Here is a 288,358-nt window from a genome sequence, read left to right as displayed (position 1 = left end):
TGCACACACACAATATGATCACAATCAGATACAACTTTATACCCATTAAAATGACTAAAATTTTAAAGATTGACAACACCAGGGGCACCTAGCTGAGTCAGTATATCATGTGACTCTTGATCTCCAGGTTGTGAGTTCGAGCCCCACATTAGTATAAAGATTACTTAAAAATAAAGTCTGGGGATCCCTGGGTGGCGCAGCGGTTTGGCGCTTGCCTTTGGCCCAGGGCGCGATCCTGGAGACCCGGGATCGAATCCCACGTCAGGCTCCCGGTGCATGGAGCCTGCTTCTCCCTCTGCCTATGTCTCTGCCTCTCTCTCTCTCTCTCTCTCTGTGTGACTATCATAAAAAAAATAATAATAATAAAGTCTGTAGGGGTGCCTGGGTGGCTCAGTCAGTTAAGTTTCTGGGTCTTGATCTCAGGGTTGTGAATTTGAGGCCAACATGGAGCCTACTGAAAAAGAAAACTTTTAAAATAAAAAATAAAAAAAATAAAAAAATAATAATAAAAATATATTAGAAGTATAAAAATAATAAATAAAAATTAAAAATAAATAAAAGACTGACAACACCAAACATTTCTATAACTGTGGAGCAACTGCAATTCTCTTTAAAAAAAAAAAAGATTTATTTATTTATTTATTTATTTATTTATGATAGAGAGAGAGAGAGGCAGAGACACAGGAGGAGGGAGAAGCAGGCTCCATGCCGGGAGCCCGACTTGGGACTCAATCCGGGACTCCAGGATCGTGCCCTGGGCCAAAGGCAGGCGCCAAACCACTGAGCCACCCAGGGATCCCAGCAACTGGAATTCTCATACACCACCAGGGGTTGTATAATATGGCATAACCATTTTGGGGACCAGTTTGACAGGTTTTGTTTCATTTTGTGCAAATAGGCTCCACGCGGAGACAAACTCATGACTCTGAGATCAAGACCCTGAGAGCAAAACCTGAGCTGAGATCAGAAGTTGAACATTTAACTGGCTGAGCCACCCAGGCACCCCCTTTTTAATTTTTAACAAAGTTAAACTAAGTGAAGATCTAGAAAATCCATTCCAAGGTATTACATGAGAGAGAAAAAATATAGGTCCTCATATATTGCACACAAATGCTGATAGCAACTTTATTTGTAACAGCTCAAAACTAGAAACAACTCAAATGTCCATCAGCAGATAAGTGAAGAAGCAAATTGCGGTATAACTATTCTACTATTCCCATTGGGTTCTGCTTCCAAGAACTCACCACTATGAACTGAAACATTCCACATATATATTTTTTTTAAGATTTTATTTATTTATTCATGAGAGACACACAGAGAGAGGCAGAGACATAGGCAGAGGGAGAAGCAGGCTCCCTGCAGGGAGCCCAATGCAGGACTCGATCCCAGAACTCAGGGATCTCACCCTAAGAAGAAAGCAGACACTCAACAGCTGAGCCATCCAGGCATCCTGTGAAACATTCCAAATCTTGATTGGAGTGTGGGTTATAAGGGTGTAGGCATTATGAAAAATCAGAAAACCCTTAAGATTTTTGCATTTTATTGTATATAAAATACTATTCAATTTTTAAAAAGAAAGAAAGAAAGAAAAACCTGGTCACTTACAATAAGAGGCAGGAAAACTTTGAGATGGGAGGAGCAGCTCTGGGGACCCCAGGAACAGATGCATTCCATAGTGGTGAGCTCCTGGAGGCAGAACCACATTGGATTCTGCTTTCTTCTCTTCATCCTCAGTGCCCAGTAAGGGATAGAGCATGGCAAGTATTTATTGAACACCACAGGGAAAGAAGAGACAAGACTCCCAGTCCTCCGCAGCAGAAAAGACAGGATGTGATGGGGCCACCCCTCAGAGTGATACCAAGTCAGAGTCCAGAGTAGGTGAGCCTTATGGGGTGCAATACTGTTGGATGTGCAGAACCAAGGGCTCCCATCATTCGTTTCCCATTAGTGCTGTGGGCTGGGCTACAGCAGCACCTAGTTTTGGTAGATCTGAAACAAACACAAGATCTTGGACATGGCCTCATAAGACACACTGATCTGCTCATGGCCACCTGAGCCCAAGGACTTCCTGGCTTTGTCCCATCACATAAACCTTTTGATGCTTCTTATCTGGTTCCTATGTCCTGGCCCCCAGCCCATCTCAGTGCAGAAGATCATCTTAATCTCAATCACCTAGAACCTCGTCCCTCAATATCTCAAGTCCACAGAGTTTAAATGAAGAGAGGCTGACCTCTTGCTGCTGAGGCCTTCCGTTCCAGAGCAACCCATTGCTGAAATAACTTACAGACAACCTGACTTCACCTGCTATTCCTGCCCCAGCATAAGAAGAAATCACAACTGGGTCACCTGGGTGGCTCAGTTGGTTAAGTGTCAGCCTTCAGCTCAGGTCATGATCCTGGGGTCCTGGAATCAAGCCTGCATTGGGGCTCAGCAGGGAGCCTGCTTCTCTCCTCCCTGCTCATGCTCTATCTCACTATCTCTATCTCTCCCTGTCTCTCAAATAAATAAATAAAACCTAAAAAAAGAAAAGGGAACTAAGTTCCTGTATAATCTTGGAGGGGGGGAAAGGGCACTTCTTTCTTTTTCTTAAGTTTTTTTTGTGCTTTATTTTTTTAAGTAATTTCTATGCCCATCATGTGGCTTGAACTTATGACCCCAATATCAAGAGTTGCACACTCTATTGACTGAACCAGCCAGGCACCCCTATCCTATTCAGTTTTTAAATTTTAATTCCAGTATAGTTAACATACAGTGTTATATTAGTTTCAGGTGTATAAAATAGTGATTCAACAATTCCACACATTACTCAGTGCTCATCATGGTAAGTATACTCTTTAATCCCCATCACCGGGATCCCTGGGTGGCGCAGCGGTTTGGCGCCTGCCTTTGGCCCAGGGCACGATCCTGGAGACCCGGGATCGAATCCCACGTCGGGCTCCCAGTGCATGGAGCCTGCTTCTCCCTCTGCCTGTGTCTCTGCCTCTCTCTCTCTCTCATTCTATGTGACTATCATAAATAAATAAAAAAATTTAAAAAATCCCCATCACCCATTTCACCCAAACACCCCTCCCACTGAAAAGGGCATTTCTAATTATGCCTAATCCAGATATCATAAAAGCTAATAAATTCAACTCAGTACATTTTTAAAAATTCTTTATTGTATAAAGAAAGATAATTATATTATCTCACTCGTGTGAAATTTCAGAAACAAAAAAGAGGATCTTAGGGGAATGGAGGAAAATATAAAACAAGATGAAATTAGAGGGGATCCCTGGGTGGCGCAGCGGTTTGGCGCCTGCCTTTGGCCCAGGGCGCAATCCTGGAGACCCGGGATCGAATCCCACATCGGGCTTCCGGTGCATGGAGCCTGCTTCTCCCTCTGCCTGTGTCTCTGCCTCTCTCTCTCTCTGTGACTATCATAAATAAATAAAAATTAAAAAAAAAAAAAGATGAAATTAGAGAGAGAGACAAACCATAAGAGACTCTTAATCATAGGAAACAAACAGGGCTGCTGGAGGAAAGAGGGGTGTGGAGAGATGGGGTAATAACTGGGTGATGGACATTAAGGAGGGCATGTGACGTATTGAGCACTGGACATTATTTAAGACTGATAAATCACTGTACTCTTCATCTGAAACTAATAATACACTATATGTTTATAATTGAATTTAAAAAGTTTTAAATTCTGTTTTAAAAATTTTATTTATTTATTTATTTATTTATTTATTTATTTATTTATTTATTTATTTATTTGAGAGAGAGAGAGAAAGAGAGAAAATGAGCAGGGGGGAGGGGTAGAGGAGAGGGATAAGCAGATTTCCTACCAAGCAGGGACCCTGTGACCCCCTCCCCATGTTGCTCAATCCCAGGACCCTGGGATCATGACTTGAGCTGAAGGCAGATGCTTAACCAACTGAGCCACCCAGGTGCCCCTAAAAAAAATATTGACAATAAAATTCAATGTAAACAAATTCAGCAAACAAATAACAAACCGGAGAAACATTTTTCAAGTCATATAAAAAGAATGAACTTAATTTCTCTAATATAAAAGAGTTCCTATAAATCAATAAAGACCAACCTCCAAATTAAAAAAATGACAAAAGGGGACGCCTGGGTGGCCCAGCGGTTGAGGATCTGCCTTAGGCTCAAGGCATGATCCTGGAGTCCCGGGATCGTGTTCTGAATCAGGCTCCCTGCATGGAGCCTGCTTCTCCCTCTGCCTGTGTCTCTCTCTCTCTCTCTCTCTCTCTCTCTCTCTGTGTGTGTGTGTGTGTGTCTCTCACAAATAAATAAATAAAATATCTTTTTAAAAAAAGGACAAAAGCTTTGAAAAGAAAGTTACAGCTAAATGACTTTTTTAAAGTTTACTTATTATTTTATTTTTTTTTAGTAATCTCTACATCCCACATTATGCTCAACCTCACAACCTTGAGATCAAGATTCTCATGCTCATCCAAATGAGCCAGCCAGGCACTCCTTAGGTAAATGACTCTTAAGATTAAAAAATCCTTTTTTTTTTTAAAGATTTTATTTATTTATTCATGAGAAACACCCAGAGAGAGGCAGAGACACAGGCAGAGGGAGAAGCAGGTTCCATGCAGGGAGCCTGATGTGGGACTCAATCCCAGGACTCCCGGATCATGCCCTTGGCCAAAAGCAGGGGCTCAACCACTGAGCCACCCAGGTGTCCCTAAAAAAATTCTTAATTAGCAAAAGGCTAATTTGTACAATTTCTGGGGAAGGTGTCTCTCAAATGACAGGAAGTTATTATACTAGGGTGCCTGGATGGCTCAGTCGGTTAAGCATCCAACTCTTAATTTCAGCTCAGGTCATGATCTCAGGGTTGTGAGATAGAGCCCAAGTTGGGCTCTGTGCTGGGCATGTATCTACTTAAGATTCTCTCTCTCTCTCTCTCCCCCTCTGCCCATCCCCATACCCTGTGTTATGTGTGTGCCCTTGTCCACATGCTCTTTCTCTCTAAAACAAAAAGAAAAAAAAATTCTCCATCTCACAACGAAAGAAATAAACCACATAAAATTGCTGATATTCAACAATTATTTTTACCTAAAAAGCCCCAGCAATTTTATATGGCTAATATTAGCACAAATTAAAACAGCATTAAGGGGACGCCTGGGTGGCTCAGCAGTTTAGTGCCTCCCTTCAGCCCAGGGCATGATCCTGGAGTCCCAAGATCAAGTCCCTCGTCGGGCTCCTGGCATGGAGCTTGCTTCTCCCTTTGCCTGTGTCTCCACCTCTTTCTCTCTCTGTCTCTGTCTCTCTGTCTGTCTCTCTCTCTCTGTCTCTCATGAATAAATAAATAAAAATTAAAAAAAATAAAACAGCATTGAGATACTACTTTTATCTTTCATATTGGCAAAGATTAAAAAGGTTTGTTAACATCTTGTATTGGCATAACTGGAGAAACAGACATTGAGAGCAGAAGGCTAATTTGTACAGTCTCTATGAAAGGTGATTTGGCAGTTGTCTCTCAAATGACATGTGCTAGGGTACCTGGGTGACTCAGTCGGTTGGGTGTCTGCCTTCGGCTCAGGTCATGATCCAGGGATCCTGGGATCAAGTTCCACATTGTCCTCCCTGTTCCTCAGGGAGTCTCCTTCTCCCTCTCTCTCTCTGCCTGCCACTCCTCCTGCTTGTGCTCTGTCTCCCTCTCTGTCAAGTAAATAAATAAAATCTTAAAAAAAAAAAAAAGGAAGGTATTGTGCTAAGTAAAATAACTCACAGAGAAAAAGACAAATACTACATGATTTCACTGGTACGTGGAATCTAAAAAACAAAGCAAACAGATAAACCAGAAAACAAATTTTTATTTATTTTTATTTTTTAAAGATTTTATTTATTTATTCATGAGAGACACACAGAGAGAGAGAGAGAGGCAGAGACACAGGAAGAGGGACAAGAAGGCTCCATGCAGGGAGCCCAACATGGGGCTCCAGGATCACTCCCCGGGGTGAAGGCAGGTGCTAAATCACCAAGCCACCCAGGGATCCCCAGAAAACAGATTTTTAAATACAGAAAACAAACTAGTTTCCAAAAGGGAGGTGGGTAGGGGGAATGGATGAAAGAGATAAAGGGGATTAAGAGAGACAAACTTCTAGTTATAAAAGAAACAAGTCACGGAGATGAAAAGTACAGCATTGGGAATACAGTAAAAACAAAAAAAAAATCAAATGATATATGTAAATACTATTTGACCTAGTTATTATCCTACAGATACACTCCTACACCTAGAATGTACACAGTTGTTCATGCAACATTGTTTGTAATCTCAGATGATTAGAAAAAAAATGAATGCCCATCAATTGGTTGATTAGTTAAATAAATTATTACATTCCCAACACACACACACCCATACATACACATAGAGCTACAACAAAGCATGGATAAAAATAGAATGAGGAAATAAGCTGTAAGATACACTGTTAGATTACCAAAAGCCATACACACAAGGTTCTGAACAATTGTATGTCACCATGTGGCTAAACAAATATAAGTGTGTGTGTTATGGCATCTGGAAAAACTGAAAACATTTGTTGTACTTAGAAAGGGGAACTTGGGTGGCTGGAAAACAGAGGTAGGAGGGAAACGTTTCATTGAATACTGTTTTGTGCCTTTTGAACTTTGAACACTGTGAATAATTACCCATTCAAAACAAACAACAATGACAACAAAAAAGCCAACCAGCCTTGGCAGGGCTCTCAGTATATCCTATATAATACCCCATTCTAACCAAAGCATTGACACACAAGAATTAGATAGATAGATAAACTCAGCAGGAAGTGTTACTCCTCCAAAAGTCGGCCCTATTTTTCGTAAATGTACTACCTCAGGATATTTTATCTGGACAGAGATCTGCGGAACCTTTTAGTAGTGCTGGAACTAAGATCTTGGACAGGTGCTGGTCTGAGTTTCCCGGCGCCTGAAAAATCAGTGAAGCCTCCCAGAAGGGGAAGTCAGAGACCTAATGGCAGGAGCTTAAAGGCAATCTGAGGAGACAAAACTAATCCAAGTGGGACACAGATTTAGGAGACAGGGCAGGAGAGCCACAAAGTGAGACTGGAGTGTACACAGCTGAGAGACAATCCATCAGCTAAGCCAGAGAAGGTAAGCTATGGTGGAATGGAACGTCCTCCTGGGTCTGAGAACCAAAGAGTGGAAGCAGGAGAGGCCCATTTGCCATGTCTCCCATGACCCCATTTGTACTTCCTGTGCCTGCAACTCTGGACTCTGCAAGGTAGGAGGTTCTGGCCCCCAAGAGGCCGTGACAAGTTCACACTGAACTACAAGCTACAGCTCCTCACCAGGATCCTGCCAATGCAAGGAAGAGTCACCACACTGGAAAAGGCAATTGACCCTGATTGGCAGAAGGAGATAGAGATGCTTTTACACAGTACACAAAGGGGAATACATGTGGAACTACTGACATTTTGGATGAGAACATTCTCTGCAGTGGAAGACAGTAGTATCCGTTGTGGGATGTTCAGCAGCATCACCAGCCTCTCTCTACTAGATACCAGTAACACTCCCACAGTTATAACAATAAAAAAAGTCTCCAGGCATTGCCAGATGTCACCTATGGAGCAAAATCATTGTCAGTTGAGAACCACTATTGTAACTAATAACAGCAAAACTTTTCATCAAAAAGAGATCAAATTGGGGCACATGGGTTGTGCAATCAGTGAAGCCTCTGACTTGCGGTTTTGGCTCAGGTCGTGATTTCAGGGTCATGAGATCCAGCCTTATGTAAGACTCCCAGCTCAGTGTGGAGTCTGCTTAAGACTCTCCCTCTCAAAAGAAAAAAAAAAAAAAAAAAAAAGACTCTCCCTTTCCCTCTACCCCTCCCTACCACATACTCTCTCTCTCAATCTGTAAAATAAATAAATAAATCTTTTTTAAAAAGACAGAAATCAACCTTACAATGGAGTCATGTAAAAATCCTCACTGAAAACCAGAGAAGGCAGAAAGAAGGGGGAAGAAAAGAAACAAATAACAAGAACAACAGATAGTGGGCACCTGGGTGGCTCATTCAGTTGAGTGTCTACCTTTGGCTCAGGTCATGATATCAAGGTCCTGGGATCAAGCCCTGCATCTGGCTCCCTGCTCACTGGGGAATCTGCTTCTCCCTCTACCCTCTGCCTCTACCCTCTGCTGGTGCTTTCTGTCTCTCTTTCAAAAGAATAAACTCTTAAAAAAATAGAACAGGGACGCCTGGGTGGTTCAGCGGTTTCGCATCGCCTTAAGCCCAGGGCGTGATCCTGGAGATCCGGGATCGAGTCCCAGATCGGGCTCCAATGATATCAGTAATCACTTTATTTTTTTAAGATTTTATTTATTCATGAGAGACATAGAGAGAAAGATGGAGACATAAGCAGAGGGAGAAGCAGGCTTCTTGCAGGGAACCTGATGCTGGACTCAATTATCCCATGCTCATGGCTTGAAAGAACAAATATTGCTAAAAATCATCATACTACCCAAAGCATACTACATATCCAATGAAATCCCTATCAAAATAACAACAGCATTTTTCACAGTGCTAATATAAACAATCCTAACATGGGGCTTGAACTCATGACCTTAAGATCAAGAGCTGCATGCTCCTCTGACTGACCTAGCCAAGCGCCCCACAGTCCTAAAATTTATATAGAATGACAAAAGACCTTGAGGGCAACCCTCTTGGGTCCTTTCCCTCTTTGGGAGCTTTGTACTACCACTCAATAACTATTGCTCAATAAACTTTGTTTGCTGCCCACCAAAAAAAAAAAAAAAAAAAATCTCAAATAGCCAAAGCAATCTGGAAAAAGAAAAGCAAAGCTGAAGGCATCATATTGACAGACTTCAAGTTATCTTACAAAGCTGTACTAACCAGGATCCCAGAGTGGCTCAGCAGTTTAGCACCTGCCTTCTGCCCAGGGAATGACCCTGGAGACCGGGGATCAAGTCCCACGTCGGGCTCCCTGCATGGAGCCTGCTTCTCCCTCTGCCTGTGTTTCTGCCTCTCTCTCTCTCTCTCTCTGTCGCTCATAAATAAATAAATAAAATTTTCAAAAAAAAATAAAAATAAAAATAGGCAGAAAACATGAACAGGCATTTCTCCAAAGACCTAGATGGCCAACAGGCACATGAAAAGATGCTCAACAATGGGGCACCTGGGTGGCTCAGTGGTTGAGAATCTGCCTTTGGTTCAGGTGGTGATCCCAGGGTACTGAGATTGAGTCCCACATTGCTCCCCTGTGGGGAGCCTACTTCTCCCTCTGCCTATGTCTCTGTCCCCCTCTCTCTCTGTCTCCCATGAGTAAATACATAAAATCTTAAAAAAAAGAAAAAAAAAAAAGAAAAGATGCTCAACATCATTCATCATCAGGGAAATGCAAATCAAAACCACAATGAAATATCACTTCACATCTGTCAGAATGGCTAAAGTCAAAAACATAAGAGGCAATTATTGACAAGGATATAGAGAAAAGGAACGCTCCTACACTGTTCGTAGGAATGCAAACTGGTGCAGATACTGTGGAAGACAGTATGAAGGTTTCCTCAAAAAGTCAAAAATAGAACTACCCTATGATTCAGCAAAGCACTACTGGGTATTTACCCAAAGAATACGAAAGCACTAATTCAAAGGGATACATGCCCCCTATGTTTATTGCAGCATTATTTACAATAGCCAAGATATAGCAGCAGCCCAAGTGTCCATCAGTAGATGAATGGATAAAGAAGAGGTGATATATATATATATATATATATATATATATATATATATATAGTCCTATAGGAGACACGATTATCTATGTAGAAAAAACTCAGGGTACCTGAGTGGCTCAGGTGGTTAGGTGTCCAATGCTTGATTTCAGCTCAGGTTGTGATCTTGGGGTTGTGGAATAGAGCCCCGTGTAGGACTCTGCATTCAGTGAAGAGTCTGCTTGGGATTCTCTCCCCCTCTCTCTGTCCCCCTGCCATCTCTCTCTCTCTCTCTCTCTTTTATTTTTATTTATTTTTTAAAGATTTTATTTATTTACTCATGAGAGACACAGAGAGGGAGAGAGAGGCAGAGACACAGGCAGAGGGAGAAGCAGGCTCCATGCAGGGAGCCAGACGCGGGACTCCATCCCAGGACTCCAGGATCAGGGCCTGGGCTGAAGGCAGCGCTAAACCGCTGAACCACCCAGGCTGCCCTCCCTCTCTCTCCCTCTTTTAAATAAATAAATCTTTTTTTTTTAAGATTTTATTTATTTATTCATGAGAGACACAGAGAGAGAGGGGCACAGATACAGGCAGAGGGAGAAGCAGGCTCCATGAAGGGAGCCCGATGTGGGACTCGATCTTGGGTCTCCAGGATCAAGCCCTGGGTGCACTAAACCACTGAGCCACCCGGGCTGCCCAATAAATCTTTTCTTAAAATGGGTGGCACTTGGGTGGCTCAGTCAGTTAAGCATCTGCCTTCAGCTCAGTTCTTGATCTTGGGGTCTGGGGATAGGCCCCATTTCAGGTTCCCTGCTCAGGGAGGAGTTTGTTTCTCCCTCTGGTTGTGACCCTCCCCCTGGTTCATGTGCTCACTCACTCTCTCTCTCAAATAAATAAATGAATAAATTTTTTAAAGATTTTATTTATTTGACAGAGAGCATAAGAAGGGGGGGATGGTCAGAGGGAGAGGGAGAAGTAGCCTCCCAGCTGAGCAAGGAGCTGGAAGAGGGCTTGATCCCAAGGACTCCAGGATTATGACCTGAGCCAAAAGCAGATGCCCAGCCAAGTGAGCCATCCAGGCCCCCAACATCTTTTTTTAAAAGGAGAGAGAGAAAAAAAGATAAATCCTGAAACAATTTCCCGAATTAATAAGTAAATATAGCAAAGCGGCAGTTTATACTGATGTAAATAAATGATTCATAAATACATATACAAATGGGGAGAAGTGATAAATCTATGCAGAAGAATTGCAAATAATTTATGCTAAAGTCCTAAATTCTGATACTTGTGACTGTGACGTTATTTGGAAACAGTCTTTTTCACGGATGGAATCATGTTATCAATCCAATATAATTGGTGTTCTTATAAGAGAGGGACACAGGGGTGTCTGGGTGGCTCAGTCGGTTAAGTGTCTGCCTTCAGTTCAGGTCGTGATCCCAAGGTCCTAGGATCAAGCCTCATGTAGAGCTTCCTGCTCAGCAGGGAGTCTGCTTCTCCTTCTCCCTCTGGCCGTCCCCACTGCTTGTGCTCTCTCTGTCTCTCTCTCTCCCTCTTTCTCTCTCTCTCTCTTTTTTTTAAGATTTATTTATTTATGATAGACAGAGAGAGAGAGAGAGAGGCAGAGACACAGGAGGAGGGAGAAGCAGGCTCCATGCCGAGAGACTGATGTGGGACTCGATCCCGGGACTCCAGGATCGTGCCCTGGGCCAAAGGCAGGCGCTAAACCACTGAGCCACCCAGGGATCCCCCTCTTTCTCTCTCTCTTAAATGAATAAATAAAATCTTTAAAAGAGAGACAGACAGACAGACAAAGCCAGCAAGGGAGAACACTTGGTGCCAATGGAGGCAGGCGCATTGATGTGTTGTATAACAAACCAAGGAACACCAAGGACTGCCAGCAGCCCCAGAAGCTAGGAGGGGGCACAGATTGGTTTCTCCACTAGAAACTTCAGAGAGAACATGGCCTGCTGGCACCTTGATTTCAGACTTCTAGCTTCCAGAACTGTGAGGGAATAAATTTCTATCATTTTAAGCCACCTAGTTTGTGTTATTTTGTTCACAACCCTAGGAAACTAATATACTCCTGAAGGAGCTGAAGCATAACTCCTTACTTCTAGATGTATATGTTGGACATAGTGACTTCCTTCCAATGAGAATAGTACAGAAAGAGGGAGAAAGATTACCTTTACAGCAGAGAAACTTGACCACCTCAGCCTTGTGATCAAGGTCAGTATCAACAACAATAATTCATGTTGGATGGTATATATCTTGATTTGATGCAATAAATATGGGTCTTTACCTCTGTGATCTTCTTCCCCAAAACCTACAGCCCTAGACTAACCATGAGAGAAACATTGGACGAACTCCAACAGAAGAGCACGGTACAAAAGGAACTAGTGCCCCTCAAAATTGTCAAGGTCATCAAAACCAAGGAGAGTCTGAGAAGTTCTCATAGCCAAGAAGAGCCTAAAGAGACATGACAACTCAAGGTAATATGGGATCCTGAATCAGAAAAAGGACACTAGGTAAAAATTAATGTCTATTTAACTTTCTAAAAAGACGATAAAACACAAATGCTGCAAAGATGTCACTATTCTTCAAAAAAGTACTATAAAAGCTAACAGAAAAAAAAAGTTAACAGAATTTTTTTAAAGGGATCAAGTTTATTGTGGTATAAGAAAAAAAATTTTTTTTAAGATTTTGTTTATTTATTCAGGAGAGAGACACACAGAGCGAGGCAGAAGAGAAGCAGGCTTGCCATGAGGAGCCCAATGTGAGACTCAACCCCAGACCCCAGGATCACGCCCTGAGCCTAAGGTAGCCACTCAACTGCTGGGCTACCCAGGCATCCCAGTATAAGAAAATTTATCATTGGATCTTTATACCAGATCTAACGGTCACTATAATAGGCTGTTTTCTTTTCTTTTTAAGATTATTTATTTATTTGACGAATAGAGAAAGAACACAAGCAGGTGGAGTGGCAAGCTTCCCACTGAGCAGGGAGCCTCGTGTGTGGCTCGATCCCAGGATCCTAGAGCATGAACTGAGCTGAAGGCATACGCTTAACCCACTAAGCCACCCAGATGCCTCAGGCCAATTGTTTTCCATTAAAGTTTGGTGTTCTTTGTGGCAAGACTGTCCCAAGTGACCGCTTCATTGGTGACTACGAATAAAAGATGAGGGCCAGAAAGCCAGTCTAGCCAGGTAACTCCTTAGGAATACACAGAAAGAATAAAATTGTGGCTCATGCATAGCAGTTGCTATGTAAGCAACTAAAAAAACATCCTTATGGAGGAAATACTATTATTTAATTAACACACTACCTTATGGAAACTGAGACACAGAGAAATTGAACAATTGCCCAAATCATATAGCAAATAAGTGGTCTAGCTGAGATTTGAGTCCAAGCTCCAGACTCTGGATCTAGACACTATTTAGCATACTGCGGGAAGCCAGACTGTCATAGAGAATTTCATGATACCTTATGAAATCAGAGGAAGGGGGAAATGGAGGGATATTTTATGCCAGATATAATAAACTATCCCAACCTTACAATTTAGTACATTTTTTAAAAAGATTTTATTTATTTATTCATGAGAGACAGAGAGAGAGATAGAGAGAGAGGCAGAGACACAGGCAGAGGGAGAAGCAGGCCCCATGCAGGGAGCCCGATGTGGGACTCGATCCCAGGATTCCAGGACCATGCCCCGGGCCAAAGGCAGGCACTAAACCACTGAGCCACCCAGGGATCCCCAGTTTAGTACATTTTTTTTAGAGAAAGTATAGCATAGCAGGACACCTGGGTGGATCAGCCATTGGGCCTCTACCTTTGGCTCAGGGCATGATCCCCAGGTCCAGGATCGAGTCCCTCATCGGGCTCCCTGCAGGGAGCCTGCTTCTCCCTCTGCCTGTGTCTCTGCCTCTGTCTCTGTGTCTCTCTGTGTCTCTCATGAATAAATAAATAAAATATTTAAAAAGAAAACAAAGTATAGCATAGGGAATTTAAAATATGGGCTCTGGAACCAGACAGCCAGGCCCTAAATCCCAGCTCTGCTGCTGTCTTGCCTGTGTTATCAATGTGATCAAGCAACTTACTTACCTTCTATGGTAGGCAGAATCATGGTCTCTCTAAAGACTCCTGTGTCCTAATCGCCAGAACCTGGGCATATATTAAGTTACATAGCAAAGGAGAACTAAGGTTGCAGATGGAATTAGGGTGACGAATGAGCTGACTTTAAGATAGGGAGATTGTTCTGGGTTACCCGGTTAGGAATGGAGTCACAAGGGTCCTTAAAAGTGAGTAAAAAAGCAGAGTCAGAGAAGGAGATGTGACAGCAGAAGGAAGATCACAGTGATAATATATGAGAACTCAGCCCACCAGTGCTGGTTTTAAAGCTGGAAGGGGACCGTGAGCCAAGGGATGCAAGCAGCCTCGAAGAGCTGCAAGGAACAGATTTATCCCTAAAGCCTTCCAAAGGAAAGCAGCCTTGCATACACTTTAAATTCAGTCAAGTGAGTCCTGGGATCAAGCCCCGGGTCAGGCCCAGCCCTCCTGCCAGCTGAGGGGGGGGGAGTCTGCTTCTCCCTCTCCGTCTGCCCCTCCCCCTGCTCATGCTCATGCTCTCTCTCTCAGATAAATCAATAAAAATGTTTTTAAAAAAATTTCAGGGATCCCTGGGTGGCGCAGCGGTTTGGCGCCTGCCTTTGGCCCAGGGCACGATCCTGGAGACCCGGGATCAAATCCCACGTCAGGCTCCCGGTGCATGGAGCCTGCTTCTCCCTCTGCCTATGTCTCTGCCTCTCTTTCTCTCTCTCTCTGTGACTATCATAAAAAATAAAAATAAAAAAAATAAAAAAAAAGAATTTCAGTCCAGTGAGACCCATCTAAAACCTCTGACCTTGACGAACACTAAGGTAAATGTATGCTGCTTTAAGTCACTGCGTTTGTGGTGTTTTATTGTAGCAACACTGGAAAACTAATACACCTTCTCTATTTCACAGTCCCCACTTATAAAATAAAGTTATCTGGGGGGGGCCTCTGGGGTCAGTCAGTATAGCATTCGTCTTTGATCTCAGGGTCATAAGTTCAAACCCCACTTGGGGGTAGAGTTTACTTTTAAACAGTATTAAAAAATTATAATAAAGTTATCTCATATAGGATTATTTAGATGATTAAAAAAGAAAAATACAGGGGCTGCTTCAGTTGGTAGAGCATGCAATTCTCGATCTCAGTGTACTGAATTTAAGCATGGCACATTGGGTGTAGAGCTTACTTTAAAAGAGAGAAAAGAGAGCACCTGGGTGGCTCAGTAGGTTAAGTATATGATTCTTGATTTCGGCTCAGGTCACAATCTCAGGGTTGCAAGCCCTGCATCATGATGGCTCTGTGCTCAGCAGGGAGTCTACTTGAGATTCTCTCTCTCCCCCTCTCCCTGCCCCTCCAACTCCCAGCAAGTACTCTCTCTCTCTCTCAAATAAATAAATAAATAAATAAATAAATCTTTTTTTAAAATATTTTATTTATTTATTCATGATAGTTACACAGAGAGAGAGAGAGAGGCAGAGACACAGGCAGAGGGAGAAGCAGGCTCCATGCAGGGAGCCTGACATGGGCTTCAATCCCGGGTCTCCAGGATCGCGCCCTGGGCCAAAGGCAGGCACCAAACCGCTGCACCACCCAGGGATCCCTAAATAAATAAATCTTAAAAAAAGAAAGGAAGGAAGAAAATATAGGTAAAACCCTGAGAAGAGGGCAGCCCGGGTAGTTCAGCGGTTTAGGGCCGCCTTCAGCCCAGGGCCTGATCCTGGAGTCCCAGGATCGAGTCCCGCATCAGGCTCCCTGCATGGAGCCTGTTTCTGCCTCTGCCTGTGTCTCTGCCTCTCTCTCTTTCTCTCTCTCTCTCTCTCTCTCTCTCTCTCTCTCATGAATATATAAATAAAATCTTAAAAAAAAAAAAACCCTGAGAAGATGGTCAGCACATAATAAGTTGCTTAATAAATGATAGAAGGGACGCCTGGGTGGCTCAGCAGTTGGGCGCCTGCCTTCAGCCCAGGCTGTGATCCCGGGACGGGGATCAAGTCTCACATTGGGCTCCTGCAGGGAGCCTGATTCTCACCCTCCCCACCCCACCCCCGCCTGTGTCTCTGCCTCTCTCTCTATCTCTCATGAATGAATAAATAGAATCTTTAAAAAAAATAAAATTAAACAAATGCTAGAAAAATAAAAAAATGTAAACAATTGAGGGAAGACACCACAACGGATGCTAAAAAGATTAGATGAAATGTTGTTCAGGAACAGGATGTTAGAATGGTGACCAAGGGTTACCCCATAGTTTACAGACTATGTAATTGCAAAAGGGGAAAGTGCCGTTACAATGGAGAAATCTAACAATCACCAACTAAACTCAGTCTTCAAACATAACATTTTCAGGGGTGGGACAATCTAATATTGATGTCACTCCTGATATGATGCAATATAAAGTACATCATCTTCGAAATATTTTTACCCAAAAAGTTAACCTGAATCTAATCAGGCTGTAGAGCTGACTTTCAGTTGGCAGGAAATACAAAGAACAGAGGAAGAAGTTAAATAACATGAAGAAACATTGAGATAAATCCTGAATGTGAGAACACTGGACAACTATCCTTGTCTCTTCAAAACTTCAGTGTCATGAAATAAAAAAGGTTGGGGATCCCTGGGTGGCTCAGCGGTTTAGTGCCTGCCTTTGGCCCAGGGCACGATCCTGGAGACCCGGGATTGAGTCCCACATTGGGCTCCCGGCATGGAGCCTGCTTCTCCCTCTGCCTGTGTCTCTGCCCCAGCCCCCTCTCTCTATCATTAATAAGTAAATAAAATCTAAAAAAATAATAATAATAAAATTAAACTTAAAAAAAGAAATAAAAAAGGCTGTGAGGGAGTGGTTCTCCAGTGGGAACCCAGGCCTGCCCCATCTTGATGCTGTCATCCTTAACACACCCCCAAAGGGAAGGGAAAGATCATACAAAACGTTACAAGGTGGCTTTTAATAGGCCACCCCAGAAAGTGGTACATATCAGCTTCCACTTTCCTTTTAAGATTTTATTTATTTGAAAAAAAAAAAAGATTGTATTTATTTGAGAGAGAAAGCACAAGTGGGAAGGCGGGAGTGGTAGAGGGAGAGGGAGAAGCAGACTCTCCACTGAGCAGGAAGCCCGATGTGGGGCTGGATTCCAGGACCCTGAGATCACGACCTGAGCCGGAGGCAGATACTTAACCAATTGAGCCACTCAAGTAACCCTCCATTTGCATTTCTTGACCATAGATTCACCTGGCCCCCACCTAACTGCAGAAGGGCTGGGAAATGTGGCTGAAAGCACCGGGAAAAAGAGGAAAAGGATTTGGTGTGCATCTAGCCAGTCTCCCCACACATGCTCCCCTTAACCCTTCCAGTAGTGCAGGTCCCAGTATGGCCTCTGCCAGGGAATCCTGAGCCGTGCATACTTGGTGCCCTTTCTCCATCTGGGATGGACCAACAACCCAGTGTCCTCTTTTCTCTCCCCATCCCCCATAGTCAAATACCAGAATCTCCAACCTTAGGTATCTCTAAATAGCCATCACCTCTGTGACCGTAACCACCAGAGCTTCGTGCATCAGCCTCCCATCTGGCCTCCCTTCAGGCAAGGCTCTTGCTCAAGTAAAAAAACAGACAAGATGGGCAGCCCAGGTGGCTCAGCAGTTTAGCTCCGCCTTCAGCCCAGGTTGTGATCCTGGAGTCTCAGGATCTAGTCCCAAGTCAGGCTCCCTGCATGGAGCCTGCTTCTCCCTCTGCCTGTGTCTCTGCCTCTCATTCTCTGTGTCTCTCATGAATAAATAAATAAAATCTTAAAAAAAAAAGTTAAAAAAATAGACAAGATAACTTTTTTGGCCTATTTATTTTACAGAGAGAGAGTACATGTATGTGCTCGCTTTAGTGGGAGTGGGGGGAGAGAAAGAGGGGGAAAACCTTCAAGCAGACTCCATGCTGAGTGTGGAGCCCCATCCCATGATCCACGAGACCATGACCTGAGCCAAAACCAAGAGTTGGACGCTTAACCGACTAAGCCACCCAAGCACCACATACAAGATAATTTAAGATAATGGTAAGTATTGTGAAGGAACCAGAGGTTAAAAGGATAAAGAATAACTATTTGGGCTGGTGAGGAGGAGCTCATTTATATAGGGTGATCAGTGAAAGTCCCACTGAGGACATAGTGTGGCAGATAGCATTACCCAGAATTAATTTTTTTTAAGATTTTATTTATTTATTCATAGAGACAGAGAGAGGGAGAGGCAGAGACACAGGCAGAGGAAGAAGCAGGCATCATACAGAGAGCCTGACGTGGGACTCGATCCAGGGTCTCCAGGATCACGCCCTGGGCTGCAGGCGGCGCTAAACCGCTGCACCACCAGGGCTGCCCACATTACCCAGAATTATCCAGAAGAACAATCTTTCCATTTCTGCATGAACCCTGACACCCTCTCTTCAAGTGGTAGAGTCCATGTTCCCTCCACTTGAACTTAGGTCTTTTGACTTGCTGAACTAATAAAGTACAACAGAGTGATTCTATGTGACCTTAGAAAGGTCATGAAAGACAGTATTGCTTCTGCCTGAGTCTTTTGGGACACTTTCCTAGAAACCAAGCTACACCAACAACCAGGGCCCCATGCTTCCATCCTAGCTTTTCTCATGGACCACTGCTGGCACCAATATGCCAGCCATGTGAGTAAGCCACCTTAGAAACAGATCCCCACTCTTGGGTGATTTGCCCCAGCTGCCTGGAGCATAAATGCATCTTTCCCATCAAGCCCTGCCCAAATTACAGATATATAAGCAAAATAAATGACTGCTGTTTTGAAACCACTGTGTCTTGGAAGGTTTCATTATGGAGCAATAGTACTGAGCTAAGACCTAAATCCTAAGGAGCCAGCCCTAAGGAAATCATCATGGAGCATTTTAAGTATTGCCAACAACAAATCCTGTGGCTCTGAGGCAGGAACAAGCTTGGCATGCTGAAGGAACAGACAAGTCCACGTGGCTGAGGGAGAAAGCAGTAGATGTGTGAGTAGAGGGAAAGGCTGGAGCCAGGTGAATAACAGTAGTACTGGCTGGATGGAGAAGGCTGGAGGAAGAGTAAGGTAGGGATGGGGGAAGTTTCCCTTTCCCTCAGGATGTCTTTTTTTTTTTTTTTAAGATGTTATTTATTTATTCATGAGAGACACAGAAAGAGAGGCCGAGACACAGGCAGAGGGAGGAGCAGATTTCTCTCAGGGAGCCCCATGCAGGACTCTATCCCAGGATCCCAGGATCATGCCCCGAGCCAAAGGCAGTTGCTCAACCACTGAGACACGCATCCCATCCTCAGGATATCGAATTGCAATGTTGTTATTGAAAGCAGTCAAGCTGGTTAAATAATTTTCACTAAGCAGTTATGGGCAGGCGAGTACAGAGTTTCTGGGTATGATGGGAGCAGAAATTCTGATAACTGCTTGGCTTCTCCTAAGAATTCCTTTCTGACGGGGCGTGCCTGGGTGGCTCGGGTGGTTGAGAGTCCACCTTCAGCTCAAGTCATGATCCTAGGGGCCTGGGATTGAGTCCCACATTGGAAATGGGTAGCTCAGTGGTTGAGCATCTGCCTTTGATTCAGTTGTAATCTCGGGGTTCTGGGATCAAGTCCCTCATCAGGCTCCCTACGGGGAGCCTGCTTCTCCCTCTGCCTGTGTCTCTGTCTCTCTCTCTCTCTCATGAATAAATAAAATAAAATATTTAAAAAAAAAGAATTCCTTTCTGGTTTTTGCCTATATAGCTTTAAGAACCTCCATGCGGAGTGTGGTTGTTGTAATTGCTGTGGCAAAGATCCCGGTTGGAAGCTGAAACACACCCAAAAGAGGAAATTGAACTCAACATGTAGGGGACCCAGCCAGGCACTTTCCCCAAACCATACTCCTCTAGCCAGCATAGGAAAGAGCCCCTGAGTGACAAAGACGAGAGAAGGAGAGAACGAGGCTTTAGGCCTTCACTGAAACAATGACTACAAAGAGTCAGGGCAAAGAACAATGTACGAGCTTCCAGAAGGACTCTCCAAGTGCACAGAATACTGAAGCTGTTGGAAGCAGATGGTGGATTTCCTACAGGGAGAGGGAGAAGGAGGGGAATGGGTGGCCCAGGAGGAGGAGGGATCCTAGGCCAGGCCTCACCTCCATACCTTCCTTTCCCACTCCTCTCCAGCCTGGGTTTGAGGAGCATGCCCAATCCAGTCAATTCACTTCCTCCACAGGATGTACCACCCCCAAAACTCAGAAGGACAACTGCTCTCTTCACCTCTGTTCAGTGAAGGTCATTCACCTGTCGGGGCTTCTTGAAGATCACCTCAGGGGGTCCCAGGTTGGACTGGTCAGCAGAAGGCAACAGGGCATCCAGCCAGGCTGTAGTTGGGAAGAGAATGGGCAATCACAACAGCAGGGACAGGGCACTCCGTGAGCTGGAGGGCCTTTGCTGATTCTCACTCAGAGTTCCAATTTCACTAACTCCTCTCCTATATTTTTCATGTTTGTTTCAACTTTCCCCATCATCTCCATGAACCCACAGTACTTGCTGCGCAAATATTACTTCTTCCCACTCCCTCTCCAAAATATGCCAAGGGCTCTCAAGTTTAACCATGAACCACTGGAGAGCCAATGATAACCCATACCTGGGCATTGCTCCATTTATTCATTCAATAATTATTTTTAATTATTTTTTAGATTTTATTTATTTATTCATGAGACACACACACACACACATACACACACAGGCAGAGACACAACAGAGGGAGAAACAGTGGGAGGAGAAGCTCTCTCTTCCCTGCAGGGAGCCCGATGTGGGACTGATCCCAGGACCTAAGATCACTACCTGAGCCGAAGGCAGATGCCCAAACACTGAGCCACCCAGGCATCCCTCACTCAATCAATATTTATTGAGCTCCTACTACATGTGATTCTTAAGGAGGCTATTGCAGTGATCCAAGTGAAAGATAATGGAGACTTGGACCAGTATGGAGATAATGAGAAGTGGTTGGGTTGTAGATACATTTTGAAAGGTAGAGCCAACAGGATTCCCTGAGGGACTAGACATGAGGTATGAAGGAAAATGGGAAGGATTCATGGAGGGGGCTCAGTCCGTGGAACACGTGATTCTTGACCTCAGGGTCATAAGTTTGAGCCCCATGTTGCCCATAGAGTTTACTTAAATAAATTTTTTTTTTCAGAGAAAGAAAGAGAGAAGGACGCTTCCAAATTTTTGGCCTCTGTATCTGAAAGGGTGGTAGTGCCATTTTCTGTAATAAGAAAGACTGCAAGACAAATAAATTGAAAGAACTAAATCAAGAGCTCGATTTGGGGAACTAAGTTTTTTTTTTTTTTTTTTTAAGATTTTATTTATTTATTCATGAGAGACGCAGAGAGAGAGAGGCAGAGACACAGGCAGAGGGAGAAGCAGGCTCCATGCAGGGAGCCCGATGTGGGACTCGATCCCGGGACTCCAGGATCACGCCCTGAACCAAAGGCAGACGCTTTAACTGCTGAGCCACCCAGGTGTCCCGGGACATAAGTTTAAGATGTTTATTTAGACATTCTCAGTGATAATATTCAGATAGCAGTCCAGAGTTCTTGAGAAAGGTGCAGGATGTAGGTAAAAACTTTTGGAACTTTAGCCTGCCTTTCTCTGCTCATAAGCAAAAAGAAACATTGGAATGAGAAGGAGCCTACAGAATTTCAACCAATAAATATCAGGAAGTATAAGATTAATTAAGATTTCTAGGGATCCCTGGGTGGCGCAGCGGTTTGGCGCCTGCCTTTGGCCCAGGGCGCGATCCTGGAGACCCGGGATCGAATCCCACTTCAGGCTCCCGGTGCATGGAGCCTGCTTCTCCCTCTGCCTGTGTCTCTGCCTCTCTCTCTCTCTGTATGACTATCCTAAATTAAATAAATAAATAAATAAATAAATAAATAAATAAATAAATAAATAAATAAATAAAATTGAAAAAAAAGATTTCTAGAAATGTTGCAGTTGGCATTGCTTGACAGAGCAGGAGGGTGACTTCTCTCAGAGACTGAGATATTGTATCTAAGTATATTTTAGAGGGACATCTGGGCGGCTCAGTGGTTGAGCATCTGCCTTTGGCTCAGGGCGGGATCCTGGAGTCCCGGAATCAAATCCCATATCGGGCTCCCTGAGAGGATCCAGCTTCTCCCTCTGTCTACATCTCTACTTCTCTCTGTGAGTCTCTCATGAATAAACAAATAAAATCTTTTAAAAAAAATAAGTATATTTTAGAGCTTCCAAGTTCTTATGCAGATGGGCACCATCATTGAAAATGTGTACAGTCCTCTCCTATCCCATAGAGATTAATGTGAGAATAATCTTCCCAACTAAAATGGAAATAGACCAATGGCCTTTGGCACCATTGGATCCCTTCCCTCACAAGGTCAATATCACTATTAAAAAACAAATATCCTTTCCTCCCTCAATATATTTCCTTTTTCCTCTCTTTACCTGGGCCTCTCCCTTTTCCTATTCACAAAATTAAAGCTGCCGTGCATACTAACGAAAACAGCGGGCAGAGGGAAGGGAGTAAGGAATAAAGCAAGATCATATCTATTAATAACCTTAAGTTTCTTATTAAGTATATTTTTTAAGATTTACTTATTTATTTTAGAGAGAGAAAGAGAGAGAGCATGAGCAAGAGGGACAGGAGAGGGAGAGAGAATCTCAAGCAGACTCTGCTCAACACAGATCCTGATGCAGGGCTCCATCTCATGACCTAGATCACAACCTGAGCCAAAACCAAGAGTCAGATGCTTAACCAACTGCCCCTGCCAGGCGTCCCCATATGTTTGTTTGTTTGTTTTTCATTTAAAAAAAATTTCTGTGGGGCACCTGGATGGCTCAATCAGAAAAGTATTTGCCTCTTAATATTGGGATTGTGAGTTCAAACCCCATATTGAATGTAGAGATTACTAAAGAAAATAAATAAACTTAATTTTTTAAAAATTTGCTGTTTTGTTTTAAAATGTTTACTGTCAGTGTCATTATTGTTCTTTTGTTAGTTATTTGTTTTTTCTCTCTGGATGTTTAGGTAGGGTTTTTTCCCCCTTTGGGTTGATTTCTTTTTTTTTTTTTTTTTTAGTAGACTTCATTTGTTAGAGTAGTCTTAGATTCATAGCAGATTTGAATGGAAAGTACAGAAAGCTATTTACCTCCTGTAATATGATGATTTACAAGAAATATGCATTTGGTCATATATTTCTCAGATATATTTGGTCTTCCTTCACAGTTTCTGAAAATGCTTCAGAGTCATACAAGTGAAATGGGTGTCTCATTATTGAAGGTGACTTTCGGACCCCACCCAAGGGTAGGGTCTGATTGCTAGATGGACTAACAATGTGATTAAATGTTTGGAATTTTTGGACCCCTCCCTGAACTTCAGGGATGGGGGTGGGGGAGCTGGAGGTTGATTCAGCCAGTGGCCAGTGACTTAGTTAATCATGATTATGCAATGAAACCTTCATAGAAACCCAAGAGAACCGCTTCTTGGTCTTTTTCTTTCCAGAGAGCTTTCACACTTGGGGAACCATATGCTTCCACATGCCACTGGGCTAGGCCTGAGGTTCCACAAAGACAAAAACTTTTCTTTGGGGGGACTTTGCCCTATGTACCTCTTCATCTGACTATTGATCTATCTTATCATCTTTTATCATATCCTTTAATAAATTGGACAACATAAGTAAGGGTTTCCCTGAACCCTGTGACCCATGTTAGCAAATTAATCCAACCTAAGGAGGAGGTCATTGTAATCCCCAGTCTGTAGCTGGTAGATCAGAAGCACAGGTCATAGTCTGGGGCTTGTGACTGGTGTCTGAGGTGGGAGGTTAGGAGGAGTATTGTAGAACTGAACCTTTAACCTGTTGCATCTGAAGCTATCTCTGGGTAGATAGTGTCAGAATTGAGTTAAATTTTTGGCATCCTAAGTGTTGCCTGGTGTTTTGTGGGGGGGAACCACTCCACGTTAGGTCTGAGAACTCTAAAAGACCTCTAGACACCTAAACACACTATCAAACATCCCACATGAGAGTCGTACATTTGTTACAATCAATGAATCTAAATTAACATTATCACTCAGTTCATCGGAATTCACTCCTGGTATTGTGTATCCTATGGATTTAGAGAAACATATAATGCTATGTATCCACCATTATTTATTTTATTTTATTTTATTTTATTTTATTATTTTATTTTATTTTATTTTATTTTATTTTATTTATTTATTCATGAGAGACAGAGAGAGAGAGAGAGAGGCAGAGACACAGGCAGAGGGAGAAGCAGGCTCCATGCAGGGAGCCCGATGCGGGACTCAATCCCCGGTCCCCAGGATCAGGCCCTGGGCTGAAGGCGGCGCTAAACCGTTGAGCCACCAGGCTGCCCTACCATTATAAGATGATACAGAATAGTTTTGAGCTAGGGACAGATAGGGTGAGACAGGGAACGATAAGGGAAAAGCCCAGAGTCAGGCTCCCACAAATCTCTGAGCTCCCATAAATCCCGAGGACACCAAGAGGCCCCAAGGTCAGGCTCCCATAAACCCCAAGGACACTGAGATGCAACAAAAATAGATAAGGAAATAAATCTGGCCCCTGGCTCCAAAATGTTAGGGAGTATCTTCCTTTGAGGGCTGTCAAGTATTTATCGAGACTCAAAACATCGTATGTCATTCACTGGAGCCAGCACAAGAAATCTCAAGGCCATCCACTCCCTGGTTAGGTTTTTGATAAAAAGCCAGCCAAGAAAGCCCTCGGTGGCAACCCTGTTGGGACCCTTCTCACTTCTGAGAGCTTTCTCTGTATCCTCACTTAATAAACTTCTATTGCTTTACTCACTCTCCTTTGTCCACGAGCTTCATTCTTCAACTCTTCCGGGAGACAAGAACCCCCCACTCCAGTTTCACTCTCCTAAAAATGTGATGCTCCACCTATTATTGTTCTCTCTCTCCCCAGTAACCCCTGCAAATCACTGATCTTTCTACTAGGTCCATAGTTCTGCAGAATTTTTTTGCATTTTTCCAGAATGTCATATACTTGGAATTACACAGTATGTAGCCTTTTCAAGATTGGCTTCTTTCACTTAGTAACATGCATTTAAGTTTCCTACATATCTTTTCATGACTTGATAGCTCATTTCTTTTTAGCTCCGAATAGTCCATACTTTGATGTACAATGTTTGTTTACCCATTTCACCTACTGCCTTCAGTTATTGATTGTTCATCTGGGTTGTTCTCTGGATACCTAAATACCTTTTATTTTATTTATTTTATTTTATTTTATTTTATTTTATTTTATTTTATTTGTGAGAGAGCAAAAGAGAGTGGGAAGAGGGAGAGGCAGAGGAAGAAGGAGAAAGAGAATCCCAAGCAGACTCCGTGCTCAGCATGGAGCACAACGCAGGGCTCAATCTTACAACACTTAGACCATTACTTGAACCAAAATCAAGAGTTGGATGCTCAACCAACAGAGCCACCCAGGCACCCCTGGATACTTTTAATATTGTCTCTCTATCTTTGATCTGTAATTTCCCTAAAAAGAGTGTAGGTTGAATTTATATTTATTTTTTCATTTGTCTTTTTTCCTGGGATTCATTCTGATTTCTGTATCAAAGGATTGTTTTTTTTTTTTAAAGATTTTATTTATTTATTCATGAGAGACAGAGAGAGAGAGGCAAGGACTTAGGCAGAGAGAGAAGCAGTCTCCCCTCAGGGAGCCCGATGCAGAACTCAACCCCAGGACCCCGAGACCACAACCCAAGCTGAAGGCAGACGCTCAACCACTGACCCACCCAAGCATCCCAGGATTCATATTTTTTATCAGTTTTGGGAAATTGGTGCACCTGGATGGCTCGGTGGTTGAGCGTCTACCTTCGACTCAGGTCGTGGTCCCAGGGTCCTGGGATCGAGTTCCGCATCCGGCTCCCTAAGAGAAGCCTGCTTCTTCCTCAGCCTATGTTTCTGCCTCTGTGTCTCTTTCATGAATAAATAAATAAAGTCTAAAAAATAATAATAAGCGGGCAGCCTGGGTGGCTCAGCAGTTTAGCGCCGCCTTCAGCTCAGGGCTTGATCCTAGAGACCTGGAATCAAGCCCACGTCAGTCTTCCTGCATGGAGCCTGCTTCTCCCTCTGCCTGTGCTCTGTGTCTCTCATGAATAAAATAAATAAAATCTTAAAAAAAAAAGCAACTTCCTCTCATTTGTTTTTTGACCTATTTACTTAGTGTTTTCAATATTTTACTTATTTTGAAATGCAGTTGAGATACGTTATATTAGTTTCAGTGTCTCATTTTCTTTTTAATTTTTATTTATTTATCTATGAGAGACACAGGCAGAGGGAGAAGCAGGCTCCATGCAGGGAGCCCGTTGAGGACTCGATCGGGGGTCTCCAGGATCACGCCCCCGGCCGAAGGCAGGCGCCAAACCACTGAGCCACCCAGGGATCCCCTGTTTCATATTTTTTAAATTGTAAAAAACATATAAGATAAAATCTACCACCCTATTCATTTTTAAGTGTACATTTCAGAGTTGTAAAGTATATTTACATTGTTGTGCAATCAATCTAGAACTTTTTCATCTTACAAAACTGAAACTCTGTACCCATGAAACAGCAACTCCCCATTTTCCCGTCTCTCTGGTAACTAAACACCATTCAACTTTCTGTTTCTATGAATTTGATTCTTTTAGATACCTCATGTAAGTGGGAAGATACAGGGCACCCAATTGGCTCAGTCAGAGAAGCATGCAACTATTGATCTTGGAATTGTGAGTTTGAGCCCTATGTTGAGTGTAGAGATTATTTTTAAAAAATAAAATAAAAAAATAAAATAAACTTTTTTTTATGAGGGGGATCAATGTTTATAGCAGCAATGTCTACAATATAGAAATAGCCCAGGAATCCCTGGGCTCAGCGGTTTAGCACCTGCCTTCCGCGCAGGGCATGATCCTGGAGTCCCAGGATTGAATCCCACATTGGTCTCTCTTCATGGAGCCTGCTTCTCCCTCTGCCTGTACCTCTGCTTCTCTCTCTCTCTCTCTCTCTCTCTGTCTCTCATGAATAAATAAATAAAATCTTAAAAAAAAAAAGAAATAGCCCAGATGTCCATTGACAGATGAATGGATAAAGAAGATGTGATTTTCTATACAATGGAATACTACTCAGCCATCAAAAAAATGAAATATTGCCATTTGCAACAATGTGGAGTGAACTAGAGGGTATTATGTTAGGCAAAATAGGTCAATCAGAGAAAGACAATTATCATATGATTTCACTCGTGTAGAATTTAAGAAACAAAACAGAGGATCATAGGAGAAGAGTGGGAAAAGTAAAACAAGACAAAATCAGAGGGAGACAAACCATAAGAGACTCTTAATCATAGGAAACAAACAGGGTTGATGGAGGGTAGGGGGTGGGGGATGATAATTGAGTGATGGACATTAAGAAGGGCACATGGTGTAATGAGCACTTTGTGTTATATAAGACTGAGGAATCACTGACCTCTACCTCTGAAACTAATAATACATTATGTTAATTAATTGAATTTTAAAATTGATTAATTTAAAATGGAGGGGTCATACTGTATTTGTCTTTTTGTAACTGTCTTATTTCACATAGCATAGTGTTCTCAAAGTTCATTCATGCTGTAGCGTGTAACAGAATTTCTTACTTTTAAAGGTTAATAGTATTCCAGTGTATGTATATACCACATTTTGTTTATCCTCTCATCCATCACTGGACATTTGGATCGCTTCCAAATTTTAGCTATTGTAAATAATGCTGCTGTAAACACAAATGTGAAAATATCTCTTTGAAACCCTACTTTCAATTTTTGGGGGCATAACCCTGGAAGTAGGATTGCTGAGTCGCTCATATGGTAACTGCCATACTGTTTTCTACAGCACCTGTAACATTTTACATTCTTACCAACAACACACAAAGCTTCCAGTTTCTCCACTTCCTCATCAACACTGGTTATTTTCTTTATTTATGGTTGCATGAGGTTTGATTGGGGCAGAACAAAGCACAATTGTCCAGGATCAACAAACATAGACTCCTCAATTTTGAAGTTCCTGATTTTTTTTTTTAAGATTTTATTTATTTACTCACGAGACACACACAGAGGCAGAGACCTAGGCAGAGGGAGAAGCAGGCTCCATGCAGGGAGCCTGATGTGGGACTCGATCCCCGAGCCGGGGATCACACCCTGACCCAAAGGCAGAGGCTCAACCACTGAGCCACACAGGCATCCAGAAGTTCCTCATTTTTGAGGGAAGTATCCAACCACCCCACTTGTGGTTAATTTTTCATTGGCCAACCTAAGATACCAAATCCAGAATGGGGAGTTTCATGGATGTGTGAGAATAAGGTGGGATGGTTTTTCCCCATAGCTTCTGGAGATCAGACCCCTGAGACATTTGAAAATAGAACTCTGGAGAAAAGTGGGGCAGGAAGGGACTCCTGAGAAGCTGAAGACCACAGCTATTTCCTCAGGGTGACCACAGACTTAGCAGATCCTTTGAACAAATTTCCTTATTCCCTTATTTCCTTATTCCTCTGCCCTAGTTAGAGAATATAGATCTGCTGTGCCCATCTAGAAGAGGATCCTATGCAGAAAATATATTCAGCCTTTAGAAAATGATGATTTTTATTTTTTGGAAAGAATGCTGCACTAGATATCTGCAGCTCAGAGCCCTGGGTTTCACTTCTGGTACTTTGACTCAGAGGCTTTGGGATGTTAAACAAACTTCCTTCAGGAATTTCCTTTAGCGAGGAATACGACTAACTCATCTCTGGCACAATGGTTGTTAAGGTTCTCTGAACACCTGTTCTGGTTCAACTGTACTCTCTGTGTGTGTGTGTCTGTGTGTGTGTGTGTGTTTAATCATCTTTACAGAGCAGTGAAAAATCCACCTCTATGAGAAGGCTTTGCATTACATTGTGGTTCTTTGCACCACATTCCCACTCAGGGAAGTATGTAGAAATGAAATGACTCTTGCAATGGTCGTGAGAGTAGTGTATGGGAAGAAAAGTGTACAGGGCACCAGACTTTCTTTTTTAAAAGTTAACTCACATAAGGGGGCACCTGACTGGCTCAGTTGGTAGAATGTGCAACTCTTTTGGGCAGCCCGGGTGGCTCTTAGCGCTGCCTTCAGCCCTGGGCGTGATCCTGGAGACCCGGGGTCAAGTCCCATGTCTGGCTCCCTGCATGGAGCCTGCTTCTCCCTCTGCCTCTCTCTCTCTCTCTCTCTCTCTCTCTCTCTCTCTCTCTCTTTTCTCTGATGAATAAATAAATAAATCTTAAAAAAAAAAAAAAAGAATATGCAACTCTCAATCTTGGAGTTGTGAGTTCAAGTCCCATGTTAGGCATAGAGATTAAAAAAAATAGGACATTATAATATTTCCTATTCAATGGTAGTTTTTATTCCTTATTTTTTCTTAAGGTTTTTTTAATATATCACGGGCACCTGGGTGGCTCAGTTAAATGTCTGCCGTTGGCTCAGGTCATGATCCCAGGGTCCTGGGATGGAGCCCCACATCAGGCTTCCTGCTCAGCTGCAATCCTGCTTCTCCCTCTCCCTCAGCCTGCCACTCTGCCTACTTGTGCTCTCCCTCTTGCTCACTCTCTATCAAATAAACAAATAAATCTTTAAAAAAAAGACTTTTTGAATATATCATTTTTTAAAAGTTTTTTTGTTTGTTTAAATAATCTCTACACTCAATGCAGGACTAGAACTCACAAACTGGAGATCAAGAATTGCATGCTCTTCTGACTGAGCCAGCCAGGTGTCTCCTATTCAATAGTAGTGTTTAAACACAAATTCAAAATTATACAGTGGGTTCTTATAAATGATTTTCTCAAGGTGCACATGGCTGGCTCAGTCCATGGAGCATGCCACTCTTTACCTCAGCGTTGTGATTTCGAGCCCCATGTTGAGTAAAGAAATTGCTTTTTTTTTAAATCTTTAAAAAATAAAATCTAATAAATAAATAAATGAATCACTTAAGTTTTCCTAAGAGAGCAAAATGTGAAAGATCCTCCCATCTATTTTCACCTACAATAATTTATCGCCTGTTGTTGTAGGCCAGGTACCCCAGAACATAGATTCTGAGACAAATTCATGTGTTGGTGGTTTAATGAGAAGTATGCTTAGAAACAACATCTGGAAGGGATGAGAGAAGCAATAATAGGCAATGTCTTGGGGAGCTCTGAAGCTAGAAGGGTCCTTCTAGCTTCCCTTGGGGAAGGGACTGTCCCAAATTAGGGGAAAAGGGACATGTGTTTTTACTGCATAATAACCCCTCATCCAATGCAACTTGTCCCCAGGGAGGAGCTTAAATTTGGCAAAGCAGCTACACTTAGCTGAGGGTAATGCCTCTAAAGGCACTGTGCATAAGTTGTCAGCAGGCTACATCCCTAGCAACTGTCTAAAGTACCTTCTCCTTTAAAAAAAAAAAGCATGTGGATAACACCCCCACAGTATCCAGTACAACCCTATACTCCTATTCCCTTTTCCAGAAACAAAAACCATGTCATGTGTGTATATCGCTCTGGATCTATGTTTTTAAACTCTTATACATATTATACATATATATTTTCATGCTCAGGTATATATATTTTTTACTTCAAGTGATTCACAAGATATGCATTGTTCTATTGCTTTGCTCACTTATGTTGAAGATCTTTCTATTCAGGTACAAACAACTCTTTTTTGTTAATAACTGCATAATATTCCATATTGTGGATGTCGATTTCATCAACTGTTTTTTTGACATCTATTGGAATAATCATATAGTCATCTCCAAGCTTATCTAATTATTTTTTTAAGCTTATCTAATTTTTTTTTATGATAGTCACACAGAGAGAGAGAGAGGCAGAGACATAGGAAGAGGGAGAAGCAGGCTCCATGCACCGGGAGCCCGACGTGGGATTCGATCCCGGGTCTCCAGGATCGCGCCCTGGGCCAAAGGCAGGCGCCAAACCGCTGCGCCACCCAGGGATTGTTTGAAGTAAAAATACCTGAGCACAGCAAAGAACATTTTATTTTATTTTATTTTTTTTAAGTGAAGTCTATGCCCAATGGGACTCAAACTCACAACCTCAAGATCAGGAGTTGCATGCTCTACTGACTGAGCCAGTCAGGCATCCCACAGCAGAGGACATTTTAAAAAATGATCAGTAATGAGGAGAGTTGCCATATCAAATAGCAAATCATAGTAAAAGACAATAGTAATCAACACAATATGGTATCATTGCACAAATACAAGTAGAAGAATGAAATAAATAAAAGTCCAATAACAGACTTCATGTATATATAAACATATATTTGGTTAATGATAAAGGTGCAGTGCATGGTACTGGGATCCTGAATATTTAGAAATTAAGTTACACTCTACCTCACACCTTATTCAAATAAAAATTCCAGACAGACTTAAAATTGCAATATAAAAATATCATAAAACTATTAGAAGATATGAAAACACACCATAAACTCAGGTTATAAAGGAAAGTTTCCCCCTTTTTTTTTTTTAAGAGATTTTATTTATTTATTCATGAGAGACACAGAGTGAGAGAAGCAGAGACACAGGCAGAGGGAGAAGCAGGCTCCATGCAGGGAGCCTGACTTGGGACCGATCCTGGATCTCCAGGATCACGCCCTGGGCTAAAAGTGGCGCTAAACCGGTGGGCCACCTGGGCTGCCCAAGGAAAGTTTTCCTAAGCATGAAATGAAACCCAGAAACCATGAAGGAAAAATTTGAATTCTTGTTGCATAAAATTTAAAAGCTTCTATGCAACTAACACACACACAAAAAAACAATTATAAGACAAGTGAGAAATTAGGAAGATACCTTTGAAGTGCATATAACCAGAGTACCTGGGTGCCTCAGTTGGTTAAGAGTTGGACTTTAAAAAAAAAAAAATTAAAAAAAAAAGAGTTGGACCTTTTTTCCTAATATTTATTTATTTATTTATTTATTTATTTATTTATTTATTTATTTATGAGAGACAGAGAAAGAGAGAGAAGCAGAGACACAGGCAGAGGGAGAAGCAGGCTCCATGCAGGGAACCCAATGTGGGACTCCATCCCGGGACTCCAAGATCACGCCCTGAGCTGAAAGCGGACGCTCAACCACAGAGCCACCCACGTGTCCCAAGAGTTGCACTCTTGATTCCAGCTCAGGTCATGATCTCAGGATCCTGAGATCCAGTCCAGTCTGCTAGGAACTGGGTGTGGAGCCTAAGATTCTCTCTTTCCATTTCCCTCTGCCACTACCCCAGCCCTTGCCCTCACAGGCATGCACTCACTCTCTAAAAAGAAGGGGAAAGGGCAGCCTGGGTGGCTCAGCGATTTAGCACTGCCTTCAGCCCAGGGCGTGACCCTGGAGACCCAGGATGGAGTTCCAGGTCGGGCTCCCTGCGAGGAGCCTGCTGCTCCCTCTGCCTGTGTCTCGGCCTCTCTTTCTCTCTGTGTCTCTCATGAATAAATAAATAAAATCTTAAAACAATAAAAAATAAATAAAAATAGGGAAAAAGCGCATGTATTCATTCAAATCAGTGCTACACAGGATATATAATCAATAGAGATGAGACAGCGACAAATCATAAAATTATTAAAGATGTAATTTATAGAAGAGTTATGGGACGCCTGGGTGGCTCAGTCAGTTAAGCATCTGCAATATAAAACTATAAAATTATAAAATTCGGCTCATGTCATGATCTCCAAGTCCTGGGATTGAGCCCCACGTGGGGGGCTCCCGCTTGGTGGGAGTCTGCTTCTCCCTCTCCCTCTGCCCCTTCCCCTGCTTGTGCTCTCTCTCTCTCAAATAAATCAACAAAATCTTTTTTAAAAAAGTTATAAACACCCAATACAGAAATAAAAAGTTACCCATCCTTACTAGTAATCACAAAAATGTGAATTAAAACAACATAAAATAAAGATGGGAAAAGAGAATTTCAAGAATTAAACATCAGGGACACCTGGGTGGCTCAGTGGTTTAGCGCCGCCTTCAGCCCAGGGCATGATCTTGGAGTCCTGGGATCGAGTCCTACATCAGGCTTCCTGCATGGAGCCTGCTTCTCCCTCTGCCTGTGTCTCTGCCTCTCTCTCTGTGTCTTCCATGAATAAATAAAGAAAATCTTTAAAAAAAAAAAAGAACATCTTATGTGTGTATATTACTTTATTAAAAAAGCCAATTACGGTACATTCATGCTATAAAATACTAAACTGTAATTTATTTTTTTAAGATTTACTTATTGGTGGGGTAGAGGAAGAGGGAAAGAGAGCCTCTCAAGCAGACTCCCCACTGAATGCCAAACATGCCCCTCAATCTCACAACCCTGAGATCAGAACCTGAGCCAAAATCAAGAGTCAGCTGCTTAACCAGCTGAGCCTCTCCCCCACATCCCTAAACAGCAATTTGAAACAATGAGAACTGACACGGAAAAGTCTCCTCAATACATGTACAGTATTGGTGTAGTTTTGGAGTGTTGCTGGGATTTGGAGTCAACGGCCAAGAGAGAATTCTTAAGACATCTTTGGTGCAAAAAGGTGGTTTTATTAAAGCATGGGACAGGACCCAAGGGCAGAGAGAGATGCCCTGGGGTGATGAGGTGTGGCCTATTGTACACTTCCAAGCTGGAAGGGGGTTGGGGATAGCACAAGCCTGTATTTTGGAAACAAGATTTTCAGGACCTTGAGGGGGCTAGCTATTGTTGGGAAAGGTCATTTATTATTGTTTAGTAAAAACTCAGTCATGAGGCCCTTCAGATGTATATCGGTGGGTCATATGCTTGGAGGATGATTGCCAACATATATCTTGAGGGGTAGAGATAAAGGGAGTTTCCAAAGGAATTTTTATATGTTAAAGTAGACTTACAGGATCCTGGGGGTCAGACGGCTAAGATAGTCTCTTGCCCTCAGCTTCATTCCTAGAGGAATGTCACTCTGCCTGTTTAAGGACCCATTAGTGGGCTACAGGGAGTGAGGAAATTTAATTTTTCCTTTTGTCTTTTTTTTCCCCACATCAGTCTTAAGAAAAAAAAAAAACCCAAAACCCTGCTCATATGTTTAAATATACATATCCTCATTTAAACATATGTATGCATGGATGTATACACATACAATAAACTTATCAGTGACTGTAAATTTGGGAGGGCACGGGAATTGATCCTCGGGTAAAGTGGCACTTCCACTTCTTTTATCTATCATTCGGAGTGATTTGGAAATATTACAATGAGTCTACATTATTTTTGTGATTTTTTTTATTTTTATTATTATTATTTTTTTTATTTATGATAGTCACACAGAGAGAGAGAGAGAGGCAGAGACACAGGGAGAGGGAGAAGCAGGCTCCATGCACCGGGAGCCCGACGTGGGATTCGATCCCGGGTCTCCAGGATCGCGCCCTGGGCCAAAGGCAGGCGCCAAACCACTGCGCCACCCAGGGATCCCTTATTTTTGTGATTTAAAAAATAATTTCAAGGGACACCTGGGTGGCTCAGTGTTTGAGTGACTGCCTTCTGCTCAGGGCGTGATCGAGTGTGGGAATGGAGTCCCATGTCGGACTCCCTGCAGGGAGCCTCTTCTCTCTCTGCCTGTGCCTCTGCCTCTCTGTGTGTGTCTCTCATGAATAAATAAATAAAAACCTTAAAAAAAAAATTCAAAAAGGAAAAGGTAATACTGACTGTAGGATAGTACAAAAAGATATAAAAAACCAGCTGTAATGCCAACATTTTAAAAAAATTTCTTGGGCAGTCCCAGTGGCTCAGCGGTTTAGCACCTGCCTTCAGCCCAGAGCCTGATCTTGGAGACCCGGGATAGAGTCCCATGTCAGGCTCCCTGCATGGAGCCTGCTTCTCCCTCTGCCTGTGTCTCTGCCTCTTTCTCTCTCTCTCTCTCTCTGTATCTCTCATTAATAAATAAATTTTAAAAATCTTATAAAAAAAGAAAAATTTCTTGGGACTCCTGGGTGGCTCAGCAGTTGAGTGTCTGCCTTTGGCTCAGGGCATGATCTCAGGGTGTGGGGATCGAATCCCACTTTGGGATCCCTGAATGGAGCCTGCTTCTTCCTCTGCCTATGTCTCTGCCTCTCTCTCTCTCTCTCTCTCTCTCTATCTCTCTCTCTCTCTCTCTCTCTGAATAAATAAATAAAATCTTTTAAGAATAAATAAATAAAAATTTCTGTTTAAATTTTTAAAAGCAAACTCTACCCATACGTGGGGCTTAGACTCATCAATCCAAGATCAAGAGTCCCAGGCTCTACCTACTGGGCCAGCCAGGCACCCCTGTAACCTTTCATTAAGAGAAAATTTCTTTTTAAGATTTTATTTTCAAGTAATCTGTACATCCAATGTGGGACTGGAACTTGCAACCCCAAGATCTCCACCCACAGAGCCAGCCAGGTGCCCCCAACTGTCAACATTTTAATGTAAATCTTTTCAGCTCCTTTTCTCTGTGTAACTGATTTTTAAACCTAGTTGAGATACAGACTGAACAGTATTAAAATTCTATTTCTCTTTCTTTCTTCACTTTACCTTCCCCTAGAAGTTATCTAGTGTGGAATTCTCCCTCTTGCATTAAAGTTACTATTTTCATTCAGGTTCTGCTTCTGGGTAAAAGTCAAAGCCACTTGCTCAGGAAGGACCCTCCCCTGCTGATCACTAAGCCAGAAACTCGGGATCCTAGCCCCAAAGCACAGGAATGGCTTTAGATGACTTCAGGTCACGTGGTAAGCTAAAAGTACACCAAGGTGCTGGACTGAGGGCTGGGAGATCAGACTGGGAGGCTGAGAAGCCCCTGAGTATGACTGACTAGAAGGTTGGCAAGAACCAACCAAACACAATTAAAGGCAAGGAAGTATAGCCAAGGTGAGGTTCCACACTACTGGAACCAGGACCCCACGCAGACTGAACTTTGCTCCCTTCATCCAGGTTGCAGGAGTTTCTGCTAATGCGCTTTCTGCAGTGGGGAAACCTTCCACTTGAGCCTAGTTCAGTGGGAAGAGTGCTTACTCAGACATCAAGAGTGAATCCACACTTGTGGCTCACTAAGGACCCTGGAACAACGCTCCTTTAGACTTAAACAATGACCAGCAGGAGCAGGCCAAGCATGGACGTGGGTGTCAGTCAGAAAACTGTTCAGAGCATCCTTCTGGCCCCAGCTGCACCTGTGCAGAACTTGGTGAACAGAAGCAACGTGGTGCGTGACCAAGTCCTGGCCTTAGGGAGGGGATGGGAGGGGAGCCACCAGTTGCATTAGCACCTGAATATAATCGACTTGTACTCCTGCACAATATGGGATAAGAATCTATGGTTAAGTTTATAATCAGAGGAAATAAACATTTAGTATCAAAGAGTCAAGAAGGAGGCAGAAGGACTGATTAAAGAACAGAGAAGGAAGGTCATCAAGATTGTGAAGTATTTTAAAATCTCTTTCCAGTAACCATTTTGCGGTATATACATCTCAAATAATTATGTTGTACACTTTATTTTTCTTATGTTTATACTTTAAACAAATACCATATTATTTATCAATCATATCCCAATAAAACTGGGAAAAACTGGGCAGCCCTGGTGGCGCAGCGGTTTAGCGCCGCCTGCAGCCCAGGGTGTGATCCTGGAGACCTGAGATCGAGTCCCATATCGGGCTTCCTGCGTGGAGCCTGCTTCTCCCTCTGCCTGTGTCTCTGCCTCTCTCCTCGCTCTCTCTGAATGAATGAATAAATAAATCTTAAAAAAAAAATTAAAAAAAAACTGGGAAAAAATTTAAATGCAGTCCCTTTCTATAAAGTAAAATGGTTCTCTCCACTTCCAATCTAGATCCTAAAAGATTTTAGCAGTTTCTTTAGTATATATGCTTGCTGATTTGTAAACGAACACTATTGCAGTAAGGTTGTCTTTGGCATGGCCAAGGTCTTCAGGATTCAGTCTGTACATACCACCTTTTTATTTCTCTTCTACAACATGTGAGTAGCTTCATAAATGTTTGCAGTCAACAGCAAAGCTGTTGAGTTTCTGTTGGCAGTTCTGATCATTCTTCCCCAAGGAGTGGGTAAAAGGCACAAATAATCCAAAATAATCAACCCCATGAATATATACATATAATTTTTTTTTTTTTTTTTTAGTAAGCTTTATGCCCAACATGGAGCTCAAGAGTGGCTTGCTAGCCAGGTGCCTCTCCATAAATATATCTGATTTTGAAGTATATTGTGATAATTTTATGACAAATTAGCCTTTATTTTTAAAAAGATTTTATTCATTTATTTGAGAGGGAGAGAGCGCCTACACAAGTGCATGAGCAGGGGGAGTGGCAGAGGGCGAGGGAGAAGCAGACTCCCCACTAAGCAGGGAACCCAATATGGGGCTCAATCCCAGGACCCCAAGATTATGACTGGAGCTAAAGGCAGCCACTTAGCTGACTGAACCATCCAGGTGCCCCTAAATTAGCCTTTATTAGTAGTCCCCTAGCATGAATTAATTAGTTAATATGGTAATCTGCCTTTTCACTAAAAAAGTTTGTAAGTGGTCCTAGAAGATCCTTTCAGTAGAAACTTCCTCTCATGCCATGGTGCATGTGACATAAAGTCTACCAAACAAATGCCCTCTTTTAGGGCTTCGACATTTGATCAAACTGAAATGAGGGGTATGGCCTTTGATCTCAGTGGGCTAAGAAATGGGGTAGAACTTTAAAGACCAAAGAGAACTTATTATCCATATGGTAGATTCAAAAAGAGATACTGTGATTCATTTAACATACATTTACTGAGCATGCATGGTGTCCCAGGCACTATACGAGATGTCTGCATATATTCATTTCATTGAACAGATGAGAATAAATCCAAAAACTGTCAAGCAATTTGCTCAAGGTCACACAATCAGACGAAAAGAGCTAGGTTTTGGGGAGCCTGCTTGGCTCAGTTGGAAGAGCTTGCAACTCTTGATCTCAGGATTGTGAGTTCAAGCCCATGTGGAGTGTAGAAATTATTTAAAAAAATAAATAAATAAACAAACCTTTAAAAATAAATAAATAAAAGGGCTGGGTTTCAAGCACCTTTGTCCTGACTCCAGTTCTAGTGCTTTATTACTATTCCACAGTTGATCCCTAGGCTTGCCCACATCCAGTTTTAGGAGTGAATTGAAAGAAAAAAAAATTTTTTAAACAGATGAGGTTGACTTAAAAAGTAGAACAAACTCTGTTTCAAAAAAGTAAATACTAAAACTCATTTATAGTCCCTGAGAACACATCACCAGTAAGGGCAGAGCCTGGAAGGGAAGATTTCTTAGGAGAGCATGGGTGAGGACACACATAAACTAACACACACATAACAGAGTCCCCCTAATCAGAGGGGATGAAGTTCAAATAGCCAATAGAAAGCTGATGGTTGAGGTGTTTGGAATAAAGTAAACGTCCGACTCTTGGCTACAGGTGAAAGAAACCCAACTCAACTCACTTAGACAACCACAGAAAGAACCTCAAGGGCAAGTGCAACTAACACTGACTCTCTCTCTTCCTCTTCTTTCTCATGTCTGTACATCTCTCTGCATGTCAGCTCCACTCTCCTTCAGACAAGTTCCTACAAGTGAATTCAAGAATAGCTGCTGGCAGTTTCTAGACCACATCTCCCAACTACCCCACCCAAGAACTTCACTCCTTCTCCTAGTGCCAATTCAAACATCCTGGTGCAGAGCTGGGGGCTTAGAGATGGGGGTGGGAGACGCAACCATTGGCTTTAATTATCCAGAAGAAATGGGAAGATTTGAGCCTGCAATTAAACAATTCAGTGTCCTCCACGTGGGTGTAATTTTCAGTGGCCTCTGTTCTTTCTCGTGATAATTACATCGGTTCCACAAATTAGGAAAGATATGGATAAAACAGGAGGTTACTGCGCTCAACTGTATCTTTCATCTTAACGGCATGTTTCATATTAACAGCATCATTATTTTCATTTATGGGTGTGTTCTATTGATTAGCTTTTATGCCTATTAGTTCTTTTTTTTTAAGATTTTATTTATTTTTTCATAAGAGACAGAAAGAGGCAGAAGCAGAGGTAGAAGCAGGGACTCTATCCCAGGATCCTGGGATCACCATCTGAGCTGAAGGCAGACGCTTAACCAACTGAGCTACCCACCTATGCGTATTAGTTCTTGATGGATGATGACACATGGAAATTTGAGTATGTTGATAACTACCGTAGTTATTTTAGAAGATGTTTTTCTTTTTCGGAACTCATCTTCTATTTCTGTTGTGTGGTTCATTAACAAAAATAATTCCAAAGACTTAAATATAACATTTCAGAATTGATTAAGCATTATGTATCCCACTAGATAGATTCAACGTTTGCTTGCAAAAGAATTCACTAGAGCCCTAGATGTGCATTGTTTTTCTTACTTAGCACAGAAAAAAAAAAAAAAAAGAGGGGGAGCCCCAACTGGGGTGGAAGACCTGGATTGACTCCTTGTCTTATCACATACTCTGTGACCGTGGGTAGGTCCTTTGTCATTTAAGTTTCCGTATCATTTTCCCTGAAATGGACAATAGTTCCTACTTTACAGGAGTATTAGGAGGAGTAGAGATAACAGATGTCTAGCACAGGGTATGGGAGGTTTGATAAATAGTGCTTATTGATTTTGACCAAAGCCACATGCTGCAGATGCCCCAAAATCCTTATCCCAGGTTGGGAGGACTCAGCCATGCTCCACTACACATTTGCCTGCTCAAGTTACACAGAAAGCAATCTCTAGTTTATAGGGATCTTTCCTCTCTGAGCCCAAATTGCCCTACACAGCTCATGGTCCACTTGATCTTCCTATTACTCTGCCATGGAACATATCTTACATGATTAACTCAGACCATGAACTCCCACATTATTCACATGTTTCACCATCGGTTGCCAAACTGACCTCATTTCCTACCAAGCTAACTTCATTTCCGTTTTTGATAGGGTTACTAAACTGGATGGGTTCCGAGAATACTGCTGACACAGTATATCTGGATTCTGCAAAGGGGATGATAAGGTCCCGTGGTCTCTCTGTGGCCAGAAGGGCCAAAAAAAGTAATAGGGTAGATAGCAGAAGTCATAACTGCTATGAAGCCCATTCACTCATTTACAATGCAAATACTTATTGAGGGCCTTTGTGGGGCGCTGAATAAGGCTCTATGGGCAGAAGAGAACAAAACAGACAAGACTTTTGGAACTTACATTCTAATGATGGGGAAAGAGACAATGAACATACAAGTCATCTGGAAATTTCTAAAGCTAAGTGTCACCGAGAAAATAGCATGACTTGGGGCAGAAGAGGGCTGCTCCTTTAGGTATAGTATCTAGTGATCAAAAGACTGAGGAGCAGGGGTGCCTGGCTAGCTCAGTCCGTGGGACATGCAACTTCTGATGTCGGGATTGTGAGTTCAAGCCCCACCTTAAGCATAAACTTTACTTTAAAAAAAAAAAAGATGAAGAATAAGGAGCCAGCTGTGTGAACTTTTGAAGCTATATCACTAGGCAGAGGAAACAGCAAATGCAAAGCCCCTTGTAGAAAATGTGTTTGGTATATTTAAGGTTTTTTAAGGTTTAGGAAAGAAGAGCAGGTCCTAGAAGCTCAAATGAAATGAGAAAGGCACAGATGGACAAGGAGGGGACCCTCTTGTTACCAGCCTCCCAGATGATGTTCCCCAGAGGAGTTTTGCATGGCTGCACCTCTAGATCCCCTCAGCTCTCCAATCAGCAAAAGCAGGACCCTGGGCAACCTGATATCCTCCCTACCACCATCACTTTGGACTGCAAAAGTTCCATCTACTTGTCTGTGTTCTGTGCACAAATTATAATCTCCTTTGTGTTCCTTGAAGTAGAAAGTTGGGAAATGCTAATGTAGGTTTTTGTGAATCATGGTAAACACTTTACATTTTAACTCCTGTATAATTTCAAGGGACAGAATTAGAGCCATTGCCTAAAAACTACATAGAAAGACATGTGCTTCAAAAAAGAAAAAAAAGAAAGAAAGACGTGCTTCAAAACAAGGAGGAATTTTAAAAATTAGCAGAACCATCTAATGATAGAATGAGTTGCCTCAAAAAATAGTCAGGTCGGAGGAAGAAAATATACATATTAGGTAGGAATACTAAATATTATAAAGATGTCAATTCACAATAAATTAATCTATACATTTAACATAACCAGGATTGGGAACCCTGGGTGGCGCAGCGGTTTGGTGCCTGCCTTTGGCCCAGGGCGCAATCCTGAAGACCCGGGATCGAATCCCACGTCGGGCTCCCGGTGCATGGAGCCTGCTTCTCCCTCTGCCTGTGTCTCTGCCTCTCTCTCTCTCTCTCTCTGTGCTCGGTGTGACTATCATAAATAAAAAAATAAAAAAATAAAAAAAAAACACATAAGCAGGATTAAAACATCAAGTTTTTGGGAGGGTCTAGGTGGCTCAGTCAGTTGGGCATCCAACTTTTGATATTGGCTCAGATCCTGATCTCAGGGTCCTGGGATCTAGCCCTGCACTGAGATCCCCTCTTAGCATGGAATTGGCTTGTCCCTCTCCCTCCTTCTCTCCCTTTTGCTCTCTAGCTTGCTTCCAATCTTCCAATCTCTGTCTCAAATACATAAATACAATCTTTTTTAAAAATCAAATTTTTTAAACTAGAAAATTTTATTCATTTATTTACTTATTTATTTTTAATAGGAATGTTTATACCAGCATCTTTTAAAAGATTTTTATTTATTTATTCATGAGAGACACAGAGAAGGCGGCAGAAACACAGGAGAGGGAGAAGCAGGCTCTATGCAGGAAGCCCAATGTGGGACTTGATCCCAGGACTCTAGGATCACACCCTGGGCCGAAGGCAGATGCTCAACCGCTGAGCCACCCAGGCATCCCAATTTTTATTTATTTTTAAGTTTTTATTTATCTTTAGTAATTCCCACACCCAGCATGGGACTTGAACTCACAACCCTGAGATCAAGAGTCACATGCACTTCTGACTATTCCAGACTGGTATATCCTAATTAGACAACTTTTTTTTTTAAGATTTCATTTATTTATTCATGAGAGACAGAAAGAGACAGAGATATAGGCAAAGGGAGAAGTAGACTCCCTGCGGGGAGCCGGATGCAGGACTCAATCCCAGGACCCTAGGATTATGACCTGAGCCAAAGGCAGGCCACCCAGGCACCCCCCCCCTTTTTTTTAAAGATTTTATTTATTCTAACTAGATAATTTTTAAGACTTAGGAAATACCAAAAAATAATTCTAAAAAAAAAAAAAAGAGAGAGAGAGAGAGAGCGACACTACCTCTTCTAAATATCAAACATATTAAACATAAAACAATTAAAACAGTACAGGGTGGCTCACTCAGTTAAGCATCTGCCTTCAGCTCAGGTCATGATCTCAGGGTACTGGAATGGAGCCCGGCACCAGGTTCCCTGCTCAGTGGTGAGCCTACTTCTCCCTCTCCCTCTGCCCCTCCCCTGTGCTCCTGCAGGCTTTCTCTCTATTCCCCTCTCTCTCAAATAAATAAAATCTTAAAAAAAAGAATAATTAAAACAATACAGAATAGGGATGTGACTAGTCAGATAGAACATGAAACAAAATTAAACAATCAAAAAATATATATGCAAAATTATACCTACAATTTTTACAAATTTAGTTTATTATAAAGATAGTAGTCTGGGAGTGCCTGGGTGGCTCAGTTGGGTAAGTGTCCAACTCTTGATTTCAGCTCAGGTCCTGATCTCAGGGTTGTGAGATTGAGCCTCATATCTGGCTCCCCACTCAGTGCGGAGTCTGCTTAGGATTTTCTCTCTCCTCTCCCTCTGTCCCTCCTCCCACCCACTCTCTCTCTCTCTCTCTCTCTCTCTCTCTCTCTTTCTCTCTCTCTTTTTCAAACATATAAATCTATAAAAAAAATAAAAATATATATAGTATTCTGAGGGTGAGACTCTGGCTGGTTCATTCCATAGAGCGTAGGACTCTTGAATCTCAGAGTGGTGAGTTGGGTGTGGAGCCTATTTGAAAAACAAAATAGTATTCTAAATCAATTGGGGAAAGATGGATATTCAAGGGTTTGCGTGTGTGGCTCAGAGGTTGAGTGTCTGCCTTCGGCTCAGGGTGTGATCCTGGGGTCCTGGGATGGGGTCCCACATCAGGCTCCCTGCAGGAAGCCTGCTTCTCCCTCTGCCTATGTCTCTGTCTCTCTGTGTCTCTCATGAATAAGTAAATAAAATCTTTTTTAAAAGATGGATATTCAATAAAAGGTTTGGGAAAAATGCAGAGCAACCTGGAAAAAAATAAAATTGCATCACCATCTTGTACTTTTTTTTTTCATCTTGTACTTTATGGCAAAATAAATTCTAGATAGAGGAAAGGCTGAAATGTGAAAAGAGAAAGAACAAAGGTACCAGAAGAAAACACCACAGAATTTCGGTATATATAGGATCTTGCTGTGGAAAAGCCTTCCTCAAAATGGTAAAACAGCACTCAAAAAAATAAATAAGAAGCTTTAGAAGAAAATACTAATAAACCCCATCTTTTTTACCCCAGCTGTATTAAACTATGATTGAAAATCAATAGTCGGTTAAGCATCTGCCTTCAGCTCAGGTCATGATCCCAGGCTCCTCCTCACTGTTCTTTTTTTATTTTTATTTATTTATTTGTTTGTTTGTTTATTTATTTATTTATTTATAATAGTCACACAGAGAGAGGCAGAGACATAGGCAGAGGGAGAAGCAGGCTCCATGAAGGGAGCCTGATGTGGGATTTGATCCTGGGTCTTCAGGATCGCACTCTGGGCCAAAGGCAGGCGCTAAGCCGCTGCACCACCCAGGGATCCCCTCCTCACTGTTCTTATATCTGTTACTATGTGTTCCACTGTTACAGATTCCATATAGGGTGAGATCATATAGTATTTGTCTTTTTGTATTAAATTAAACTAATTAAAAATGTATACACTATAGAGGTGACTGGATGGCTCGTTTAGGTGTACAACTCTTGATCTCAACCAGATCTTGATCTTAGGGTCGTGAGTTCAAGCTTTGTGTTGGGCTCCATGCCCACCATATATATAATATGTATATTTTAATAATATAATGATAAAAATAATATAAGTGTATATTATATATACATATATAATATACACATATATACACATTTAAAATCTAGATTTGGAGAAGAAAATCAACAAAAAGTAAAAACATATATGTAAGGGATATAAATAGGCCACACATAGAAAATATGTGTAGAAAAATAAATACAAGTGGCTCTCATATATATGAAAGGATACTCAACTTCATTCATAATAAAAGAAGTGCAATGGGGATCCCTGGGTGGCTCAGCGGTTTAACACCTGCCTTCGGTCCAGGGCATGATCCTGGAGACCCAGCATCGAGTCCCAGTCAGGCTCCCTGAGTGGAGCCTACTTCTCCCTCTGCCTGTGTCTCTGCATCTGTGTGTGTGTGTGTGTGTGTGTCTCGCGAATAAATAAATAAAATCTTAAAAATGTTTAAAAAAAATCTTTAAAAAATAAAAATAAATAAATAAAAGTAATTATATCCAGGACACCAGGGTGGCTCAGTGGGTTAAGCATCCAACTCTTGATTTCACCTGACGTCATGACCTCGGGGTGCTGGGATGAAGCCCCACATCAGGCTCTGCATTCAGGGCAGTCCGCTTGTCCTTCTAGCTCTGCTCCTCCCCTCTTGAGGGTGCACTGCTTGAGGGCACATACTTGCGCATGTGCACTCTCTCTTTCTCCCTAAAATAAATAAATAAAATATTTTTAAAAGAAACAAATAGGTATGCCTGGGTGGCTCAGTGGTTGAGCATTTGCCTTTATCTCAGGGCATGATCCTGGAGTCCCTAGATCGAGTCCCACATCGGGCTCCCTGCATAAAGCCTGCTTCTCCCTCTCTCTGTGTCTCTTATGAATAAATAAATAAAATATTTAAAAATAAAAATAAATAAATAAGATAAAAAGTCGTTAATATCCTGGTAACTGCATGTGGGAAAAATAGTCTCATAATTGAAGAAAGGAATGCAAATTGATACCACGTTTACTGAGGGCAACTGGCAATGTCTAGCAAAATCACAAACACAGGACACCTGTGTGGCTCAGTGGTTGAGTGTTTGCTTTGGCTCAGATTGTGATCCCGGGGTCCCCAGATCCTGGGATAGAGTCCCACTTGGGGCTCCCTACAGGGAGCCTGCTTTTCCCTCTGCCCATGTCTCTGCCTCTCTCTCTCTCTCTCTGTCTCTCATGCATGAATAAATAAAATAAAATCTTAAAAAAAAAAAGTCACAAACACATCTGCCCTTTGATCCAGAAGTTCTGCCTTTAGATATTTATCTTACAAATTTGCCTACATACATGAAAAAAAGATATGTAATCAAAATGATTCATTGCAGCCTCATTTATTTTTTCTTTAAAAAATTTTTTGCAGCCTTGTTTATAATAACAAGGTTGGAAACACCAAAATATTCATAAATAGATTTAATAAATTAGGACATATCTGTACAATGAAATGCTATGCACCAATTCAAAGGAACAAAACACCTCTAAGTAATGATATGGTATAATGTCTAAGATATGTTATTACAGGGAAAATATTGTATATTGTATACTAACACTAATGTTAAAAAAAAAAGAATATTAAGGAACACTTGGCTGGCTTAGTTGGTAGAGTTTTGACTCTTGATCTTAGGGTTGTGAGTTCAAGCCCCACATTGGGTGTAAAGCTTACTTTAAAAAGGAAAAAAATTGGACACGTAGCGGAAGTCCCTCCAGCCGCGGTGTTGTGCTGTGGGGAAGAGAGACGGATTTGTAAACCCCGGAGCGAGGTTCTGCCTCCCCGAGGCCGCTGCGGTGCCGAGACCCTGGGTGAAGCCGCCCTCCCCAGGTCTGACCAGGAGGCAAAACCTTCAACTGAGGACTTGGGGGATAAGAAGGAAGGAGAATACATTAAACTCAAAGTCATTGGACAGGATTGCAGTGAGATTCACTTCAAAGTGAAAATGACAACACATCTCAAGAAACTCAAAGAATCATACTGTCAAAGACAGGGAGTTCCAATGAATTCACTCAGGTTTCTCTTTGAAGGTCAGAGAATCGCTGATGATCACACTCCAAAAGAACTGGGAATGGAGGAAGAAGATGTGATTGAAGTTTATCAGGAACAAACAGGGGGTCATTCAACGATTTAGATATTCTTTTTATTTTTTTTCTTTACCCTCAATCCTTTTTTATTTTTAAAAATAGTTCTTTTGTAATGTGGTGTTCAAAACGGAATTGAAAACTGGCACCCCATCTCTTTAAAACATCTGGTAATTTGAATTCTAGTGCCCATTACTCATTATCACTTGTTTTCATTGTGCTGATTTTTGGTGATCAAACCTCAGCCCCCTTCATATTGCCCTTTCCTTTTTAAAAATTACATGTGTGCACAGAGAGGCCACCTTTTCCAGGACTGTGCATTTTCAGGCTTGTGATAAATAAGATCGACCAATACAAGTGTTCATGATGACTTCCCAATTGGCCCTGAAGTTCTAGCATGTGATTGCTTCACTCCTGGACTATGACTTTCAGTGGGAGATGGAAGTTTTTCAGAGAACTGAACTGTGGAAAAATGACCTTTCCTTAACTTGAAGCTTCTTTTAAAATTTGAGGGTCTGGACCAAAAGAAGAGAAATATCAGGCTGGAGTCGAGAAGACAGAGATGATGAGAGTAAATGACTAACTCCAGGGATCCCTGGGTGGCGCAGCGGTTTGGCGCCTGCCTTTGGCCCAGGGCACGATCCTGGAGACCCGGGATCGAATCCCACGTCGGGCTCCCGGTGCATGGAGCCTGCTTCTCCCTCTGCCTGTGTCTCTGCCTCTCTCTCTCTCTCACTGTGTGCCTATCATGAATAAAAAAAAATAAAAAATAAAAAAATTAATGACTAACTCCAGAGATGGCTTCACTGAAGAGAAAGCATTTTAAGATAAAAGTCTTGTCAGAAGATCCCAGAAAAGTTCTAATTTTCATTAGCAGTTAATAAAGTTATTCATGCAGAAGTGTATTCAACAGAACACTGCTCTTTTTTATTTTATTTGTACTTTTTTGGCCTGGGATATGGGTTTTAAATGGACATTGTACCAGCTTCATTAAAATAAACAAAATATTTGTAAAAACCGTAAATAAAAATTAAAAAAAAAGAAAAAAATTTTTTAAAAAAAGAAAAAATTGACATATGTGCATCTCTGGAAGGCTACACTTAACAGTGGTTGCCTCTGGAGAGGAGAAATGAGGTGCTGGAATGTGGGGGATGGGGATAGAAGAAGAGAGACTTTCTCTTCTTCTTTTTTTTTTTTTTTCAAGGTTTTATTTATTGGAAGGCCGGGTGGCTCAGGGGTTTAGCACCGCCTTTGGCTCAGGTCATGATCCTGGGGTCCCAGGATCAAGTCCCACATCGGGCTCCCTGCATGGAGCCTGCTTCTCCCCTCTGCCTGTGTCTCTGCCTCTCTCTGTCTCTCATGAATAAATAAATAAAATCTTTAAAAAATAATAAATAAATAAATAAATAAATAAATAAATAATAGTAAGTTCTTCCCCAGAGAAGTGTTGGTACAGAGCTGAAAAGACTATTTTCATTGTACTTTGCAGGGACAGTTCCATGTTTGTAGGGAATTTCAAACCAGACACCAGCCTTTAGTAAAAAAAAACTTTCTTAGTTCTGTGATCTATAACTCTGGTGGACTTGCTTTATTGCTCCAATTGGATTATAAACTCCTTAAGGACAGGGAGTCTGAATTTTGCTCTTTAAAAAAATGCCCGTCGTCCTTTAAAAGCACAAAGGTACATATACTTGCCAAAAAAAAGAATGCAGGGACATCTGTTTCTTCACAGCTGACATAGTACAGAATCAGTGCCCAGAGCTGTAGGTCACATATTGTTGTTCTAACCTTCCATATCACAAAGAGAAATGTAATACCATTTTCCTGGTAAAGAAGGTTCAGTCAGCACATTTTGGTTTTGGAGTGGTAAAACACTAGTTTATTTGTTCAAAGTTAATGGACCAAGAAGAGTTGATCAGTACATTGCCAGGATGTCAATTTACACAACACCAACAACTGCCGATCTGGGGACTAGGACCTTTCCCTGGGTACCCACTTAGGTTCTCTAATTAGTTATCATTGATCCCTCGAGCATGAATCTTGACCTTGATAAATGTGTACTGAATGAATGAATGCAATAACATATCAATACATGCCCAAATGAGTAGACAAATTATTGAATAAACAGATGCATAAATACATGAATTAATTAATTAATGAAACATTTTCTTATGGGGCAGACAGACATACTATGGGTCAGGGACACTGATCTTGCCCTTACTGAACGACTTAGAAAGTAGAAACAGAGGTGCCTGGGTGGCCCAATCAGTTAAGCGTCCAACTCTTGATTTCGGCTCAGGTTGTGATCTCAGGGTTATGGGATAAAAGCCCCTTGTTGGGATCCGCACTCAGCACAGTCTGCTTGTCCCTCTCCCTCTGCTCCTCCACCTGCTTACTCATTCTCTCTCTCTTAAATAAGAAAATTCTTAAAAAAAAAAAGTAGAAATAGACACAAAGAGGGGTACCTGGGTGTTTTGAGTCCATTAAGTGTCTGCCTTCAGCTCAGGTCATAATCCCAGGGTCCTGGGGTCAAGCTCAGCAGGGAGTCTGCTTCTCCCTCCCCTTCCACCCCTCCCCCCTGCACACTTACACACACTCTCTCTCAAACAAATAAATATTTTTTTTTAAAAAGAAATAGGGGCAGCCCCGGTGGCTCAGCGGTTTAGCGCCGCCTTCAGCCTAGGGCCTGATCCTGGAGACCCAGGATGGAGTCCCACATTGGGCTCCCTGCATGGAGCCTGCTTCTCCCTCTGCCTCTCTCTCTCTCTCTCTCTCTCTCTCTCTCCGTCTCTCATGAATAAATAAATAAAATCTTTAAAAAATAAATAAATAAAAGTTAAAAAAGAAATAGACACAAAGAGCCCAAGACTCGGGTTCTTCTTGCCAAAAGTGGCCCCACCTCCTGGTCAGTGCCCAAGAGTGCACCCAACCAAGCAGAGCACAGAGCACAGGGTCAGAACCACACATACCCAGATGGACCCCTGCCAAGGAACCTTTTATTTGTCTTCAGGGCCAAGATACAGCTGCTATTCAAAGAAATAGCTACCTAAGTCCCCTGATTAAAAAATTGGTTTCCCCTGTTATTTGACCCTTTATGATTCTAGATATTTTATGCCTGATTTTTTTTCACACCAGGAAACATGTATATGTCAAAGTGTGATCCTGACCATGTTTGTGCGTGCGTATGCGTGTGCCACTTAATATGTCTCCCCCCATGTACATATACCCTAGAGCAACAGAAAATACCAATTACAGCTCAAAAGCTAGAAGGTGCAAAAGATTGAAGTGGTCAAGATAAAAGACTACAAGGACGCTTAGGTGGCTCAGAGCTAAAATACCAAACCTACCCTCCACCCACTTCTCTTCGGGTTCTAATCTCCCTTCCCTGCTTTTTCTCCACAGTACATGTTATATATTCATGTTTGTCTGAATTTCTCCTGAAAAAATTCTAAGTAAACAGGCATCCTTAGTCCTTGTGAATAATTCCTTACACATAGTAGGTACTCAATAAATATCTGTTTAATAATTTTTTTAAAGAATCTATTTATTTATTTATTTATTTATTTATTTATTTATTTATTTATGAGAGACACACGGAGAGAGGCAGAGACACAGGCAGAGGGAGAAGCAGGCTCCCTGTAGGGACCCCAATGGGGGACTGGATCCCAGGACCCTTTTTTTTTTAAAGGAACAACAAATACTTTTATTGCACATTTATGAAATCTGCATAGTTGTATCAAGTGTTCTTCCTGCCTACTATGCTCTCATTCATGTTAAAATTTGGTTGAAACACGTATCCAATCTGGAACCTTTTAAAAACGGTCAACAGGGGATATTTCTCTCTCTACATATACATATATATAGATTTTTCTTTTCTTTTTACAAACCCATATCCCTTATCTTTTAGAAGCAAAAAAAGGGGAGGAGTATTTAAATGTTTTTTTTTTTTTGTTTTTTTTGTTTTTTTTGGGCCAGCAGCAGCCTTTGACATCTATAGTTGACGATTTTTGGATGCTACAAGATTTTACTGAAACAGTAAAATCCTGCGATCATTACCTGAGCCAAAGGCAGATGCTCAACCACTGAGCCACCCAGATGTTCCAATAACTTTTTTTTAGAGAAAAAGAAGTTTATAGAACAAGACACTTGAAGGGAGAACTACCTACATTTCATTTCTTTTTTTTTTTAAGATTTTTTTTCTTATTTATTTGAGAGAGAGAAAGAGAGCAAGAGAGAGGAGAGGGAGAGGCAGAGGGAGAAGCAGGTTCCCCGCTGAGCAGGGAGCCCAATGGAGGATCCTGGGATCCTGACCTGAGCTGAAGGCAGACGCTTAACCGACTGAGCCACCTGACCCTAGTTTTCACTTCTTTTCAAGTAATTTATTCCTACTTAAAGATAGAGTGCCCTACATGTAACAGTTACATGCAAAAATGTTATAAAATCGTCCTTGGTTTTACATTGATAAATGAAAAACGTTAAAATTATCCATTTGAACAAGGTATGCAAGGCTTTTTATGCTGTCCTTTTTTGTTAAACAGTGAAAGGAAAATAACTTACTGGAATATAAATGAGTATGCCATTAATGGAGTAGGGGGGTATTTTCATAGAACCAGTATTCTTCTTTAAGATTTTATTTATTTATTTTTGAGAGACAGAGAGAGAAGCAGAGACACAGGCAGAGGGAGAAGTAGGCTCCACCCAGGGAGCCCGATGTGGGACTAGTTCCCAGGACTCCAGGATCACACCCTGGGCCAAAGGCAAGTGCTAAACCGCTGAGCCACCTGGGCTGTCCCATAGAACCAGTATTTTCCTGTATCCCATCTCCATTTGATGTCCATTGAAACACACTACTGGCCATTTAGTTAAAAAAAATGAAAAAAAATGTAATGTGCTTATGTACATACACAATTACTTTATGTACAACAAAGGAATAGGGAAGAGGAAAATGAGAGAATAGAGAAAACTATACCAAATTAATCCGGATGTGGTGGAACCAAGTTTTGCTTTTCTCATTGAGAATGTCTTCTTAGTCTGGAGGAACAAAGTTCTGGAGTAAAGTAGCAGGTTCCCTTTTACTTTTTTTTTAAGATTTTATTTTTAAGGGATCTCTACACCAACACAGGTTTGGGGCTTGAACTCACACTCCTGAGATCAACAGTTGAATGCTCTACCAAGTGAGCCAGATGCCCCTCACTTTCCCTTTGTAATACACAGCCTTCTGTCTGCAGCTGGAAAACATCTAGTGTGTCTTCATCTTCCATTTCCAAATGTGCAGGTGTGTCTGTTCCATTGATTGGCTGCCCATCAAAACAGAATCTGATCTGCCTCATTGACAAACCCAGCTTTTTACAGTGGGCTTTCAAGAGTTTACTAAGAGGTGTATACCTCTTAATCTTACACTGCCTGCTGGACCATCCTGCCCACCACCTTTAAATTAATAGATCCTTGTTCTCAGTCTTGATTCCTTCTTTGGGCCTTTCATCAGCCATGGAGAGTGCCTCGCTTCAAGAGAGGCACCGATCTATACAAAAGAAGCACAAGGTAGCACCAGGAGTGGCAGACAGAGGAAGTGGCCAAGGTGAAGGAGGGAGAGCTAAATGACATATTTAACAGTGAAAATTAGAACAAACCACAAAAAAAATAAAGTAATGATTAGGCACATTTTGGCATAGTCATTTGATTGACTATTGTGTATTCATTACAAATGTAATTATGATGATTATATCAACTTGGAGAATAGATATCCTGTTAAGAGGGAAAGCAAATGCAAAATGCAGGTGTGGTGCCTTGTTGCAATCATGGCCCCAAGGAACCACACTGGATGTATCTGGATTTCATGAAGTCCTCACTCACAAAGATTCTGGATTTGGCCATGTGACTAGCTTTGTACAATGGGACATTAACAAATGATGAGTCAGACTGCAGCTTGAAAACCAGTTGTACTGGGGTCTTAATCTTTCTCTTTTGCTGCTTTTGGAACCCTACCACCCATGTAACATGCTGGAAATATATACCCAAGCCCATAGCCAGCTCCCAACATATGAATGAGGTCATATTATATCATTCAGCCCCAGCTAAACCACCGGAAGACTACACTGACATAAATGACCCTAGTTAGCAATAATAGAAGAAGGATACCTGGATTGCTCAGTGGTTAAACTCTGCTTTCAGCTCAGGGCCTGATGCTAGAGTTCAAGGATCCAGTCCCAAATCGGGTTCCCTGAGAGGAGCCTGCTTCTCCCTCTGCATGTCTCTGCCTCTCTCTCTGTCTCTCATGAATAAATAAAATCTAAAAAAAAAAAAAAGAAAGAAAGAAAGAAAAAGAAATGCTCAGTTGATTCCCATCCAACTTGATGACTCACAGAATTGCAAGCAAGTAAAAGGGTTGTAGTGTTAAGCACTAAGTTTTGAGTAGTTTGATATAATTCCTACTTTGTTAAAAAAAAAAAAGTGTGAGTATGTAGAAGGAAAGTAGCAAAGCTGTTTACACAGAAAAGACCTCACAGCAATCCTGTGACAAAAGAAACTCAGGTGAAGAAATCTGTTGACTCTGTATAACTTGACCTGACTCCACCTACCAGCAGAGATCAACATATATCCTAGAGAAAAAGTTATTTATTTATTTTTTATGTATTACTATTTTTAAATATTTTATTTATTTATCCACGAGAGACAGAGAGAGAGGCAGACACAGACATAGGTTCCTCCCTTGCAGGGAGCCCCATGCAGGAGTCGATCCTCAGGACCAGGATCATGCCCTGAGCCAAAGGTAGACACTCAACCACTGAGCCACCCACGCAACCCGAGAAAAAGTTATTTAAACAGTAACAACAAAAATAAACGCACAGATGAGTAGAGAGGTTCTGTTTAGAGTGATGAAAAAAATTTGGAAATCATGGTGCTGGTTGTACAACATTGTGGTTTTAATTAACATCATTGAATTTGTATATCTTAAAATGGTTAAGGGGCGCCTGGCTGGCTCAGTCGGTGAAACATGCAACTCTTGATCTCAGGATTGTGAGTTCGAAACCCAACACTACAGTAGGTGTAGAGACTGCTTAAAAATAAAAATATTGGGGATCCCTGGGTGGCGCAGCGGTGTGGCGCCTGCCTTTGGCCCAGGGCGAGATCCTGGAGACCCGGGATCGAATCCCACGTCAGGCTCCCGGTGCATGGAGCCAGCTTCTCCCTCTGCCTGTGTCTCTGCCTGTGTGTGTGTGTGTGTGTGTGTGACTATCATAAATAAAAATTTATTTAAAAAAAATAATAAAAATAAAAATATTTAGGGGCAGCCCCGATGGCTCAACGGTTTAGCGCCGCCTAGGGCTCAGGGCGTGATCCTGGAGACCCGGGATCGAGTCCCACATCGGGCTCCCTGCATGGAGCCTGCTTCTCCCTCTGCCTGTGTCTCTGCCTCTCTCTCTCTCCTGTGTATTCCCATGAACAAATAAATAAAATCTTTAAAAAAAATCTTTAGAGAAGAAAATAGGATGGCTAATTTCACGATGTATATATGTTACCGCAAAACAGACACAAAACCATCTAATCAAAGTCACCTTTGAAGAACCTCCTCCCCTGCATGGGACTCTAACATGCTGCTTCAGGGGCTGCTCAGGCACCGTGAACTAACAGTCCATACAGCGGGTCAGTATGTGCCCAGGGCATTTTCTGTTTCCATACAGACTTAGGATGAGTGATGCAGTCGGGTCCTGCCATCCTTTCAACTACCATGAACGTCAGGATGGGGTGGTGGGCTTTACTTCCTCAAAGAAACCAGCCCACTGTTGCCGGGTCCCCGCACAGCAGCTAGCTCTCTCCCATGAGGCATCAAGGTGCAGGAAGCATTTACAGCCGCACCCATAACCAAGAATTCTCGTTTCAAAACGCCCTGCCCTTCCCTGCCTCCTATAGCAAGATGTGACATTCACCACCATAATCTGGCATTGTCCCTTCGCCTTCCACTCTAACCCAACCCTGGTTTTATTTTATTCTTTTTTAAGATTTATTTATTTACTTATGATAGAGAGAGAGAGGCAGAGACACAGGAGGAGGGAGAAGCAGGCTCCATGCAGGGAGCCCGACGTGGGACTCGATCCGGGGACTCCAGGATCGCGCCCTGGGCCAAAGGCAGGCGCCAAACTGCTGAGCCACCCAGGGATCCCCCAACCCTGGTTTTAAACAACTCTATGAAATCAAGCGAAGGGTGGCAAAGCTGGCAGGAACTTCTGGGGAGAGGAAGGGAAGGCAATTTAAAACAGCATTTCATGCTCAGTCTCCATGCAAATGAGCCCTTCTGGCAGGTTCAGGGCTTCCTTGGTGTCCCGTACCGGACTGGGATCCCTCTTTAGCATGGTCACTAGCCCTCTCACAGGAAGGTGTTTGCTGAGTGCCTTCCTACTGGCTCTCTCTTTAATCCTAAACTTGGACCTGCTGGGAGTGACTCATCCCTCCCTTGCGGCACCGATACTCAGTATCAGGGCACAGCAGCTGCTGCAAAATCCCCGCCTGGCTTGGAGCTCACTCTCCTCCTCCCTTGAATCTACTGTAGCCCAGTCCTCGCTGCCTACCTCAGGTTTTTCCAGTGCCTGGCCAATCCAGCACTGAGGTTTTATTTTTTTGCTCCCCTGCACCAGCAAGTATGTGTTACTCATTCCTCGTAGGCTGGTCTTCAGCTCTTCTTTCTGGGAGGTACTTTCCCTCTGCTCCGGGGTCCTGGTAATTACCCCTTCTAACTCAATTACACGACCTTATTTTTTTCCCACTTCCTCTTTCCTTCCATTGTTATGCAGAGGGAGGGGAGGCTGCTGAGCGTGCAAGGAGAACTGGATTAGGTAGCCGAGTGTCTCAGCAGCTCTCTTCCTGGTTCGGCCTGGGCGCTGGAGGTCTCACTTCTAAAGCCCCACACCTGCTCCCCGCTGGGTCCCCGCCTGCAAAACCCCCGAATGCAAGAGAAATCAATTAAGGGTGCCTTAGCGGGGGTGACAAAAGGGGAAGTTCTGGGAGAATGCGAAGGTGATAGTACCGTAGGAGAGGAAAAAGTTTCCCTCGACCCTCACAGGGTCCCTGGCTTGGTCAGAAACTGAAACTGACAAAGTCAGATGAACAGGAGAAAAGCATATACGGTTTTCAAAATTTTTTACATATACGTGAGAGCCTTCCGAGAGAATGAGGACCTCAAGAAGTGACCAGAGCATGAAGGTTTTTATACCTTTTAGGGAAATAAAAGTTTGTGAACAATTGACAAGACAAGGGGGTTTGGGTTAGGGGTAGTAAACGGTGAAGAAGTAACTAGGAAGATAATGGTTAGCTTAGCACGGCTTGTTTACACAGCCTTCTCCGGCCTAAATCCTCTGTCCCTGCTAACAAGAACGTCCTGCTTCCTCCTGGTACAGGGAGGGTGCCTTTCACAGGGGAGTTTTATGACCTGTTTCAGGGAAGAAAGTGCGGGAGGTCAGAGTGACCCTCCTGCTTCTTGGCTTTTACAAATTCCTTCAGCTAGGGGCATCTGGTTGGTCACTGCATAAGACCCAGTGGCTCTTGATCTCCTGGTTGTAGGTTTGAGCCCCACATTGGGAGTAGAGATTACTTAAAAATAAGATCTTTAAAAAAAAATTCCTTCAGCTTAAGATAAATATTGAATAAGTGAGGGTGCCCTGTTTCAGGGTAGCATGCCCTGGCCCCCATCAGCATCTTGTTACCATTTACTCAGGTGAACAGATGATTCTGACATTACAAAATAAACTCAAGAGATGATAGACAGGAAGAAAACAGCAGTGTTGGTATGAAAAGTGATTTTGGGGATCCCTGGGTGGCGCAGCGGTTTGGCGCCTGCCTTTGGCCCAGGGCGCGATCCTGGAGACCCGGGATCGAATCCCACGTCGGGCTCCCGGTGCATGGAGCCTGCTTCTCCCTCTGCCTGTGTCTCTGCCTCTCTCTCTCTCACTGTGTGCCTATCATAAATAAATAAAAAAATTAAAAAAAAATCTTTTAAAAAAAAAGAAAAGTGATTTTGTTCAGAGAAATAAATGCTGAGCAAACTTAATAAAATCGCCGTCCTGGAACTGTTTTCTCAATGATTACTCTCATTCTTTGGGGGGGGGGGGCAGGCACCTCTTTAAAAACCTGATAAATTATGTAGAATCTTATCCCCAGGAAAATGCACATAAACATAGAAACTAAATCTTAGGGGTTCACTGCCTCCTTGAATCCCGGAGGCACACGAATGCCTGGCTAAGTGATGTAAGGAATCCGGAGCAGCGATCAGGCCTTTCCTTCTTTGTAAATCCCTTCTAGAGTTCAGAGTAGTTGGGAGAAAGCATTCATTTGTTCATTCATTCAACAAGTAACTCTTTGAGAAACTTCCAAGTGTCAGGCCCCACGCTGGGCCACATTGTGAGGCAGAAAGAGGTGAATCGGACACAGTGCCTGCTCCCGGGACGCTCACGTCTGGCGGGGGAGACCCACAGAGAACAGACAATGAGTGTACAGTGATGGAGGAGGCACGGTGGGAGCCCCGAGGGGAGGGGCCCAACTCTTTCCCACAGTCTCCCCTGCCCACAGCAGTCAGTTCCTATACCTCTGACTACAAAGCAAAGTGGTTTTAAAAGCCCAAGTATACCCCGAGGGGCTAGCAGAGCAGCCCGGATCAGAGCTCTCAGTTCAACCCCCATCCCCCGCAACGCCGGCCCCATCCAGCTTTCACACCTCCACTAGGATGGAGCTGGCTTCCCTCAGCTCTTCCCGTAGGTTCCCTGGGCGCTGCTGTACCCTCCCCCACCCACCCCATCCCAACAGCATATAGCTTCCCCATTAGGGGCTGCTCCCAATCACCAGGCCAGCTTTTAAATAAGTAACCAATTCCCCCACCCCCCACCCCACTGCACCTCCTCCTGTCTTTGCCTTAAACCCTATTCATTTTACTAGTTGAACTGCCTGGAAACAAGGAGTAACAAAAATAGCTAACTTTAAGGAAGTTACAGATTTGCAAGAAACCTGGGGAGTCCTGGTATGAGCTGGTTTTTATTCACAGGCCCTAAGGCTGGGCTGCACTGGGCTAGGCTGGACTTCTGCTTGGCAGTGCTTCCTCTCACCTCTTCTGTGACTTCTCCCTTCCTTGGGGGCCTCAGGGAAAAGTCTCTGGCTCCAAGTTTGGGTGTCAGCAATCCTGTTGGATAATAGGCTGCATTTGCTTATCCTAGCTGCTTCCCTATCACATCTCTAGCCATGGGCCCCTGAGCACTCCATTGCAGGCTCTGGCTGGCCCCCTTCCCTTCCTGGGTTTTTAGCTCCTGACTCCCAAGAAAAAAGTCCCTCTCCTCTTAGGTCCTTGAAGGGTCCTCCCCAGGGATCTTACTTGGTATTCCTCTCCAGGTACTAGCTTATACCATTCCCAGAGTTTTCTCTGACTTGGATACACTGTCCTACTGTAACATGTGTTTGCTTTGTAGACCATTTAATTCCATTTTAGAAAATGAATAAGTTTATGATTTGTAAGATAATGGCAAAACCTTATATAAATTTGTTAAGGAAAGATAATATATACAAGATGTGTGTGTTAAATATAGAAAGGATGGAAGGTCCAAGAGATACCTACTATTTTTGAGGTAGTGAAAGTATATGAGACACTGGAACTCAAAGTATTGGTGTTATCCCAAATGTACCAAGACACTAAATATTCATACATGAAGTGATTTTTTTAAAGATTTATTTATTTATTTTGGACAGAGAGGGGTGGGAGGGGCTGAAGGAGTGGGAGGAAAGAAGTAGACTCCCCACTGAGCAAAAAGCCTGGAAGGAAGCAGGGCTATCTCTCAGGACCCTGAGATCATGACCTGAGCCCAAATCAAGAGTCAGACACTTACCCTACTGAGCCACCCAGGGGCCCCTCATTCATGAGGTCTTTTTTTTTTTTTTTAATTTAAGATTTTATTTATTTATTTATTTATTTATTTATTTATTTATTTGAGAGAAAGCATGAGGTGGGGGTGTGCGGAGAGGGACCAGCAGACTCCCCATTGAGCAGGGAGCCTGATTGGGGGGACTCATTCCCAGGAGCCCAGGATCATGACCTGAGGCTAAACACAGATACTTAACCAACTGAGCCACCCAGATGCCCCTCCTGCATGAAGTCTTAATGCAGACTATAACAACCAGTCTGGCCGCATCCTCTGACCAAAATATACAAGTAACACCCCATAGTTGCTCACTTGCCACTTGATGAGTACACCGGTGGCCAGGTGTACTGCTGTGTCACCTAGTGACAGCATGTGTCACTGATTTCTTTGGTGTCAGCATGTGTCACTGATTCAGGGAAACTTCTAGGGGGGCACGCCTTTGCTCAAACTTCAACTCTAGACTTTGTAAGTACACCAAAATGTAAGTACATATTGGTCCTGATACAGCCAAGAGACAGATCACATGAACGTTACGTCCCCTCCAGGATTCAGGTACTGTCACGCTTCCACTTCATTGCATCTTATCCTAAATGTGTCAATCTAACCCATCTTTCCCCTTGCTTCTCCCTCTTTGTGTTTTTCCTTGATTTAATAATGAGTGTGATTTGAGCATTTAACCTGTTGTGAGACCCTTTCTGTTCTGTGCCCTCTGAGATAGTTGGCCTGATAGAGCACTCGGAAGCTAGCATTCCATCACTATATAACACCTATTCTCATACCCCTTGTTTCTCCAAATCCTATTTTGCTGACTATGACAATGAAGTTCAGCATGGGCTCCCATCTTACATATATTTGCCTCCATCTTTTTTCCTTCCCCTCACCCACTGCCCTCTCACTAGCAGTCCTTCTCCTAATCCCCACAATGGCCTGGAGGGGGGGTGGCTAGAGGCTAGGTTATCAGAGTTAACACAAGTTCTGTCTTATAAAGGCAAGGCTCAGTCCTCCCACGTCTAGAAGGAATACAAAGCCCATTCTTTCAACTGCTGGTGAGACCTTTGCTATTCCTGTTGTTGTTGTTGTTGTTGTTGCTGTTGTTGGGTTTCTTTTTTGGATCTTAGGAGCAGGGCATCTGGGTGGCTCAATGGTTGATCTGCCTTTGACTCAGGTCATGGTTCCAGGGTCCTAGGATCTTTTCCCACATTGGGCTCCCTACAGGGAGCCTGCTTCACGCTCTGCCTCTCTCTCTGTGTCTCTCATGAATAAATAAATAAACTCTTAAAAAAAAAAGAAGAAGAAGAAGAATCTTAGAAATCCCTGTTATAAACTCCTTGAAGACAGAGACTATTTTTCATCTTCACTATTGCACTTCTTACCATAGGGTCTAAGACATACCACTTTTCTCTGTGCTGAACTCAGCATATATTAATTTATCCATTTTATTTATTCATTTTGACAATTCAACCCCTTACATCTATCTAGTCCATAACCAAGTCCTAGCAGTGCCACCAAAATTGTTCTTAAATCTGCTTCTCTTCCTTTGTTTTGCTACCATGACACTCGGGTCTAAACTACTTTAGCTAGTTATTTTTCTAGCTAGGAATATATATCATAGCTTCCCTGCTTTCTCTTCCCTTAATAAACCCCACTAATCTTTCTCCACACAACTGATAAGGTGATCTTAGAGAGAGAGAGAGAGATGAAAGGAAGGAAGAGGGAAAGAAGGAAGGAAGGAAAGAAAACAGCCAACTTTGTAACTCTGGAATCCTTGAAACCTGGCATATTCTGGGCAAGTTTCCCAATCATGGGAAAAGCATGTCTGTGACCCCACAATTTTTTTTTTTCTCTCCTCAAGTAAGCTGTATGCCAAATCTGGGTCTTGAACTAAAGCAACCCCTGGGATCATGGGTTGCATACTCTACCAACTGAGCCAGCCAGGGTCCCCCTTTTCTACTCTTTTTTAAAAAAAGGAATTAGGGACAGCTGGCTGGCTTGTGGGTGGAGTATGTGGCTTGATCTTAGGGGCTGTGAGTTTGAGCCCCATCATGGGTGTAGAGATTACTCAAATAGATAAAACTTCAAAAAAAATAATAAAATGAAGAGCTTTAAAAATAATTAAAAATCTTAAAATACATAAACAAAAGAAGTTAATTGGCTTTCTACCTTCCCTTCAGTTATAGTTAGCTGCAAATAACAGAGATCCAACTAAAACCAGTGCTAGCCAAAAGTGGAGTTATTAGCTCAAATAGTTATGAAATGTTGCTAATCTGCTGACCCTAGACCTGTCTTAGACTGAGTTTCAAATATGGTCTTTCTTCTCTTGCTTCTGCTCTTAGCTATCTTTTTCTCTGTATTTCAGTTTCGTTTTCTAACCTGTTTTCTTCGTATAATGGAAGTTAGCTCTCACTTCATTCAATCTTATAGCTATAGTCCCAGAGAAAAAAGACACCCTTTCCATGTACTGATTATAAAGGTGACTTCAGTTGATTCACTTGAAGTCAAACCAATCATAGTCATTACTATAGCCAGGCCCCCCACTCACTCCAGGGGGTAGAGATAGAGTTCTCAAATAAGGAGTCTTACCAGGCCCCTGTGGAATGAGGGGACTGGGGCTTCCAATGAAAATGGGGACAGAAACAACAAGTTCCAGGAACTTTTTTTTTGTGGAGTAGAGATGGGAAGAGATTTTTTACATGTGCCCAACTCCTTGTCTCTGATTATTGATGGTGGGTTAGTGGGTCTTTTTTTTTTTTCCTTTCCTCAATAGGCTATAAGCTCCACCAGGGCAAGGATCTCTACAGTGTTAGTTCCCAGTGTTGGTATCCTTGCACTTCTACCACACGGTAGGTATTCACTTCCTCATTTGTTCAGGGGGAAAAAAAAAAAAAGCGTGACAGGTGCTAAAGACACAGGTAAGAAAAGATATGTGTCCCTGAACTCAAGGAGCAGCAACTTATGTGGATGCATTGGGCCAGTGTTTTTCAAACTGGGAGACTCAATGGGTGGTGAAATTAAGTTGGTAGATTGCCAACTACAATTTTTAAAATGTGAAATAGAATAGAAATAGAAATAGAGGGGCAGCCCAGGTGGCTCAGGGGTTTAGTGCCGCCTTCAGCCCAGGGTGTGATCCTGGGGAGCCAGGATCGAGTCCCACATCGGGCTCCCTGCGTGGAGTCTGCTTCTCCCTCTGCCTGTGTCTCTGCCTCCCTCCCTCTCTCTCTGTGTGTCTCTCATGAATAAATAAATAAAATCTTAAAAAAAAGAGAGAAAGAAATAGAAATAGACTAGCCGACATCAGAGTGCAGCACATATAATGGGGTATTGTTACATCATATTTTTATTACAATATAAATATTATAAATACACACACACTCACACTCAATGTACTGTGATGCAGTGTGAAATGCATTTCTTACTGGGAGTTGGTCAAAAGTTTCAAAAAGCCTACCTTAAGCTGCCTGGACTGAAGTGTGATAAGATAGTATCCTTCCAGTTCAGAGCAACCCAGAGCTCCAGAGACTGAGTCATGTCATCACTGGGAAGTAACACCTGGGAAGCTCGTTCAAAGACCCAGAGTGGAAGTGGAGACACAATTTCAGGATGCTGTTGCAGGGTGAACTCTGGATTTCTGTGCTTTGGTTGGCTTGTGTTACATCCTCAAGGCCATTTAATCATATGTACATTCAGGTGTGTTTTCTCCACCCCGCCCCCCCCATAACAGATGACTTAATGGTTTTCAAAGTTGAATACAAAATTGCATTTTTTTCTGTTACATATGGTTGAGCCATAAATTGAAAAAGAATCCAAACACAAAAACACTGAATTCACTAAATTATTCCTAGAAGAATAGAACTCAGGGAGCTAGAGGACAGCAGTTAGTATGGTGTAGAAAGACCAGGGCCTATTGCCATGAACAGAATCTCTACGTCAGCATTTACTGGCTTTGTGGATTCAGAAGAAGGGACCTAATCCACATTTGCTAAAAACTGACTCAGCAAGCCCCTGTGTCAACTGTGGAAGGTATAAAAATAAACATTGTATCTGTATTGTTAGGAAAACCACAGGCCCAAAATGGTGTCTTTTGGGCTAGGCCAACTTCCCAAACAAGGGCTTAATACCTAACATAATTGCAAGTTGCAACCTCCTTTCAAAATGTAAATCTTGGGGATCCCTGGGTGGCGCAGCGGTTTGGCGCCTGCCTTTGGCCCAGGGCGCGATCCTGGAGACCCGGGATCGAATCCCACGTCGGGCTCCCGGTGCATGGAGCCTGCTTCTCCCTCTGCCTGTGTCTCTGCCTCTCTCTCCCTCTCTCTCTCTCTGTGTGACTATCATAAATAAATAAAAATTAAAAAAAAAAAAAAAAAAAAAAAAAAAAAAAACAAAATGTAAATCTTGGGGATCCCTGGGTGGCTCAGAGGTTTAGCGCCTGCCTTCGGCCTAATGTGGTCCTGGGGGCCTGGAATCAAGTCCCATATCGGGCTCCTGCATAGAGCCTGCTTCTCCCTCTGCCTGTGTCTCTGCCTCTCTTTCTCTCTCATGAATAAATAAAATCTTTAAAAAAAAATGTAAATCTTACCCTGTCTATTAGCAATTTTCTGATAAGCACCAATGAGGTAATCTCTCACATGGGTCCTTTTCCTTCCCCAAAGGAAGATGAGGCAATCTGTATTATAAGACCCCCTACTTTTCCCCATAAGGGAAGGTGATCTTGCCTGAAACAATGCTTTTTTTTTCTTATAGCTTTCTTTCCCTATCCTGCTTTCTATAAAAACCTTCCATTTTGTACAACTCCTCAGAGTTCCCCTCTACCTGCTTGATGTAATGTTGCCCAATTAATGAATTGTTTAAAAAAGTCAAGTAGGTCTTTAAAATGGACTCAGTTGGGTTTTGTTATTTAACAATATCTTGCCAAAAAAACAAAACAAAAACAAAAAACAATACTCTGTCCCCAAAGAGTTTACCATCAAATGGAGTTACAAGTGCATAAATAGACAAAATATAGTCCCTTGAGGTTAATATAGTTTATCAGCAATAAAGCTCATTTATGTTTTTCAATTAGTCATTTGATACTTTCAAAAATATGGTTTGAGGATATCTAGGTGACAGACTCTGCTGGGGATGCAAAGACAAATAAGGTATTACCCTTACCTTGAAGGAGTTCATTCCAATAGAGTTTTCAGTCTCAAGATATCCACAGTATTCACTAAAAGTTAGGCCCATTTGTTAAGGAGTCAGGCAGATCTGGGTTCAGTTTTAGGTACTTCACTTCCCAGCTGTTGTTAAACCTTTCTGAGCCTAAGGATGCCTAGGTGGCTCAGTGATTGAGTGTCTGCCTTTGGCTCAGGTCATGATTTTGGGGTCCTGGGATCAAGTCCTGCATTGGGCTCCCCATAGGGAGCTTGCTTCTCCTATCTCTGCCTTTCCCTGTGTCCCTCATGAATAAGTAAATAAAACATTTAAAAAAATAAATAAATAAACCTTTCTGAGGCTCATTTATATGCATCTGAAATAATATTATAGATATCTGAAATAATACTACGTATCTGGAAAATACATATCATCATAGACTTATTTCCTTGGCTAGTAGGAAGATTAAATGAGTAAATTCAGATACTTAATCTGGTGCTAATGGATAGTAGAGAGGCACTTGATAAATTGTTTTCTATGCAAACTGTATAAAATAAAGAAACACTATTCTTCAGTGTTTAAGACTTCATATAGAAAATCAGATACATTGTGGGAAAAAAAGAAAAGAAAATCAGATAGTTTTGAAGAACTAGATATTGAAATTCATGAATGAATGAATAAATGTCCGTATATGCAGATGCAATATAGATAATAGCTGTAGATATAAGACATTCTTTGCATTTAAATTCTGAATTATTGAGATGCCTGGGTAGCTCAGTGGTTGAACACCTGCCTTTGGCCCAGGCCGTGATCCTGGAGTCCTGGGATGGAGTCCCACATCTAGCTCCCTGCATGGAGCCTGCTTCTCCCTCTGCCTGTGTCTCTGCCTCTCTCTCTGTGTGTGTTTTTCATGATTAAATAAATAAAATCTTTAAAAACAAATAAATTCTGAATTATTTTAGGGTCCCCCCCCCCTTTAGGTTATGTGTTTTCTCCACACGGAGTTTCTCAGATTTGGATCTGTATCAATAGGATTGACTGGATTTGCTACAATTACAAACAGCTCCTAAGCCTCAGTGGTTTAACATGGATTTTTTTTCTAGATCATGCGCGGTCTGTGTCAGCTCCTGTCGGCTCTCCAGGATAGCTGTCCTTCTTGTATTGGGTCAAAGATTTTGTTCCTTTCCTGTGGACCTTCATATTAGCTAGTGAGAAAAAGAGAAAAACCCACTTCATCTCTTCAATGCTTCCACAGAGAGGCTGAGAGGTAACCGATACCACTTCTGCTCACATTTCACTGGCCAAACAAGTCTCAGGGCTCCACTCAACTTCAGGAGTTCTACCTAACTTCAAAGGAGCAGGGAAGTACAGTCCTCTCAAGTGCTCCAGAGGGGAAGAGTACTGGAAATATTATCAACTGATGGTAATGGCTACCTAAGTCATCCCATGCTTTCTAGTCTTTTTTGTTTTTTGTTTTTTGTTTTTAAGATTTTATTTATTCATGAGAGACACAGAGAGAGAGAATGGCAGGGACACAGGTAGAGGGAGAAGCAGGCTCCATGCAGGGAGCCCTATGTGGGACTTGATCCAGGTCTCCAGGATCAGGCCCTGGGCTAAAGGCCGTGCTAAACCACTGAGCCACCTGGGCTGCCCTCTTGTTTGGTTTTTATTTATTTATTTATTTATTTATTTATTTATTTATTTATTTATTTATTTTTTGTTTGGTTTTTAAATAGCCATATTCCCTCCTGTCCCCGGGACCCTCGCCTTGGCTGTTTTCTCTGTGCCATTCTTTGCCTGTTAGTTTAGACTGAGACAAGTTTTCCCTTTCTTAGGAAAACTTTTGCTTTCCCCTTCCATTATTATTTTCTTTCCTTCTTTCTTTCTTTATCTTTGTTTCTTTTTTTTTAAAGATTTTATTTATTTACTTGAGAGAAAGAGAGAGCATGAGTGAGAGAGGGGAGGGTCAGAGGGAGAAGCTGACTCCCCGCTAAGCAGAGAGCCCTATGAGGGGCTCAATCCTAGGACCCCCCCCCCCCCCGCCCCCAGATCAAGACCTGAGCTGAAGGCAGATGCTCAACTGACTGAGCCACCCAGCGCCCCATTATTATTTACTTTCACAGCATCAGGCACCCCCACCTTATGGCACTTGGTTGTAATTTGCAGTTAATCATCTGATGACTTGGGATCCCTGGGTGGCGCAGCGGTTTGGCGCCTGCTTTTGGCCCAGGGCGCGATCCTGGAGACCCGGGATCGAGTCCCACATCGGGCTCCCGGTGCATGGAGCCTGCTTCTCCCTCTGCCTGTGTCTCTGCCTCTCTCTCTCTCTCTGTGACTATCATAAATAAATAAAAAAAAATTTAAAAAAAAGAAGTCTTTATAAAAAAAAAAAAATCATCTGATGACTTCATTAATGACTGTTTCTTCCTCTGTAGCATATGCTGTAGGAATCAAGTTGTTTTGTTCAACCCCATATTTCCACCACTTATTCCAGGGCCTGTGACTGTTACTGAGTGAATGAAGAAATGAATATTCTCAAAGGTCTGGGAACATTTTCTTACTCTCCAAAGTGTCTGTGTGTTATTGGATTTGAAAAACACAGCCTTGTATGAAATTCTCTTGGCAGCTGTTAAGGAGATACTTGAAAAATACTTACTGATTTCATCCTGAAAACTGAGTCTGGATGGAATATCTCTAAACCCTCTGAGTGTGTAAGTCTTGATCTTATAAGAATATTTATCTTCCTCTTGACCAGTCTGGGGGATTGAGGACTAGGGAAGGCATTTCACATTTCACTCTGGTCCCCACCCTTTCAGACTGTGCAATCCAGGTTTTTGTTTTCAAGACCCATCCTACACCTGCAAATTTCCTTATTTATTTGCATAGGTATTTCAAGACTGCTCTAGACTTGTGATCCCTGCATGATTTCAGTATCAAAAGTTGGTATAAAAAGACAAACTGCCTACATCTGGAAATAAAACTTGTTTAGGGATGCCTGGGTGGCTCAGTGGTTAAGCATCTGCCTTAAACTCAGGGCGTGATCCCAGAGTCCCAGGATTGAGTCCCACATTGGGCTCCCTGCAAGAAGACTGCTTCTCCCTCCACCTATGTCTCTGCCTCTGTCTCTCTCTCTCTCTGTCTCTCATGAATAAATAAATACAGTCTTTAAAAAAAAAATACTTAAGAAGAAGCAGAAGTTCTAGAAAACCAAATCTTCTCTTTGGCCTTTCCCTAAGGAAAAACATTGTGATGGAGCCCATTTTTAAACTAAAGTAATTCCCTTTGAAGTTAGGGCTTTGTTTTGCAAATATAAAGCCTTTGAGCTGCCTGAGGAGCTGAAAATAAGCTTCCCACTAAAAATTCAGTAGTGGATGAATCAGGGCGAAACTACAAATAGGCCACTGGAATTGGAGTTTGAGACATTTCTGCTTTGACACCTTCCTAATGGGCCAGAAAATTCTTGGTTCGATGTGTTCAAGGTGGCAGATTATTTTTAATGTTAATGTTAATTACATTACATCATCTTTCTTATTTATAGAAACAGGTTAAAGGGGAATCCCAGGTAGCTTGTCTGAAACAACAAACAAGGGCAGCACCTTTTTTGATAAATAGTTTTCATTCCAGAAGGGAGAGTCACACCCAAACCCCCTGGGAACCAGAGCTATAATCTTTGATCTAGCTAACTCTGCATACCAGCCCTAACTGGTTTTAAAAGTGCCTGATTTATTGTTTTCCAACATTCAACTTCTATTTCTTCAGTGCTTGACACCATTCTAGAGTTGCAAGGTAATAGGATTGAAGACCAATTGCACTTAAAGTGCAGTGTGATCAGCCTTCTCAGTTTTCAAGGCTAGTCCTTGAACCTACTTCCTGTCCTTCTAGTGCCCTCATTGCCACACCAACTCTCTCACAAGGCACCACCCCTTCCTCTCTTGCTTTTTGCCTCTTCTTCCTCAGTGATAGTCCTTTCACTAAATTACACCCCACTTATGGATTTTCTTTATATATAAAAAATACATTATATATAATATATAATACATTAAATATATACTGTATATGTACATTTTCTTTATAAATTATATATTTAATAAGTAGTGATGATACATGAACATGATAAATTTCAAATAGCATAAAAGAATAACCATAAAAATAAATTCTGCTCTTCAACCTTGTTTCCCAGCGTCTAATTATCTTTCTTCCGGCAACCACTGTTAGTTTTTTATGTCTTCCTTTTGTTTTTTCTTTCTTCTCTTTTTTTTTCTTTTCTCTTTTTTTAAGATTTTATTTATTTATTCATGAGAGGCACACAGAAAGAGGCAGAGACATAGGCAGAGGGAGAAGCAGGCTCCCTGTGGGGACCCTGATGCCAGTTGGACTTGATCCCAGGACCCCAGGATCACGACCTGAGCTAAAGGCAGATGCTCAACCACTGAGCCACCCAGGTGCCCCCTTATGTCTTTCTGATGATAATCTATGCTTAACCAAATAGCAGCATATTTTACTATTCTTTTTTTTTAATTTTTTTTTTTATATTTTACTATTCTATATCTGTTTCATTGAATAATATTTTGGAGATTGTCCCAGACCAGTTCATATAGAAATGCCTCATTTATTTTTTTTAAGATTTTATTTATTTATTTTAGAGAGAGAGAATGTGAGTAGGGAAAGAAGCAGAAGGAGAGGGACAAGTAGATTCTGGGCATCCCACGACCCAGAGATCATGACTTGAGCTGAAATCAAGAGTAGGACGCTTAACCAACTAACCACCCAGGTGCCCCCTTCATTCTTTTTAAAGTTGTATAGTATTAAATAATTCATCTATAACCTTTGTGCATGTGTGTATGTGTGTGTGGACATGTCTAGGTGTTTTATAACATTTCCTTCTAAGCCTTATATGTCTATTACTTTGCTTTCCAGGCAAATGTAGTGTCTGGTTCCCCCTTGAGTAATCTCTGCATCCCATCTGCCTCTCCCTTTCTATCCTCTTCCTCCCATGGTTGATGGTCCTGGTGTGTATATGGCTGGACATTTTTGTGCCGGCATTTTTTTTTAAAGATTTATTTATTTATTTATTTATTTATTTATTTATTTATTTATTTATTTTAGAGAAAGAGAGAGCATGATGGGGAGAGACAGAAGGAGAGAGAGAGGCAGAAAATCTCAAGCCGACTCTGAACTGAGCACAGAGCCCAACACAGGGCTTGATCCTGAGATGATGACCTGAGCTGAAATCAAGAGACACTTAACTGAACCACTCAGGCACCCCTTGTGCTGGTCTTTGATGGCAGTTGAGGAAAGGAAAGAGCATGCATGCCCAGAGCTGTGAGAAGAAAAGGTTGTTTGAGGCTTTGTTGCTTTTCTAATATGTGAGCTCAGTATCCAGGCCTTCTCCTTCAGAATTTAGAAATGATACCTAACTTGCTCTATGGCTTTGGGCAATTCTTTTAATCTTTCAGGGTTTTGATTTTTTTCTGGGTAACGTGAGTATGCCATATAATATGATTTCTAAGTTTCCAGTCTCCAAGCTCTAAAAAATAAACTTTCAAATACTCTGCTGGTGAGTGTGTTAAGAGCATATCCTTTAAGATGGTAAACGATCAATATCCTTCAAAAAAATTTTTTTTAAATACTTCCTCAAAAAACAAAAAAGTGGGATCCCTGGGTGGCGCAGCGGTTTAGCGCCTGCCTTTGGCCCAGGGCGTGATCCTGGAAACCCAGGATCGAATCCCACTTCGGGCTCCCGGTGCATGGAGCCTGCTTCTCCCTCTGCCTATATCTCTGCCTCTCTCTTTCTCTCTGTGTGACTATCACAAATAAATAAAATTAAAAAACAAAAAAACAAAAAAACAAAAAACAAAACAAAAAAAAAAGTTCCTCAAAGCCTGAGTATTTCTTTTTCTTTTTTTTTTTAAGATTTATTTATTTATTTATTTACTTACTTACTTACTTACTTACTTACTTACTTACTTACGATAGACAGAGAGAAGCAGAGACAAGCCGAGGGAGAAGCAGGCTCCATGCCTGGAGCCCGACGGGAGACTCGATCCCTGGTCTCCAGGACCGCACCCTGGGCCAAAAGGTGCTAAACCGCTGAGCCACCCAGGGATCCCCTTTCCTTCAATATTACAAATATCTATACCTATTGATCCAGTAATTCTACTTCCTGGATTTAAAAAAAATATTTATTTGTTTGTTTTTAATATGTTATTATTTATTCACAAGAGACACAGAAAAAGAGGCAGAAACTTAGAGGAAGAAGCAGTCTCCCTGGGGGGAGCCGGATGTGGGACCGGATCCCAGAACTCCGGGATCATGCCCTGATCCAGAAGCAGATGCTGAACCGCTGAGCCACCCAGATGTCCCTACTTCTTCGATTTTGTTCCATAGTTACACTTACATATGCACAAAGTGATATAAATTCAAAGTTGTTCATTCTAGCATTGTTTGTATAGCAAAAGATTGAAAACAGTCTAAATATCCATTAATGCGTGACCAGATAAATAAATTATAGTATACTCTTACAATGGAACATTACAGTCATAAAATAGAATGCAGATACAATGAAATATTATTTAGCAATGAGAATGAACTAAGTATTGTGACATGCAGTAGTGTATAAATATCAAAACAGGATAGGGGAAATGTAGAGCAAAAGAAGCTCAACACAAAAAGAGCACACCTTGAGCACCTGGCTGGCTCAGTTGGTGGAGCATATAATGCTTGATCTCAGGGTTGTAAATTCGAGCACCATGTTGGATATACAGATTACTTAAAAATTTTAAAATATATATATTTTTAAGATTTTATTTATTTATTCGTAAGTGACACAGGCAGAGGAAGGAGAAGCAGGCTCCATGCAGGAGCCCGATGAGGAACTTGATCCCAGAACTCTGGGATCATGTCCTGAGCCAAAGGCAGATGCTCAACTGCTGAGCCATCCAGGCATCCCAATAAAAAAAAAAAAAAAAAAAAAATCTTAGAAAAAAAAAAAAAGAAAAAATGGAGTACACAGGGGCACCTGAGTGCCTTAGTTGGTTGGGCGCCTGTTTCTTGGTTTCAGCTGGCATGGTGATTTCGGAGTCATAGGATGGAGACCTGCTTTGGGCTCTGTGTTAAGTGGAGTCTGCTTGAAAGATTCTCTCTCCCTCCTCTGCTCATCCCCCTACGTGTGCTTGCTCTCTCTTCTTCTCTCAGATAAACTAATTAAGTTAAATCTTAAAAAAAAAAAAAAGGCACACCAAAGGAATCCATTTCATTAAAAATTAAAAAAACAATAATAGCAAAAGTTCAAAAACAGAAAAAGAAATTTCCAGTATTAGAAGTTGGAGTAATGATTGTCCCTGGGAACAGGGCCATGACTAGGTTCAGAGAAGTGGGTTTTAAGATGTTTCTTACAGGGTACCTGGCTGACTTAGTTGATAGAACATGTGACTTTTGACCTTGTGGTTGTGAGTTCAAGCCCCACACTGGATGTAGAGATTCCTTAAAAAAAAAAAGGATATTCCTCATGTTCTCTTTATTACACTGGTGTGTTCAGATTGTGAAAATTTGGGACATGTGCAGTTTTTTGTATTCTATACATCAAATAAATGTTTTAAAAGAATACAGAAACTTTATATATGCTGATATAAGACAACCTGAGATATATTTCATGAAAAAAAGGACTCCTGGGTGGCTCAGCAGTTGAGTGTCTCTCTTTGGCTCAAGGCATGATCCTGGGATCCGGAACTGAGTCCAGCTCCTTGCAGGAAGCCTGCTTCTCTCTCTGCCTATGTCTCTGTGTGTCTCTCATGAATAAATAAATAAATAAAATCTTAATAAAAAATTTCATGTAAAAAGGCAAGCATGAGTCAAGCATGTCCATTTGTGTAAAAAAAAAAAGTAGGGAAATGTATCTGTATTTGCTTATATATGCATACAATACCTTTGGAAGGATGCTCAAGAAACTGACAACATTGGTATCCCTTTACTTTTTTTTTACTCATTTTATTGCTTAAAACTCTCAAGGTCCAGCAGGTATTAAAAGATAGGATTTGACTCTTTTGAGGATTTTGCTAAAGGAAACTATTTGATGTCTGTGCCAGGATTATATGACTTAGGAGAGCATGGACAAGTTCATGAGAGAGAGAGAGAGAGAGAGAGAGAGAGAGAGAGAGAGAGAAGGGGCTATTCTCAGTTTTGCCCCTGCTGTGGTTGGATAAATGCTCTTTAGAATAGCTGCTGATGACTGCAGGTGTTGTTGGCTTCTTCCTTCCCAGCAACTGTGTAAGGCAGTCAAGAAGCTCTTAGTTTGGGATCCCTGGGTGGTGCAGTGGTTTGGTGCCTGCCTTTGGCCCAGGGTGCGATCCTGGAGACCTGGGATCAAATCCCACATCGGGCTCCTGGTGCATGGAGCCTGCTTCTCCCTCTGGCTATGTCTCTGCTTCTCTCTCTTTCTCTCTCTGTGACTATCATTAAAAAAAAAAAAAAAAAAAAAAAAAAAAAAAAAAGCTCTTAGTTTAATCAGAACTTTTTCTTTTCATTCAGAAGGGACTTCTTCTGTTTCCCTAGGAGAACCCTTAACTGCAGGCCTTAAAGATGCACTGGGAAAAAAGATGCAGAATGCTGATATTGGGAAGGGTCATCTGTATTGTATGATCCAGTCCTCTCACTTTACGGATGAGGAAACTGAAGCTTAGTGAAAATAAGGAATGTGCCTATCATTGGATAGTTGATTTGATCTGTTAATTTAAAAAAATCTGAGGGGTGCCTGGGAGGCTCAGTTGGTTAAACGTCTGCCTTTGGCTCAGGTCATGATCCTGGGGTCCTGGGGTCCTGGGGTGGAGCCCCACAATGGGGGTCCCTGCTCAGCAGGTTGCCTGCTTCTCCCCCTCCCTCTGCTGCTTCCTTGCTTGTGCTCTCTCTCTCTCTCAAATAATCAAAATCTTAAAAAAAAAAATCTGATTTCACCTGTTCAGATATATATATCACATTTATGCAGAATAGATTGTTTATAGTTTCTAGGTGTCATATCAGTAAGCACCGTGTGACATATTATACAATAGGAAAAAACTTTAAAATGCAACCATTGGGAATCATTTAGGTACAAAGTACAGGTGACTCTTGAACACAGGGGTTGGGGCGCTGTAGCCCCCACTGCTCTGCACATAACATTGGTTTTCTGAAGAGAGCTTCATAGCCGAGAGATTTACTGCCTGTTCCGTTGTACATTTTGGATATCAAATCACGTGAATATATTACTTATACGATGACAAGAGAGCACTCAAATTCTAAAAAGAAAAATAAAAGAAATTCTGTAATCTTAGGAAATACTCAGAATTACTTGCAAAGAAAGAAATTAGGGGAGAAATAAAACACCAAAAGATTATGTATTGAAAGTATAACACAGAAATCAGTGATGGGAAAGTGCAGGACATGGAGAACATTTGCCTCTTCTAAAATTGGACAGATAAAAAAAATTGGACAGATAAAACCTTCTCTTTATGTTCACAACTTTATTTTTTTTTAAGTTTATTTATCTTACTATATAGTAATCTCTATACCCAATGTAGGGCTTGAATTCATGACCCCAAGATGAAGTCTCATGTTCTTTTTTTTTTCTTTTTTTAAAGATTCTATTTATTTATTTGAGAGAGAGAGAGAGAGCATGAGCAGAGAGAGAGAAGCAGACTCCCTGCTGAGCAGAGAGCTCATGCAGGACTCCATCTTAGGACTCTGAGATCATGACCTGAACCGAAGACAGATGCTTAACTGACTCAGTTACCCAAGGAGCCCTTGTTTTTTCCTTTATTTATTTTAAGAGATTTTATTTATTTATTCATGAGAGATAGAGGAGAGAGAGGGGCAGAGACACAGGTAGAGGGAGAAGCAGGCTCCATGGAGGGAGCCCGATGTGGGACTCGATCCCGGGTCTCCAGGATCAGGTCCCGGGCTGAAGGTGGCACTAAACCGCTGAGCCACCTGGGCTGCCCCTGTTCTTTCCTTTACAATGTTATTTATTAGGGGTGCCTGGCTAGCTCAGTTGGTATAGCATGGGACTCTTGATCTTGGGGTCATTAATTTATGCTCCATTTGGGTGTAGAGCTTATTTTATTTTATTTTATTTATTTATTTTTAAAGATTTTATTTATTTATTCATGAGAGACACACACACTCACAGAGAGAGAGAGAGAGAGAGAGAGAGAGAGAGAGAGAGAGGCAGAGACACAGGCAGAGGGAGAGGCAGGCTCCATGCAGGGTGCCCGACATGGGACTCGATCCCGGGTCTCCAGGATCACACCCTGGGCTGAAGGCAGGGCTAAACTGCTGAGCCACCTGGGCTGCCCCTGTAGAGCTTATTTTAAAAAATAAAATAAAACTGGAGTACTTGTGTGGCTCAGTCAATTATGTGTTCAACTCTTGATTTTGATTTAGGACATGATATCAGTGTTGTGAGATCAAGCTCCACATTGGACTGCTTGAGTCTCTCCCTTTGTTCTCCCCTGCCACACACACTCTCTCTCAATATATATGTATGTAAAATAAATAAATCTTTATTTTTATTTTATTATTTTATTTTTTTAAAGATTTTATTTATTTATTCATAGACACACACAGAGAGAGGCAGAGACACAGGGAGAGGGAGAAGCAGGCTCCATGCAGGGAGCCTGATGTGGGACTTGATCCCGGGTCTCCAGGATCACAGCCCAGGCTGCAGGCAGCACCAAACTGCTGCGCCACCAGGGCTGCCCAAATAAATCTTTATTTTTTAAAAAATATTTTATTTATATATTTGAGAGAGAGACAGAGAGAGCATGAGCACGGAGAAGAGCAGAGGCAGAAGAGAGGGACAAGCAGACCCCAATGAGTGGGTAGCCCAATTTGGGACTCAATCCCAGAAACCTGAGATCATGATTTGAGCTGAAGTCAGATGAGCCACCCCGGTGCCCCACTAAATAACTCTTCAAAAAAACTTATAAAACTGTATTTATTTGATTAAAAGAATACGTTAATATGCATACTGGTTATAATAAGCATGATAATTCAAAGATCTATATATATTAAAAAAAGATAACTCTTTCCCACCCATGTCTTCCATATGATCAGCCTACTATAAACTCTTCCATGCCTTTCCTCATGCTCATATAAACATAAATATAAACGGTCAGTAATATGCTAAAAGGGTCTTTATCACTCTACAATTTGCATTTTCCACCGTAGCAATATATCTGGATGTCCCTCTGGGTCAATACAAATAGGTCTAACTCATTTTCATCGTCATATAATATTCCATAGTACAGAGGTAGTACAACTGATTCATGGATTCCATTAATTACAGACTATCAGGTTGTTCTCAGTTTGTTTGTGTTTGTTATGCACCACGAACAATACAAGCATCTTAGTTTGCTGTGGCTACTTTGACACATTACCACAAACTGAGTGGCTTAAAACAACAGATATTTATTCTCTCATAGTTCTTGAGTCTAGAAAATTGAAATCAAGGAGTTGGCAGGGTTGTTTCCTTCTAGATTCTCTGAGGGGGAATCTGTTCTATGTCTCCTAGTAGCTGCCAATGATCCTTGGGATTCTTTGCCTTTGTAGATGCATTACTCTCATCTCTGCCTCATTCTTCACATCACCTTTGTGTCTCTGTATCTCAAATCTCCCACTGCCCTTTCTCTCTCTCTCTCTTTTTTTTAAGATTTTATTTATTCATGACACACACACACACACACACACACACAGATGCAGAGACACAGGCAGAGAGAGAAGCAGGCTCCATGCAGCCAATGTGGGACTCAATCCCAGGACTTCAGGATCACACCCCGAGCCAAAGGCAAGTGTCAAACCACTGAACCACCCAGGCATCCCCATCCCTCTGCCCTTTCTCTTACAAGAATATCTGTCACTGGATTTAGGGCCCATTCTTTGTGTGTGTGTGTGTGTGTGTGTGTGTGTGTGTGTGGCAAAATATTTTATTGCTGCCACCCCATCATCCTAAGTCTAAGATGATCCCATTTCAAGATCCTTAATTACATGTGTAAAAATCCGTTTTCCAAATAAGACTATATTTACAGGTTTTGGAGTGGACATATCTGTAGGAGGGCCAAAATTCAACCCATATGGCATCCTTGTGTATATCCTTACAATTGGTATTGTCTTTAGCTTTTCCATAGGGCAGTGTTAATGTATTTCTTGGTCAATAGGTAGGTATGTATATTTTAAATGTTAATAGACATTCCCAGATTACTCTAGAAAATTTGTGGCTATTTATATTCCTATCAGAGATGTACCAAGGCTTCTTTCTCCATGTATCATTGATTGCTTTTTTTTTTTTTTTTTTTTTAAGATTTTCATGAAAGACACACAGAGAGAGAGAGAGAGAGAGGCAGAGACATAGGCAGAAGGAGAAGCAGGCTCCATACTGGGAGCCTAATGTGGGACTCAATCCCTGGTCTCCAGGATCACAACCTGAGCTGAAGGCAGATGCTTAATCGCTGAGCCACCCAGGCATCCCTGATTGTTTTTTTTTAATGTTTGCCTAGATTGGAGTGAAAAATGGATTATTGTTTTAATTTCTTTTTCCATAACTATTGTGAAATAAGCATCTTTTTAATGGACCACTTGGATTTTTTTTTTTTAAGATTTATTTATTGATTGATCCATGAGAGACACAGAGAGAGAGGCAGAGACAAGGGCAGAGCAAGAAGCAGACTCCAAGCAGGGAGCCCGATGCAGAACTCGATCCTGGGACCCCAGGGTCATACCCTGACCCAAAGGCAGATGCTCATCCACTGAGCCACCCAGGCATCCCTGGATTTTCTTTTCCATTAATCACCTGCTTGTAGACCTTGCCCATATTTTAATAACATTGTTCCCCTGTTTTTTTTTAAAATCCACTTAATGGGGGCACCTGGCTGGCTCAGCTCATAGAGCACGTGACTCTTAATCTCCAGATTGCAAGTTCAAGCCCCACCTTAGGCAGTAGATCTTACTTTTTTTTTTTTTTTTAAGATTTTATTTATTTATTAATGGGAGCCACAGAGAGAGAGAGGCAGAGACATAGTCAGAGAGAGAAGTAGACTCCATGCAGGGAGCCCAATGTGGGACTCAATCCCGGGAGTCCGGGATCATGCCCTGGGCGGAAGGCAGGCCCTCAACCACTGAGCCACCCAGGATTCCCAATAGAGCTTACTTAAAAAAAAAAAAAATTCATTTATAAAAACTCTTTTATGGTAGAGATACAATGTGTTTGCCATATGTTTTGTTGTTCTATTTATTTATTATTTATTTATTATTTATTTATTATTTATCTTTTTGTTCTATTTTTTTAAACTTGTCATTATGATGTCATGCAATACTTTCAAAATATTTATGTCGACAAATATTTTTATTTTTTCCTTAATGATTCTGAGCTTCCTGTCTTGCTTAAATTTCCCCCTAACGAAAGTCATATTACTATTCTTTAAAAAATTTCCCCTAAATTTTTGTTTTATATATTGTTTATTATTTAATTCTACTTTTTTATTTTTAAATTTATTTTTAAAAATTAAAAAAAATATTTTATTTATTTATTCATGAGAGACACAGAGGCGGAGAAAGAGGCAGAGTCACTGGCAGAGGTAGGAGAAGCAGGCTCCAAGGGGCCTCATGTAGTGATCCTGGGACTCCAGTATCACACACTGAGCTGAAGGCAGGCACTAAACTGCTGAGCCACCCAGGCATCCCTGATTTTGCTTTTTTTTTTTTTTTAAGACTTTATTTATTTATTCATGAGAGACATAGAGAGAGAGAGAGTGACAGGCAGAGACACAGACAGAGGAAGAAGCAGGCTCCATGCAGGGAACCTGATGGGGGACTTGATCCTGGGACTCCAGGATCACACCCTGGCCTGAAGGCAGGCACTAAACCCCTGAGCCACCCAGGGATCCCCTAATTTTGCTTTTTTTAAAGTAGGCTCCATGCCCAGCATGGAGCCAACATGGCTTGAACTCAGCTGAGAGCAAGTCCAAAGCTTAACCAATTGAGCCAGCCAGATATTCATATATATATGTATTTATTTTAAAACATTTTTTTGTAATCTCTATCCCCCAATGTGGGGCTCAAACTCAGGACCAGGAGATCAAGAGTTCCTTATTCTTCCAACTAAGCCAGCCAGGCACCCCTGGTTTCTGTATTTTTATATCTTTAATTCTTCTGAAATTTATTTTTGAATATGGTATGGTTCTAGCTTTATTAGAAATAAAGATTCTATTAAACCAAGATAATTTATCAAACTACTTTTTTATCACTGGCCTGTTTGCCACTTTTGCTTTAATATTTGGTTCTACTGCTAGCCTTCATCCTCGATTACTCAGCTATTTGAGCTAGTATAGTAGCAGTAAGTTATAATAATTCTACAATACAGGAGAGCTTTCCAATAAGTTAAGATTTCAGCTTTTCAGTAAGTGAAATTCAAGTATGCCGCTAAGAAAGAGGCCCATAAAATGTCCTGGTTGTGGTCAAAAGACAACAGGAGATAAGGTACCCAAAAAAGGTTAGGTGACGTGTTAGGCACTGCGTACAAATGTTAGCCATTATTATCGCAAAAGCGAACACACAGAAAACTAATTTTGGGTTTGGAAGTCTGGACTTCTGCTTTTTTTTTTTTTTTTTAAGATTTTATTCATTTATTCATGAGACACACACACACACACACACACCACACACACAGAAGCAGAGGTGAGAAGCAGGCTCCATGCAGGGAGCCCGATGTGGGACTCGATCCCAGGTCCCCAGGATCACGCCCTGGGCCAACGGCAGGCGCTAAACCGCTGGGCCACCCAGGCACCCCTGGACTTCTGCTTTTATGGCCATCAACACTGCAGGAATTGCAGGGCCAGCTGTGGCAGCCAATCTAGCACTCCATCTCCAGAACTGCAGTGACAGGATAAGGGGGAAAAGCGAAGAAGGGCTGCGGCCAGTCCAGGAGTCGGTCCAAAGTTCCAGATTGGAATTGGGGAAGAGCAAAGAGGTCAACGGGGACGCGAGGAACAGAGGGGCATCTCGCCAGGGGGCTCCGAACGTCGAGGCAGGTGGCTGCTCTCCGCTGACGGCGGCCGGCGGGAGATTGCGGTGCCGCGGTCCTCGGGGAGCCCCGCAGCGTCCCGGCCGCGCCCGCAGCCGAGAGCCCAGGCGACCGCGCGGCCTCCTCCGCGGCCGGGCCGCGCGGGTGCTGCAGGTCTGGCGGCGGGGGCTCCCGGGCCGGGGATTGGTCGGAGCGGCGCGCGGGGCGGGGCCAGGGGTGCTGGGCGGCCGGCCAGGGAGGTGCGCGCGCGCGGGCACGGCGGCGGCGCGCGCGTGCTCCGTCGGTCGGTGCGGCGGCGGCGGCGGCGGCGGCGGCGGCGGCGGCTGTGGAGGAGCGGGCCATGGCTGTGGGTGGCGGGCCGGTGTAGCGCCGCGCGGGGCAGGCGGAGGCGACCGAGAGAAGCGGGGATGGGGGCGCCGCAGGCGGATGGTCGCGGTGGCCTGGGCTGCTGACTGCGTACCCGGAGCCAGAGTCGGAGTCGGCGGCGGCGGCGGCGGCGGCGGCGGAGCTCCGGGCAGGTGAGAGCGGCGGCGCGGGCCCCGGATGCGGCGGCGCGGTCGCGGCGGCGGCTGAGGTGCCCCCGCGCGGGCGGCGCGCTCTTGCCCGCCACAGCCTGCGGCGCCGGCGAGTTGTGTACCCGCTGCGCGCTTCCTGCCGGCGCGGAGGACACCCGGCCGCCGGCCTGCGGGGGCGCCTCGCCCGACTGCGGCCCTCCCCGGGGCTCTCTGAGGTGAAGGCTCTTCCCGGCCTCTGGGCGGCCGAGACGCGCCCGGGCGCCCGGGGCCGCTGGCGCTTTCCGTGGCGTTCCTGAGGGGGAGCCTCTGTGGAGAGGCGGCGCCGTCGTCTCCTGTCGTTCCTCCGCCTCAGCGGACGCCCCCGGAGCTTCCAGACCCTCAGGTGCCGCCCCCCCCCTTTTTTTTTGCCTTGAAGTGCATTTTAGGGGCGGGGATCCTAGGCGGTTTGGGTGCGGACGTATTTTCAGATCCCAGCGCTTCCACAGACCAGTCCTGGGGCCTTGGGCCCAAGTGCCCTGGTTTGTTAAAGGGATAATAATAATAACCCGTACCTCACAGGGTTGTTTTGAGGGTAGGACAGGACGATGTGCACGACCGATCAGCCGGCGCGCGGTAAGTGCCAGGCTATTAGCTGCAACTCTGCTGCCGCATCTTTTTAGCCATTGCCGATTCCTGACTGCGGGTTTACGTTGCGGGGTGGGGGGGGGGGGATACATTTATTTCCGAAGTGCGCTGGTGTTGCAATAACCACCAGTGGAGTTGCTTCATATTGGATCCCGTTCTCTTATAGGGGCCAAAATAGAACCCTGTGTTTCCCACCCTAGAATCTTGTAGTCTCTTTCTTGCCAAGGCTGACGTAGGGTACCTGTCTCAGGCGCTGAGTGGAAATTAGAGTAAATAAGACCGAAAGGGTTCGCTTAGGATGGAAGATGGTGGGACATACAAACTGGAAGCGGTTTGCTGTTTAAATGATCCTAAGTGACACTTAACTGTCACTTGTTACATAGTATAAACACACGAGGAATCTGGAAACAGACTCCTTTTTCTGCGTTGCTACATCCGAAGGGAGTGACAAGTGCTTTTGTAAACATCATTGTGGGCAGCGTTCGTGTCTGGTGAAGTCATCATAATTAAGTTAGATGAGTACTTATTTTGAAGCCCTGAATGAATGTTTGGAAATGTGATTCCTAATAAAACCGTCTTCGACGAGTCAGAATTCTCAGCAGTTTATTAATCATGTGGGGATTTTTATGCAACGCTGTAAGATTTTTATGGTAAAAGCAGAACTGTTTAAGTCATGATAATGTAGCATAGGAGAGAGCAGTCAGGGGAAAGATCATAGTTTAAGAAGGCAACTGTGGAAACAAGTAAAAATCTTAAACCTTAAAAACTAAAATTCAAAAGGTGCCTAGATGGCTCAGCCCATTAAGGGTCACACTGGGTTTCTGCTCAGGTCATGATCTAAGGGTCCTGGGATCAAGGCCTTTAGGCTCTGCGCTCAGGATGGAGTCTGCTTGTCCCTCTCCCTCTGCTCCTCCTCCTGCTCTCTCTCTCTCTAATAGATAAAATCTTTTTTTTTTTTTTAAAGATTTTAATTTTTTATTCATGAAAGACACAGAGAGAGGCAGAGACATAGGCAGGCGGAGAAGCAGGCTCCCTGTGGGGGGAGACTGATGCAGGACTTGATCCCAGGACTCTGAAATCAACATCTGAGCCAGAAGGCAGATGCTCAACCTCTGAGCTACCCAGGTGCTCCTAAATAAAATCTTAAAAACAGCAACAACAGCAACAGCCACCACCAAAGATCACTTGGGTCGCTCAGTTGGTTAAGCATCTGCCTTTGGCTCAGGTCATGATCCAAGGATTCTGGGATGGAGCCACAGATCAGATCTGGCTCCTTGCTCAGCTGGAAGGCAGCATCCCCCCCCCCCCCCCCCCCCCGCACCTTGCCTTCTGCTCATGCTCTAACTCTGGCTTTTTGTTTTAAATAAATAAAATCTTGAAAAAAAATTGTATTCACTAAAGCAAAAATGACTTAAAAAACCCCTTTGTTTTACATACCCTGATTCATTCTCTGATGAGTGTCAAACACCTGCAGGGTGTTTTTTTAGAATTGTAGAAAATTGAGTTGGCTTTTAACTTATTGCCATTTTGTACCTCTCACTTATGTTTCCTAGTTTTCTAGTTTTTTTTTTTTGATCCAACTTTTTTTTTTAAGATTTTGTTTATTTAGGGGATCCCTGGGTGGCGCAGCGGTTTGGCGCCTGCCTTTGGCCCAGGGCGCGATCCTGGAGACCCGGGATCGAATCCCACATCGGGCTCCCGGTGCATGGAGCCTGCTTCTCCCTCTGCCTGTGTCTCTGCCTCTGTCTCTCTCTCTCTCTCTCTCTCTGTAACTATCATAAATAAATAAAAATTAAAAAAAAAAAAAGATTTTGTTTATTTATTCAGAGAGGCAGAGATATAGGCAGAGGCGGAAGCAGGGTCCCTGGAGGGACCCTGATGCAGGACTCCATCCCAGGACCCTGGGATCACAACCTGAACCAAAGGCAGACGCTCAACCACGGAGCCACCTAGGCACCCCGATCCAATTTTTTTTTTTTTAAAGATTTTATGTATTTATTCATGAGAGACACAGAGAGGGAGGGAGGGAGAGATAGAGAGAGGCAGAGACACAGGCAGTGGGAGAAGCAGGCTCCATGCAGGGACCCCCATGTGGGACTCGATCCTGGATCTCCGGGATCAGGCCCTGGGCTGAAGGCGACCTAAACTCAGCTAAACTGCTGAGCCACCCAGATGTCCCCCAGTTTGTTTTTGAATGTGAACAGATACATAGAAAAAAATTAAAATAAGCCTTGTAATCCAAGTTACATTCTTCCTAAATTGTGATTTTTTTCTTGTTGCCTAACTTCAGACTGGTGAACCTGACAGTAAAAGTACTGCTAGCCACTGTGAAAAGGCTAGGGGTCAGAAGTCACATCTTGCTTCCTTCTAGACCTAGACCTGGTTTCCTAGTAGCTGGGGCTTTGGGGATGTCACTCAGTCTTTTTGGCCCCAGTCTTTTTATTTATAGAGTTTGAGTGGGTGTATGTCACAAGGTTTGGGAGGGTGGTAGTGGACTATAGAATCACATTATATAAAAGAACCTTCTAGGATGCTACACTTTTGTAGTTTTCCTTCTCTTTACTCTCTTTATCTCTTTTGTTAACTTTTCTTTCTCTCCTCTTTTTTTTTATTTTTTAAAGACAGAGAATTAGAGAGAATGCACAAGAAGGGGGAGTGGCTGAGGGAGAGGGAGAAGCAGCCTCCCAGCTGAGCAGGGAACCCAATTTGTGGCTCCATCCCAGGACCCTGAATCATGACCTGAGCTGAAGGCAGTTGCTTAACTGACTCTTCTTCTTCTTCTTCTTTTTCTTCTTCTTCTTCTTCTTTTTTATTTATTTATTAATGAGAGACACAGAGAGAGGCAGAGACACAGGCAGAGGGAAAAGCAGGCTCATCAACAGGGAGACCAATGCAGGACTCCCCAGACTCCAGGATCACACCCTGAGCCAAAGGCAGATTGCTCAACTGCTGAGCTACCCAGGCATCCCCCCTTCATTCTCTTCTGAAGTCAGAACATCCTAATGCCTTAGTGTTTCCAAGCCATTACCTCTACTTTTTTTTTTTAAAGTAAGCTCTATTCCGAATGTGGGGTCTTGAACTCATGACCCTGAGATCAAGAGTTGCATGCTCTACCAACTGAGCCAGCCCATTGAAGCCATTTCTTCTACTTTTTTCTTTTTAAAAAAATTTTTTTTTGAGTGTAGTTGACACAATGTTACATTAGTTTCAGGTGTACAGCATAGTGATTGGATAAGTTTATACATTATTCTGTGCTCACCACAAGTGTAACTAACATCTTTTGCCATACAGTTGCTATTACAATATCATTAACTGTGTTCTTTATGTTCCCTCTGCTTTTTTCTACTTGCACTCTTTCTGGGTGATCTCCTGTCTACTGTCAATCCACTTTCAATATGCTGTTGACTCTTGGATTTTTATCTCCAGTCCTGAACTTCAGATTTTTTCTACTGCCTGTGTGGTATCTTCACTCCATTTGTCTATAGACATCTTAAAGTGAACATGTTCAGGGTGGAGCTCTTGATTTCTGTTCCTCAACCCATTCCTTCCTCAGCAGTCTCCATTTTATAAGAGAACCCCCTGTTTCCCTTCTCCACACTCCTCAAGTGAAAAATATGGTAGTCATCCTTAATTCACCCCTTTGCCTCACTGCTCCTTCGTCCCCAGTACAATCAATCCTTCAGTAAACTCTGTCAGTTTTATCTGAGAATAGATTTTTTTTTTTTTTTTTTTTTTTGGAGAGAGAGCTAGAGAATAGTGTGAGCCAGAGGGAGAGAGAGAGAATCCTAAGTAGGCTCCATGCTTAGCAGGAGCCTGATGGGGGCTCAATCTCACGACCCTGAGATCCTGACCTGGGCCGAAATCAAGGCATCAGACCCTTTACCGACTGAGCCACCTAGGTGCCCCCAAAATACATTCAATTATATTTACTTCACTTTGTTTTTATTGCTACCACCCCAGTTCTTTTGGGGCAGTAGCTTCCTAACTGGTCTTCTTGCCTTTGGTCTTGCTTTCTTATATCAAACAGCAGTGTGATCTTTACTCACTTTTCTGTCTTAGTGGCTTCTCATTACACTAAGAAGTAAATCCACACTCTTTACCTGCATTGTCTGCTAATTATCTTGCTTATTTTCTTTTTTATTTATGGCCTTTTTCCTTCAGCATACTCTGAGGGTGAGGTGCTTATCTGCCTTCCTTTGGTATTATTATTATTCTTATTATTTTTATTTTTAAAGTAATCTCCATGCCCACTGGGGCTTGAACTCAGGAGCCTGATATCCAGACCTGAGCTGAGATCAAGTATCTCTGTCACTAAACCACTGTGTCACCCAGGTGCTCCCGCCGTGGTATTCTTGGTAACCAGTACAGTGTCTGGAACATTTAACTGATGTTGAATGAACGAATGTGTGAATGAAATAAGTCACAATCTTTTGATTCCAAGGACAGTATGTACTGCACAAACTACCCTTTTTGGCCCCAGATTTGTGCAAATGAAGTAATCAAAGAGCCTAGAGTTATTCTGGTAGGTGTCCTTATTCCTTCAGTCTTAGTTAGGTGTTACATCCCATGAAAAGGCTAAGCAATTAGACATGAAGGCCTTGATAGCAAATGTGAATTTTACTCATTGTGTCCTGGTTCATTATTATTTTTGTAAATAAATAACCAGACAAGCCTGGAAAGCTTTCCAGGCTTGTCTGGTTCTTTCGAGACATTGAATTTTGATCTTGAGTGGAGGGGATTGGTTCTAGAATGTGATAGTTTCTCTCTCTCTCTCTCTCTTTCTTTATAGATTTTATTTATTCATGAGAGACACAGAGAGAGGCAGGGATATAGGCAGAAGGAGAAGCAGGGAGACTGATGTGGGACTTGATCCCAGGACTGCAGATCACGCCTTGGCTCAACCACTGAGGCACCCAAGTGCCCCTAGAATGTGGTAGTTTCATGCAGTATTACATACCAAATCCTCTAGAGTAGCAATTGGAATTTTTACAGAGAACAGGTTTTTTTTTTTATTTTTTATTTTTCAATTACACTATTTAAAAAAAAAATCTCTGTGTGTATGTTTGTATGTATCCATCCATCCTCTGAACCATTTGATTTGGAATTATTACATCTGGGGGATAAGTCCTTGTCATTTGTTTTTTCTTTTCTTTTTTAAGATTTGTTTACTTATTTGAGAGGGAGAGAGCATGAGGGTGCATGCAAACCTGGAGAGGGATAGAGGGAGAGGGTGAGGGATCAGGTGAGTCCCACGCAGATTCCTTACTCTGTGTGGAGCCCAACACGGGACTCAACCCCATGACCTGAGATCATGACTTGAGCCAAAATCAAGAGTTGGGCACTTAACTGACCGAGCCTCCCAGGTGTTTCTCTCTTTTCTTTTTATTTATTTTTTTTTTTCCAAAAATTTATTTTTAGGTAATCTCTACATCTAACGTGAGGCATAAACCCACAACCCAGAGATCACGATTCACAAGCTCCACCAACTGAGTCAGCCAGGCGCCCCTCATTTGATTTCTATTAATTACTCATTTGAGAACTTTATCATGTTGTAGAAGGAGGGAAATAAACCTAGGACTTTTACTCCCCACCTGAGACCTGAGTCTGTAGCAGTGAAGATACTGTCTGAACATTAGTAATTGAAGAGCAGAAGAAAAGGAAAATAAGGGAGAATGTTATGAATTTTTAGGCTTGTGTGGGACAACTGCCCTTATCACTCCTCTTCTCACCTCCCTTCCCAAATTTTGCCACTTGGATTTTTTCCCCTGTGCTCCTTCTCCATTCCCTGATAGATATGGGTTGTTTTTCTAAGGAGTGCCTATGAGTCTTCAGTAGTCCAATGTCTGCTAGAATGCTTTGTGAGAGGAAACTCCCTTTTCTTGAAGAGACCTTTTTCCTTTCTCCTAATCAAGGAGTCTTTCTGGATTGTCTGGCCATTGGATCCACCTTTCCCTTTGGAGTGGCTCCAAACTGGTGCATTTCTTTATTTCCTTTTTAAGTTGTTCTACCATATATTCCATGATAGCCTTTATGTTATGTTATCATCTCCAGGTTAAATAGTTCTGAGTCACAAGCTTCTAGTTGAGAGAGAGAAAATGAAAGGGATTAGATGTATGGTTGGGTGTGTGTAGTGTGTTTTTTCTAGTTGCTCTGGTAATGCAGATTGTGTTTCTAATTTAGACCTTTTTCAAAAGGCTTTTTTTTTAAAAAATATTTTGTTTATTTATTTGAGAAAGAGTGTGCACAAGAGAGCATGAGTGGGGTGAGGGGCAGAGGGAGAAGCCCAGTCCCCACTGAGTCTGAGGACTCCACAATCATGATCTGCGCTGAGGGCAGGCTCTCAATTGATTGTGCCACCTAGGTGCCCCTTCAATAAACTTATTTTTTTTAGATGACTAAGGAGACTTTGGTAAAAAGACATTCCTAAAAGGGGGTGGCATTGAATTTAAAAAATTTTGTATATAGTAAAACTCAAAATTTTTATTTTTATTTTTTTTTTAAAGATTTTTATTTATTCATTCATGAGAGACACAGAGAGAGAGGCAGAGACATAGGCAGAGGGAGAAGCAGGCTCCATGCAGGGAACCCGATGTGGGACTCGATCCCGGGTCTCCAGGATCATGCCCTGGGCTGCAGGCAGCGCTAAACCGCTGAGCCACCTGGGCTGCCCCAAATTTTTTAAATTAATTTTAAAAATTCCAGTACAGTTAATGTACAATGTTATATTAGTTTTGGGTATACAATATAAAGTATTCAACGATTCTATCTTACTCATCATGATAAGTTAGTTTACTCATTGTGATAAATTTGTTTACTCTTTAATCCCCATCACCTATTTCACCTATCCCCCACCCCTGCCCCTCTGGTAATCATCAGTTTGATTTCTATAGTTAAAAGTGTGATTCTTGGTTTTTCAAAACTCTTTCATTTTCAGTCCTGAGTTGTTTTTTTTTTTAAGATTTTATTTATTTATTCATGAGAGACACACAGAGAAAGAGAGAGGCAGAGAGAGAAGCAGGCTCCATGCAGGGAGCCCTATGTGGGACTTGATCCCGGGTTTCCAGGATCACACCCCGGGCTGAAGGCTGGCGCCAAACTGCTGAGCTACCCGGGCTGCCCTTCAGTCCTGAGTTTTAACAGTGCATAAGATTTTTGTAATTATAACCACCACTAACAGTATACAGAACAATTCCAACACCTCAGAGAATTCCCTTGTGTTACCTCTTTGTAGCCCCTGCTTCCCCATTCTTAACATTTGAAGGTATTTGTTTTTTAATTAATTAATTAATTAATTAATTAATTTATTTTTGGTTTTTTAAAGAGAAAAATTTTCATGGCTAGAATATGTTAGAACTGGAATCAGTGGATAACTGAGCACCCTAATTGTTGGTTATCTTCTGGAAATATAAAAGGTAATTCCAGTCTTTAGCATTCAATAAAGTAATAATTATCCTTATAGATGGAGGAATGTTTATAAAGGCTTTAAATTAAAAAAGATTTATTGTATAACTTTTAGAACCTGTCAAGTGAGGCTAATCTCATAATGTCAGGTTACAATAGGGACCGTCTAACAGAATTTGGGGGCTGATTCTGTGATAAAATCATAATGGGTAATATCACATATCCTCTCATCTCCCTTTAATAAATCTAGACTTCCCATTTACTGCTATTGCAGGGTTAGCTAGAGATTAATTTTGTCAAGGATTATGCTATGAAGTCTCAGTTTTTCTCCCTAGTTTCTCTCTAGCATTGTCACTTTCTGTTAACCTACCTATGTATTCCCAGCACTTAAAGTTGTTTTAGCTATTCAGTTTTCCTAGGGATTGAGGGGAAGATATGCTCTCTGTATATACTGAGCTAATGGTAGTTTTCAGTTATCTTATTAGTTCCAGCCTGAAGCGGTTAATAATAAACTCCATCATTTCCTTACAAAATTTACAAATTCTTACTCTGAGTCCTGGCTCCAGGATCTGTTTTTCCTGTATCTCTTCACCAAGAACATATACCTCCTCATTTCCTGCATTTTTAAAGCAGTTCACTTGAGGAATTATCATTTGACCCTTTAGCTGGGTGTATTTACTGCTAAAATAAAGAAAGTTAGTCTGGGCAGTCCCCTGTATTGTGGTATTGCTAGAGCCAGGTGTGTGACTCACAGTCCTCCATTGCAAACTCGGGAAGAACTGATGGCTTGTCTCTGACTCTGTAGGTTGTCCTCCCCTGGTGCTTTAGTCACTTGGGAGACCACCAGGCAAATGCTTATTTGCCTTCAAGGGAGATGCGATCCTGATTATCCACGCCTTCTGGAGGAGGATTATGTGGATTAAAAGAAATCCATGAGTAATCCAGAAGCTTTATTTAAACTGCAGTTTAACCACATTCTTCCTGACCATAGTTTTTCCTTGCATTTCTAATAATTACTTTATAATATTTACTGATTTAATATCTCTCTCCTATCATTTAGAGGTATTGGCAGTTGTGAAATAGGAAAAGGATGGGGGGGTCAAAGGAGCTAGATAATGAATAGGCATTGCCTACATAATTTGATGTTGACTGGATGGTTTAACCACAGTGCTTACTAGACCTTGAAGACCTGAATTCCATGAATTCCTTACCTGCTGAGCCACTGGAAGAAATTTGAGGTGACTGTCAACAAGAGGTCAAATTCCATTTTGAGATATTCACACTTTACTAGTTTAAATATTGAACTTTCATGATTTAAAAATGAATATTTCAGATCATCAGAATTATAAATTTAATATAATTTGAAGTTTTAAAAATGTTTAATAATTTAACCTATTGACTATTCATAGGAATTAAACTGAAAAACTGCAATTTGAATGCTCAATTTTTGTAGACAGACTACCCACTACTATTTTTTTTTAAGATTTTATTCATTTATTCATTTATTTATTTATTTATATTTATTTTTAAATTTTTATTTATTTATGATAGTCACAGAGAGAGAGAGAGGCAGAGACATAGGCAGAGGGAGAAGCAGGTTCCATGCAGGGAACCCGATGTGGGACTTGATCCCGGGACTCTAGGATCATGCCCTGAGTCAAAGGCAGATGCTCAACCGCTGAGCCACCCAGGCGTCCCAACTCACTACTACTTCTGACAAGTTACTTACATGTAGTTACTTTTTTATTAAATAGTTGAATTATGGTCACTTGAAATTGTGTGTGGGTTTTTTTTTTTTTTTTTTGGTACAAAATGTGTTTTTATTAAAGCGCAGGGACAGGAACTGCGGGCAGAAAGAGCTGCCTAAGATTGTATATTCTTGAGTTATTGATTTAGTGTAGGTCTTGTATTAGATACTTTTTTTTTTTTAATATTTTATTTATTCATGAGAGACACAGAGAGAGAGAGAGGCAGAGACACAGGCAGAGGGAGAAGCAGGCTCCATGCAGAGAGCCCCACATGGGACTCCAGGATCACGCCCTGGGCTGAAGGCAGGTAGGCGCTCAACCGCTGAGCCACCCGGGCTGCCCAGATAATTCTGTATATTGTCAGTTACTTCTTAACTTTACTGTTTTTTTGTTTGTTTTTTAGTGATCTCTACACCTAGTACAGTGCTTGAACTTTTTTTTTAAGATATAATTTTTTTTTGAAGATTTTATTTATTCATGAGAGACCCAGAGGGAGAGGCAAAGACACAGGCAGAGGGAGAAGCAGGCTCCATGCAGGGAGCCTGATGTGGGATTCGATCCCAGGACTCAAGGATCATGCCTGAGCCACCCAGGCATCCCAGGGCTCGAACTTAATAACCCTGAGATCAAGACCTGAGCTGAGATCAAGAGTCATTTACTTGGGGTACCTGGATGGCTCACTTGGTGAGGCATTGGACTCTTGATTTCAGCTTAGGTCATGATTGTGGGGTTGTGGAATTGGGCTCCGAGCTCAGTGGGGAGTCTGCTTGAGTTCTTTCCCTCTCCCTCTTTCTCTTGCTTGGGTGTACTCTCTCTCTCTCAAGTAAATAAATAAATCTTAAAAAAAAATAGAGGGTGCCTGTGTGGCTCAGTCGATTGAGTGTCTGGCTCTTGATTTCCTCTCAGGTCATGATCTCAGGGTCCTGGGATCAGACCCTGAGGGGACTCTGCATTTAGCGGGGAGTCTGCTTGAGGATTCTCTCCCTCTCTTGCTCCTTCCCCCACTCAGGTGCTCTCTCTCTTTCAAAATGAATGCATCGTGAAAAAAAAAAAAGATGCTTGGGGTGCCTGGGTGGCTTAATCAGTTAAGCATCTGCCTTTGGCTCAGGTCATGATCCCAGGTTCCTGGAATTGAGCCACATGTCAGGCTCTCTGATCAGTGGGAAGCCTGCCTCTCCCTCTCCCTGCACTCTGCCTGCTTGTGCACTCTCTTTCTGTCAAATAAATCTTAAGAAAAATTGTGGCTGTCAATATAGCCTATTAGAAAAACTGGTCTTTTACTTCTGAAGGAAGGTTGGCCCAAAAACCTGAAAAAGCCTTCTATATGAACATGTTCAAGCACGTAGTACTTTTGTACCACATGACGTTCAGATAAAATGTTTTGAAAATAGGAGAGAGAAAAAGAAAGACTGCTCTTTTTGCTTACTATATGAATTAGACTATAGTAATAGTTAACATTTATTGGATGGTTACTAGTGTGCCATATTATTCTAAGTGTTGTTTCTAGATTTTATCTCTATAACCAACTTGTAGGGAAGATACTGATGACATCCTCACTTAAGAGATAAGGAAACTGAAGCTTTGGGATGTTAACATGCCAAGCAACACATAGTTTGGAAAAAGTCAGGTTTCTGTATCTGTTTTTTTTTTTTAAGATCTATTTATTTATTTATTCATGAGAAACACACACACAGAGAAAGAGAGAGAGAGAGGCAGAGACACAGGCAGAGGGAGAAGCGGGCTTCTTGCAAGGAGCCCATGTGGGACTCGATCCCCGGTCTCCAGGATCACACCCTGGGCTGCAGGCGGCGCTAAGCCACTGCGCCACCGGGGCTGCCCAAAAGTCAGGTTTCTAACTCAGGTCTCTGTGACTCTAGAATTTATACATTTCTTTTTTTTTAAGATTTTATTTTTACGTAATCTCTGTACTTAATGTAGGGCTTGAATTTATAACCCCTAGATCAAGGGTTGAATGCTCCACTCACTGACCCAGCCAGGTGCCCTTGGAAATTTATATTTTTAACTGATTGCCTCAGTTAGTTCTTTATTTCTTCAGAGAAAGGTTGAAAAAGACCTTTAAAAAATATATATGTAAATGTAGTATGTATATGTGTATACATATATAAATATCTAGTATATGTAATATATATATTATACACTATATTATGTATATATACTATACTATATATAATTTTAAGTATTGTGTTTTTTAGTATCCTAATCACCAGCTTTATCTTCCAGTACTTGTGTAGCATTTGGAAACAGGAAGCAATTTTCTGGTCATTTAACCATTGACCTTTTGTTTTAAAAATTGAAGTATTAGTTTCAGGTGAATAACATATTGATTCAGCAATTCAGTACATTACTCACTGCTCACTATGATAAGTGTAGTCACCATCTGTCATCAAACAATGTTATTACAGTATTACTGACTGTATTCCCTATGCTGTATTTTTTATCTCGTTGACTTCCTGATTTTATAGCTGGAAGTGTGTACCTTTTAATCCCTTTATCTGTTTTACCTTCCCCCCTACTCCCCTCCCAACTGTTAACTTTCTTTTTCTCACTACTCTTAAATAAGTTGATATGGATATAGCCTAATTTTATTGATAAGAGTTAATTATTAAACAATAAATTAGTCATTTGATGTAGTATGCTTTTGTTTTGAATGTATGATAAGCTTTTCCTTTTGCCGTGGCTTTATAATTAGAAAGTCTGTGGTTTTATGCTTTATTATATATATGTAACTGTCAAAAATGCTTAATGTATGACCTACTATAGTTAGATGTCCTGGTAAGCTGGTATAAATCATCTTTACAGAATTTTCAAATAAGAAAATTCAAAAGTATTTTCCCCCTTACTATTCAGGTAATTTTTTTGGGTGATACATTCAAACACGTTGCTAAGCTTGATCTGAAGGTTTTGGAGGATATAAATTTACTCTTGAATAAATGAACCAAGAAATTACAGTTATTAGTCCTTTAACTTAAAAAAATGAGTAGAGAAGCATTGCACTTGTATTTTTTGACCTCCTTCCCCATATTCACATGAGAGAAGAATATGACCATTAACACTATATCTGCCATTAATAATACTCAGACATACAGTAGGAGATGCGTAGGACACAAGATTTTCTGCCTACCTCTGCGAGGTTCTGAGTGGACTTAAATTGGGGCAGTTATTTACCCTCTCAGTAGTCTGAACTTTTTATTTTATTTTTTTTTAACTTTTTATGTTAACAGTAATCTTAGTGACTTGCCAGTGTTGTTTTAGTTACCCATTTCTCTTTTACTTAACATTTCCCAAACTATATATTATTTTACAAAATATAAAGCAAGCACTTAGGCGTGCCTGACTGGTTCAGTTGGTAGAGCATCTGATTCTTGATCTTTTTTTTTTTTCAAGATTTTATTTATTTTCCATGAGAGACAGAGAGAAAGAGAGAGAGAGAGAGAGAGAGAGGCAGAGACAGGCAGAGGGAGAAGCAGGCTCCACACAAGGAGCCCGATGTGGGACTCGATCCTGGGATTCCGGGATCACACCTTGAGCTGAAGGTAGAGGCTCAACTGCTGAGCCACCCAGACATCCCATGATATTACTTAAAAAAAAAAAATAAAAAGGCAGCAAGCACTTAGAATGAGAAAATCCTGTCTTGTCAGTTCCATAATAATCATTTTGAGGTAAACATGAATTTTGAATTCATCCGTAGGCAATGGTTTCTGTAGATGAGGGTTGAGTATTTATAAAGTTACAAGTATTATTTTTTCATTACTAGAAGCCATTGAAGTATTATCAATTTTGAAAATGAACTATTTAATAGATTAGAGAAGTTTTGTACTTGGTTTTATCTATTTACATGCTAAGGTTGGGATCTGATATCAGTAAAGAAAAAATTTTTTTAAGAAGCCCATTGCTTTTTGAAGTCTTTATATTTTACTGACAGTGTTAATAGTGTTTGCTTTAATGTGTAATTCTAAAAAAGTAGCAGTTTAGAGAAAATAGCAGTTTGGTGAAGTTACATAGTGAAATACTTAATTTTTTATTTATTTTTTAAAAGCTTTTTTTTTTTTTTTTTTTAAGATTTTGTTTACTTATTTATGAGAGACACAGAGGCAGAGACAGACAGAGGGAGAAGCAGGTTCCATGTAGGGAGCCCAGTGCGGAACTCGACTCCGGTACTCCAGAGTCACGCCTTGAACAGAAGGCAGATGCTCAACCACTGAGCTACCCTGGCGTCCCGGTACTTTACTTTTTTAAAAAGATTGGTTAATTGATTTCAGAGATAGAGACCAAGATAGTAAAACTGAGGAGGAGAGGGAGAAGCAGGCTATCCACTCCCCACCAAGCAGGGAGCCTGATGTGGGGATATGGGAATGCAGGGCATGACTTGAGATGAAGGCAGACACTTAACTGAGCCACCCAGGTACCCCAATGGCAAAATTTTTAAAGAAAAGATGAATTTATTAGATAGTATGGGGAAGGGGCCGAGGGAGAGAATCTCAAGACAGCTCCCCCCCTGAGCATGGAGCCTGATGCAGGCTCCATCCCACAACCCATGAGATCATGACCTGAGCCGAAATCTGGAGTTGGATGCTTAACTGACTGAGGCACCCAAGTACTCCTATAATGGCAAAAACTTTAAAGTAACTTAAATGTTCTTCAGTGAGGGATTGACTTAAAAAAGTAGTACATTTTTTTGTGATTGAATGCTCTATAGCCATAAAACAGATGAGGAAAGTTTTTTCTCTCCACCCAACATGGAACTTCCACTTAGGACCGTAAGGTCAAGAGTTCACATGCCCTACTGGCTGAAAGAGCAAAGCGCTCTAGAGGAAAGTTTTGTTTTGTTTTTTTCTTTTTAAAGATTTTATTTATTCATGAGAGACACAGAGAGAGAGGTGGAGACACAGGCAGTGGGAGAAGCAGGCTCCATTCAGGGACCTCCATGTGGGACTCTATCCCGGGACTCCAGGATCACGCCCGGAGCCAAAGGCAGATGCTCAACCACTGAGCCGCCCAGACATCCCTAGAGGAACTTTTTTGTACTGGTGTGGAATGATTTTACCAAATAAATGGGCAAAATGAAAAAAAAAAAAAAACAACAAAACAGAAAAGATGTGGTCACAGTATGTGTAGAATCCTACCATTACTATCTTTTAAAAAAGAAGGTAGACTCCATATATGTATTTGCTTGGTTATAAATGCAGTATTTCTGAAGGGATACCCAACAAAGTGGTATGTGTTGGTTGCCTCTGGGGAGAGGAACCTGGGTTACTGAGGGACATGAATGATAGGGATACTTTATTGTATATCCTTGTGGGTTTGAATTTCCGTTAGTGCTTCTCCCCTCTTTTGTGCTTTTTATTTATTTTTTATTTTTTTATTTTTTTATTTTTTAACTTATGATAGTCACAGAGAGAGAGACAGAGGCAGAGACACAGGCGGAGGGAGAAGCAGGCTCCATGCACCGGGAGCCCGACGTGGGATTCGATCCCGGGTCTCCAGGATCGCGCCCTGGGCCAAAGGCAGGCGCCAAACCGCTGCGCCACCCAGGGATCCCCTCTTTTGTGCTTTTTAAAACATTCTAGTTGACATAGCCTTGTGTGCTTTTGAATTTTGAATAACATTCACACAGAAGGTGAATATAATGAATGCATATATTTAAAAAGGGAAATTCAACTAGTTTGAAGATTAAAAAGATAACCTGTAAGATATTACAAATTAAACAAAATGGACAATAACTATATAAGTATCATTAAGACTTTAAAAGTTGTGTTTAGGGCAGCCCTGGTGACTCAGCGGTTTAGCGCTGCCTACAGCTCAGGGCGTGATCCTGGAGACCTGGGATGGAGTCCCACGTCAGACTCCCTCCATGGAGCCTGCTTCTCCCTCTGCCTGTGTCTCTGCCTCTCTCTCTGTCTCCTCTCTGTGTATTCTCATGAATAAATAAATAAAATCTTAAAAAAAAAGTTGTATTTATTCTGTTTTCTACATTGGCTAGTATTATACCTGTCCTGTAGTTAATGCATAGGTGAATAAATGGAGATCACTATTCCCATGAATTCATTATGGATTGAAAACTACATCTCCTCCAGCACTTCCTACCTACTGGAATTTTTTCAGATTGTAGAAATAGCTGTGTGCTTAGCATCAAAAACAAAACAAACCAAAACAAAAGGATTATCTTAGCTTTAACATTTACCAGTCACTATGATTTTGAGCAAGGAATTGAGCGCTGGATATGAAGTAATACTTGTTGAGTACCTGCTTTAAGTACAACCCTGTGTTAGCCATATTGATAATGATAGCCAAAGTTACACACACACACACACACACACAGTCTACACACTTTACTGCATAGTGCTTTTTAAAAAATATTTTTATTTATTTATTCATGAGACACACAGAGAGGCAGAGACACAGGCAGAGGGAGAAGCAGGCTCCCTGCAAGGAGCCTGATGTAGGACTCGATTCCGGGACTCCAGGATCACACCCTGGGCTGAAGGCAGATGCTCAACCCCTGAGCCACCCAGGCATCCCCTAAAGATTTTATTTTTAGTAATCTCTACACCTGATGTGGGGCCTGAACTCAAAACACCAAGACCAAGAGTTGCATGCTATACCAACTGACCCAGCCAGTTACCCTTTTCTGCCCATTTTTAAATTGGATTGTTTGTTTTTTGGTGTTAAATTACAGAGGGTCTGCACATACTTTATTTTGTTTTTAAAACTATTTATTTATTTGTTTATTTTTTTAAGTAAGCTCTATGCCCAGAGTGGGGCTTGAACTCATGACCCAGAATCAGGAGTCGCATGCTCCACTGACTGAGGCAGCCTGGTGCCCCATCTTCTTTTTTTTTTTTTTTTAAAGACTCAGTAATTAAGCATTCTAAATTTTATTTTATTTATTTATGATGGGCACACAGTGAGAGAGAGAGAGAGAGGCAGAGACACAGGCAGAGGGAGAAGCAGGCTCCATGCACCGGGAGCCTGATGTCGGACGCGATCCCAGGTCTCCAGGATCGCGCCCTGGGCCAAAGGCAGGCACCAAACCGCTGCGCCACCCAGGGATCCCCCCCATCTTCTTTATATATTTTGGATACTAACCTTTTATCAGATACATGATTTTTGGTCTCTCTCTCCGTCATTTTATTGCCTTTTTGTTTAGTTGATGGTTTTCTTTGCTTTGCAAAAGCTTTTTAGTTTGATGTAGTCTCAGTTGTTTATTTTGCTTTTGTTTCCCTTACCTGGGAGACAGATCCAGAAAAATATTGTCAAGGTTGATGTCCAAGAGATTATTGCTTATGTTTAGTTTTATGGTTTCAGGTTTCACACTTACATCTTTAATCCATTTTGAGTTTTTTTTTGTGTGTGTAAGATGTAAGAAAGTCTAGTTTCATTTTTTATATGTAGCTCTCCAGTTTTTGGAGAGACATTTTTCCGTATTGTATATTTTTGCATTCTTTGTCAAACATTAATTGACCATGTAGGTATGGGTATATCTGTGGTCCTTCTATTCTGTTCCATTGATCTATATGTCTTTGTGCTAGTACCATGTCGTTTTGATTATTATAGCTTTGTGATATAGTTTGATGTCTGGGATTTTGATACTTCCAGCTTTGTTCTTTCTCAAGGTTCCCTTGGCTATTTGGGTTCTTTTGTGGTTCTGTACAAATGTTAGGATCATTTGTTCATGGTCTGCGAAAAATACTATTGGTATTTTGAGAGATCACATTGAATCTGTTGATTGCTGTGGGTAGTATAGACATTTTAACAGTATTCTTCCAGTCTATGAGCAGATGTATTTTTCCATTTATTTGTGTCATCTTTTTTTTTTTTTTTTAAGATTTTTTATTTATTCATGATAGACATAGGGAGAGAGAGGCAGAGACACAGGCAGAGGGAGAAGCAGGCTCCATGCAGGGAGCCTGACATGGGACTCGATCCCCGGTCTCAAGGATCACACCCTGGGCCAAAGGCAGGCGCTAAACCACTGAGCCACCCAGGGATCCCCTATTTGTGTCATCTTTGATTTATTTCTCAGTGCCTTATAGTTTTGAGAGTATAGGTCTTTCATCTCTTTGGTTAAATTTATTCCTAGTTATTTTATTCTTTTTGATGTGCTTATAAATGGGATTGATTTCTTAATTTTCCTTTCTGCTATTTTGTTGGTAGTGTATAGAAATGCAACAGATTTTTATATCTTGATTTTGTATCTTACAACTTTACTGAATTTATCAGTTCTAATAGTTTTTTTTTTGTGTGTCTTTAGTGTTTTCTGAATATCCTATCATGTCATCTGCAAATAGTGACAGTTTTACTTATTCCTTACTAATTTGGATGCCTTTTATTTCTTTTTTTTTTTTAATGGTTTTACTCACACTTCCTTCCTTTTTTTTTTTTTTAAGATTTTATTTTATTTATTTATTCATGAGAGAAACACAAGAGAGAGAGAGGCAGAGACACAGGCAGAGGGAGAAGCAGGCTCCATTCAGGGAGCCGGACATGGGACTCGATCCCAGGTCTCCAGGATCACAACCCAGGCTGCAGGCGGCGCTAAACTGCTGCGCCACCGGGGCTGCCCGCCTTTTATTTCTTTTCATTGTCTGATTCCTGTGGCTAGAACTTCCAGTACTATGTTGAATAATAGTGGTGAGAATTTTTTCTCCATTTTTTGGTAAATAGATTTGTTGATTTTCTATGTATGTGTATGTTCATGCACATATACATGTATGTATACACACATATAAAATTACAACTGTACAATTCATACATTGAAAATGTACAATTCAGTAGTTTTTGTATATTCCTATACCAATTTAAAAAAAATCAATTTTAGGGGCAGCCCAGGTGGCCCAGCGGTTTAGTGCCACCTTTGGCTCAGGTTGTGATCCTGCAGACCCGCGATCAAGTTCCCTGTCGGGCTCCCTATGGGGAGCCTGCTTCTCCCTTTGCCTGTGTCTATGCCTCTGTCTCACTCTATGTCTCTCATGAATAAATAAATAAATAAATAAATCATAAAAGCTTCTTTTACTTAATGTCTTCAGGTTCATCTTTATTGTAGTATGTATCATTACTTAATTTTTTGCTGAAGAATTCTGTTTTCTTTTTTTAAAATTTAATTTATTTACCTGTAATAGAGAATGAGACAGTGCATGAGCACAGAGGCGCAGAGCAGAGGGAGAAACAGACTCCCGGCTGAGCAAGAAGCCTAATGTGGGGCTTGATCTCAGGACCCTGAGATCATGACCTGAGCTGAAGGCAAACGTTTAAGCTACTGAGCCCCCCAGACACCCTGTTTTCTTTTTAAACTCCATTCATAAGTGTGTTTTGCTAAGTATTAGGGTTGTTAATCAGGAGATTGTCTATGACCAAGGTTTTCCTTCTCTATATCATCTAACATTTTGTTACGTATTTATTAAACTGTAAAAGTATTGGCAGAGAATGGGAAATGGTGTAAATTTTAAAGCGAGTTTAGCTGTTAGTGTCATGGGCAAGAATTTTTTTTTTTTTTTAAGATTTCATTTATTTGAGAAAGAGAGCGAGAGATTGAAAGGGAGCATGAGCAGGGCAGAGAGGGATCAGCCGACTCCCTGCTGAGTGGGAAGCCCGACACATGGCTGGATCCCAGGACCCCAAGATCATGACCTAAGCCAAAGGCAGATGATAACTGTCTGAGCCATTCAGGTGCCCCTCATTGGCAAGAGTTTTTTGTTTTTTTTTAAAGATTTTATTTATTCCTTTGAGAGAGAGAGTGTGCGCACATACAAGTAGGGGGAGCTGGAGAGGGAGAAGCAGGCTGATAGGGAACCCAGTGTGGGGCTCAATACTAGGACCCTGGGATCAGCACCTGAGCCAAACGGAGATGCTTAAGTAACTGATCCACCCAAGCACTCCACTTTTTATGTTTTTCTCAATCCCTATTGTATCTTACATTCATTTGAACTAATACTGTGTATTATATCTATGGTTGAACCTACATTAAGGAGATAGGTAATGAAATGTAGAATTGAAGTGTTGGAAAAGAGATAGTTTCATATTCAGAGCGCTTCTGTCCTGAAATCCAGTCCAGACTAGTCTCCCACAGTTTCATAGAATACTTTAAATGGCCTTACTTTAATCACAGGTATTTTGCTGTGTGTATATTTTAAAGAATGATTTCTTAGTTAATCTATAAGGTTTAAAAGAACAGTAGGGCAGCCCCGGTGGCTCAGCGGTTTAGCGCCGCCTTCAGCCCAGGGTGTGATCCTGGAGACCCGGGATCGAGTCCTGCGTCGGGCTCCGTGTATGGAGCCTGCTTCTCCCTCTGCCTGTGTCTCTCTCATTTGCTGTGTCTCTAATAAATAAATAAAATCTTTAAAAAAAAATAAAAAGAAAAAACAGTAAACTCATATATTGTCTTTTAGAAAGAGGTTGGTTGGGGCAGCCCTGGTGGCTCAGCGGTTTAGCGCCGCCTTCAGCCCAGGGCGTGATCCTGGAGACCCAAGATAAAATCCCACGTCAGGCTCCTTGCATGGAGACTACTTCTCCCTCTGCCTGTGTCTCTGCCTCTCTCTCTCTCTCATGAATAAATAAATAAAATCTTTTAAAAAAAATGGAGGTTGGTTCGTGAAGTATTCTGTTTGTTTTTTGGCTCCAATCAGCCTTTTTTTTTATTGTTTAGATTGGATTTGAATTGTTTTCAGTTTGGAGCGATTATGAATAAAGTATGAAGATTTATTATTTTTTTTGTGTGAACAGAAATTTTCCTTCCTCTGATAAATGTTCAAGAGTGCAATTGCTGCATTGTCTGGTAATTACATGTTTAGTTTTATAAGAAACTGCCATGAAACTCTTTTATCATACAAGGACTAACAGAGAAGCCTTATATAAACAGAAGCTAGCTGCAGTGTGTAAACAAATCCTAGCTAAGCTGCTGTTCTGGTTGTTTGCTTGGAGTTCCACCTGCTTGATCACCACCTAGTGACTGCCAGCCTTGTGTGCATTCTTTACTCAGACTGGAACTGAGGGCCAGACAGGTGAAGTGACATTAACCCCCCCCCCCTTTTTTTTTGGTGGGCAGTAAAGCAAAGTTTATTGAGTGACAGTAAGGTTTACTGAGGGGATAGTACAAAGCTCCTAAAGGGGATGGGGACCTGAGAGGGTTGCCCAGCATTAAAACATTTTTGTAAAAGGGTTGCCTGGCTGGCTCAGTTAGAAAGGATGCAACTCTCCATCTTGGGGTCATGAGTTAGAGCCCCACACTGGGTGTAGAGATTACTTAAATAAAAACTTTATAAAAAATTGAAAAAAAAGACTTCGTGATTTTGGGCTTCTTACTGGCAAAGCTTTTATTGGCACTCAGGTTTCTTGGTTACTAGTTTTTTTTGTTTTTATAAGTTAGGCTGTTCTATCATATGTATATTTTGAATGGTCAAATAGTCCTTCAAAGTTTGCTGTGAAAAACAATAGTATTATACTATTCCACTCCCTTCTAATATAATTGTACTAGGGCATTTATCATTAGCATATATCTTATTTTGTACTAAATTATGTTCCTTTTATTTCTTCTTTATAATACAGTTAGTATTCTATATAACATATATATGTAATTATTTAAAATTATGCCTTGTGTTAAATATAAATTTTATTTCAGTGTGGTAAAGAGGTTGTTATAAAATACTTCTAATTTTATCTTATTATCTTATTATTTTAAATATTTTATCTATTCATTTTAGAGACAGAGAGAGAGTGCACAAGCTGGGGAGAGAGGCAGAGGGAGAGGGAGAAGCAGACACCGCTCTGAGCAGGGAATCTTACTTAGGGCTTAATCCCAGGGCCTGGGACCATGCTGAAGGCAGATGGTCAACCAGCTGAGCTACCCAGGTGCCCCTTTATTATTTTTTTTAAGATTTTATTTATTAGAGGCCCCTGATGTGGGCCTCTATTCCAGGACCCTGGGATAATGACCTGAGCCAAAGGCCGATGCTTAACCAACTAAGCCACCCAGGTGCCCCTAAATACTTGCTCTTTTAAAAAAGGGACCATTGGGTCTGACATGACTGAGCATGCCTCGAATAGGTGGGATTTGGTACATGGGAAAACTTTGGTGGGAAGGAGACTAGCATCTTGAAGAAACTGAAAGGAGGTTGTAAATAGTTTGAGAGAAGAAAGTGAGTGGGACAGATGTGTAGGACGAGTCGAGTCCCAACAAGGAGGCAGGGCTATGTGGGACCTTCTAGGAAGAAGGTTGGAGTGTTGTTTGGAATTAAAGCCGAGGCGTTTTGTGGTATAAATTGCTTGACCAAGTGCAATTTATAGCTGAAATGGACTTAAAGATCATGTAACTGAACCATCCCACTGACAAATAAGAAAATGGAAGTTAAGGGAATTTTCCCAAGGTTAATGAATGAGTTGGAGCTTTAGCTTGACCTTGCTAGTTCATTGTTTACACTTGACTGCCAGGCAAAAGGATTGCATTTTATCTATCTATCTATCTATCTATCTATCTATCTATCTATCTATGAGAGACACAGAGAAGCAGAGACACAGGCGGAGGGAGAAGCAGGCTCCATTCAGGGAGCCTGACGCGAGACTCGATCCCGGGACCCCAGGATCATGCCCTAGGCTGAAGGCAGCACTGAACCACTGAGCCATCTGGGCTGCCCAAGGATTGCATTAAAAAAAATTTTTTTTTTTTTTTTAGGTTCTCTCTCCACACAGAGTAAGACTCGAAATCACAACCCTAGGATCAAGAGTCGCATGTTCCACCAAATGAGCTAGCCAGGTGTCCCCATCCCCACAGGGATTACATTTTAGATAGTTGGGAGCATATCAGTTTTCACCAAGACAATTCCAGGATGGAGATGGCTGGATGGCTGGGTGCAGGCTGGAGGTAGTAGATTTTGGGAAGCCACAAAATAACACCACGCCCTCCTGATTTTATCTTCTGGTCAAACTAAATATGAGTTCTGGTCTTGACTTAAGCTGTTATTTAATAGTTTTTATGTTAGTGTGCTTGTTTCTTCTTCTAGATAGTATGTCCTTTACTTTTTACTTCCTATACATTCTGGCTCAAATACTTAGTGATTAATTATAAGTTGTTCCAGCATCAGGTTTGAATTGGGCCATAGTCTTCATTTTATTTTCCTTTTTTTTTTTTTTTTTTTAAGATTTTATTTGTTCATTAGAGACACAAAAGAGATATATAGAGAGAGGCAGAGACACAGGCAGAGGGAAAAGCAGGCTCCACGCAGGGAACCTGACGTGGGACTCGATCCCGGGTCTCCCGGATCATACCCTGGACTGCAGGCAGCACTAAACCGCTGTGCCACCGGGGCTGCCCCATTTTATTTTCCTATATTGACTTATTAACCTGGTTATGTGTTTTGGTTCAGTAGACTTATGCTTGCCTGCAAAGACAGATTCATGCTCTCTGTAGCAAAGCTAATCTCCAGCAACATACTTTGATGACTGTACTTTTTTTTTTTTTTTTTTTTAAGTAGGGTTCCAATGCTTGGAGCCCAATGAGGGCTTTGAACTCAGGACCCTGAGATCAAGACCTGAGCTGAGATGAGGAGTTGGACACTTAATTGAGCCACCCAGTTGCCCCTGATGACCGTACTTTTAAGTGAAACTGAAAATAAGGAAATAGGAGCTCTGTAGTTTAGATCTTGTTTAGAGGATTATCTTAAGGAATTTATATGTACTTAATTCACTAATATTAGGCATGGATTGGTTCTATGCTGGTGTATTATCTGGTTACTAAGGTAAAGTAAATAAGCTCTCAAGAGCTTACCATTTGGTGACTCACAATGAAGGCAGTCCCATTGTTCCTAACAAGTAAATAACAGTTTCTAAGGAGACAACTACCTTCTTTTTTAACTATTTTGTTTAAATATATATTAATTTTTAATAGCTGCTTCATGTATATCATTTAAAATTAAAAATGAAGGGACACTTGGGCGGTTCAGTTGGTTAAGCATCTGACTCTTGGTTTTGGCTGAGGTCATGATATCGGGGTCCTAAAATTGAGCCCTGGGTTGGGTTCTCTGCCTTTCTCCTCCCCCCCTTGCATGCATGTGCACTCTCTCTCTCAAATAAATAAAATCTTTTTAAAAATTAAAAAAATGGGGGATCCCTGGGTGGCGCAGCGATTTGGCGCCTGCCTTTGGCCCAGGGCGCGATCCTGAAGACCCGGGATCGAATCCCACGTCGGGCTCCCGGTGCATGGAGCCTGCTTCTCCCTCTGCCTGTGTCTCTGCCTCTCTCTCTCTCTCTCTCTCTTTCTCTTTCTCTTTCTCTCTTTCTCTCCCTCACTGTGTGCCTATCATAAATAAATAAAAAATTAAAAAAAAATTAAAAAAATGGGGGCAACCCCAGGGGTGCAGCGGTTTGGCGCCGCCTGCAGCCCAGAGTGTGATCCTGGAGACCCAGGATCGAGTCCCACATCGGGCTCCTTGCATGGAGCCTGCTTCTCCCTCTGCCTGTGTCTCTGCCTCTCTCTCTCTCTCTCTGTGTCTCTCATGAATAAATAAATAAAACCTTAAAAAAAATTTAAAAAATGGGTAAAGTGAAATATAAATCTCCCACTTTCTGCCAGCTACTCAGTTCTCTCTCAGGAGGGAATCATTCTTCTAAGGTTTTTTTTTTTTTTTTTTTTTTTAGTGTTATTCCCTAGATAGCCACTGCATTTTTTTTTTTTAAGATTTTATTTATCTATTTATGAGAGACACACACAGAGAGAGGCAGAGACACAGGCAGAGGGAGAAGCAGGCTCTACACAGGTAGCCTGACATGGGATTTGATCCCGGGTCCGCAGGATCACGCCCTGGGCTGAAGGCTGCGTTAAAAGGCTGAGCTACCTGGGCTGCCCTAACCACTGCATTTGTTAATATATACACACCCCAAATCTCCACCCTCACAAAAGGGTAGCATAGTATACTCATTGTTCTTTGTGTCTCTTTGTCACTTTGTATATTTGATATTATGTATCTGTAGGTATAGAACTGTTTTATTCATTTTCATGGCTTTTTAAACATTCTGGTTGTCCATTTAATGTATGAATGGACATTGACATACTATCTAATCTTTTGCTGTAGTTTTGACTAGTTTTATTTATTTTTTGCTTTTATTTATTTATTTTATTTTTTAGAGAAGGGGCTGGGCTGCATAGGGAGAGGGAAAGAGAATCTTAAGCAGGCTCCATACCCAGTGTGTGAGGCCAACGTGGGGCTCGATCTCAAGATCCAAAGATGGGTCTTAACCTAAGCTGAAATCAAGAATTGGACGCTTAACTGACTGAACCACTGGGGCACCCATTTTGATTAGTTTTAAAGTGGCCAGGTTTGATATTAATGTGTGCAAAGAGAAAGGCCATGTTACTGATTGAGCAAGGAAGAAAGATGAGTGGGAGAAAATCCAGGGAAAGGTAGAAGAATGAAAGGAAGAAAAAAATTTAAGGATAGAGGAATAAAGGATAAGGGTGAAAGAGCCCTGATCTTCCCAAGGAATACTGAAACCTAAGACCCAACCTTTCTGTTACTGTCTTGGAACCGAACTGAGTTGGTAGTTGTTAGCCATGGGATCTTGGGCAAGTTATCTGTCTTCTCTTTGCCTCCATTACTTTATCTGTAAAATGGGATAAATGGGTAACACCTCATCATGTAATAATTCGTATAGAGATATTAGTGTAGCATCTATCCACAGTGAAAAAACTTTCTGCCCCATCTCACCCCCAAACTTTGGTCTCATTCAGACTTTTTCAGCTCATGTGTATTTAACCAAAACCATCTGGGTTGCACTAAGAGCCCCACTTTTGTATCCTATACCTTTGTCTTAGCTTTCACCCCATTCTTTTGAAATTCCCATAGCTAATTACGTATTCCTTTCTGAGGGTGGGGAACCATCTCTTGTTATTTCTTGTACAGTTTAGTTTTCACCATGTATCTGCTACTAAAATACTTACTAGCACAGTGCCCTGCTTATAGTAGGCACTTGGTAATGTTTGAATTAAACTGAAGAAAGCCTTGGGGCACCTGGGTGGCTCAGTCTGTTAAGCAGTCGACTCTTGATTTCAGCTCAGGTCTTGATCTCGGGTCATGAGTTCAAGCCCTGCGTTGGGAATGGCACCTACTTAAAAAAAATAATAAGAAAAGGTAAATTGGGGTCCATGCCTGGGTGACTCAGCAGTTGAGCATCTGCCTTCGGCTCAGGGTGTGATCCTGGGTCCAGGGATCGAGTCCCGCATCAGACTCCCTGTGAGGAGCCTGCTTCTGTCTAAGTCTATGCTTCTTCTCTCTGTGGCATGCATTTATTTATTTATTTATTTATTTATTTATTTATTTATTTATTTATTTATTTATTTATTTATTTATTTATTTATTTATGATAGTCAGAGAGAGAGAGAGAGAGAGAGAGGCAGAGAGGCAGAGACACAGGCAGAGGGAGAAGCAGGCTCCATGCACCGGGAGCCCGAAGTGGGATTCGATCCCGGGTCTCCAGGATCGCGCCCTGGGCCAAAGGCAGGCGCCAAACCGCTGCGCCACCCAGGGATCCCAACTCTCTGTGTTTCTCATGAATAAATAAATAAATATCTTTTAAAAAGGAGAAAAAAAAAAAAGAAATGGTAAACCGAAGAAAACCATGGGCCCTAGGAAAATTGAACCTAGAGAAATGGTAACCTTTCCACCCTTTCCCCAGCTACCCAGTTTTCATTCCTTGAGGCAAGCAATGATTAAAAGTGCATACTTTATTTATTTTTAAAAATATTTTATTTATTTATTCATGAGAGACAGAGAGGCAGAGACACAGGCAATGGGAGAAGCAGGCTCCATGCAGGGAGCCCGATGCAGAACTCGATTGCGGGTCTCCAGGATCAGGCCCTGGGCTGAAGGCGGCGCTAAACCACTGAGCTACCCAGGCTGCCCATACATACTTTAAACATTGTTCTGCACATTGTAGTTACCCCAAGAAGAAGATGAATAGAAGTTCTAACAGTCCATGTCATATGGAGAAAATAAATCCATCTTTTCTCAGCTCTTAATCTGATTTAGGGTACAGGACATACAATAAAATAACCAGGACTACAATACAACCTATAGTGCAATGCTTAATTGTGGTTTATTTTTATTTTCATTTTTATTTTTTTTAAAGATTTTATTTATTTGAGAGAGCATGAGCTGGGGGAGGGGCAAAGGGAGAGGGAGAAGCAGGCTCTCCTGCTGAGCAAGGGAGCCTGGCTGAGTAGGGAGCCTGATGTGGGGTTCCATCCTGCTTGAGCCAAAGGCAGACACCCAACTAACAGAGCCACCCAGGTGCCCCCTTAATTGTGTTTTTAAAAGCCTTCAGATTCCGAGGAGACCATCTTCTCACTGGTTCCCTAATGTTAACTTATTTTTCTCCTGGCCATACCAGCTCTTGGCCTCTTATTGGTCTCTTTTCAAGCCTAACTCACTTCAGAGTAATTCTGAATAAACAGGTGCCAGATTCCCTGGAGTTCAGAGCCTACTTTTCATTTCCACCCTTAACCAGAGAGGTCAATTTAGTCATTCCTAGGGCTCCTCTGTCTGCTGAGCATGTTTAGTTATCATGTGGCTGGATGAGTACAGTGGTGGTTCTCTGTAACGTTTCTTTTCAAGCCTGGAAAACCACTGAAGATTTTATAAACAAAGCACTCGTGTTTATAATTGTGTTAACTCATCTTTCTTTTGTCTATATAGAAACTTTTGCTCTGCTGATCTAAATAAGGAAATTTTGATTTTTTCTGTAACGGGAAGGAAGAATCCTTTTAAAATGGAAAATGGGTTTCCTAGTGCTGATTTTTTTTTTTTTATACTTAATGAGTTTGCTAAAGGCTGCTCACAGTAAGTATACCCAGGAAAGAAAAAAAAGAGTTCCTAAGGAATTGTGTGTCTTGCATTTAATGACCAGATTTTAGCTTATTTTGTAGAGCTGTTCTTTTTTTTTTTTTAAATTTTTATTTATTTATGATAGTCATCAGAGAGAGAGAGAGAGAGAGAGAGAGAGGCAGAGACGCAGGCAGAGGGAGAAGCAGGCTCCATGCACCGGGAGCCCGACGTGGGATTCGATCCTGGAGATCCAGGGTCTCTAGGATTGTGCCCTGGGCCAAAGGCAGGCGCTAAACCGCTGCTAGAGCTGTTCTTAACAGTTGATGAGATTATCAAATGAGAATGTTATATCCACTTAAGGGCCATAGAAGGCTCTTTGAATAGGCAATATAAAAAAATAAATAAAATTGACAGTGAAATTTTAGTGAACATAATGGATAATAGTTTCTTTTCCTGTGATAAACTAGAAAATAAGAAAAGTTTATTTTCTAAACCATGATATTATGGTTCTATAAACAATGTTCCAAGGTTATGCCAAAGTGAATGTCCTCGTATGGTTCTGTATTTACAAGTTGTGTTGCTAATGCAAAAATATTTTGTGATTTTTATGTACCAAAAGCTTAAGAACTTGTGCTTTTGTAAAATTTTGTAATAGGGGCTAGGAATTTATTTTGATGACTGTTATTTTCTAAAATACATGTCTTTTTCTCCATAAGAGGTCAAGTCATATTAGGTTATTTCTGTTCCTATTTTCTTATCTAGAAAATGTAGTAATAATGTTAACCTGCTTGTAAGCAATTTAACAGTAATTGAATGTGTCGCCAATATGTGAAATACTAGTGAGCTGACTCTAGTCAAAATTCAGACCTTTGGATTTGTTTTGCCAAGAGGTTGGGACTTTCTTGGGCGTGCAAACTACAAAGACTTCCTGAAAAGTGTGCAGAGAGCCTCTGCATTTTAGAGATTCATTTTATGGTTTAGAGTACAGAGCTAGAAAAGGAGGCCTTTCCTCTAGGATGTTAGGCTGCTCCCCTAGAGCCCCAGGCTCCTTTAGTTTTGCATTGCAGTTCCGCATCACTCCTGAGAATTGTTCTAAGAGCTTTTTTCTTCTCTTGGTTATGGTAACATCTCATCCCAGTCTGTAGGTCTTACTGCAAAAGGATCTCTTTACTTGGTATAGGTACTTCGGATATTCTAAAGTGGACATAGTGGTTGAGCAGTGAGGTACTGGGCTAGGTGTGAGTGAGACAGACACATGTGTATCCTGTCTAGTAATGTTATGATGTTGGTGTTTGGGGGGATGCTGTTTTTTCATAGAGATGTAAGGTGGCATTGATTTGAAAAACAATGCAAATAAAGACAGGAAAAATATTTTTTCATATTCTAATTTGAGTGACAATTTTCAAGAAATTCATAAACTGAGCATACCTGTTTCATCCTTGTCATCAGTCACTGGCACTCTCCCTACCTAGACACCAACATTCCTCCCCACCCATTTTTGTTGTTGTTTTAAACAGTAGTTAAATTGTCTTGTTGCAGAGGTGGATACTTTTATTTAGTCAGAAGACTGGAGTGGTGGGTGTTTGTTTACAGTCTGAGATACTTTTTAGGATCTGCTTTCCTTGTTCCCTCAGGGCTGAACTTTGAAAAGGTCTAATCTAGTGTGGTCATATCGGTCTGAATGTATCCTTTATTGGAGTTATGGAATTGTTATAAGTATATTGTAAAGTTTTTCTTTTATGCATTTCTATTAGCTAAAGAACTGGCCATGGGAAATCTGCTTTATTTACATACGCTTTTTTATATTAAGGTGTGTATTTTCCTCTATCATTAATCATGAAGTGTTTATTGAGAGGATATGTGGAATATGCTGTGTGAAGCACTGGGAATACAAGGTTGAAGATTCATGGTTCATGGCTTTAAGGAACTTTAAGATAAAGAGACAGATTAACAGATAATTCTGATGCCACGTGGTAAGTGTAAATCATACAGCCTATGGGAGTATTATGGGAGTATGGAATAGAGCAGTTGTTCTCAAAGTATGGAGACCCTGATGGTGCCTGAGCTCATACAGATCTGTAAGGTCAAAACTATTTTCATAACTTAAGAAATTATCTGCTATTTTTGCTCTCATTCACTTACAAATATGTGATAGAGTTTTCCAGAAGAAATATAACTTGTGGTATCACAATAGATTGAATATAGAAGCAGAGATGAGAATTTGGCTGTCCTCTTTTTCTTTTTTTTTCTTAAAAGATTTATTTAAGAGAGAGAGAGAGATGAAAGGAGCAGCAGAAGAGGGAGAGGGAGAGAGAATCTCAAGCAGATTCCATACTGAGTTGTGAAGCCTGATGCAGGACCTGATGTGTGGGGCCTGATCTCAGGACCATGAGGTCATGACCTGAGCTGAAACTAAGATCAACCGACTGCACCAACCAGGCGCACCCCTAGCTGTCTTCTATTAAGCCAGACATTAAGGAGATTTGCAGAAATATTTTTTTTTAACTTTTTTTTTAATAAATTAATTTTTTATTGGTGTTCAATTTACCAACATACGATTTGCAGAAATATAAAGCAGTATTACTCTTTTCACTAAAAGTTTTGTTTTAAAAAATAAGGTTTTTAAAACTGAAATATGTTTTTATTTTTATTTTTTATTTATTTATGATAGTCACACACACAGAGAGAGAGAGAGGCAGAGACACAGGCAGAGGGAGAAGCAGGCTCCATGCACCAGGAGCCCGACGTGGGATTCGATCCCGGGTCTCCAGGATTGCGCCCTGGGCCAAAGGCAGGCACTAAACCGCTGTGCCACCCAGGGATCCCTGAAATATGTTTAAAAATAAAATGTTTTTAAGTTTTTATTTAATTTTGAGAGAGAATGAGAGCTAGAGTGAGCATGAGCAGGGGGAGGAGAAGAGGCAGAGAGAGAATCTCAAGCCAACTCCTGAGCATAGAGCCCAACATGGGTCTTGATCTCACGACTCTGAGATCATGACCTCAGCCGAAATTAAAAGAGTTGGGTGCTTACCTGACTGAGCCATCCAGGTGCCCCTAAATATAAAATGTTTTAAGTAAACAATTAATAGAATTATAAACATTTATGTAGTAAATAATTTAAACTCAGTTTTAACTTCAAATTCAGCAAATATTGATATAGCTTACATAGATAAGAGTTTTTGAGTCCTTGATAATTTGTTTTTTAAGATTTTATTTTTTGGGATCCCTGGGTGGCGCAGCGGTTTGGCGCCTGCCTTTGGCCCAGGGCGCGATCCTGGAGACCCGGGATCGAATCCCACATCGGGCTCCTGGTGCATGGAGCCTGCTTCTCCCTCTGCCTGTGTCTCTGCCCCCCCCCCTCTCTGTGACTATCATAAATAAAAAAAAAAAAGATTTTATTTTTTGGGGTGCCCAGTTGGCTCAGTCAGTTAATTCTCTAACTCTTGATTTCAGCTCCTGTTATGATCTCAGGATTGTGAGATTGAGCTCTGCATTGTACTCTCTGCTTTGGGGTTCAAGCCCCTGCTGGGTGTGGAGATTACTTAAAAATAAAATATATTTTTTAAAATTTAATTTATTTTATTTTTATTAAAATAAAATCTTAAAAAGAAAACTTGCCTTCTTTTCCGGTGGAAGAAACAAACATATAAATAATAAATGAGAATTGCAAATACTAATTAACAAGTATTATGACAGTGATGAGGTAGAAAATGATCCAGGTGATATTTTAACTGTGGTGGTACACAGGAAACCTCTTAGAAATGGTAACTTTTGGTTGAGTCGTGAATGTTAGAAGATGGCAGATGACCTGGGGCAGAACATTTGAAGTATAAAAAAGCCCTAAAGAACAATGTATAGCTAAACAGTAGTAAATGAGGAAGAGAGTGAAGATGAGGGCAGAGATGGACAGATACAGACCATACAGGGTTTCTGTAGGTCATAGGTCCAACTCAAGTAGGGTTACAATGGGATGCTTTTGGAAGATTTTTTTTTTATTTTTTTTTTATTTTTTTGCTTTTGGAAGATTTTAAGCAAAGAATTGGAAATTATCTGACTTGTGCTCTACAGAGTACATTTTGGGTTCCTTTGGCACAGTTGAATTGTAGAGAGGCTAGAGTAGAGGCAGAGAGACTGATTAGGAGAGTGTTACAGCAGAAACAGCCAAGAAATAGTGATGATAACTTGGAGTGAGGCTATGTCAGGAACAGTGGGAGTGTTGAGTGAGTTTGGTGGTTTGGGGAGGTAGAGCCAGTTTTTTGTTTGTTTTTAGTTTTGTCTGAGATGGTGTTTGTAGGGGAGCAGGATGATGTCAGTAATTTACATAAGAGCATTGTAAAAATACTGGAAACAATGCCCATCAACAGTGGTACATTCATACAGTGGAGTACAGTGCAGATGTAAGAAATGAATGAGGAAGAACTCTATGAACTGATACAGAGTAATTTCTAGGACATCTGTTAATGGAAAAAAGTGTGCATAAGAATAGCTATAATATGTTACCTTTTATGTAAGAAAAGAGGGAAACAATACAGGTAAGTATTTGCACATTTGTGCAAAACTAAACCGAAGACGGATCAGCCAGAAACTAATGAGATTGGTTTCTTATAGGATTTGGGTGGGAACATTGTGGAAAGGAAGGGGATGGAAATGAAAGCAGTCAGGATGGAAAGAGGGATGTTTTTGTGAGTGTATCTTTTTTGTGTAGGTCAGGCTCTAGAACCGTATTAATGTCTCACATAATAAAAAATAAGTACATAAAATCTATCAGGATGGGAAGGAAAAAACTGAAGTGAAATAAAAACACAAACAAATAGACCTAACTGGATTTCTAATAAATAACCACATGGAAAGGGAGAATAAAAAGAAACCAATTAACTACATAGAATTTTGACTATAAACAAGCTCAAAACAAAACATCTGTAAACAAATACTGAACTATTGTTAGTAGAATTGTTTTTCATTTGAATTAGATTTGAATTAGGAATTCTGTAGCTACTTTGTGTATTTAAGATTGAGTTTAACAATATATTGAAGATAAAGAGAGTTTATATATGGCTTGAATAACATTGTGGTGTGTTGGATTAGAATCCGAGATCAGTATGAATTATTGGTTTTTTTAGATAGACATAAATATAGCTGTGTCTATGCATGGATCAGTATATAGGCCTTGTTCTTTTTGTCTGTTGTTCCTTATTCTCTAACAAAATAGAAAGCTCTCTTGAATTTCTGGATTTGGAGGACAGGTTCACAGTCAACTAAGATGTATTTAACAGACATCCTTAAAATTTGCCTTTCTCCTTAGTTCCTAGTTTTTACCAGTATTTGATAAAATTTGAAAACATATTCTGAATGAAACAGTTCTTGGGTATATATGAATAGTTGGTTGTTCTAGTCTCTGTTTCCCCTTTCTCAGGCCTTTTGAGACAGTCGAAATGGAAAGCTTGTATAAGTTGGTGTTTAAGACACTGTGTAGAGAGGGTTGTCTGGGTGGCTCAGTCAGTTAAGTGTCTGCGTTCGGCTCAGGTCATGATCCAAGCTTCTAGGATCCAGCCCTGCATCAGCAGGAAGGAAGCCTGCTTCCCCCTATCCCTCTGCCTCTGCCTGCTGCTCCCCCTGCCTGTGCTTTCTGTGAAATAAATGAATAAAATCTTAAAAGAAAAGAAAAAGACACTATGTGGAGAAATGCCTGATCCCTGTAATCTTTGTTTCCTTCTTAGAAGATATTATATATTCTTATTTTTTTGTTGTCATTATAACTCACAATTTCTTATAAGTCAGAAATGAACAAAATGTCATAAAATTCAGCACTCCATCACCTATTTCGTGACTACCTTTTAATAGACACCTATATTTTTTGAAATAGTTTTGTGCAACATTCCTGAAGTGATTGAGATAATATTTTCAAGTGTTTCATATTAATCTAAGGTATTAATATATTTCAGTAAAGAAGAGTGTTATTGGAGTTGCTTTTTCCTTCAAAGCAGGGACTGAATGAAGTTAAAATGTCTCGGGCTGAGAACGTTAAGTGGAATTTCAGCCATGCTCACAGTTTGCCTACAAGTGTAGTTTGTTTAATTCATTCTGTGAGCAGTTTTGATTATCTGCCATTTGTTTTTTTCTTTTTTAAGATTTTATTTATTTATTTGACAGAGAGAGTGAGGGAGCACATGTACACCAGCACATGTGCAGGCAGAGCAGCAAGCAGAGGGAGAGGGAGAAGCAGACTCCCGCTGAGCAGAGAGCCTGATGCGGGGCTCAATCCCAGGAACCTGAGATCATGACCTGAGATGAAGGCAGGTACTTAACCCACTGAACCACTCAGGTGTCCTGATTACCTGCCATTTGTAAAGGCACTTTGCTAAATACTTGGGTTATTAATATGAATATAACTCACTCTCCTTGTCGTGAGGGATTCACAGTCCAGTAGGGAAGATAAGCAAACTGATATTTGTAATCTAATGATTTAAAACTAATAATGTGGGACGCCTGGGTGGCTCAGCTATTGAGCGTCTGCCTTCGGCCCAGGGTGAGATCCTGGAGTCCCGGGATTGAGTTCCACATCGGGCTCCCCATGGGGAGCCTGCTTCTCCCTCTGCCTGTGTCTCTGCCTCTCTCTCTCTCTGTCTCTCATGAATGAATGAATGAATGAATAAATAAATAAATAAATAAATAAATATCTTTAAAAAAAATAAAGCTAATAATGTACTGACACAGGTCGCAGCAGGATCCTATGGGAGTGAGCCTTAGGGAATTAGGAAGGGCTCTAGAGAAAATGTCACCTGAACTGGTGCAGGTGTATAGGAGTTGGCTTGATGGACTGACTGGGTGCTGGAATGAACAGCGTCCTTATAGATACCACAGTGTTTTGCATTTTAGGTTATATCGGATGATATAATTCATTAGGATACTTCATGATAGGGGTTATATCATTGTTTAAGGAGGAGGTAAAATTGGTTGGCAAACTCTGGATGGTACCTTTTTTATTTTTAAAAATTTTTATTAAAATTCAGTTAATTAACCTATAATGTATTATTGGTTTCACATGTAGAGGTCAGTGTCATATATAACACCCAGTGCTCATTACATCACGTGCCATCCTTAATGTCCAGCACCCAGTTACCGCATCCCCCTACCCCCGCCCCTCCATTGACCCTCAGTTTGTTTCCCGATTGAGTCTTTTATAGTTTTTCTCCCTCTCTGATTTCATCTTGTTTTATTATTCCTCTCTTCCCCTATGATCCTGTTTTCTTTCTTAAATTCTCCATATGAGTGAGATCATATATTTGTCTTTCTCTGATTGACTTATTTCACTTAGCATAATATCCTTTAATTCCATCCATGTCATTGCAAATTAAGAGAAAATATCTTTAGAAGACTAGTTTTAAGGATCTTGGGTTGATGATTTAGGCCAGATAAACATAGTTATACTATAGACTTCAGTGACATTGATGGGCAATGCTGGGATCTCAGTTATGGAGATGGGAAATATCAGAAAGGGAGACAGAACATAAAGACTCCTAACTATGGGAAACGAACTAGGGGTGGTGGAAAGGGAGGAGGGCGGGGGGTGGGGGTGAATGGGTGACGGGCACTGAGGGGGGCACTTGATGGGATGAGCACTGGGTGTTATTCTGTATGTTGGTAAATTGAACATCAATAAAAATTAATTTATTAAAAAAAATAAAGAATACAAGAAAGTAAAAAGATAAAAAAAAGAATAGTTCTGTTATCATGTGTATATGTTGATAGTATTTGGACCCTATTTTGGTTTATTAAGTTACTGATATATTTAGTAATAATAGATTCCTGTGGGATTAAAAACTTTTTAAACCTAAAGTTAGGGGTGTGGGATGCTTGGGTAGCTCAGTCATCTGACTCTTGATTTCAGCTCAGATCATGATCTCAGGATCTGACTCTTGATTTCAGCTCAGATCATGATCTCAGGGTCTTGGGATTGAGTCCCGCATTGGGCTTTGTGCTTACCATGAAGTTTGTCCCTCATAAGTGAATTAAAAAAAAAAATAGGGACACCTGGGTGGCTCAGTCGGTTAAGCGTCTGCCTTCAGGTCAGGTCATGATCTCAGGGTCCTGGGATTGAACCCCACATGGGGCTTCCTTCTCAGGGAGTCTACTTCTCCCTCTCCTTTTGCCCCTCCCTCCCATTTATTCTCTCTCTCTCTCAAGTAAATAAATAAAACAAAACAAAAATTAAAAAAAGAAAGTTAAACAATATAAACTTTGCCACCCACCAGCCTTCAGCCATCCTGTTCCTGTTCACTCCATTCTTCCACCTTATTTACCCTACCCAGGAAACTGTTTATTATTTTATGTATCCTCCTACTAGAGTTTCTTTGAATAAAGACAGTAAAAATACAGATTTTTTTTTTAAAGATTTTGTTTATTCATGAAATACACAGAGAGAGGCAGAGACACAGGCAGAGGGAGAAGCAGACTTCATGCTGGGAGCCCAACATGGGACTTGATCCCGGGTCTCCAGGATCACACCCTGGGCTGAAGGCAGGCACTAAACCTCTGAGCCACGTAGGCATCCCATAAAAAAATACAGATTCTTATTTCTATCTTTACCATCCAGAACTCACAAAGCCCACATATTATACCCGTTATTCTACAAGTTGGTCTTCCTGCCCTTCCCTTTATATACTGTGTTTCTTACTTTACAATGGAAATCTTCACAGATCTTTCCATGGAGTATGTGTGTGTGTGTGTGTGTGTGTGTGTGTGTGTATTAATTAGCATGATTTTCTTTTGGATAATTTATTTAAGCAATTCTCTGTTGGTAGAGATTTTGGGTTTTTTCCAGGCCATATATGTTTGTACTTTTGGTAGGTATTGCCAAAATGCCTTACATGCTGTATTCAGGTTTTTTTTTTTTTTTAAAGATTTTATTTATTTATTCATGATAGTCACACAGAGGGAGACAGAGAGGCAGAGACACAGGCAGAGGGAGAAGCAGGCTCCATGCTGGGAGCCCGACGTGGGATTCCATCCCGGGTCTCCAGGATCGCACCCCGGGCCAAAGGCAGGCGCCAAACCGCTGCACCACCCAGGGATCTCCAGATTTTTTTTTTTTTAAAGATTTTATTCATCCACTCATGAAAGACAGAGAGAGAGAGAGAGAGAGAGAGAGAGAGAGAGAGAGAGAGAGAGGTAGAGGTAGAGGTAGAGGTAGAGGGAGAAGCAGGCTCCACGCAGGCCCTAGGATCATGCCCTTGGCCGAAGGCAGCGCTAAACTGCTGGGCCACCCGGGCTGACCTGTATTCAGATTTAATTAACATACAACATTATGTAAGTTGAAGGTGTATAATGTGATGTTTTGATGCATGTATATATATAGCATAACACATAAGGCTAGTTATTACATCTTTCACAAAATTCACATAATTACATTTTGTTGTTATGGTGGATAATAGGCTTTTTTTTTTTAATTTTAAGATTTTATTTATTTGAGAGAGAGAGAAAGCATGACCATGATCTGAGCCAAAGGAAGTCACTTAACTGACTAAGCCATGCGGGCACCCCAATATTAGGCATTTTTTCACAACCTTGCCAAGAATGTACCTTGGTGGGGTGCTTGGGTGACACAATTGGTTGAGCATCAGACTCTTGTTTTCAGCTCAGGTGGTGATCTCAGGGTTCTGGGATTGAGTTCCATGCCAGGCTCCATGCTCAGCGCCCAGTTGGTTTGTACTTCTTTCTCCCTCTCCCTGTACTCTTCCCTCCTGAGCGTATGCACTTGTGTATACTCTCTCTCTAAGATAAATAAATCTTTATTTTATTTAATTTTTTAAAGATTTTATTTATTCATGAGAGACACACACGGGAGGGGGGGAGGAGGGGGAGAGAGAGAGAGAGAGAGAGAGAGAGTAGAGACACACGCAGAGGGAGAAGCAGGCTCCATGCAGGGAGCCTGATGTGGGACTCGAACCTGTACTCCAGGATCACGCCCTGAGTCTAAAGCAGGGGCTACACCGCTGAGCCACCCAGGAATCCCCTAAATCTTTAGAAAGTACCTTGGGAAGCAGGAATTTGTGGAAAACGGTGTCTACGTGTAGTTTTATTTATCATTCTAGCAAATATCTTTTGGTGAAATGTGTACACAGCCTACCTATGTCTAGGGTGAAATTCCTATGTTATAAGGTATGTGAATTTCCATTGCTCCACATCCTCAGCAGGCCTGGGTATACTTAGTTTCTTTGAAGTTTACCTATTTTGGTGGGCGCACAGTGGTATCTTATTGTAGTTTTAGTTTTTATGTTTATTCCCTAATGAGAATGTCCATTTTTTTTCCCCTATGCTTGTTGGCTCTCTTGGTTTTTTGAAAACCTTTATTTAAAAAACCCCAGAATATATAATCTCCATTTGTTAAACAAAAAGAAATAAAAACAGACAAATGCTCTTATACTAGCAATCTTAGTCTGGTTCTTTCTTGGGTACTAGCTATCAAAGAATATTTTTGACTCTTCTAATTGCATTTTGTAAAAAAAAAAAATGTAGTGGAAATTACATTACTTTATCCTTTAATTTAGACCTAGGACCTTGTGGTAACATGTGAGGAGTACTTTGAGTTCAGGAGGAAGAGGAAGAAGAGAGAGATGAGTATTTATACATGATGTGATTTTTTTTTTTTTTTTTATTTTTAATTTTTTATTTATTTATGATAGTCACAGAGAGAGAGAGAGAGGCAGAGACACAGGCAGAGGGAGAAGCAGGCTCCATGCACCGGGAGCCCTACGTGGGATTCGATCCCGGGTCTCCAGGATCGCGCCCTGGGCCAAAGGCAGGCGCCAAACCGCTGCGCCACCCAGGGATCCCCATGATGTGATTTTTGAGTTTATCTGTTTTTGCTAGCTTACTTGTGGGTGGAGGTTGGGAGGTTGAAATCATTTTTTTTTAAATAGAATAGTTTAGCCAGCTTTTAAATTATAATGTAACTTGCATGATTGGGGCATAGTATTTTGTTTATGTTTTTGTAGAAAAGTGCTTTTACTTGAACAAGGACTAGAGATAGACTGTGTAGGGGTTTTGGTTTGGCTATATGCTATTCTCAATGCTTGGATAAGTTTTTGAAATCCTCTCTACCCATCTTTTTAAAGTTTAATGGATATTTATTGTTTGTACAGAACTTTTCCCTTTCTTTTCATAATAAAGCTGTGAGTGGATCTTCATGCAAAGGTTATTAATAACACTCTTTTCACCTAAAGCTTTACTAAGAATTTTACGAGTGACGTTTATTGAATTGTGTCCTTGAACATCAGAATAATTTTGTTAACTGTTCAAGAAGAGTAAGCAGTATACTTACATTTATTAGTCTATATTGTGTCAAATTGATTATTTTTTTGTTGGTAATTGATACATTTCTTTTTCTCCCTTTTTTTTTTTTCTTTAAGATTTTGTTTATGTATTTAAAGAGAGGGACCCTGGGTGGCGCAGCGGTTTGGCGCCTGCCTTTGGCCCAGGGCGCGATCCTGGAGACCCGGGATCGAATCCCACATCGGGCTCCCGGTGCATGGAGCCTGCTTCTCCCTCTGCCTGTGTTGTGTTTCTGCCTCTCTCTCTCTCTCTCTCTCTCTCTCTCTCTCTCTCTCTCTGACTATCGTAAATAAATAAATAAATAAATAAAAAACCTTTAAAAAAAAATAAAGAGAGCCCATGTGTGAATGGGTGGAGGGGCAGAGGGAGAGAATCTCAAGCAGACTCCCATCTGAGTACAGAGCTCAATGGGGGCTTAAAACTCATGACCCTGAGGTCATGACCTGAGCTGAAATCAGGAGTTGTTGAGTTAACTGAGCCACCCAGGCGTCCCTTTTCACCTTTTAAATAGACATCATTTTTATCTTTTTTTTTTTTTAAATTTTTTTTTATTTATTTATGATAATCACACAGAGAGAGAATGAGAGAGAGAGAGAGAGAGAGAGAGAGAGAGAGAGAGAGAGAGGCAGAGACATAGGCAGAGGGAGAAGCAGGCTCCATGCACCGGGAGCCCGACGTGGGATTCGATCCCGGGTCTCCAGGATCGCGCCCTGGGCCAAAGGCAGGCGCCAAACCGCTGCGCCACCCAGGGATCCCAATAGACATCATTTTTAGAGCAGTTTTAGGTTCACAGTAAAATTGAGTAGGAAGTAGAGAATTCCCATATATCCCTGCCCCTACCCACACGCAAAGCCTCCCTGACTGTCAGCATCCTGCACCAGCAAACTGTGGTTATTTCTGAGTTGACTGGTTCCCTTCCTTTTGGAAAAGTAAGCAGTTTGGTATATTTTAACATAGTCTAAAATCTGTTTTATAACATTCTTATTGACCTTATTGCAAAAACAAAGAAACCAACACTAGAATTAAATTACTTCCTTCGGGGCAGCCCAGGTGGCTCAGCGGTTTAGCGCTGCCTTCAGCCCAGGGCCTGATCCTGGAGCCCCGGGATCTAGTCCCACGTCAGGCTCACAGCGTGGAGCCTGTTTCTCCCTCTGCTTCTCCCTCTGCCTGTGTCTTTGCTTCTGTCTTTCTCTCTCTGTGTCTCTCACGAATAAATAAATAAAATCTTTAAAAAAAAATAAATTACTTCCTTCCTGGCAGTCTTTTTTTGAAGATACAAAATGAAAAAAATTTTCGACCTTTATAGCAACATTTATACTCTCCTTTAATTCCTAATTTTATGAAACTCGAAGATTTGTAAGTTTTTTCTTTCTTCTTTTAAATATTTAAATGTAAAATGTTCTAATCAGATGTTTGGAGTTTTTATGAAAATTTCTGACTTGGAGTACTACAACATATAAATAATAGTTCTAAACTTGGTGTGTAGCACAAACTCTAATCCAATTTGAGTGGGCTTGCCTAGAAGTGAATTAAATGATGTGATTAGGATGCTGCTATCAATAAAGTACATAAAGTCCTTTAAGATTTTATTAGTGAAGAATGGGACATTATGGATGAGAAGAGAGGGCTGTGAGCTCACTGATCATTGGAAAACACCCATTTTTTAGGATTCTTATGAGAAAGCAAAGCCATCAAACTGTGTGAAGACTAGGATTTTCCCAATGAGACCGAAGGGTCAACTTAAAAAAAGTTTGATAGTTTTGACCACATTAATATTAATCTTCATCCAGAGATACCATAGGAGCCCTGGATGGCTCACTTGGGTAAACGTTGACTCTTGATCTCAGCTCAGGTCTTGATCTCAGAGTTATGAGTTCAAGCCCCATGTTGGGTTCCACACTGGGTGTGGAGCCTACTTAAAAAAAAATTAAAAAAAACAAAGACACCATAGAAAAATGAAAAGATAAACTAAATTTGGAAAAAAATTGTTGCACATTTAGAAAAAAAATTATTTTATATATAATATAGAATTAGTGTCCTGAACAGGGCTGCCTTCATGGATGTACATACAATCTGTGGTCACACAGGGCCCCATACTTACTTTCATGATAAACTATCATTCTTAAAATCCCCCCCCCCTTTTTTTAATGATAGTCACACACACACACACACACACACACACACACACACGCAGAGGGAGAAGCAAGCTCCATGCACCGGGAGCCCGATGTGGGATTTGATCCCGGGTCTCCAGGATCGCGCCCTGGGCCAAAGGCAGGCGCTAAACCGCTGCGCCACCCAGGGATCCCCTCATTCTTAAAATTCTTAATTTTTAAATATTGGCCACCAGCACAGAGTCTGACATGAGGCTCAATCCTAGGACCCCAAGATCACAACCTGAGCTGAAGTCAGACTTAACTGACTGAACCACTCAGCATTTCATGGCCCTGCTTTTTAATTTTGCACTGGGCCTGCAAATTATGTAGGCAGTCCTGGTTGTGAATATATTAAGCCTAGTAAGTAATGAGAAAAAGACTACCCAATAAAAATGGCCAGAACGGAACAAAGGAATGTGAAAAGGAACATAGATAATTAATAAACATGTGAAAAGGTCTTCAACCTAATCAGGTAATAATACAAATTGAAATCATGGTATTATGTTCTGTATTTCCACAAATTAAGAAATCTCACTTTACCAAGTATTGGAGAGGATTGTGTCATCAGTTTACATACTGCTGGTGAGTTGGTAGAGTGATACAGTTGGAAGTCAAATTGGCATTTTTGGTAAAATTGGGTGTTTACATGTCCTATAATCCAACAATTCCACTTCTAGGTTTACAAGATACTCTAAAGAAATCAGTGTTCAGGGGATCCCTGGGTGGCGCAGCGGTTTGGCGCCTGCCTTTGGCCCAGGGCGCAATCCTGGAGACCCGGGATCGAATCCCACGTCGGGCTCCCGGTGCATGGAGCCTGTTTCTCCCTCTGCCTGTGTCTCTGCCTCTCTCTCTCTCACTGTGTGCCTATTATAAATAAATAAAAAAAAAAATTAAAAAAAAAAAAAAGAAAAAAGAAATCAGTGTTCATGTGCACCTGGAGATTTTTTTTTTGACATTTATATAATAATGTCGACAAAAGCAAAGAACTTTAAACCATCCAAATGCCTGAAAACAGAATGGGTGAATATATTGTGGCATATTTATATAATGAAATACAATTAAAATGTAACAATTAAAAAGTAACATGGATGGGGTGCCTACGTGCCTCAATCAGTTAAGCATCTGCCTTCTGCTCAGGTCATGATCTCAGGATCCTAGGATCAAGCCCCATATCGGGTTCCCTGCTCAGCAAGGAGCCTGCTTCTTCCTCTCCTGCTCTCCTTGCTTGTGCGCTCTCTCTCTGTGTCAAATAAATAAATAAAATCTTAAAAAAGAAAGTGACATGGACAAAGCTTAGAAAAATATTTGAATGACAAAATTCAGCATATGAATTTATCAAGCTGAAAAAGGGAGCCAGGGATAACAAACCTAAACACAGCATTGTTTAGGGATATATACATACGTGACAAGGTTTTGCTTTAAACAGTAATGTAATAGTAAGTATTTAGGATAAAGATTGGGAGGAGAGGAGCACATAGGTAGATGTAATATTGATGTTCTTCTGTGGGATGATCTATAGTGTTCATCTTTGCATGCGTCTTTCCATATATTTTGTGTGTTTTAGATATTAAAGAAGAGGCATCTGGGTGGGTCGGTGGTTGAGCATCTGCCTTTGGCTTGGGTAGTGATCCTGGGGTCCCAGGATCGAGTCCTGCATCAGACTCCCCACGGAGAGCCTGCTTCTCCCTCTGTGTCTGCCTTCTTCTCTGTGTCTCTCATGAATAAATAAATAAAATCTTTAAAAAAATAAACAGGAAAGGGGGAAAATGAAATATCCATAGTTAACAGCTTATGATGTAGATGGAGAAATAGTTTGAGAAGTAGAAAGAAAATTAAGGGCAGCCCTGGTGGCGCAGTGGTTTAGCACCGCCTGCAGCCCAGGGCATGATCCTGGAGCCCCCCCGCCCGGGATCGAGTCCCACGTCAGGCTCTCTGTTTGATGCCTGCTTCTCCCTCTGCCTGGGTCTCTGCCTCTCTCTGTGTGTCTCTATGAATGAACAAATAAAATCTTTAAAAAAAAAAAAAAGAAAATTACTATGTTACAGAAAAGAGGTTTCAAGAAAGAAGTGATAAAATGAGAGAATTTTGATAGTTGTATAGGACATCCATTTTAGGTCCCTTCTCCCTATAATGTTCTACAATTTTAATATTGTAGTTAAAAGGTTTTTTTTTTTTTTTAAGATTTTATTTATTCATGAGAGACAGAGATAGAGAGAGAGACACACACAGGCAGAGGGAGAAGCAGGCTCCATGCTGGGAGCCTGACGTGGGACTCGATCCTGGGTCCCCAGGATCACACCCTGGGTGGAAGGCGGCGCTAAACCGCTGAGCCACCTGGGCTGCCCAGTTCATATGTTTTTTGTTTTCCCCATATTTAGAAATAGTTATAAGCAATCAAATGTCATACAAGTAATAAAATTTTATTTTTAATTTAGTTCATTTAGGTGTTAATACCTTTCTTCACCCTTTTTTGTAGTGTATCTTCTAATTTGAAAGTCTTCCATGAAAACTTCAGTTTAAAAAATAAGTAATGACATCATCTGTCATCTTAAAAGACTGAAATGGGGGCTGTCATTTTGAGGTAAGTATCCGATTTTGTATCTTTATTTACACTGATTTTCCAGAAGTTAAATATAGAAGGAAAATGTGAATATCGGTTAGATTTTAAATCTTTTTTTTTTTTTTTTTTAAGATTTTTACTTTTAGGTAATCCTTACCCTCACCGTGGGGTTTGAACTAATAACTCTGAGATCAAGAGTTGCATGCTCTTGACTGAACCAGCCAGGCACCTTTAGATTCTTAATCTTTTAGTTAATCTCTGTGTTGGGGGATAGAAATCCTAGGCCTTGTTTTAAAATAGTCTGATATTTAGGATTATGTTTACCCCATTGTTAACAGAGCTTCATGAAGGAGAGAGAAGGGGTCAGTATTGTTGAAAGCTTTTTAGAGAGGTTAATTGAAAACTGAAGCTTTTTGAAGCTTTTTTGGAGTTGGTAGGAGGTTATAGCTGGCCTCTTTCAACACAGTGTTTGTGGCTGAAAATAAGCTTGCAATAAAATAAAGAGTGAAGAGAAGGTGATAAAGTGAGTATTTCAGCTCATTCATTTATGAATCAATAGGTAGAATGTATTTAGGATGGAGCAGTCATTTTCCTAAGTACTGAATTTACAGTCAGCATGACCATATATCTGGTGTAAGCCTTTTGTAGATCAGTTAATGCCAAACTTTTCCCCTAGCTTTATTGAGATATAATTGGCATGTAGCATTCTGTAATCACACAACTTATTTTTGCACTGTACTTTTTTATCACCATGACTTAGTTTTTATCTTTTTAGAATCTTTGTTATATTTTACTGTAAATATTCTCTATGCCCATCATGGGGCTTGAACTCACAAATCCAAGAGTAAGAGTTGCATGCACCCTGCCACCATCCTCCCCTCTGGCCACCACCAGTTTGTTTTATACTTAGGGGTCTGTTTTTTTGTTTATTTGCTTCTTTTGTTTTTAGATTCCACATATAAGTGAAATCATATGATGTTTGTCTTTGACATATCACCCTCTAGGTCTGTGCGTATTGTCATGAATGGCAAGATTTCACTTTTTTTTTTTTTATGGCTGAGTAGTATTGCATTGTATGCATATGTGTGTGTGTGTGTCTGTGTGCGCGCACACACATCTTTATCCATTCATCAATCAGTGTAAACTTAGATTGCTTCTACATCTTGGCTCCTATAAATAATGCTGCAGTAAACTTAGGGGTGCATATGTTTTATGAAGTAGAGTTTTTGTTTTCTTTGAGTGAATATCCTGGAAGTAAAATTAATCTGATTGTATGTTATTTCTGTTTTTAATTTTTTGAGGAACCTCCATTCTGTTTTCTGGATTGGCTGTACTAATTTACATTCCTACTGACACTGCATGAGGATTCTCTTTTCTCTACACCCTCACCAACATTGGTTACTTCTTGTCTTTTTGATAACTATCCATTCTGGCTGGTGTGAAGTGATAATTGTAGTTTTGATTTGCATTTCTTTGATGATCAGTGATGTTGAGCATCTTTTCATGTGTCTGGCCATCTGTATGTCTTCTTTGGAAAAATGTCTATTCAGTACTTCTGCCCATTTTAAAAATCAGATTGTTTTCTTGTATAAATTGTGTGTTCTATAAATTCTTTGGTATTTTGAATATTAACTACTTCCAAGATATATAATTTGTAAATATCTTCTGCCATTCTCTAAGTTGCCTCTCATTTTATTGTTGGTTTCCTTTGCTGTGCAGAAGGTTTTTATTTTGGCATACTCCCAACTATTTATTTTTGCTTTTCTTTCCTTTGCTTGGGAAGACAAATCCAGAAAAATACCGTCAAAGCTGATGTCTAGGGACGCCTGGGTGGCTCAGCGGTTGAGCAACTGCCTGTGGCTCGGTATGATCCAGGGGTCCTGGGATTGAGTCCCACATCAGGCTCCCTGCATGGAGGCTGCTTCTCCCTCTGCCTATGTCTCTGCTTCTCTCTTTCTATGTCTCTTATGAATAAATAAATAAAATATTTAAAAGAAAAAAAAGCTGATGTCTAAAAATTTATTACCTGTGTTTTATTCTGGGAGTTCGATGTTTTCCTGTCTCACATTTAGGTCTTTAATCCATTTTGAGTGTATTTTTGTGTGTGGTATAAGAAAGTGGTCCAGTTTCATTTTTTTGTATGTATCTGTCCAGTTTCCCAGTACCATTTATTAAAGAGACTGTCCTTTCCCTTTTGTGTATTGTGTCTTTTGTTGTAGATTGACCATAGAAGTGTGGGTTTATTACTTGGCTTTCTACTCTGTTCCGTTGATCTCTGGGTCTTTTTTTTTTTTTTTTTTTTGGTGCCATTACCATGCTGTTTTGATTACTGTAGCTTTGTAGCGTAGTTTGAAATCTGGAATTGTGTTACTTCAGTTTTGTTCTTTCTCATGGTTACCTTGGCTGTTAGGTATCTTTTGTAGTTCCATACAAATGTTAGGATTATTTGTTCTATTTCTGTGAAAAATACTGTTGGTATTTAATAGGGATTGCAGGGGATCCCTGGGTGGCGCAGCGGTTTGGCGCCTGCCTTTGGCCCAGGGCGCGATCCTGGAGACCCGGGATCGAATCCCACATCGGGCTCCCGGTGCATGGAGCCTGCTTCTCCCTCTGCCTGTGTCTCTGCCTCCCTCTCTCTCTCTGTGACTATCCTAAGTAAATAAAAAATAAAAAAAAAAAATTAATAGGGATTGCATTGAATCTGTAGATTGCTGTGGGTAGTATGGACATTTTAACAATGTTAATTCTAGTCCATGAACGTGATATGCCTTCCCATTTATTTGTGTTGTCTTTAGTCTCTTTCTTTTTTTATTTTTAAAAGTTTATTTTTTTAAACTTTTTAAAAAAGTTGGTCATGGGACCCAATGCAGGGCTTGATCCTGAGTTGAGACCTGAGCTGAGATCAGGAGTTGGACGCTTAAACTGACTGAGCCACTCACATTTCCTATCCTTCAGTATCTTTCATCGGTCTCTTATAGTTCTCAGAGTAGTCCTTTATTTCCTTGACTAAATTTATTCCTATGTATTTCATTCTTTTATGCACTTTTAAATGGTATTATTTTCTTTTTTTTTGTATTATTTTCTTAATATCTCTTTCTGTTAGTTCATTATTTCATATAGAAATGCAACAGATTTCTTTCTTTCTTTTTTTTTTTTTTTAAGATTTTATTTATTTATTCCTGAGAGACGCAGAGAGAGAGAGAGAGGGAGAGACACAGGCAGAGGGACAAGCAGGCTCCATGTAGGGAGCCTGACGTGGGACTTGATCCTGGGTCTCCAGGATCAGGCCCTGGGCTGAAGGCTGCACTGAATCGCTAAACCACCTGGGCTGCCCACAACAGATTTCTTTTTTTTTTTTTTTTTAAATGTTTATTTATTTATGATAGTCAGAGAGAGAGAGAGAGAGAGAGGCAGAGACACAGGCAGAGGGAGAAGCAGGCTCCATGCACCGGGAGCCCGATATGGGATTCGATCCCGGGTCTCCAGGATCGCGCCCTGGGCCAAAGGCAGGCGCCAAACCGCTGCGCCACCCAGGGATCCCCCACAACAGATTTCTGATTCTGTTAGTTTTGTACCTTCAACTTAATTTTTTAGTTCTAATTTTTTTGGTGGAATCTTTAGTGTTTTTTTTTTTTTTTTTGTTTTATTTTTTTAAGGAATGCATTTTTTAAATATTTTTTATTTATTTATTTTTATTTATTTATGACAATCACACAGATAGAGAGAGAGAGGCAGAGACACAGGCAGAGGGAGAAGCAGGCTCCATGCACCGGGAGCCCGACGTGGGATTCGATCCCGGGTCTCCAGGATCGCGCCCTGGGCCAAAGGCAGGCGCCAAACCGCTGCGCCACCCAGGGATCCCCAGGAATGCATTTTTAAAAAAAATTTATTTATTCAAAGATTTTATTTATTTATTCATGAGAGAGAGAGAGAGAGAGGCAGAGACACAGGCAGACAGGGAAGCAGGCTGCATGCAATGAGCCTGATGTGGGACTCGAACCTGGGAATCCAGGATCACACCTTGAGCTAAAGGCAGGCGCTCAAACGCTGAGCCACCCAGGCGTCCCTCTTTATTGTTTTTAAAAAATTTTCTGTATATTGTACCTTGTCATTTGCAAATAGTGACAGTTTTACTTTTTCCTTACCAATTTAAATGACTTTTATTATTTTTTGTCTCATTGCTGTGGCTGGGACTTCTAGTGTTGAATAAAGTGTTGAGAGTGGATATCCTTGTTTTGTTCCTGATCTTAGAGGAAAAACTTTGAGCTTTTCACCATTCAGTATGATGTTAGCTTTGAGTTTGTCATAAATATGGTTTTTATTATGTTGAGATGTGTTTCCTCTAAATTCGCTTTGTTGAGAATTTTTATCATGAACAGATGTAGAATTTTGTCAGATACTTTTTCTGTATCTATTGACATGATCATATGATTTTTATCCTTCATTTTGTTAATGTGCATCACATTGATTTGCAGATACTGAACCATTCTCGCATTTCTGGATGTCCAACTATGTTTTTTTTAAGATTTTATATTTTTAAAGTAATCTCTACATCCAAAGTGGAACTCCTAAAGTCACAACCTTCAGTTCAAGAGTCACATGCTCCACTGACTGAGCCAGCTATGTGCAACTGGATGTTCAACTATTTTTAATGCCTTATTTTGCTTTTTTAAATCTACTGGTTTGGATAATAAATAACATTGTTGATAAATTACATTGTCAATGTTATATAGTTAAGGACAGACATTACCTGCCCAGGCTTATCTTGTCAGGTAAACTGGGCCTCTAAGTCTTGCAGGCAAGTTAAGTGTTTAACAGATATTCATGAAATGAATTGGCTAGTTACAGCTATGATCAGAGCTGCAGAAGTGAAATAATGACTACTTGATTGAGTTTATTTGACAGGGGAGATTTCATAAATAATTTCGCAGGGAACATGGAAGAAAGGAGTCACACAAGCGAATCCAACATTTTGAGTTCATTGGCTTGAAGGATGGTGGTACCCTGAACAGAAGTAAGGAAACTCTGAGGAAAGCCTAGGGGTCTCGTGGGTGAGACTGTAACATGATGAATTCTGTTAGACACATTTTTGAATTATAAGTAGAAGTTTTAGAATATCTCCTTAATTGTGGAGATATGAGACTGAAAATTAGCAAAAGATACTTTAGGACCTGGAGATAATAGATTTTGGGGTAATTTACATAGAGTGTCAGTTGTGAAAGTCGATAACATTTCCAGGGCCCTAGCAGAGGGAAAAATGTAAAGCATAGGACTTTAGGAAATGCCTGTAGTAAATGAGTGGCTGTTTTTAAAAAGAATCAGTAAAAGAAAAATAAGATTATGAAGGAAACCAGAATCATGTGATGTTTTTCTTTGAAACATAGTAAAGAATTTTAGTGAAAGGGTCTTTATTATTTATTTTATTATACATTTTTTCTCTTTTTTAAAAATTTATTTATGATAGTCACAGAGAGAGAGAGAGAGGCAGAGGCACAGGCAGAGGGAGAAGCAGGCTCCATGCACCGGGGGCCCGACGTGGGATTTGATCCCAGGTCTCCAGGATCGCACCCTGGGCCGAAGGCAGGCGCCAAACCGCTGTGCCATCCAGGGATCCCTATTATACATTTTTAAAAGAGTTTATTATTTGACAGAGAGAGGGAGGGAGGGCACAAACAGGAGGAGCAGCAGAGGGAGAGGGAGAAGCAGTCCCTCTGCTGGGCAGGGAGCCCCATGTGGGGTTGGATCCCAGGATCCTGGGATCATGACCTGAGTTGAAGGCAGACACTAACTGACCAAGCCACCCAGATGCCCCAGGGAGAGGCTCTTTAAGTGGATGAGATGCTGTAGAAAGATTAAGGATTTTAATACCACGGTAAGCATCATTGAATGTAACTATTAAGAAGTTATTGCGGGGCACCTAGTGGCTCAGTCAGTTGAGTGTGTGACTGTTGATTTCAGCTCATGTCATGATTTCAGGGTTGTGAGATCAAGCCCTGGGTCAGGCTCCATGTTGGGCATGGAGCCTGTTTACGATTCTGTCTCTCCCTCCCTTCCCCTTCCTTCCTTTCTCTCTCTTTAAAAAAAAAGTTTATTGATAACTGAGGGAACAAATTAAGTAGACTAGGATGAATTATAAGAGGTTAAGTACTTACTTAACAAAATACATAGCATGGAGAAAAAAATAGAAAACTTTTCAAGAAATGTGTGCAGTTATTGAGGACTAAGCCTCATAGGAGATATTTTTGCATTAACACCTCAGTATTTTAGGTAAAGGGGAATGATCCATTAGAGTGGTTATATATATATAAGTAATTTAAGTATTTGTTTAATTGCCAAGAGGAAGTAGAAAGGTTTGAGACCAAGGATATGGGTCAAGGGCTTAACTCTTGTAGAAGAGTATCAATGTTTCTGCTTAGAAACCACACGAATGGAAGAAAACAAATCAAGGAATTTTTAGGCAAAGAGGAAGAAAACTGTGTAATTCCTTACTTTTTCAATAAGGTAGAATTTGAGGTTATCTGCTAGGCATATAATTAATTAGCAGGGTTGTTGGCATCCTGGGAGAAGAAAATATTTACGGGAAACATTGTAATCACCAATTTCATAGAATATTTATTAAACATCTGCTTTGTGCCAGGCGTTCTTGTAGATAAGATCTGTTCTCATGGAGCCAATTGTTAACGTGAACCAGAAAAATACGAAATTGTAATGCGATAATGAAGAGAATTGTAAAACAAGGCAGTTGGGGGCACCTGGGTGACTCAGTTGGTTATGTGTCTGCCTTTTAGTTCAGGTAATGATCCCAGAGTCCTGGGATCAAGTCTTAAATCGGGTTCCCTGCTCAGTGGGGAGTCTGTTTCTCCTACTCCGACCCCCTGCTTGTGATCTTTTTCATGCTTTCTCCTTTCTTTCAGAATCTTAAAAAAAAAATAAAACTAGGCAATTGGTAGAGTGGTTGGGTGGTTACTTCTGAGGAGGTGACATTAAGGTAAGATGTGAAAAACAAAAATTCAGTCACTTGAAAATTAAGCTAAGGTAAAAACCTCAAAGTGAAAACAAGCTTTTGTTTATTTGAGGAACAGAAAGAAGTCTCATACTCTGGAACAGAATGGAAGAGGGCCGTACTGTCATGAGATGAAGTTGAAGGAAGTAGAGCTGGACCATGTTGGTCTCTATGGCCATGGTAAGGAGTCTAGACTCAAGAAATTTTTTAAGGAAGTTTTTTTTTTTTTTTAAAGATTTTATTTATTTGTTCATGAGAGACACACACAGAGAGAGGCAGAGACACAGGCATAGTGAGAAGCAGACTCCTCGAGGGGAGCCCGATGTGGGATCTGATCCTGGCACTCCCGGACCATGCCCTGAGCTGAAAGGCAGACGCCCAACCACTGAGCCACCCAGCCCCTAAGGAAGGTCTTAAGCAGAAAAGTGTCATGATATGTTACATGCTTTAATGATTTCCCTGGCTACTTTATTAAAGATGAATTATGGGGATAAAGGGGAAACAGGAGGGTCAGATAAGCAGCTGTTGGCTAGAACTGACTAAGCCAGAGATGATGATGGAGAAACTTAATATGATCACCAGGATAGAAAAAGAAAGGATTGCTGAGTAATCAGTGAAAGGTCAGTTTAAGATAAACTAGCATACGGATGCCTGGGTGGCTCAGCAGTTTGGTGCCTGCCTTGGGCCAAGGGCATGATCCTGGAGACCCGGGATATAGTCCCACTTCAGGCTCCCTGCATGGAGAACTTCTCTCTCTCTGCCTCTCTCTCTCTCTGCCTGTGTTTCTGCCTGTGTCTCTGCCTCTCTCTCTGTATCTCTCATTAATAAATAAATAAAATCTTAAAAAAAAAAAAGATAAGCTAGCATGACCTGGCAGGCAGTATAAATTTAGCTTGTCTAACCATTTAGATGGAAATGAGAAATTTGACATTGATGTTTGAAATGATTATCTATATGATTCAAGCTTGGTGAAAGGGAATATATTAAGGGACTGGAGGCCATGATTGAGTCAATATATATTTATTTAGCATCTACTAATATATCAAGAACTGTGCTAGCTTCTAGGGTTACAACACTGAACAAAAACAGACATCCCTTTCCCAAGGAATGGATATTCTTATGAGGATGGAAGTATAATAAGTTAGTATATACTGTGTTGGGTGGTGATGACTACTTTATTAAGAAAAATATATTAGAGAAAAGTAGATATATATATATTTTAAAGATTTTATTATTTATTTATTCATAGAGACACACAGAGAGAGAGAGAGAGAGGCAGAGACATAGGCAGAGGGAGAAGCAGGCTCCACGCAGGGAGCCCGAGGTGGGACTCGATCCAGAGTCTCCAGGATCATGCCCTGGGCTGCAGGGGGCGCTAAACTGCTGCACCACCGGGGCTGCCCGAGAAAAGTAGATATTGATGAGGATATTGAGATAAAGATTACTACTTCATAAGGGGTGATTAGGGAAGAATTCTCTGATTAGGTGACAGTTTAGCTGACAACTCTAAAGAAAGTAAGAGAGTAGGACTGGTAGATACTTGGGTTAGGGTTATGGGGAGCAGCATTCCAGGCCGAAGTTACCCAAATACAAAGGCTCTGAGACTGGACTGTGCTTGATGTGTTCTGGGAGCAGTAAGAGGGTCAGTGTGGCCTGAATGGGGTCAGTGAGAGAGGAGGTAGTGGAAGCTGACGTTGTGAAGGGAGAGGAAGCATTAGTCAAGTTGTAGACCAGTTGTAAACCAGTGTTGAGCCTTTGCATCTTCTTCTGAGTGGTGATGGAGGTGTAGATCTAGAGACGAGGATGTAGGAGGAATGAAAGGCAAAGCTGTAGCTGAGAGGTGTAACTTGTGGCTAATGAAAGGTGAGGCCAGGTGTTTGGAGTATATGAAAGTGCTGGTGATAGAAGGGGTGCATTAATAAAACAGATTTTTTTTAAAGATTTTATTTATTCATGAGAGACACACACAGAGAGAGAGGCAGAGACACAGGCAGAGGGACAAGCAGGCTCCACACAGGGAGAGCCCGATGTGGGACCCGATCCCGGGACTCCAGGAACACACCCTCGGCCGAAGGCTGGCTCTAAACTGCTGAGCCACCCAGGGATCCCAATGAAACAGATTTTTTAGTACAACAGGACGCTAGGAAGAATAGAGGAAGATAAGTTAGAGGCATGGACAGCTTTTAGTTCTTGATGAGTAAGTTTATTTGGATTTAGTTTTTTGTTTTAAATATTTTATTTATTTATTCACGAGAAATACACACACACACACACACAGAGACAGAGAGAGAGAGAGAGAGAGAGAGAGAGAGAGAGAGAGACAGGCAGAGGGAGAAGCAGGCTTCATGCAGGGAGCCTGACGTGGGACTCGATCCCGGGTCTCCAGGATCATGCCCTGGGCTGAAGGCAGAGCTAAACCACTGGGCCACCGGGGCTGCCCTGATTTAGTTTGTTTTTAATTGTAAAATATACGTAATAAAGTTGAGCATTTTAATTGATTTTAAGTGTACAATTTGCTGGCATTAAATACATTCACAGTGTTATGCAACCAACACTGCTATACATTTCCAGGGTCTTTTTGCCATCCCAGACTGAAACTGTATCCAGTAAAGAGTAATTCACTCCAATCTCTTAGGATCATTATACTACTCTCTCTCTCTATGAATTTGTCTCTTCTAGATATTTCATGTAAGTGGAATCAAACAATATTTGTCCTTTTGTGGCTGGTTTATTTCAAATACCTTAACATCCTCAAGGTTCATCCATGTTGTAGCATGTGTCACTGTATCCTTTTTAAAGGCTAGATAAATATTCCATTGTATGCATATACCACATTTTGTTTATCCCATTTATTGGTTGAATTTTTTTTTTAATCTTTTGGCTACTGTAGTAATGTTACTTGTACTTGGGTATACAAATATCTATGTGAGTCCTTGCTTTTTTTTTTTAAGATTTTATTTATATATAAATACACACACACACACACACACACACACACAGAGAGGCAGAGACACAGGCAGAGGGACAAGCAGGCTCCATGCAGAGAGCCTGACGTAGGACTTGATCCCAGGTCTCCAGGATCACACCCTGGACTGAAGGCAACGCCAAACCGCTGAGCCACCCGGGCTGCCCGAGTCCTTGCTTTTAATTCGTTTTTATTTTTTACAGATTTATTTATCTTAGCACAAGTGGTAAAGGTGGGGGGGTGGAGAGAAGCAGACTCTCTGTTGAGGGCAGAACTTGATGCCAGGCTTGATTTCATAACTGAGATCACAACCAGAGCCAAAATTAAGGGGTGGATGTTTAACAGATTGAGCCACCCGGTGCTCCCCTGTGTTTAATTCTTTTGGGTATATACCCAGAAGTGGAGTCGTTGGATTAAATACAAGTCTGTGTTTAGATTTTTGAGGAACTGCCATATTTCTTCTACAGTGGTTGCACCATTTTATCTTCCCACCACGAATATACAGGATTACAATTTGTAGTGTATCCTTGGTTTTGAGTAGTGGAATGTTTTAAATTTGTGTATTTTCTTAAAAGAGTGTATACTAGAGATTGTTTTTAGTAGTTATAGAAGTAACACAAATCCTCATGCTCTGCTATAAGATCAGAACTGGTGAAGAAAGTTGTGTTGTAGTTAAATTTTAGTGAGAGAGCCTTATAGGAATTAAAATTTTAGAGAGTTAAAAAGAATATGTTTGCCAGAAACTTATGGATACTGTGTCTATGTAACTTGACTGTGACATCTGATATACTAGTGCCTTCACTTGGCTCAGGAGAAAGTTATGTGTTTTGATTTAGGAAGGCATAACTATGATTTCCCAGGATAGGACAAGATCATTAAATGAGCTAGAATGATCCCCCCCCCGCCCCGCACATTTGTAAACCTCTGAGATTGGAAATTTTATAAGGAGGTAGGGGAAGTTTTCATCTTGCTGTTGACTAACACATTGTATAACAATTCAGGGAAAGTATTATTTGTTCACATGGATGATAGACCAATAAGAATTATTAAGGGAAAAAATACTGATGGGGGCAGCCTCTGTGGCGCAGCGGTTTAGCGCTGCCTGCAGCCCGGGGTGTGATCCTGGAGACTCAGGATCAAGTCCCACATCGGGCTTCCTCTATGGAGCCTGCCTCTCCTTCTGCCTGTGTCTCTGCCTCTCTCTTCTCTCTCTCTGAATGAATAAATAAATAAATCTTAAAAAAAAAAATACTGATGGGATTATAGCTCCTGCAGAGGTTTTTGAAATTTTTGTATCGCGTTTATAATTATCATTAGGATTTGAAAATTTTGAAGTAGATCATATTCATTGTCTTCAGTATTGTTATAATTATTATGCTTTTTGTTGGTAAATGATGTGTTTTAATTTCAAAAAGCTTACTTGAGAAGCTTCTTACCATATTACATGAACACTGAATAAATTGAGTGGTTTAAACTTGCTTTCCAGTCTTCACTAGTTCTTCTTCCTCTAGTTCTTGTCTTTGCCTCAGGGTTCTTTTTCTTTAATATGTATTGAATGTTTATGCAGTTAGAAAAAATGTTCATAAAGATCATATTGTTGAGTGCCTACTGTTTCTGGTCCTTTGATAACATGGTTTTTGCTTTTACTCAGAAAATAACTGTGGTCAGATTGTCATATAGTCTACCATAGACAGTGAGGATATTGTGAAAGAAATTCTGGCTATCTGTGTAGCATGACCTTTCAAAACTGTTTTCTTTGCTGCAAGCATCTCACTTAGCCTTTTGACTGCCACATGACAGAGGAAGTAGTATATAAAGGGCAATATAAATGGCTGCCTTGTTGATCTCAATAGTTTTCCAATGTAAGAGCATTATCTTATGTCACATATGTTATTAAATGTCATTTTTTTAAATTTTTTTTAAAGATTTTATTTATTTATTCATGATAGTCTCACACACACACACACACACAACACACACAGAGAGAGGCAGAGACACAGGCAGAGGGAGAAGCAGGCTCCATGCAGGGAGCCCGACGTGGGATTCGATCCTGGGTCTCCAGGATTGCGCCCTGGGCCAAAGGCAGGCGCCAAACCGCTGCGCCACCCAGGGATCCCCTAAATGTCATTGTTTTATATGTAGAATTAATTTTAATGCATAACTCAGAGCACATTTTAAGTATAATTTAATAAATAGTATAATAGTTAAAACTGAAATAGAAACTAATTTATGTGGAGTGCCTGGCTTGCTCAGTTGGAGGAGCATATCACTCTTAATATCTCAGGGTCATGAATTTGAGCCCCACGTTGGGTGAAGAGATTGCTTAAAAATAAAGAAGTGAAAAAAAATTTTTTAAAGATTTTATTTATTCATGAGAGATACGGGGGGGGGGGGGCAGAGACACAGGCAGAGAGGGAAGCAGGCTCCATGCAGGGAGCCCGATGTGGGACTCGATCCCGGGTCTCCAGGATCAGGCCCTGGGCTGAAGGCAGCGCTAAACCGCTGAGCCACCCAGAGTGCCCAATAAGTGAAAATTTATAAAAAATAGTAATTTATGTTACTTTCTAAAAGGATCTTAATTTTTTATTTAGTTTTTAAAATTGAGTTTTAACAGTTATTAATGACTAGAGATTATTATATACAGACTGTAACTATAAATTCACTATTTTTGTGGGCAGAGATTATAAAACAACTTTGGGGTATCTTTCTGCTGTCCCTGAGCAGCCAAGAGTCTTCTTTATTTTATTTTTTAAAAAAGATTTTATTTATTTACTTGTGTGAGAGAGAGCATGTGCGTGTAGGGTAGAGGGAGAGGGAGAAGTAGATTCCCTGCAGAGCAGGGAGCCTGATGTGAGGTTTGATCCTAAGACCCCAGGATTATGACCTGAGCCAAAGACGGACACTTAATTGCACCACTCAGACACCCCTAGAGTCTTCTATAAAACTGTGAAGGGGCTATAGAATTGTTGAATTACTATGTCGAATGCCTGAAATTAATATTACATTGTATATCAACTATATTTCAATTAAAAAAAACAGTGCTATGAAGAGGCCTGGGGAATATGAATAATTACCAGTCTGATTTTGTTTTTGAAATCTTTTTTTTTTTTTTGAAGATTTGGGGCACCTGGGTGGCTTAGTTGGTTAAGCATCTGACTTTGGCTCAGATCAAGATCCCAGTGTCCTGGGATCCAGCCCTGCATCAGGCTCCTTGCTTGATGAGTTGTCTGTTTCTCCCTCCCTCTGCTTGCTCTCTCATAAATAAGTAAATAAATAAATAAATAAATAATCAATCAATTTTTAAAAAAGAGTGTGAGCACCTGTGGGCAAGTAGAGGAGGGAGGGCTGGGGAGGGGGAGAATGAGAGAGAGAATCTCAAGCAGACTCTGTTGAGTGCAGAATCCATCATGGGGCTGGATCCCAGAGATCATGACCAGAGCTGAAATCAAGAATTGGACTCTTCAACCATCTGAGCTACCCAGGTGCCCCTGCACCAGCCTGATTTTAAACTTTAGTCTTATATTTAGGTAGTAGCTTAACTCTATAATGTTTGTATTTATTTATTCATCATTTAGCAGATATTCACTCATATCTTGTATCATGTCTTGTACAGAACCTGAAAGATAAAAGAGCCTGTCCCTGTTCGTCAGGAACTCACTATCTAGATATTAGCAAGGGTAGCAGGAATAAAGTTTAATAGAATCCTAACTCCTTGCTTTAGCTGCTTATGTCAAGATTCTTAGGTTGGAGCAGTGCTAGAAAAGCAACTGCAGGTGACAGGAGAAACCTGGAACTTGGCTTTAGTTATCACCAACATGGAGGTCACAGCAAAGTGGGGAATAGGTTCCCATCAAATGGATTCTCCATGCCAAGTAGTGCCTATGGGTTTTACATAGTTATTGCTTTTAAGCTATTAAAAAGTGTGAAATTTAGCATATATACCGAAGATCACATGAAAACTGAAATTTATAATTTAAAGAACAGTAAAAAAAAAATCTGTGCATAATGAGTCCAGTCCTTTCTTACTCTGTCATATTTTTCTCCCTTCTCTAAGCTACACTTAGATGAATATTTTGTTATTTCCTTGCTTTTCTTTCTTCTGGCAGGAAGGGGCACAGAGATAGGGAGAAAATCTTAAGGAGGCTCCATGCCCAGCACAGCTTCCCATGTGGGGCTCAATCTCACAACCCTGAGATTATGACATGAGCCAAAATCAAGAGTTGGTTGGATGCCTAGCTGACTGAGCCACCCAGGTGCCCAACCTTGTTTTTCTTTATAGCTTTACCATCTATTTGTATATCTTGGAAAAATATTTAACATTGTATATATACTTAAGTAAATGGAATCATATTGTATATTTTCTTTTTTCCCTCAACTTTGTAAGGTTCATTCATGGTGTTGTGTATAGCTGTATTATGTTAGTTTTACATATTGTAAAATATTCAGTACAACTTACTGATGCATTCTATTAATGTACATTTATTTTTTTTTAATTTTTAAAAAAGATTTTATTTATTTATTCATGAGAGACAGAGAGAGAGAGAGGCAGAGACACAGGCAGAGGGAGAAGCAGGCCCCATGCAGGGAGCCCGACGTGGGACTCGATCCCGGGTCTCCAGGATCACACCCTGGGCTGCAGGCAGTGCTAAACTGCTGCGCCACCGTGGCTGCCCTATTCATGTACATTTAGGTTGTATCTAGTTTTCAGATATTATGAAAAAATCCACATTGAACATGTATGTGTGACATCATTGATTAAGAGTTTTTCTGGGATGCCTGGGTGGCTCAGCGGTTGGGCATCTGCCTTTGGCTCAGGTGTGATCCCACAGTTCCAGGATCGAGTCCTACATTAGGTTCCCTGCATGGAGCCTGCTTCTCCCTCTGCCTTTGTATCTGCCTCTCTCTCTCTCTCGTCTTTCATGAATAAATAGTTAAAAAAAAACTTAAAGAAAAATGTTTTCAAAGGATATATACTTAGAAATGGAATTTTCGATGCCATACTGTTTGAAAGAGGTTGAATCAATTTATTCTTTCACCAGCAATGATCTATGAAATAGTATCTCCTTTGGTTTTATGTTACCTTGGTGATTAATGAGGTTGAACTTTTTTTTCCCTCATATGTTTATGGATTTTTTGGTCTTTTGTGAAATTGTGTTTAATTATTTTGCTCATTTTTCTTTTGGGTTCATCACTTTTACACACTTATTTTCTCACTAAAATTAATAGAAATTGTTTATTTGATCAATTCTTAATTTTGATTCCAGTGTAATTAACATATAGTGTTATATTAGTTATAGGTACACAATATAGTGATTCAGCAATTGTATACATTACCCAATACTCTTTAAGATAAATGTATTAAAAGAAAGATAAATGTACTATTAATCCCCTTTACCTATTCCCCCCCACACACACCTATTTGATCTATTTTTATTCACCTGTTTAACATTCTTTGTTGAGTCTTTTCCTGTTTTTTTTTTTTGTTTTTGTTTTTGTTTTTTTTACATGAAGGGCAACACCTTAATACTACCAGAATCTAGCTGTAGCCTTTCCAATATCATCCTGCCTCTGTTTTTTGCCTCTCCATGTTTTTGCCTCTTCTGTGATTCAAAGGGCTGCCTTTGAATTCCTCAAATGTTTCAGGTTTGTTAGGTCTTTGCATATGTTCTTTTTCATGTTGTCTGTCTAATCTCCTCTCTTCCTTCAAGTCTGTGTTCAAATGTCTGCTTCCTCCTTTCCCTTAGCACTCTTTCATATACATGCCTTAAATTCATATACTTTGTGCCTCTATATTTATTAAATTAAAAATACAGTAATTCTAGTTAGATGACTAGTGTGAAGGAGAAGAAGGCTGTAAATATGTTCATTTCTACCAAGGGATTAAAAAATGCATTGTGAAAAGTGATAAGGATGAAAGCTGTTGAGTTTAAATGGAGTGAATGATTTGCGAGTGTCGTAAACATAGTCTCATCAGTGTTGTTCCCCTACTCCTCTTCCTAATTCTGTTTGATTGGAGTAGAGTGAGAGAAAAATACAGTTGTAGAGTAGGAAAAGCATTGGAATGAACGTGACTGAGGGGGAGGACATGGCCCTGAGCTACCTAAACTACGGTGTTCGACTAAATTAGTAAAGTCCAAATTGCTATAAGAGAATGAAAGTGAATAATAGCTCAAACACAATAGATATTTATTTGTTACTCATGGGATAATCTAAGGTAGATGGTCCTCTGGTTGGTGGCTGTCTTCCAGGTGGTTTCTTCCGTCTCTTGACTCTTTATCCTTTATGACCAGTGAAAGAAGAAAGGTATAGGCGGCACAAAAACTGTCTTAAATCCTTCACCTAAAGTGGCACAGGTCATTTCCACTTAATATTCCACTAGGAAGAACTTAGTACATGGCCGCTTCATACTGTGTAGGAGGTTGGGATATCTAGACTGCCAAGTGCCCAGCCACGTTCCCATTATTGCGGAGGGAGAAGAGCAGTCTCTGCCACAGTTGCCTTGGGAAGATCATTTTATTTCTGTAGCTCTCAGTTTTTAAGGTATAGAATAAGGGATCTATATTCCAAAAGTTTATAACACACATTTTTCTTCCCTTAAAGTTGAACTTTAAAACGCATAAGGGGGATGCTGGGTGGGTCGGTGGTTGAGTGTCTGCCTTCGGCTCAGGGCGTCCTTTGGCTCAGGGCGAGATCCTGGGATCTGGGATTGAGTCCTGCATTGGGCTTCTTGCCGGAGGCCTGCTTCTTGCTCTGCCTGTGTCTCTACCTCTCTGTGTCTCTCATGAATAAATAAATAAAATCTTAAAAAAAAAAAGGCATAAGGAAAGTGCTTGCATTGTGTCTCTTTTCACCTTATTCTTCTGCAGTTTTGAAAGAATATGAGATGCTAAAGCTGCTTTCATTAGTGTGGGGTTCTTTTTTTTTTAAGATTTTATTTATTTATTCATGAGAGAGAGAGAGAGAGAGAGAGAGAGAGAGAGAGAGGCAGAGACACAGGCAGAGGGAGAAGCAGGCTCCATGCAGGGAGCCTGATGTGGGACTTGATAGGATCATGCTCCGGACTGAAGGTGGCGCTTAAACCGCTGAGCCACCCGGGCTGCCCATAGTGTGGGGTTCTTTATTTTAAGAGCCAGGCTTCTCCGTAGCTCTGTAGATTCATCCAGGTCCTGGGTACAAACTGCATCATGTTCTTATAGTGGATGGAAGCTTGTAATGTGAGATGAAATGATTCTTAGGTTATGTGCTTATGCCAAGTTGTAGACAAAATACCAGTTGGCTCTGAAATATTAAATTAGGGGCGCCTGGTGGCTCGGTATGGTTAACTGACTGACTTTCACTTTGTTGTGATCTTGGGGTCATGAGATTGAGCCTCACATTGGGCTCCTTGCCCTGTGTTGTCTGGCTCCTCCCTTAGCAGGGAGTCTGCTTGTCCCTCTTCCCCTCCCTAATGCCTCACTCCTGCCCATTCTCTCTTTGTCTCTCTCAAATAAATAAAATCTAAAAAAAAAATTAAGAACTTGTTTAAATATTATGCATTTTCTTTGAAAAAATAAGAATTTAAAATAGACATTTAAGGAAATTGACTACAGCATGTATTGGTTTATTAATTGGGAGTCTAGTTTCAGCAATTATGATTTAAGGAAGTTGTCTTGACAGTTTTTATAACTGAAGTTTTGATAGATCAAAATTTGGTGATGGAATTTTCACTTTTATATACAGATATGTTTTTAAAAGCTCATTTAACATATACCTCATTTTCAGGGGACTTGTTATAACAACATTAATATTATCACAGGTAATTTAATTTTAACTTTTAGTTCTCAATTCCATTTTAATTTCAGTAGGATTTTGGTTTGAGTGGTTGTAATTTCAGAGATTAACTTGTTTGCTAATATTCTGAAGTTATTTGTATATAAGAAGATGTTTCTTATAAGAAATGCCCTTGCAAAAAAATACATATTTAAGAAGATGGTATGTATGTGTGTGTATTTTTTTTTTTTTAAAGAAACAAGTGAAGGCAGCCTAGATGACTCAGCGGTTTAGCGCCGCCTTCAGCTCAGGGCGTGATCCTGGAGACCTGGGATCAAGGCTCCCTGCATGGAGCCTGCTTCTCCCTCTGCCTGTGTCTCTGCTTCTCTCTCTCTCTCTCTCTCTCTCTCTCTCTCTCTCTCTCTTTCTCTCTCGCACGCGCACATAAATAAGTAAATAAAATCTAAAAAAAAAAAAAGAAACAAGTGAATTAACTCTTGACTGTAGTAGTGTAATTTGATTTCTCTTTTTAAGAGATTTTATTTATTTGAGAGAGTATGCATGTGTGCATGAGTGGGGGAAGGGGCAGAGAGAAGCAAACTCGCTGAGCAGGGAGCCAGCCCAATGCTGGCTCAATCTCAGGACCCTGACTCAGATCATGACCTGAGCCAAAGGCAGATGCTTAAATGACTGAGCCACCTAGGCGTCCCTGTAATTTGATTTTTAATTTAATAGATTATATTCTAATTATCTGTTGCTGTAAAAAATCACTCCAAAATTTAGTGGTGTAAAACATCCAGTTTGTTATGCCTTTCCTCTGTGGTCAGGAATTTGGACACGGCACAGCAAGGTCATCTTGTCTCAGGTCTATGGTATCTGGGCCTCAAGTGGAGAAACTCATAATCTGAGGGCTGGAGTCATGAAGGCCTGTTCACTTAGAAATCTACCTTTTGGGATTGGTCAGACCACCTACACGTGGCTTTTAGAATGAGCATCTCACAAGCACGTGTCTTAAGAGGTAGCAGGTAGAAAGTACCAATTTCTTAAACCTAGGTCCAGATACAAGTATAGCATTACCTTTGCTTTGTTTAATTGGCCAAGCAGAGCTCATATAAAAGGAAAGAACATAGTCCTCAATTCTTAGTAGAAGGAAAAAAGTAAAGAATAGGAGGAAGTTAAAGGACAAATAAAGGAGGGATAGAAGTACAGGAATTTTGAGGCCTTTAAAAAAAGTTATTCTAAGTCACTAGGCAGAACTCATTATCACGTAATTATAAGTGTTTTGCAGGTAAGTTTTACTTTTTATTTATTTAATTTACTTATTAAAGATTTTATTTATTTGAGAGAGAATGAGTGAGAGAGAGCATGCATGAGCAGTGGTTGGGGCAGTGGGAGAGGGAGAAGCAGAGTCCCCACTGAACAGGAAGCCTGATATGGGATTCAATCCCAGGACCCTCAGATCATGACCTGAGCTCAAGGCAGGCACCCAATCGACTGTGCGACCCAGGCACCCCTGCAGCTAGTTTTAAAATATTCTATTAGATTATTTTGATTCTTAAACCTTTTTTTCATTGCTAACGTTTTAGCTAATACATTATAAATTGTGTGAAAGTATCCCCTCAGTTTACAGAACTGAGAAATAAAGTCAAATGTACCTCTAGTAGTAACTTTTCTTTAAAAAAAAAAAAAGATCAAGAGAATCTTGGTTGGTTTTAAGAGCTGAATTCAATCAGGAAATATATTCTGGTTTAGCTTTAATGACATTTTCCATTTTATTTCCTCTAAATAATTTATTTGTAACAGTAAGGGATGTGGGTGTTATAAATGAATAAAAAGAAAATCACATTCCACAACAAAGCGGTATTTTAAATGGTGTATTAAGAAGAGAAGAGATATAAATAATGTTTAAACACCAACAAATTGGACAGCCTAAAAGAAATAGATGAATTCCTAGAACCATGCAATCAACCAAGACCGAATCATGAAGTAGAAAATGTGAACAGATTACTGGTAAGGAGATTGAATCAGTAACCAAATACCTCCCAACAAACAACATTCCAGGACCAGATGGTTTCACTAGTGAATTCTGCCCAACATTTAAAGAAGAATTAATACCACTCCTTCTCAATCTCTTCTAAAAAATGGAAGAGGAAGGAACTCTAATAAACTCATTTAATGAGGCCAGCATTATACTGACACCAAAACCAGGCAAGGACCCACAAGAAAAGAAAATTATTGGCCAATATTCCTGATGAACATAGATGCAGAAATCCTGAACAAAATATTAGCAAACTGAATTCACCAGTACATTAAAAGAATCCTACAGTGTGATCAAGTAGGATTATTCTGGGGATGGAAAGATGGTTCAATATCCATAAGTCAGTCAGTGTTATACATCACTGTATTAACAAAATGAAGGTTTAGAAACCATGTTGACTCAATAGATAAAGAAAAAGCATTTGAGGTATGCCTGGGTGTCTCAGTCAGTTAAGTGTTCCTTTCTTGGGTCATGATTCCAGGGTCCTGGGATTGAGCCCCACTTTGGGCTTCCTGCTTAGTAGGGAGTCTGCTTTTCCCTTTCCCTCTTTCCTTCCCTCTCAATCATATCTCTCTCTCTCTCTCTCTCTCTCTCTCTCTCTCTCAAATAAATAAAATCTTAAGGAAAAATAAAAAGGAAAAAGCATTTGACAAAATTTGATATCAGTTTATGATAAAAAAAAAACTCAACAAAGTGGGTACAGAGAAAACATACCTTAACATAATAAAGGCCACGTATGAAAAACCATAGTCAACATCATAAAATTGTTGAAAAATTGAAAAAAATTTCCCTAAGATCAAGGAACAAGAAAAGGATGCCTTCTTTCATCCCTTTTATTCGACATCATGTTGGAAGTCTTAGAGCAGTTTGGCAAGGAAAATAAATAAAAGACATCCAAATCAGAAAGGAAGAATTAAAATCTTCATTATTAGTAGGTGAAGAAAGAAGATAGGATGTACAAAGCCCTAACACTCCATGAAAAACTGTTAGAGCTATTAAATGAATTCAGGCAATTTGGGAAATACAAAAATCTGTTGCATTTCTATACTCTGTTGATGAACTATGAAAAAGAAATTAGGAAAACAGTCCTATTTACAGTTGTATCAAAAATGTATCAGTTGCAATAAAATAACTAAGAATAAACATAACCAATGAGATAAAAGATCTGCACACATAAACTATAGGATATTAATGAAAAAAAAGAAAACACAGTAAATAGATAGTTTGTGCTCATGGTTTGGAAAAAATAATATTGTAAAAATGTCCATACTACTCAAAGCAATCTACAGATTCAGTAACAATTCCTTTTATAATACTAGTGACTTTTTTTTTTAACAAAAATAAGAATAAACAATCCTAAAATTTGTATGGAACCACAAAAGATACTGACTAGCCAAACCAATTGTGAGAAAGAACAAAAAAGCTGGAGGCATCACACTTCCCGATTTCAAATTATATTACAAAGTTATAGTAACTAAAACTGTGTTATTGTCATAAAACAGACACTCGGATCAATGGAGCATAATAGAAAGCCCAGAAATAAAGTGATGCATATATGTTCAATTAATTTAGGACAAAGAAGCTAAGAAAATACAGTGGAGGTAAAGATAATCTCTTTAATACAAGGTGGTGGGAAACCTGGACAGCTGTACACAAAGGAATGAAACTCGATCCTTGTCTTACAGCATAGACAAAAATTCAGTACAGAGTAAAGATGTGAACTTAAGACCTGAATCCATAAATTCCTAGGTGAAAATATAGGTGGTAATCCCCCCTACTTTGATTTTGACAGTATTCTGGATTTGGTGATGGATTTGACATCAAAAGCAAAGGAAAAAAAAAGTATAAATAAACAAGTTGGACTAAATCAAACAAATTTCTACACAGCAAAGGAAACTGTCAATAAAATGAAAAGACAACCTATGAAATGGGAGAAAATATTTGCAAATCATACTTGATGAGAGAGGTTAATATTCAAAACATAAAGAACCCATACAAGTTAATAGTGCCCCCCCCCCAAATTGGCAGAGATCTGAATAGATCTTTTTCCAGAGAAGACCTGCAGATGTCCAACAAGTACTTGTAAAGTTGTTCAACTTTCAGGAAAATAAAAAAACAGAAGATAATCACTTCACCCTGTTAGAATGTGGCTGGTATCAAAAAGACAGGCAATAACAAGTATTGGTGAGAATGTATAGTAAAGGAATCCCTTGTGCACTGTTGGCGGAAATGTAAATTGGTGGAACCGTAATGGAAAACAGTGTGGAGATTCCCCCCAAAATTAAAAATAGGACTACCATCTGATCCAGCAATTCCACTTCTGGGTATTTATCTGAAGGAAACAAAAACAGTAACTGAAAAAGATACGCATCCCTCCGTTCGTTACAGCATTGTTTACAAGAGCCAAGATGTGGAAGCAGCCTAAATGTCCACTGATGGATGAATGGATAAAGAAAATGTGTGTACACACACACACATAGAAATATTATTCAGCCATAAAAAGAAAGGAAATCTTACGATGTGGAACAACATGGATAGATTTTGAGGGGATTATGCTAAGTGAAAATTCAGAGAAAGACAAATATTATATATCACTTATAAGTAGAAATTAAAAAAAAATTTCCTAAACTGTACTAATCAATACATAGAGCAGATTGTTGATTGCCAAAGGCAGGGGTGGAATGTTGGCAAAATGTGTGAAGGGGGGGATCAAAAGGTACAAACTTCGAGTTATAAAATAAGTCATGAGTGTAATATACTCATGATAAGACTATAGTTAATAATACTGCATTGTGTATTTGAAAAGTTGCTGAGAGTAGAACTTAAAAGTTCTCATGACAAAAAGTAATGCTGTTTTATTTTTAAAAATTTTTTAAAATTTATTTTAGAGTGAGCGAGCATGTTCATGTAATGGGGGATAGGCAGAGAGAGGGGTAGAGAATCTCAGACTCTCAGCTGAGCATGGAGTCCAACACAGGGCTTGTCCCAGGGCCTTGATCCCATGGCCCCAAGATCATGACCTGAACTGAAATCAAGAGTCAGATACTCAGCTGGATGAGCCACCCAGGAGTCCCCAGTAATAGTGTTATTTATTTACTTATTTATTCATTCATTTTATTTATTCTTGAGAGACACATAGAGACAGAGACATAGGCAGAGGGAGAAGCTGGCTCCCTGTGAGGAGCCTGATATGGGCCTCGATCCCAGGACCTAGGATCACACCCTGAGCCAAGGCAGACGCTCAACTGCTGAGCCACCCAGGCATCCCCCAAGTAATAGTTTTAAAAATAATGCTGTTTTTGAGTTTTTTCAAACAAAATGTGGTTCATTAGATTAATATATGGTATTATTATAAATTAAATACAGGACCTTAGCCATAAGTTGCTTGAAGCATAAACAGATGAAGATTTCAGATTCTTTTTAAAAAAAGAATATTTAAAAAAAGAATATTTGAGAGACAGTGAGCAGTCATACAAGCAGGGAGAAGAGGCAAAGGAAGGGGGGGGGGAGAAGCAGACTCCCTGATGAGCAGGGAGCCCAATATGGAGCTCCATCCCAGGACCCAGAAATCAAGACCTGAGCCTAAGGCAGATACTTAAGCACCCAGGCGCCCCAGGATTTCAGATTTTTTTCGAGAAACTATACATAGTGACCTATAATGAATTCTACTCCAAACCATATAACTCCTAGTACTTGTTCTGTTGTGCACAGGTCATAGGCTGAGGCAGTGTGTGGCAGTGGAGGTGGGGTTTCATGACAGCAATGCTGTGGTGCTGCCTCAGCTTTTTCAGGGGAGATCTCTTGATCCCCAGACACTACCTTCCAACCTTCTTTCTGAAAGTCAGGCAGATACTTTATATTTCCCTTTTTTAATAGTCCATCTTCATCTCTTGTGATTCAGGCTCTCTGGATTGAGGTGGAAAACATAGTAATATGAGCCGTTACTATCTCTCTGTTTTATTATCTCCAATAGTTTAAGACTGTGCACCATTTGAATGAAACAGAACAGACGAGCCTCCCATTTGTTTGTCTCAGCCAACTTGAGTGCTGTGTTACTGACTGGGTTGCAAACTGGTCCATGTTTTATTTTTGTAATTTCCTTTTCTCCCAGTCAGGTGTGTGATATGGTGTCTTAAAAAGTATAAGTAGCTAATAAGTATTTATTAACTTGAATTCCAATTTTTTTCCTTTTTCTCTTGGTGAAAGCCTTAGCACTGAGATGACACTGTCAGCCTGCCTCTCCTAACTTACCATGTACTCTAGATAGAACAGGCAGTGAAAGAAGAGTGTTTGCACCAAGGAAAGTATCTCTTAATTTTTCCTTGCTTTTTAAATTTTTAAAAATTCTGTTTACTGGGATCCCTGAGTGGCGCAGCGGTTGGGCGCCTGCCTTTGGCTCAGGGCGCGATCCTGGAGACCCGGGATCGAATCCCACGTCAGGCTCCCAGTACATGGAGCCTGCTTCTTCCTCTGCCTGTGTCTCTGCCTCTCTCTCTCTCTCTCTCTCTCTCTCTCTCTCTCTCTGACTATCATAAATAAAAAAGAAAAAAAAACATTTTAAAAAATAAAAAAATAAATAAAAAAAATTCTGTTTACTGTTACTAGTGAAGAGGAAATAAAAGACACATAAGCATTTGTCATTCATGGTTAGATAGTTTAGGAGGATAATTGGTCTCTGAAGAAAAGCATTTAAACAGACAAATACTTGCATAGACCAAAGTTAAATTAGTATCTAAAATAGTAATCCTGAAATGACTTGGGAGAAATGCCACCTTTTTAGGATGCTGTTTTACTTTTTATGTATTACAACTTATTTTCAAAATGACAGCAGACAGAACTAAAAGGTTCAGAGCCTGGAATAGTTCTTTTTCTACAGCTGTAAAGCTATTTAAAATTCTTCTCATGTTACTGTTTGACATCCACATGGCTTTCTGGCCCTGATTCAGTTCCTAGATGTGAGGGCTGTTGGTTAGTTACTCACCAGCATCACCATACACTTGTACAGTTTGGCTCATGACTCACCCTCACAGCACTTAGCATGTGGGTATCCTTTGCTATATATAGTCATTTCTGGTTATCATGATGTCACTTGTTATAAATAGGTACCAGAGGGGTGCCTGAGCAGCTGAGTTGGTTAAGTGTCTGCCTTCTGCTCAGGTCATGATCTTGGGGTTCTGGGATCGATCCCTGTATCAGGCTCCCTGCTCAGCAGGGAGTCTGCTTCTCCCTTCTCCCTCTGCCCGCCACTCCCTGTTGTTCTCTCTCTCTCTCTTATTCTCTCTAATAAATAAATAAAAACTTAAAAAAAATAGGTACTGGAATTGATTGGATGACATTTCTGGAATGAAGATGGTTGATATACTCACTCTCCAAAAGAAAAACAAACGGACACCCTGTAAATCTTGTGGATCTATTGCCACTATATTGAGAAACAGAAGTTGTCTGGATGATGAAACTTTTGTCTAAAATATGTATCTGCATGGCAGATGCAAAAGTATATCCAATAAGCCAGGGTTGTTTACTTCACTCCTACAGTATTATTAAAAAAAGAAAAAAAGAGGGGGGTGCTTAGGTGGCTCAGTTGGTTGAATGTTTGGCTTCAGCTAAAGTCATGATCCCAGAGTCCTGGATTCAAGCCCCACATCAGGCTCTCTGCTCAGTGGAAGTCTGCTTCTTCCTCTGCCCCTCACCTCACTCATGCTCTCTCTCTCAAATAAGTTATATATAATATATATATATATATATATATTAGAGGTTTTATTTATTTGACAAGGGGAATGAGAGAGAGAGAGAGACAGAGCGAGCGAGAGCACACCAGAGACCACAAGTAGGAGGAGCAGCAAAGGGACAGATAGAAGCAGACTGTCTGCTGAGCACGGGGTCCCATGTGGGGCTTGATTCTGGGATCATGACCTGAGCCGAAGGCAGATGCTTAAGCAGTTGAGCCCACCCAGGCGCCCCTGGTTGTGTAGTTTTTCTTTTTCTTTTTTTTTTTTAAAGATGTAAAAAATTTATTTATTCATGGGAGACACACACACACACACACACACACACACACACAGAGGCAGAGAGACAGGCAGAGGGAGAAGCAGATTCCCTGCAAGGAGCCTCATGCGGACTCAATCCCAGAACTCCAGGATCATGCCCTGAGCTGAAGGCAGTCGCTTAGTCACTGAGCCACCCAGGAGTCCCATCTTATAGCTGTATCATATAATAAAGAAATGTATACTAGGTCAATACTATTGCATTTGATTTTTGTTTTAAGATATTTTAAAAAATTTTAAGTAATCTCTGCTTTCAGGGATGTTGAAATCTAGTTTATAATAAACTTGTTCTACAGAGGCATATATAAGTATTTATAAATATATTTGTATATATTGAGGTTAAAGACTAAAAAGTAAATCTGTAGTTTAATTAATTAATTAATTAAAAGTAGGCTCTATGCCCAATGTGGGACTTGAACTCATCACCCTGAGATACAGAGTCACATGCTCTGCTGAGTTAGCCAGATGCCTCAAATCTATAGTTTGGAACTACTAATCAACATCCACATACTAAGAATAGATAGCCTAGCTTTAGCCTGAGTCCTTTGGACTATTCAAAGTGTTCTTAATAATAAATACTTTAAAAAAAGTGTATAAAGCTGTATGCTCTTGTTAATGAAACATTGAAAAAGGAAATATTTATTAGTTACTTTGAACTGTATTAGCATATGTATTTCCTTCCAGCCTTAATTTCTATGCTTTAGATTGTATTCATGGTTTTTAAAAGTAAACAGAATTCTAATTATACTTTTTAAAGATTTTACTTATTTGAGAGACAGAGATAGCAAGAGAGAGAGCACAAGTAGGGAGGAGAGGGAGAAGCAGGCTCCCCACTGAGCAGGGCACTGAGCAGGGATCCCAATCTAGATCTGTATCCCAGGATCCTAAGATCATGACCTGAGCCAAAGGCAGACACTTAACCAACTGTGCCACCCAGGAGCCCCCTAATTATACTTTTTGTGCTGTTTTATATTGTGTAGAAACAATTCTTTAGTATTGTACATAGTTGACAAACATCAGTTCAAATGTCTGCTTAATATACCATCAAGTATATATATCATGGTTAACTACTACTTCTTGTTTAGACAGGTTATTTGCAGTTTTGTTGTATTTGTATGTTTTGCTTTGTGAAAATTTTTCTTTTTCTTTTTCTTTTTTTTTTTATTTATGGTAGTCACACAGAGAGAGAGAGAGAGAGAGAGAGAGAGAGAGAGAGAGAGGCAGAGACATAGGCAGAGGGAGAAGCAAGCTCCATGCACTGGGAGCCCGACGTGGGATTTGATCCCGGGTCTCCAGGATGACGCCCTGGGCCAAAGGCAGGCTCTAAACTGCTGTGCCACCCAGGGATCCCTGAAAATTTTTCAATATTCAAGTTTTTTTTTTTTTTTAAGACTTATTTATTTTAGAGAGGGTGCACATGGGTGGGGGGGAGGGGCAGACGGGGGGAGAGAGAGAAGCAGACTCCCGCTGAATGCAATCTCATAACCCTGAGTTCATTACCTGAGCCAAAATCAAGAGCCCCACATTTCACTGACTGAGCCACTCAGGTGCCTCCTGTATTCAAGTTTTTAAATAGGTAGATTATAGAATTTGAATTCCTGGGTTCGTGGATATAACATTTTCAAGGGTCAGTGCATATTTCCAAATATTTTCTACAAGCAACTTAGAGTGAGTGATACTTTCTATTTGAGAGGATAAATTTAAATATTATTTTTACATACATGATAAGGTATATAAAATTTTAGCAATTCTTTAGTAATTTGTAGAATTACTTTGGAGCTATCTTTTTCTTTTAAGTTTATTTAATTCTTTTAGTAATCTATACACCCAACATAGGTGGGTGTAACTCACCTCAAACTCACAACCCAGAAATTAAGAGTTACATGCCCATCTGAGTGAGCCAGCCAGATGCTCCAACTTTGGAGATATCTTTACATAGACTTATGATGATTCAGATTAAATAACAGTCATTACAGAATTAAGTTCTGCTCTGTTCAGAGTTAGTGCTTGCATACTTCCATGTAAATAAATTAGTTGAGGCTGATTTGTTTTTTTTTTTAATTTATTTTTTATTTTTTATTTATGATAGGCACACAGTGAGAGAGAGAGGCAGAGACATAGGCAGAGGGAGAAGCAGGCTCCATGCACTGGGAGCCCAACATGGGATTCGATCCCGGGTCCCCAGGATCGAGCCCTGGGCCAAAGGCAGGCGCCAAACCACTGTGCCACCCAGGGATCCCATGATTTGTTGTTTTTGAATAATGTGGATGGCAGAACTGAAGGCCATATGATTCAAGATCTCATCAATTTTACATAGTCTCTGAAACCTGAAGATTTGAGATCATATATGTAGTGCTCTTCAAAAGTGCATGGCCCTTTTCAGTGCTCATGTTTTTGTTTTTTATAAACATTTACTTTTCTTCTAGCTAAATCATATAATAAGAAAGAAATGAATACTAGGTAAACAGTATTTCATTTATTTTTTAATATTTTTTTTAAGTTTTTTTAAAGAATATATTTATGAGAGACACATGAAAGAGAGAGAGAGAGAGAGAGAGGCAGAGGGAGAAACAGGCTCCATGCAGAGAGCCCAGTGTGGGACTCCATCCCGGGTCTCCAGGATCACACCCTGGGCCGAAGGTGGCGCTAAACCGCTGAGCCACCCGGGCTGCCCCTAAGATTTAAAAAAAAATTTTTTTTTTTAAAGTAATCTCCACACCCAGTGTGAGGCTTGAACTTAGAACCCTGAGATCAAGAATCCCACGTTCTACTAAGTGAGCAAGCAAGGCAGCCCTATTGCATTTAATTTTTAAAAATTGCCTTTTAGTCTCTCTTAAAATTTCTTCCATGATTTTGCAGAGTAGTTTTTGGTTAAACTTGTCCATCTGTATAACAAGTTTATGTTGGTTCTGCTTATCATTTGATTAAAAAAAGTAAAATCTAATGTTTCTGATGGCATATTACTAAGGAGACTGAGTACATTTAAACTCTTTTTTTTCTGCCAGGGAACAGTTGACAGGATATACATTGGTAAATACAGTTTAAGGGTTTAGTTGAGCTAATTGTCATTGCTAAAGTTCCTGTGCCTCTAATAGCTTCCTGGAAGAGTTTTCATCATTGTTTCATGCTTGTCCTCAGGCTTTGATCATTTCTAGATGTTCAAACAGAAGAGTGATGCAATACTGAGGATACTGCTGGCATGATAGCCTTGGGAAGGACCTTCTTTTAAAGAGAAAGGAAGGAGGGGCACCTACCTGAGTGGCTCAGTCCACTAAGTATTTCGGCTCAGGTTATTATCTCAGGGTCTTGAGATTGAGCCCTCCATCAGGCTCCCCATTGATCTACTGGAGATTCTCTCTTTCTCCCTCTGCTTCTGCAGATAAATAAATCTTTAAAAAAGAGAAAAGAAGGAAAACATAAAAAATAAAGGGAAAATAGATTTTAAAAGCATGCTAATTGCTAGAGAAGAAAATCTGACTTTGGTCCTGGCTCTGTTGCTGTGTCATCCTAGATAATTAATTTCTCTGGGCCTTACTTTTTTTATCTTTAAAATGAGAAAGGTTTATAACTTTTTTAAAAGATTTATTTATTTGACAGAGTGAATGCACGGGGTGGGGCGAGGGGCAGAGGCAGAGGGAGAGGGAGAGAGAGAGAATCTCAAGTAGACTGTCTGCTGAGCACGGAGCCTGATGCTGGGCAGGATCCCATGACTGAGATTAGAACCTGAGCTGAAATCAAGAGAATGGAGGCTTAACAGACAGTCACCAGCAGGGTTCCCAGGGTTTGCAGCTCTCCTAAACTGAAACTCTTGAGTTAATTCTTAGGCTGGACTCTTGTGTGTGGTGCTCTTATGAAATAAGAATGACAAAGGGAAATAGGAACCAGATATATTTTATATTTAAATGTGTAGCAATAATTTTTTTCAAAACATCTCTACAAAGGATTTATTTGTTAGCATTTGGTTTATTACCTCATTTGTTTAGCAACCATGTCACAGTTTCAGTCTGACAAAGGACATGCTGTTTTGATAACAGCACATTTTGTGAGTATGCTTCCTCTCTCAGTACCTATGAAAAATGTTGTGTAGGATGTTATGAAGAGCTACAGGTTACCCTGTGAGTAATTAGACCACTCCACCTGTAAGTTTACACTTACTAAGAGTCATGAAAATTAAGAGCTAGTCATACTGGCCTTATATTCCTCTGATTAAGGGGCTACAGTTTCCTTTAATTGAGCTTTTTTTTTTTTTTTTTAAACCTTTCAGGAATTAGCCAAAGACAGCATAGCCAAATGCAAGAAACACCATTGGTTTACCAGTAGAAATGTATGACAAATTGTGTTCATTACTATTTTAACTATGAAGTATAATTAGGTCTAGATAAAAACATTTCTAGGTCAAGGTACCTTGGTGCGCTCACTTGGTCATAATCTCAGGGTCCTGGTATTGAGCCCCACCTCTGGCTCCTTGGTCAGCAGGGAGTCTGCTTGTCCCTCTCCCTGTGCCCTCACCCTGCTTGTGCTCCCTCTTTCTTTCTTTCTCTCTCTCTCTTTCAAATAATGAAATCTTAAAAAGAAACCGCAAACTTTTCTAGGTCATTACTACTTTGAGAAATAGTAGGCATTGTTGAAGAGCAGTGGTTCTGAAAGTGGACAGTGTGACCTCCCTGCTATAAGGTGTTTTTTGAAATTTGTAAAGGGTGATTATTTTTGTACTTGTTGATACAATGATTTGAAGAGGTGCTATTTACTAGTAGGTAATGGATTATTGGACATCCTGCAATGCATAGGATTGTCTTTTTTTTTTTTTTTTTTTTTTAGATTTTATTTATTTACTTGACAGAATGACAGAGAGCAGGGGGGGAGCGATAGCCAGAGGGAGAGGGAGAGGGAGAGGGAGGGGAGGGAGGGGAGAGGGAGAGGGAGAGGCAAGCTCCCTGTAGAGTGGGGAGCCTGATGAGGGGGCTTGATCTCAGGACTCTGAGATCGTGACCTGAGCCGAAGGCAGACGGTTCACTGTCTGAGCCACCCAGGCACCCCTAAGACAGTCTTTTACAACAATAAAAAAATGCCTTATGTACAAGACAATTTTTGAATTTCTTCCAGATATGTGTGTAGGTGAAAACCGTTTATTTTTATCTGAGCTGAGATCTTAACTCTGTATTAGGTAAAAATATAATACAAAGTATTTTTTACATGATTTCAAAATATTGATTTTGAAACATACGGATTTGGAAAACCTGTGGCACCAGTGAGTGGCATTTGTAGTATTTGATCATTAGTACAGCACATTTGGGTTAGTCTGCATTAGTATTTGTCATATCCATGATGTTTCTATGTATAGAGGCAAACATGACTGCTTTATAAAACAGGTTTGGTTATGCCTATGTATTTACATATTGAAAAAAAGCTTTATTATATTCTTTTATTTCTCCTTTTATGTTACAGCTAGGGTATTATATAGGTTTATTTTGAAATTAGGTATATATATGTAAATTATGAATAATTTCATTTCAGATTTTTAAAGTGTATATAATATTTGTTTAAAAAGAATATGGAGGGGGACGTGTGGGTGGCTCAGCGGTTGAGCATCTGCCTTTGGCCCAGGGCATGATCCTAGAGTCCCAGGATCAAGTCCCACATCAGGCTCCCTGCATGGAGCCTGCTTCTCTCTCTGCCTGTGTCTCTGCCTCTCTCTCTCTGTGTCTCTCATGAATAAATAAAATCTTTAAAAAAAAAAAAAGTATGGAATATGAGAGGATTGAAAACCATTCTTCTGGGTAGTATTTAGCTTAAAGTCCTTGAAAACATTGAGCATTGGTTTATTTTTTATTTTATTTAAAAATTTTTAAAGATTTATTTATTCATTCAGAGAGAGTGAGGCTGCAGGCGGTGCTAAAAACCCCACCGGGGCTGCCCAGAATAAAAGTTATTTTATTAAAGTGATTCACAGGGACACCTGGGTAGCTCCATGGTTGAACGTCTGCCTTTGGCTCAGGGCGTGATTCCGGAGTCCCGGGATTGAGTCTCACATCGAGCTCCCTGCATGGAGCCTGCTTCTCCCTCTGCTTATATCACTGCCTCTCTCTCTCTCTCTCATGAATAAATAAATAAAATCTTAAAAAAAAATAAAGTGATTCACAAATATAACCTACATATTAGGCTGTAATTATGTGTTCTATGTTGACCTGAGTGTCTTTTTTGTTTTTGTGTTTGTGTGTGTGGGTTTTGTTTTATTTTGTTTTTTGGAATGGTACTTAGGTTATAGGTAAGATATATTTCATGTTCCTCTTCACATGACAGAAGTTTATGGATTAGAGACAAAGTGATATTAAGTGAAGATCCCATTGTAAATGATGATGCAGTCAATTCTGTATATTTGTTAATATTTTTCTGGTTTACTCTTTTACAGAAAGATACATATGCTATAAAATATAGAGACTGCGATTTTATAAAACCATTTGCAAATAGACTTAACTGATATCTGAATTAAATCATTTCAGTTTTTTTAATTTAATGAGTTCTAGGAGATCTATATGTGCATGGCATTTTATCTATATAATGGTAAATATTACCCTGACTTCATGGAAAGATGTCACCTTTGTGGGCTGTTTATGGAATTTCTTAGATTGGGTACTGAGAGATTGCATTGAAGGCCACATAGTTAAAGTTTTCCATGTTAAGCATGATGTAAATTACATTTTTTATTTTTATTTTTTAAAGATTTTATTTAGTCATGAAAGAGACACAGAGAGCGGGAGAGAGACAGAGACACAGGAAGAGGGAGAAGCAGGCTCCATGCAAGGAGCCTGATGTGGGACTCGATCCCAGATCCTGGGATCATGTCCTGAGCCAAAGGCAGATGCTCAACCTCTGAGTCACCCAGGCATCCCCCAAATCACATTTTTTATTGTCTAGTATAATTGGTCTCCTAAGTGACTTCCATAGAATTTGTTTCATTCATTAATTCATTTAGCTATATGTAAGTAACTACTGAGACCATAATATGTGTCAAAGCTGCAGATAAAGAAGTGGAAATAATAGGAAGTTGGGAGCTATTTATAAGCAACCAGCTTCAATGTAGTATGCTCCTACCTTGACATAGGTATGCCTTGGTGCTTGGGTGTATGTATTCCAAGAGTCTAGAGGAGTAAGAGTTGATCAGGAGATAATGTAGATGAGGACATCTTAGGGAGAGGGAATGATGTTTAAAGTAGGAGGCAGGGGATCCCTGGGTGGCGCAGCGGTTTGGCGCCTGCCTTTGGCCCAGGGCGCGATCCTGGAGACCCAGGATCGAATCCCACGTCAGGCTCCCGGTGCGTGGAGCCTGCTTCTCCCTCTGCCTATGTCTCTGCGCCTCTCTCTCTCTCTCTCCCTCTGTGACTATCATAAATAAATAAATAAATAAAAATTAAAAAAAAAAGTAGGAGGCAGGAGAGAGTATGGGATATGTTGGCAAATATTAGTGGCTCAGGGTGGCAGGATTAAGGATAGAAAGTGTGAGAGTGTTGAACAACAGATCCAGAAAGGAAGGAAAGTAAGGGCCCAGGAATTCTTTTTTGTAATTTCTTTTAGTTACAACTACTTCAAGAAATTCTTAAATCTACCATAGTGCTTTTTCCTCCAAGACCCCCAGAAGTTCGGAATTTTTTTATCTGGGGAGTTAATGCCATTGGGTGGTGAGGTGCTGTCTCTTTGAAAAGATTGCTGTTCTGGGCCTCAGGCCTGAGGAAGCCTCAGCATTTCCAGCTATCTTGTAATGGTGAGATCTTAAATGTTTTGTTTTTATAGTTTCATGATCTTTTATTACTATTGTTATTCATTAGGTGATTTGGTTTTTAGTTGTGAGAGTCTTGCCAAAAATCTGTGCTGAAGAAAGTAGGGGCATGTACAGGTTTATCATGATTGTAATTGTGTGACAGGTGGCTGATGTTTCATAATCCCTTCTCTATTTTAAATGCTAACTTTTGTTTTTCTCTCTCAGCTTTTATTGAAAACTCTTGATTTATTATCATACATACTGTAACTTGGTGTGCAGGAGCTGGCTTTCCCCAATCTTTGCATGGTGGTAGATGAATATAGGCAAAACATGGTCTTTTTATTTAATTTGGTATAGCATGTTTTCTAGAACACCTGATACTTGCATGGTTTGAAAAGCTCCTCTAGGGATCCCCGGGTGGCTCAGCAGTTTAGCGCCGCCTTCAGACCAGGGCATGATCCTGGAGACTGAGGATCGAGTCCCACATCAGGCTCCATGCAGGGAGCCTGCTTCTCCCTCCGCCTGTGTCTTTGCCTTTCTCTCTCATGAATAAATAAATAAAATCTAAAAAAAAAAAAAAAAAAAAAAAGGCTCCTCTCCAAAGACTGCAGTGATGTACCTAAAGCTATTTCAGGGTCAGTGACTATTTATGACATCTGTAGTAACTTTGTATAGTTTGTTCATGTTTATAAAATTATAAGTTGAGAGTGCCTAAGTATGATGACTTCTCCATACACTGTGGTAAGAGACAATACTTTAAAAAAGCATGGGAGGGGGGATGCTTTGGTGGCTCAGTAGGCTAAGCATCTGTCTTCTGGCTCAGGTTGTGATCCTGGGATTGAGCCCCACATCAGGCTCCCTGCTCAGTGAGGAATCTGCTTTTCTTTCTTTCTTTTCTTTCTTTCTTTCTTTCTTTCTTTCTTTCTTTCTTTCTTTTCTTTCTTTCTTTCTTTCTTTCTTTCTTTCTTTCTTTCTTTCTTTCTTTCTTTCTTTCTTCTTTCTCTTTCTCTCTTTCTCTCTGCTTTTCTTTCTGTCCTTCTCCCTGCATGTGCGCGTGCACACACACACACACACTCTCTCTCTCTCTCCCTCTCTTCCTTTCCCTCTCAAATCAATCAATCAATCTAAATAAAAAAAAAGCATGGAGAAGAAAAGCAAAAAAAAAATGGGGTGAGCTCTCAAGGAGCTTATAGTTAACATAATGTGATTATGATTAAATGTCTCAAACTTTTTTCTGGTATTTTAATGGTTATTATGCAGAAGGTGGTGTAAGGCTCACACTTTAGAGTTAGACCCAAGTTCAAATCCCAGGACTGCCACTTGGTGGTTTTGAGATCTTAACCTGTTTATGTTCCTCAAGGAATAGCAGTGTTACCATAAGGTGGTAGAGGTGGTAGGAAGGATAAAATCTAGAATTGCATGTAAAGAAGTTCCTAGAATGGTGACACAGAGTAAAAAGTCACCTTTAGCTGTTTTAGATTTTATTGTTATCCTGTGAGCTTTTTTTTTTTTAATTGTAGGAGTAGGGATAATATTTTGTCATACGTTAAACAGTTACTAAATGGCTACTGTGTGCTAGTCAGTTTTAGGTAAATGAAAGTAGTTGAAAATATATAACTCAGAGCTCAAAAGAACTTAGGCCTTTTTTCTTTTTTTCAAAGATTTTATTTATATGCGGGGTGGGGTGGGGTGGGGTGGGGTGGAGAATATGAATGAACAGTAGGGAGGGGCAGAGGAAAAAGCAGACTCCCCACTGAGCAAGGAGCCCTATCCCAGGAAAGGACCTGAAGGGAGCTCATGACCTGAGCCAAAGGCAGGTGCTTAACTTACTGAGCCACTTAGGTGTCCCGAACTTAGGGCTTTTGAATAAAAATAAAAAACAGGGAATTTTTTTATTGTCTTTACTAAGTTCCAGGTGTTCTATCTTCAGTTTTTATAATTATGCTCTAAAGTAGTTACTGTTGATCTCATCATTTCACAGACAAGGGAATTTAAGTAGGGAGAAGATAACGTGACTTGCTAAAGATCTTTCAGCCAGTTAGAGATGGTACCAGCTCTCACAAGTAAGCTGTTGGATTCTGAAACCACAGTCTTTCAGTAGTGCACTGCTCTTCCTACACAGAAACAAGGCTGCCACATGAGAAAGATTCAGGGTCTGTATTAGTGTCCATTAAATGGGTCCAGAGTATAAGATGTATACGAGTTAGTAGAGAGGAATCAGTAAATGCTGCAATGTTCAGGCAGTGCAGTTTCTCCCATCCTCATCAACACCTGTTGTTTCTTGCATTAATTTTAGCCATTTTGACAAGTGTGAGATAGTATCTTGTCCTGGTTTTGATTTTTATTTCCCTGATGATGAGTGATATTGAGCATCTCTTTATGTGTCTGTTAAACATCTGGATGTCTTTGGCAAAGTGTCTATCATTGTCTACTGCCTGTTTCTTAACTGGGTTGTTTTTTGGGTATTGAATTTGTAAGTTCTTTATAGTTTTTGGATACTAACCTTTTATAAGATATGTTGTTTACAAATATCTTCTCCCATTTTTGTTGATTGTTTCCTTGACTGTGCAGAAGTTTTTTTTGTCTTGATAAAGTCCTAATAGTTCATTTTTACTTTTGTTTCCCTTGCCTCTGGTGACATGTTCAGTAAGTAGTTGCTACAGCCGAGGTCAGAGAGGTTTCTACTTGTATTCTCCTCTAGTATTTTGATGGTTTCCTGTCTCACTCTAAAGTCTTTCAACCATTTTGAATTTATTTTTGTGTATGGTGTAATAAAGTGGACTAGTTTCATTCTTCTGCATGTTGCTGTCTAGTTTTCCCAATACCATTTATTGAAGAGACTGTCTTTTTTCCATTGGATATTCTTTCTTGCTTCATTGAAGATTGGTTGATCATACAGTTGTGGGTCCATTTCTGGATTCTCTGTTCTGTTCCATTGATCTATGTGCCTCTTTTTGTGCCAGTATCATACTGTCTTGTTGACTACAGCTTTGTAATATAGCTTGAAATCCAGAATCATGATGCCTTTGGTTTTTCTTTTTCAGAATTGCTTTGGCTACTGGGGGTCTTTTGTAGTTACATGCAAATTTTAGAATTGTTCTAGCTCTGTGAAAGGTGCTGGTGGTATTTTTTTTTCAAGATTTTATTTATTTATTCACGAGAGACACACACACACACACACACAGAGAGAGAGAGAGAGAGAGAGAGAGAGAGACAGAGACAGAGACAGAGACACAGGCAGAGGGAGCCTGACGTGGGACTCAATCCTGGGTCTCCAGGATCACACCCCGGGCTGCAGGCGGCACTAAACCGCTGCGCCTCCAGGGCTGCCCTGCTGGTGGTATTTTGATGAGGATTGCATTAAATGTGTAGATTGCTTTGTGTTTAAATATTTTTTTAAAAAGATGTTATTTATTTATTCATGAGAGAGAGAGAGAGAGGCAGAGAGAGAAGCAGGGAGCTCCATGCAGGAGGGCTGCCCTGTGTATAAATATTTTAACAAGGTTTATCCTTCCAGTCCCTGAGCATACAGTGCTTTTCCATTTACTTGTGTCCTCTTCAATTTCTTTTATAAGTGCTCTATGGTTTTCATAGTACACATCTTTTACTTAGTTAGATTTCTTCCTAGGTATCTTACTGGTTTTGATGCAATTGCAAATGAGATCAATTCCTTGAATTCTTTTTCTGCTGCTTTATTATTAGTGTATAGAAATGCAACACATTTCTGCGCATTGCCTTTATATCCTTGGGTTTTGCTAAATTTATGTATGAGTTCTAGCAGTTTTTTGGTAGAGTCTTTTTCTGGTTTTCTATGTAGAGTATCATTTCATTGGCAAATAGTGAAAGTTTGACTTCTTTGCAAATTTGGGTGCCTTTTATTTCTTTTTGTAGTTTGATTGCTGAGGCAATCAAGAGTTTATTGGACTCAGTTAAATAGTAATGGTGAGAGTGGACATCCTTGTCTTATTTCTGACGATAGGGGAAAGGCTCTCAGTTTCTTCCCATTGAGGGTAATATTAGCTGTGGATCTTTCTTTCATATATAGCCGTTATGCTGTTGAGGTATGTTCTATCTATACCCACTTTGTTGAGGGTTTTTATCAGGAAAGTATGCTGTATTTTGTCAAATGCTTTTTCTACATCTATTGACAGGATCATATGGTTTTTATCCTTCTATTAATATCATGTATCACAATGATGAATTTGCAAATATTGAACCATCCCTGCAGTCCAGGAATAAATCCCACTTGATTGAGGTGAATTCTTTTAATGTACTGTTGAATTTGATTTGCTAGTATTTTGTTGAGAATTTTTGCATCCATGTTCATCAGGGATATTGGCCTATAGTTCTCCTTTATTAAGTGGGGTCTTTAGTTTTGGAATCAAAGTAATGCTGGCTTTGTAGAATGAGTTTGGAAATTTTTCTTCCATTTCTATTTTTTGGAAGTTTAAAAAAGAAACTCTTAACTCTTTTTAACTCTTTTTAAAATGTCTGGTTAAAAAAAAAAAGGTAGAATTCCCTTGGGAAGCCACTAGCCCAGGGCTTTTGTTTGTTGGGAGATTTTTGACTACTCATTAAATTTCTTTGCTGGTTATGGGTCTATTCAAATTTTCTATTTCTTTCTGTCCCAGTTTTGACAGTTTGTAAGTTTCTAGGAATTTGTCCATTTCTTCCAGGTTACCCAGTTTGTTTGCATATAATTTTTAATAGTATTATAATTGTTTGTATTTCTGTGATATTGGTTGTGATCTCCTAGTCATTCATGATTTTATCTATTTGTGTCCTTCCTCTTTTCTTTTTGATATATCTGGCTAGATGTTTATTTTATTTTATTTTATTTTATTTTATTTTATTTTATTTTATTTTATTTTATATATTTTTAAAGATTTTATTTATTTATTCATGAGAGACACAAAGAGAGAGAGGCAGAGACACAGGCAGAGGGAGAAGCAGGCTCCTTGCAGGGAGCCCGATGTGGGACTCAATCCGGGTCTCCAGGATCACACCCTGGGCCGAAGGCAGGCACTTAACCGCTGAGCCACCCAGGGATTCCCCTGGCTAGATGTTTATTATATATTTTCAAAGAACCAGCTCTTAGTTTCATTAATCTGTTCTTTTTCTATATTACTTATTTCTGCTCTAATCTTTATAAGTTCCATTATACTGGCTTTAGGCTTTATTTGCTGTTCCTTTTCTAGCTCCTTTAGGTGCAAGGTAAGGTTGTGTATTTGAGACTTTTCTTGCTTCTTGAGTTAGGCCTGTAATATAATATACTTACCTTTTAGGACTGCTTTTGCTGCATCCGAAAGGTTTTGGGCTGTTGTGCTTTCATTTTCATTTGCTTCCTTGTGTTTTATTTTATTTTATTTTATTTTTCATTTCAATATATATTTTATTTAGAATGCAGCACTAACAGCATGATAAACCATCCCAAATTTATACCAAGAAGCAGATACTCCTTCAAACGTGTCATTTTTCACAAGTAATTTAAGTACAGCATTATTGTCATTTGTACTAGAGTCAAAGACGACATTTAGATTCTTCAATTTTGGAGCCTTTAGTAACATCAAAATGATGGGCTAGTCAGGCAGAAGAAAGAAACTCAAAGGCAGTTTCTTTTTCTTCTGCCAGTTCCTTTGCAGTTAGATCCATCTTCTCACGGGAGAAATCATTAATAGTGAGACCTTCAACAATCTTCCAGGTCTTATTCTGGATTATAACAGGGAATGAGTACAGCAGATCTTCTTTTTCACATGATGTACTTTTGTTGATTTGAGTCAGTGTGGTGTGTTTATGTATATAATGTATGGAATGATAACCAAAAGTGTTTTTAAACAACAATTTATTTCTGGTGGCTTAATCTTTAATTAGTCAACTGTTACATTATTTGCTATATTGAAATCCAGTGACTTATTATGGATTGGTGGGCTTTATGATATTTTAGTATAAGAATTTGGCTCATTTTCGGGTTCACTAAGTTTTACTTAATACTTTCTAGGGCCCCATGGTTATGAATGTGCTTCAATATCATAATGCCTCCTGCTATGGCAGACATCCTTGACATCTGGGCAGTGGATTCACAGTTAGCATCTGATGGCTCCATACCTGTGGATTTCCTTTTGCCCACTGGGATATATATTCAGTTGGAGGTTCCTCGGGAAGCTACCATTTCCTATATTAAGCAGGTATGTAATTGGTAGAATTTTTATAAATGTAGCTTATTTACTTTTTCACTTAGGGGATGATACTCTATTATAAAAAATATTACAAAAAAAGAGAAAATGTTATTAATGTGACTATATTCTATAGAAATGTTATTAATGTGACCTAAAAATTAATCTTTAGGTCACTGATTTTAAAGACTTTGATACATGTTTGGTCTTTCGTAGATATATAAAAGATAATTCTCACTCTTACTTTAAACAATGTGTGATATGTGATTTAAGAAAAATTAACCTATGTTAGTTTGAAACGTTTGTTCAGGCTGCTTAAAGGAATTTGACATTACCAAGGAAGTTTTGAGTTAAAATCTTTTTAATTACTATCTTTGAACTTGTCTTAATTTTTCTGTATGTGACTTTTGGTTGATTGTCTTTTCTCTCCTTTTCCTTCCTCCCTACGCTGACTTTTCATGGTAACTATGGGGAAGAAAGGTTTCCCCCAGTCATAAGTAGCATGCCTTCCTTTGGAAGCAAATTCTTTTTTTTTTTTAAGTTTTTATTATATTATTTTTAAAAGATTTTATTTATTTATTCATGAGAGATACAGAGAGAGAGAGGTAGAGACACAGGCAAAGGGAGAAGCAGGCTCCATGCAGGGAGCCCAATGTGGGACTCGATCCTGGGTCTCCATCTGCAGGATCACGCCCTGGGCTGAAGCTGAGCCACCTGGGCTACCCTTTTTTTTTAAGTTTTTAATTTAAATTCCTGTTAGTCAATATGCAGTGTAATATTAGTTTCAAGTGTACAGTATAGTGATTCAACACTTGCGTACAACACCCTGTGCTCGTCACTACAAGTGCACTCTGCCCTTCTTAATTCCCATCACCTATTTCACCCATCCCCCTCAAATCATCAATTTGGAAGTAACTTTTTTACATAGCAAGGCTTGCTTGTTTTGTTGGATTATTTTTTAAAGTGAATTGATGAGTGATATTGATTTGTGAGTACTATGAAATGTAAATGAAATTATTTTTCTAAACTTTTTTTTAACATTTTTCAAATAGCTGAATCCAATATGAAAATCAGGGCATATGATTTGGCTATTGTGAGTAATACTATGAATAATGGCTATGATGTACATTGATGTACAGGTATTTGTTTGAGTCCTGCTTTCAATTTTTTTGGGTATTTGGAAGAGGAATTTTTATATCATATGGTAATTCTGTTTTAATTTTTAAAGAATTGCCAAACTGTTTTCCACAGTGGTGTTACCATTTTTCATTCCTTTTTTTTTTTTTAAAGTATTTTTTTTTAAGATTTTATTTATTTATTTATTCATGAGAGACACAGAGAGAGAGAGAGGCAGAGACACAGGCAGAGGGAGAAGCAGCCATTTTTCATTCCTATTCAGCAATACATGGGGGTTCTAGTCTCTCCACAGCCTGGCTAACACTTGTTATTTTCTGTTTTTGTTGTTTGTTTTCTATCACCATTTTTATGGCTGTGAAATGGTATCATATGCAGTATTTATTTGTATTTCCTTAATGACTAATGTCAAGCAGCTTTTCATGTTTTTTTTTTTTTTTTTTTTTTTAAGATTTTACTTATTTATTCATGAGAGATACATACAGAGGCAGAGACACAGGCAGAGGGAGAATCAGGCTCCATACAGGGAGCCCGAAGTAGGACTCGATCCCAGGACCTCTGGGATCATGCCCTGAGCCAAAGGCAGACGCTCAACCACTGAGCCACCCAGGCGTCCCTCTTTTCATGTTCTTATTGACCATTTGTAGACTTTTCTGTTCAAGACCATTGGACATTTTAAAATTTAATTGTTTACTTTTTGTTGCTGAGTCACAGGAGTTCTTCATATATCCTGTATATTAGTCTCTTTTCAGAAATATAATTGGCAAACATTTCCTCCCATTCTTTGGGTTGCCTTTTCACTCTCACAGTAGTGTCCTTTGATGTATAAAATTTTAAAAGTTTTGATGAAATCCTTTTTTTTCCCTATTTTTTCTATTGTTGCCCAGCAGCACTTTCTCCAGTATATAACTGAATCTGAGGATTATCTGTGATTTTTACTCCAGGTCTATTATTTTCAATTCTTGGTTTTTGTGCTAGCTGCAGTTAAAATTTGTAATTCCCCTTGCCATTTCTATGATGATTTTCTTTTATATGACCTTATTGAGGAAACTTGGGAGAAGATGATAAGAGAGTGATTCTGCTTATCTTGATAGGGCAGTGTGAATTAATGAAGATAACCTGATGAATAGAATAGACTAGAATGCAGAAAAAATAATTTAAATTTTGTATGGGGGTGATAATACATACTTTGAATTTTCTATTTTTTTTCTGATTAGAAGTTATTTATGTTCATAAGAATAGTAAATATGGGGGTGCTTGGGTGGCTTAGTTGGTTGAGTGTCTCAGGATCCTGGGATCAAGCCCTAAGTCAGGCTTCCTGCTCAGTGGAGAGCCTGCTTCTCACTTTCTCCCCGCTGCTCCTCGTGCTTGTGCACATGTACTGTCTTTTCTCTCTCTGTCAAGTAAATAAAAATCTTAAAAAGACACAACAAAAAAGAGTGGTAAATATGGACATCTTCATAGATACTCACTTTTTAGAAAAATTGAAATGGAGTCGACATAATTACATTACTTTCAGGTGTAGAAACTCTAGTGATTCAACAGTTACATACATTATCAAATGCTCACCATGATAGGTGTAATTATCATCTGTCACCATACAAAGTTATTGCAAGATTATTATTATTATTTTTAAATTTTGGTTAATTATTCATGAGAGACACAGAGAGAAGGCAGACATAGGGGGATGGAGAAGCAGGTGCCTCACACAGGGAGCCTGATGTGGGACTTGATCCCGGAACTCCGGGATCACACCCTGAACCAAAGGCAGACACTCAACTGCTGAGCCACCCTGGAGTCCCTATTGCAAGATTATTGACTGTATTCTTCCTGCTGTGCTTTTCATTTCCATGACTTATTTATTTTATGACTGATATTTTGACCTCCTAATCCCCTTCACCTATTTTCCCCTTCTCCCCACTTTGTCCCCTCTGGCAACCACCAGTTTGTTTTTTGTGTTTATTAATCTGTTTCTGTTTTTGTTTTTATATATTTTTATTGTTTATTTATTTAGTTTTTATTTTTATTTTATTTATTTTTATTTATTTTTTAAATTTGAAGAGTTTATTGGAACAAAAAAATCAATTCAAATCTGGCAGTATCAAACTGGAAAAAGTTCATGTTTGTGTTTTAGATTCTGTATATAAGTGAATTCATAAGGTATTTGTCTTTCTCTGACTTACTTAGTAAGTAAGACTAGTTTTTTTTTATATACTTAATAAATGGCATTGTTTTAATTTCTCTGTTAGTGTATAGGAACAATAGATTTTTATATATTAGTTTTGTATTCTGTAACTTTAGGGAATTCTTTATTCTGAAAGTTTTTTGTGGACTCTTTAGGGTTTTTTTAATATATAGTATCATGTCTTCTGCAAGTAGTGACAATTTTACTTCTTTAGTGATTTGGATGCTTTTTCTTTTTGTTTGATTGCTACTACTGGGTTTTCCAGTTCTGTGTGTTGAATGAAGGTGATGGGAGTAGACGGTTTTGTCTTGTAAGTGATCTTAGAGGTAAAGCTTTCAGCTTTTCACTGTTAACTAAGATGTTAGCCATGGGTTTGTTATATATGGCTTTATTATGTTGAAGTGTATTTTCTCTATTCCTACCTTTTTGAGTTTTTATAATGAATGAATGTTGAATTTGTCAAGTCCTTTTCTACATCTACTGAGATGATTGATGGTTTTTATCTTTAATTTTATAAATGAGGCATATCATGTTGGTTAAATTGTGGATAATGAACCATCTTTGCATTCATGAAATAATTCCCACCTGATTGTGGTGAATGATCCTTTTAATGTCTTTTTGAATTTGCATTGCTAATATTTTGTTGAAGATTTTTGCACCTATGTTTGTCGGGGATTTTGGTATGTAATTTTTTTTTTTTTTGTAGTGTCTTTGGTTTTGGTATCAGAGTAATGCTGGCCTTGTAGAATAAATTTGGAAGCATTGCTAGCCCCTTCTATTTTTTGGATGAGTATGAAAAGGATTGAGGGGTGCCTAGGTGGCTCAGTCAGTTAGGTTTCTGACTCTTAATTTTCGGCTCAGGTTATGATCTCAGGGTCGTGAGATAGAGCCCCAGGTCGGGTCCCTCATTCAACATGAGTCTGCTTGAGAGTCTCTTCCTCTCCCTGTGCTGTACATATACATGCTTTTCTCTCTCAAATAAATATAGAAATGAAATCTTTGAAAAAAAAGAAAAGGATTCTTTTTTCCCCCCTAGAGATAGAGAGGGGTGGAGGGAGAGCGAGAGGGAGGAGATAGAGAATCTTAAGCAGGCTCCATGCTCAGCGAGGAACCTGTGTTAGGCCTTAGTCTCATGACACTGAGATCATGACCTGAGCCAAAATAATTGGATACTTAGCTGACTGAGCCACCCAGGTACTGTGATTATCTTTCTTTCTTTCTTTTTTTTTTTTTTTTGAATATTTGATGGAATTCACCAATGAAGCCATCTGTTTCTAGACCTTTTATTGTTAGTTTTTTAAATTACTGTTTCAGTTTCGTTACTGGTAACTTCTGTTCAGAGTATCTCCTTCCTTCCTTCCTTCCTTCCTTCCTTCCTTCCTTCCTTCCTTCCTTCCTTCCTTCCCTCCCTCCCTCCCTCCCTCCCTCCCTCCCTCCCTCCCTCCCTCCCTCCTTCGCTTCTTTCTGATTCAGTCTTGGAAGATTCTATGTTTCCAGGAATTTATCCATTTCTTTTGGTTTTCCAGTTTGTTGGCATATAACTTTTTATGGTAGTCTCTTTAAGTCCTTTGTATTTCTGTGATATCGATTGTAACTTCTCTTTCATTTCTGATTTTGAGCCCTCTCTTTCTTGATCAGTCTGGCAGATAGTCACTTAATAACTTTGTTTACATAAGTGCAGTTTTTTGTGCATTATACTATCATTTACAAAAATGGGTTAATATTCTCTTGTAAGTTGGTGTTTTAAAAAACTTTTAATATATCTTAATTTTCCATTTTATCGAGTATTTTTATTTTATTTTCACAGATGTGTAATACTTTATAATTGATTTAGCCAATCCTTTATTGCTAGACATTTGGCTTGTCCTTTCTTTTTGAGTTTTATAAAGAGTTCCACAGTGAGTATCCTTGTAGGTGTATCTTTGTATGCTTGAACAAATTTTTCTGTTCCAGAAGGTCTCTTATTTTTTCCTGCAGATTTTATGGAAACAAGTTCACAATTATCCAATGTTTAACCTCCTTATGGAAATTGACTCCTATATGTTTGCATGTGTGAATCAAACTGCTGTATATGAGGAGCTTGAAGATGAAACAAGAAGACTCTGTGATGTCAGACCTTTTCTTCCAGTTCTCAAATTAGTGACAAGAAGTTGTGACCCAGGGGAAAAATTAGACTCAAAAATTGGAGTCCTTATAGGAAAAGGTAATAAAAACTTCTCTGTATGAATTCTTAACACATTTGTTGTTATATGTATAAACATATTGTAGGTATGATCGAAGACATTGCTTTTCAGAGTGTGATCCGAGGACCAATGCTTATTTGTAAATTGATAAACAGTCTGAGATAAGTATAAAAATTGAGAGTAAATGTTTATAAATTCCCATAGCAATGTGATATTACCATAGTGTCCCATGGGTTATGTTTTTTATTCTTTTTCTAGTGACTTATTTTTATTTGCCAAAGTATTGTCTTTTGGCATATTGGAAAGAAAAGAGTTGTCCCTTTGTCTCAGTTTGAGAAACCCTTTTCTTAGAGATAATCCTCCATTTCTTTTGAATTACCTCTACTGTATACACACAATTTATATATGACTATACCAAGACTCAAAGCTGATTGAAAAATTTCTATAAATAATCCAAATTATTGACAAATTGTACTCCTTAACTAAAATTATCTTTAAGTAGAGATACTTCTGTAGTGAGTCAAGATATATGTCCATGTTATTCTTTGCAAATTAGTTCCAGAGAGAATTGTAACCAAGAAAATATGGTAGAGCCTCTCTTGCTATAATAATCGTGGATGTAACAGGGGCCAGTGGTAGATCAGTATCCTCCTTTATTTTATTTTTTTAAAGATTTTATTTATTGGGCAGCCCAGGTGGGTCAGCGGTTTAGCGCTGCCTTCAGCCCTGGGCCTGATCCTGGAGATCCAGGATCGAGTCCCGTGTTGGGCTCCCTGCATGGAGCCTGCTTCTCCTTCTGCCTGTGTCTCTGCCTCTCTTTCTCTCTGTCTCTCATGAATAAATAAATACAATCTTAAAAAAAAAAGATTAAAGATTAAAAAAAAGATTTTATATATTTATTCATGAGAGGGCAGAGACATAGAGGTAGAGGGAGAAGCCGGCTTCTCCAGGGGAGCCCCATGTGGGACTTGATCGTGGGACTCCAGGATCACCCCCTGAGCTGAAGGCAGATACGCAGCCATTGAGCCACCCAGGCATCCTGATCAATATCCTGCTTTAGACAAGATACTAGAATTAAGTACTACAAGAGGTTTACTGCAGAGGAGACTTGAAGTTTATTTATTTATTTTGAAGTAGCAGTTTTGTGTTGTTTTTATTTTATTTTAGAGACTTGAAGTTTAAATACAAAACCAAACAATCCACTGGAAATTTTTGGGTTTGGATTGGCCCCTTGCATTAATTAAATTCACTCTTCTAGGATAATATGTTACCACTCAATTTAATATTATAAGTATTCACAAGATGACATAGTAGCATCCTCTCCAAGAACCATGCCCTGTCAGATTGCGTTCTTGATCTTGACGTATTGTGATTTGGGCTAACTAATGATTACAAATGTGGGGCTACGTTCTTCCCTTTGAGTACTTAGAGCAGAACCTCCATGCCCAGAATGGAGCCCAATATCGGACTTGAACTCACTACCCTAAGATCAAGACCTGAGGTGGATCAAGAGTCAGATGCTTAACCAATTGAGCCATCCAGGTGCCTAGACAACCTAGTGTTTAAGAAAGTTTGATTACTTCAGAGGATAGCTAGTTTGCTTAGGTAATAATTTTCCCCCTTTAATAGGTTTATAATTATTTACCATACAAGATTTTCTTTCTTTTTTGTTCTTTAAGATTTTGATTTTTTATTTTTAAGTACTCTGCAGACCCAGTGTGGGGCTTGAACTCACAGCCCTGAGATCAAGAGTCACATGCTCCACTGACTGAACCAACCAGGAGCCCCCACAGTTTTCTTATGTATTCATGGCCTCATTAGAAAGCATCCCTTTTTATTGCTAGAGCTTCAAGGATTTCTTGATAAATTTTAAATTCTTCATTACAAAAAGTCTCTTCTTTGTTTGAATTGAAGAATATATAAAAAAGTAAAAAGAGTAATCACTTATAATCTTATCCAAGACAAGAATATCTACTGAACCATATTGAGATATAGTTCTTTCCTAATGACTTTGTATGTATGAAAATATGTAGCTTTTATATGTTTCTATGCTGGATGGAAGGAAGTAGACCAGAACCACACTGATTGTTAAAGTAAAATATTTGATAAACCAAAAGGTTAGCATCACAGGGAGAGCTAACTTTTGTCAGGATATGGGTGTCTTTTTGAGATATGCCATGTTTTCAAAACTTAGATCACTGCAACATGTTCTAGTTGTGATCTCCAATAAATATGGTCTTGTTAGCCACTATTACCTCTACATGAGCTTGCTAGATTTAGCAAATAAAAATATACTAGACGCAAATATTACATGGGATATACTTAAATCCCATATAAAAGGGATATACATGGGATAAAAATCATTCATCATTTATATAAAATTCAAATTGAATTAGGCATGCTGTTTTTTTATTTGGTGACAATGCTGGGATCATACATATATACATATATAAATTGAATTTTTCATAAGCAGTGTGATGTAATTTCATTCTGTATCATAAAGTTTATTATATAAAAATTTTCAATGCAATGTGCCTGCAATTTGAATGATCAACGTGCAAGGAGTGTTTTATATTCAATTGAACAGTTTATAAACTCTTTAACTATTTATAAATTGTACTTCAGATTTTCAGTGAATTTAGAAAACCTGTTGTTGATCATATACACAGATTCACGTGTTAACATTCACTTAGGAAGTTGAGTAAGTCTGTTTTATTTTTTTTATTTATTTTATTTATTTTAAGTAAGTCTGTTTTAGTATTTTAGAATGAATTTTCACTTTAAGTACCTAACAAGTCAATTTTTGCGGTTGCTAATTTGTATGTGGTGACTACAACCGGGGTTTGGTGAGGTCATGTGTCCTGGTAAGACAATAAACAATTATTTCAATTTAACTTTAGGAACAAGTTTGCTGCCTCCTCCGCCCCAAAGAAAACAATAGAACCTTTACAGATATAACTGCCCTGGTGGGTCTAAAAATACCTTTTCCTGAATGATAATTTGTCTGATCATTTTATTTTTTATGTTCTAAATAATTATTTACAGAGCTGCTATTTGAGCTCTGATTATATTCTATAGTGAAGGTCATCCCTTCAGATACCCATTAGTAAATCTTGATCAGAGGATTTTGTCAGCATCTTGAAAAATAATTTTTGACAACTCCCTTATATTTTCCCTGACTTATCTAAATTTGTGGTATATTTTAAAGTGAAGGAAATACAGAGTCTGCAGGATTTTAACAGTATCTTTAATGTGAAGAAATTACTCACTTTATACTCTTTTTATGAAAAGATTTTATTTGGGGCACCTGGGTGCTCAGTCAGTTAAGTATCTACCTCTTATTCTCAGCTCAGGTCTTGATCTCTGGGTTGTTAGTTCAAGACCCAAGTTGAGCTCCATGTTGGGCTGGGAGACTACTTTAAAAAAATCATATTTATCTATAAACTATATAATATTTTTATCTTAAAATTTAAGATTTGCTTTCAGATTTTCTTACCAGAACACCTGTAAGAAATTAACTAGGTTTACAATTAAGTTACTTAACCTAATTTCTTTTCTTTTTTCTTTTTTCTTTTTTTTTAAAGACTAATTTATTTATTCATGAGAGACAGAACGAGAGAGAGAGAGAGAGAGAGAGGCAGAGACACAGGCAGAGGGAGAAGCAGGCTCCATGCAGGCAGCCTGACGTGGTCAGACCAGGTCAATCCCGGGTCTCCAGGACCACACACTGGCTGAAGGCAGCGCTAAACCGCTGAGCCACCCGGGCTGGCTCTAATTTCTTTTTTAAAAAGTGATCTCTACATCCACCGTGGCACTTGAACTTAGAATCCAGAGATCAAGAGTTGCATGCTCTTCTGACTGAGCCAGCCAGGCACCCCCCTAATTTCTTATTTTTGGCAAAGTTTCTATTTTTAAGAAATCTTGTAGTGGTTTCTAATCTCAAGCTTTTTTTTTTTTTTTTTTTAAAAAAAGCAGATTCTCGGGACGCTTGGGTGGCTCAGCAGTTGAGTGTCTGTCTTCAGCTCAGGGCGTGATCCTGGTCTGGGATCGAGTCCCGCATCGGGCTCCTTATGAGGAGCCTGCTTCTCCCTCTGCCTGTGTCTCTGCTTCTCTCTCATGAACAAATAAATAAAATCTTTAAAAAAAAAAAAAGGCAGATTCTCAGAGATTGGGATTCAGTGAGTCTGGGATGAATTTAAGAACTCTGTACTTTTCAGTTTATTCTAACAGTTACGTGAACAGAGTTCCATATTTATAATATATTGAAAAAATTACCTAAACAGTAGCAATTGCAATTCAACAGTATATATTGAGTGTTTTTAATAGGCACCGCAGCAGTGAACTTGGGTGAACTTTGTTTTTTGTCTGATGGGAGCTCACAATCCAGTGGGAAATATGGATCAGTAAATAGACAATTACAATTTAATGTGTATACTGCTATAGGTCAAGGAGTAAAATCAACTGAGAGATTGAGATGGCTTTATAGAAAACACACAACTAAACTGAGCCTTCAGTGCTGATTAGGAGTTGATCAAGTAGGAGTTGGAAGAAGGGTAATCAAGTGAGAAAGGCATGTGTGAAGAATGGCCTATTTGAGGAATAAAAGTAATTGACTATAGTTTGTGTAAACAAATGGACAGCTAGGAAAAGCAAGAAGACGAGAGAGGCAACCAGCCTCAGAGCAGATGGAACCATTGAGGCTGTTTTAAAAATTAGAGACTTATTCCTAAAAGCAATTAGAAAGCTATCGAAGGGATGATTTTTTTTTTTTTTTAAGATTTTATTTATTTTTGGGATCCCTGGGTGGCGCAGCGGTTTGGCGCCTGCCTTTGGCCCAGGGCGCGATCCTGGAGACCCGGGATCGAATCCCACGTCGGGCTCCCGGTGCATGGAGCCTGCTTCTCCATCTGCCTGTGTTTCTGCCTCTCTCTCCTTCTCTCTCTGTGACTGTCATAAATAAATTTAAAAAAAAAAATTAAAAAAAAAAAGATTTTATTTTTGAGAGAGAGAGTGAAGAAGCATGAGCAGGGGTTGGGGTAGAGGTTGCAGACTCCTTGCTGAGCTGGAAGCCTGATGTGGGACTCAATCCCAAGGACCTTGAGATTATGACCTGAGCTTTAGCTCAGGCAGACGCTTAATCAGTTGAGACACCCAGTCACCCTCGCAGGAATTTATTTTTTTATTTTTATTTTTTAACGATTTTTTTGTTTTAATTTTTTAAATTTTTTCATGAGAGACACAGAGAGAGGGAGAGGGAGAAGCAGGTTCCCCTCAGGGAGCCCGATGTGGGACTCGATCCCAGAACCCCGGGGATCATGACCTGAGCCAAAGGCAGATGCTCAACCACTGAGCCACCCAGGCACCCCTCTTTGCAGGGATTTAAGTAGGGGAGTAACACAATCAGATTGCATTATATAAAGATTATTCAAATTAAAAAATGGAGAGTAGATCAGAGAGATTAAGACTGGGATTAGAGAAATTAGTGAAAACTGTTGTTGTAATCCCAAGTGAGGGATGGTGATGGCCAGGATTAAGTTAATGGCTATAGGAACTGAAAGTGGACAGAGTTGAGAGACATTAGAAAGTGGATTAGACATGACTTTTAATAGATAAAGGAAAAGAAAGAGTTTGATTTTTGTTAAATGTATTAGGTACTCATTTTCTTTTTTTACCTGTAATGCCTATATCCATGGGTAGAAATAGTTTCAACAATGCTGGGAAAGAAGCTTCAAAATGCTGTAGGTAGTCTGCATAAATTACAGTCCCTTCATAGCTCATTTAGAGTATGCATTTCCATTCCAGATCTAGGACTATCCAGGAAATCATAATGTACTTTTAAGATTTTACCTTTGCTGTGTTAAACAACTCAAACATTTTTACTTTTCTATATTTAATGCCACAGTTTATTCTAATATTTATTTATTTATTAAAGATTTTAATTTATTTGAGGGGTAGTGGCAGAGTGAGAGGGAGAAAGTGTCTTAAGGCAGAGTCAGTGCTAAGTGTGGAGGTGGACGTGGAGCTTGATCTCAGTACCCTGAGATCATGATTTGAGCTGAAACCAAGAGCTAGATGCTTGATAGACTGTGACACCCAGGCACTCCTTTAATATTTATTTTTGAAATAATAATTGGTTTAATATATAAAAGGAAATAGACAATGGAGGTATAAGTCTGCTGTCTAGATGACTCTCATTGACATGTATATGTTTAAATAGTATGGAGTCAAATGATACGGTATTAAATGGCCTTAAAATTAACAGGCTGGGCAGCCCGGGTGGCTCAGCGGTTTAGTGCCGCCTTCAGCCCAGGGCCTGATCCTGGAGATTAAGGATCCAGTCCCATATCGGGCTCCCTGCGTGGAGCCTACTTCTCCCTCTGCGTGTGTCTCTACCTCCCCACCCCCACCTCTGTCTCTCATGAATAAATAAATAAAATCTTAAAAAAAACAAAAGCAAAAACAGGCCGCTGCACTGTATTTCTCTTCTCAACACTTTGAAAAACTTTTATGTTGTCATCTCAGGTACTGTTCCAAAACAAAAATTTATACGTATTCTATAGTTTCTTTTGAATTTGCATAAAAGGAATCTTGCAAGACTCATTTTGTTTCTTCTTTTTACTTTTTTTTTTTTTTTAAGATTTTATTTATTTATTCATGAGAGACATAGAGAGAGGGACAGAGACACAGGCAGAGGGAGAAGCAGTCCCCATGCAGGGAACCCAATGTGGGACTCGACCCCGGGTCTCCAGGGTCATGCCCTGAGCTGAAGGGAGATGCTCAACCGCTGAGCCACCCCGGCGTCCCCTTCTTTTTACTTTTAATATATCTGGGGCTAACATAACACCATCAACCCTGTCTATTCATTTTATCACTTATACTACTGTAAAATAATATATGGATGTATTTCAGTCTTTAAACTAGATCTTAATGATTAACTTTATTTTCAGTTTTCAAATTATTATAAACAAAACTACAGTGAGCATTCTTGAACTGTTATCAGTACGTTGTAACAAATAATGTACAAGTACTTCCATAGGTTTGTGGAAATAAAGACCACCCAAATGAGAACAGACTATTTACTCAGAGCTTGCTATATAGTAAAGGAACTTCATGTTTGTCAGTGTCTCTGAGGCAGGCAGGGGAGTGAGAGAGCCTTATACCAAGAAAGAAGGAAGGCCTTATATATGGTTAATGGAAGGTTGTTCGCAAGGAGAAGTTGGAGATGGGCTCACTAGAAGCTGGGCATCTTATGTAATTGATTTGGGTGTGCATATTTGGCTTTGGCTTTTCTGGTTGTTACTAGAGTCTCTCAGGTTGAAATTCCTCTTGGTAGGATTTTGAGATCAAAGAATCTATGTGTGTGTTTATAATTTGTAGTATTAAATATATATGCCTTCTAGCACAATGTATTGCCAAACTTTAAACTGTTTGTCAATTTTACAGTTAAAAGTTAATGTAGGCATAAACATTTCTGCATGTTCATTTATTGCTGTAGATTTCAAGAATTATTTATTAGGATAATGATAAGTTTATGAAACAGTTGCTATATTTAGTTGTCTTGATGGTAGAAGTGATTCATAGTTAAAATACAATAAATAATTTTATGTTTATGAGATTTTTGACTAATTGATAGACTATAACCATTGTTGAAAATTCACAGTGAACCAAAAATTTAATCTATAAAATGTAAACTTAGTTTTAGGTAATAGCTTATATTTTAAGTTCATTAATTTAAACATTTTCAGATTCTTAGGCTTTCTTAGATATATTAAATGTGATTTACTTGGTTTGTAAAGAAAAACTAGATTTTTTTTTTTTTGAAGATTTTTATTCGTGAGAGAGAGAGAGAGTTTGTGTGTGTGACATAGAGAAGCAGGCTCCCTGTGGGGAGCCCGATATGGAACTCAATCCCAGGACCCTGGGATCACACCCTGAGCTGATGGCAGATGCTCAACCACTGAGCCATCCAGGCATCCAAAAAAACTGGGTATTTTATATATGGTTTTAAAGTGTGTATTATTTCAGCAATAATCTTTATAAAACTGGTACCCAATTACATTTCTTCAAAGCTACATTTCTATGAAGGTTTCAAATTTGTCTTTTTTAGAAATCTTAATTATATGTTCATCTTCTGTACATGAAATTTGTTATTTTATCTGGATATTCTTTTGATCTTTCATATTTTCCTGCCCAGTTTTATTTGCTTGATAAAAAATATCCAGTATATATGGTTGGATATATTTTATATTCTCTTGTATTAGCTACTCAAAATGACACTTTAAAAAAATTTGTTTAGGTCTACATGAATTTGATGCACTGAAGGATCCTGAAGTGAATGATTTCCGAATAAAAATGCGCAAATTCAGTGAGGAAAAGATTCAGTCACTTGTGGGATTGTCTTGGATGGATTGGCTGAAGCAGACATATCCACCAGAACATGAACCATCGATCCTTGAAAACTTAGAAGATAAACTTTATGGAGGAAAGCTCATTGTGGCTGTTCATTTTGAAAATTGTCAGGTATTACAAGAAATACTTTGTAATACATTTGTGATTTTTACCCGAATGCAGCACCAATTGTACAGGAGGCTGTTGCTCAGCTGGTAAATGCTGAGCATTTTAGATGGGTATAAATTTTTAGATTTTAGATGGGTATAAATTTACGATTATGTATAATAATCAAAAGTGACACATCTTTTGCACATATATGATTTTGAGATGCAATGATGTATTAGTCTAGATCAAGGTTGGAAAACCAGTTTTTGAATGTTTTTTCTATTTTATTTATTTATTTAGAAATCAGTTTCATTTAACTTCATTTTTAAAATTTTATTTAAAATCAATTAACAGGGATCCCTGGGTGGCGCAGCGGTTTGGCGCCTGCCTTTGGCCCGGGGCGCGATCCTGGAGACCCGGGATCGAGTCCCACGTCGGGCTCCCGGTGCATGGAGCCTGCTTCTCCCTCTGCCTGTGTCTCTGCCTCTCTCTCTCTCTCTGTATGACTATCGTAAATAAAAAAAAAAAAAAAATTTAAAATCAATTAACATATAATGTGTTATTTATTTATTTTTTTAAGATTTTATTTATTTTATTCATGAGAGACACAGAGAAAGAGAAGCAGACACAGGCAGAGGAGGGAGAATCAGGAGCCGGATGCAGAACTCGATCCCGTCACTCCAGGATCACGCCCTGGGCCAAAGGCAGGGCGCTAAACCCCTGAGCCACTCAGGGATCCCGCTTTTAATTCTTTTTTTTTTTTTTTCCGCTTTTAATTCTTAAAACACATTAACTATACTAGTCTTCTTTTTTTTTTCCTGAGTATTATTTCTAATATCTGAGTTTTTCAAGTCCAGTTCTGATTTCTGGTCCTTTCTTTAGGTTCTTACTATCTGATACTAAGAGTGTCCTTGAGTTTTGTATTTCTAAAAAGTTTATGAAATAGTAAATGGGACTCTTAGAATAATTTTATGATGTATTAAGGAGCTTAGGTCTTATTATTCACATCTGTGCTCTTTAAATACAGTGGCCACTAGCCACATATGTACATTTAAATTTAAATTAAGAAAAATTAAAATTCAGTTATTCACACTAGCCACATATCAGGTTTCTCAACCATTTGTGGCTAAGTGCTATTGTATTGGACAGCACAGAGCAGAATATTTCCATTTTTAAAGAGTTTTACTTGAGTAGCACTGCTTTAGATAGTTATGACCATTTGTATTATGTTAAAAAAGTATCATCTCTTTGTGACTCTTTTTTTAAAGGTAGATTACTTTCTAAGGTAGATGAAGGTTTTGAGGTGGATAGTGCAAGGAAATTAAGACGCTATATTGCTCTTTAGGAGAAAGATGAAGAATTGCTGAAGTAGAAGAGTGTTAGTGGAGATGGAGAAGAGGTTACAGTTGGCAACCCAAGGAAATAAGATCATTGCTATCTTTTTGGGAAGTGAGGGGAGGAAAGTGGAGTCATGTGACTTTTCAAATGACTCTTTGGATCCTGGCTCATATGGTTTGATGCATATAGCATCAACTCACACAGGAAATTAGGAGGAAAGGGTAAATATACTAGAGAAAATAGATTGGAACACCCAGTAAATTTAGGTTTAAAAATTTGGAATTTGAAGTACCTTGTAGAAAAGGGAAGTGACTTCACTTGGTGGAAATATTGCAGAATCAATCTCTGGTCAGTACACAGAGTTTTCTAACGATCACTTGTCCAGAGTAGCAGTTGACTGCTTTAGGAGACAGTGAATTTTCTTAAATCCTTGGTGTGTGATCATATGGTGGGAAATTATTTTGCTGGATTGAGATGTTTCAGATGTTATTAAATAATCTTTAACATCTGTACTTTTTGGATTTATGGTGAGCAGATTTGATAATACTCTGTTCTATCTATATCTTCATTAATTAAAGCTTCTTTGTTTTTCTTTACATGTTTATAAAATTGGACTGAATTGTTCATTTATAGTTTAATTAGTATAAAGTATATGTCTCTTCTTAATAGTGACAATATAAAATTCTTAGTATGATTTGAACACCGCAGGTTTTTTGGTACCTTTTTCAGAGAAAGATATTTTAGAAAATAAAGATAGTCCCTGAGAAATACATTTGATAAACTCTGATGGTAAATTTTAGCTAAATATATGCTTTAGTTAGATATTAATCTTAACTGTGGAATCTGTGGCACTTTGTATAGTAGCATAAGATAACTTGCGAATGATCAGAAATCTTAAATTTATCATGGACACATTATATTTAGAAAATAGGAAAATGTACTGAAATGTTAAATGTAAAGGATATGCATATATAACATACTTTATATATATGTACGTATTATGTACGTATATATATATATATGATGTAGTAATAAGTATACATCTAAAAAGTGAGGTTTTTCAGCACAACTATAAAATTGCTCCTTTTTTTCTACCTCCCTTTTTAGGACGTGTTTAGCTTTCAAATATCTCCTAATATGAATCCTATCAAAATAAATGAACTGGCAATCCAAAAACGTTTGACTATTCATGGGAAAGAAGATGAAGTTAGCCCCAATGATTATGTGTTGCAAGTCAGTGGGAGAGTAGAATATGTATTTGGTGATCACCCACTAATTCAATTCCAGGTATGTGTATTAACTGTCAATTTACCAGAGATGTGTGTGTGTATGTATTTAAGAATTTACATTTCTGATAAAAATGTATTGTCATAGTCAAGTATTTAGAACCTACAAAAATTCATGATCCTACCTCCCTGTGAGATAACCATTCTTAAAATTTTGGCATACTTGGTTGTTTTACTTGTAGTTATGTATATTTTTGGCATAATGATTATATGTTTAATGTGTGTATCTAAATGGTTCCTTTCTGCTTTTTTGATTGTTTCAGTGTTATATCATCATTTCCTGTGGCACTATGAATTCTGAATAAAATAAGCTATAGCTGCCTACTATTTTATTGTGTAAACATAATAATTAGGTAGGAAATATTCTGGGGGAAGTAAAATACAATATTTTTTTTATTAAATGGTCACTAATAAAATTGTATTAAAACTTGTGCTTATCAGTTAACAAAGTCTTATAAATTTTCATTGTGAATTATAAAACTTTTCAGTTTCAGTCTAACATTTATATGTGTAATTGCCCTTCCTTCTGTTGTCTCTTACTTCCATATTTGGTAGGAATTTTGTAAGAATTAGGTCTGACCATATTCAAAAGCTTTCCTCCATCTTAGTCGACATACCTTTTTCCATGAAATTATGTGTTCCTTGAGGATAGTGCCTCATATTGTTTTTGGAGTAAACTGGAGTGGAATTTAAATACCATGAGGTATGCTATTTATACGATAGGATCCTGGCTTTGCCTTCAAGGTACTTGAAGATATTTTTGTTGAAATTATATTTAGAGACCAAAAAATGGTCATTACATAAAGAATAAAGGCTAAATGCAAAGTTAGAAGAAAATACTAACGGGATTTTAGAAAAATATGTTATTACTCCTACTTTTGGATTTTTATTGTTTTAAGCAAGAGAGATAGAGATATTCCAAATATTAAGTGATGTTTGAATATAAGGAGCTGTGCTTTATTTACAGCTAATTGCAGATTTTTTTACCTTTTCAGATTTTTAGTGTGGCCTTTAATTTTTGTGGTTTACTAGGAAGAAAGTCTAGCAGCAATTGTAACTGCTCTGCACAGCTTTGGGAGCTATGGCATTTTGACAATAAGTGCTTGAACTGTATGTAGCCCATGAGAGGAAGAAGGAAGAGGAAAAGTACTTGGTGGTCATAAAGGAGTGCTGGCTTCTACCCTCTATGTTCTGCTATCTTTTAAGTAGCCTCCTGCTTCTTAACACTTTTGTTTTAACCTTAATTAGTGGAGGGTATATTATTTTGCCAAAACTAGGAATTTTTTTTTGTTTATTTGTTTTTGTTTTGTTTTCTAGCATTTTTATTATAAAGAAATATAAAGACTTGTATACATTTTTGTACAAGGTCATGAGAGAGGAAATAATACCATATAGGCAAAGGAATTGGAAGGAAGTGGAATGACACATACTTCGTAGTGGAAAATTTTTGATTGAATATATTTATCATAATATGTAACTCCCACTTAAAGACCATTCTGGAATTTTTTTTTTAATTTAATAAAGTATTTTGTGGGGATTCCTGGTGGCTCAGTGGTTGAGTGTCTGCCTTTGGCCCAGGGCGTGATCCGGGGTCCAGGATCGAGTCCCACATTGGGCTCCCTACATGGAGCCTGCTCTTCCCTCTGCCTGTGTCTCTCATGAATAAATAAAATCTTTAAAAAAAAAAGGTATTTTATGGTTCTGAATTGAATATAATACACTGAATCTGTGTAGGAAATTTATATTCTTCTGAGGAACATCTTAGGTTTCTTTCTATTCAGATTTGTTGGGCATCCCTGGTAATGTGAATAACCACCCCTTTTCTTATATGCCTTTGGAAAGTCATCCTGGTCTCATGGAAATAAAACAGAGCATCAGGCTAAGATGGGCAATATGTTTTTGCAAGGGAGATGGTAATGGTTGTCTAGAGCCCTTTGCTGTAAAGAGACCAGGTCTGCTTCAGGGATCCATGGGAAAGTCTAAGATGACTACTTCAGAATGTAAAGAATGGCACATGTGTACTGCATGTTCAGTTTTACTGACAGATTGGTCAAAGCTTGCACTGTGATATCACAGTCTTTGCCACTCAAATCCCACCCCTAGAGAGGTAAGCCGATTGATCAAAATATCAGATACTAAGTGCAAAGAGAAGACAAAACATCTAGACTGAGGTACATATTTTTTAAAGGTTTAGCAAAAAAAAAAAAGAAGTACAAGTAGATTTAAAAATACCAGTTATAAGATGCCAGGTATATAATTTAGTTCTTCTGACTTTTAATTCTTTCATCTATTAAACTTTTACAGGGTTGTTAGGAAAATTAGGTACAAATATAAAAAGCAGCTGGTTCTTAGGTCTTAGACATTCAATTAATGGTAGCAATTTTATGTTGTGATTTTAATTTCTTTTATTTTTGACATTGAGTTGTTAAGATATATTTTCATAGTATATTGGCATAGTGGTGTTCATCTGAATTTTATTCTTCTGTCAATTTAAGTATTTGCTTGGAAGTCTTTACCTTATTCTCTCTTGCCACTGTAGTATATCCGGAACTGTGTAATGAACAGGACTTTGCCCCATTTTATGCTTGTGGAATGTTGCAAGATTAAGAAGATGTATGAACAGGAAATGATTGCCATAGAGGCTGCCATAAATCGAAATGCATCAAACTTTCCTCTTCCTTTACCCCCAAAGAAAATGCGAATTATTTCTGTAAGTTTCACATGTGAACCTTTGGTAACCTCAAAAAGCATCTAATTTTTGTTAGGTATTGTGCTTAAGCCTCACATATTTTCTCTGCTCACTTCTTCTGTGACAACCAGTGTACATTTGCCAAAAATCCATTTTCATTTATTGGTAATTATCTTTCTAGCTACTATTCTTTTTCCTCAGCTCAAGCTACATATAAATGTAATTATGCTATTTCTGCTTTCAGTGTTCTTTTTGTGTCACAGAAAAATAACACCAAATTAGAAATTTCTTGAGATAGCATCTAAACACTGACTTCAGTGAGCAATTTGAGACATTCTAGTAGAAAAGTTAGATGTGTAGACATAGTTGATTTTCTAGTGTATTTCATTTCTGTCAGCTTAGCTATGATAGCATATTTAGTATAACTTGATACCTTCTTATTGAATACTTTTAGAATTTATTTTTTTATTTTTTTAAAGATTGTATTTATTTATTTGTGAGATAGAGAGAGAGAGAGAGAGAGAGAGAGAGAGAGAGAGAGAGAATGAGACAGAAAGGCAGAGACACAGGCAGAGGGAGAAGCAGGCTCCATGCAGGGAGCCCAACATGGGACTCAATCCCACATCTCCAGGATCAGGCCCTGGACTGAAGGTGGCGCTAAACCGCTGAGCCACCTGGGCTGCCCTAGAATTTAAATGTATCAAAGATAACATTTTTTCCCAGAATGTACTATATTTATATAAAGCAAATCTTAAGTTTCTTTTTATTGATTGGAATAGTTAACATTTTTAAATAGTTACTCAGTTTCAACAAGTTGTATGTTTACTCTCTGCTTGATGATTAAGATACTCACTGTATATTAATTTAAATGGTCTATTCTTAATTCATCCAAAGCTTTAATACTTTTAGTTGATGGTGTTTAATTTAGTGAATTTCTTGACAGTATTGGAATGCTGCCTGTGTTTTGTCATAAGAACTAAGTGCTAGTGATTGTGATGCTTAATTTAGTATATGGGATTTTCAGTTGTTAGTTCAGAGGTATTTTTTCATTATTTTGTCAGTGGACATGAGAACCAATAAGATGATTTCATTGCTAGTACATAATATTTATTTCTTTAATTAAAATACTCTATTTTATTCTTTTGCAGCATGTTTGGGAAAATAACAATCCTTTCCAAATTGTCTTGGTTAAGGGAAATAAACTTAACACAGAAGAAAGTGTAAAAGTGAGTACTTGTTAAGATTTGAGGTTTTTTATCTGCTCCATTGTTATTATTTATTATTTATTTTTATTTATTTATTATTTATTCATGAGAGACACAGACTGAGAGAGGCAGAGACACAGGCAGAGAGAGAAGCAGGCTCCATGAAGGGAGCCCAATGCGGGACTCGACCCCAGATCCTGGGATCATGACCCGAGCTGAAGGCAGGCGCCCAACCACTGAGCCACCCGGGACTCCCTGTTATTATTTTTTAAAGATTTATTTATTCACTTTAGAGAGAAAGAGTGTGTACGTGCGCATAAGTGCAGGTGCAGGGGGAGGGGCAGAGGGAGAGGGAGAGAAGCAGACCTTGCCCTGAGCATGGAGCCAGTCATGGCCGGATCCCAAGAAACCAAGAGTTAGCCACTCAACCAAATGAGTCACCCAGGTGCCCCATCTGCTCCATTATTTGAATAACTCACTGATATGCCTAATGAATGTCACATTGAAGATTAAGTTTTACCCATATTGGTCATTTACACAAGATAGAATATGGTGACTTAATGTTAAGACAAGAATTTTTGTTTTAAAGTATTCTTTGAATAGTTGAAGATGTAAAGGATGTAGTGACATTTTCCCCGTATATATTATGTGAAAGAGCTTGCTTATTTTTTTTTTTAAGATTTTAAAAATTTATTTATTCGTAGAGACACAGAGAGAGCGAGAGAGAGAGACAGAGAGAGAGGCAGAGATACACAGGCAGAGGGAGAAGCGGGCTCCATGCAGGGAGCCCGACGTGAGACTCAATCCCGGGTCTCCATGATCATGCCCCAGGCTGTAGGCAGTGCTAAACTGCTGCACCACTGGGACTGCCTGAAAGAACTTGCTTAAATCAGGAATTCAGCAAATAACAATTTAAGCCAAAACTATAGGCCACAGGTTCCTATGCAAGCTTCATTCTCCTTTGTCAGCCTTGTTTAGAGTTTGACTCAGTCTCCTTTCTCAGGCCTTTTTTTTTATTTGAAACTTGCTGAACACAGAAAAAATGTAATACCATTTCCTGGAAGAAAATAGAGGACTACATTATGGACCACAAGTTGTTAACACATGGAGATTTATTGCATAACCCCATATAATTAAGTAAAGACTTAACAAGGCATTTGTCTCAAAGTGTAAAGTATGCATTTTCCTCTGTTTTGCTTGGTAGGAAAGTGAGTGAATAGTTTTGTGATCCAAGAAAGAGATTCACTTATTTTGAGATGTTTGCTGGCATGAGGATATATTCAGGAGCAACTTGCCAAAGATTACCAGTGCCTTGCTTTTATAAATAGTCTTTAAATATTTTTTGGTTAGCTGTCATTAAAACAGGGCCTTTTTTTTTGCTCTTATATTCTCAGCTAGGATTTAATTTTTAATGAGTATGCTTATGGTCAGTTAGCCTTTGTTTTCTGTTTTAGTGGTAATTCTATTTTTCCTTTAAACTTTTTAAATTTTTGTTGAGTTGCGGAAGTATAACATGATTGTTAGAACAGGTAAAATAGTCCACACACCATTAAAGAAAAAAATTATTGATATTTTTTCCTCTTACATACTGACTTGAGAAGTCTTCCTCTTACCAATTTTTCTGAATAGGCTTATATGGGATTGGTATTATTTCTTCCTTAAATGTTTGGTAAGATTTACTCCAAGCCATCTGATCCTGGAGTTTTCTTTGTGGGGAGATTTTTAATTAGAAATTCAATTTTCTTTCTTTCTTTCTTTCTTTCTTTCTTTCTTTCTTTCTTTCTTTCTTTCTTTCTTTCTATTTCTTGATTTATTTGAGAAAGAAAGGGAGAGTGAGCAAGTGGGGGGAAGGGGCAGAGGGAGAGAAGGAATCTCAAGCAGACTCCCCTCTGAGCACAGAGCCTGAGATGGGGCCCCCATCCAATGACCTGGGCCGAAAATAAGAGTTGGACACTTAGCCCACTGAGCCACCCAGGCACCCCTAGAAATTTAATTTCTTTAATGGATATATAGAAAGTCAGATTTTCTAGTTGTTTCTTTTTTTTTTTAAGACTTTATTTATTCATGAGATAGAAAGAGAGAGAGGCAGAGACACAGGCAGAGGGAGAAAGCAGGCTCCATGCAGGGATGGAGGATTGATGTGGGACTCAATCCTGGGTCTCCAGGATCACATCCTGGACTGAAGGCAGCGCTAAACCACTGAGCCACCCGGGCTGCTCTCTTTTGTGTCAGTTTTGATAATTTTTGTCCTTTGAAGAATTTGTTTTATGTTGTTACATTTTTGGCATTACATTCATGATAGCCCCTTAAGTTAGTTTTCCTTTGCTGTTTAACAGATTGCCACAAACCTAGCATCTTGAATATGTATTTATTATCTTACTTTTCTGTTGGTCAGAAGTCTGGGCATGGTGTGTGGCTGGGTTTTCTGCTTATGCTTTTGCAAGGTTGAAATCCAGATGTTAGTTTGGTTGTATTTTTTCCTGAAGGCTCTGGGGAAGAATTTGCTACCAAGGGAATTCAAATTTAGTTCCTTGAAGTTGTAGAACTGAGGTTCTCATTTCCTTGCTTGGTCTTGGTAGGGGATTGACTAAAGATTTCTCTTACTAGAGGCATCTTTCAAGCCTGGCTATGTGGCTCTCCGTTTTTAACTGTAGAAACGGAGAATTTCTCAAGCATCAAATCCTTCTCACGCTTGCCAGGAAGAGAGCCTGGTCCCTTTTTAAGGGCTCATCAATACATCAGGCCATGAAAGATAATCTCCCTTCCACAAAGTCAGCTATGTCAAATAGTATACCCCTAATCACAGGAGTGAAATCCATTATATTCCTAGTCCCCGAGATCTTATAGGGCACATGATTGTCTTAACTCTGTGAGTTTGCTTAGAATTTTGGAGCATAATGCTTCCTTATCAGTTTTTTCCTAGCCTTGTCGTGTTTCACTTTTCAGGTATGCATCTTGATATTCAGGAGGAGCCTGAATTCAGTGCTGTCCCAAATCTGTGTGCATTAATGCACACAGAATTCAAGAAGCCCTCTAGTTATAGCTCTAAGGTTAAAGGGGTCTTCTAACACTCAGAAAAAGTGAGGCTCTCCCTGCTTTTTTCCCTGTTGTTTCCTGTTCTTTTCTCTGTTCTCATTTGCCCCAGTTTTTAAGAAGTCCTGTGGCAGCAGCAATAATAATAGGGATAGGCCTAAAATGCAGAGTTGAACCTTCTCTGATTAGAGGAGTTGTAGAGAGAATGGGGCAAATGCTCACAGACTTTTTCTTTTTCTGTTCTTCTGCTGTTTGGCATAGTTCCAGGATGTGTGGGTGAATGAAGCTTTAGCTTTCTGTCTGGGTGATACAAAAAGGTCCCCAGGCAACCAAAAAATTCTTGATGATTGAAGAGTGAGAGGAGCTTGGGGAAGCAACTCCTTAAAGTTGTTTATGCTTATAGGTTTATTCCTGAGCTGTACATATGTGGATCTGACTCTTAATTGCCTACATACTTTGAGAACTGAACTGTAGCATATACTCCCACCCAGGTCTCAGTCTGGTCACTGTATGCTGCACACAGAGGACAAATCCAAGAGCTCTCTAAAGGATTTTAAAAACTGAACTGGTATTAGAACCATAGCTTCAAGGGGCTTATTGCACCTTGGAGTTTGAACATAAACCATTTCTCCTAAAACATCAACATTCTCCGTAGACTATAAATAAAACCCAGAGTCTTATAACATAGTGGTCATAATGGTCTAGGATGCAATTTAAAATTAATTGGCATATAAAGAGCCAGGAAAATCTCAAGATGTATGGATAATGATAATCAACAAGTGTCAGTGCTCAAATTGACATAGGTGGTAAGTCAGTTATTATAAAAATTCTCCAAGGAAGGACAAACACAATCGAAAAGGATGGAAAAATAGAAAATTTCTGCCAAGAAATAGAAGATATAACAGAAACCATATGGAAAATTTAGAACTGAGGAATACAGTAACTTATAATTTAAAAACTCACTGAATGGACACAATAGTGAAATGGTAATGAGAAAGGTAAGAGTCAAAAAAAAAAAAGGTAAGAGTCAGTGAATTTGAAAATTAATAAAAATAATTTCCAAAAAAAAATAAAAATAAAATAAAAAAAATAATTTCCAATTTGAACAAAATAGAGAAAAATGATTGAGGGAGAAAAAACTCTTTATAGCCTCAGATACCTGTGCAACAATATCAGAAGGTTGAACATTTGTGTAATCTGAGTTTCAGAAAGAAAAAGAGTACAGTTCAGAAAAAGTATATAAAGAAATTATCATTGGGAGCTTACAAAGTTGGTGAAAGACATAAATATAACAGATTCAAGAAGCTCAATGAACCACAAGTAGGATAAACCCACAGAATGTCAAGTTCACGTATATCTGATAGCACACTAATTAGTCAAAAATCATAACACCTCATAGCCTACTTATATGGGTCTCAGCACCCTTAAACTGTTAAAATATATATTACCTGAAGAAATAAGGAAACTATCTTAATCTTTTTTTCTCTTATCAGTGTCTGAAACACTAAATAAATATTTGTGCTATGAATTAATACATTTTAATGTAACTGTCTCTAACATATTCTTAAAGGTAGCATAACGCTCCTCCCAAAAACCAGAACAAATCTGTCTCTTTACAAAGTGATACCTTTCAGGAAACTGTGGGAATTTCAGCCTGTTCATGCTACTGACCTTTTTTTGTGTCTAATATCTAAAGGCAGCAAGTGGTGAATTTTGGTCATTATTACTGAACAAGAAGGAAATTAGGTATAATGTTGGGAAAAAGTTTCATGGCTTGCCCAACACAGAAATTGTTGAATTCAGGAATGCAGTCTGTGTGCAGCTTTGGCACATCCTTGCTGTAGCACAGGGAAAGTTCTTTGCATGATAAAGCCTGCCTTTTCCTGTTCTCCAAATGTTCTGGGGCTTGTGTAAAAGGGTCTTTTTGGAAGTTTACTCAAGTTGGACAATAAAACATGACTGTGTTAAGCATGATGGTGCTTTAAAATTCTTTACTTTTCAGAGCTTGAAGTTGCTTCAGTCCAAGAATCATGGAATGGGACAATTTTGACAAAATTCCATGTGATACAAATTCAGAGTATAGTTTTTCTCACTGCTTTTTCTAAAATAAAAACTTCTAAAAAAAAAAATAAAATAAAATAAAATAAAAACTTCTCCTTAATCCTGATATCATGGGAAATTCTAAGTTCAGAAAACATAGGGTTCCCCTCTATCTATCTATCTATCTATCTATCTATCTATCTATCTATCTATCTATCTATCTATCTTTTATTTATTCATGAGAGATAGAGAGACAGAGAGAGAAAGAGGCAGAGACACAGGCAGAGGATGAAGCAGGCTCCATGCAGGGAGCCTGACGTGGGACTGGATCCAGGGTCTCCAGGATCACACTCTGGGCTAAAGGCAAAGGTAAACCGCTGAGCCACCTGGGCTGCCCCACCTCAATTTATTTTAAATGTAGATCACTTTTAGTACCTCTTGTTTGTTTTTAACCATGTATCAACTTGAATTATTTTAGCCAATTACTAGGAGATTTCTCAAGTATATATAATCTTAATGACTGGTCTTAAATCACACTTTGACTAGGTAATGAGTAATATTTCAGCACATTTCTTCAGAATGTGCCGGGTCTCTTTTTTTATTGTTACCATGCCTTGGTTAGAATCTTTTTTATTACTCTTTTCTAGATCACACTCTTTGCTGTTGCTATTTATAGCTAGTAGATCTTTATAGATATAGATCTTTTCAAGTTCATTATATTCCAGATTTTTCGAGCTTTGTAGCCAACTGATTCATACTTTTACTTCATTCCTTATGTTTGAATTCTGTTAGAAGTTGGTTGATGGAATTACAACTAGCGGTTTTTGTTTTGGTTCTTTCAATACTAACATTTATTAAGTACTTATGGAGTGAACTCCTTTGTGTTCTTACTCTCAAAAATTGTTAGAAACCAAGAGATGCCAACGTTTTCAAGTTCAGCAATTTATTTTAAGTAGCTTGTTTTTATCACAAAAACATTGAAAAGTATTCATTTCTTTAAACTTGTAATTTTTCTGAATAAACTATTCTAATTCATAAGTCTCACTAAGTGTTCAGGGTCATCGAGAGTAAGAACTGAATACCATTTTTATACTGAAATTCCTGTCTTACAAAGATGCAAAATGTGTTTTATATATGTTTTGTTTTATGATTTACCAAATTTCACTTCACAAGTTCAGTGTATAATGCTCAATCCATCTCTCTCTCTCTGTCTCTGTCCCTCTCTCAATACACACACACACACGCACACACACACACAGTGTCCTTATATAAAATTTTGACTTTTTAAAAAATGATTGAGGGTAATTAACAGTCAAAAAAGTCAGGAGCGAGATTCACCGTAAGTATGTATGTAGTAAGATCCTCCATAACTGTTTGATGTCGGACTATGGATTTTGCTCTCTTGCAATATAGCTAGTGGTCAAAGCAAAGAAAACATGATCAGTTATAATATTCAGAATTTAGGGGATGCCTGGGTGGCTCAGTGGTTGAACATCTGCCTTTGGCTCAGGGTATGATCCTGGGATCTGGGATCTAGTCCCACATAGGGCTCCTTACACGGGGCCTGCTTCTCCCTCTGCTGTCTCTGCCTCTCTGTCTGTGTCTCTCAAGAATAAATAAATAAAATCTTTAAAAAGAATTCAGAATTTCTCTGAAGATAAACTAGTTATTCATGTGTTTGGAACTCATCCTGATAGTACTATAAACAGAGAGATATTAGTGGTTCCTTATGAAGGAGACTCAGTGGGAGATAAAGTGGGTGCCAACACATATGCCAGCATCATTACAGTAGATAAAATGTTTCACATATCTTTCTTTTTTAAAATTTTGTAAATTTAAATCCAATTTAATTAACAGAGTGTTTTATTAGTATCAGAGGTTGAATTTAGAGGTTCATTCTTTTTTAAAATAAGGTTTATTTATTATTTTAGAAAGAGAATGTTCTGGGGGGAGAGAAGAGAGAGAGAGGGAGAATCTCTAGCAGACTCCCTGCTGAGCACGTAATCTAATGACCCTGAGATTATGACTCTTAGCTAAAACTAAGAGTTGGACGCCTAGTTGACAGAGCCACCCAGGTGGCTCTCACATGTTTCTTTTATAGACTCTTTCACTGGCTAGACTTAAAATATAATATTGACAGCACAATAGGAAAAAGTAGTGTAGAGACATGGACTTAAAAGTTGCTTGAAGCTATGGCTACTCAGTCTTGACGCTGTATTAATTAATTTATTTAAATTTTTGACACTTTAAAAACAGGTAACCTTGAATGGTTTTTCATAAAGATTTTACTTATTTTGGAGAGAGAGAGAGAACAAGAACATGTGTGCACATGTGTGCATGCAAGTGGGGTGGAGGGGCAGAAGGAGAGAGAGAATTTCAAGCCAACTCCACACTGAGTGTGGAGCCTGATGCAGGGCTGGATCCCACAACCCTGAGATCATGACCTGAGCTGAAATCAAGAGCGGGACACTCAACTGATTGAGCCACTCAGGTGCCCTGGATGGTAGTTTTTTAAAGAATAATACAAAAAGATGATTTCATTCATATTTGCATTAAATATAATGAGTTTTGGATTGATTTTGAGCATTTGGTGTTATACTTGTGTATAGGATCTAAGTTTAGATCATCCAGCTATTTTGTGTGGTACTTTGTAGAATGATAATTTAAAAATATTTTATAGTTAACATAAAATAAAATCCACAATCACTTAAGAGAATGATAAATCACCAGTAATCTTGCTATTCATTTCTTTGCACCATCACTATGTGAAGATGCTCTTAGTGAGTTTATATTGTATTATTTTATCTTCTCTTTCATTTAAGAGTACAGTATAGGGAAGTCTGGCTGGCTCAGTTGGTAGACTATGCGACTCTTGATCTCAAGGTTGTGAGTTCAAGCCCCACATTGGGCATAGAAACAACTTAAAAAACAAATTAATATATAAAAAGTTTTAAAATCGATCACATCATAAGTCATTTTCCTCCTGTATACAGTATAGGCTTGATGAAAGACTGAAAGTAAGAAACATAAATGTCTAAGTAGATGCTGATGTGACTCCATTCTCATTATGATTAGTTAGATTCTAAAGAAGATTTTTGGTTGAGTTTGACATAGGAGAGAAATGCATAGGTTTTATAGCTTGCTGGGGAGGAGTTTTTTCCAACTTAGAGAAGCAAAGGAACAAGGTCTAAGTACTTGGGAAATTGGAGCAAGATGGAACTAGAGATTTTAAGTAGAAAGAATGATCCTTTTTCTGTGAAGTTGAAGGAAATCAAATGTGTGTTCAGATAAAAATTTTGGTGGCCTGAGAATTTACTGCAAGTGCTTTTAGTAATTCTCTATAATCCCTGTTACTTTAATCTTTACTATATAATAATAATCCATCTGTATTTGGAATAAATAATTTTCTCTTTTAGCTTAAAAAATTTTTTTACAGAAGATTTTATTTATTTATTCATGAGAGACACAGAGAGAGGCAGAGACACAGGCAGAGGGAGGAGAAGCACATGCAGGAACCTGATGCGGGACTCGATCCCAAAACTCTGGATCATGTCCTGAGCCAAAGGCAGACGCTCAACCACGGAGCCACCCAGGCATCCCGCTTAAAAATTTTTTTAAAGGAAAAATTCAAACATACATGAAAGTAGAAAGAATGGTGTAATCAACTTCCATGAACCCATCATTTACCTTCAATAGTTATTCTGATAGCTTTTTTTTTATTTTAATTATTTTTTTTTAATTTTTATTTATTTATGATAGTCACAGAGAGAGAGGCAGAGACACAGGAAGAGGGAGAAGCAGGCTCCATGCACCAGGAGCCCGACGTGGGATTCGATCCTGGAGCCCGACGTGGGATTCGATCCTGGGTCTCCAGGATCGCGCCCTGGGCCAAAGGCAGGCGCCAAACCACTGCGCCACCCAGGGATCCCTATTCTGATAGCTTTTTAATAATTTTTCTTTTTAATTAGCTTTTTAATGATTTAACAAATCTAACCCTTTAATCTGTGTTTATTTTTATTTATTTTTTATTTTTTATTTATTTTTTTTTATAAGGTAATGCTTGTTTTTTTTTTTTTTTTTAAATTTATTTATGATATTCACACACACAGAGAGAGAGAGAGAGACAGAGACATAGGCAGAGGGAGAAGCAGGCTCCATGCACCGGGAGCCCGATATGGGATTCGATCCTGGGTCTCCAGGATCGCGCCCTGAGCCAAAGGCAGGCGCCAAACCGCTGCGCCACCCAGGGATCCCTATTTTTATTTTTAAAAAGATTTTATTTATTTTGAGAGAAAGAGAGTGCATGCAAACAGGGGGAGGGCAGAGGGAGAGAGAGAATCTCAGGCCGACCCCACACTGAGTACAGAGCCTCATTATGGGACTGATCTCACAACCCAAGACCATAAACTGAGCCGAAATCAAGAATCAGACACTTAACTGACTGAGCAACCCAGACACCCCAATCTGTGTTTATTTTGCAAGAGTTAGATAAATGAATACTGTTTATTAAAGTGAATTATTATTTCCCACATTATGAAATATAGCGGCACCTGGGTGCCTTAGTCAGTTAAACATCTGCCTTCAGCTCAAGTTGTGATCCCAAGGTCCTGGGTATGAGTCCCGTGTTGGGCTCCCTGCTCAGTGGGGAGCCTGCATCTCTTCCCTCTGCCCCTCCCCTCTGCTCATACTCTCTCTAAATAAATAAAGTCTTAAAAAAACATTATGAAGTGTGTAGTCTACTAACCTATAGTTTTATTTAAGTCAGTATAACATAATTTTAATAGCTTTTAAACTCAAATAACTCTAACACAAATATTTTAATAATTTAAAAAATTGAGTTTTACTTAAAATTTTATATTTCTATTTAAATATGTTCCTGTATCTTTAGATAGAATGGATATTCTTGGATATTATCTTCCGTTTCAAAATGAAGATAATGTCTCTTCTAATAAGTCAATTTTTATTGATAAGTTTATTTTAAAGACAAACCTAAATATTCACATATGATTCATTTATTCAGTAAACAGTAATACTCAGTTTACTATTTACTAGTATACTAATACCACATTTGAATAAATCAATATAAAAAATTTGACCACAAAGTATTTCATTGTCAGTCTGTTTTTAATATTGTGTTTAGTTCTACTTCCACACTCACTTTTTAACTTACTAATTAATTTATTGATGTATGGTTGATATACCGTGTTTCCGGTTTACAGCATAGTAATTGGACAACTCTATGCATTATGCTGTGTCCACTACAAGTATACCTATGATTTGTCACCATACAACACTGTTACAGTACCATTGGTTATATTCCCTATGCTGCATCTTTCATCTTGGTGACTTATTCATTCTATAACTGAAGCCTGTACCTTCACCCATTTCACCTTCCCCCTACCCCCCTTAGCAACCATCAGTTTGTTATCTGTATGTATGGGTTTTTTTTTTCCTGCTTTGTTCATTTGTTCTTTTGTTTTTAGATTTCACATATAAGTGAAATCATGTGGAATTTGCCTTTTCTCTGACTTATTTCACTTAGCATAATATCCTCTAATGTTGCAAATGACAAGATCTTATCCTTTGCTATGGCTGAGTAATATTCCATTATATATTTATAACACATCTTCTTAATCCATTCATCAGTGGACAGACACTTGGGTTGCTCAGATATCTGGCTGTTATAAATAATGCTAAAATAAATATAGAGATGTATACATCTTTTCAAACTGGTTTCCTTGATATTCTTTGGGTAAATAACTCAGTAGTGGAACTATTGGATCATATAGTACTTTAAGTTTTAAAAAATTTTTTCAAGGAATCTTCATACTGTTTTCTCCAGTGGCTACACCAATTTATATTCCCACCAACAGTGCACAAGGATTCCCTTTTTTCCACATCCTCATCAGCACGTTGTATTTCTTGTTGTTTTGATTCTAGCCATTCTAACAAGTGTGAGGTAAAGTTTCATGGTGGCTTTGATTTGCATTTTCCTGATGATTAGTGATGTTGAGCATCTTTTCATATGTTTGTTGACCATCTGAATGTCTTCTTTGGAAAAATGTTCAGATTCTCTCCCCATTTTTAAATTGGATTGTTTGAGTTTGGGGGGGTATTGAGTTGATCTTGGATATTAACTCCTTATTAGATCCATCATTTGCGGATATCTTTTCCCATTCAGTAGACTGCCTTTTTGTTAGGTTGGTGGTTTCCTTTATTGTGAAAAATCTTTTTAGTTTGATGTAGTCCCAGTAGTTTATTTTTGCTTTGTTTCCCTTGCTGGAGGAAACATTTCTAGGAAAATGTTGCTAAGGCCAGTGTTAAAGAAGTTGCTGCCTATTTGGGAGTAATTTGAATTTTATGGTTTCAGGTCTCACATTTAGGTCTTTAAACCATTTTGATTTATTTTTGTTTATGGCATAAGAATGTGGTCCAGTTTCATTCTTTTCTCCAGCATCACTTATTGAAGAGATTGTCCTTTTTCCCCATTGGTATATATTCTTGCCTCTTTTTTTTTTTTTTTTTAGATCGACTAGGTAAGTGTGAGTTTATCTCTGGGTTGTCTGTTCTGTTCCATTGATGGATATCTTTGTTTTTAAGCCAGAACCATACTGTTTTGATTACTACAGCTTTGTAGTATATCTTGAAATCTGAGATTGTGATGCCTCCAGCTTCATTCTTTCTCAAGGTTGCTTTGGCTATTTGGAGTCTTTTGTGATTACATATAGACTTTAGGGTTATTTGTTCTAGTTCTGTACTACACATTTTTAAATTTAGAAATAATTGGGTTATGTCATTTTAAAAACTATATAAATGACTGAGTAAAATATTCTGGGACATTTCATATATGTCTTGCATCACTCTGGACCTGTGTCTTTAGGAAGAAATGAAAACCTGTGATGTGTAAGATAATTATAAATATGGATAGAATATCTTTAGGTGGCTCTTATAATGACTAGTTCATACATCATTCAGAAGTACAAAGAGATTTTAGAGACATTTTATCCATCACTTCCTTTCCAGTTGTACAGAAGAGTAAGACAAGACCCTAAATAAATGCAGTCAGTGAGTATACGATAGTAGTTTTTGTACTTAAGGTCTTAGTTTCTGTAGACCTACTTACACCATTGAGACCTATTGCATTTTTTTTTAAAAACTTATTTATTTATTCATGAGAGACAGAGAGAGAGAGAGAGAGAGAGAGAGAGAGGCAGAGACACAGGCAGAGGGAGAAGCAGGCTCCATACAGGGAGCCTGATGTGGGACTTGATCCCGGGTCTCCAGGATCAGGACCTGGGCTAAAGGCGGCCCTAAATCGCTGAGCCACCCAGACTGCCCCCTATTGCATTTTTAGCTGGTTTACTTACTAAGTGAAAAATAGGTTAAAATAACAGTTTGGTGAATTATATACTGATTACTTACAGCCTGATGATTCTGTAAACAAAAATTTTTCCTTCTTCTCCCAGTATATGTTTGTTTTTCAAAATAGAAGTGTTTTGGTGGTGCAGTATTCATAAATCTGTATTTGTTTTTGTCTCTCTCGTTACAGGTTCATGTCAGGGCTGGCCTTTTTCATGGTACTGAACTCCTCTGTAAAACCATCGTAAGCTCAGAGATATCAGGGAAAAATGATCACATTTGGAATGAACCACTGGAATTTGATATAAATACTTGTGACCTGCCACGAATGGCTCGATTATGTTTTGCTGTTTATGCAGTTTTGGATAAAGTGAAAACAAAAAAGTCAACTAAAAATATTAATCCCTGTAAATATCAGACCATCCGGAAATCTGGGAAAGTGGTAATTATACGCTACAATGGAATAATTTTAAAACTCTTTGAAATAACTGAGTAACATAAGTTCAATAATAGCATAAAACTTTGTGTCTGTGAAGTGATTTTAAAGACAATAAATCTCCATTTTATGTCTTGTTCATTTATTTCTCTTTTAGCAAACTTGTTTTAGCAAATGTCTTTACATGTTCCAGTGTAAATAAAATACTTTTTAGAAGATAGAGATAAAAAAAGAATGAAAAGATTAAAAAAATTATATGTTCATAGTCCCTTAACTGAAATTCTATGTGCCACAGATGCTTGAACATTCAGAATTTTGTGAATTTTAGAAGATCATACAACATACTTCACACCTGTGGGACCTGGGGTACAAATCTGTAATCAAACACATCAGTATCTAGTGGTGAAATATATGAATATTCACACTAAATGAGACAAATGCAGAATATCAGTTAACTTTATGGCATTTCCGGCCATGTTTTGCTGTCAAGTGAATTATGAACAAACTTTTAGTTTTAATTTCTTAGATTTCAAAATTGTGGGAAAAGGATGGTGTATCTGTTCTCATATTCTCATCTTTCATTTTATATTTTTAGTCAAATTTTTTCATTTTCTTTTAAGTTTGTGAAAAATTGGTTTGGAGGGATGGGGACATGAATTACATATATATATTTTAAAAGCTGGTTACTGTATTTATGTACATGAATATGTATCCTTTATTCATTAATGTAAGAATTAAGAAAGCTTTTCCTCTGCTTATTATCATACAGTTTTTTAAAAATAAAGTTTAGGGTGTAAAAGTCACAGAAGAGGTATTTTCTTAGTGTTTTTTCTTACGCTGATAATTTTACGCAAAGCATTTGACTTTTCTTTTCTTTTCTTTTTGCATTCAACTATTTTATAGGGTTTTTTGATATACCATGACCAAGTTATTTGGTCTAGGTGTCTATGTAAATTGGTCTAAGTATCTATGCTTCCTTCTAAGAAATAGAAATAAATTCTACAATACCTGCAGACATTGCCTTCTCCTACATTAAAGTTAACTAAGGCTTTAAGCTCTTAAAAGAGATACCCTGATGTTATATCACACATATTTTCTTGAATCATTAAAATTTTTTCATCATTTGTGGTATTAAGCAATAAATAATGTTTTTTTGGATACACTATTTCATCACGAATTGGCTTTCAAAGTTTTCTTGAACCATTGTAAAGATTTTGAACATTTTTCCATGTACATCTTGTTTTATTTTGGGTGATCTTTTGGAAGTCATCTGAACTCTAGAAATTTCTAGATTTAAATTTTGAAACAAAGGGGTATGTACATGTTTACATGGTAAAGTTCTTTTTCAGCATATTTATGCAGTGGTATCTTTTTCAACAGCATTATCCTGTGGCATGGGTAAATACGATGGTTTTTGACTTTAAAGGACAGTTGAGATCTGGAGACATAATATTGCACAGCTGGTCTTCATTTCCTGGTAAGACTTATATCCTAATCCTTAAAGAGTAACTATTGGCATGTGGACTAGTAATGTTTCTTTATGACTCACTATTTGTTTAGTAAAGAAACCATCATTTTGTATCTTTATTACTTATTTTAAAATGGTTTCCCACAGATTATTTTAATATATTTAAAAAGTGATTTGTATCTGAGTATATTTGTTATCTTGATGAATGTGTTCTTGCTTTAAATGGTTTATTTTTTATAGATTTTGGAGAAATTCTCCTAAGAGAATTTTTTTTTTAATTTTTTTTTTTAATTTATTTATGATAGTCACAGAGAGAGAGAGAGAGAGGCAGAGACACAGGCAGAGGGAGAAGCAGGCTCCATGCACCGGGAGCCCGATGTGCGATTTGATCCCGGGTCTCCAGGATCGCGCCCTGGGCCAAAGGCAGGCGCCAAATTGCTGCGCCACCCAGGGATCCCTCTCCTAAGAGAATTTTATAGATTTTGGAGAATTCTCCTAAAAGAATAATGTCTTGTTTATAACAACCTTTGTTACTCCTAATTGTACTAAATGTCTACACTAGTAGAAGGAACATTCACTAATATGGAAGAATTAGTAAAAACATAGTAAATGTTTCATTGGATTTAACCTGAAATTTGAGCTAAGCGGAGCACCTTCTATATGATATATTTCTGTAATATTATTCAAACACCCAAACAAGGTAGATCGTTTTATTTCCCTTTTACGTATGAGAAAAGTGAACCTTAGAGATAAGTTAGTCAGTCTTACGTAATTGGTTCAAAACTAAGATTTGTACAAAAGACTGCTTGATTCTTTCCATTATTTCATACTAGTTTTCCCAGATATTGGAAATTTTTAGTGTAAACTTTGTATATAATAGTGGTTTTCTTTTTTTTCCTGCCTTCATAGTTTGTTAATATATTTAATAAAATTGTGAACTTCTTGCATTTAAATTTATTTTGTGACAAACACTTGAAAAATATTCATTTATTAGTAGTTGACATCTGAGAAATTGGTTTTGGATAATTCTTCACAAACATATTTAAAACTCATGTTCTAATATTTTATGTATGTATACTTCATTTTCTACCTTTCTTCCATATACCTGCAGTAGTTTTTACCAATCATGTTTTTCCCAATATAGGAGAGTAGTGTACATTTATATATACATTCTTAAAGAAATTATGAGCTTTATAGTTGCATGCATTTCAGCAGTTACACTTTTTTGAAAGTCTTAATTTAGACTCACACATGTTCTCCAGAATCACCAAGCAACTTGACTGGTATTTTTAGCAAAATTGACAATTTGGGGCAGTATTAACTTGGCATACCATGAGCCTGACTTCATCTCTAACAAGATGTAATGTGAAAAATAATAAAAGAACACATTTGCTCTATATGTATCAGCTGTAGAATTGTCACTTTATCCCAGTAGGAGTGAAGCTGAAACAAAGGAACTACAAATAATCTATTGTAGAGTCCTCATTAAGTGGTATGTAATTATATTACTGATTGCTTTTGTATCTTTCCAGATTTCTTCATGTATACACTAGGAAATACAAATGTAGATTTCTATTTTTCTTCCTATTTTTAAACAAAATAGCAAAAATGCATTTTGCCCTTTTAACCTTATGTATCTATATTGAGTGCTGCTGTTCTTAATGTGGTCTTATCTTTTAATAATTTAAGCAGTGTTACAATGAATAATAATCTTGCTTATATGCAGGTATATGTCTAACATAAATTCCTAGAGGTGGGTTTATTGAGTTAAAGAATAAATACATTTGTTATTGTACACCTGAAACTGATATAACACTATGTTAACTAACTGGAATTAAAAACTTAAAAAAATTAAAAGCTTGGAATTTTAAAATTAAAAAAAGAAATACATTTGTAATTTTGATAATCACAAATTTCCCTCCAGTTGAGGTTTTACCAATTTGTACTCTCTATTTATAATAGAATAGAATACATTTTGTAATCACTTTTAAGCAAGGTTACCTCTCTGTGTTTGGGGCTGATAATAATTCTAAAATGTTACATTTTACTTTAGATAGATGGCATATGATAGGATAAAGGAGTATAATGCTACCAGATATCATAGTATAGAATTTAATTTTGCCGAGATATCTGCTTTAGGGGTGTATAAATGAGAATTTCTTCCTTCTAGGTGACAATAGAATCTGTGAAATTAGGGAGTATTAAAGAACTGGAGCAAAGAATTGATTACGGAACTGAAATTTGCAAATACTTTTGTAAAGATTTTGTACCAGATGGCCTGGGTGGCTCAGATGGTTAGGTATCTGCCTTCAGCTCAGGTCATGATCTCCAGGTCCTGGGATAGAACCCCTCCAGTGTAGGGCTCTCTGCTCAGCAGGGAGTCTGCTTCTTCTCCCTGTTTCTCAAATGAATAAATAAAATCAATTTCTAAAAAGGCTTTTTTTTTTTTTTAGCATTGGTAAGTAATTTGAGTATGCATAATATCTGGACATTAGGCCTGGACACAATGGATTTTTATCTTTTATTTCCTTAGGAGAGAACAAATGTACTAAAAATCAGTATATGGAAAGAGATAATAGTTTGGCGAGGAGAGTCTTTAGACTGCACTGCTAATTCTGTTCTCTTGAGTTTACAGTGTCTTTAACAGTTAATTTATCTGTGAAGTGAAAAAGTTTTATGAGAACATTGAAATCTAAAATTCTCATGCACAATTCTGTGAATAGACCATGTTTAGGTGAGCGAGCAGAGGAAGGAATGCCTTAAAGAAATAAGCAGTTTATTTGGTTAAAGGAGTACCACTTGAATGGAGTGTTCCAGAAACTACCAGAGAGCTCTTTAACTATATCAACAGTTATGGGATAATTGAAGAAGATAAACAACATTAGATTTGTCCAAAAAATATCACTGATGACTCTCAAGCTATCTGTTTGGGTGCTGTGATGACCATGGAAAGTAATAAATTCATATATGTTGTGAAGTAATAAAAATTCTGTGGGTCACCTGATTTTGATGGAGAGCAATTCCAGTTAAGTTTTTTTTATTTCATGATTGAGAATAATTATCAAATTTGAAGAAGGAGGTGGGGTAGGTATTAATTTTTGCAAACTTTCTTATTTTAGAGGTGTATGTAAACTCACATTCAACTCTTGTGTCAAGTATTAACAGTAAATAAGAGGCTTACTGATAACAGTTGTCTGCCAAATCCCTTAAGGTGACATACTTTTTTTTAAATTTATTTATTTGAGGGAGACAGGGAGTAGTATGAGAGAGAGAGAGAGAGAGCGAGCAAGCAAACGTGCACCCGCACTACACATACACACACATAGGCACACACAAGCAGCAAGGAGGGGCAGAGTGAGAAGCAAACTCCCTGCTGAGCAAGAAGCCCTATATAGGGCTCTATTCCAGGACCCTGGGATCTTGACCTGATCCAAAGCCTTAACATACTGAGCCACCCTGGTGCCCCTTAGGTGACATACTTTTAAAATTTTTTCTATTAAGGATTTAGTTTAGTTTAGTTTCAAAAATATTTTTTAATAAAATTATTTGCACATTTTAGATGAACTTGAAGAAATGTTGAATCCAATGGGAACTGTTCAAACAAATCCATATACTGAAAATGCAACAGCTTTGCATATCAAATTCCCAGAGAATAAAAAACAACCTTATTATTATCCTCCCTTTGATAAGGTAAGCCAAATATTTAAAGGGCCACTATGCATGGAAATCATCGAATCATTCTTGGCTCTGCATGTTTATAGTTTAATCTTTACATGTTTGTTTCTCTTTCAAATGTCACATACATTGCCAGCTTGATTCAGTGGAAAGAGCATGGAGCCAACTAACTCATATTTAGTCTTGGCTTTATCACTGACCAGGTGAGACATAATATCTCTGGAGATCAGGTTTCTCATTTATAAAATGAGGAAATCATAATTGTTCTCTGAGGTTCTTTTTTTTAAAAAAATATTTTATTTATTCATGAGAGACACAGAGAGAGGCAAAGAGATAGAGGGAGAAGCAGGCTCCCTACAAGGAGCCAAATATGGGAATTGATCCAGGTACTCCAGGATCACACCCTGGGCTGAAGGCTGGCACTAAACTGCTGAGCCACCCAGGTGTCCCTCTGAGGTTCTTTTCAATTTAAAATGGCTATAAATGCATTCATATGTAAGTCTGAGCATGTCAAATATACATTCAAACTTGCCCAGCATGTTCAGGGATTAATGATGTAGCCACTGCTGTGGTATTCAAAGAACAGATGATTTATGTTGAATGTTACTATTAATAAGATTTCTTAAGGTACTGTTATTTATGTAGAATCTATAGCAAGGACTTACATTTCTAAACACATTTCCTTACAAACTTCTTGAGTATCAGAAGGTTATGGGGGAGGGTTGAAAATGGGGCTATCCTCATTTACATTCTGGGAGGTAGGCTGTCATATGTTCTATCTTCAGGCTTGGCATCTTTGTTTCAGATATGATTGATGCTGATTTTTATGAGAAAATCTTGGAGCAAATTCTCAATAGCAAGTCTATTTTATTTCTCTAATCTATGTGAGAATAATCTTCCTTTAAAAATTGATATTATACTAATTAATATTCAAATTAATCCACTTTTAAGCTTAATTGTATTTTAAAGTTCAGCACTTTCAGACCTGTATAGTATAGATTTTTAAAATAGTGTGTAAATTAAATTTATGTTACCTAATGTTTCTTCTTTACTTATTTTAATTGAGTTTTATCCACATAAAAAATAACTTTTCACTTGAAATTCTTCTGAAATGACTTTCTGATCAGTAATATATAGCCAAATTAAATTTATGGTTAGTAGTAGAAATCCCAAATATGCCAAGAACCATATTGTACATTGTAGTAGAATAAGGTACATTTTGACTCATCCATTGCATTCATGTTATGGCTTTATTCCTTAGAATAGCAATTTAACCAGAAGGCATAGCTGCTTATGATACACTTTATACTCCAAGCTATGACTGTTTTTGTGTTCATTTATAGTATGTATTCAACAATCAGTTATAGTTTCTTTTGGATCAAATGGGGTGCTTTTTGAAGCATTTTTATAAATAGAATATCCTATGCAAATACAAGAGTTTTTGTCTAATATTTCAAGGGAAATCCAGCTTCTTTAAAATGTCTTATTTCAGCATTGCGTAAGTCACTAAACTTTCCTTTTGCCTTTGTAATTTCTTAAAGTCCGTCTTTGAACATAAACTTGAGTTAGAGGGTTTTGTCTTTAAATATGTATAAATATATTTGTACTTATTGGGGTTTTTGAAATTGTATAATTTACATGTGATTATTTTAAAAAATCAATACATATAAAAAAGGTGAAAGTTCCCATATTCTTTTTATTTAATGTAATTATTTTTGTTGTGAGCACTTGTATACATTTTGCTTTTCAAGTCAATTTTATGGTTATTGATTTTAATAACTATAATCTCCTTTTGTCATAACAACCGTATGAAATAGGATAAGAGTTATCACTACACTTTACATATGAGGATATGGTCAAATTATTCATTTAGAATTATAGAAGCCAGTAAATGGATATAAATCTTCAGATTCTTTAACACTGATTTTCCCATATTTTCAAGAATCAGAGCCCCTCTTGAAATTAATGAATTCAAAAGATATTTTTAGGCTGTCTTTGATACTCTACTTTTGTTAATTCAGTAAAAAAACAATTACAAAAGACAAAAACTTAATTATTTAGTAACTCTTACATGCCTTTGCATTTTCTTTATCAGAAAATATTTACCTATATTTAAGATTCTTTCACATACCAAAAAAATTCTTTCACATACATATTCAAGTCTTTGCATTTTTTTAATCTATGGACAATGCTGATGCACCCTATACACCCTAGGAGTCACAGTCCCTTATAATACCATTGACTCTCAATTATCAAGAGTTTGAAGATTGGGAATCCCCACTTGAGACCATTTTGCATTTAGAGTTCATGTTTACATTATAAAGCATGCCAGACCTCATGTTGTTTCTTGTAGTCTAAGTACAATTGTAATCATTTACAATTAAAATTTTACAAATACAAGCACCAAAATTTAATTTAAAAAGTTTTTTTTTTAAACAGATAATCGAGAAGGCAGCTGAGATTGCAAGCAGTGACAGCGCTAATGTATCAGTAAGTATCAAGGTTTTAAAATGATCCTTTCTTATTATAACATGGTCCTTACTACTTACTTGCATCTCATTTATGCTAATGACTTACAGATGACCATACTCTTATGCAAGAATAGTCTGAGAGTTTATGTGAATAAGTACATACAAATGTTTTGTTGAATGGCAGGAGTTTATAGGTGGTCTATGTTCAGTGGTAAACCCTTTTCTGATATAAACACAGGTTCAGCAGCTAGTCTTTTTTTTTTTTTTAATTTGATTAATTTATATTTTAAAGTAGGCTTCACATCCAACTTGGCCCTTAAACTCACAAACTGTAAGATCAAGAGTTGCATGTACTACTTACGGAACCACCCAGGTGCCCCCATCAGCAGTCCTTAAGAGATGCTATGACACTTCATAGATTAACTGTACTATCTTTGTGAATGTTATTCAGTTGATTGAAGAGGCTGTAATTTTTTACACATAACAGGAGATATAATCAGGCCAGGATCTACAGCTCTGGGGAACAAGGTTTTTTCCATTTTGGTGGTCTGTTATGTTAACATATAGTTTCTGTCTCATGGTTTAATTTAGTGCTTCAGCTTCTCATATTATTATGGTCCAGCCAGCAGGAATAGGTAAAAGGAAAAGCAGGAGTAGAGGCCATACCTATTTTTGAGGATATCATTAATATACCTCATTGCTGCTCACATCTTATTTGCCAGGCCTTACTCACATGGCCATACTTAACCACAAGTGAGGCTTGCGAAAGGTAGTCTTTAGTTTGCCAGGCAGGTACTTGGCTAAGAAAAAGAGATTCTAGTTAATAAAGGAAGAGCACAAAGAATACTGAGGGACAAACAGCAGTCTCTGCCATATATGCTATGCCGATTGTTTCTACCCAAAGACTACAAAATAGATTACTTTGTTTAGTTTACAATATATGTAGATTTCTACCACCTATACTTTTTAGCTTAATTTTTTGACTCTTAAACAGTTTAAGACTTTGCTGAGTCTAATCTGATATTCCTTTTTCATGTTACCTGTTTACATTTTTATTTATTTATTTATTTTTGTTTACAGTTTTTAATGTGTCTTCAGTATAAAGCCATTCTACATAAAATGGCAATTATATAGAGGCTAGGAGGCAAAATGGAGATAATGTATGTTTTTGTCATTTACATAGAATCAAAGCAGTATTTTATGATGGCTAGTTGGAGAAATGTCTGGCCCAGGGTGTCTTCTGCTTTGCCCTTGGAATTCTCAAAAATATCCATAGCCCTGCAGTGCAGGTCATCTACTACTATAAATACTTTGAGCACTTCTCTTTAGAGAAACAAAAGAAGTTAATTACAAGTATACACTTAACAGTTTGTTAATTATAGGCACACCTTGAAGATAGTGTAAGTTCTGTTCCAGACCACTGCAATAAAGAGAGTATCATGATAAAGTTAGTTGTGAATTTTTTGGTTTTCCAGTGCGTATAAAAGATTTATTACACTATACTGTTGTCTGTCAAATGTGCAATAGCGTTATGCCTAAAAAACAAGTACCTTAAAGTAAAAACACTATTTTGTTTAAAAGAAAAATGCTAACCATTATCTGATCTTTCAGCAGTTGTAATCTTTTTGCTGGTAGAAGTTCTTGCCTTGATGTTGATGGCTTTTGACGGATCAGGGTTGGGTTGCTGAAGGTTGTTGGGGTGGCAATGGCAGTTCTTAAAATAGTACAATAAAGTGTGCTGTATTAGTTGACTCTTCATCCTTTTATGAATGATTTCTGTGCAGCAACAATCTGTTTGGTAGCATTTTACCCACAGTAGAACTTCTTTCAACTTTCAAAATTAGAGTCACCGGCAGCCCTGGTGGCTCAGCGGTTTAGCGCCACCTTCAGGCCAGGGTGTGATCCTGGAGACCCAGGATCGAGTTCTACCTCAGGCTCCCTGCATGGAAGCCTGCTTCTGCTTCTCTCCGTGTCTCTGCCTCTCTCTCTGTCTCTCATGAACAAATAAATAAAATCTAAAAAAAAAAAGAAGAAAAAAAGAAAAATTAGAGTCAGTCCTCTCAAACCCTGCTGCTGCTTTATCAACTAACTTTATGTAATATTCTAAATCCTTTGTTGTCATTTTTAAGTCTTCACAGCATCTTCATTACTGGTACGTTCCATCCCAAGAAACCACTTTCTTTTTTTTTTATTTTTTATTTATTTATTTATGATAGTCATACAGTGAGAGAGAGAGAGAGAGAGAGAGAGAGAGAGACAGGCAGAGACACAGGCAGAGGGAGAAGCAGGCTCCATGCACCGGGAGCCCGACGTGGGACTCGATCCCGGGTCTCCAGGATCGCGCCCTGGGCCAAAGGCAGGCGCCAAACCACTGCGCCACCCAGGGATCCCAAGAAACCACTTTCTTTGTTCATCCATAAGAAGCAAATCCTCATCTGTTCAAGGTTTATCATGAGATTTCAACAATTCAGTCATATCTTCAGGCTTCACTTCTAATCCTAGTTATTTTGCTATTTTTACCATACCTGCAGTTATTTCCTCCACTGAAGTCTTGAACCACTCAAAGTCATCTGTGAGGGTTGGAATCCTCTCCTTCCAAACTACTTGTTAATGTTAATAGTTTGACTTCTTCCATGAATCATGAATGTTCTTAATGGCATCTAGAATGGTGAATCTTTTCCAGAAGGTTTTCAGTTTACTTTGCCCAGATCCATCAGAAGAATCATTCTCAATGGCACCTTTGACCTTATCAGATATATTTCGTAAGTAATGAGATTTGAAAGTCAAAATTATTCATTTCATCCATGGGCTGCAGAATGGATGTTTTGTTATCAGGCATGAAAAATCTCATCATTCTCATTGTACATCTCCATCAGAGCTCTTGAGTGATCAGGTGCGTTGTCAGCACTAATTTTTTGAAAAGTCTTTTTTTCTAACCAGTAGGTGTTAACAGTGAACATAAAATATTCAGTAAACCCCAGATGTGCTGTCATCAGGCCTTGTTGTTCCATTTATAGAGCATAGGCATAATAGATTTAGTACAATTCTTAAGGGCCCTAGGATTTTGGAATGGTTATTGAGCACTGGCTTCAACTTAAAGTCACCAGCTGTGTTAGCCGGTGAATTAGTCTGTCCTTCAAAGCTTTGAAGCCAGACATTGACTTCTGCTCTCTAGCTGTGAAACACTTAGATGACATTCTCTTCTAATATAAAGCTGTTTCATCTACATTGAAAAGCTGTTGTTAAGTATAGCCGCCTCCATTAATGATCTTTGTTAGATCTACTGGGCAACCTCCTGCAGCTTCTACATCAACACTTGCTTCTCTTAGCACTTTTGTTACAGAATTAGGTTTTTTCCTTAAACCTCTTAAACCAATCTCTGTAGCTTCAAACTGTTCTTCTGCAGCATCCTCACTTCTCTAAGGCTTCATAGAATTTAAGAGTTAGGGCCTTGTTTGCATTCAGCTTTGGCTTAAGGGAGGAGTATGACTGATCTTTTATCCAGACCACAAACACTTTCTCTGTATCAGCAATAAGTCTGTTTTGCTTTCCTGTCATTAATGTTTTCACTGGAGTAACACTTTTAATTTCCTTTAAGAACTTTTCCTCTTGGGATGCCTGAATGGCTCAATAGTTGAACGTCTGCCTTCAGCTCAGGTCCTGATCCCAGGATCCAACATCTGGGAGCCTGCTTCTTCTCCCTCTGCCTGTGTCTTTGCCTCTTTCTCTTTGTGTCTCTCATGAATAAATAAATAAAATCTTTTTTTTTTTTAAAAAAAGAACTTTTCCTCTGCATTTACCACTTGGCTAAGTTTTTGGTGCAAAAGGCCTAGCTTTTGCCTTGTCTTGGCTCTTGACATGCCTTCTTAGGTTGTATCATTTCCAGCTTTTGATTTAAAGTGTAAGACATGCAACTCTTCCATTTACTCTAACACTTAGAAGCCATTGTAGGATTATTAATTGGCTTACTATCAATATTATTGTGTCTTAGAGAACAAAGAAGCCCTAGGAGAGGGAGAGATGGAAATAGCTGGTTGATGGAGCAGTCAGGATGAATATAACATTTATTGATTACGTTTGCCATCTTCTGTGATATGGTTAATAGCATCTACAAGGAATTAACAGCAGTAACAGCAAAGATCACTGACTACATATCACTATGACAAATATAGTAATAATGAGAAAGTTTGAAATACTGAGAGAATTATGAAAAGGAGACACAGAGACAGTGAGCAAATACTGTTGGAAGAATAGTGCTGGTAGACTTGCTTGATGCAGGGTTGCCATAATCCTTCAATTTGTAAAATATAGCAAACAAAACAAGTATAACAAAACAAGCCTATATTAAAACAGATAATTACAGTTTAGTTTTTAGAAATAATACTTATATGAGGATATCTTCATTTTAATGCCTCTTTTTGTTACTCTTTATTAGTCTTAATGTTGACCCTCAAACATCAGAACGGTAACTGGTAACTTAAGTTTTACTATTTCTCCTATGGTTTGCTAGTACCTTACTTAAATCAGAAGGTTCTCTTCTTATCAAGGATGTTCTGGCCCAAGTTTACTATGCCTTTTTTTAAAAAAATTGGGGGCATAGTATAATTAATTAATTGTGAAAGTGAACATGAAAGTTATTCTTAAAACCACCACCTACTTTTTGTCCTCAGAGATAACTGTAAGCAATTTAATTTATAGATATTAATCCTAATGCAGTGTATGCATTTACATACTACCTTTATGTGTAAATACATCTTTTTAAAAAAATAAATGGATCTTTATGTATGTAGTTTCTCCCTTTTTGATTTAATGCATTCTGTGCATCTTGGCTCTTTTAAGAGATCAACTTCTCTCTATTTACTTATTTAAAAGATAGATAGATTATTTATTTATTTATTTATTTATTTATTTATTTATTTATTTATTTATTTATTATGAGAGACACAGAGAGAGGCAGAGACATAGGCAGAGGGGGAAGTAGGCTCACTGCAGGGAGCCCGATGAGGGACTGGATCCCAGGACCCCAGAATTAGGCCCTGAGCTAAAGGCAGATGTTCAACCACTGAGCCACCCCAGTTTCCCTTTATTTATTGTTTTTTTTTTTTTTTTAATTTAATTATTTTAGAGAGAAAGAGTATGGATGAGGGAGGGGCAGAGGGAACCGGGGAAGCAGATGCCCTGCTGAGCGGGGACCTGGACATGGGGCTCAATCCCAGGACCCCTAAGAACATGACCTGAGCTAAAATCAGAATTAGTTGCTTAACTGAGCCACCCAGGAACCCTCCACTTCTCTTTTTTTTTTTAAAGCTTTTTTAATATTCTGAGGCATTATTATCAGCTATTAGTTATTAAAATACATACTCCTACTGATGTTTTTGCTTATTTCCAATTATTCTTTACCAAAACAGTACTGTAATGAATATTTGTTACATGTGTTTGTGTTTTTAAAATTTATTTATTTATAAAGTAGGCTCTTTGTCCAGCGTGGGGCTTGTGAACTCATATAATCCTGAGACCAAGAATCACATGCTCCACTGACTAAGCCAGGCACCCCCACATACATGTATTTTTATAGGATGGATTCTTAGAAGTGAAATTATAAGATCAAAAGTATCTTTTTTTTTTAAATAAAAATTCTGCCAAATTGCGTACCTTAAAATTTATAATCCTAGCCACACTGTGGAAGAGTTCCTGTCATTTTGCGTATCTGCCAACACTTTTAATTTTTTTAACCCTGTTAATATTTTAATCCATTGGATAATAAAATAGTGTCACACTACTGTAACTTGCATTTTCTTATTAGTAATCAAACTGGGGTCTGTTTCCTTTCTCTTTTTAAAATTTTAGTAACCTTGGGGTGCCTGGGTGGCTCCATTGATTAAGCATTTGCCTTCACGGGTCATGATCTCGGGGTCCTGGGATCAGGTCTTGCATCAGACTCTGTTCAGTGGGGAGTCTACTTGTGCTCTCTTTCTGTCTCAAAATCTTTAAATAAGGTAAGTTAAATAAAAAAAATCTTTAAAATAAAAAAACCCGAAAATTTTAGTAACCTTTAAAAAGATTTCTGATTATTTTTCATGGCTATATATGCTAGTTCTTTCTGAGGGATTATTTTTGATTTTGGGGAGAGAGAGAGAGTGAGCACATGTGTGGGGCAGGGCAGAGGGAGGGATAGAGAGAGAATATGAGACAGGCTCCATGCTCAGCATGAACTCGAGGTCATGACCTGACTGAGCTGAAATTAGTAGTCAGAGGCTTAAGGGACTGTGACACCCCGGCGCCCCCTCTCTTAGGCATTAAATACTTTTGTAAAAACTGGTCTTGCTTCTGTTGACATCTTTCTTCCTATGGGTTTTTTCTGAGATGTTTGGTGATTATTTGTTTAGCCCTTTTTGTACTTGTGAGTCCTTGGTTTTCTGATTATTCACTGTAACTTTCCTTCAGTAACTGTATGAGTTATGATAGACTATGTTTATAGAGGGTTTTCCTGGATTTGAATATTTTCGTACCTTCTGAGGTCAGATAGCTCCCTAGGGTTCAGTAACCTCAGCTCCTCATCTCATTCTGGTGCCATTGCTATTGCCTGTCCAACTCAGTACACACAGAGGAGGAGGCATACCTGACCAAAGTAGCTGCTCCACCAGCCCGATCCTTTGACAATCCTCTTGATGGTTCCTCTTGGCCTCCTTTTCCTTGTATCTCTTGACTATTCTGAGCAAGAATTTCCAAAGATGTGTATTTCTCATTTCTACATCAGTCTTAGCAGATTTGGTCCTTGGTTCTGTGTTCTCTCATTAAAAGATTATTATGTAGGCAGTCTCTCTGATATCCCAGAACTGTTGTTGATTAGAATTTTTTTTTTTTTTTAAGATTTTATTTGTGGGACGCCTAATCAGGGGCACCTGGGTGGCTCAGTGGTTGAGCATCTGCCTTTGGTTCAGTTCCTATTCCTGGGGGGCCTGAGATGAGTCCTGCATTGGGCTCCCTGCAGAGAGCCTGCTTCTCCCTCTGCCTATGTCTCTGCCTATGTCTTTGCCTCTCTCTGTGTGTCTCTTATGAATATAAATAAAATCTTTAAAAAATATTACAAATAAAGACTTTGCTTATTTGAGAGAGAGGGAGAGAGGCCATGAGTGGGGGGAGGGGCAGAAGGAGAGGGAGAAGCAGATTCCCCACAGAGTGAGGAGCCCATTGTGTGGCTTGATCCCAGGACTCCCGGATTATGACCTGAGCGAAAGGCAGATGCTTAACTGACTGAGCCACCCAGGTGCCCTTGATTAGAATTTTTTAAAATATGTATAATTTCTGACATCTCGTGGTCTTTTGAATGAGAGGAATGAAAAGAACTGCATTCTCATTCTACTCTTGCTGTATATTTTTAAAAATATTTTATTTATTTATTGTGTAGAGAGAGAGAGCATGAGTAGGGGCAAGGACAAAAGGACAGGGAGAGAATCTCAAGGAGACTTCCTATTGAGTGTGGAGCCTACTATGGGGCTAGATCCCATGACCCTGAGATCATGACCTGAGCTGAAATCAAGAGTCAGATGCTTAACTGAGCCACCCAGGTGCCCTGAGCAGGTTATCTTAGTAAGATAATGGTAGGTTGACGTGTGTGTGTGTGTATATGTATGTGTATATGTATGTGTGTGTGTGTGTGTGTGTGTGTGTGTGTGTGTATATATGGACACATACATTTCCTCAGGTGAAATTATCAATACCATCAGTATTTTTTTAAATTTTTTTATTTATTTATGATAGTCACACACACAGAGAGAGAGAGAGAGAGAGGCAGAGACATAGGCAGAGGGAGAAGCAGGCTCCATGCACCGGGAGCTCGACGTGGGATTTGATTCTGGGTCTCCAGGATCGTGCCCTGGGCCAAAGGCAGGCGCTAAACCGCTGCGCCACCCAGGGATCCCAATACCATCAGTATTTACTATCAGGAGTCCTATTAAGGAATTTATCTTATCATCCTTTACTATAAGCTAAGGGACTTAAATCTGCTCTTGAAATTAAAAGTGTTTTAAATAGTGTTAAAATACACTACATAAAACTTTAATCATCTTAATCATTTTAAGTTTAGACTTCAGAAGTGTGAAGTATTGTGAGTATATTTACAGTATCCTTGCATTGTTAAGTGCAACTGATCTCCAGAACTTTTTCATCTTGCTAAGCTGAAACTCTGTGCCCATTAAACAGCTCCCCATTTTCCCATCCCCTCAGCCCTTGGCATCCACTGTTCTACTTTCTGTCTCTGTGAATCTGACCATTCTAGCTACCTCACATAAATGGAATCATATGGTGTTTTACCTTTTTGTGACTGGCTTATCTTTGGATAATGCCCTCAGTTTTTTGTCCCATGTTATTGCATGTGTTAACTTCCATTTTTAAAGGTCAAATAGTATTTCATTGTACGTATATACCACGTTTTTTCTTTACATTTATCCATCAATGAGTCCTTGAGTTGCTTCCAAGGATTTAGCTATTCTGATTAATGCCTCTATGAACGTGGATATACACCATATCTTTTTAAGACTCTGCTTCAATTCTTTGGGATATATACCAGAAGTAGAATTGCTGAGTCATACTATTAATTCTCTTTTTAATTTTCTTAAGGAACTGCTATACTGTTTTCCACCATAGCTGTACCATTTTACATTCCTACCATCTGCAAAAGCATTCCAGTTTTTCACATCCTTGCCATCATTTTTGTGTTTTTTTACAGGAGTCATCCTAATAGGTGTTGGTATTTTTTAAAACAGATGTTTGCCAAGGATCTTGGGTCTGTAGAATAGGAAAACTGTGATCCTTGTGAATTATGATTATAGAATTGGCAATTTTTGATCTTTTTATTTAGTGGTTCTCAACCTGAGGCTGGTTTGCCCTCTATGGGCCATTTGGCATTGTCTAGAGGTTTTCTTGGCTGTTGTCACAACTTGTAAGAGTGTTCCTGGCATGTTGTGGGTCGACTTCAGGAGTGCTACTAAATTTCTATAACGCACAGGACCATCCTCCTACAACCGAATAATAGTAGTACTGAGGTTGAGAAACCCTGCTCTCATTTAAAACATGTTATAATTTTATGTTATTTTCTTACTGCAGAAACTCAAAATTTCAGTGGTTCGCTTTGGAGAATGCAGATGATGACTCAAGCCATTATTAGTTCACAGGTCTGGAAATGTGGCTAGGAAATTTTTTTAGGAGAATGATTTGGAGTTTTCATAGCCCTCAATTTTAGGGAAGGAAATATCAAACATTAAAATTTTTTTTTGACTTAACTGAAAACTTGCAGGAAGTATACAAAGAATTCTTGTATAGTCTTTCTTTAGCTTCCCCAACTGTTAACATTTTGGCACATTTGTTTTATCAATCTGTGTATATGCATTTTTTTCTGAATATATGATATTAAGTGGCATCATCGTTCCCGTTTACTCCTTTAATTCTTCAGTGTATAATTCCTAAAAACAAGAACATTCTCATACTTAACCAGAATCTGTTCATAAAAATCAGGAAAATAATGTCGGTACAGTTCTTTTTTTCTCATGCACACATTCCATTCAATTCTGTCCAGTTTTCTAAATAACATTTGTGGGCAGCCCAGGTGGCTCAGCGGTTTAGCACCGCCTTCAGCCCAAGGCGTGATCCTGGAGACCCAGGATCAAGTCCCACATCAGGCTCCCTGCATGCAGCCTGCTTCTCCCTCTGCCTATGTCTGTCTCCCCCCCCCCCCCCCCGTGTGTCTTTCATGAATACTTAAAGTCTTAAAAAAAAAAAAACGTTTGTTATAGGTCCAGGATTTAACCCTGGTTAATTGTTGCATTTTATTGCCATTTATCTTTGGTTTTCTTTTCCTCAGTCTTCTTTACCTTTACTGACTCTGACATTTTAAGAATACTGGTCAGTTCCTTTTTTAGAAGGTTACTCAGTGTATTTATCTAATGTTTTGTCATGATCAGATTCCAGCTATGCATTTTGAATGGTGTAATACATTGAATTGAAGTGGTGGAGTGTTTCTCTTACTGTATTTTATCAGCAGGCAAATAATGTTAATTTGTTCTATTACTATTGATGTTAATTTTTATTACTTGATTAGGATAGTGTCTGTTAGGTTTTTTTTTTTTTTTTAGTTTTTTTTTAGGTATAAAGTATTTTGTGGGCATATTTTGAGACTGACCATCCCGTTTCATGTTAAACTTTGACCCACTTATTTTTAATAAACATTTATTAACACATCTTGCCTGAATCAGTATCATTACAGTGATTTCCCAAGTGCTGATTTTCAAATTAATTTTTCTCTTCGATTTATTAGTTGGTTTATATTATAGGGTAGAGGTTTTGCTTCTAGTTCATTTATTTAGTCTTTTTTTTTTTAGTTAGAGTAGTATATATTCATAATTTCTGCTTTATTAATGACTTATAATTTATCATTCTTTGAGCATTTCCTTCTTTCTGGTATAATAAAGTGTTCCAGGCCCATCTGTTATTTTCCCCAACCTAGCTTTGGAATCTGTCTTTTCTCTAGAGAGTCCTGATTCCATGTGTGAAAAGTATTTAGAATCTAAGATTTGGGCACTGTATAAGCTTATTGCTATTGGTATGCAATTGCATCTAGACCTTTTCACAAAACAGCTAGGTAACATGTATATATATGTTTGCATATAGTCCGGCATATATAAGCACAGAGATATATTGCTTTATCTATTAAATATTAAAAACCAGAAGTTCTTATCAATATATTTAATTTATTAGATCCACCACCACAGGATTTTTTTTAGCCTTTACCTTTTTATGTTTGTAATTCTGTTTTCTGACATTAGAAATCTGGATTTCTGTTAACCTCAATATATTTATTTATTTGCTCAAACCCCTGATTGTGATCAATCTCCCAATCATGTAACTATCTTCTCAGTTTTTCCATCAGCCCCGACTGCATGGCCTCTCTTATCCTGTTACGTGTTGATCAGATCCCAAGTCTGGCCAACACATAGTTAATTCTGTCCTCAACAGACATACTGGGAACATGCTGTCTAAGCTTCTAGCCCTTCTGGATATGACCCATGAGTTTTCCAGCCTTTCTTACCCCTCCCTCTACCCATCCCTCACAACCCCCATTTCGAAGGGGAAAGAACCACAGTCAGTTTTTGATGGGCTTTATAGCAAAGTATATTTGCTTTGTTTTATTTTAGCCAATAATCACTATTATATTGTAATATGTACATGAATTTGAAAAATCTAAACATAAAGACAGAGAATATGACTGTTAGTTTTCATTGCTTTCTACCATTATTTTAGTTCAAGCTTTTGGACAGGTATATAAGTTCACCATTTACCCTATACAGTATAAGTTAACATTACTGATTGTTTTGGGTTTTGCAAAAGAATGTAGGATTCTGTGTTCTTGGGGCTTTGTACCACATTTCTGGTAGTTTATTTTTACCTTGGCTTTATTCAGTGCTATGCTTTTCATAGCTCAGTAAACAATCATAGTACAGTTATATAGCTAAGTCCCTGCTCTCCCCTTTTAGTTTACTGCTAGGTCTTCAGGATATTTACTTATAGTTGGTCTATAGAGTCTTATTTTGATTCAGGGAATTACAGTAGGTTTGCTAGCTTTTTGCAGTATTTAACAGCAGTCTCTTTCTCTGACACGAACAATTTAGACTCTGTTGTTTGCAGTAACAGGTTTCATTTTAAGATATGTAAGTGTAGGAGTTTGATTTTCAGACTCCAATGACTTATGATGGTAACTTTTCAGAGAAACTGTCAAGCCTGTAAAATAAGGTATATCCTTTTTAGGTTGAGGATGTAAATATAAAACTACGTAATTGTACATGGTGTGTGTGTGTGTTTAAAGTGATACTTTATTTTTTGGGATCCCTGGATGGCGCAGCGGTTTGGCGCCTGCCTTTGGCCCGGGGCGCGATCCTGGAGACCGGGATCGAATCCCACGTCGGGCTCCCGGTGCATGGAGCCTGCTTCTCCCTCTGCCTATGTCTCTGCCTCTCTCTTTCTCTCTCTCTCTGTAACTATCATAAACAAATAAAAAATTTATATAAAAATTAAAAAAAAATAAAGTGATACTTTATTTTTTATTTTTTATTTTTTTTATAAATTAATTTTTATTGGTGTTCAATTTACCAACATACAGAATAACACCCAGTGCTCATCCCGTCAAGTGTACCCCTCAGTGCCCGTCACCCATTCACCCTCACCCCCCACCCTCCTCCCCCTCCACCACCCCTAGTTCATTTCCCAGAGTTAGAAGTCTTTATGTTCTGTCTCCCTTTATGATATTTCTCACACATTTCTTCTCCCTTCCCTTATATTCCCTTTCACTATTATTCATATTCCCCAAATGAATGAGAACATACACTGTTTGTCCTTCTCCGGTTACTGTGGCCAAGTTCAAAAAGGGTGTTGCCTGAGTTCTCCTCTGGGATTTTGATGGAATCTTGTCTCACATTTAGATCTTTCATCTATTTTGAGTTTATCTTTGTGTATGGTGCAAGAGAGTGGTCCAGTTTCATTCTTCTGCATGTGGATGTCCAATTTTCCCAGGACCATTTATTGAAGAGACTGTCTTTCTTCCAGTGGATCGTCTTTCCTCCTTTATCGTATATTAGTTGAGCATAAAGTTCAGGGTCCACTTCTGGGTTCTCTGTTCTGTTCCATTGATCTATATGTCTGTTTTTGTGCCAGTACCACACTGTCTTGATGACCACAGCTTTGTAGTACAACCTGAGATCTGGCATTGTGATGCCCCCAGATATGGTTTTCTTTTTTAAAATTCCCCTGGCTGTTCGGGGTCTTTTCTGATTCCACACAAATCTTAAAATAATTTGTTCTAAGTCTCTGAAGAAAGTCCATGGTATTTTGATAGGGATTGCATTATACGTGTAAATTGCCCTGGGTAACATTGACATTTTCACAATATTAATTCTGCCAATCCATGAGCATGGAATATTTTTCCATCTCTTTGTGTCTTCCTCAATTTCTTTCAGAAGTGTTCTATAGTTTTTAGGGTATATTTTGAGAACCATTTGAATGGTAAATGGTTCTCCAACCTTTTATTTTCAGGTTGTAGGTGTCCTTCTGTCTAAAATGAGTCTCTTGTAGACAGCAAATAGATGGGTCCTGCTTTTTTATCCAGTCTGAAACCCTGCGCCTTTTGATGGGGTCATTAAGGCCATTCACGTTCAGAGTTACTATTGACAGATATGAGTTTAGTGTCATCATGATATCTATTTAGCCCTTGTTTTTGTGGATTGTTCCACTGAACTTCTTCTTAAAGGGGAGTTTTAAGAGTCCCCCTTAAAATTTCTTGCAGAGCTGGTTTGGAGGTCACATATTCTTTCAGTTCCTGCCTGTCTTGGAAGCTCTTTATCTCTCCTTCCATTTTGAATGAGAGCCTTGCTGGATAAAGTATTCTTGGTTGCATGTTCTTCTCATTTAGGACCCTGAATATATCCTGCCAGCCCTTTCTGGCCTGCCACGTCTCTGTGGAGAGGTCTGCTGTTACCCTAATATTCCTCCCCATGAAAGTCAGGGACTTCTTGTCTCTTGCTGCTTTAAGGATCTTCTCTTTATCTTTGGAATTTGCAAGCTTCACTATTAGATGTCGAGGTGTTGAACGGTTTTTATTGATTTTAGGGGGGGATCTCTCTATTTCCTGGATCTGAATGCCTGTTTCCCTTCCCAGATTGGGAAAGTTTTCAGCTAGGATTTGTTCAAATACATATTCTGGCCCTCTGGCCCTTTCGGCACCCTCGGGAACCCCAATTAAGCGTAGGTTTTTCTTCCTTAGACTGTCATTTATTTGCCTTAATCTGTCTTCATGGTCCCTTAATTGATTGTCTCTTTTTTCCTCAGTTTCCCTCTTTGCCATTAACTTGTCTTCTATGTCACTCACTCGTTCTTCCACCTCGTTAACCCTCGTCGTTAGGACTTCTAGTTTGGATTGCATCTCATTCAATTGATTTTTAATTTCTGCCTGATTGGATCTAAATTCTGCAGTCATGAAGTCTCGTGAGTCCTTAATGCTTTTTTCTAGAGCCACCAGTAGCTGTAGAATAGTGCTTCTGAATTGGCTTTCTGACATTGAAGTGTAATCCAGATTTTGTAACTCTGTGGGAGCGAGGGCTGTTTCTGATTCTTTCTTTTGAGGTGAGGTTTTCCTTCTAGTCATTTTGCTCAGTGCAGAGTGGCCAAAAACAAGTTGTATTGGAACACGGGGGAGTATCACTGGTCCGTCTAGCTGGTCTTCTGGGGGAGGGGCCTGCTGTGCTGATTTTCAGGTGTTAGCACTTGGGGGAGCTGCTCTGCCCCTGCCTGCTGCCGGGCTCAGCGGGGGTTGTTTACCCCGTTGGGCCCCAGGAGGATCAGCCGCAGTTGCTATGGCAACTCTGGAAGCCTGGATTTAGCCTCCGCAGGAACTACGGGGCTGGGGGCTCTCGGTTCTCTGTCCGCAGGGCCTGGAGGCTCCGGGGCGGGGCCGCTGAGCTGTCGTCCTCGCTGTCCTGGGCCCTCCCGGCCTCTGCCTGTCCCGGGGGAGGCCGGATCCTGGGCTGTGTCCCGGCGCCCTGTGCTCCGGGGCCTGCGCTGGTGGATTCGCGCTCCCGCCCCGCAGCTCCCTCCCTGGAGCCGCTCCCGAGCCCCTCCGAGCTGCTCCGGTCGGTCCCGCCGTGCGCGCTGCAGCCCTTAGGGAGCTCGTTGCACTCTCCCGGGGCGCAGGTGTCTGTTAGTGTCCCAGGGAGCCTGAGGGCATCCCCGCCCTCCTGGGTCCTGCTCCAACTCCCTGCGAGCCCCCGCCCGTGGGAAGGTTGGTGCAGCTCCTGCTTCTCCGGGACGGGGCTCTCCTGTCCTGGGGACACTCGCCCCGGCCTCAGCCCGGCTCCTCGCGGGGCCCCTCCCCCTTGGAGGCCTTTTGTTCCTTTATTTCTTTTTCCCCGTCTTCCTACCTTGATAGAAGCACGGACTCTTCTCACCGTAGCATTCCAGCTGGTCTCTCTTTACATCTCAGGCCGAATTCGTAAGTTTTCAGGATGGTTTGAAGGTTATCTAGGTAATTTGGTGGGGACAGGTGATTTGGGGACCCTGCTCTTCCGCCATCTTGCCCCTCCCTCCCTCGATACTTTATTTTTTAAAGAGCAGTTTTAGAATTACAACAAAATTGGGAGGAAGATACAGAGATTTCCCATATATTTCTGTCCCTTCATGTGAATATCTCTTTCTCATTATCAACATCACTCACCAGAGCAGTATCTTTGTTACTTAGAACAAACCACATTGATACATTATAATCACCTAAAGTGCATAGTTTACCTTGGGTTTCATTCTTGGTGTTGTGCAATCTGTGGGTTTGGACAAATGTATAATGGAATGTATTTATCATTATCATATTATACAGAGTATTTTTACTGTCCTGCCAATCCTCTGTGCTCTGCCTATTCTTTCCCCCAACCCACCCCTGGCAACCACTGATCTTTTTTGTTTTTTAAGATTTTATTTATTTATTCATGAAAGAGAGAGAGAGAGAGAGAGAGAGAGAGAGAGAGAGAAAGAGAGAAAGAGAAAGAGAGGGGCACAGACACAGGCAGATGGAGAAGCAGCCTCCATGCAGGGAGCCCGATGTGGAACTCGATCCCAAGACCCCAGGATCACGCCCTGGGCTGAAGGCAGACGCCTAACCACTGATCTTATTATTCTCTTCATAGTTTGGCCTTTTCCAGATGTTATATAAATTGGAATCATGGAGCATGTAGTCTTTTCAGACTGGCTTCTTTCCCTTAGTAATAGGAGTTTAAAGTTCCTCCATGTCTTTTGTGGCATGAATGCTCATTTTCTTTTAGTGCTAAATAATATTCCATTGTCTGTATGTATTACAGTTTGTCCATTCACCCACTGGAGGACATCTTGGTTGCTTCCAAGTTTTGACAGTTTTGAATAAAGCTGGTATAAACATCTGTGTGCAAGTTTTTGTGTGGGTATAAGTTTTCAACTCCTTTTGGTAAATACTAAGGAGCATAATTACTGGATTATATGGTAAAAGTATGTTTAGTTCGTAAGAAACTGCCAAACTGTCTTCCTAAGTGGTTTTGTAGTATTTTACATTCCACCAGCAGTGAATAAGTGTTTCTCCACATCCATAATAACATTCAATGTTGTCAGTGTTCTGGATTCTGGCCAGTTCTAATATATATTAGAACTTATTTTTGTTGTAATTTGCATTTCCCTGATGACATAATTTTAAGCATCTTTTTATATGCTTATTTGCTATGTTTGTGTCTTATATGGTGAGGTGTCTATTTAGGTCTCTGACTCATATTTTAGTTTGATGGCTTATTTTCTAATAGTTGAATTTTTAAAGTTCTTTCTGTATTTTGGATAACAATCCTTTATCAGATAAGTCTACTTGCAGATACTCTCTCCCAGTCTTGTTTTTTCATCCTCTTGACCGTGTCTTCCACAGAACAGTTAATATTAAGTTAGTGAAGTCAGCTTATTTGTTCTTTTATTGATGGATCATGCATTTGGTTTACATGTAAAGTCATTGCCAAACAGTCATCTAGATTCTCCTATGTTATCTTCTAGGCGTTTTCTAGTTTTGTATTTCACATTTACTAAGTTGGGTAGTATGAGTCCTTCATCTTTTTCTTCTTTAGTATTATGATGGCTATTCTGTGTCTTCTCTGTCTCTGTATGTTTAGAATCAGTTTGTGAGCATCTTCAAAATTTTGATCAGGTTTGCATTGAATCTATTGATTACATTGGAAGAGCTGACATTTTGGTAATAATGAATCTTCCTATTCATGAACATGGGAAATCTCTCTATTTAGTTATTTGATTTCTTTCACCAGAGGTCTGTAGTTTTCCTTATGTAGATTTTGTACATATTTTATTAGTTTTATACCTAAGTTTTCATATTTTTGGGTTCTAATGTAAATGGTATTAGACTTTTAATTTCGAATTCCACGTGTTTATTGCTGGTATATAGGAAAGTAATTTACTTTTGTTTATTAAACTTGTGTCCTACAATCTTGCCCTAATTATGCATTGGTTCCAATAATATTTTTGTTGATTCTTTCAGATTTTCTGCACAATTATACCTATGGTATAATAATCATAGTCCCCATTCTTTTGTACATATACATATATTATTTTAAGTCTCATTACTTTAGAAAGTTAGTATGACAATTTTAATACTTGTATGAAATTGCAGTTGAAAACGTGAAGTACAGAATTACATAATAATAGAATATAAGTCTATACAGAATCTTGTCATAATTCTAGAGAGTTTTGTTTTCTAAGATTTTATTTGTTTTAAAGAACACACAAAAGTGCAGGGGAGGGGAGAGGGGAGGGGCAGAGGGAGAGAAGAAGAACCTCAAGTAGACCCCCCCCCCCCCAGGGAGCAGGGAGCCCCACACAGGGCTCTCATGTCCTGAGCTGAAACCAAGAGTTTTATGTTCAACCTACTGAACCACCAGGTGTCCCTATTTTTTGGTGTCCCTACATTTGTTTTTAAATGTATTTTGGCCTAAATGGTATAGTTTTACTTTAAGTTTGGAGAAATGAATCACTTTCCTTTAATGTCATGATAATTCAGAGTCTAGATCCAAAAAATAGCTTGGGCCATCTTCATTATTTTAGTATATTCTTGTACAGATTAGAAAAGAAAATGGGATAATGGTATTTGATTCATGTTTAGTTTTATCCAGGATTCAATTCTTAAACTAAATGGTTTTGATGCCTCTGAGCCAACAAGACACATACTTTTTTTTAAAACTTCATATATTTGGTTCATCTTTGTTGTTTTGTTTGTTTATAGAAACTGAAAATTAAAATCGAAGTATAGACATTCAGGTCAAATAATAAATGACTTTTTAGTCCAAATTGCAATTCTGCCACCTAGTGTTTGCATATGGATTTTTAAAGAAACAATATTCCCCCTCTTTTTAGAACTGTTTGAGAATAATTCTTTCTTTCATCCTTAGCTTACAAATTTAATATGCTGTCAATAAAACCTATAAAAAGGGCATCCATCTTTATTAACCTTTTTAAGGAATTAGATTTTTAGTATCTTAAAGCTTATAAGTTGTTTATAAATTCATTGTATAAAATTTTGCTAAGTGTTTGCCAGTGATATTCACAGAATTCAGTTATGTAATGAATGAGTAATTTTACTTCCTTAGAGTCGAGGTGGAAAAAAGTTTCTTGCTGTACTGAAAGAAATCTTGGACAGGGATCCTTTGTCTCAACTTTGTGAGAATGAAATGGATCTTATATGGACTTTGAGACAAGATTGCAGAGAGAATTTTCCACAGTCACTGCCAAAATTACTGCTGTCGATCAAGTGGAATAAGCTTGAGGATGTTGCTCAGGTAACAAAAGATAATTTTTGTATTTTGTGATTCATTTTGGGAGTATATATTACTTTGTTGATTTCATGTAAAATGGAACCTATATCTCCATAGGTTGGATAATTTTCTATAGGAGAAATTTTCAGGTTTTAAATTTTACATGTAAATTCTACATTACATGATAGACAGTTTTAGATTTTAAAATCCCAGATACTAGATAGGTTTTTTTCGTATCTTTCAATAAGAACGATTAAAACATGGCTTGTGGTGTAATTATCTATAATCCCTGCCTGGATGTAGTAGGTTCTGGATTTTTTCTAACAGTTTTATCAATGAGCCCCAAAGTTTTAATCTTAAAATAACTTTAATCTTTGCAATGAGGGATTATATGACTATCCTTTTTTTTTTTTTAAAGACTTTACTTATTTTTTTTTAAATTTTTATTTATTTATGATAGTCACAGAGAGAGAGAGAGAGAGAGGCAGAGACACAGGCAGAGGGAGAAGCAGGCTCCATGCACCGGGAGCCCGATGTGGGATTCGATCCCGGGTCTCCAGGATCGCGCCCTGGGCCAAAGGCAGGCGCCAAACCGCTGCGCCACCCAGGGATCCCACTCTGTGACTATCATAAATAAATAAAATAAAAAATTAAAAAAAAATATTTGCAATGACTGTTATAAAATCAATAGGTATTGTTTGAAAATTACCTGTTTCTAGAAGCTAATACTTTAGATAATAAACCTTTTCAATCAGTTTTAACATTCATTTTAGTTGGGCAGTGTTGATGAATGTTTGCCTTTAGGTAGAATAAAGAAAAGGAAAAAAAAGTATTCTAAAAAAACCCGCCAGATTTTAACTCCTTGATACAGTTTTCAGAGTCCTATCAAGAAGCACTGGCATTTATTAAATCCAGTTGGTTATCAGTGTTCTACAGAAAGGTCCTTGATGTTCTTTTTAAATCAGAACAAATACATTTGGCATTTTAAAATAACTAAATTTGTTCACCTTGTTTGAATTTAGCGGATAGTTTAAAGTTTCCTGGTCTTGAGATGCCTGGGTGGCTGGGTTGAATGTCTGCCTTCACCTCAGGGCATGATCCTGGGTCCTGGGATGGAGTCCCACATCACATCAGCCTCCCCCACAGGGGGCCTCCTTCTCCCTCTGTCTGTGTCTGTGCCTCTCTCATGAATAAATAAATAAAATCTTTAAAAAAAAACGTTTTCTGGTCTTAGTAAATCTATAATGACATTTTAAAAATTTATTTAAATTTTAATTCCAATATAGTTAGCATACAGTGTTATATATGTGTGAAATCTGTAAGACTTTAAAAAAATTCAAGGAATGCATATTTATTTATATATTTATATACATTTAAAATTTATTTTATTTTACTTCTGTCAGCTTAGGACTTCTTTTGAGTTTATTTCTATTTTTTAACAATTTTTTGAATCATGTTACATAATTATAATGTGCCTCATTTAGACTGTTTTTGCAGTTAGCCATATGAACATTACTTACTCTGAAAAGGAACTATTTCTGTATAGGTTTTAGCAGCCACTTATTTCCCTAAATTCAAGGTTAGTCTTCTATGAACTCCCATAATGGTAGAATATAAGCATTTTTTAGTTGGCATGTTTGCCTGCTTCTAGTGGATAATGTCCAGTTCTAACTGCTTATCCAAGAAATGCATCATATTATTATTTTGTATGTAATTAGAAGAAATTTCTTGCTGTACTTTTAAAAGATATCTAAAAGAGAGGTTATGTTAGGTGTCAGAAGATGGAATGAAGGGTACCTAGGTGGCTCAGTTTGTTAAGCCACCGACTTTTGGTTTTGGCTCAGGTGATCTCATGGGTTATAAGATCTAGCTGGGCTTCAGACTATATGCCAAGCAGCCATTCAGCTTGAGGACTCTCCCTCTGACCTCTCCCACTAGCACGCACGCACATGCATGTTCTCTCACTCTCTGAAATCTTTAAAAAAAAAAAAAAAGAATGGGCTAATTTTCCATTAATATTTCTTTCCTTTTTAAAGATTTATTTATTTTAGAGAAAGAGAGAGAGAGAGAGTGCGAGCAAGTAATTGGAGGGATCTGGGTGGGGGGGAGAGAATCCTTAAGCAGACTCTCCACTAAGGGCAGAGCCCCATGTGGGGCTCGATACCAGGACCCAGGGATCATGACCTGAGCCAAAACCAAGAGTCAGCACTTAATCAGCTGAGTCACCCAGGCACCCCTCATATTTCTTTATTTGAACTCTGGGGACAGAAAACTTTTACATTTAGGAATTTAACACACTTATCTCATTTCCAGGAGATAACTTTTAAGAGTTATTTTCAGATATAAACAAACATTCTCCATTTTGATAGAAGAAAGCCAGTCCTAATCCTCTTTTTTTTTTTTTTTTTTTTTTTTTTTTTAGTGTCTAGAGAAGAAACGTTGATGGAATAAAAAGTAATGTGTTTTGCTTTCCCAACTCTGTCCCATTGCTAGTTACAGTGAATGGGTACAAAAGATTGAATATAAACTATATTTTTAATAAATTGACTCTACCTTAAGAAGTAGAGAGCCAGAAGTCTGTTAAAGATTTGTATTCTGATTCTAGAGGCCTAAGCCATGGGTAAAAATTCTATAGAAGAGTAGCTTTTCCCTCTCACCACCACCCCAGGGGGAAAAAAAAGAAGAGTAGCCCTCCCTTAATCCACAGGAAAATACTCTGTTGGCATAATGTGAAAGGGGTTTCAATAGTCTTTGCAGAAGGCATGGGTTGGTTAACACTGCTTTCACGGTTTATATGGCTGAGTCAGATTTCCCTGTTCACTTCCATAGCTTTTCCCAAACTAAAGTAGTGAGTTTTGATATTTTATTTAGCTTTACATTCATTCATTCATTCATTGAAATAGTTTTACATTTATTTATTAATTTTATATTAATGCTTTAATAATTGTAAGTGAACTTTTTGTTTTTTTAATTGTAAGTAAACTTAATAGAGGTAGCTTCTTTCCAATAATAGGGGAGGTTTTAACTCACAGCATAGTTAAACTTTCTAGTATTACTGAATGTTATCTACCCTTTTCAGTATTGTTTTTGTGTAACAATGTATTCCGTATTCCATGTGCTAACTAGAAATTGGGAAATGGTCTGTTCCCCCCCCCCACCAATTCTTCTACCCATAATGGGGATTGCTCGCCCATTAGGATCTTGGTCAAAGTGGGGAGGGAGTCCCATCTGTGATAAAAAAAAAAAGTGCTATGGGGTAGGTGTTTCCTATCTTTAGACCAGTATTTGTTAACTTTTTTCATTACTACACTTGTTAGGAGCCGCTGTACCCGCCCCCCGCCCCCATCTTATTTATTTATTTATTTATTTATTTATTTATTTATTTATTTATTTGAGAGAGAGAGAGAGAATGAGAGAGAGAGAATGAACTCTGGAACATGAACAGGAGGTAGGGGCAGAGAAAGAGAGAGAAGCAGACTCCCCAACTGAGCAGGGAGCCTGATACGATATTGGGTTCTATGATATGGGGTGTTGTCCCAGGACGCTGGGGTCAGGACCTGAGCCACAGGCAGATGCTTAAGCAACTCAGCCACCCAGGCATCTCTGTTAGGAGCCATTTCAGACTTTTTTTCTCTAATAGCCCCATTGCCATGATATTTTTATACCATAGGTAAGTATGTGTCTTTTTATGTACTGTACGCATATGTGTGCTATATACATAAAACGAGCAAGTATAAAGCCTATTTTTATTTATGCAAGTTTAAGAATAATTAAGATCTTAAGGTAAAAGTTGAAAAACTAACATTTTAGTATATTTAAATAACTTATGTAATTATCTAATTGTAATACCAAATTTCATATGATGTTAGCAGTTTATGTATGTTTATGTAAATGTGTAGTAATAGCAATATAATCAAATTTTAAAAAGTTATTCAAAAGTATTCTGCAAATGTAAAGTAATAGAAAAATGAATTTCTTTAAAAGTATCTTTAGTGAGGTTAAAATTGCTTCATACTTTTTAACATACTTTTTAACTTAGCTTCTAGATATTCATTCAAGTATTATTGACCTATTTTCCATTTGACATAATTAATGAGAGGGGTTGAAAAATTAGAATTAAAATAATATAACTTATTTTTATTTAGTTCTTAAACCCTAAGTCTCACATAACTTAAATGACAACAAGGCAGCTAGGCAGTAAATACTCTCTGGCTACTTCTTGCAGTATGACTGTGAAAATGGCAGTCAGTTGAGAGAAGTCCTTCAGTCATTGCCATCTGTTTGCCATATTTTTTTTGTTTTGATGTTGCATACATTTTGTGTGTCGTCTTTAGATTCAAGGTGCTACTTATGTGATACCCAATATCACACATATATTATGTGATAATACTTATCAGATATTAAGGAATATGATTTTATCAGGTAGGGTTGAACTTAGCCACAAATCATAATTATAAAAAAAAATTTTTTTTTTTGCTCTCTTGCAAAACCACTTTTCTTCTCATTTAACTATCCCTGATAAGAATATGTACTATAAACATAACTAACCTTGAGGAGGCAGTGACTTTTTTTGCCTGGAGCAACGTTGTGAGATGAGTCTCACAGTGCTCTGATGGGAGACAGGTAAGAATTCTTTCTAGGTATTTGGGTTCTCTGGAGCTAAGGTTTCCAAAGATGTGACCATGTCTGCTAGAATCCACCCTCTACCTGCAGTTCCACCTCATCCCCATGGAGGGATTCTTCTTTATTCTGTCTAGATCATTTCTATGTGACATTTATAAATAGTAGACTGGCTATATTTACTTTGTTTATAGAAAATAAACTTTTTCCTTTTTAAAGATTTTATTTATTTAAAAAAGAGAGAGAGAGCACAGTGAGAAGGAGCACAGGGAGAGGTTAAAGCAGGCTCCCCTCTGAGCAGGGAGCTGGATGCGGGGTGCAATCCCAGGACCCTGGGATCACGACCTGAGCTGAAGGCAGATGCCCAACTGACTGAGCCACCTGGGGCCCCTAAACTATTTCTTTTTAGTCATTTATTGTGATTTAAAGGTTTTAAACATATATGGTCAATAAAAAAAAATTATGTTAAGTGATGGATATTCTTAAAAATATTGAGAACTAAAAGTAAGGTCCCCCCTAAATAATTTTATGTTGAGTTATTAATGAACTCTTTTTATATGTAAATTAGCTATCATTAGCTTGGGTGTTACAGCTTATATTTGTACTTTGAATTTTACCTTTAAATATTTCTTGATCATTTCTCTTTCTTCCTTTAAAAAATTATTAAATGGTAATGATTGTAGAATTGTTATATTCAGTGTATCATTCTATTCCCAGGTAAGTACTTCATAGCTTTTTAAACTTGCTTATCTATAGAATATTTCAACAAAGACAGTCTTTATTAGTCCATGTTAATAAGAGTAGATTTTTGAGGCCTCAGCAATTGTACATATGCTTTTCTTTTGACCCATCTTTTGCCAAGAAAAAATAGATTATTTTTCTCCTCTATAATTTCTGAACCAGTTTTAATTTTTCAACAGCTTCAGGCACTACTTCAGATTTGGCCTAAACTGCCCCCCCGGGAGGCCTTAGAGCTTCTAGATTTCAACTATCCAGATCAGTACGTGCGAGAATATGCTGTGGGCTGCCTGCGACAGATGAGGTATTCTGCAGGTGGCTTTCTTGGGGAAAAGGAATAACGTGGGGGTAGATAGAAAAGGTGATATCTGCTTGAATGTTGATAAGAAAGGAAAGAGCTAGGAATTATTCAGAGTTAAAAGCATTTTTCCCCCCTCTCTCCCTATATTCCTCCCTCCACCTTGCTCTCTTCTTCCTTCCTCTTTCATGTTTACTCTCTATTTTAAAACAAAACCCAGGGGCAGCCCAGGTGGCTCAGCAGTTTAGCGCCACCTTTGGCCCAGGGTGTGATTCTGGAGACCCGGGATTGAGTCCCACGTCGGGCTCCCTGCATGGAGCCTGCTTCTCCCTCTGCCTGTGTCTCTTATCTCTCATTCTGTCTGTGTCTCTCATGAATAAATAAATAAAATCTTAAAAAAAAACCAAAAAACAAAAGCAAAACCCAGAGACACACAACCAAGATCGCCCTTGGCTTCCATGATTCATTAGAATTCACAGAACTCACATATATTCATACTTTTGGCTATGATTTATTATAGCAAAAGGAGACCATGTAGAATTGGTAAAGGAAAAAGATTAATGGAGCAAAGACTGGAGAAAACTATGCAGGAGCTTCTAAGAGTTCTTTACCAGCGGAATCACAGTGAATATGCTTAATTCCCTCAGCAACAAGTAGTAACATGTCTGAAATGTTGTCTACTGGGGACAATCCTCAGAGATTTGGTGGCTAGAGTTTTTATTGGGGGCTAGTTACAGAATCACCCTCTGCTTAACACAAAAGCAAAATTCTAGACTCCCAGAAAGAAGATGGATGTTGAGCATAAACCATACTGTTTTTGAGAACAATTTACCCATGCAAAGCCATTCTTACCTGTTAGGTGGTGAGAAGCCTTCTGAAATCCTTGTTTCCAGATGCAGGCTAAAAGGCCAGTGTTGTAAACAGGCTTTTTTTTAAGGGATAACATTCAGGCCTGCTGTTATGTTAACTCTTTTCTGTCTATCACTCAGAATTAAGAAATGTTAATATTTTGTCATTTTTTAATACTTTTAAGCAAATAGCATTATAGCAAAAGCTGAAGTCCTCATAGTTTTTTTTTTTACCTAATCCTGATTGCTTTCACTTCCCAAAAACAATCATTATCATGCATTTGACCATGTATCCTTTTATACCACATTTTTCTGTTTATACTATATTTTATAACTATAAAAATATAGAGAGGGCAGCCTGGGTGACTCAGCGGTTTAGCGCCGCCGTCAGCCCAGGGCCTGATCCTGAGACCCGGGATCGAGTCCCACGTCGGGCTCCCTGCATGGAGCCTGTTTCTCCCTCTGTCTGTGTCTCTGCCTTTCTCTCTCCCTGTTTCTCATTAATAACTAAATAAAGTTTTTTTTTAAAAAATAGGGTAACACTGTACATTTAGAAATTACACTGATATGTCTTACCATATGTATTATTTTAAATCTTTTTAAAAATTCAGCATAGGTTTTTGAGGTCATTCTCTCTAATTACATATAAATATAGTTCATTCCCTTCACTACTCTGAAATATTCTTTCATAGGGATATATCTTATTTACTCCATATTGAGGAACATTCTGTTTTCTCCAGACTTCCCTGTTATAAACAGTGCTACAGTGAACATGCTTGTAGAGTTCCCTTTGGCCAGTACATGTGTGAAAATCTATGAACTTTATTTGAAGAAATGTCATTATTGAGACCATCTCAGAGAATGGGCATTTTCAGATTTATCTAAGTCTAGTCTCAAGAATGAAGATTATACTGTATGGTTATTTGAAAAATAGAAGTTCTCAGAAAATTATGGATACTGTTAATCCTTTTTCTTCTTTTTAAAAGTCATATATATTTCAGGTCATGTGGTGTCCAAAGGAAATTACACAAATTCTTCTATAGTTGTTTTTTTTAGGGGAGTGAAGTTTGAAGTATAAGGAAAGAGGAAGCCTCCTTCTGTTTCTATACTTCCTTTCTATCTTTTACACCATTTCTAAGTTTTATAAAGGGCATAGATTTTACAGTAAACTTTAGATTGTTGACCACTTTTTAAAAATGAGTCTCCTAGTTGCATTGGAGACCTGAGGGGAAGGGGCTACCCGGCCCCCTTTTGGCCAAGTATTTTTTTTTAATTTTTATTATTTATTTATGATAGAGAGAGAGAGAGGCAGAGACACAGGCAGAGGGAGAAGCAGGCTCCATGCACCGGGAGCCTGATGTGGGATTCGATCCCGGGTCTCCAGGATCGCGCCCTGGGCCAAAGGCAGGCACTAAACCTCTGCGCCACCCAGGGATCCCTTTTTTTTTTTTTTTTTTTTAATGTATAGATCCCCAGGAGGAGATTGCTGTGCTCTCCATGTTCCATATGGCTAATTCTGATTGACTTTCTTATGATAAATTTTCTACTTCTGAGTATTTTTTTTAATGTAGTGCCCTGGGTTTCAGTCCCAGATCTACATTAGATTTTTAACCATTTATTGCCCAAGACTATAGTTAGCAAGTAAGGGACTTGGGATTCCTATCTTACCTGACCATTGGAATTGCCTTTGATGAGAATGTGTTCACATGTGAATGGGTTGGAGATAGGCAGAAAACAGAGAACCACTAACCTTAATTAATTCAGCTCATTTAAAAAAAAAATTCAGCTCATTTAATTACAATATTATGTTGTATTAATTCAGGGAATCAGTTCCCACTTACACATATACTCATTTCATTATCCTTTAAATAGTTTAAAGTTAATATTTTAATGTTCACTGACTATCTGGGAAAAGGAATTACCTAACCCTAATGATACAGGAAAATAAATTGCTAAATTACTAATGGAATTTTTATTTAAAAAAAAAAACTAGTTGAGAATATAACTTTTCCAGCATGATGAGTAATCAGTATTAAGGTACCTGATTTTATAGAAGCTCTGGGCTGATTATAAATGCAATCATTAATCGTATCAACCTAGGTAATTTAATTGAAATGCCCTATAAACCTGTTCTTTACTTCTTTCCTTTCCATTCCCCCTCCTGCCCACAGGAAATTTTGAGCTTTTTTTGTGTTATTTTAACAGTGGAATAGTGAATGTAAGCATGCCATAAGCCTGACATAAAAGGACCACTGTGTTTCAGTAAGTTAGTATTTGATAGCTTGATCGGAAGGGATCTTTTTTTGGCACTGGTTGTTGAGTGACTTATCTGTCTTTTGTTTCTTTTAGTGATGAAGAACTCTCTCAGTATCTTTTACAACTGGTGCAAGTTTTAAAATATGAGCCTTTTCTTGATTGTGCCCTGTCTAGATTCCTATTAGAAAGAGCACTTGCTAATCGGAGGATAGGGCAGTTTCTATTTTGGCACCTTAGGTAAGTCTTTTTTATTTTTTAATTTGCGTCTACTTCGTGCTTTTGTAAATATAAATCAGAATAACATGCAACATTTAGTCTATCCGTCACCTGCTGTAGTTGTTTCTGAGCCATATATAACATTTACACGCTTTTTGGTGTCTTCTGTTTCTTCATACTCAACTCTTAATTTTCAGGATTTGGCAAAGTAATTCATATAAGTGTTCCACCAAGCCTCCTTGATATTTTAACTGAAACTAATAATGTATTGCTATTTTCTAGTCAGGTGTACTTATTGTGTACTTATAACATATTTGGGCTAAAATCAGATCTACGGACTCCTTTTGAAAGGCTTTGGTATTAATATCATTGCTACTAATAGGTAGAGGTTTCAAAGTTTTTGTTTAACAGCAGCAACATTTTCAACTGCTTTATTAGGTCATTTTCAGAAATATAGGAGTCTTATTTCAGTGAGTTTATATTGGGGTAAAATCAGGAAGGATAACTAAAATCCTTCTGTTTCTGGGGAAATTGTTGAATCCTCATTTCTGACTCTGTACTCACACTTTTTTGTCGTTTTCATCTGGACTTCAGAGTATTAAAATCAGTGATCGTCAGAAAAATATGACTTTTCCTCCATTTTAGGTAAACTTCTTAAGAAAAATAAGCTCTGTTTTTTTTATGTTAATTCTGGGGGTTACATTTCTGAATCTTGACTTCCTATTATTCATAGAGGTTTTTCCTTTCTTTTTTTTTAATTAGTCATCTTTTCATACAGTTCAATCTTCCTATTTTTAAGCCCCCCAAGGAATAACAAAACATGGTGTTCCTTCCTTTTTCAAACATATATGACATTCTTTAGGTGAAAAAAAAATTGTATAATTGAGGGTTTAGTCACTTGTATGATATGAGTCATATCTTTGTGTTTTACTTTATTGTCTTTTAATTGGCAGTATTGCCATTTCAACTGCGAAAACCAAATAAAGTAAGATATGAAAATTTTGGGTGTTTTGAATAAAAAAAATAACTAATTACAAAATCACACATGGTTTTGAACTATGGTGTTTAAAGACTTGGGGAGTTGACCATCCCACTAATAGTTTTGAACAAGATCATGTTTCTTCTGTTTTTTGATCAGTATTAAAAGTTTATTTGATAATAGAATATGAAGTTGGTATTTTTATTTGGTGATCTGAAGTGTTTTATAAACAACCCATCTTAATATTATTAACTTATTTGTAGGTCAGAAGTGCATATCCCTGCTGTCTCAATACAGTTTGGTGTCATCCTTGAAGCATACTGCCGGGGAAGCGTAGGGCACATGAAAGTGCTTTCCAAGCAGGTATCAAGTTTTTTTAATCTTCATGTTCAGTTTGCCACATTGTATTTGATAAATTGTATCATATGGTGTTTCTCATGTTACATTATTTCATAGAGGTTTCAGTAACTAAACCTTATAAATACATTTTTAAATTAAAATTTAAGTCAAGAAGTGAAGTGTCAACAAACTTGGAACATTGAGTGCTCCCCCCAAAATCACTGATTCCTCATAGTATCTGTATTAATAAACATGCCTTACATTTTAATAGGAAATACTTATTTAGACATGCTTAACAATGGGTTTGATGGTGATGGAGACAAAGGTCATGAAATTTTTAGACCCTGTTTTTTCATATCTCTGAGTTACTCTGTCCAGTTAGTATAGTATTTATGATTCATATATTCTGCATATGTTTTAGTTTCAGATATTTTGACACCTAAGTCCATTGTTGTTGTAGGATCTAGAATTCAGAATCCTCAAGCTGCTTTTTCAAACTATATATATAGAATATATATAGGCCTGCAGTCCCTTATCTTCTTTCCAGGTCTTCATTTTCTAATCATTGCAGGTGATGAGATATTAGTGATATTGATAGGTCAGATATCAAATGCTTATATGCAAGGAAACATAATGAGTGTCTTAAGTATATTACTTTACTCTCCTAATACTGCACCACAGTAGTTGCCAATACTGTCTGGATTTGACAAGGAGGAAAACAGAGGCTGTAAGAGATTAAGTAACTTGTCTATAATCCCACAACTGTTAAGTGACAGGAATAAGTTTTAAATTTAAGTCTGTCCAGGGCAGCCCCTGTGGCGCAGTGGTTTAGCGCCGCCTGCAGCCCAGGGCGTGATCCTGGAGACCCTGGATCGAGTCCCATGTCAGGCTCTCTGCATGGAGCCTGCTTCTCCCTCTGCCTGTGTCTCTGCCTCTCTCTCTCTCTCTGCATTTCTATGAATAAATAAATAAAATCTTTAAAAAATAAATAAATAAATTTAAGTCTGTCCAGCTATAAAACTTAACTTTTTTTTTATTACAGCAGGAGTTGTCACAACTTTTTAGCACCATAACTCTCTTTTATAAATCAAAACCTAAACATAGATCCACTATATAAAAGAGACAACAATGTAATTTTATCAGTATAATGGTGTTTTGAAACTAAAATAAAATATAAGCCATTAAACAGAACCATGAAGCTATTATACTAAATACAGAATTTCAAAATCTGGGACTATTATTAACAATTGTAGTTTCAGTATCCACTTATTTCTTTTGTTTTGGAGACAATCTTGATTTATACAGCTAAGTAATTGCAAATGACAATGGTTGTTTATTTAATTTTTTTAAAAAGATTTTATTTATTTATTCATGAGAGACACACACACACACACACAGAGAGAGGCAGAGACACAGGCAGAGGGAGAAGCAGGCTTCATCCAGATAGCCTGATGCAGTACTCAATCCCAGGACCCCAGGATCACTACCTGAGCCAAAGGCAGATGGTCAACCACTCAGCTACCCAGGTGTCCCAGTAATGGTTGTTTAATAGTTTGCTTGCAAGTGAGGAGCATAACCATGGCCCAGGATTGATTTGCTGGTCAGTCATTTGTTCCCTGAAGGTTGAACCATACACATACACTGAAGGTTGAAATGAGAGCATTTCTGGCATCAAAATAAAACAACCCTTTATTCTGGCTTCTTCATGTCAGCATCCTTCACTGACAGGTAGCAACAGTATGCTTTTGTTCTTTAACAGTAATTTTTCTTGAATTGACTATCCTCTAGATAAACAGAAGAAGGTTTTCTTAATGGTTTAGTATATATTTACTCATAATTTAGTATATGCCAGGGTTTGTGTTAGGTACTGGTAATGTGAAGTGAATATAGTTATGTTATTGTTATCAAGGAGTTTATATCCCATAGAGAAGGTGTGCAAATCAGTGATTAAGTGCTATGATAGAAGTGTTGTTAAGAGAATATTATGGAAGCACAAAAGAGAGGCATGTAACCAAACGTAGGACATTAGGGAAGAGTTCACAGTGAAGGTGACGCTTGAAGGTTTTGATGGTCTTAGATGGTGTTAGTTCAGTGAAGAGTGTATTAGTGTTTTACAGAGAAATAACCAGTAAGCGGTGTGTGTGTTTGTGTATGTGTATGGTTGACCCTTGAACAACCTAAATTTGAACAACATGTGTCCATTTATATATACACTGATTTTTTGATACAGTACAGTAAATTATTTTCTCTGTGGTTTTCTTTCTTTCTTTTTTTTTTTTTAAGATTTTATTTATTCATGAGAGACACAGAGATACAGAGAGAGACAGAGAGAGAGAGAGAAAGGCAGAGGCACAGGCAGAGGGAGAAGCAGGTTCCATGCAGGGAGCCTGATGTGAGACTCAATCCCAGGACTCCAGGATCATGCCCTGGGCTGAAGGTGGCGCTAAAGTCCTGAGCCACTGGGGCTGCCCTCTGTGATTTTCTTAATAACATTTTCTTTCTTCTAGCTTACTTTTTTTGTAAGAATATAATATATGATACAGATAATGTACAAAATATGTTAATTGACAGTTTATGTTACTGGTTAGGCTTCCCGTCAAAAGTAGGCTATTAGTAGTTAAGTTTTTGGGGAGTCAAAAGTTATATGCAGATTTTTGACTGCATGAGGCTGGAGGTAGAGTCAGTACCTATAACCCTTTATTCAAGGGTTAGCTGTATAGAGAGTGAAGCAGAAGAGGACGGTGATGTTGTGATTTATTATAAAGAATTGCTTCTGTGATTACAGAGGCTGAAAAGTCCTGAGATCTTCAATTAAGCAAACCAGGAGAACTGATGCTGAAGTTATAGTCTGAAAGCAGACAAGCTTAACACCGAAGGAGTTTTATTTAGTTCCAGGCAGGAAAAAAACCTGTGTGTAGCTCAAGGCAGTCAGACAGGCAGAGTTCCTTCTTAGTTGTTGGAAGGTCTACCTTTTTATTCTATTCAAACCTTAACAGGTTCTGATAAGATCCACTCATATTGGGAAGGGCAATCTGCTTCACTCAGTCTACCCATTCGAATGTTAATTTTATCCAAAAACACCCTTACAGACATACCTAGAATGATGCTGGACCAAATATTTGGGCACTCTGTGGCCCAGTCAAGTTGATACCTAAAACTAACCATCACAGATCAACTTGGCATGTATACACAGCTCTGAAAACCATATTTAATTTCTAAATAAAGACTCAAGTTCAGAATTACCCCTAAGATGATAAAATTACCCAGTACAATAAAAAATACACTAAGCTCTTTCCCAGAACAGGAGGTAATATCCTTGAATGGTGTCTACTTTTCTCCTTGTTTCTCTGTAAATTAAATGGTATGATGTAAAATTAACACTTAAATACTATGATATAAAGCCAGTATAAAGTCAGTACATCTTATGTTATATGATAAAGGAAAAGAGTGGGAAGGAAACAAAGACTCTCTGTGTGTACATATGGCATGCGCATACACACACACAAACATATGCATACCAAAACAAGGAGGAGATACTCATAATAGTTAATCCCATTTCTGTAACCAGTCGTGTGGTCATAGCTGGTATTGATTACTACGTTCTTCCAACCCATTCTGTATTCCCTCTGCCTTTAGTAATAAGCATTTCACTGGTGTTTCTTGACCTGCTCGGTTGACCCAAACCTTCATTCTTTTTTTTTTTTTCTTTAAAGATTTTATATGGCGGGGGCTGGGGGTGGTGGTGTGCCGAGGCAGAAAGGGAGAAGGATAAGCATGCTCTTGGATAAGCACGGGGCTCCATCCCAGGGCCCTGAGATCAAGACTGAGCCAGAATTAGCTCCATAACCAACTGAGCCTCCCAAGGAGCCCTCCAAACCTTCATTCTTTTTTTTTCCCCCCCAAACCTTCATTCTTGAAGGGTCCAGGTCATTAGTAGTCCTACCTAAGTTAGCTTGTAATTGTCCATTGGTCTTAATCACAGGACTTGGATATACTAAGAAAAGATCTCCTTTATTCTAGACATACTCCTCCTTATATCTATGGAGTAGTAGGCCAATTTCCCCTTGGTATTCAGGATCAGTCACTTCAGTCAGTATCATAATGCCCTTCTTCTCCTTATTTTTTTTTTAAAGATTTTATTTATTTATTCATGAGAGGCAGAGACACAGGCAGAGGGAGAAGCAGGCTCCATGCAGTCCCTGATGTGGGACTCAATCCCGGATCCTGGGATCACACCCTGAGCCGAAGGCAGATGCTCAACCACTGAGCCACCCAGGCGACCCTCATAATGCCCTTCTTTACCTGTTGATTCAAAGATATAAGGAGCTTAGAGTGGTTGGAGTCTTCCAGTTCAGTAGAATCATTGCCATGTCTCCCATTGGAATCATTCTTTCTTTCTTCTGAAACTAAGACCTCTGTGCCAGTAAAGCATGAGGGTACAGGAAAAGAAAGCAAAAATTTTGCTAGTGAGTTACTAAGGGGTAATGGCAAATGGTACCACTTCCATTTTTAAACCTTGATTTCATGACCATTGAGTCCTGGGAATAAGAGTGTCATATATTAGATGCTGACTCAGAGCGTATATAGTTTTCTGGAGAACTTTGACCAAGTCCTGAAAGGTATTGCCACCTAGTTGGTAGTATAAGTTAGTCTTCAAAAGGCCATTCCACTCTTCTCTCAAGCTAGCTATTCAGATTAATAGGGAACATGGTAAGACTAGTGAAAACCATGAGCATGCCCCTGTTGTTACACTTCATTTGCTATGGAATGAGTTTCTTGATCAGAAGCAATGCTGTGTGGAATACCATGATGGTGGATAAAGTGTCCTGTGATTCCACCAATGGTAGTTTGGCAGAAACATTGCATGCGAGGAAGGTAAATCCATATCCAAAGTTAAAGTGTCTGTTCCAGTAAGAATAAAATATTGCCCCTTCCATAGTGGAAGCAGTCTAGTGTAATCATCCTATCACCAGATAGTTGGCTGTCCATCCCAGGTAAGTGGTGCTATATCGGGATCTCAGTATTAGTCTCTGCTGATGTCAGAGCAGGCACTCAATGGTCAGAGACAGGTAGGCTTTAGAGAGTGGAGGTCCCTATTGCTGAGTACATGCATAACTTCCATCCCTGCCACCTTGACCACTTTGTTCATGAACCCCTTTCGGTGATGACAGAGTTGGTTGGGGGAATCTGACTGTATCTGCAGAACAGGCCATCCTATCCACTTGATTATAAAAATCCTCTTCCAAAGCCCTCCTTTGGTGAACATCCAGGGAGACACATATCTTTTTTTTTTTTTCCTTTTTCCTAGCTATTCAGAGAGGATTATTATATATCTCTTCCCCCAGATTTCCTTGTCACTAATTTTCTACTCATGTTCCTTCTGGGTCCCTGACTATGAGGCAAGCTTTGGTCACAGCTTATGAATTGGTATATAATCACATGGCCATTTCTCTTTCCAAGCAAAGTGCTCGGTGAAGTGCACTTTCCAAAGTTCTGTATGTGACTAGGAAGTTATTAGCAAGGTAGCTACATCTAGCTGATAGAATCTGAATCAGTATATTCAATCCACTTAGATGAAATCTTTTGTAGAGTTAAAAAATCTCTTCCAGACTTTGCTTTTTGATGCATTGTTTTTTGTCTGATGGAAAAGACTCCCCTGCCTTGATAAGGTTTCCAACCTCTCGATCTCATTTGAAGGACATTGTTCCACTCTTACCCTATTCATTTCTATACCTCTCTGGTGTCCACTCTTTTATATAAGATCCTTGTAGTAATTTCCAGTTCTGTTACACTCCTCTAACTCATTTGCATTGCCAAAGAAACATCCATAGCTTTTTATGGATTTATATTATATATGCGTAATATATTTTTATATTATGATTATGTTATGATTTTTCATTTGTGTTAAAACAGCTATTATCTGATCCTCTTGGAATGCCCATTAATGGTGGTAATAATAGCTAACATTTACTCACCATTTCTTATGGGCCATTTATTCTTCACAGCTATATGAAATGAATACCATTAGTCCCCTTAATTTTATAGTCCTCTTAGATATATCTCATACCCATCAATGTCTCTTGTGTTCATGGTTACTGTCCTTGTCCAATCAACTATCTTCTCTCACCTGGATGTCTTAATTAACTTCTTAAATTGCACCCCGTGTTTCTATCTATACACACACACACACACACACACACACACACCCTTCTCTGCACAGGAGATAAAGTGACATTTTAAAAATGTAGATGTATTATGCCATTTCCATCTTTAAAATCCCTGAAGTAATATTCATTGCCTGGAAAATAAAATTCAAAATTATTTCAACTATCTAATTAGCTTTATTAAATGATTTATGAATTGGGCAGTGTCCCACCTAGCTAATCTAGTAAAGGGGACTTCAAGTTGCAAAATAGATTTTATAGGCCAAAATGGGGTGGGACAATTAGGAAAAGAAATTATTGTTTTAGGAAAGTTACCTTCCCTTAGGAGGAAGGACAGAGGGTCTTATTAAATGAATTTCCTCATTTTCCTTTGAGGGGCTGGGAAGGACAGATTACCTTCTTTTTTTTTTTTAATTTTTTTTTTAATTTATTTATTTATGATAGTCACACACACACAGAGAGAGAGGCAGAGACACAGGCAGAGGGAGAAGCAGGCTCCATGCACCGGGAGCCCGACGTGGGATTCGATCCCGGGTCTCCAGGATCGCGCCCTGGGCCAAAGGCAGGCGCCAAACCACTGCGCCACCTAGGGATCCCCAACAGATTACCTTCTTGATGCTGACCAGAAAATTCCTGACTGTTATGACTACACTTCTGGGGCAGGGGCAGGGGCAGGGGCAGGAGGCACCTGGGTGGTTCAGTTACTTAAGCATCCAACTCTCTTAATTTCATCTCAGATCATGATCTCAGGGTAGTAAGATCAACTTTGTGTTGGGCTCTGTGCTTAGCATGGAGTCTGCTTGGGATTCTCTTTCTCCCTCTTGCTCCTCTCTGTACTCATGTGCATGTGCTCTGTCTCTCAAAATAAATAAATAAAATCTTAAAAAAAAAAGAGAGAGAAAGAAAAGGGGGCACCTGAGTGGCACAGTCAATTAACTGGCCAACTTTTGGTTTTGGCTCAGGTCATGATCTTGGGGTTGTGAGATTGAGCCCTGTGTAGGGCTCTGTGCTCAACATTGAGTCTTTGAGTTTTTCTCGCCCTCTCCCTCTGCACCTTCCCCCTCCCTGCTCTCTCTCTCTCTTTCTCAAATAAATAAATTAATTAAAAAAAAATAAAAGACTTACTTTGGGGGAGGCTTGAAATTGCAGTTAGGTTAAGTATTAAGCCCCAGCTTGGTGACTTGGCCTAGCATTTGAGGCCTGTCATTTTCTTTTAACATTTCCATTTTGATCAGGCTCTCTGCTTAATGTAAAGATATGATCAAAATTTAAAGTATTAGTTCCACTATCAGATACTGTTCTGAAGTTCTTGAAGTTTTTATTGTTTCTTTTATATGGTATCCATTATCCATAGATTAGGATATTTTTGCTTAATCCTTATGGTATTCATAGGTTAGAAGTCAGTCATTCTCTTTCTTCTTCTTCTTCTTTTTTTTTCTTTTTGACATTCCAGTCCTTGATGCTTAGTGGCTAACAAATACACATTTAAAATTTGTGAGAAAATACAATGTACCAGAGAGATTTTTATGATAACTATAAGTAGGATAATTCCCAGTGTTTGGAGTGCATTTTGGAGCTATGGTCCCCAAGACCCAAACCAGTCAAGGAAAGACCCTGTTGAAGGAGTTACCCTTTTAAGCCAAGTAGCTTGATCTGTGGTCTGATATAACTGAATTTCAGCTTCCTAAGAAATGTTAATCCAGATATAGCAAGTAGTGTTGGTCACAGCAGAGATACCTCCTTGCTCAGCTAAAAGGTAATTGAAGACTGTTCTACCATCAAGAACAGCTTTGGCTAAGGAGTCTAAGGATGATTGATGGGCCTCTCTTGCTTTAGCAGCAGATTCTGCAGTACTTTTCAAGAATTGAGAAGAAGTTCCTGATCATAGACTCATTTACATTTATTCCTAACCAGGGAAGTAGGGACCTGCCAAGAGGAATGAATACTGAATCATGAAAGCCTCCTGGCAAGTCCTTTCTAACTCAGCAATGTAACTTCAGAGGAGTCACCCAATGAGATGTCTTATTTTGTTTGTGAAAAGTTAGGGGCCCAGTTAGATTTTCTCCTTGCCTGAAATAAAAGGCTATTTTAAATTCCAGAGTTTACCTCCCTTAAGCAGTGGCCTGGGGAGAAAGAGATGAGGGCATTTTCTTTCCAGGGTAATGCCAGAGTAGAAGAAAGGAGAAAGAGAAAAGGTTCCTGTGTAGTTAAAATTTATAGTCTTGATCTGTCATCTTGGGCAGAAGCAGTCTGCCTTGACATCAGCTACTTCTCTTCCTCATCAGTTTGTCTTAGAAGTTGCCAGCATCTGTCCAGGTTGGAGGTGGAACCTCCATTAGCTATGAGTTATATACCCAAGGCTTAATACCTTTTAGTTTTGCAGCAGTGTAGTGGTCAAGAGCACTTGGTAAGGTCCCTTCCAATGAGGATTGAGGGCTGTCCTCCTCTTATGACATTTCCAGAATAACCAGTCACCAAGCTCTATACTGTGACCAATTGGGATTCAAGAAGTCTTCTTTAACCCATTGATGATAGGCTTGAGCCTAAGATATTAGTGATTTACAGTAGCTAGTCTTAGTAGCATTGAGACAACAGGGGATGAGCATAAGGCTCTATACCAATGACATTGGCCTGCTGGTGACTGTCACATGTGGTGTAAGTTTGTTTCCTAAAGGGGTAACTACTAACAGTCAGCAACATCAGAGATAATACCGTAGGCAAGGAAATTCCAGTAGTGTAGGCAAGTTTAGAAATTTTAAGTTTCAGAATCCCATTAGTTCTCTGAGCCTTGCCTGATAATTGAAGATGACAGGGACGGTATTAATTCTAAGAAGTTTGTGAGGTTTTCATTAAACCTCATGTGATTTGTCCAGTGAAGTGGAGGCCTCCATCACTGGATATTGTGGAAGGTATACCACAAGTGGGAAATACATTTCCTCACAATTTCTTGCCACTGTGAGGGCATTAGCCTTGGATCTTGGGAAAGCTTCAGCCAATCTGGAAAACATATATACAATAACAACATATTGATAACCCATACTAAGTGACAATTGAATGAAGTCATCTACAGGTGTTCAAAAGGTTCAGTGGGAGGAGGTCTGAGATCTCTGGGAACAAAAATATTTATTCTCAGATTATGGATCTGACAGGTCAGACATTGCTGATAGACTGTGTTTGCTATTTATTTATTTAAGATTTTATTTATTTATTCATGAGAGAGGCAGAGGGAGAATCAGGTTCCCCACATGGAGCCAATGTGGGACTCGATCCCAGGACCCCAGGATCACAATCTGAGCCAAAAGCAGATGCTCAACCACTGAGCCACCCAAGTACCCTCTGTGTTTGCAATTTAATAAGAGTGTCTTTACCAATCCCTATTCATAACTTGGGTCATCTTAAATGCATTATGGTGGGTTAAAGAATGCAAAAACTTAAAAAATGGGGTTGGCCAGGGAGTCAGCAAGAACCAAGCAGCCATCTTGGGTTTCCCATAGCCTCAGACTGTTTAACTTAAGAGCTATTGCTTACCCATTTTAATTTCTCTAATTCAGGAGCAGACTGTAGCCATCTTAAAAGTACATCAGGATGGCAACATTCTGTGAGTAAGGGACAGGTTTTGCAGAAGCAGAATGGATTTCTTCCACATGTGCCACAATCTATAGATTGTATTGCTATTGCTTTTGCATGAATGCTGGGGCATTTCTCTGATACTCAGGTTTAATCCTTTTAGTGTGAACCTCAATTTTAATGACAGCAATTTCAGAATGTAAGGCTATCACAGTAAGAAGATAGTTTACTTTTGCCATTTTTCATTGGGGTCCCAGAGGATGTCAGAAACCTTTTAAGATAATCAGAATTACAAGTAACAGTATTATACCAGGACATGCCAGATTTCTAGGAATTTCACATAATTTTTAGAACACAAATACAGCGTAAAGAAAGTTTTCTATTGTTTGACAATATTTTCTTAAGTTTTTTTTTTTTTAATTTTTATTTATTTATGATAGTCACACACACACAGAGAGAGGCAGAGACACAAGCAGAGGGAGAAGCAGGCTCCATGCACCGGAAGCCCGACATGGGATTCGATCCTAGGTCTCCAGGATTGCGCCCTGGGCCAAAGGCAGGTGCTAAACCGCTGCGCCACCCAGGGATCCCTGACAATATTTTCTATGTGATTTAATATATCAAATAAGCCTAATCAGTATAACAGATCCCTTGAAATGTTTCAGGAGGTCCTTTGGAAAAATTCCAAAGTAGTTATAACTGGCTGAACCACTTAGGTGTCCCTCCAAATTTTCTTCCACATCAAAAAGAACATTTTTTTTTAAGGTTTTATTTATTTATTCATGAGAGACACAGAGAGAGGCAGAGACAGGCAGAGAAGCAGGCTCCCTGCAGTGAGCCCAATATGGGACTTGATCCTATGACCCCGGTATCACACCCCAAGCCAAAGGCAGATGCTCAACCAAGTGAACCACCCACGTCTCCCCAAAAAGAACATTTATAATTTGATTTTGGGAAGTTTGTGGGGGAAAAATGTTTTAACGCACTGGGTAAATAGGATCACAAATCATGATGACGCTTAATCATTATCTATTAGCAAAACTTAGGTCTTTTAATATTGAGAAGACTCCGTTTTCTTAAAGAGAAGCAACCATAGGAAATTATTTTGATAAAACACAGTATCTTTATTTTCTAGGCAGATCACTTAAAGATGAAGAAACTTCACAGTCTGTTATCAAAAGTAGATAAAAAATATTAAAAAAACCCAGAAAACCAAATTCTAATTTTACACCAGCTTACTTAGATATTAAGACCTACCCATTCCAGTTTTAGTCCTGACCACACGTAAAATTCCTTTCCAAAGGTTTCTTTTTTCATAAAATATCTACAACTGGGATCCCTGGGTGGCGCAGCGGTTTGGCGCCTGCCTTTGGCCCAGGGCGCGATCCTGGAGACCCGGGATCGAATCCCACGTCGGGCTCCCGGTGCATGGAGCCTGCTTCTCCCTCTGCCTGTGTCTCTGCCTCTCTCTCTCTCTCTCTCTCTCTCTCTGACTATCATAAATAAATAAAAATTAAAAAAAATATATCTACAACTTTTTCCCCTCAAAAATGTTTCTTTTCTCATACTTTCTTTTACCAAAAGCACATTTTGCTTTCTTTGTATATGGAGATGTTTCCCTTATTTCTGTTAGCTTTAATTGCATATATTAATTATATAATTCTTAATCTTTAGAAACCTTAGTTCCTAGTGAAAACCTAGAAGGAATTATGAACTGTTAACACCAGCATTCTGTAGATTCATAAGTTTATGAATACATTTCATAATTTCTAGAAGCAAATGCCCTTTTCGGTTTTCCAGTGCACTAACACACCCAAATATCTTTTAGTTTCTCTGTAATAAGCCAAAAGGAGATAAACCTGTATTCAATAATTAATATTTCAGTATTTTCTTATTTGGAAATGATGTACATACTCAGCAGATTTCCATTATGTAACTTGGCAAAACTGAAGTTTCAAGTTACCAGAGATTTGGGAAGCTATTTTTGAGGTACCTATATTATAAAATATAATTATTGTTAGAAACTTTACTCTTATTTCACTTGTATCTGTTTAAATCATTTGTTCTAAACAGTTATGTTTATTTTACCTATGAAAACTTCATGAGACATTAAACAAAATCAGCCATCATTCTAAGTTATTTTTCAGCTGACAAATTAGAACAGAAATACATGAATTTAGCCAGTAAATTCAGGTAGAATAAAAGTTTTTATCTACATAGGTATATAGATGTTGATAACTCTAAAGACATGCCTGTTACCACTCAACAAATGAACTTAAACTTCCCTTAATCTACCAAAAATTATTCTAGAGTTTGTCAACTTGAAAAACTTTTGGGATGGTTTCTATTACATTTCTGAGAATTTTGTGAAGACTAAATTTATGTAAGTGCTTGGTTTTGTTTTTTCTTAAGCTGGAGCTCTTCTACAAATTAATTTTGGCAGTACAGTCTGGAGGTAGAAGAAAATACCACACATTTAAACCATACGTATGGACACACACACCAGTACAAATGAAAGCAAACAGATAGCTTATACTTTTAAATTACTACTGTAAATTAGGTATAATAACACGAAACTCACCGTTTATTAAAAAATAATTGGCTCTAAATTCTTTTTCTGTTAGATGTAGAAGTTCAGGTTACCTACTTAGGGGCTTAAACCTTTTTCTAATACTTGTGGAGAAGAGTCTTAAATTGTGTATGTTCTTTCTTTTTAATAATTTATTTATTATTGGTGTTCAATTTGCCAACATACAGAATAACACCCAGTGCTTATCCCGTCAAGTGCCCCCCCTCAGTGCCCGTCACCCATTCACCCCCATCCCCGCCCTCCTTGTGTCTGTTCTTGACAAGTCAAGTTCCAAATGACCTTTTTTCCCCTTTTGATAAAAATTACCTCCCTGAAGTTTACATGTCAAAGAGATGGTCTAATGGAGAGGACTCTGGTAGAACATTTATAATCTCAGAGGCACAGGGGGAAAAAATGCAAGCTCTTCTATTTTGTTCTTTTAAAGTCAGAATTTATAATACTTATAAGCCTACTGAGATAAATTGGAGAGGTTTTGAGTTTGGTAAAAAGTATTACTGGATTTTGAGTTGTTTCTGGAGCAACATCTCTGGCCCTGTAGAGACTAGAGTTGTAAAACAAGGACAGCTTTTTCAGTTCCCAAAAGAATTGGGTTGCTGCTTAAATGATATCAAAGGGTGACACACCTGTCCACCTGTGTAAGAGTGTTTTTCTTTCCCTCTGGTTAAGTGTAGGGGAGAAGGCCAAAAAAAAAAAAAAAAATCCTGTCGAGCTTTGAATATTATCTTCTAGTTTGGCCAAATTTCTCATCATAAAGTTATTAAGTCCTTTCAAATATCTTGTCAGGTGTCAACCTTGACAAACAGTTAACTGTTTCTGGCAGTATTAAACAATTCCATTGACCTAAGAGGCATCTTCAGAGTGGATGCAAAAAATATTATCTTCACAAGATCAGAGTCACTCCTAAAGATAACTAAAAGAAAGAAAAACTTGCATATCTCAAGTGAGCCAAAAGCCTAGCCTAAGGATATAAAACAAGACCAGCAAGAAGGAAACTGTTTTCTCTGGGAGAGAAAGGATCAATAACCACTTGGTCAGGTACTGAAACGAAAGGGACAATGTGAAATTTTATTTCCCTCTCTTGACTGGGCTCCAGAGGTAATCTGCTTTCAGAATTCTCTCCCTGGGGATCCCTGGGTGGCTCAGCGGTTTGGCACCTGCCTTTGGCCCAGGACGTAGATCCTGGAGTCCTGGGATCAAGTCCTGCATCGGGCTCCCTGCATGGAGCCTGCTTCTCCCTTTGCCTGTGTCTGTGCCACACACACCACCACCCCCCGCCGCCCCCCGTGTCTCTCATGAATAAATGAATAAAATCTTTAAAAAAAAGAAAAAGAAAAAAAAAACCAATTCTCTCCCTGGGTTTAAGAAATTCTTTGACTATGGCCCCTTAGTTCAGCCTTTGAGCAAGATGTGAAAGATAAAGGAGAGTAGCCCTTAGCCTGGTCTTATTTTATAAACTAACTGTTTAATAGTCTCTTTAATGTGGAAAGGCAGTTCAGAGAGGGTTATTAGAATGGATACTCCAAAGAATAGAGGGGAGCAGTAGGAATTATGTCAGTCTTATGCCTCAGTCAATAGCCTTTCGTTCCAGTACCTGACCAAGTGGTTATTGATCCTTTCTCTCCCAGAGAAAACAGTCTTATGCCACAGTATCTTTACAAAGATTTAAAACAGTATCTTTTATTTTAAATACTTTTTCTTTTTAATTTTTCAATAGCCTCTTGTATTTATCCTTTGGTGAAACTATTTTGGAATTTTGAAAGCTTTTAGAGGCTGCTTCATACTCATAAGTGAATATCCCATTCTATTTATTTGAGTTGGGAACACTTGCTTTCAAGTGCATTTCTTTTTAAAGATTTTATTTATTTATTCATGAGAGACTCAGAGAGAGATGTAGGGAAGCAGATTACCCATGGGGAGCCTGATGTGGGACTCGATCCCAGGCCTCCAGGATCACAACCTGAGCCAAAGGCAGAGATGCTCAATCACTGAGCCATCCAGGTGCCCCTCAAGTGCATTTCTTAAATATCTTCTCTAATTGGAAATTTCCCCATAATGGCCATGATATTTCTAGGTTTTCTTTAGTAAGACTTTGCCATTTTACTAGCTATCTGAAATTTCCAGGACTGTATTGTGTTGTGTCTCCCAATCGGATGGGGAACCCTAAACATGGGGCAATTGTAGGGTAGAAGGTTATGGCATGTGGTGGAAGGATTCACCAAGGCAGAACAAAGGAGATACAAGTTTATTGAATACACTGCATAGAGAGACTATCTGCAACAAGGCAGTGAGTGTTTTTAAAGGGATAAGGTGAGGAGGTATGGAGACCTATGGAATTACCCAGTTTTTCATAACTGTGCCTGGTTGTAAATAGCCCATTGATCAGTTAGAGCTTATGGATTATTTTGAGGTGGGTTGCCTGATGGGCCGGTCTGTATTCAGCCAGGTGTCCACTGTGAGCTCTTTTGTCTTGTTCTACATTCCTGTTGCTCTAGCCTGTTGTCTAAAAGCAGCCTCTACATGTAATTCTCAGACATAAAGTAAGCAGTTGTGCTGAAAGGTGGTGTGCTCAACTCTTTAGATTTAAAGGATCCTATTTGTTTTAGCTAGACCTTTGGGTTTCTTGGAGCCAAATACCTAAGGGAGATGTGATGGGTTTGGGAATTTTGGTGTGTTTTACAGTGTACCTTGTTGCACAGAAATTTTCTTGATGTTGGCAGGTGACCTAGTGTCAGTCTAACCTGTTCCATGACCAACTTACCCCTATTACAGGAGGAGGCTTCTTAAAGTGACAGATACTCTAACAACCTTTGACTGCTTGCCCCATTTTTTGCAGCTTTTTAACCTCTGAGATCCCTGTTAGCAGTAGCCTTTATAAATATAAAACAAGACAAACAAACATGTGCACCTTAATAGATCAGTAGTGACCAAGAGATGTTACTGTGTCCTGGCCAAGAGAAATCCCTCTATGCACTACCGGTTCCATGGAACCTTGGACTGGGGAAGGGATAAACCAGCAAATCCTAAGGAATATGGAATATGGACTAATTCCAAATAAAATGGAGAACTACAGCTCCCACAGTTCCCAACATGGAATCTGGGGGAAGGATTCAAACAAATGGAGAATTGCAGACTAAACTGTCAGCAATTTCTAATGTGGAATCCAGGGACAGAACTAAGATTGGGGTTTTCCACCTGGGAAATTATATTCTGAAAGATGAGGGCTTAGTTCTGGGTGGAACTATCTGCCAACTCCATCTGACCTGCCCTATAAAGGACAGCCAGTTTGATCAGGAGCTTGATACAAAGAGACCAGAGCTCAGAACCGAGAGAAAAATGGCAAGAAATATGGTAAATTCAAAACAGTTCACAGTACCACACCTGTGTTTCTCATCCTGAATGTCACTGGATGTTTGCTTCAGATCCTGAAGCTGCCACAAAAAATTCAACTGAATGAATTTTAACTGACTTTATTAATTGATTCATAAATCCAGTAGTGTCTCACCTAGCATGTAGAGCGGATCTTCCCCAAACTTTTTACCAAAGCCTAAAAGGCTCCACTTGATGAGGTCCTACGTCATTGGCCTCACTCATGATCAAGCCACACCGTACATTTCCTTGGTTCTCTGGGAACCTCAGTTTGACTTTTATAATGTCAAACATCTGACATATGTATGATCACATTAATTTTGCTCTTAATTGATAAGTAGCAAGGGGAAGACTTTATATACTCTTTACATGGCAGCTCTTGTTATCACTGTAAACCTATGGAAAGAGTGTTGAAACACTTACAAGTATTTGACTTATGGCCATACGGGTATTCACAACACTATTCCAGGAAATGAATATCAACACAATTAGTGATGGGGCCTGAAAATTCCCAACTGTACAAACATAGAAGAAATTCAAATTTGAAATACTTCAAAAAGTTCCTGTTTGCACAGTCTGTTTTTCAACTGGTTCCCTTTTCACCAGTGTTTGTACAGCTCCTGAAACTGTTGAGAAATGGAGTGTCTGTGGCTAACTTGGCAAGCTTCAGCCATCTCGATTTTCATCAAGCTACATAGAACCTTCCAGTTTCCTGTGAGCAAGCCCTCAGCCTGTCTATAAAAACTGCATGACTGAATTCATCTCCCTACAGAGTCTTAGTGGTTTCTTTTCATAGAAGCAAAGTTTGAAAATGAAAACATTGTGTAAAATAAATCTCCTGTTCATGGAAATTCAAGCCAAGGTGTTCATAATGTTTGTTGTATACATGTCTTATATGCTTGTTATATATATATAATTTACATGTTAATATAACTGTGTTTATATTAACAAGCTGTGTCAGTTTTAATAACATAACAATAAAATACTCTTTTTTTATGACTTATGGCTGGCCAGCGCTGTTCTAATGGATTTTTATGTAACATGACATGGAAAGACCCCAGTTATTAAACAATGAAGTTAACTTTTAAACAACAATTTTGTGATTCAGTTGGCCACTGTTGATTGACCTTGTACTAACTGCATAAATTTTTTTTAAAATTTTCATAAGTGTTTTTTGTTTTTTAAAGATTTATTTATTCATGAGAGACAACAGAAAGAGGCAGAGATATAGGCAGAGAGAGAAGCAGTCACACTGCAGGGAGCCCAGTGTGTGACTCAGGATCACAGTCTGATCACACTCTGAGCCACGCAGGCATCCCTAATTTGCATAAGTTTTGATAGCCAGAGTTACCTCATAAAAACAAGTAATGTAGACTTAGACAACAAATACTATTGTCTATAACCATATTTTTTACACAGTAATTTTTTTATATTATTCATAGAAAGAATATCAGAATATATTAAGAAGATGTCATACCAGAGTGATGATAAGAACTAGATATTAAGGTTGAATGGCAGAATTTTCCTCTTATACTATTGAAGCTGGCCAAACGGAGTGGTTCAGATTGTATTTCAAATTCTACTACTCAGTGAGCTGTAGAGTTCTGAGTACTTTGTCATACTATCTTCTTAACCACAATCTATATCCCTTTACTTTTCTCTGATTTTTAAGATTTCATTTAAGAAAAAGATTAAAGAACATTTTTGAAAAGTAGTGTTTTAAGTAATAAGTGATAAAAATATGTTTTTTACTCTATTGTATCTAGTATGTTTGTCATAAGCCAAGAACTAATTTTTCTTTGGCTGGTTGTCAAGTGTTTGTGTTGGCGAAAGGAGTGGAATGGTAATTAATATAATCACATGATATAATAGTGCTTTATATTATTTTTATAAATAAATTTTGTTGGTGGGAAAACTTCTCTTTCAGGTTGAAGCACTCAATAAGTTAAAAACTTTAAATAGTTTAATCAAACTGAATGCAGTGAAGCTAAACAAAGCCAAAGGGAAGGAGGCCATGCATACTTGTTTAAAACAGAATGCTTACCGGGAAGCCCTCTCTGACCTGCAGTCGCCTCTGAATCCATGTGTTATACTTTCAGAACTCTAGTAAGTGTCTATCTTTGCTGTGCACAGTGAATTTTCCATGAAAATAGCAATGCAGAAAGGATTTCTGAGTGACTGCCCTACGGGAACAGTAGGCCTAACTGTTAGCCCCCATAAGTACAATATATTTAAAGAAGGAAAATCTTAAATTTCTCAGAGATTATTCTTGTGTGCTGTAGAATGTATGTTTACCATCTAAATTTACCTGTGGGGTTCATGAAAGTTATTACAAGTTATTTTCCTTTCAATTGTATGTGATTAAATTTGTTTTGTATATTATTGGTTTCTAAGAGTTAGATCCTATGTATGCAAAATGTTGGCAACCATCATTTATTATTTACTAATTTATTTTTCTGTTTCAAAATGAGATCTTAAATTAATTTGCAAGATTATTTCTCACTTTTTCATTCCCTTCAAAAGTACTAATGGAAAAGTAATGATGTGTATTCCCCCATATGTCAGAGTTCAAAATTGATCCCTCTTTAAGAAATCAAGAATGAACTCATAATATTCCTAATATTAATCCAATGATATATTCTGGTTTTTATTGACTACGTATAATGACACAAGGAAAAATAAAGAAAGAAAAATAGGAATTTTAAATGTATGTAGTGAAAAGGACAAATCTAGGTTTTCAGTCTAGCCCATCTGACATTACTATATGCCAACCAAAGCTGTCTTCCTAGTTGCTTTTTTACCAAGAGAAAATATTCTAGTTCTGACTTCTACAGACCTAAATGAAACAGGTGAGGGTTTTCCCTAAGTCTAATCTATCATGGCAAAATTACAGTCTTGCCATTTCTTTAAGTTGAAGAGGGCTAATTTTTCCTTTGTTTGATTTCAGTGTTGAAAAGTGTAAATACATGGATTCCAAAATGAAGCCTTTGTGGCTCGTGTACAACAACAAAGTGTTTGGTGAGGATTCAGTTGGAGTGATTTTTAAAAATGGTGATGGTATGTACTGAGGTTTTTACATTACCAAATTCCTTAGTATTTTTCATTTGTTGTCAGTTTGCCTTACCTGAAAGATGATATGTAAATATATAGCAGATGCCACCAAGAGGTAGCTATCAATGGTCATAAGGTTGAATTTGGCATGTCCTAAATCTTTCCTTTTTTTCCTGCAAAATACAGAGTTTAATTCTTTGGTAAAAAGCTTGTGAAGTACAAGAGAATATTTTCAGTAGTATATTCGTATATTCTGTTTCAGTGGTAGCAATTTTGATATTGCTGCCATAGTTTTGTATTTTAATTAAAGCATCTTACTGACCCATATTTTCAAAAAGAACTGCCTCCGAGGTGATTGCACCAACCAGAAGGCAGTTATGACAACCACCACTTGTTAGTTGTGTGATTATAGACAAGTCACAAAAAATTCAGGTTCTCCATATCCATAAGGATTATAGTATTTCTATGTTGGTTATTAAAAGGAATTAAAGGAACATAAGTAAAGGTGCTTATATGTATTTTAAAATGAACTCGCAGTGTTTTGCTAGACCTCTAACCTCATTTGGCCATATGAATGTCATTATGTGGAAGTCAGTACTTTCACAGCCCTCTGTTAGCTGAAAATTATTATTAGATATGACAATAAATCAACTATTACGGTTCTGTAACCCATTATACAATTACTTAAGTGATTTTTAAGAACTTCCTATGCATTGCTAACCATAGCCAGGAAAGAAAAAAATTAATAGTGTGAATTGTGTGGATGCTGAACGCAGCATTATTGTATTACATAGTATTACAGTATCCATACAATTAGTATAGTAGCTTACATGTGGTAAACAATTTAAAATACAGGGTTTTTTTTTTCTTTTTTTCTTTCTTTTTTTTTTTTTAAAGATTTTATTTATTTATTCATGAGAGACACAGGGAGAGAGAGGCAGAGGGAGAAGCAGGATCCCTGCAAGGAGCCCGAAGTGGGGCTCGATCCCGGATCTCAGGTCATGCCTTGAGCCAAAGGCAGACGCTCAACTGCTGAGCCATCCAGGTGTCCCTATAGGGTTTTTTCCTTAAGTAATCTGTACACCTAACATGGGGTTGAACTCATGACCTTGATCTCAAGATCAAGAATGACATGCTCTACCAACTGAACCAGTCAGGTGCCTTAATTAAAAATATTATTTAACTTAATTTCTGGAATAGTGTTACAGGCACATTGCTAACCAAAAAACCTGATATTTAACAAAATAAATATGATAAACATTAAAACTTGGGGGAAATATTAGCATAATATTTGTCAGTGGTTTTAGTTAATTCTGGCTGAATTAGCTAATCTTGAATTAATGTTGTTAGAAAATAATGGAAAGCCTTTATAATAAAGCAGGATTTTGCCTCCCTTAGATTTACGACAAGATATGTTGACACTCCAGATGCTGCGCTTGATGGATTTACTTTGGAAAGAAGCTGGTCTGGATCTTCGGTGAGATTTCTAGTGAATTTATTTTTGTCTCATGTTCTATTACTTCCACAGCAAAATTTTTATTTTTATTTTTAAAGATTTTATTTGTTTATTCATGAGAGACACCAAGAGAGAAACGGGAGGGGTTGGGGGCAGAGACACAGGCAGAGGAAGAAGCCGGCTCCATGCAGGGAACCTGATGTGGGATTCGATCCCGGGTCTCCAGGATCATGCCCTGGGCTGAAGGCAGGTGCTAAACCGCTGAGCCACCCAGGGATCCCCCCACAGCAAAATTTTTAAAACTTTTTTATCCTTTCCCTCCTGCTATTATTATTAATTGTTGTTCATGGTAATATTTATATAGCATTTTACATTTTATGGTGTACTGTCAAATACATTGTCTTATTGAAACCTCGTCAAATGTAAAACTGTACAGAGATTCCAGAAAGAAAGAAGAGGTTTGAACTTCCAGTAAAGCTTGGACAGACAACAACACACTCTAACCTCTGGTTTTCAAGGTGTTCTTATGAAGGATGTACTGGTTGGTGATCATGAGAATAATGAGGCCGGATAAAGGCCTCTGTCTTCTTAGCCTGGTAACACTAATTCCTCTACCTTCCTGAAAGGGAAGTTTTCAGGGGTGCTTTCAGTGGTTTCAGCTTATAACCATTATTAGGGGTAGACAGCAGAATACGTTATGGCAACAGAAAAAGGGAAACGTAACGGATTTTAAAAGTTTAATCATTATCAAATCTTCTAAAGTGAGGAGCAAATGAAGATAATTACAAATAAAATGTTGATTATATTTATATAACAATATAAGATTTGAATCTTCTTTAAAAACCTACAAAATTAAAAGTCAAGCCTTACAGTGGGCATAATATTCATAATGAACAAGACAGAGGGCTATAATAATCCTAAATATTTAAAAAGCTTATAGAAAGAAATATGGAGAAAAGATGTGAAAAGGCTATTCATACAAGATATAAAATAAATACCCTAAAATTACATGAATGCAGTCAATTCCAGCATAGAAGTACAAACTACAATAGTTGGGATACCACTAATTTCCTAGGAAAGATTTTCTTAAGTGATAAACTAGTTTGATACCATTCAAGCAACAAAAACAAATATTTTCATATATCTCTGTAAATTAATATAAACCTCCCTGTGTCAGGTTTATTTACATCCTCTATCCAATATTTCCAGAATTTACCTTAAAATTAGAAATGTGGAGGGGTACCTGGGTGGCTCAGTTGGTTAAGTGTCTGACTCTTGGTTACAGCTCAGGTCTTGATCTCAGGGTGGTGAGTTCAAACCCTTCATTGGGCTCCACACTGGGTATAGAGCCTATTTAAAAAAATTAAAAATGTGGACAGAAATTTATGCACAAAGATAAGCATTCTTGCTTTATTTACAATAAAAGAATTAAACCACAGTTTTGAACATTTGCTTAATATAGAGTAATGGTTTAAAAAAATGAGGCCTGATTGGCCCAGTTGGTTAAGCATTCAACTCTTAATTCCGGCTCAGATCTTGATCTCAGGGACCTGGGATCAAGCCTGCATCAGGCTCCCTGCTCTGTAGAGAGGCTGCTTGTCTCTCTCTCCCTCTGCCCCTCCCCAACAACGTGTGTGCCCCCCATCTCAAATAAATAAATCTTTAAAAAAAGTAATTAACTTACTCCTATGACCAAGTATTTTGGGGTATTTTAAATAATTATTTATAGAGAATTGCTTAACAATTTGGAGAAAGTGCTTATATTCAAATGTCAGATTTAAAAAGTGAGGTGCAAAAGTGTTTTTTCATAGAATTATTTCAACCATATTAAGAACTAACTGAAAAGTGAAACATTAAAATGTTGGCAGAAATTAAAATGAGAATAGACATTATTTCTGGGTGATGCAATTAAAGGCAGTTTCTCCCTCTACTTCATGTACCTGTTTTTCTTTCTTTCTTTCTTTCTTTCTTTCTTTCTTTCTTTCTTTCTTTCTTTCTTTCTTTCTTTCTTTCTTTCTTTCTTTCTTTCTTTCTTTCTTCTTTCTTTCTTTCTTTCTTTTTCTTTCTTTCTTTCTCTTCCTTCCTTCCTTCCTTCCTTCCTTCCTTCCTTCCTTCCTTCCCTTTCTTCCTTTCCTTCCTTTCCTTTCTTTCCTAAAAATATTTTATTTTTAAGTAATCTCTACACCCAATATGGGGCTTGAACTCACAACCCTGAGATCAGTAGTAGCATGTTCTACTGACTGAGCCAACCAGGTGCACCTCTAATACCTGTTTCTGTAGTTTTCTTCAGTGGGCTCGAATTCTTTTTTTAATCAAGGATTAGAAAACATTAAGCATGTTTTATGATAGTAATATAGATCCATACAGTTTTAAACTTTTTTTTAATTGGTTGATGGTTTTACCTTTTCCTCTTTTACTTAATTCTCTAGATTTATTTTTCTAAACTATCAACTATTTTATACATGAATGTGTAGAAAATAAGTTACAATTTTTGTTTTACATTGAGATTTAATAAATATTATATATTTAGCAATTAAATGATAGTTGTTAACGTGTTTCCAACTTTTTAAAAAAGGAATTAAACGTGAAGATAAACTTAATACATTCTTATCCTATTCTGCCTTCCCACATTTCAGAATTAACCACTCTTCTAAAGCTGTAAGTTGTATATTTTTGTGCTTTAACTATGCATTTGGTATCCATTATATGTTTTGAACTTTATTTTTTGTTTTGAACTTTAAATAAATGCCACTATATATCATATGCAACTATTACTTTTTTTTTCACAGCATTTTTTGGGATTTACTAAGATCAATAAGTGAAGTGAAGTTCTAATTTGTTATTTTCACTTCTTTATTAATGCTTTGAATAAAAATTTATTCATTCTGTTAATAGCTATTTACATTCATTGCTTTTTTGGGCAATAACAATACCTTGAGTTTGAATACCGTTTTTTTTTTTTTTTTTTTTTTAGGATTTTATTTATTTATTTGAGAGAAATAATGAGTGACAGTAAAAGAGATCATGGGTGGGGAGAGTGAGGGCAGAGGTTGAGGGAGAAGCAGACTCTCCACTGAGCAGGGAGCCTGATGTGGGGCGTGGTCCCAGGACTCCAGGATCATGATCTGAACCAAAAGCAGATGCTGAACCTACTGAGCCAACCTACATGCCCCTAGCTCACTATTCACATATGGAAGAGGTGTTTAGTTTATATAGCTGGAAGTAGAATTGATTCATCATAAGGCATGTATATTTTCAACTTGACCACCATTGTCCAAATGGTTGTACCATTGTGTTGTGTTGCCACCCAAAAATATCTCCTTGCCAATCAGATTTTTGTTGATTTTTTTAAAATCTAATGGAGGGCAGCCCGGGTGGCTCAGTGGTTTAGCGGTTTAGCGCCTGCTTTTGCCCCTGGAGTCCTGGGATTGAGTCCCACATCGGGCTCCCTGCAGGGAGCCTGCTTCTCCCTCTGCCTGTGTCTCTGCTTCTCTCTCTCTCTCTCTCTGCGTCTCTTGTGAGTAAATAAGTAAAATCTTTAAAAAATAAAAAAGAAAAGAAAATCTAATGGAAACAACATGGTATCTCATAGAACTTTAATTTGCATATCTTTTATAAATAGCTTTGTTTTTTATGTTTTCAGTGTTGAAAAGTACTGTGTTTTTCTCTCTGCTATAAATTAACTAGGTTCCTTTAAGGTTTATATATTTTGTTATATTATTTTTAAAATATTTTTTTCTCTGTGCAGTTACCTTTAAAGATATTCTTCTATATTTTATTTTGCAAATTTTATTTATTTGCAAACTTAGTGTGCTTTTCCCTTTTCTCTCTGCAAAGGTTTGGTTCTGGTGTTGGTTTTTTGCAGTCTAGGTCTTTTTGACTACTAATTTTTCTTAATGGTTATTGGACTCATCAGATTTTTTTCCCTCTTGAGTCAGTCTAGAAGCCAAAAATTTTCCAGTACATCTTTTATAGCATCTTCTTGTATTTTAAAACCTCTTTTATGTTTAATTTTTTTCCTTTTTTGCGTGTGTAAAATTACTTCATATGTACTGTTTTTATTAGTCTACAGATTTGCTTCTTAGTATTTTAAAAGAAGGAGCTTCTAATTTTGTTGATCTTTTTTCTGTTTTATCATTAATTACCTCTTTATGGTTTCCTTTTTAGTTGTGTTTACTCTGTTCTGAGTTTTTTAAAAGATTTTATATATTTATTTGAAAGAGAGAGACCATGAGGCAGGGGAGAAGCAGAGGGAGAGAGAGAACCAGACTCCCTGCCAAGCAGGGAGCCCAACATGGGGCTTGGTCCCCGGACCTGAGATCATGACCTGAGCTGAAGGCACACACTTAACTGCCTGAGCCATCCAGGTGCCCCTGTACTGACTTTTTTTTTTTTTTCCTGTACTGACTTTTTGACAAGCAAGTCGAATCAAATTTTGACTCTTGATTTCAGCTTAGGTTATAATCTCAGAGTTGTGCAACTGAGACCTCCTGCAGGCTCCACAATGGGCATGTAGTCTGCTCAAGATTCTCTCTCACTCTGTTGACCCCCAACTTGTGCTCTCTCCCCCCACTTCTCAAAATAAAAAAAAAAAAAAGGAAAATCCTCTGATAGCCTTATGGGATATCTGTTATATGTAACTGTATTCTTTTGTCTTGCTGCTTTTAAAATTTTTTTCTTTATCACTCTACTTTGCCAATTTAATTATATAATATGTCTTGGTGTATGATTTTGTTGGTTTTCTTGGAAGTTCTATGTGACTCATGCATCTGGACATGTTTCCTTCCCCAAATTAGGGATGTTTTCAGCTGTTATTCTGCCCCCCTTCTCTCCCTTCTCCCAGGAATCCGATAATGTGAATTTACTACATTTCATGGAGCCACTGAGTTCCCTAAGTCTATTCTCATTTTGCATAATTCTTTTTTTTCTCTTTTATTCATCTTAACTTCTTTCTTTCTTTCTTTCTTTCTTTCTTTCTTTCTTTCTTTCTTTCTTTCTTTCTTTCTTTCTTTCTTCTTTCTTTCTAAGATTTTATTTATTTATTCATGAGAGACAGAGAGAGAGAGGCAGAGACACAGGCAGAGGGAGAAGCAGGCTCCCTGTGGGAAGCCTGATGCAGGACTCGATCCCAAGCCCCGGGATCATGCCCTGAGCCAAAGGCAGACACTCAACCACTGAGATACCCAGGTGCCTCTTCATTACTCTTTCTTTGAGGTCATTAATTCATATTGCGCTCTTCATGTCTGGTTGGTTATTTTTTATCTCTGTGTTAAGAGTCTCATTGATGTCTTCCACTCTTTTTTCAAATCCAGTGAGTATCATTGTGATCATTAAATTCTCTGTCATGCATGTTATTTGTATCTTCTCTTGGATCTCTAATGGTGGCCTTGTCCTGTTCTTTCATTTGGCACAAATTTGTCTGTCTTCTCATTTTATCCAAGTTGCTGTGTCTGCTTCTCTGTGTTAGGAAAGTTGGCTACATCTCCTGTTCTTGGCCTTATGAAGAAGAGGTCCTATAGTGCCTTGTAGTATAGTGTCCCCTGTTCTGCAGGATGTGACACTTCAGGAGCATCTCCAATGTGTGCTACATGTTCTCTACTGTTGTGTCCTGGCTCTTTTATCATTAAGGCCAATTATCTGCTGAAGCTCTTTTTGCCTGTTATGGGCAGTGTTTGGTCCTTGGCCTGAATGTGGTTTTAACTAGGGCTCTGGAACTGATGCCCTGGATAACTCCTGGATGGGGAGATGTGGTGCTGGAAAGGGTTTGCACCAGTCTTCTGGGAGAGAAGGCCTGCTGTGCTGGGCTTAAGGCAAGAAGGACTGGGAAGGGCGGATCTACCAGAATGTGGGGAGGTGGGGCTTGGTGTAAGCAAATTAGGTAGTGGGTGTTGGCTTTGTGCTGGTTCCTGCAGGTGGCTCTGCCTATGCTGAGGAGTAGGGGACGGAAATGGCACCTGCCAGTTTCTTTGTTTTTGGAAGGGTCTCTTCTTGAAGGCTGCTTCTGTGGGATGCTCCAAGATGAGCAAATAACTTCCCCACTGTGCACCCCAGGCATTCTTGGGATAGCTGTTTGCATGTTGTTTCTCTGTAGGCTGTTTGCCCTGCCTTTTCTACAGCAGCAGTCCCATGCTGACCTTTAGAACTCTAGGCTGAAAGTCCTGCTGATTGTAAGAACTTACAAAATTTGGGTTCTCTTGTTTTCTAAGCTAATTGCTATGAGGATTAGTTTTCCCTGTGTGCTCTGTATGGTAATCTGTTTCTCACCCTTCTCCATGACCATGGCTCCCTCCCCATTGCAGCGGCCACAATCTATTTCTCTCCCACGCAGTGTCTGTATATTTCTACTTTCTTCGATGTGGCCTCTTCTCTACCCTTAGTTGTAGAGTTTGTTCTACTAGTCTTCAGGTTGATTTCTGGGATATTTAGGATGATTTGATAGTTATCTAGTTCTATTCATGGGATGAAGCAAGCCTAGGATCCTCCTGCTCTGCTGCCATGTTTCTACTGGCTCAACTCCTGATCTAGTTTAGACTGTTATAACTTCCAAATGCACTGGATTTTTTTTTTTATTCCTGTTGTCTCTGGTTTCTAATTTTATTTCTTTGTTGTCAGAATTATGTGGTTAGCATAAATCAATGTCATGTTTCTTAAGAATTTCTTTATGCTTTAACAAAAATCTGATTTTCTAAACAACCCATTTTTGAGTAAAATGATTCCATATGCTATAATTATTAGCAGTAAGGTCATAAATCAGTCTATTTTATCAAGTTTGTTAATTGTGTCCAAGTCTATACTCTCATCAAATTTTTACTTATTTTTCACTTCACAGGTATGTTATAAAAACTTCCCATTATAATTGGCATTTGTCAGTTTCTGCTTGCAGTTTTGTTAGTTTTCTCATTGTGGTTTTAATTTGTATTTTCCTAATAACTAATGATGTTGCCAAGCCTTTAATGTTCTTCTTGGTTATTCGTATATCCTTTTTGGAGACATAACTATTCAAGTCGTTTGCTCATTTTTTTTAAAGTTCTTTTTTTAAAATAATCTTTACCCCCAAGTGGGGCTAAAACCTCATGATCCTGAGATTGAGTCATATGCTCTTCCTACTGAACCCGCCAGACACCCCTCCTTTGCTCACTTTTGAATTGGATTTTTTTTTTAATTTTTAAGTTACACGAATTCTTATATTTTAGATACTAGACTCCTATTAAATAAATTATTTACAAATGTTTTCTTCCATTCTGTGGGTTGTTTCTTCACTTTCTTGATCGTGTCCTTTGATGCACCTGGGTTTTTATTTTGATGAAGTCCAGTTTATCTATTTCTTCTTTGTTTTTGTTTTTTAGTGTCAGGTTTAAGAAATCAATACTTAATACAATGCCATGAAGCTTACACTTAGGTTTTCTGCTAAATGTTTCAGTTTTAACCCTTATATTAGAGATCATCAATCCATTTTTAGTTAATGCTTTTATTTGGTATATTGTAGGATTCCAATTTCCTTCTTTTGTATTTGGATATCCAGTTGTCACTGGATTGTCACACTATTGTTGAAAAGACTATCCTTTTTTCAGTGAATTGTCTTGACAATCTTGTCATGTGTCAATTGAATGTAATGTGAGGGTTTTTTCTGAACTCTAAATTCTGTTTCATTGATCTACATGTCTGTCTTTATGCACAGCCTTGATTATTGTGTCTTTGTAATCCAGAAGTGAGTCCTTCCACTTTTGTTCAATTTCTGTTTTTATTTATCTAGGAAGTCTTAATTTCTCCTTTGTTTTTGAAGAATAGTTTTACCAGATATTGAATATGTTTTAATATGCCTCATGCTGCTTTCTGCCCTCTAAGATTTCTGATAAGAAATCAGTTAATTTAGCAGGGGTTGGGGGAGGGGCAATGTCTGTAAGGGATGGATCACATCTCTCATTTTCAATATTCTCTTTTTTGAATTTTTACAGTTTGATTATACTGTATCCAGGCCTACTTGGTTTTGACTTTGACTTTGAATTCATTTGTTCATTTGAGCCCCTTAGATATATTGATTTTTGTGTAGTTTGACTTTGAATTCATTGAGCCTTTTAGATGTATAAAATTTTGTTTCTCATTTATCTTCAGAGGTTTTCAGTTTTATTCTTTTCAGATATTCTTTTTGCCTTTTTTCCCCCTCTCCTCCTGACATAACCATCATGTACTTATTGGTTGTGATCATTTTTCTTCATTCTTTTTCTTTTGTTCTGATTAGATACTTGACCTATCTTCAGGTTTGCTGATATTTTATTATGGCTGCTCAAATCTGCTATTGTGTCTTCTGGTAAATTTTATATTTGTTATAATTTCTAACTCCAGAATTTTTATTTGGATCATTTAAATAATTTCTGTCTCTTGATAGTCTCTATTTGATGATTCACATTCTCATACTTCAGTTCTTCAGACATGGTTTTTTAAATTCTTGGCACATACTTAAATTGGTATTTTTTTCAGTTTTTATTTTTTATTTATTTGGGAGGGAATGGGCAGAGAGAGAAGGGGAGAGACAGAGAATCTTAAGCAGGCTCCATGCCTAGGACAGAGTCCAAGATGTGGGGCTCAATCTTACAACCCTGAAATTATGACCTGATCTGAAATCAAAATTTGTATGCTTACTGACTGAGCCATCCAGGTGCCCCTTAAAGTAAGTGATCTTGGGACACCTCGGTGGCTCAGTGGTTAAGTGTCTGCCTTCAGCTCAGGGTGTGATCCCCGGGTCCTGGGATTGAGTCCTACATCAGGCTCCCTGCAGGGAGCCTGCTTCTCCCTCTGCCAATGTCTCTGCCTCTCTCTCTCTGCCTCTCACAAATAAATAAATAAAATCTTAAAAAAAAAAAGTGACTCATGGGTCATAGGATCAAGTCCAAGTTGGGCTCCACACTCAGCAAGGAGCCTGCGGAGATTCTCTCCCTCTGTCCCTCCCTCTACTCATGCATACTATCTAAAATAGATAGAATCTTAAAAAAACAAATAGGTGTTTTAAAATTTTTGTTTAAAATGTTCAGCGTTTGAGCTTCCTTGGGGACATTTTTTATAGTGTACTTTTTTTCTTATGTATGGGTCATATTTTCTTGTTTCTTTGTATGTCTCATACATTTTTTTTTTGTTGAAACTGAACATTTTTATTATTTGGCAGCTTTGAAAATCAGATTCTAATCCTTCCTCACGGTTTTGTGTTGTTGCTGATTAGTGATTTATCTGAAGTATTTCTGTGAAGTTTGTATTCTTTCTCATATGTGGCTACTGATTTTTGTCCTTGGTTTATGAGTCAGCTAGTAATTGACCAAGGTTTCCTTGAATTCTGAAATCTAAGTCTTCCATTCTTTTTTGAGGGGCGCTATGTGTTAGGATAGTTCCTTTGGCAGCCAGCCAGGTAGTTCTGAACTGTATCTTAGCCCTTACTTGTGTAATAGCTCAATTTAGCAAGAGGTGACAGCTATGCTTGTATACTGCCCTGAGTGTACATAAAACCCTGTCTATGTACATGGCTTTGTAGATTTCTATGTCTGTGTTGGAAGTTTTCACTATCTTCTGTGGACACCTTACTCCCCATCTTTTCCTTTTAAGCTCTTTGGTTAGCCTATTATTTGCCTAACTGTTATTTACCCCTTAGGTCGCTGCAGTGTTTAGTTGGTTGTGATTTTTTTTTTTTTCCTTGAAAAAACACTCCAGTAAAAGGTAGATGAGGTCTAATTCAGATCAGAGAAACATAAAATTGTGAGATCTTCCTGGGAACCACTAGATAGCTCAAAAAATGACAGCCCTAGAAATGAGGCTTTGAAGGAGCTCCAACCCCATTTTACTCCCTGCGGTGGCTACTAGATTACTGTATTCACTGTGATTGTGGACTGTTCATTGTCAGGTCTGTTGCAGAACTGGGAACACGGGAGATTGTAATGTGTCGTGGTAAAACAACTCAGATTCAGCTATTGTCTTCAGTAAACACTCTTCTGATTTTTGCAACTTTCTTGTATTTCCATACTACTCAAATAGTCTATTCTGATAATTTTTTGCTAGTGGTGTTGCTTTTGTAGAAGACTGGATTTTCAGAGATCCTTAACCCCTTGTTTATGCAGATGTTACCTGGTTATAGAATTTTAAAATCTAAACTTACAACTACTTTCCTCAGAAACCTTGAAGAGGTTATTCCATGGTATTCTGACCTCTGTTATTTTGTAAAGTGTGCCGTCCATCTAAATAGTATATTTTTTTCCCCATTGCAGAAAATAAATTTCTCTTTGCCATTGGTTTCTGCAGTTTTACTACAGTTTGTTAGTGTATGGATTTATTTTTATCTTTCCTCACCCATTCTCATTTTGTCTTTTCAGTCAGAGGAAATAACATCTTCTTTAGTTCATACAGAATATATCAATATTTTTCAGTATTGCATTTCTTCTAATCTCACAGTCTTCTGCAACATTAATAGAGGTGTGTTGGACATTCCTGTTCTGTCCTTCATGTCTCTTAACTTGTCTTACCTATTTCCCATTTTTGTCTTACATTCTTTGTAGTTTCTTGTATTTTGTCTTCTAGTTCACTAACTTTCTCTTTTACATTGTCTAGTTTCATTCCTGTGTAGTTGATAATATTTGGTTTTGAATTCCTATTGGTGTGTGGATTGTGTTTTCTCTGAGGGTCCTTTGCTTCCTAGGTTGTGAGAGTCTCCTCCCAAAATGAGTTTGTGTTTAATTTGTGCTGTTCCCCAGGGTCTTTACACACAATCAATTTTTATTTTATCTCTTTTTCTTCATGCTCTTATATTTCATAGATAGTTTATGCTTGGATCTGATGAGAATGTAGGAAGTCTTGAATTTTTGCATTTTCATGAAACTTTTTCCCCCCTTATTCAGTGCCCAAGGTAGATTGCAGACTTTCATGCTACATTTTCTGGTCAGTGAGCAGAGACTTTCTAGTTCCCTATTCATGGCTTGACAGCCCTTTCAAATCCCCATCCTTGTATAGAATCTCAGGTCCAGATCCTGTCTCATAGGGACCCAACACCGTATGTCTTTTCTCATGGACATTAAAACGTCAACACCCCCCCCCCCCAAAAAAAAAAGTCAACCAAGTCAGTAAATTCCTCAGCCAGTGCTATGAGTAATCTATATTTCTGGGACCCTGAGTTCTCCTTTTCTTGCTTTATTAACCATAACTATTTATAAAAGCCTTTTTGACTTTATCTGTCATTTTTGATGTTTTAGTATCTATAGCCACTTAGTCCACAAGTTTGTTGGAAACAGTTTTATTTGGGATTGACTTTATCCCTGTGAGATTGTAAGTACTTTCTGATTAGTTTTTGAGATTTGAATTGTTTTCTTCATTACTAAATATATTTTGGAATTTTTAAAGCTTAAAACACTTGCTGCTATTTAGGGACACCTAGGTGGCTCAGTGGTTGAGCATCTGCCTTCAGCTCAGGGCATGATCCCTGGATCCAAAGATCGAGTCCCTCATCGAGCTCCTCTCAGGAAGCCTGCTTCTCCCTCGCCCGTGTCTCTGCCTTTCTCTCTTTATCTCTCACTCATAAATAAATAAAATCTTAAAAAAAAAAAAAAACAACTTGCTTTTTATTGACTGAACCAGGTTTTTTTTCTTTTTTAAGATTTTATTTATTTATTCATGGGAGACAGAGAGGCAGAGACATAGGCAGAGGGAGAAGCAGGCTCCATGCAGGAATCTCTATGTGGTATACTCAATCCCGGGACTCTGGGATCACGCCCTGATCCAGAGGTGCCCCAAGCCAGATATTGTATCAGGTTCTTCACATATGTAATGTCATATAAAAAACCTGTGTGAGGGCAGCCCCAGTGGCACAGTGGTTTAGCACCGCCACAGCTCAGGGTGTGATCCCGGAGACCCGAGATCGAGTCCCACGTTGGACTTCCTACGTGGGGCCTGCTTCTCCCTCTGCCTGTGTTTCTGCCTCTCTCTCTGTCTCTCTCTGTGTCTCTATGAATAAATAAATAAGATCTTTAAAAAAAAAACCTGAGGTTGTTACTCCTTTTTAACAGATGAGAAACATTAAGATTCAAGGGATTTTTAAACAATTTGTCAAAGGTTACAAAAATATTAATTAGGAGCCAGATTCAAATCCAGGTCTGTCATACTGTTTACTTCATGTCATTTTTTCATTTTACCAGTCTAAGCAAGAAAACAATCATGATAAGACTTGTCCAGTACCCTTTGTTTATCAAAGTATTGTGGTGCCTTAAATATGTAATTTTCCATTGATTTGGGTTATTTTCTTTCTTTTTTTGGGGGGGCGGGTTTTTTTCTTTAAAGAAGTTTTCTAGTCTTAGATCCTTTCATGGCTGTTGAGGTAGAAAGAACAATTTGCTGTTGGTATTGTTACTTTAATGGGACTTATAATGTGATTGGAATAAAGTGAGATTATAGTTTATCTAAAAAGGACACTTTGAGCATTGTAAGTGACAGTTTTGCTTTTAAATTGGGAGGAATTTCTAATACAGTTGTGTAAAAAGTAGAATTATTTTGGAATAGATAGCAAGTTTTCTAATCAAGCATATATACATAAGAAATACTGCATAGATAAGAGAAATGGATGATTGTGAACTCTGCCTGAGGAATATAAACCCAGAGGGATCTGATTTATCCCTCTTCCCAGGAACTCCCACTGTTTCTGTATAAAGTTTTATTGGCACACAGCCATAACCCATTTATTTACATAATGTCTGTGGCTGCTTTTATGCTGTAACTGCAGGATTGAGTCTGCAATGCCTAAAATATTTACCATCTGGCTTAATCTCCAAAAGTTTGCTGACCCTTCCTGTAAAGTAAACCCCTGCAAAAATGATTTTACTTGATTTATCCCATAAAAATACAGGAGACTTTTCAAGCTTAGGCTGTTAACTCATTGATTCTTTCTAAGGTTAGCTACAAAGTGGTCTCCTTTACTAAGAGCAAATTTAGACCATATGAGAAGTCATGTTCATTTATAAAAGGCTGAGCTAAAGACTTTGTCTTTAAAGTTCCGATGCCTATGGGGTGTCTGGGTGGCGCAGTCCGTTAAATCTCTGACTCGGTTTTAGCTCCCGTTATGATCTCAGGATTGTGAGATTAAGCCCCACATTGGGTTCCAAGCTGGGCATGGAGCCTCCTTAAGATTCTTTCTCTTCCTCTGCTCCCTCCCAGTCTCTCTCTCAAAAAAATAAAAATAAACAAACATAAATAACTTTATTTTTTAAAAGTTCTGATGCCTGCAGAACTTCATGCAGGACAGAAAATTACCAGAGGTGAAAGAGTTTATTAAAGATAGAGGGAGAGCAGATACAGATGGACTGTCCAGGACGCTTGGAAAGGAAAGGATCCTGAGTCTCATCTTTGTTTGAGGTCTAAGGGTTTTTATTGAGATGGTGGTCTGATGTACGTGTCCTTTCAGATATCCAGGAACCAGTTAGACTAAGGACAAGGTCCAGGTGTCCCTCATAAGTCACTCCTTGAAGCCAGTGGTCTTGGCTTCGAGATCCCTAATGCCAGTGGTTTAGATATTGTTCTGGAAGACTCCAAAAATATCATTAATTTTGTCCCTTACAAGGAGGACATGGCTTAAAGCATATGTAGGGTAAAGGTGCAGGTCCTAGCAAGAATAGAAGCAGGAAAAAAAGCAAAGGAACAACACAGCCTTTTCTTTCTGGGGTCACTTTAGTTTTCCTCTCTCAGTTCCATCAGCCTAATTAAAAACCCCAATCAACTTATTTTCTTTTAGCTTTTTTATTTTACCCATTCTATTCAAATGTAAAGCACATTTAGCTTCAAATGAAGTTCATTGTGACCTCAGGCAAAGGGAGGAAACCACATGTGGGAGTGCTAGAAATAAACCAAGTGCCTCTCTTTGGGAAGCAACACGTGTCTAACAAGAAAAAGGAACTTGTCTGTTCTGTGAGATCCCTGCTGACTTTTTGTACTCTGACCCCGTGTTTTTAAAATATGTAGAACTTTAATTCTTTAGGGTTCATTTCTAAATGAATACCTTTTTCTCACTAAACTTTTTTTTTTTTTTTTTTTACTGTTTCTATAAATATGTGTGCTCCAGTGTTCCTATTGTTTGTTTTTCTTTTGGCCAGCTGTTCAGGTTAAACTGGGTCATGTAGCACAAACACTTCTAAATTCAATTATAAATCTTCAGGTACCTTCTATGCTTTATTACTTTGACCAGAATATTTTAGTACTTGTAATAGTGCCATGTTAGCATGAATGAAAGTACCTATTACTCATTTTCATTTTTCTCAGATGTCTCAAAAATACTCTTGGTTTCTTTCATGTTAAGTTAGAACATTTGTAAAACCATCAGTATGTTAGAACACTCTGACTTCATTTGGTCAACAAATAATAGGTATTCAGCCTTTATTGTCAAGTCTCATAGGTTGTCTATATGTAAATCTACCTGACCTTTGGTAGATTTGAAAATCCTCTACTGCCCCCTGAATTTTGGATGATTGTCTTCATTGTGACTTCACATCTGAGTTACATTAATGGGATTTACTTCCCTTTTAAGAGTGCTGATCAACAGTTCTATAATGAAATTGGTATTGGTAGTTTTGGAAGGATTAAGGAAGAAGATGGAAGCAATGCAAACATTAAGTAAAGGAATTACACTTTACTCTTTTGGAAGCAAGAGGCTACAGTACCATTCAGATTTGCGTTGATGTGTCAGAGTCAAGGCCAGAGAAAACACACCCATTGAGAGTAGGGTTATGGGGCTGCCATCCCTTCTGCTGTAGAATATATATTTTAATACTTGTTTAGTGGAAAGGTAACAAATTGCTTCTTGAGTCAGAAAGTCTGAGAAAGGGATAAAAACATTACAAGTTGTTATAGCCTTTATAAGAAGTGTGGAAGTTGAGTGCAAAATGAGCCTGTGTAAGATGGTCAGGGCTCCAGGAGTTTGTCCCCAGCTTGACTTCTGTCAAACTGTCTGACAAGGATGTTTTTTCCTCCCCATTGTGAGAATTTCATCCTTAAGACACTGAATGCTTTTATCATTGCATGCTTTTGAAGAGGAAGTTGGATTTTTGCCGAGTTTGGCTGCAAGTGAGGTGGGAGGAAAGGAGGAAAGTGAGCCAAAGTGCAGTTTAACCGTGCATGTTTACCTCACATGTGTTGTGTCAGGATAAGGACAGGGGTGTTGAGAACGATTCCATGCTCCAAGCTACCTTTCTTATTAAATGGTAACTTTTTAAAAGGAGGGAAAAAATAATAATGCAGATGTAAAGCAGCCTATTGATATATCAGGCTGCCAGCATTTAGTTGGCAATTCTACTCTCAGCCTTATTTTGTTAGAACTAGGAAAGTGCCTGAAAGAGGCATAAGATAACTGATTTCTTGGTCGTATGGAAACTTAAGATTATTTAATGAAACTTGGCTCTATTAGTGGATCGTTACATTCATACATTCTTCCAACACACACACACACACACACACACACACACACACACACACACACACACACAGATTTCTCTTTCATAAAGTCCTTCAAAGCTTTCTCATTGCCTTTAGGAGAATGACAGAAGCCCTTACATGACCTGTCAGGGCCCTGCATAGTCTTTCCAACACTGTTTCTTGTCCTCACCTTGCTTTTGTATTCTCCCTTATATTTTCCTCCAACTCTGCTGTCCCTTCTTCCTCACAGAGATCTTTATTAACTCTAGACATGTTCTCATGGCAATTCTTTTTTTTTCCTTTTTTTAACATTTAAAAAAAAGATTTTATTTATTTATTCATAGAGACGGAAAGAGAGAGAGAGAGAGAGAGAGAGAGAGAGAGAGAGAGAGAGAGAGGCAGAGACACAGGCAGAGGGAGAAGCAGGCTCCATGCAGGGAACCTGGCGTGGGACTCGATCCAGGGTCTCCAGGATCACGCCCTGGGCTGCAGGTGGCGCTAAACCGCTGCGCCACCAGGGCTGCCCTCTCATGGCAATTCTTGTTCATACAAAGATCATGTACACATTGTGCATTTGGGCCTATCTGTTCACTGAGAGCAAGGACCACTTTTCTTGCTTCTTTCTGTATCACCAGCAGCAAACAGAATGCATGGCACATAGCTGTACCCATATATTTATTGAGTCTATGAATTGCATCCATTGCATTTTCTATAACCAACTTTCATTTGAACTTCCCCAGGTATCACATTCCCTTTTGGAGTTGCTATAAGGATAGCACAGTTTTTACAAAACTGTAGAAAATATTTACAACCAAAAGAAGAAAAAGATAATGTTAATATATTAAAAAGTCATATAAATCACTAAGGAAAATATTTTAAAACCCTAATAAATAGGGAAAGAATGTGAATCCTAATTCATAAGAGAAAATCTTCTAAAAATGGGTAAAAGAGACATGAGAAAGTTTTTATTTTCATTAGGGATTATATAAATGAAATTCAAAGCAAAATGCTACCTATCAATTTAGCAAAAATTACTTTACACAAGAACAGCATGAGAGGCCTGTTAAATAATCAGTGACTCTAGAGACTGTTGGATTTGAAAGATAGTTTCAGAGCCGCACAAACCTATTTTTAAGTCTTTGATCTTATGCTTAAATGTATAACCTTTTGCAAATTACTTTTTCTCATTTGTGAAATTGGGAACTTACTGAACAGGGATTTTGTTATTTTGTTGTTGTTTGTTTTTGGGGGGGATTTTGTTATTAAATTTGTCTATTCGTTCAGAAATATTTATTGAGTGCCTGCTTTGTGCCAGGCATGTTCTCAGGCACTGAGTATACAGCAGGGAACAGAACACCCCTGTCTAGTAGAACTACCATCCTACTGGTAGAGAGAAAGACAGTAAACAAACATATAAATAAAATGTACAACATGTCTGGATAGTGTTGAGGGCTTATAGAGGAAAATGAAGCAGGGAAGAGATAGCAAGTTTTGTGTCACAGATAGTTTTGTAAATTTAAATCAGGAATTTCTCACTGAGATGGAAATATTTCAGCAAAGACTTCAAAGAAATAAGGGAGTAAGTCATGTAGATGTTTTGGGGAAAGATGTTCTGGGCAGAGAGAATGGAATTAGGGACTGTTGTGCCTTATACGTTTGAGGAAAGCAAGGGAGCCAGTATAATAGGAATAAAGTGAATAAGGGGAGGATATTAGAAGTGAAGGACGTTGTGAGAGCTATGGCAAGCATGTTGGCTTTCACCCTAAGGTTGGAAGCCAATGCAGAAATTTTGATGGGGTGGGGGAGTGACATAAAATGCGTACCTTTTAAATGGACTGTATTGCTGTTGGATTTAAAACAGACTATGATGTGGAAGCAGGGAGACTAATAAAGGAACTTGAATAATTGAGTAAAGATTGATGGTGACTTGATCTAGAGTAGGAACCAAAGGAAGAGTGGAGGCAGAGAAATCTTAACTACACATTTTCAAAGTAGGTAAATGCTGGTCATGAGAGAAAGAGTCAAAGGTGACTTTAAAATTGTGAGTTTGAACAACTGGAAGGATGGAGTTGCCATTCATTAAGCAAGGTAATGTGTAAAGTGCTTAGCCTGCTACTATGTGGCACCTATTAAGTGCTCTATATAGGGTAACTCCCTTCTCCAAAATTTAGAGTAAAAATGAAAGACTTCTTTTATCTGATATGCTTCTGTCCATCTCTACAAATGGAATATTTTATCAGAATAACTAGATAACAAATTATAATTTAGCTGGTACATTGGAGTTCTAGTAAACTGCTTCATCTGTTGGTCAAGATATTTACCCCCCAACAGAAAATAGAATTTGTATTTTTCCTTGGGGCACCTGGTGGCTAAGTGGTTGAGTGTCTGCCTTCAGCTCAGGGCATGATCCTGTAGTCCTGGGATTGAGTCCCACATTGGGCTCCCTGCATGGAGCCTGATTCTCCCTCTGCCTCTGTCTCTGCCTCTCTCTCTCTCTCTCTGTGTCTTCATGAATAAATAAAATCTTAAAAAAAAAAGAACTTGTATTTTTCCATATGACAATAATACAAAAATGGCAAGGGTATCAATAGTAATAAAACTTTTTAAAAATCAAAGAAGAGGGCAGCCCAGGTGTCTCAGCGGTTTAGTACCGCTTCAGCCCAGGGCCTAATCTTGGAGACCCGGGATTGAGTCCCATGTCGGGCTCCCTGCTTCTCCCTCTGCCTGTATCTCTGTGCCCCCCCCCCCCATGTGTGTGTGTCTCATGAATAAATAAATAAAATCTTTAAAAAAAAAAAATCAAGGGACGCCTGGGTGGCTCAGCGGTTGAGCATCTGCCTTTGGCTCTGGGCCTGATCCCAGGGTCTGGGATCGAGTCCCACATCAGGCTCCCTGAGAGGAGCCTGCTTCTCCCCCTGCCTATGTCTCTGCTTCTCTCTCTGTGTCTTTCATGAAGAAATAAAGTCTTAAAAAATAATAATAAAATAAAAAATCAAGGAAGAAACTCTGTTAAAGTTTCATTTTATGGCTAACATATACATGTGACTGTGCCAATTTTTTTCCCTTTCAGGATGCTGCCTTATGGCTGTTTAGCGACAGGTGACCGCTCTGGCCTCATTGAAGTTGTGAGCACCTCTGAAACAATTGCTGACATTCAGCTGAACAGTAGCAATGTGGCTGCCGCAGCAGCCTTCAACAAAGATGCCCTTCTGAACTGGCTTAAAGAATACAATTCTGGGTTAGTTTGTGTGTCATTCTTCTGAACAAGCAGCCGGACAAAACAATGGTTCTTCCAAGTAGAATCATAATTGTCCTAGAGGAAATGTTAATGTTATTTATTGCTTTATTTCAGGTTAGAGCAGAATGAGAAAGTAGGCCTTCCTAAAGTCTCACAGATGGTTAGCATTAAATTCTACTTTATCTAGATCAAATTTAAGAGCCTTACAGTAGTTACAATATAAGATTTTACAAAATTTTTAAATAATTTTTTAAATGTGTCAACTTCTATACTTAGTGAATATATGACCTTAGGTAAGTTTTCAGTAGACTTTTACAATAGCAGTAAATGAGTTTGTAGACTGTGATCTCTCCATATTTAAAAAAAATAAAAAACAGGGCTGGAAACTGTGTTATTAATGGTTATTATGTTGGGAAAGACCTAATCATAGACAATTAAGGAATTTCATAGTGAGGGAAAACACTGCAAGTATTTTGTCTAAAGACTTCAAAGTCAGATTTATATTTCATCATTGGCAAAACCCAAAGGCCTATATGGAGAATTAGTTTTCAAATTTTAATCTTAAGACTTTGTCTTTAAAGGGTCTGTGTTACCAACTTCTAATTTAATTCAGTGACTTAAAGTGTTGGAACTGTAATACTTAACTCTTAAATATGGAATTCTAGTGTTAGGTCAAAACTGATCAAAAAATGTTCTAAAGCCCAGCATCATATCATCTAAGCAAAGCTGAGGGTCTCCTATTATTATACATATGAACCTACTCCCCAACGCCAATGAAGCTCAGTCCCCAGGACACAGCAGTTTGAATGGCTGAGGTCCAGTGATCCAAAGTCTTTGAGTCTTCCTGCAGACTTCTTTCTGCCCTGTTTCTGCACTCATCACCCTCCCTCTCTTGGCTGATCCTGCATGGTCTGCTCATGCGGTTTTGGCAGCTCTGTGTTGCGTTTCTACTCAAAATTAAAAAGGAAACAAGTGTGAATTGGGTCTTACTATCCCATACTTTTGGAGTCTGAAAACCTCTATTCCTTCATTCATTCATTCATTTTTTTTTCTCTCTCTCTCTCTCATTCAGGGATGACTTAGACCGAGCCATTGAAGAGTTTACCTTGTCCTGTGCCGGCTACTGTGTAGCTTCTTATGTCCTTGGGATTGGTGATAGACATAGTGACAACATCATGGTCAAAAAAACTGGCCAGGTGAGCCTCCCCAGAGTCTGCCAAAGGCTTCATGATGCTATTACATACGGTACAATCTCTTGTGTAATTCAGGCAATTCTTTAGTAATTCTTGGAGTCATGTCTTTTTGCTTTCCTTTTGTTTCACACACCATCTGCTTCACATATTCATTGGTTTGTTTGCTTAAAGTTAGGTGATAAATACTTGTTTAATGTCTGAAAAGTTACTGCAGTTACTTAAAATGACCTTTCAATATAAGATATGGCTAAATGGGCGCCTGGGTGGTATAACTGGTTGAATGTCCAACTCTTGTTTTTGGCTCAGGTCATGGTCTCAGGTTGTGGGATGGAGCCCCACTTCAGGCCCTATGCTCAGTGGGGAGTCTGCTTGGGACTCTGTCCCTCTACCCCAGACTCTCTCTCTCTCAAATGAATAAATACATCTTAAAAAAAAAAAAAGATTTGGAGAAGAATTAATAGTAGGGTCCTAGGATACTAAGCCCAAAAAAGCTTTGTCAAGGAAAAATATGGGCAAAAAGGGAAATGTATTGATAGTGTACTGTTGCTACATGGTTTAGCTTTGAAATGTACTTACATGGCCTGAACAGTGTAAACATGGAGTACTAATTTAACCAGAAATTATGATATACTGTGCCTCATTGTATAGCATTACATCAGCACAAAGTACTAAATCTTTACCTTCCATAATTCAAAACTAGGAAGTAAAAAATAAGTATAAATATACCATTTAAAAAATGGAGGAAAAACCCATTAAAGAGTGGCCAGAAGTTACCTCTAAGTACTAGCACTCAGGGTGTTGAGGGGGCTATTGGGCAAGTACTTAGAAATATTAACCAAAATAGTTTGATATGTAGAACTATTTGGCTTTTTAAAAATCAGACATGTTGGGATCCCTGGATGGCTCAGCGGTTTAGCACCCGCCTTTGGCCCAGGGTGTGATCCTGGAGTCCCGGGATCGAGTCCCACTTCAGGCTTCCAGCATGGAGCCTGCTTCTCCCTCCTCCTGTCTCTGTGTCTGTGTCTCTCTCTCTCTCTCTCTCTCTCTCTCTCTCTCACACATAAATAAATAAATCTTTAAAAAAATTTTAAAAATCAGACATGTTTATTATTTGGATGTATTTTTCTTTTTCTTTTTAAAAACTTTTCCTTTTTGGGATCCCTGGGTGACTCAGCGGTTTAGCGCCTGCCTTTGGCCCAGGGCATAATCCTGGAGTCCCGGGATCGAGTCCCACGTCAGGCTCCCTGCATGGAGCCTGTTTCTCCCTCTGTCTGTGTCTCTGCCTCTCTCTGTGTGTGTCTTTCATGAATAAATAAATAAAATCTTTAAAAAAAAGGAAAATAATTTAAAAAAAAATAAAAAACTTTTCCTTTTTAAAGATTTGTCTTTTGCACTAGGTAAATGCAGTTTAATATCAGGCCTGGGTTATTAGTGCGTATAAAAGATCTATGAGTATTAGAAACAGTCTTCCCAAGTGACCCAATAGCCTCTGAAAACTGAGAAGGGCTTATGAGAGTTTTGTAATAATATAATTACCAAATCACTCTGTTATACACATAGTAGCAACTGTACCATCAATACAGAGTGAGGCAAGGGCTCAGCTGAAGATCAGTGAAGTGTTGCAGGTCTAGGACTGCTGAGATCTTGCCTTTCTGTTTGGAACCAGAGAAACAAGAGAAATCAAGTCCCATTTGTTTTCCAGCTCTTCCACATTGACTTTGGACATATTCTTGGAAATTTCAAGTCTAAATTTGGCATTAAAAGGGAACGGGTGCCTTTTATTCTTACCTATGATTTCATTCATGTGATTCAACAAGGAAAAACAGGAAACACAGAAAAGTTTGGCCGGTAAGTATTGACCTCATGTCAAGAATAAACGTATCTGACATTTTCTCATCTGACTAGTTGGACTAGAATTTCTTAGCTGAGGTATATTTAGATCAGGAAAACATTTAATCTGCTAACTGGAGGCTTTTGGGGAATTCGCCTGTCACATCCATGTTTTGGTTCAGAGAGGAGAAACATTCTTGAAATTTGAAATAAGTTTCTGTGTTTTATTCCAATAGTATACCACTCTTTGTCTTAGAAAATTCTCTGAAACTGTTAGACATTTCATTATGAGATGCTAAGAGGGACAGGCTGTTTGCTCTCATTCTAAGGGACCCAGTGTTCAGAATTTTGTAATTTCTGATCCGGTCCTCACTACTTGTATGTTTCCAAGCACATTACTTATCTTCTTTGTTTCTTCATCTTAAAATAGTGACAAAAATAATTAAATTTTAGGGCTATTATGGGGTGCCTGGTGGCTCATTTGGTTAAGCGCCCAACTCTTGATTTTGGCCCAAGTCATTATCTCAGGTTTGTGAAATCGAGTCCATGTTGGAGCTCCGAGCTCAGTGGGGAGTCTGCTTCTCTCCCACTCCCTCTCCCCCTCCTCAAACTTGCTCTCACTCTCTCTCAAATAAATAAATGAATCTTAAAAAAATTTTTTTAGGGCTATTATGATAATTAGAATTAAGTTATATGATGTGACCAACTCATACTGTGTTCACCAAACGATTGTAATTATCATTTCTAGATGTGTCTGAGTTTGTGCAGAATATATCTCTGGGTGTTCATTTCTCTTTTTTAGCAAAATTAGGGAGATAGCATCAGATGGTCCTCTTGAATAATTATCTTTAAGAGGAGAGAGAGGGAAGGCAAGATGATATGGAGGTGCAGTACGAAAGCATCCATACTTGGGACGAAATCAAAGAAATTAATCTCTGGAGTTTGACTATAAATCTAGAATCTAGAAACATTGTTCACAAATCCTCATGGATTATAAATTACCACTTGTTTTATAACTAGTTTTTGGGTCTCATAGAATTAAAAAGCACAGGTGTTACATATTACATAGCCTTTTATAAGAACTTTAGTTGTAGGGATCCCTGGGTGGCGCAGCGGTTTGGCACCTGCCTTTGGCCCAGGGCGCGATCCTGGAAACCCGGGATCGAATCCCATATCGGGCTCCCGGTGCATGAAGCCTGCTTATCCCTCTGCCTATGTCTCTGCCTCTCTCTCTCTCTCTCTGTGACTATCATAAATAAATAAATTAAAAAAAATTAAAAAAAAAAAAAGAACTTTAGTTGTATTTTTAAAAAGATATGTGTGATTTTAGACAGCCAGATCTGTTCTATGTAAATTTTAGTCTTGGAACAATTTTCAAAGTGCTTTAAAAATCAGAATTAAACCTTCAGTTCTGTAGAAAATTTCCAGCTCTTACAGAAAATCTAGATACGTCTCTTGTTTTCCTTTACGACATTTGCTCGCTTCTCTAACATCATGTTCTTGTGATTTGTTGTGTCAACTGAAGCTTCCGCCAGTGTTGTGAGGATGCATATCTGATATTACGACGGCACGGGAATCTCTTCATCACCCTTTTTGCACTGATGTTGACTGCAGGGCTTCCTGAGCTCACATCAGTCAAGGATATACAGTATCTTAAGGTAAAAACTCCTTTTCTTTGTATATTGGACTTTGGAGGCATGAAGCTCAGCTGTACTTGCCTATTTCATTCAAATGTTCAAAGGGAATGGAACAGAGCGATTTCCTGTGAGACTGTACTATCTAGGAGTGGTAGTGACAAGCAACTGAGTAATTGTCTTGCAGTCATCATAAATTTCATCTTCAAAAACCCTGTGGCAGGAACTATATTATCACCCTACCTTAGTTGTCATTCTCCATGCTGCAGAAGACATTTATTTTTATTTTTTTTTTAATTTTTTTTTTTATTTATGATAGTCACAGAGACAGAGAGGCAGAGACACAGGCAGAGGGAGAAGCAGGCTCCATGCATCAGGAGCCTGATGTGGGATTCGATCCCGGGTCTCCAGGATCGCGCCCTGGGCCAAAGGCAGGCACCAAACCGCTGCGCCACCCAGGGATCCCCTGCAGAAGACATTTAAATAAGAACATTAGGCACACAGTTTAATGATGGCTGGGGAGGTATGGCTGAGATTTTGACATTTGCATGTCACTATGGAGGATATATAAAATCAGATTTTTTTCTCTTTCATTTTTAGGACTCTCTTGCCTTAGGGAAGAGTGAAGAAGAAGCACTCAAGCAATTTAAGCAAAAATTTGATGAGGCACTCAGGGAAAGCTGGACTACTAAAGTGAACTGGATGGCGCACACAGTTCGGAAAGACTACAGATCTTAATGATCAGCCTTTGCTCCTAATGTATTTGTTGGTTTGTTTAGTTTTCATTTTGCACTTGCACTAAATTGAACATGACCCTGCCAGAGATGTTATAAAGGGAATGAAATCCTGGAACTTAGTTAAATTAAGAACAAGGCATCCCACACATCCTAATCTGAACAATCCCTGATGACCACCCTCTGCTTTATTGAATGCTTCCAAGATTCATCATGAAAACTCCCACCATTATGGATAATCATTTCCTGCTGACTTTGCACGCCGAAGAATGCTACTAGAGATTGTTTTCTGTCTTATTCTTTTTTGAAGTGTTTGGTACTTTTCCAGAAAGGTGTAAATACTTCTTTTTGTATTGTGACCAAGTGTTATCACTCAACCAACTTATCCACACCTGGGGACTGGTAGTTGTTCTTACTTTCCAAATGAGGCTTAAAAGAAAGGCATCTTTCTTCCCTTTTTAAATTATATAAACTACAAATTATAACATAATTTGAAATTATTATTATTTTTCAAAAGAAATCTTTAAACTTGTGGAAAGATTAATTCTTTTGTTGATATTTATCTACCATGACAGCATCATTCCTATCAGACTTGGTGAAAATCTGCTCGTGAGGCAAATATTATATATATGCTGCATATATATTTATAAAATTTCAAGTGGGGAGTTCTATATAAAAAGACATTTCTCTTTTTTTTCCTGTCGTGTTTTAAAGTTTTAAAAAAGCAGAGCTTTTTCCTAAGTTTTTAGTTAACTATGAGATCCAGTTCTTCCAGTTGCTTCTGTAATGAGGCACATAGTAATTTCAGTTTTTACATGGTATCTATGAAACAGTTCACTTCATAGAGCATAATACTTGAGCAAATGCATCCAAGACAGAAAGCAAGTGAAAGGAAACTGTTTATGGAATCATCTCCAGACCTAAAATTCAGTATTTTAGTAAAATGCCAGCTGTTCTTACTGTATTTATTAAAACTTATAATAATGTGATTTTTCAAGGATATTAGTTCAAATTGAAATGGTTATATGCCACATGGAATTCTTTAATTTATTTGTTGAGGTACCATACACTTAGGGTGCTAGATGGCAAATAATGTTAATATGTGCAATAAGAACTACTGGTTTGAATGTGTAAATGGATGCTCTTTCTGAGTACTGGCAATATCCAGCAAAACTACTGCTTTTTCTCCAAAGATTTTTGGGAACTCTCAATCCTCGGTGACATGAGAGAGAGAACTGAGAACCCTGTGACTGAGTTTTCTATAGGAATTTTATTAAAGATTGTTTAATTTTGTTGTTCTCCTTCATGTTCACAGTCAAATAAATGGGTGAGCTGGTTTCAGCTGCTCTTGGGACGTGTGGGCTGCTTCTTTATGGACAGCACAGGCCTTTAGATCTTGGCACTGGGACTCTAGGAAAAGTCAGTAAACAAATTAATTTGAGAAGTAGGCTGAGGCTCATGGTCTATTCTCTGACTTCTCTCTGCTTCCTAGCCCCAGCAGGAAGTGTGGGAGGCCTCTTGGACTTTTCATAGGAGCCTGAAGCTCATCAAATTTTCATCTTTGTACCCTGAGGTGGAGGAGAATGCCCATTTAGTGACTAAGTATTGAGCCAGACTAGCCACTTTGTGGCCCTCTTCCATGGAGCAGATATTCAGAACAAGTCATAGTTTCTTAGAAATAAGTTTTAGGTAAGGATAGAGATTGACCTCTGAACTGACCATTCCCAGGGCTGGTCCAGACTCAGTGAGAATTCCAGGAATAGGATTGTGAAAGGATAGGTTTGTTAAGGATCTTTATCTGGTAGTGATCTACTTTCACATGCACTAGCTCTCACAGGCCAGGGGGCTTGGAGACTGGCAAACTTTGTCAGCTGGAAGTGGGTACCAGTGTTTCTAGAGGAGTCTCCTCAGTCCATAGGGAGCCTTGGTAAATATATGTAAAAATATGCCAAATCAATAAATGTGAGGTCAGGAGTAAGAAAGGAAAGGCTTAAGCCCAGGATGGCTCTGGACTCCTCTCCACCCTCTCTGCCATAAGCCCCTCAAAGATAGCCAGGACAATGTGACATAGTAGCCCTCTGTAGCTGTTAACCGCTCCTAACAGGTGCTCCCCACATACTTCCTGAATTGCACATTTCTGATTCTCTTCTCAGCAAGAGAAGAGGAGGTAGCAGGCAGAGGACAGCTAACTTTAGAGGTCTGGGCTCCAGGATGAGCTTGTTGCAGGGGAACTGGTTATCCAGTACCTTGGCTCTTAAGTGCTCTGGTCAGCAATAAACCTTAGCCCAAAACACTTCTAGTTTGTAAAATGGGACTAGTAAAATAACTACCCTAGTCACTTCTATGTGGTGGTGAGAGGCTAGGTTACAACCATGAATGGGGGACATAGGCCGAGTCCCAATTCAGAGGCAAACATTTCTCTCCCTGCTTCTTCCACTTGAAGACCACTAAAGGGAGGAATCTTCGGGAAGGAAAGCCCCTTCCAGAGCTCTCCCCCTACCTCCTATCTGAGGAGGCCCCTCCAGTATCTTCTCAGTTCTACCTTGCAGCCCATAGCCCTATTAGCACCAGAACAGTCAGGCAGCCTGTAATGCAGAGGTCACTTGTCTGCAGGAGCTAAAAGACTGGTCCATGGGGTGGAGAGCAGAGAGGGACCATGCCACAGAACCCTGACTGTTGGGAATGGGCAGCTTTTAAAAAGGAGGGGGTAAGGGTTGAGGTTTCTTGAAGCAGAGGGCCCTGAGCTGAGTCTTCAAGGATAGAATTTAGGTGAAGGGGTGATAAGTAAGACTGAGCAGGAAGGTACAGCATGTTATAATAAAGGCTGGGAGGGGAGGAAAAACGGGATTCATGGGCACTAACAGGCTCAACAGTTGTTTCTTTGCCTCTGCCTCTTCCCCTCCTCCACTCCAGAGTGCTGCACTTCTCAGGGATCCAGACAGTAAACCTCAGTCATATCACGCTGGAGCCTCTTCCTCTTTCACTATCTGTGGCAGTTTTATCCCCTTCTCTGATGATGGAAAACGTGTCTGACATCACCTTCTAGGTTATTCCTGCTCTAAAATGTATAACTAAGGGGTTTTTGGAACTCAGGATTCCTTTCCACTTTTAGTAAAGCCCAGGTTCAACACTCAGAAAAGTCTGCCCTTTCAAACTCCCAACGTTTCTTTTTTATTGTGAGAAATGGCACATAGAGTAATGTATACAAAACGATAAGGCATATAAATTTAAGGCTTAGCAAATATTATAGAACAGACACCCAGATAACCATTGCATAGGTCGAGAAAGGACATTGCCAACACTTAAGAAGCCATGCCAGCTCCCCTTCCTGGTCAGGACTTACTTCTCTCTGCCAAGGTAATCACCACCTCTTCTTCGTTGGCAATCATCTCATTTCCTTACTTTACAGTTATGCTGCCTCCTTTTTTGGGTCAGGCTTCTTTTGCTCTACATTATGTCTTTAAGATTCAGCCATGAGGTAGCATATTTTTTATCATCGCCTCATAATATTCCATCTTAGTGGATATCCTATAATTTATACATCTTTTCTACTGTTGGGACACATACAGGTAGTTACTAGTTTGAGGCTATTACAAATAAATAATGCTGCTATGATGATTATAATTTATCTGCTGATTCACAGATGTATATATTTCTTTGGATGTATATACTTAAGATTAAAATAGTTGGTCATAGGATTGTGCATATCTTTATTTTGACTAAGTAATGCTAAAATAAGTGGTTGTGCCAACTTGCTCTTCCTGCAGTACTTAATTCTTGTCACTCCATATTCTCACCAGTACCCAGTTATCCAGCATTTAAAAAATTTTAGCTATTCTGATGTGTGAGGTGAAAAAAATTTGCATTCTTTGCTTAGTAATGAGATTAAATTGCTCTTTCATATTTTTGTTCATTTTAGTTTCCTCCTTTGTGAAATGCCTGCTTAAATCCTTTGTCCATTTATTTATTTGGATACCTGCTGTTTGTTTGTTTGTGTTGTTTTTTTTTTTTCCTTCTGAGGAGTATTTTGTTTTTAGTAATTGCCTTTTGGTTTTTGTTAGGTGAAATTCTGTATGTATTTGTGTACAAGCCTTTTGTCAGTTACATGTTGAAAATATCTCTTCCACTCAGTGTTTGTGACTTTCTTATTCTATTAATGTTTCTTCTCATAACACACAATCTTAATTTTAATGTAAAATTTGTCATTATTTTCCTTTATGGTTAATATACATTGTGTAGTATTTAAGATATTTTTTTCTTGCCCTAATGTCATGAAGATACTCTCCTGGATTATACTCTAAAAGCTTTAAAAAAAAAAAAAACAAGTATTCCATTTAGATCTATAATGTACCTGGAATTGCTTTTTATAAATATTGGGAAGTGCTTTTTCCTAAATGGACACCAAGTTGTCCTAGTATCTTTTATTGGGAGCCTTTCCCCACTGTTCTATAAATCCACCTTTGTCACAAACCAAGTGTCCCTATATGCAGGAGTCTGCCTCTGGACTCTAGAAGATAGCCAGTAGATTTCACCTCCCTATTTCTGTATTTTAAGCGTATTTATCAAATTCATACAGAACAGTTAATGTGTAATAGGCATGCATCTAAACTGTAGATATTGAATGCATACCAATCTTACATAAAGGTAGGTGCAAGTGACCTTCCCCACATTACGGATGAGAAACCAGGCTTAGAAGTTCAAGTAATTTGTCCATAGTCACAAAGTAAAAGCCAGCATTCAGACTCAGGGAATCTGTCTTAAGTGTTCATGTTCTTTCCTCACAATTATCAACAATGCCTCGATACACATTTCAGAATCTGCTTATTGAGTTCCACCAAAAGAAACCTGTGGAAATTTTGAGTGAAATTGCGTTTATAGATTAGGTTGAAGTAAATTCATATCTTAAGAATATTGACAATTCCAGTCTATGACAATGGAATATCCTTTATTTAGATCCTCTTTATGTGCACAATGATTTGTAGTTTTCTATGTAGAATCTTTGTATATCTTTTGTTAGATTTCTGGATAAGTGATTTTAAGCTTCATTGTTGGTAAGCTATAGCAGTGGTTTTCCAAGTATGGTCCCCTGAGTAGGAATATTAGCATCTCTTGGGAACTACTTAGAACTACAAATTCTTAAAGAACTCCCCTCCCCTCTGCAAGACCTACTGAATCAACCACTAGAGATGGAATCCAGCAACCTTTATTTTAATAAACTTTTTACCAAGCTTCAGAGCAATTGATAGAAATAGAGTTGATGTTTGTGTTTAGCAGATACACTAAATTCTTATCACTCCTATTATAGAACTTATTTTGATTCTGCATATATGATCCACAAATAGAGTTTTATTTCTTCCCTTCCATTACTTTCAACATTTTATTTCTTTTTTTTTTTTTTTTGACCTTCTGTCCTGTTTAGGAATTGCAACAAAATGTTGAATAGAAGAATACTAAATCTTTTACTGATGTCAAAGGGAAAGTTTTTGATATTAACTATGGTATATGTTCTGGAATCTGGAGGTTTTTTTACCAGATTAAGGAAGCATGTTTCAATTCTCAAGGGATTTTTTTATATATATAATCATGAAAGGATGCTGAGTTTTTCAAATTATTTTTCTGCATTTTACTAAGATGTTTCTCATTCGGGAAGTTCTGTCAATTGATGTTCAAACTTTAAACCAAAGTTTACATTCCTGAAATGAGCCCAACTTGATTGTGATGTATTTTAATATATTGCAAGACTTGACTTGCCAATATTTCATTTGGGATTTTTGCATCTATTCTTATCAATGGAACTGGCCCATAAGTTCCTTGAAAGAAACAGATCAGGATTTGTTACCAAGATTTTGTGGCCTTATAACACAGGTAAGATTGGCATTATTTCTTACTTTAAAATCTGATAGAATTTTGCCAGTGACATGATATCGATATTCCTTTGAGGTATGGATTTCATTAATAGCTAGAGGAATATTCAGATATTTTTATCTTATTGTGTCCATTTTAAAGAGTTGTAATTTCTAGGAATGTGTCTATTCTAGGTTTTAAATTTTATTTATATAAGGTAACTGATATGTTGCAGGGTTTAGATAGATGTCCTCTTTTCATTTTTGTTATTGGGCTAGTGCCTTCTGTTTCTTAGTCTCACTAGAGGTTTTTCAATTTTATTAATCTTTACAAAGAATTAACTTTTTGATTCCTAAAATTCTCTGTTTGTTTTCTACATTCCTTTCATCCCTCTTATTTCCTTCCTTCTACTTCATCTGGTCTTACTTTCCCTTCTCCAGTTTAGTAAGATGGTTAGTTAGCTGATCGATTTTAGCCTTTATAATAACAATCTTTATCTGCATCCCATAAATTTTGAGATGAAGTCTTTTCATCACCATTCAGTAAAATGTATGTTCTGATCTCCATTTTTCTTTCTGTGTGACTTAATGATTATTTAGAAATACATTTATTTCCAAATACATGTGGATTTTCTCATTACCACTTTGTTGATTTTTAGATTGATTGCATGGCATTCAGAGAACATATCTGTCATTTCAATTGTTCAAATTTGTGAGGCTTGCTTTTATGACTCACAATATGGTCAATTTGTTCAGTATGCATGAGAAAAAATCCATATACTGCAGTTATTAAGTGTCCTACATACATTCATTAGATCAATTCTGTTGTTTACATTTATATATATATTGAGTATTTATGAGATAAGTTAGAATATCCCACTATGATTTTGAATTTGCATATTCTGGTTATATCAGTTTTTATAATTTGAGGCAATATTAGTTGCTTATAAATTCAGAGTTGATTTGTATCCCTGGTGAATTGAACCATTTAAAACAAATTTTTAAAGTGTCCTCTGTGTTTCTGGCAATGCTTTTTGCTTTGATGTGTGCCAGCTTTCATTTGGCTAGTGGTTGCATGGTGTGCTTTTTTCTTTAAACCTTTTATAAACCTTATAAATGTCTCTCTTGTAAATAGCATGTAGTTTTTGTTTTGTTTTTTTTTAAATCCATTTAACCCTCCTTACCTGTTAATTTAAACATTCACATTTACATTTAATGTAATTGCCAATATATTTGGGGTTAAGTAAACCATCTTACTATGTAGTTTTATTTTTTTCTGGCTTTGTGTGTGTGTGTGTGTGTGCGTGTGCTCCTTTTTCCATGATTTTCTTTCTAGTTTTAGAAAGAAACTAAATAGTTAGAAAATATATTTTCTAGAAATATTTAGTTTTCTATTAATTTGGAAATTACACTTTTACCATTCTTTTATTGATACACTAGGTTACAGTTCACATACTAGACTTATCCTTGTCTAATGTTACTTGGTACTTTTATCATTTTCCCAGACAGTGCAAGTAAATCTTCACTTCTCTCCCAACCCATATGCATTTGTTGTTGGATTTTAATTATAGATAATTATTAACTCCAACAAGAAAGTATTGTTTTATACAACCGCTATGCATTTAGCCATAAAGATGGTCCCTGACTTAATGATGGTTTGATTTAAAATTTTTCAACCTTATGACAATGTGAAATCAATACCAATCAGTAGAAACTATACTTTGTGTTTTGAGTTTTGCTCTTTTCCTGGGCTACTGATACTGTAGTGTGATACACTTGTGTGTTCCTGGCAGTAGCAGCAAGCCACGGCTCCCATTCAGGCATGTCATCATGGGGTAAACAATTAGAAAGCTTACAAACATTCTGTCACTTTCAGGACAGTACTGAATAAATTACATGAGATATTCAACACTTTATTATAAAATAGGCTTTGTGTTAGAAGTTTTTGCCCAGCTATAGGTTAATATAAGTGTTCTCAGCATGTTGAAGGCAGGCTAAGCTATGATGTTTAGTCGGTTTTAAATGCATTTTTGACTTACAATATTTCCAAATTACAGTGAGTTTATTGGGACATAACCCCATCATAAGGAAGATCTGTATATACATTTTTACCATTATCATTGCTTTTCATCCTTTTTATCACATTTTCAAGTTTTCATTGGGGATCTTTTTTTTTTCTTAGACCAAAGAAAAAAGCCTTAGTATTTCTTTTAGTTGTTCTACTCTTGATTAATTTCATCAAACCTTTTGTTTGCCTGATAATAAATGGTAGTTTTGCTGGGTATAAAAATTTAGATTGGTAGTTATTTCTTTTTAGCATGTTGAAGGGATTTTTTTTTTCCGAAAAATCCATTCTTTTCTACTGAAAAGTTAACATTTTAGTATGTATTTTTTCTACTAACTGCTTTTTAAAAGTTTTTCTGTTTGTCTTTTAGCAGTTTTACTATGATATGCCTGGGGTGTTTTATTTTGTCTTTAGTTTTTTGTATTCTCCCTGTTTAGTGTCTGCAGAACCTCTTGAGTCTATAGCTTACTATCTTTCACCATTTAGAAAATTATCTTCCGATCTATTTCTGCATAATTCTTCTTTTGGAACTCCATTTATACTTATTTGACCTTTAATTGCTAATTGAGCAGTCTCTATAATTTTCCCCTCTATAATCTCTTTGTATTTTTCTTTTTTTTTTAAATTTTTTTTATTTATTTATGATAGTCACAGAGAGAGAGAGAGAGAGGCAGAGACACAGGCAGAGGGAGAAGCAGGCTCCATGCACCGGGAGCCCGATGTGGGATTCGATCCCGGGTCTCCAGGATCGCGCCCTGGGCCAAAGGCAGGCGCCAAACCGCTGCGCCACCCAGGGATCCCTCTTTGTATTTTTCTTCTAGATATTTCCTTGTTTTCCAGTTTAGTATTCTGATATTGAGTTATTAATTTCATTGTGTATTTTTCAATTTTACAAATTTGGTTCAGTTCTTTTTAAATTATTCTTTTTATCCCTAGCTCCCTTTGAAATTCCCAGAGTTGTCTTTATTGTCTTGAACATTTTAAACATAGTTATGTCAAGCTGTACATCTAGTGAACTCTTAAACTGCAACTGCAGCTCCTGTGGGTGTGTTTCTATTGCTTCATTAATTTTGCTAACACCAGTTCATGTTGTCATGTCTCATTTGCTTGTATATTTATTTATGCTGCATACTCACATCAAAGGTAACTCTGATTTCAAAAACAAATCACTCTATTATTTCTTAAGTGATGCTCTTGGGGTCTCAACTCAAAATGTGGGAATTTTGCTAGAGTTTGCCAGCATTGGCTTTTGTCAACCCCAGGTTGTGTCTCCCTAGCCATGCTAAGCTATCAAAAATGCTGTTTAATCTTATTACCTCTTGTAGAATCAGTAAACATTCCGAGGGTTAGGTGGTTTCAAATGCCTGGCTCACAAGTTTGAGTTTGTCTTCTGTTACATCTTGGCATAGAAATTCATCATTGCCTTTTCAGCTTTTTGGTGCCTTTAAGAAGTTATATTTTATATTTTTATTGATTTTTTTTTTTTTAGTTGTCAGTAGCAAGAGAACTGTCAGCATTCCTTTTTCCACCTTTACTCTTAACCTTACTAACTCTCCACCCACTTTAATATGCCTTCTGCTTCAGTTCATTCAGATCGATTTTGTCAATTTTGTCACCAGCTTGGTGGATATTGCCAAATCTAATGGACACTTTCCAGTTCTTACGCTTCTCATTTAAGCACCAATATGACATAGTTAACTATTGATGTTTTGTGATATTTTCTACAGCTAAGGATTGTCTACCATCTCAAAACACTCATTCTGTTTTTACACTTTCTCCTTTATCTTTTTTCTTTGTATATTTCTTTTTAAAAATTTTACATAAATGCAAAAATGTGGTAACAAATGCCCAGTTTTTAAAAGTGAATTCTTAATTTCTTTTAAATTTTCTTTGGTTACCCATTCCCTAGCATCATCATTATCCACCTCACCCCCAACTCATGCTACCTGTTTGTAACCTTCCATATTTCTCTCCATGCTTGCATAAATTGTGTATAGAAAAAATATTTAAAGACCTACACACACACATTATATATGGGGTCTTTTTATTTTTTAAACACAACTGCAGTATGTTATAGCTATTTTTCTGCAACTTGCTTTTCTTTCACTCAAATACCTTATGGAAATTTCTGCAGTTCATTCGGAATGAATGGATTGTCGTTTATGGTGTATTATAATTTATTCAATCATTTCTGTAGATGGGCATTCACAATTTCCAGTTTCTTTTTTCCCCACTATGAACAATGCTGCAATAAACATCCTTGTGTATATATTCTTATTATATATTGTTATTGATGGCTTCTCTTCCCAAGAGAAGGGGGTATGCATGTGCACACTGTGTTTTTAAAAAACTTTACACTTTAAAATCTTTATTGAAATTTAACATTCATATTGAACATAGCATACAGACAAAAAGGTAAAAATTATTTAGTAAATAGCTTCATTCATTTTCAGGAAGTAAATACATCTTTGTGACTAGCACCCATATCAAATAGAAAATTACTGTCTCTTCAGAAATTCGTCTCATGCTCCTCGTTACTAACTTCCCCCTAAAGTGAGCATTATGGGGACTTCTAAAATTACATATTAGTTTTTGCCTGTTTTTGAACTTTATGTAAATGGAATTTTTGAATTTAACAAATGTCAGATTGTTTTCCTAAGAACTTAAAATATTTCTTTTAAACCTCAAAGTGTAAAAGGGGTACGCTTCTACATCTCAGACAGTAATATATCATTGTTCTTTTTTTTTTTTGCTGTTTTCATTGTTAAAATAATTTTCCTAAATACAAATTAATTTGAGCATTTAAAAAATATAATTGCTGGCTACTTGATTTCATTTTCCATAGCCTATTCATATCCATTCCATTTTACAATTAGCCTGACTCTTCTTGCCAATTTTTAAGAGCTCTTTATATTTTATATATATCTTGACCCTTGTCATTTACATTACAAGTTTTCCCAAATCTAGTTTATTAGCTTTGTTTATGGTATTTTTTACCATATAATTTTTAAATAGATATGTCTATCTTTTGTTTTATAGCTTTAGGATTTTCTTAATTAAGGTCTTCTTGCCCTAGGCCACTCTCAGATACTATAGCTCTTCAGTAGGCTCCGCTCCCCACCCCCCCTTTTTTTTTTGTCTACAAACTCCCTAGTTGATGTCATCCATTCCCATTGCTTTAAATCTCCCCTAAATGCTAATGATTTCTGCATATATAGCCCCAGCCCAGATCCTTGAGCTGCAGTGATGCTCAAATCTGTCTACTGTCAGTGAGGGGTGTAAGTCCTAGGGGATACAACAGTATGTGAACCCTGCCCTCCAAGCTTGTTAGAGAAAGTAGATACTGTGTTAATATAGAAGGATAATGAGGACACTTGCTGATCTCTTGCACATTTTGTATTACTATAAGGGAAAGGCTACAGCCAAAAGATAAGTTCCGGAATATATGTAAAACTACAACAAATCTATTAGAAAATGTGAACTCAATAGAAAAATAGGTAATGACTAATAAACATGTAGAACAACCAACTTCACTAGTCATCAGAGAATGTAAAATGAGATATTTTTTTCAGGGTACCTGGCTGGCTCGGTCAGAAAAGCATCAAACTCTTGATCTTGGGGTTTGAGCCCCACTTTGGGTGTAGAGATTACTTAAATTAGTAAATAAAAACTTAAAAAATAATAAACATAAAATGAGATACCATTTTTGAAGAAAAACATTGGATTGACAAAATTTTTAAATCCTGACTACCTCAAGTGTTGAAAATATAAGGAAAAGAACTTCTACTGCTGATCAAAATTTTATAATGGTACAGCAAACTTTGAAAGCAATTTGGCAAATACTGAAGATATATTTACCCTTTGATTTAGCAATTCCACTTCTGAGTATCCTTAGGACAGTGCTTCTTAATCTTTGATGCACATATAAATCACCATGGGGCCTTGTTAAAATACAGACTCTGATTCAGTAGGCCTGGGGAAGGACCGGAGAGTCTTACTTCCTAACAAGTTTCTAGGTGATGTCATTGCTGCTAGTCCAGAGACACACTTTAAACAGCAAGGCCCAAGAGAAACTGACTCATATCCTCAAGGGACATAAAGATGTTCATTAGAGCACTGATGGTATTAATGAGCTTCTGAAAACTAAGGTGAGTGGATGGTTACGTAAATTTTTATGGTTGAAAGCAAGAGTTAAAAGGAACTGGAGTTACATATGCCAACCTAGATAAGTCTCAAAAACAAGGTTGAGTGGAAAAAAGGATAGAATAGGATTATTTAAAATTTTCAGTGATACTGGACAGCTGGGTGGCTCAGCGGCTGAACATCTGCCTTTGGCTCAGGATGGGATCCTGCAGTCCTGGGATCGAGTCCTGCAGTCCCTGCATGGAGCCTGCTTCTCCCCCTGCCTGTGTCTCTGCCTTTCTGTGTCTCTCATGAATAAATAAAATCTTTAAAAAAAAAATTTTAAGGGGATCCCTGGGTGGTGCAGCGGTTTGGCGCCTGCCTTTGGCCCAGGGCGCGATCCTGGAGACCTGGGATCGAATCCCACGTTGGGCTCCCGGTGCATGGAGCCTGCTTCTCCCTCTGCCTGTGTCTCTGCCTCTCTCTCTGTGTGTGACTATCATAAATAAATAAAAATTTAAAAAAAAATTTTTTAAGTGATACCATG

The 288,358-nt window shown here is 38.8% G+C and overlaps 1 protein-coding gene and 1 pseudogene across 2 annotated transcripts; one reads left to right on the top strand and one right to left on the bottom strand.

The window, feature by feature from the left end:
- Window positions 1-49,178: 49,178 nt before the first annotated feature.
- Window positions 49,179-51,418, bottom strand: LOC129506959 (small ubiquitin-related modifier 2-like; annotated as a pseudogene).
- A 26,883-nt stretch (window positions 51,419-78,301) lies between these two features.
- On the top strand, window positions 78,302-282,761 carry PIK3CB (phosphatidylinositol-4,5-bisphosphate 3-kinase catalytic subunit beta). 2 transcript variants are annotated; one of them, XM_055321255.1, is made up of 24 exons: window positions 78,302-78,511; window positions 122,073-122,177; window positions 161,710-161,896; window positions 167,181-167,406; window positions 175,683-175,906; window positions 178,328-178,507; window positions 181,046-181,216; window positions 182,344-182,421; window positions 195,023-195,274; window positions 196,649-196,745; window positions 200,296-200,426; window positions 202,851-202,901; window positions 221,077-221,265; window positions 226,782-226,903; window positions 230,095-230,238; window positions 231,460-231,559; window positions 249,150-249,328; window positions 250,170-250,279; window positions 251,672-251,750; window positions 270,223-270,390; window positions 271,463-271,586; window positions 273,286-273,431; window positions 274,939-275,071; window positions 275,648-282,761. In XM_055321255.1, the coding sequence occupies exons 3-24, from the start codon at window positions 161,726-161,728 to the stop codon at window positions 275,783-275,785; spliced, it is 3,213 nt and encodes a 1,070-aa protein (XP_055177230.1). In that variant the 5' UTR covers window positions 78,302-78,511; window positions 122,073-122,177; window positions 161,710-161,725; the 3' UTR covers window positions 275,786-282,761. The 2 variants fall into 2 exon arrangements, with proteins under 2 accessions (XP_055177230.1, XP_055177231.1); XM_055321256.1 differs by lacking the exon at window positions 78,302-78,511 and adding an exon at window positions 78,722-78,890.
- Window positions 282,762-288,358: the final 5,597 nt, after the last annotated feature.

This window comes from Nyctereutes procyonoides, unplaced genomic scaffold (assembly GCF_905146905.1).
Source record: "Nyctereutes procyonoides isolate TBG_1078 unplaced genomic scaffold, NYPRO_anot_genome, whole genome shotgun sequence".
Lineage (NCBI taxonomy): Eukaryota > Metazoa > Chordata > Mammalia > Carnivora > Canidae > Nyctereutes > Nyctereutes procyonoides.
This window is presented reverse-complemented; position numbering and strand designations above follow the sequence as displayed.

What these genes read in the sequence shown, in the direction of transcription:
- PIK3CB (XM_055321255.1), top strand. Translation starts at nt 161,726, where the DNA reads ATGTGCTTCAATATCATAATGCCTCCTGCTATGGCAGACATCCTTGAC. An exon ending in TCCGGAAATCTGGGAAAGTG is followed by an intron (nt 195,275 to 196,648) that starts GTAATTATACGC and finishes CTTTTTCAACAG; the next exon opens with CATTATCCTGTGGCATGGGT. An exon ending in CAGCTGGTCTTCATTTCCTG is followed by an intron (nt 196,746 to 200,295) that starts GTAAGACTTATA and finishes TGCACATTTTAG; the next exon opens with ATGAACTTGAAGAAATGTTG.